General features: G+C 46.8%; 5 protein-coding genes and 2 long non-coding RNA genes across 15 annotated transcripts; 2 read left to right on the top strand and 5 right to left on the bottom strand.

Moving 5' to 3' along the window:
• Positions 1-52,925: 52,925 nt before the first annotated feature.
• LOC135385307 (glycerophosphocholine cholinephosphodiesterase ENPP6-like) lies at positions 52,926-85,243 on the bottom strand. Its single transcript, XM_064614538.1, has 8 exons — positions 84,819-85,243; positions 74,524-74,711; positions 70,859-71,027; positions 70,600-70,709; positions 67,400-67,561; positions 60,141-60,284; positions 59,968-60,082; positions 52,926-53,529 (listed from the first exon to the last, which is right to left on the bottom strand). The coding sequence occupies exons 1-8, from the start codon at positions 85,096-85,098 to the stop codon at positions 53,324-53,326; spliced, it is 1,374 nt and encodes a 457-aa protein (XP_064470608.1). The 5' UTR covers positions 85,099-85,243; the 3' UTR covers positions 52,926-53,323.
• Positions 85,244-92,007: 6,764 nt separating this feature from the next.
• LOC135383380 (uncharacterized) lies at positions 92,008-94,252 on the bottom strand. Its single transcript, XR_010419840.1, has 4 exons — positions 93,713-94,252; positions 93,480-93,574; positions 93,239-93,410; positions 92,008-92,245 (listed from the first exon to the last, which is right to left on the bottom strand). It is a non-coding gene; the product is annotated as an uncharacterized LOC135383380 (long non-coding RNA).
• A 42,621-nt stretch (positions 94,253-136,873) lies between these two features.
• LOC135385308 (dermonecrotic toxin SPH-like) lies at positions 136,874-174,973 on the top strand. 6 transcript variants are annotated; one of them, XM_064614544.1, is made up of 8 exons: positions 136,874-137,047; positions 137,559-137,878; positions 169,113-169,213; positions 170,158-170,398; positions 170,682-170,813; positions 172,343-172,465; positions 172,589-172,826; positions 173,912-174,973. In XM_064614544.1, the coding sequence occupies exons 3-8, from the start codon at positions 169,160-169,162 to the stop codon at positions 174,252-174,254; spliced, it is 1,131 nt and encodes a 376-aa protein (XP_064470614.1). In that variant the 5' UTR covers positions 136,874-137,047; positions 137,559-137,878; positions 169,113-169,159; the 3' UTR covers positions 174,255-174,973. The 6 variants fall into 6 exon arrangements, with proteins under 6 accessions (XP_064470614.1, XP_064470613.1, XP_064470612.1 ...); XM_064614543.1 differs by having other exon boundaries at positions 136,875-137,047; positions 137,694-137,878; positions 169,108-169,213; XM_064614542.1 differs by having other exon boundaries at positions 136,875-137,047; positions 137,689-137,878; positions 169,108-169,213.
• LOC135385309 (uncharacterized) lies at positions 158,162-165,386 on the bottom strand. 2 transcript variants are annotated; one of them, XR_010420386.1, is made up of 3 exons: positions 165,094-165,386; positions 162,376-162,558; positions 158,162-158,329 (listed from the first exon to the last, which is right to left on the bottom strand). It is a non-coding gene; the product is annotated as an uncharacterized LOC135385309 (long non-coding RNA). The 2 variants fall into 2 exon arrangements; XR_010420387.1 differs by lacking the exon at positions 158,162-158,329 and adding an exon at positions 161,335-161,501.
• A 21,521-nt stretch (positions 174,974-196,494) lies between the features above and the next one.
• On the bottom strand, positions 196,495-262,547 carry LOC135385306 (sodium-coupled monocarboxylate transporter 1-like). Its single transcript, XM_064614537.1, has 17 exons — positions 261,886-262,547; positions 227,762-227,830; positions 220,964-221,015; positions 218,192-218,259; positions 218,051-218,131; positions 216,365-216,438; positions 216,120-216,260; positions 213,491-213,620; positions 213,300-213,388; positions 212,934-213,043; positions 212,760-212,827; positions 207,429-207,515; positions 204,706-204,872; positions 203,920-204,017; positions 201,733-201,818; positions 201,625-201,666; positions 196,495-199,074 (listed from the first exon to the last, which is right to left on the bottom strand). Exons 1-17 carry the CDS (start codon positions 262,225-262,227, stop codon positions 198,964-198,966), a joined length of 1,815 nt encoding a protein of 604 aa, XP_064470607.1. The 5' UTR covers positions 262,228-262,547; the 3' UTR covers positions 196,495-198,963.
• Positions 262,548-263,763: 1,216 nt separating this feature from the next.
• Positions 263,764-272,070, bottom strand: LOC135385303 (carnosine N-methyltransferase-like). Of its 2 annotated transcripts, none has more exons than XM_064614533.1 (7): positions 271,949-272,070; positions 271,430-271,643; positions 271,198-271,346; positions 270,265-270,405; positions 270,005-270,183; positions 265,903-266,123; positions 263,764-265,757 (listed from the first exon to the last, which is right to left on the bottom strand). In XM_064614533.1, the coding sequence occupies exons 1-7, from the start codon at positions 272,065-272,067 to the stop codon at positions 265,590-265,592; spliced, it is 1,191 nt and encodes a 396-aa protein (XP_064470603.1). In that variant the 5' UTR covers positions 272,068-272,070; the 3' UTR covers positions 263,764-265,589. The 2 variants fall into 2 exon arrangements, with proteins under 2 accessions (XP_064470603.1, XP_064470604.1); XM_064614534.1 differs by lacking the exon at positions 271,949-272,070 and adding an exon at positions 271,860-271,938.
• A 344-nt stretch (positions 272,071-272,414) lies between these two features.
• Positions 272,415-280,568, top strand: LOC135385304 (ubiquitin-conjugating enzyme E2 Z-like). Of its 2 annotated transcripts, none has more exons than XM_064614536.1 (7): positions 272,415-272,897; positions 273,232-273,304; positions 273,467-273,585; positions 276,387-276,498; positions 276,572-276,693; positions 279,060-279,150; positions 279,661-280,568. In XM_064614536.1, exons 1-7 carry the CDS (start codon positions 272,743-272,745, stop codon positions 279,769-279,771), a joined length of 783 nt encoding a protein of 260 aa, XP_064470606.1. In that variant the 5' UTR covers positions 272,415-272,742; the 3' UTR covers positions 279,772-280,568. The 2 variants fall into 2 exon arrangements, with proteins under 2 accessions (XP_064470606.1, XP_064470605.1); XM_064614535.1 differs by having other exon boundaries at positions 272,416-272,897; positions 273,398-273,585.
• Positions 280,569-283,204: the final 2,636 nt, after the last annotated feature.

Here is a 283,204-nt window from a genome sequence, read left to right as displayed (position 1 = left end):
TCCGTAACAACGATTGGTCGAGATTTGAGCCATTTCACCACCGCGCCGAAAGAAGTAGAAAAGTACGCTGGGGCTCGGCTGGCGTAGTATGGAATGTCCACTAAATTTGGCTGCGTTTCAGAAATCACTTGGGAAATATCGTTCGTGTGTGTGTTTTGTTTATTTATTATTGACTTGGGACCAAACCTGTGTGGTGTGTCTCGGGTATCGTCCTCCTTGCAGCACCCTTCTACTCCTTTCAAGTAGTTTGGATGATTTCTGTGTGGACGGTTTTGACTTTGGAGTAGTTTCGGTTAGAATTGTTTGGAGGGTGAAACTTGCCGCAGACTCTGAAAAGCCAGCCATCTTATCGGATTTTCAGTATACACCGTCCCCCATGAGGCAACTTGAGGCTTGTGTTATGTTCGTATATTGAAGACTCAGAACAATTACATTCCGCCTTAGAAAATGTGCCCGATATGATGATTTGTGCTTGTGATGAAGGTGTGGTACATGGCACGCAGCACTTGCAGTTCCTGTAGTTGCGAGCTGACGTGCGTAGACATAGAGAACACAGGCAAGCGGTGCAAGTTCAGAATCAGTGGCCCATCATAAACACATAAACATATGAACTTGCACTCAGGCGAGCTAGTGAATGGTGAAAGAACGTCGTAATGAACTGTGCGTCGTGCTATCGGCGCTTCTGGCGTTCGTCCCGTTTACTTGTGGGTTGCATTTCATCTGCACGTTGCAAAATATGAACTTCGACCAGAAGAATCCCTAGACTACTACTTCTTTTATGGTAAACTTCTTTTGTTGCTTATTCAGTATTTTACCGCCCGGAATTTGAAAGATAGTGTTGCTCTTTGGCTGTTAGCTACATAATTGCTTCCGTGTTAGGAAAGAATTTGCATTACGCCAGCACGACGCGTGGAAAAAACGAGAAAATCTTCACATAATAGATGTACAGGGTGTGTGCAGATAAAGTAGCCCCACAACGCCATACGTGCATGAGTGTGGGGCTACTTTATCTGCACCCACCCTGTACATTGAATATATAAATAATCATTATGGAGTAAAACTAAGACTGGCTCACTGGTAACAACACATTGAATAGTTTGTTCAACAGATACCAGCATGGCAAGTGCCACTTTGAGGGGTCACAACACTCCCAGATAATGTAATACCAGGGCTGTCCCAAGGCAAGCGCCGGGCCTCGATATGAAAACGATGGAAGCACCAAAAAAAAAACAAAAGACGACAAAACTGTATCATGGCCAGAGATGCTTAGCCTTGGCCAATCTCCCTTGGTGAGGTGGAAGAACAGCAACACCATATCAAAATGCTTAGCGGTACCACAAAATATTTACTACATTGTTTTACTACACTTTTGTGCACTCTACTTAATGTCTGATTTTATACTTTTTCATATGAGTACAAAACTGTTGGCTAGCATTAGGTACGTATTTACAAACTGACAAAGCTATTTTCGTTTCCTTATTTTCTCAACTTCAAAATAACTCTAATAAGTCAACCGATTCTCGTCAACCACCACTTTTCCTCAATTGAGAGCACTGCAAGTCTGATCTGTGGTGTAGTGGATAGTGCGGTCTGCGGTGGTCTTTGGGAGCGGTAACTTTTCCGCTGTATTCAGCGTTGTTTGTCCGACACATAGGGCCCGGTGCAATCACACCAGCAGCACATGCCTCGAACCAGCCTTGTGTCAGAGAAATGCTCTGTGAACATTGTAACAGGAAGCCCTTGCAGTAAAACGTGTTGTCAGATTGCTTGTCAGAAATACAATTTTATCTCTTTGTTTGCAGAAACGTAACTTATATCACAAATTTCAGAAGTAGGGAAATAACATGCAGGAAAAACACTTAGAGCACTTTTACACTTTCACAAAAGGTAAATGTCACGATTTTCGTTAGAGGGTGGTACCATTTCCTTGAGGAAATGTCACTTCTAGGGTTGTCAATCGGGATATCCCGAAATCCCGGGATCCCGGCCAATTTTTGACGTCCCGGAGTCACGGGATTTCTTCCCGAAAATCCCGGGACTTAGTGAGAGCAAATATGACAGGAAAATCAAACACCTGTAGGCCATCAGGCACAGGCTCAGTCCTTCGTAAGGAAATGGCACTTTTTGCCATGCCATGCGTAAGAAAATCCCACATGAAGGTGGCAGACCCCAAGCAGCACAATGTACTGAAAGTCGAGTGCAATAGGGGTGGACGGGTAGGTGGAAGACCTTGAACGAACTGGTGAAACTAAAGAACATTGATAAGACACATACCGTCCACCCCTATTGCACTCGACTTTCGGTACATTGTGCTGCTTGGGACGAGCGCTGCCTACACGTGCGTACAGATGATGACTGTCGTTCCTTCTACCACAGAAGCTGAACGGAACCCCAGTTCGGCATCCAGTGTTTGCACAAAAGTTCGTTCCAAACTGGGGGACACCACCCTCGACGCTCTGTGCTTTCTCACGTCGTGTTTTAATTATTGTACAATATGATAAGCACGAAGCGACGGGGTTGTAAACAGTTTATTGTTTCGTTCCTTGTCCTTCGTTCGTTCCATTCGTTCTTTCATTCGTATTCCTTTGTTTTTCTTTTTTCTTCTTCTTTGTTCTTCATTCAAGTGCAACGTTACACCGTTTGAGGAAATTATGAAGTAAAATTTCCTGTTACTGCAAGTGTAGTGGGACTCGCCTTCTTTTCACGTGCAACAGTGAAATGCAGATGAATAATGGCATTATCGCAGCAAAGAAAGAAGAAATGTAACCATTTCGCCGTCACTATTTTACGAGTGTGATTATCCATCAGGAAAAGGTAGAATTGACAAAGCGCACATGAACTGCGCACAACACGCCGATATAGTCACTTGAGGTAAGTGGACTTGGAAGTATAGAGTCCTGCACGGCCCGCGGGACCCGCGAGCAGCCGCGGGTTGGGCACCCGGACGTTCGTGCGGGTACCTGGTCTAGGTTTTCGGTGTCGTGCGGGTAGCGGGTCGGGTGCGGGCGTCATTGTTGACCGCGGAGTGGGCAGCGGGTCGGGTGCAGCTGATGCATCTTACCAAAACACTATTAGAAAACACACCGAGTTGCTCAATTTCTTACGCGTCTGTAACGAAATATGTCGTAAAACGTCGCTGAAACGGGCCTAACAAACGCTCACACCGTTAGGGTGCAACAGCGCCTGTGTGTCCTTCTTTGTCCATGTCGCGTGTCGTACCATCATGCCACAAGTCACAAGCCAACACGCATTTGCACCTTTTTGCTTCCTGCGCTAATCTCGTGCAAGAAACCATGCACACAGACATATCGAATCATCAGGCATAGACCAGAGAATACTCTGTTTACTCCTCAACGTTCATCGCGTTGCGAGTAGCGGGTCGGGTGGCGGTGAGCTTGTGCAAAAAAAAAAAAAAAAAGAAAAGAAGAAAAGAAAAATGCGTGCTGCGGCAGATGTGGGTCCCAATTTGTAAGGGGACGGGGGTCGCGTGTCGGGTGCGCATTTGCACCTGCGGGTACGTGTCGGATGCGGATCAGATATTTCTGACCCGAGCAGGACCATAATTGGATGCACCATCTTCACTCGTCACAATCCCGAAATCCCGTCTCGGGATCCCGGGATTGACAACAAAATATCCCGAAATCTCGGGACGGCAAAAACGGCTCGGGATTGACAACTCTAGTCACCACTCTCTAGTGTACACCAGCTTGCTTTTGCCCTTTTATTTTGCTTTGCCTTTGTTCCACGGGCAACCATCTCCCATCTGAGCATCCACAGTTGCAATACTAGAGTGTCCATCTCAAGGAACGAACACTTGGACACTTGTCAGCATATATTTCAGTCAACTTTTTCACAGTACACAATATATCGGACAGTCGAGATAAAGTTTAATAACCTCCCAAAAATAAAGCATGAATTACAGAGCAGGGAACTATTTAAAGGAGCACGGAAGGCCGTCTAAAATATTTTCAGTTTGAGACACCTGCTGAAGATCGGTGCACTACCTTCCCGACTAGCACAGAGAGTATCGATGTATGCAAACTTGCCCAATCACCACCACACGCATTCTCCCTTGGCTCGGCGCGTGGAGTTCAACAAGGAATTCAGCAGATTGGGCTGCGACCCCTTCTGTAGCCAGTAAACCAGTTATCTCAGAATAATTCGGGATAGAAGGCAAAGCTGTATGTAACGCATTACTCGGTAACGCGTTAGTGTTTTTGGTAACTAAGTAACGACTTGGTTACTTTCTAAAAACGATAACTAGGAACATACTTATTGGTTACAAAAATCGGTAACGCGCTACTGCAAGTTACTCGTTCCTTTTTCTTTTTGCTCACTGTCACCGACCACGACCGCCACTTGTGGTTTTTCCGGCGCACGTGGCGGTATTCCACGAGGCTCAAGCATGCGGAAAAATCCCCAGCGAAAGAAAAGGATACCAAGGGCAATGCCTAGCATAGCAGCAACTAATGTAACTGTTCTCCCCTTCCCCTCCCTCCCTTTTCCCTCCCCCCGAGCAGCATGAAGCAGAGGTGGGGAAATTACTTTTATTTTGTAATGCATTACCATTACTCATTACTTGTATAACAAACTAATGCATTACATTACTCATTACTTTTTGGATATTAGTAATGCATTAGTAATGTCATTACTTTAACGAAGTAATGGCATTACTCTGGCATTACATTTACGTTTCAGGGCATAAACCTCAAAGGTGCTACGCATAAGTTTTTTTCCTTGCTTTTTTTTTTTTTTCTTGCTATAGGCAATAGCCTCCCGAGTATCCCCAAATCGGTGCCACTAAATCCCCGCAGAAGCGAGTCAGATAGGCAAAAGCTATAGATAAGATTTATTGCAGATGATGCCTTTCCTAGCATTATGGAGCCGGCGGATGAGGCCCAGTCTACAGTTCTGTTCTGGCGGAGAAACTTCCTCTGACAGCACAAGAGAAGCTAACACAGTACCATACCAAAACGGTGAATCCCTACAGCAATTGTTACGTATAGGCTATGTTTCTATTTCATTGATTTTCCTTTACTCCAAATGCGCACAAGAGAAAATCGGAGATATCATCATGTAGACACTTGTGACACACACCGCCGACTGTTGAAGTCTGCAGAATTCCCCAGGCTGCGCCTTTCTCTTTCCTTGTTGCCCTGTGCTCATTGTTAAAGATGAAAGATGAAAGTCACTGAAAAGGTTAGCCAGCTGTAGGAGTCGAACCCACATCTTCTGGATTGCCGGTCCAGGGCTCTACCAAATGAACTAAGCTAACACGCCTTCTTAGCGACTTCCAGTGTGCGTCATCTGAAGGGACAAACCAGCCACTCTCTCTCACTCATCCTCCTTTCACTCATACACACATTCATACGACGGGATCGACGCAGGCGGCAACTGTTGAACATGAAAGAACTGATGTTCTGAGGCTGGAATTCCAGCCTCAGAACATCAGTTCTTTCATGCTCATTGTTAAAGGCGGGTTGAAGAAAACCTGGATGGTTCCCAATCTTCACGTGGCGCAATGAACATTCGACAAAAGTAATGAGTAATGCCACCCTGCATTACTCAGTCGAAATGTAATGCATTACCATTACTCATTACTTGCTGGCAAAACGTAATTCATTACCATTACTCATTACTCAAAAGTAATGCATTACCGGTAATGCATTACTTTGTAATACATTACTCCCCACCTCTGGCATGAAGCCAGCTAGGCAGGCAGACCGCTCGTCTACCCAACGTTACCCCCCCCCCCCCCCCTATAGTGTCCACAGCGTTTCAATACACTCAATGTGTTCCTTCTTTCAAGTATTCACTGCGCTCAGGGTGTTCAGTGCTTTGTCTCTCTACTCGGGAGCTCATGCCAAATTGCCAATGATCATGTGAAGGCCTCCTTGTGAATGAACTCCACTTTTTCCTGAAAATCCCTCTTACGGATCACCGCCTTCAACCCTGTTCTCCGTATGGTGTACATCTAGCCTTGGGCTTATTCGATTCAAGCACGAGTCGACAGTGTACATGAGACGATACAACATACAAGACAACATATGTAGGCGATATAGATGGGACATGCTTTCGTATTTCTGCTGTCTGGTATGCAAATGTAATGTATAGAAGTAAGTCGTTACTTCCAAGTAACGAGAACGCGTTCCTTTTATTTGTGAGTAACGGGTAACGTATGTAGTTACTATTTTTTCGAAGGAACGAGTAACGTATTTGGTTCCTTTTTTTTTTGGTAACGTGTACAGCTCTGATAGAAGGGAACAGGGGCCCTATTCTCGTCAAAGTAATCGGCCCCAATTACTTTGTGTCTCGTGTGTCATTAGTCGTCACGGTGCCTTCGCGTAATGACCAATAACAGGCAAAGACACAAAGTAATCGAGGTCGACTACTTTGATGAGAATAAGGCCCCAGCTGAGTAGCAAATAAAAGCTGTGTAGCAGACTATGTTTCTCTAAACCAGTGGTCTCAAACACACGGCCAGTGGGCCCCATGTGGCCTACTATCACCTATTCTAGGCACTTGACCACAAAACAGAAGGAAGCTACCCTCTCAAAAAAAAAAAAAATTAATGAATTAATTAATTTCGAATAAACTGAGATTTTCAAGTAACCTTTTTGCCCTTGCCCGGCATATTGCTGCCGCTGTCCATGTGAGGCAGAATATATGCATGTGAGCACTTCCTGTGGTTTATGAACCTCAACACGGTACGGACACAGCAACCTGGTCTTTACATGTACTTTGGTAAACTAACAATGTAACTAATGTGAAGGGTAAGATGGCCTCATCTTAATTTTCTCACTAAGCAAAATAATGGCACACTAAGAAGATGGAGGTGGAACAGTAGTGTACTAGGCCACAGTATTTTATTTAGGAGTCATGATGGGGTGGCTGGCTCTGCACTCCACTGGGGTTGCTTCTTGCAGTGTACTTGAAATGTATATTTTGCAAGGCTACTTAACTGCTTGACACAAAGAAAACAGGGTGTTGAAAATGTCTTCTGTGCTACCTGAAGCAAGCATTAAACAGATTGCTAACAACTTCTAACTCACTAAAATACTTCAAATGTTCTTCCTGATAGGGTGCCACATATATGTTCATGTTTCTAGAATTGTGTTCTGTACACGTTGTTTCTCCCCTGTGTAATGGTTTTAGACATTTAACGGTAGAATAAATGAATTGAAATGTCATGTCACATGTCTGAACCAGCATGTCATATCCAACTATCCCAGATATTTTTTTCTAGTCAAACAGTGCTTGCCAATCATGTCTGACGTGAGACTTGCCAGTGCAAAATATGAGATGGTATTCGTGTAAATGCAACGGGTGCGCTTTTTATGAAAGTGTGAAGACACTATTTAAAGAAGGCATTGTGCAACGCTCTTGTAGACTATGTCACCTGGTAGCAAAAATATGTACGAAACACGTAACCTGCCCAAGAACCTTTATGCTTGAACCTGTCGTGAAAGTGCCAATTGTTTTATACTACATTCTTAAGTCCTGTCATGATGAAATAACAAAATGCAGCCTCCTACAGGTTAGGTTAAAATGTGCTAGAGCTTTTGCTGTCCATGATATTTCCCGGTCACATTTATAACGGGCCTGTGAGACATGCCCTGTTGAGCAGTCCAAGATGATATGTAATCAATGCAACAAACCTTGAAAGCTTGTGGGGAAGAGAAATAGCACTTACCATGTACATAAATGAAACAGATAGCAAATAAAAGGCGTATCACTCTACATAGCTGTAATAAAGCATTGTTTGATGGCCTTCATGACACATGATTAGTGTTGGAACGAATGTACACAGGAATGTCATCCCAAATTTGACTGGCAGACGAGGAAAGGGAAAATTGCACCAATGAACAATTTGTCATTCACCTCCATGCAAAGAATTTCTTCCTGCACTGAGCTGTAGATGCATTGCATCTTATCTGCTGTGCCACACTGTCCTTTCCGCTTCAACAAATTTATATCCCTCCCCTGTGCCACTCTGTGCAGGATTAGTGCCTTGAAATGGTACCGAGGATATTACTGTCCCAAATCCATGGCATTGGTACAGTACAGGGTACCATACCCACCATACAATGTCCCACTTGCGGCATACTTGTCTGATATTGACAAGTCCTAATTTATACCATCTCAAACCTCCAGAGCTGCTGCAGGATTTTGTATCCCGAAATAGTACAAGGTTGATACAATAGCGCAAGGTTGATTGAGACTACTGTGCATAAGAAAGCAAATAAGTGCTGCACAATTAAACCTTGGGCAAACATAATGCAGTCCTTCTTGAGTGTGCGATGTCTACATCGTGCACGTGCAGCATTTGCAGCTGTCATGGCGTCGAGTGGTATCTGTTGCTGTGGGACAATGTCACGGGAATGAGTATTCGTTTAAATCAAAGGAAGTTCCATAGCATGGCGACGCAAGGTGCCACCTCTGCCTCGTGCTCTCTCGTGATGAGGCTGGAGGTATTGTCCTCCGATGCAGGCAGTGTTATCCACACAGATTTTTGTAAGAGAGAATTCTGATTCATGTCCAGCATTACTGCACACTGATGAAGTTAAGTCTGTACGCACTTCCTGCAAAAAAAGTCAGAGGTGTTCCCTAGAAAAATTACTCTTCTCCATCACAGTGTCCATTCCCACACTGCCAATATGACAGTAGTAACTTTGACCAAAGTCTGCTGAAAGTTTAAAGCTTATACACCTTATTGTAAGGAGCGGCGAGAAAACAGGCGAGCTGGAGATAATTAATCGTCATAACAAACCGTAACACTGGGGAAAGCACCTTATTATTCAGCCTTAGTCACGGGTGACTATCGGTTGTTGAAAGAAGGAGGAGAGTCCAGGACCAGTGAAGCACTCTGTGAAGATGCCCTGCAGGGCGGTTCAGCCCTTTTCACACGAAATGCGTCAGGGAGCCTGCACACTGATAGAAATGGACGTACATTAGGTATACCTTCAAAAGCTGATGTAGTTTGGTGCTTTCCCCATCGATGTCTGGAAATAAAAGTCTCAGTCAATCTTCAACGACCCTTGTCTAACGGTATGGCACATGATCCACCCTCAAACATAATAATGGTACACCATCGTAGTAAACTAGTCCACGATGGATCCATACCAACTTGCCCGGTACACCACCGTAATGGTACACCGCACCCCGGATGACGACCAAAGCAGTATGGGCAGCTGAACTGCTGACTAATGATTTTAGACAAGCGTATTACAAGCAACACCTTGCTGTCAAGTTTGTTAGTTTGTTAGTGTGCTATACAACATTTGGTAATTGCAATGACTGAGAAAGGAGTTAATATAGGCATTCGTCGTGCAGCAGTGGCGTAGCCAGAAGTGTGTGGGTGCAGGAATTCAAAAAAAAAAAAAAAAAATCATACCCTTGGTAGTGCATCTGGGAGGAGAGCACAGGGTAAAACTCTCTCCATGTACAGTACCCGTACAACATCACCCGAAATATTTTTCTGGTTATGTTGCTGTCATGCATAGAATTTTGTTTTTGCAGTTTGTAAGCTAGTGAGCAGGAATGAACTGCAGAAATATATTTCAAAATATACCTGAACTAGTTGTCAGTAGTTTACTAGTGGTAGTTCAAGTTTATTCACTGTCATAGCTGTGATAACATGTCATTTTCACTGTCATGGCATCGAACTTCATTAGACTGCAGGCTTTATCACAATGGTACTGGTTGTGACAGTTTCCCCTTTTTTTATTCTGTGGTAAAGCAACTGTGGCTATTAGCGGCGTATACACAGATGGAGAAGGGGAGGGGGGGGTTAGTATACGCCCTGGGAAAACTTCTTGTGAAGCTGTGCCAACATATTCGTCTGGAAAGTCTACCGGAAAACCCAGAGAAACAGCACAGCCCGTGCCACCTCCCACAGTCCCGGTATGAAAGGCGATATATCAAGGACCATGCATTAAACAATTTTTTGTTTAGCCATCGTTTCAAGCTCATCTGAGACTGATATACACTTTCCATTCAACAATGAAATAATTAATTGCGATAACAGAGGAAAATCGACGTACTCATGAAGTGCACAGCTAATAGATAGGCACCGCTCTTGAAATTGTACCACTGTAGCGAAATGTAGCGAAAGATCTGATACACAAAACTCCCAAACGTTGTGTGAAACTCCCACGAATAACTACTGAGCTCTTCAACCTGTACGATACACCGACTGCATAACGTACACACGACTTTGACACACGTTGCCACGACATTTGTTTGTCATTGTCAGTCGTTCGTTACAGCAAAAACCAATGGGACATAAGCCTCCCAAACTACGATACCAGAGAAAGCGATCAACAACTTCATACTTTGGAAAACTTGGAACGCATTCGGAGCAGCCGAGTCATTTCAACCGGTCTATGGGATTGAGATGAAAACGGAAACACGATCCGAATGTCGCTGTCCGCCTCCATACGCAGTTGGGAAGTTCTAATTTTCACTGTCCATTATTGCCCACTCTATCTAATAAAAACGTAATTGCAACAAAGCCAGTAATGGTGGCATCAGTTGCTTCAACAATTCCACAAACATAAATTTCTTCGCGTATTCGATCATTGAGCATCAGTTTCGGTTTCGTGCGCGCCAAATACGAAGTTTCATATTTCAACTTCGGACCGACCAGAAGCGGCGTGTACATTGCTCACCCAAGCAAGTGAGGCAGAAAATAGCTTGATAAGTGCGCAAACCTAAGTGTGCATAATGCAACCGGTGCGAGAAACACTTTGTTGCCTGTATTATGACAAATCTTTCGCAAGCAAGTCGAACCTGGCAAGGCACAAAAAGACAGTTCACAAGCTTGCTTCTCAACTATGCCAAAGCACTAACGAACTGAAGTGTGCTGAAGGAGCCTGTTCTTTCACCACCAACAGGAAAGATTCTTTGAGAAGTCACCTATCTCAAGCATAGATTGAGAAGTTACCCGTCAAAAAGAACTCGTTACAAGTTAAGTTACCGTGTGCAAAATGTAACTAAGTTAATAACGAAGTTATTTAGCCTAGAATGTAACTCGCAGTTACTGAGTTACTTAAAAAAAAGAACGAGTTATTTCCAAGTTACTTCGGACACAAAATAGCATTACGCAGGTGCAGCGCGCGTGAGCAGTTGAGTTAGACCTTGCCTGCGGAGTAGTGCAACACGCTTAGATCGTTTTCGTTTATGTCCAACAACAGACCTCTCCCTGTTTGTAAACAAATTACGTCATAGAGTTCCATAGCGCAAAAATTTGGTAGACTTGAACTACGCTCGAAGCTAGAGGTGAACAAGGTCGCGCGCGAAAGCCACGGTCTTAAGGAGATTACGATATGGTCCCTGAAAGGGATGGTCTCGTACTCCTGCCCCTCTCATAAAGTGTACCATTCGATTGTCCTTTGTTGAAAATGAAATACTGCGAATTTAGGCGACAAAGCACGTCCCAGATATTAAATAACCGAATTTAATTGATAAAGATTGCAGAGCATGCCACGGTCTGTGTTGGCAACAATAAGAACGGCTACGTCGCTCAGCGGGAAAGTCCGTGATTGGATGCAGAAATCGTCTGTTTTTGCGCGGGCTAGTGCCACAGCGTGAGAAGACGACTTTCAGAAGTGACTGGAGACCGCGGCAACTCTCGTACATTTTCTTTCAGTTCTCATGCGAAAAACGCACATTCCAAGAAGTGGCCCACATGCTGGTTTAAAACAACTGTGTTAATCCTCAGAGACAGGTTAAAAATCGCAGGACAACTTCACTCACAATCACAAATCTGAAGTCGCCCGTCATCGGGCGCGCCCGGTCGCATTACAGCTCCGACCCGAAATATATTACGCGCGCTTCCATTACACTCCCCGTTGCACACTGATCATGTTTCGAAATGAAGTGTCGCTGACGACGTACATGGGGAAGGGGTGCGTGTTTCTTCCAAAAACCGCATTAAATACTCGCGGAAAGAAAACACGTGACTTAGCTTCCACGTATCCGATTATATGGGCCACATTCTCGGAGACCCCACAGTCAATGCACGGGCTACATTCTCCGCTCGCGGAGATATACGTCTGAGCGTCCCCATTTCGAGAGCAAAGGGGAGCTTATGGGGATGACTCAACCCAAGGTCCTTCTGCAGCTTGCAACTGCCATTACAACGGCGGCTTACCCGTAGGCCGACGTCATGCGTGACGTTGCATGAGAAAACGACTTGGTTATTCTGAATGAAACTTTGACGGTTATGTGTACAGAACTCGTGAAGATGATCTTGGCTAAGTTTCGGAATCGCAGGGGCTGCACGAGACGGTCCCTCTAAAGGGACGAGACCCTCCGTCCTACTTTTCTTTCAATGGGAGGCAGCGAATAAGTGCCCGTTCGTGGAACCCAGCCCTCTCCTTCTGATTTGTTTTGGTTTCAGTCTGTCTACCAATGTCATGATGACGTTTCTGTGGTAGAGGCCTATTCGAACGCTTTTCATCTTACTCCCTGTGGGCGCACAATGGTTCAGCTTCATTTCAATGGCGGCGGTTCCTACTTCCTGAATAAAATAGTGTCGTTGATATCACGTTTTATGGCAAAAAATGCCATGAAGGTTACGGAGAGAAAGCAAGAAAATATGTGGACATGAGTGAAAAGAGAGTTAAAAGTAACTTGGAACTTTACTTAAGTAACTTTGGCGAAGTTACCTGAAAAAGGAACGAGTTCCTCTGAAAGTTACCACGGCGCAAAAGTACAGAGGTTAAAAGTACAGAGAAGTACAGAGTTACAAGTTACTAAAAATAGGAACTTAGTTACAGTAACGAGTTACCTGGAACTCTGGTCTCAAGTATATGCAATCTCCATGGAGATTGTAGATGAACACTTTGACTCAATGGCCCGCAGTTCAAGGACTAGCTAGACAAGATATTAGTTTCCACAAAGTCCAAATTCTCGCGAGTCAAGTCTCGCACAGATAGAGCTTACAGGACCCTAAATTACCACTGCAACCGTTCCGGCTCCAGCAGTCTTAAACTTGACAGGAAGCGTCAAATTATATCACAAGGCACTTGTAAGATTGGCACAGCATGTACGGCATACATAAATGTTATAGGGAAGACTTGACCACAAAGAATGTGCAGCAACAGGCTGTCCCACCCACTACAATCATCAACTCGATGTTGAGCACTTGTCATTATCAGCAGTGGACAAGAAAATAATGAAAGATGAGATACAGATAGGAGTGCCCATTAATCAAATTGTTCAGAATATGAGATGCGAGTTCCCGACATGCGAAGAGGACTTCCAAAGAGTGCACCTAATAACATCACAGGATGTACGAAACCTTGCTGCATCTGAACACTTGGAACCATGGAAGCTGCACCCAGATGAATGCAAAATTCTCAAAATGTTTATTGAGAAATTCAAGAGTGCAGATTATAATTCCGTGCTAATTTCAAAGTTCCAAAAGGAAATGCTGAAAAAATGTGGTGACAATGTGGTATGCGTTGACAGCACCCATGGAACCAATAAGCACAAGTTTGGACTGTTAACAATCCTTGTGGTGGATGTTGCTGGTGAGGGAGTACCCGTGGCGTGGTGCATATCAAACCACGAAACAAAGGGCGTCCTGCTCAACTTTTATAAAGCTTAAGTTAAGAACAATGTGGGGAATCTATCCCCAAAGTTTTTCATGTCTGATGATGCAGGACACTTTTACAAGGCCTGGATCGAAACGTTTATTGACAGCCCCAAACCCCACAACCTGTTATGTGTGTGTGTGGGGGGGGGGGGAATATAGGTTTATTGCAAAAAAAAACAAAGAAAGAGGGGAAAGGTTAGCCTGGATCCAGAAGCCGACTTGCTATTCCCGCTTACAAAACAAGAAAAAGAAAAAGAAGAAAAAGAAAGAAAAAACGAAAAGAGCGAAAGAAAAGAGGCGCAGTCACAGGCTCAGCGCGAGCCCTGTGTCAGTAAGGAAGCGTACGGGTTCCCTTCCGACGCGCCACTGAATGGGGCGTTGCAGAGGGCCCAGCAGCGTTGCCAGCGAGACCTCCCTCAGCCCTAGGGCAGCTAGCCGCTCCATCAGAGTGGCACGGAGAGCGGCGAACAGGCGACAGTGGAGGAGTAGGGGGGAAGTGTTGCCTTCGGTAGAGCAGGCTGCACATGTAGGGGTGTCAAGCGTGCTGGGTTGGAAGAGCCGTGTTGGCGTTCGAGCCACGCTTAACCGCAGACGGTGGATAACAGACGCCTCCCTCCTCGTGATGTTTGGGGGAGGGATGTATTGCATTTTTGGGTCGATGGAGTGCAGAAATGTATTGGGCGAGATGGCACGTTCTATGAAATCTTGGACACAGCGAGAGCGTAAGCGACGTATTTGGAGCAGGCAAGCTGACATTGAAAGCGGGATGCTGAGACTCAAGGCAGCCGTGGTATCGGCACGTCTCGCAGCAATGTCGGCACGGGTATATCCGTGCAGCCCGACGTGACTGGGTACCCACTGGAGCCGTACGCTGTGGCCGGAAGCCAGGAGCTCGTTGTATCTGGCGATTACAAGCGTGCGGAGATTGCAAATAGCACTGCACCGGTACTACGCCAAGGTCTCAATGCTGACTCGCTGTCCGTGAAGATGGACCACGAGTCGGCCTGTGAACGGGATATGGCGTTGAGCGCTTCATAGATGGCTGTCAGTTCCGCTTCAGTGGATGAAGTTTCATGCGGCAGCTTGAAAGCCTGCGCAGTGTCGCTGTGAGGCATGTAGAAAGCTGCAGACGACGCGCCGTACACAACCGAGCCATCCGTGTAAATTGCTTTACGCTGACCGTGGACAGAGTTCAAATGGTCAAGAGCAAGCTGGCGCGCAGCGAGGACAGGAGTGTCGTTTTTGCGGGACATGTCGGGAATATGCAGGTCCGTCGGAGGCAGCACGAGGGTCCACAAAGGTGGGGCGTATAGCAGGTGCGACGGAGGGGGCGGAAGAGACTGTGCCAGTCTGCAAACAGCAGCCCCGAAAGCTGAGTTTTCATACAGTAGGTGAATGTCCCGTAGGTAGTGGGCAGCATGTCGTGTGCGGTACCGCGCACAAGAGCGCATAGGGCTCCATGTCGCGTAGGACGTGGGCTGGTGTGTCCTTCGCCTCAGCCAAGATCAGGAAGGTGTCGGTCGTTTTGGGGACACCAAGGCACACTCGAAGGCTTCGCGCCTGGATGTCCAAAAGTTCACGCTCTGTTGTTGAACTTAGACCGTGCAATAACGGTAAGCTGTAACGCAGGAGCCCTAGCACGAGTGAGGTATGCACCTGGCGAAGGTCAGGGTATGATGGGCCCCAGGACGAACCAGAGATGCGGCAGAGGACGTTTACGATGGTAGTCGCCGCGGTAGACAGGGCCTTGACGTGCTTGGACCAAGTCAGCTCCCTGTCAATGGTTATGCCCAGGTATTTGTGATGGCGTACGAAGGCGAGCTGTTGGCCGTCAACGCGGAGGGGGAATTTGCGGAAGGATCGGCGGGTGAATGCCATGACAACAGTCTCGCTGGGTGAGATAGAAAGACCACGGTCGGAAAGGTAAGTTACGATAGTGTCCAGAGCACCTTGCAAGCGACGCTAGATTACATCCCGACGGGTGGAGGAGGCCCAGATGCAGAGGTCGTCGGCGTATATTGTGATGTTGGCATGTTCACTTAATTGGGCAGGTAAAGCGGCCATGATGACGTTGAACAGCAGTGGGCTCAGCACACTCCCTTGCGGGACACCTCGCAGAACGCTGTAGTGTGCGGTGTCCCCTTCAGAGGTGCGCACAATCAATGTGCGTTCAACGAGGATGTCCCGAAGCCATGCGAGTGGGCGGCCCCCAACACCCGCCTCTTAGAGCGTCGCAATGACAGTGCTGTGCACCACGCTGTCATATGCTTTTTTTACGTCGAGGAAGACCGCTGCTGTGAGCTTCCCTTCCGATCGCGCTTGTTGTACACTAGAGACAATGTCGATGACGTTGTCTGTCGCCGACCTGCCTTGACGGAAGCCAGCCATGACTTCAGGGAAGAAGTTCGAGGCTTCGAAAAACCAGTTCAGGCGAGATTGGACCATCCACTCCATGACTTTCCCTGCGCAGCTTGTGAGTGCGATTGGCCGAAAAGAGCCGATATTGTGAGGGGACTTGCCAGGTTTAAGGATAGGCACGATCATCGCGGACTTCCACTGCGGCGGGATGGAGCTGGCCTGTCAAGTTTCGTTGAAGAGGCCCAGAAGGAGCTGGCGGCCACAGAGCGGGAGATACCGCACTGCTTTGTAGGTGACTCCGTCAGGACCCGGCGACGTGTGCACAGGCGAGAGCCCTATAGCAGATTCGAGCTCGGTAAGCGAAAATGGGACATCCAATGACGGATCTGCGGAGGACTCAAGGGCTACAGGGATGTCAAGGGAAGACGCGAGAGGAGCGGCAGGTGTCGATGTCAGGCGGGCACAGTACTGCTCTGCAACCTCGACTTCAGAGCACCCAGTGGCAAGCGATAGTGAGCGGAAAGGATGCCTTTGGCAAAGGGCGAGCCCTTTGAGCACCGACCAAATTCGAGACTGGGTGTTCTTGGAGATAGTGATGTCGCGAAGCTTCTCCAGCGGTCGCGTGTCAGCTTGCACAGATGCCTATGAATCACTCTTCTGTAGTCGCCTCGCTTCACTTTTGTCGACTGGGAGATGTGTGCGGCGGGCGCGTCGCTCGGCGCGGCGGCAGATAGCGCGCAGCCTCTCATACTCCGCGTCGACGGACGTGAACTTGGCGGGTATGCGGTGCACCTGGGTCGCAGCGCGTGCCGCATTAGCAACTACGTCGCAGAAGTCAGGGGCATTTTGGGGCATCCAGTCTAAAAGAGAAGATTCGAGCATGCATCTGTAGGACTGCCAATCCGTTCTTTTAGCGGTGTGGGAGTGGGCTTCTGCTCGCGCACCTTGCATGCTGATCAGTACAGGAAGATGATCACTTCCAAGGGTATCAGCGCCCACCTGCAATCTGAAGCGATGTGCAATAGGAGGTGACACAACAGAGAGGTCCAAGCAGGAGGAATGGTACGTTGTCTTCAGGAACGTAGGGGAGCCATCATTGAGGATTAAAAGGTTTCGCTCCTCGAACAGGGCTGCCAGTCGCTCCCCTCGCGCGTCCGAGCGCGCGCTGCCCCAGATGACATTGTGGGCGTTGAAGTCACCACAAAGAAGATATGGAGGCGGGACGTTGTCCAGTACTGCGGCCAGGTCACCAGTATCGTAAGCGACCGCCAGAGGAAGTAAAGTGATACCACAGTAAGGACAAGGTCGGCTATGCGCACGATGCAACATACGTATTCGCCCTGTCCGCCCGTAATAATATCCTTCTTGATGGCTGGAATGTCGGACCGAACAAACAACGCGGAGCGGCATCGCCCGCCACGGGGACTGGAGGTGAATGTCACGTAGTTCGATAAACGAAACTCTACCGGAATTCCGCATTCCGATATACACATAAGAGGAAACTTGTGTAGCCAGTTGAACTGACGGAAGTCGGACACTTTGGACAGGAGGCTTCTCGCATTCCATTGGAAGACCGTTGTCTCTTGGAAGTGCGTTGTCATTCCGATGTTATGTTCTGATCGGTGAGGCCGAGGCTGGATGAGCTCAGTTCCTGCTCTGATCCGCCAGGAGAATGGGGGCGATGAGGTTTTCAAGGCCTAGGATCGATTGAACATCTGGGAGAACGGTACAGTTAGGGCACGCAGTAACTATGGCCTTAAGTGCCGCGAACAGCAGTTTTAATATGACCGATGCGACGCCATCGCCGCGTGTTCGGTCTAGGGCGGCACGGGATGAGGGGGACGGGGATTGGGTGTTGCTTGGCATGGCAGGTGCAGGATGCTTAACCCAGGTCCCCCAAGGTCGCCATTTTCCCATGTATTTGTTCCTATCCCGATGCGTGCAATGCCGGAGGCCGCCCTTAGATACCCCATTGTTACCAGACGTTGGCTTGCGTTTGATTGTAGCGCGCTAAAGATCCAGTTGAAGCACAATCCAAGCCAGGCCAAGCCACCGAAGGAGAAATGGACGACTGCGCCTGCGCCGCCTGGTACGACAGGTACGCTATGTGATGCAGTCAGCCGTGCACTAGATCCTTCCGATCGCTCAACACGTTTAAAAACGGGACCAAAAAGTGAAACACGACACAGAAAGTTGTTATACGCGTTTTATTTGGACATATAAAGACTAGATTCATTCGCAGAAACAACAAAAACATTTTGCCGCTAAACTTAGCGCGCTGAAGTGATCCGGAACGGCAACGGTGGGGTATCTAGTGGCGGCCTTCTTCGTTGCACGCTTTTCCGAGGTGAGTTTGGGGGACCTGGCTTAACCGCTGTGCGCTTTGAAGCGGCCGCTCGAGGATCGCGCGGCGAGGGCGGAGGGTATAGTCGCTGTCCGCCCACGAGGGCTGCTTCTCGGGGGCAGGGCTGTTGGTAGGCGGCAGAGGTGGGCAAATGCCCTCACGATCTTTTCCCTCACCTCAATTTTCATTCCGGATGTTTTTCCTCACCTCACCTCATTTTTGGGGGGATTTCGTTCCTCACCTCACCTCAACTTCCTTTTAAAATTATTTTCCTCACCTCACCTCGCCTCAATTTGTTTCTGAAAAATTTTCCTCACCTCACCTCACCTCGACCTGCTTTCTGAAGTATTTTCCTCACCTCACCTCAACCTGCTTTCTGAAGTATCTTCCTCACCTCACCTCACCTCAACCTTCTTTCTAAAATATATTCACTTGTTATAATCTTTGCCGTTTTCACTTCACAATTGCTCTTTCAATTAGGAGTGGCGCCGCTCATAGCCACAGTCGCTTCGCGGCGCTAACACGGAATAAAAAAGTATTAGCAGCGGGTAGGTGCATAAGTTATAGTTGGCTTTTTACGTTGGTTGATTCGTTTATTTATTCCTGAGAACAAGTTACAAGTACCCACCACTAAGAGTCATTACCTTGTTTGGCTCGCTCTTCTTGCAACATGTATCCACTACATGTACGATCAGTAAAAATTGGACGTAGAGTACATGGGTAGAGAAGTTGCACAACCCGAGCAATTTTGAGTTGTTTGTTTTTCATACTGGCAAGGCAGGAATGGCCTTTATCGAGTATCTCTCGAGCGAGAATGATAATGGGGCTGCGGAAGTCGTTTTCGGGTTGATATGCAGCTATACTTCGAATTACTTGTACATTTTTGTCTATTATGACCTTGTATTATCGATCAATATTATTTAAATAGCAGACGTATTCATTTGTAGCGGAATTCGGGGACCTTTTCTTCAAGACCCTTGTTTTGAAGCAATCAGGTAGACGTGCTGTACGGATTACTAGTGACTTATATGTTGACTTACTAATTAAATTACTTTATGTAGACACAGCCCTCTTGTGCCTTTTCACCTAACTTCATTGCCGTACTAAAAGCTCAATGGTTCAACTTATTGCAATACGGAATATATGCCAGTATTTGCGCTTATTGCACTTAAAGCGCGTGTTGTTGCCTCCATTTCTTACATCAGTCTCTGATAAGGTGATTGGTTGTCATGTACTATCGTTCCAAATAATACGTGAAAGACATCTGCTCACAGACTGACAAGTTTGGCTTTGTTGAAATCTAAACACATAAAGCACACGGAACTATATTGACTTGTTCATGTGTCTCACATCATATATGTGACTCAACTAACTAGTTTGATTGTATTGAAAACTAAGCTAAATACATAAAGCACACATAAGCTATGTTCACTTGTACGTGCATCTGACCTGAAACGTCTATCATGTATTTTACTGAACTGAAAGTCCGAAACTAACGGGCTTACAGCGAACACATTTTAGTGTAGAGAGCCTATGCTCACAGTACAAAAACATTTCTTCTACATTGGTAATAGAAAAAGCTGGCTCTCGGTGCCCTTTTATGAGATCGCTTAATTGAAAATAGCCGCTCCACATCTCCTCAACCTCCCTCTCAAAATTTTTTCGTCACCTCACCTCACCTCAATCTTAATTTCGGAAAATTTTCCTCACTCACCTCACCTCAACGTTCTTGTCAAAAAATTCTCCTCACCTCACCTCAACCTCCTTCTCAAAAATTTTCCTCACCTCACCTCCCAATATTCCTCTTGAAACATTTTCCTCCTCTCACCTCAATCTCTCTTTTGAGAAGTTTTCCTCACCTCACCTCAATTTCCGTTTTAGAAGTCATTCCTCACCTCACCTCACCTCAATGTGCGTGAGGTGACGGTGATGTGAGGGTGAGGGCACCCTCACCCTCATTTGCCCTCGTGAGGATGCCCACCTCTGGTAGGCGGATGGCGTGAACCCGTTATACTTGGCGGGGTAGGGGCACGCTTCTTTTTTGGCTTCCTCTTGCGTTCAGCCTTCCTGACTACTACCAGGGCTTCTTTGTAGCTGCTCGTAGAGCGGGAGCGCACTCGGGCATCTACGCGTCTACTACGCGTCTTTGTTCCCTGAGTTTCGGACAGTCTGCCGACGTGGCAACATATGACTCCCCTTGCAGTTAGTGCAGAGCGGTTCTCCATTGGGGCACTCAGCGTTGTCGTGAGACGTCCCGCACGTTGCGCACGTCCTCTTTCGGGTGCAGCACACAGCCACATGGCCATATCTCAGGCAATTTTTGCACTGTACTGCATGGGGTAGGTAGCTTTGGACCTGCATCGTGAGGAGGTGAATGCTGATTTGGTTTGGCGGCTTCGAACCAGGGAAAGTGAGCCGCACAGCTCCCCCATGCTTTCTGATTCGTCGAGCTGCGAGGACCCGAGGTTCAGATTCGATGGCGCCCAGTATTTGCTCGTCCGTAAGCGAGGGGTCAATCCCTTGGAGCCCACCGTAGCACGCGTTCGATGGCCGTGGTTCATAAGCGCGCACAGGGACGGAGCAGATTCGCCCCAGTTGTAGGAGTGATGGCTTTGCGGACGGTGAAACAGCGTCCACTGCGATTATGTTCTTCGAGTAATTGGGGCGGATCTCTCTTATTCGCCCTGGTAACTCGGAGGTGAGGAACTCGGAGATCTTTAGGTGGTTAAGACGAACGAGGTTGGAGTTACGGTCAGTAGGAGCAAACAGTACTGTTGTGCCCTCTAGAGCGGAAGCTCGTGTGGTGTTGCGGGGACGCTTTGTGACCTCCTGGAAGGGCGGCTCATCGTCCGAAGATGGGAGACCGGGACCATCGCACGAAGGAGGAAGACTTCTCTTCCCAAGGAGCACGGTTCTGCAGCTTGCGGATGAGTCGCTATCAATGCTACTTCCCTCTTCTGTGGAGGATTTGTAGTTGGGGTGCTCAACCCCCTCCATGCTCGGAAGGGGGGAACCGCGTCGCGAATCCCAGTTCGCAGGATTCAGCAAGGCGCTGGTGGAGGTGATAACGGCTGGCTTGAGGCTTAAAATTTTCAGCGGGTACTAGCGAAACAGAAGCGGCGCAGAAGAGCCGTGCGTGCGCACAGTTCAGTGTCGTCGTCGTTTTACCAGCTGTTATGTGAATGGCACGTGAAAAGAGCCTGGAACACAAAGCTTAGCTGCGTGGAAAAGGAATATAAAGAGGATGTGGAAAAGCAACTGCTTGCTCTGCACAATGAGCCTGATCCACAAATGCACAACAAGCTTATGGCAAAGTTCCTCACTGACACTGAAGTCAAGGGAACTAAAAAGTTTGCTGACTACTTTGAAGCAACTTTCTCTAAGAGGTCAGAAGAATGGGCACATGCCTTCCGTACAGGGTCTGATGTGAACACAAATATGAAGGTGGAGTCATTTCACCGTGTGCTGAAGTACTTTTTCCTTGATGGCAGAGTAAACAGGAGGTTTGACAAGTTGGTACACACTCTTCTGGCAGTGTCATCCTCGAAGAATTTCGATCAGCTACGTAAAGCTACAAAATGAAAGATAACAAAAGAGCAGACACGTATTTTTCAAGCACATCAAAGGGGATGCAACATTGAAAGTGACCGCATCAAAGCAGTAGATTGCGGCTGGCCTGTCAGAAGCGTATATGCAACCTACGAAGTGTGCAAGGCTGATCCACCACACGACACATGCCAAAGAAAGTGCAATAGGTGTAACACTTGCATTCATCAATATACATGTTCATGCCCTTGCAAGGTAATGTGCAAGCACATTCATGCATGTTTGATTAAACTTGGCAACGGTGCTTTACAACATCATGCACAGGCCTCACCAGTATTAATACCGAATGAGAATTAATAATGTTTACGTCGCGAGACAACTGAGCCGAATGAGAAGTATGAACAGTCACGTGATTCTTCACAAGCAGTGCACATTGAACAAAAAGAAGTAAGTTCACTTGAAAGCCCTTCAACTATAGCAACTTTCATTTGAGGAGCTCGTAAAAAGAACGAGTCAACAAATAAACTGCAAAACTCTTGGCATTATCAGATACGCGTAACCCCCCCCCCCCCCCCACCCAAGGATTTGGAAGCACTGCAGACTGTAGTTGAAGATGCTCCTGAACTAAGCGTGAAAGTGCATGAGGAGCTCGCTGCCAATCTGCCCCCTAAAGCAATTTACTTGGGCGATCATGATTACATTCCAACCAACAAAAAGGTTGTCAAGCAGCGTCAGCTTTTGTGCACACGAAAAAGAAGTGCAAACGACAAATCTAATATGGTGCTACAAAACTTGAAATGACTACAGAGCAAACATATTTCGTTAATTGGTGCTTCTACCTTTATTATTACAACAAGAACGGTTTCAGTTAACTGTGAACATACCGTGCAATACAGTACAATTATTACTTACTGTGTTTGAAGCACGTTTATTGTAAACTTATCTTCAGCACTGTATATGCTCAAAGATTTTCTAACACAATACCAATCTCTTTGTTGCAGTTTGTGCATATCATCAAGAAGCACGTAGTCAGTTTTCATCTTTTACATCACGTGAGCCAACGGCACTGCTTATCAGTCTCAAATGATTACTATCAGCTACAGCATCAAGTACAAGCATCAAGTACAGGTCACATGCGGCCCGACAACACAAACGTGAGTTAGTAGTGTTGCTTATTTGGCACACCTAATGAGTTACACCCAGACATGTGCGTAACGCGTTACTAGTAATTCCGTTACTTGTAATCACTTACCTTTTTGAGAAATTTTTCGAGTAATCAGTTACTTTACTGTCAAAGTAATTTTTCCAGTAATCAATTACTTTTCTGAGTAATCGATTACTCAGTAATTGATTACTTTACCGGCAGAGATTAGCTTATCTTTCGGATGTTCTGCCCCAAGTCAAGCCCCTGGTGCCATCAGCCTTTGTTGGGCTGTTCTACGATAGCAAGCGGAGGTCATTGTAATAACGCTCTGGAATTTCAGAGTCTCTCTCCCTAATCTCTTCCTACACCAGTGTGATGGTACCTAAAGCTTTGGAGGTTTAGTGAGTCATGGGGAAGTTCCACGCAATGCTCTTCCACAATCGGGTCAACGTCTTCCCGGGCGTACAGTCAGATCTCCTTGTCCTACGTGTTTTTGTTTGTCTTGTTATTTCAGCTGTTCCGCTGATGAACCTTTCTTTTTTTTTTTTTTCTGAGGCACACAAAGACGGTTATAATTTGCGTGAATGCAGAGTAACGACCGAAGTAACGCGTTACTTTTCTACTCGTTACTCAATTACATTTGAAGTCGAGTAATTGGTAATGGTAATTAATTACTTTTTCCACAGAAGTAACGGTAATCAATTACTTTTTTCGAGTAACGGGCACAAGTCTGGTTACACCGTTACGTTAACCGCAGCGAAACTACCCAAGGAATTATCGGAATATAGAACGACGGAAAAGCATACGTGCAGACACACACACACAATAATAAATGCACAACCTGCATAATAACACCAACACAGACACGGAAGACAGCGGATTCTGCTGTGAAAGGTGCGTGGAGTGAGGCTGACACAGGCGCGTAGCGAAGCCGCGAAGTGGCGAAGCAGACAGACAAACCACTGACCTCTGTAGTATAGGCTGGATCGCGCATAGGGTGCTCCACAGAGTGGTCACCGGCCGCCATATTGGTGGGCCCAACGCATTCTGTCGTCTGCATTTAGTTCAAGCGGGGCTGCCCGTATTTTTTAAAATTTACTTTAAACTAAAGGGCATGTCATGCCAGTTTGTTGCAGCTTTGAGTACACTTCACACAGACAGAGAAAGAAGGATAATTTTTCACAGTTAAGCTCTTTATTTCGAGGGAAAATCTGTTTATTCGTATCAGATGCGTCTGACAACTCGGACTTGTCTGCATTGCTACTTCGCTGGTGCCAATACGTACTAAGAAAGTATGGGTGGCTGCTCCTACAAATCTCAAGACCATGTATTTTCTATAAACAATGCGCTTCTGCTTGCAGGTTCCCGTCACAGTCGCTCAGCTGTGCCGAAGAAGTGGTTGCACAACCTGCGCAAATATGCCAATTTGTTCCACTGTTCTTTTAAGTTGTGAGGTACGGTGGAAGTAAATAAACTGCTGTGTTAACCTCGTATGTGCAGTCGCTCCTACAGCGTGTGAAGTCATGCAAGTGCATGCTCTTCATGCACAGCGCTTCGAATTTCTGTAATGAAATACGCTGACAGCTGAACAACCGCAAAGCACTCGTGACAATAACGTTATTTTAAGATGAGGAATGGGGAGTTTCATCGCCAGGGTCTATGTTCCACCCCATTGCTGGTGGTGAGCCCCTTCAGAATAAGGATCGAGGTCTTATACAATACCAAACCACATAATAACGAACGAGAACCACGGTACACCCCACGAAAACCGAACAACAAACGAAAACAAACAAAAAAAGTATAAAAACGGAAGTACCTTATCAAACAGTGTGAAACCTTTCTGAGCAAAAATAACTAAGTAACATTCACCAAATGCGTGTGCGCCCTGTGCACGACAGTTCACAACCCCCTATTCGGAATACAGGCAGCGGAGAAGAAAAAGAACCCTAGTAAAAATTCCAGCTGGAAATGCGGTGGGAATTCCAGCTGGATTATTGGACTGGTTCCGGCCTGGAATTTGACTGGATCTAGCTTGTGACGGGCTTGTACCAGGCTAGAAACAGGCTGCATCCAGCCGGAGAAAGACTGGTCTAGAACTTGTTCCACAATGGACACAGGCTGGAACAAGGCTGGATATGCAGCATGTCTCCAGCCGGATAATCGGGTCCCGATGTAGGAGTGCTTCAAGTTCAGCCTACCTTCTGCTGGAACCTATGTTCCAAGGCAGGAGGTTCCGCTCAAGTAGAAGCAACTTATACAAGATAAATTGCTGCACAAAGCAGAAACGGCCCATGTCTAGTTTAGCGGCGCCACTCGATTTCAAACTTCTAATCTACATACCTGGATAGAATTTTGCATGGTGCATCGTAATCCAAAATAATCATGCGGCGGTCGGTTCCATCCTCCAGAGATCAGTTTCCGCGGGAAACTTTCGGCAGCGGCGACCATGTCATCTCCATGCGCCCATTGTTTACGTATGACAGCTTACGCACACCTCGCACTCTTCCCAGCGTGCATTTCGCCTGTTCCCTCTCGCTCGTTGCCAAGAATGCACGATGAAAGCACTAGATCTCGACGGGTATCATTTGTGGTACTCCTACGCATCAGCCATAGAGCTTGGTTTTCCTCACTAAACTCACTAAAAAGTGTAGTGAGGTTAGGTTAGGTTAGGTCAGTACATATTACACGCGGGGGGGGGGGGGGGGGTCCGGAAGTCCTTTGGTCGTTTCGATAAAGAACTGCGTGGCGTCATTCTTCTTCTGCTAATGATGATTATTGTTTGTTTCTTGCATACATACAGGGTGTTTGTTTTTATTCGCTACAATATTTTTATTAAAAACTAGTAGAGCAAAATAGATGCCATTTTTCAGTTGAGTTATATGGCCAGGCGAACATTCGCTCGACGAAAATCATGCAACTATATGATCACGAGTTACCTAAAGTTCATTAGCTTTTTAATTAGGGGACTTCTCGCAAAGGCGAAATAACAGAACAGCTCTATTCGGCGTCGAAAGTAATTTCATGTTGAAAAAAACACACAAACGCGCACGTGCGTTGAAATATCTGTCGCGGAATTTCGCTATGCAAATGAGCCGGACCATGAACTAAGCACGTTAGAGCGACATGCAACCCAAGTGGGAGGGCCACGTAATTTGGAGCGATGAAACTGATTGATGTAGGAGCTAATGGTCAGATAGACCGCTCTTCTACCCGGATAAGGCGAATGTCGCATCGTTTCTGCGTTTGCAAACTGCGTATTTCTTGTTGCGGCTCATTTGTATAGCGAAATTGAGCGATGAACATTTCAACACAGGTGCGCATTTAACACATATTTCCACATGGAATGTCTTTCAACGGGGAACATGTTTCTTTTTCCGTTTCCTCGCTTTTATGCGAAATCCCATAATTAAAGAGTTAATTAATCATTATTAGGTAATTATTGATCTTGTAGTTACATACTTCCTTCCGGAGAATGTTCCCCTGCCCATATTACTCAACTGCAAAAACGGCGTCTATTTTGCTTTGTCATAGTTTCTCACTACAATTTATGTGACGAATAAAAGTAAACGCCTGCAGAATGCTTCTTTGGCTTCACACAGCCACGTACCTGTGGCAGTCCGTACAACGCCCAAGAACACCGTGTGCAAATTCAAAATATGGCATGTTTATTAGTGCAGCTGGTCCTTTATATCCGCAGACATTAGATGTTGTCCTTTAATGACTGCTGAATCTCTCTCACTGCTGCTTCACCAGTCGATTCTCTTGGGGTGTTAATGGTGATAGGGTCCATGGCTGAGGCATAGTACTCTCCTTCGTGGTAGCACCAACTACCTCCACAGTACCTGTGAAACCGGACATTGTTTTGCATGGGGTCAGAGACACGGAGTCGACACAGCAGCATAGTCCAATAAATCTGCTTTGAACAATGCTTCCTGACTTCCATGACTTTCATGACTTCAATGTCACATCACTGAAAATATCCTTTGCATCGTCTACAGAAACGAGGAAGGTGTTCATGCCCAGCTTTCCTTTACCACAATCTGCCTCACAGTTTGCGGCAGCTCATTTATCATCACGTGAATTGACCAAGCTGATTTTTGCTGATTTAACTTGTGCTACTTGTGCCCCATCGGTATTAAATGTATAAGAGAAGTTGTCAATTGATGACAGGACCTAACCGGGCTGGGATAATGCTTCATACTTTGCTCCGTCCAAGATGCCTTCAAATTTGTTTCTCTTAATTCTTTACAGTGACTGCCGGCAACCTCTTCTCCAGTGTTCGGTTTACACTGCATTGTTGCGCTTTATGAGGTGCTCCCTGGAAAAGAAGCAGGAGTGAAGGAGGTTGCGCCTTCAGCTACTGCTAAATGTTAATTACATCTGTTAGATTTTCCATTTCCCACTATCTGATGCACGACAGTATTACTAGCCAAACATTACGCATCTGTGAAGGCACAGTGCGACTGAGAATGTTACACCCAAGCTGAAAGATGTGCTGTGATAGAATACATTATGTAGTGCATTGATCCAGTAAATTATCCAAATCACATTGAGTCTAATTCACTTTTGCGGGAATTCATTTATACTCATTGGAAAGCTCTACACATCTAATGTGACTATACCACAACAAACCTACTGGCGAATCGAAATGGAGAACCATTCCAATGAGAAATATCCTGCTGGGGCTCATTGGTTCAATGAGACATGACGGGGACTTTCAATGAGTTTGAAGCCACCACTTCTCATTACATCTTAATAACACTTTCTGTGACTTCTCATTATATCTCATTAACATTTGCTGTGATTTCTCATTACATCTCATTAACACATACTGTGATTTCTTATTAAGACTCATTGAATATGGCACCATTTTCAATGTAATATTTGTCCCAAATCATCTATTGGTAATGAGAATTTTCGCAGTCACTGAATGAGATTTCCGTACATGATATCCAATAGGTTCAATGAGATTTTCATAGGATTTTGAATGAGACGGTTTCCAGCAGGGTTTATCACATGCGATGGAACTTCATGGAATCGCAGAATGTCGAAGATCCTGGGAATTGGCATAACGTCAGGGAAGGTCACTTGCAAGCCTGAGCACCCGGTAGATTCGTCCCGTCATCTACACTGCCTGTCAGACTTTCCCCACCTGCTAAAGTGTCTTAGGAACACCCTGCTCAAGCATCCACTGAACACTCCGGAAGGCATGGTATGTGATATAAAGAATTTTTTTAGGCTTGTTGAGGACAACATTTTGTGGTGGCATTTCAGGTTTCCATGCAGGCGCTAAGGGAAGCATTCAAGATAGACAATGTCACCCTGAAGGCGATGCCTGGTCACATCTGTGCATCTGCAACCGAATAACTTTGAAAAGATGCGGGTGACCTACGCCTTTCAACTTGTTGGAGACCGAGTTCTCAACAGCCTGCAGTTTTACAAGCATCAGTTGGAGACGCCCTGGGGTAACATTGATGCAACGACATGCTTTTTCACGTATGTTGAAAACCGCAAGTGGCTTATTTTTCGTGCGTAGTCGCGGTGCAAACCACTTAACTATTGGTCCTATCTTAACTTTCCCTAAGAAAAGTAACATCTTCAGTACACTACATAATCATGTATCTTTCTTTTCAGGACCATCAACTCCCTGATTAAGATAATGACCTCACGCTTTACTGCGAAAGCCTTGCGGCCAGGTTCCAAGGATGTGCAGAACCTGAAGGACTTCCTTGAATTTTTGTCTCGTTGGCAGTCCTATGCGAAAGGAGTAGGGGGATTTTTGAGTAGTTCAACAGCAGATGGCCTTAGGGTTACTATATCTAGCACCTTGGCACTCTTGGACTACCTTTCAACACAAGGCTTTAAGTACCTTATGACATCTCGACTGAGCCAGGATCCCCTTGAAATTTTTTGTGGAATCGTCAGGGGGGGATATGTTTATTGAGAAAAAAAAAACGAGGAAAGGTTTTTTCAGGCAGAGACCCACTTGCTATTCTTTTCATAAAAAAGAACGAAGAAAGGAAAGAAAACGAAAAGAAAAAGAAAACGAAAAAAAATAGAGAAAAGAAACACGCACATACACACAGACAGATACACAAAAGTGCCTTAGAGGCTGGTTGAGAGACCGGTGGCACGGGGAAAGCTCAAGAGGGCAGCCGTAACTGCCCCTGATTGTGTAGGACTGGGCCAAGCAGGGTGGCCAAAGTGACGTTAGGGTAGCCAAGCTGTCGCAAGTGGCGTTGGAGGACGAGTCTTTCTGAGAGGTACCGGTTACAGGATAGGAGGTAGAGCTCGATGTCGGCTGCACACAACAAGTTGTGCAATTGGGAGTGTTCGTCTGGCGCATTTGATACAGGAGTGAGGGTGTCCGTGAAACCTTCATTCGAAGACGGTGGAGGAGTGATTCTTCAGCTCTATTGCAGTGGCAGGCAATAGTAAAGTCCTGCAGGGGGTCAATGAGATGTACGAAATGCTGATTTGAGGTAGAGTCCACTTGGAACTGCCGGGTACGGACACAACGCCACCGGCAAATGTGCAGGGAGCAGACAGAGATCGTTAGGGGCAGAGGGGTGGCAGGGAAAGCTCTGGTAGATGTTGCGTCTCTTGCTATTGTGTCTGCGCGGGTGTTACCAAGAAGGTCTACGTGTCCCAGGATCCATTGAAGCGTCACAGAATGACCAGTTGCCGCAAGTTGTGTCAGAGTGTGTAGTATGAGCGTGTGGAGAGTGCATTTGGTGCTGGGGCGAAACGAGAGCAACAGATCCAGTGAAGCCAAGTGAATCTCAGTCAGAACAACCCACTGTGCAGCTGGCAGACCGAGCAGGTGCTGTAGAGCCGACAGGATGCCGAGGAGCTCTGCTTCCATAGAGGACATTGGGTATGGGAGGACAAACGCTTGCTGAAAGTCACTATCAGGGATATAAAATGCAGCACCCGAGCTGTCTGCCGTGACTGAGCCGTCCGTGTATACCTGGCGATGGTTCTGATACGTGGAGTGCAAAAAATGAAGAGCGAGTTGGAGGGCTACAGGTGCGGGAATGCCACGCTTGCGCTGAAGACCGGCGATGGTGGAACAGATATCAGGACGCGCAAGGGTCCTCATTGCTGGCGCATAATTGGGAGTGGTTGAGAGTAGTATGGACTGGACACAGACTGCCACCAACTCACAACTTAGTCTAAACACAATTTAATTAGCAAATAGAGCTAATTGGGACCATACCTGGGTAAATTACTTCTAAAATGTAATTAAATTACATTACTCATTACTCCAGTTAGAATTTAATTAAATCACATTACTCATTACCGCAACTGAAATGTAATGAAATTACATAACAATTACTACGAAAAAGTAGCCATTAGTATGCCATTATTGTATTACATGTGCCCCAGTTTTGTGGAAGGCACAAGGGACAAAAACACAAAAGTTGACGAAATTTGCCTTCCCCGAAATTCGGGGAAGGCTGGCAATGTAACAACAGTTAGCTTGTACTCTTCTATTTGTCTCTCCTACATGTCAGGCTAGTGTGCCACGTATGACGTATTGTTCCACAATGTAGAGACGAAGGTGACACAAAGTATCACGACAACATGAAGATTGTCTGGAAGATGGGGCCCGCAAACAGTGATTCTCCAAGGCTACAAACCGTTGACCTGAAGAACGTTTGTTTGTGGGTGCCCTAACTACGGCAACTGGCTCGTCGAAGGGAACTGACGTTCCCCGTGCCGATTGAGTGCGTCACCGTTCATAGTGGGCGTTGGAATTCTTTTAACTCGCCGGTCCCCAACTCTCTGCCAAGTGCAAACACAGAACAGACACTCGATTCTTTTGTAAAAAGTAATGAGTAATCTCATTAAAATTACGGCCCAAAGGTAATTAAACTACATTACAAATTACATAATGTAAAAAGTAATGCATTACATTACAAATTACCAGGAAAAGTAATTCATTACAGTAATTTCATTACCGTAATCACATTACTACCCAGGTATGATTGGGACCCCCCACCTTAATCAGCACCCTCCAGGGTGTCACCACACTAATTGGGGAGCATCTAACTCGTGTCCAGACCAAGCCGTGAGCTGGCGGCAACCTGTGCCCATGAAAAAGAAAAAAAGATAGATAGAAATCGAGTGGAGAGAAACAATTTATATTAAAATCAAAGATGCCGTGGCGAAGAAACCGCTCCGGAACACCCGAGTGACCAGCGACCGCCATTTTGCTCGTTGGCGGCGGGTAGTTTCAGAGATCGATGACAGGTGGCCACCTAGTTGCAAGGCATCACACCAGATGGTGCCATCATCATAGCGCTACGCGAGAAAGACGGAGAACAACAAGATAGTAGCGGCAAGTAAAATTGCAACACTGCTCAACAAGTCTAGGCATGCCAGAGCGCGTGTAAAAGATCTAACTGCTGCTGCTAAACAGCATGAACAGTACACGTCGGGGAAAAGGCTTATGGGCGACCGCTTAGGCCTAACCACAGCGTCACCTTACAATGCTACGCAGCTAACACATGGCGGGAACCGCAAAATGCTAGGCACACAACGCTAAACATGTGACAACACGCACAAAATGTTGTTACAGGTCACTGCCAAACAAGTCTAAACATGTGCGTACGGGGCACGGCAAACATGCGAGAAAACGCTTAACACGAGCGCGGTTAAACAACGCACAAACATCGGCAAATCACTCACCTTTTCCCCCGCAGCGACGGTGCGACCGATCCCCACGACAGCCAGGCACAAACTGACCCGGCGCGGGGACTGTGGAGCGACCGAGCGCACATCTGCACTCCACGAGATCCAGCGAGCAAGTGACTGGGGCGTGCCGTAGTTGCTGCTATGCATGCGCGTGCGCGCTCCTAGCGCCCTCTGCGCCCGCCACCGGTATGTAGCGGTCATCTCCTTGTGTGTGGTTTTGCTCTCTGCTCCTCCCGCTGCGCGCGCTCCTAGCGGCAACGAGTGGCTTCTCCGTTTCAGTTTCGCTCTCGTTTCTTTCCGCGTCTTTATTTGTATAAAGGCAGCGCGCAGTGCGCTCGCGTCATCATTCTGACCAATACGTGGAAAACGCCATGTGTGGTTTATTCTCCTGCGTTTCTCGCCGACAAGGAAAGACAAAAAACGAAGAACTTCGCGAATTTATTCGTGTCATCGTGGAGGAAGCCTTTGAAGTCCACCGCCTGGAATGGTTGCAAGCACATTAAGAAATCTGTCAGTACAAGATGAAGACGCTCGACCGCATCTTAGCGGCGGACAGACTGACGAAAAACAAGTGCAACGTTAGCCTGGATAATCTGTATTGCGAATGCAGTTCCGATCTAGAGGACGCCGACGTGTAAATAAAAGCGATGCATTTCTCTACGAGTCTCAGTCTCTTCTTTTTCTTCGTGCAACGTGTACGCACGCAACATGTCTTCCCCGAACCTTTTCATTTCCGTCATCCTTTTTTCGCTGTATTTTAAGCGGCCCCTTCATGTGCGGCAAATCTACTTTCGTTGCGAACGTGCTGAGGAACCTGAACGACGTGGTGGACAAGCCTCCGTCACAAATATTCTATGTGCAAAAATATGCTTCGCCGAGCATGCAGGATGAATGTGGGGACTCCGTAAAATTTACCAAGGAGCTACCGCGAGAGTGGGACACGTCGCGCACTACGCTCATCGTCGTCGACGATCACATGACTGACGCTGCTTCCTTTTAAGGAGGTGACCGATCTTTTCGTTCGGGGTTCTCACCACGCCAACGCGTCGATCTTCTTACTCGTTCAAAACGTCTTTTTCAACAGTAGTCATTTTAGAACTTTATCCTACAACACCACTTACATCGTCCTGTGGTGCACCGTGTGCAGCGTGCACCAGATGGAACATTTCTGGCAACAGCTATTTGGCAGAAAAAGATTGGAGTATTTTCTGGACGCATATAAACAAGCGATGTCGTCGCCCCACGCTTATTTACTCGTGGATCTTCACAACTATACGCACGAGGATCACAGGTTGCGTAGCAATATCTTTCTGGGAGAACGTCAATATATCTATGCTCCGAAATGAATCTCCGCCCTCACCTCACTTTACTCAAAGTGCTCTCTACTCTACCCCCTCCATGCCGTCGGGACGTCTTGAGACGTTCTTTGTCCGACATGAAACCTCCTCTCCGATATTTGTCTCAATGTATTGAACGGGAATGTGGCTCTAGCTCCAGACACGTTCGCACGTTTGAAGAAGCACAAACACTTCTTACGACGGCTCACCTACAAAAAAATCCCCAAGAATCCACAACGTTTGAAGCGCTATCTGTCTCAGCAGTGAGGACAGGGCGTTCTTTCGTCGGTGATTCCTCTCCTGCTTTCCACCGTGTTGAACCTCTTTTCCAATGGCCAAGAAAATTGAAGTGACTGGCTTCATTGGGAAAATTCTCTCCTCGAAGGAGAGTGACGACATCAAAGTGATACTCATACTGCAAGCACTGTATCGCATACTCAAGCAGTACAGATTTGACCCGTACGACAATAAAAACAAGGTGTCCGACGCTACAAATGACTTTGACTATTCGCTCCTCTCTCCAGAGGTGGACGTAGATGTCTGACGTCATTTCCCAATCTTGACCACATCGCTGCTCGGGACCCAACTGTCGTGTCCTTTGTCGTAACTGAACCAGCGCACCAAGGATAAGTTCCTGACCATTCACTTTCTTCTTTCTCAGCACTTTCGTTAGTGGCCGAGGCTGATTGGTGTCTCGGGTTACGATGAGTACCTCCTCCGGGTAGAAAGATCTGTCCACTTCTTTACCCCGGTAATCTTCCAGATGCACGACAGGAGGGGAGGTGTCTTTCAGGCGGGAGACGGTGAAAAGCTGAGGCAACCAACTCCCTTCCGAGCTCTTTTGAAAACCTTTTCTGTGTAGTAGGACCCTCACTTTATCCCCCACTTTGAGCTTCTTTTTCATGGAGGGTACGATGGGTTTCCCATTTATCTTGTTGAACAGCTCCAATTCGTTTTCAGGCGTGACTTCGGACGGGCTGCTGCCCAACGTCCTGTGTTTGGTGTTGTTGTAGCCGCGCATGGTCTTGGGAAGCACGGAAACGAAGTGGTATTTTCCAGTTGCTCTAAAATAGCGAAATATTCTGTCGCGTAAAGTGCATATGACCCATTGTGCCTACAATGCCTTGATTACGGGATAGAAGGTGGAATACATGTGGACCTTCTTTCGTGTCAGGTACTCCTTGACAATCTTGTTGTAGAATTACCCTCCTCTGTCGCAAAAGATGCGTGTACGCGCGTTACCTCCTCGAAAAAGTCTTATAATGGCCCTTTTCATTTCGGCAGGGCGTTTCGTCTTTAGTGGGAGGGTGTGCAGAAAGCGGGAGAGGGAATCGATTGCCACGAGAATGTAGCGGTAGCCACCGTTGAACCTCTTGTATTTTGAAAAGTTGGCGAGATCCATTTGCCACATGTCATTGATCTTGAGCGCGATGATGAGTCTCCTATTAAACTTTCTTCTCACCGGGTGGTGTAGCGTGTTGGCATCCAGCTTTCTGAGAATGGCGAGAGCCTTCTTTTTGCTCATGTGACGCGCTTTTCTATAGCGGTCCACTCCTCCCAAACCACCCTCTGGTTTCTCATATCCCTCCATAAGCCGTCCACGCAATAGAGGCTTGCTGCTGCTGATGAGGCTTGCGAGATTTGGGCAGAGAAATCAGGCGCAATAGTTTCGAGACTTTGGGGAATCAGGAAGGTTTCTTTCCCGTCTTACGTTGCAACAAATAATTGACGAGTTCGTAAACGCAGGAATGCCTGATGGGCTTGCCCGACACAGAGACACAACCATCGCAATCCCAGGAAATAACTTTGTTTAATTCTGAGACGACCCTTTCCGCTTTCTCTTCGTCTCTCCACCTGGAGAGAGGAGCGAATAGTCAAAGTCATTTGTAGCGTCAGAGGGCTTGTTTTTATTGTTGTAGGGGTCGAATCCGTACTGCTTCAGTATGCGATACAGTGCTTGCAGTATGAGTTTCACCTTGACGTCGTCACTCTCCTGCGAGGAGAGAATGTTCCCGATGGAGCCAGTCACTTCAATTTTCTTGGCCATTAGCAAAGAGGTTCAACACGGGGGAAAACAGGAGAGGACCCACTGACGAAAGAACGTCGTGTCCTCGCTGCTGAGACAGATAGCGCTTCAAACGTTGTGGATTCTTGTGAATCTTTTTGTAGGCGAGCCGTCATAAGAAGCGTTTGTGCTTCTTCAAAACCGCGAACGTGTCTGGAGCTAGAGCCACCTTCCCGTTCAATACATTGAGACAAATTTCGGAGAGGAGGTTTCATGTCGGACAAAGAACGTCTCAAGACGTCCCGACGGCGCTGAGGGGGCAGAGTAGAGAGCACTTTGAGTAAAGTGAGGTGAGGGTGGAGATTCATTTCGGAGCATAGATATATTGACGTTCTCCCAGAAAAATATTGCTACGCAACCTGTGATCCTCGTGCATATAGTTTTGAAGATCCACGAGTAAATAAGCGTGAGGCGACAACATCGCTTGTTTATATGCGTCCAGAAAATACTCCAATCTTTTTCTGCCAAATAGCTGTTGCCCGAAATGTTCCATCTGGTGCACGCTGTGCACGGTGCGCCACAGGGCGATGTAACTGGCGTTGTAGGATATAGTTCTAAAATGGCTACTGTTGAAAAAGACGTTTTTGAACGAGTAAGAAGATCGACGCGTTGGCGTGGTGAGAACCCCGAATGAAAAGATCGGTCACCTCCTTCAAGGAAGCGGCGTCGGTCATGTGATCATCGACGACGATTAGCATAGAGCGCGACGTGTCGCACTCTCGCGGTAGGTCCTTGGTAAATTTTACGGTAAAACTTAAGCACGGTAGGTCGCGGTATGCTGTCCACCACAGTCCACTTCGGCTCTCGTCGGGCCAGACATTGCTTGAAATCATGCGGTCTCGAACACACTTTACATCGCTGGGGGCCTCGACAATTCCTGGCATAATGACCGTATTTCTGGCAGTTAAAGCACTGGACCGGGGGGTCAATATACACCGAGACTGGACAATAAGTGAAGCCAAGTTGTAGCTTGGCAGGGAGCACGCAGCCAGACTCAAAAGTGAGAAGAACACTTGACTTAACGGTAGCGTTGGCAGAGCCGTCGCTCTCGCGGGAATAGGCCACCTCTCTCTTCACCTCAATAACGCCGCTGGTGCGGAAGAAACCGAGGAGCTGCGCATCCATGTACTGGCGTGGAACACCAACTAGTCTGCCTGCGGTGAGAAGGTATGATTGAAGAATGTATGGGAGAACGTCGACTCCAGCAAGTGACCGGAGGGCCACGGGACGGCGCGCAGATTCTTCAGATGGCACATGCACAGTGAGGGTACCCTGTTTATTGATGCGGTGACGGAGCACCGTCTCTTGTGTTGCCGACAGGATGTCGCGCGCGACGGGGTTGGGGTCCACATCTCAGAAAGAGGCCAGAGGGTTCACACAGCGAAAAACGACCGGGATGCCGTCGGCACGGCTCTTCTTATACCATACTATTTGAAAACCATCCTGAGGCACTTTACAGTCATCCACTGGTCTTCGGTCAGAGGACTCAACCTCCATACGCTGTTGGCTAGTTCCATCTCAAATCGAACAATCCGGTACACTTGATGTCTCGAATGAACGGGAAAAAAATATATGTTGAAGCCATCGGTGAGTTAGGAGAAATAAACGGTTTCCGAATTCTCTGCGCTGCGGTTCGGGAAGTAGGAGAGGAGGAAAAAACTGCCTCTCATAAGACGATGTCGTCGCGCGCGGGTTTGAGCGTTCGCTACAAGGCTATTTCTTGTCGCATTATAGAAATTTCTTGATCTGGCTTTAGACCACTTAGGGCACAATGGGATCCTGCGTTGGCAGTGCTGTCTCCGTTTTTGTTTGTCTACAAAAAAATATCAAAGTTGACTCAAAGTGCCGAAAAGCACTATATTCACTGCAACTTTGCGGACGATGTACAAAACGGATAAGATTGAGCTTTATGCCGTTTAATCTGTCATTCATGTGGCTATCGAATGATGTGTAATTTGTTGCTCTACTCTGTCAGGAACGTAAGCGATACCTCTTTCAGTAACACCATACCACCGAAAAATGACGAATTTCGGAAGCCTTTATCTAAAAAACCCCACCAAAAACTTTCCTCGAAAATTTTATATGTTGTAGGTAGTTCCTTAGACTATGCACAGAAGAAAAATCAAAAGTCGGACTTTATCGGTAGGCGCACTGTGAATTTTTTGCCAGCCCTATACGCAGAGCGCATTCAAGCCTTGGCACCGTGTCCCGCGTGTTGCAAAATCGAATTTTCCAAAGAGACTTTCAACTTCTGTCTTCACATAAAAAGTAATTGCTATCATTTGAAACCGTTCTGAGCGCCTGCGTTCATAATAGTGTTGCCTTTCTTTCCACTAGCCACTTTCCTTTATGTTACTTTTGATGGCAGGTTCTTGTTAGATTTTCTTTCAAATGTGGGCAACATTGCTGCGTGTTGTGATTCAGCCACCTTTGCTGTGAAGTAATTGAAGCAGCTTCTGCATAGCTGACCCACTTCTGTTACGCCTTCGGCTTGATCTGCTGGAACCACAGTCTTTATGGCAGCTACGCCGATCTCCGAAGCAAAGCGAAAATCCTTTGTCTATAGCACTTTTTTCTTGTGTATGAGGCGGTAGTCAGCGAAATCCAGATGATCAGCACTGTACAACGAAGACGTCATTGAGGTAGGTGTGATACCAGGACGACACACTACAGTAATGCAGATGTCGTCGCACACTCTGTATAAGGGCACTCCATGCACTTCTGTAGTCGAGAAGTGAGTGAAGCGTCTTCTGTGTGTAGGCGAAACTTTGCGCAAGGTGCCTTCAGGGAGTAAATGCGATCAGGACCTTCCCATGGTCGCAGCATGTCGAACCGAATGACATATTGGAGGGCGGCGCCGGTCAGGCTGTTTCGGCAACGTTCACAAAAGGCACCATGAATTAGCCTTGAGTGTGTGCGTATGACACTACAACATTTTCCTCAGTGCAATTTCCCCCCTCCGAGGTCATGAGGCCGTAGGAAAGGAAATATTTCAAAGAATACTGGAAGTCACTGCGTCCCTCCTGCCATAATGCGTACAGTAAATATGCTTGTCTAGAATAACCCTGAACAGATATGCCTCTTACAAAGATGTAAAATCATTATGTTCTTCCCTTGCTCCCAGCACTTGCAATACATGTGTGACATCCCGCAAAAAATGCGAGCACATCTGGTTGCTCCACAATCTAGATTCAGCGATTACACCATTGTTATGAACGCAAACGCTCAGAACCTTGAAACCTCAGAATGGTTTCAAATGACAGCAATTACTTTTTATATGAAGACAGAAGTTGAAAGTCCCTTTGGAAAATCCGATTTTGCAACACGCGGGACACGGTGCCTCCGCTTGAATGCGCTCCGCGTATAGGGCTGGCAAAAAATTCACAGTGCGCCTACCGATCAAGTCCGAATTTTGATTTTGCTTCTGTGCATAGTCTAAGGAACTACCTACAACATATACAATTTTCGAGGAAAGTTTTTGGTGGGGTTTTTTAGATAAAGGCTTCCAAAATTCGTCATTTTTCGGTGGTATGGTGCTACTAAAAGAGGTATCGCTTACGTTCCTTACAGAGTAGTGCAACAAATTATACATCATTCGATAGCCCTATGAATGACAAATTAAACGGCATAAAGCTCAGTGTTATCCGTCTTGCACATCGTCCGCAAAGCTGCAGTGAATATGGTGTTTTTCGGCACTTTGAGTCAACTTTGATATTTTTTTGCAGACAAACAAAAACTGGTACAACACTGCCAACGAAGGATCCTATTGTGCCCTAAGTGGTCTAAAGCCAGATCAAGAAATTACTATAATGCGAGAAGAAATGGCCTTGTAACGAACGCTCAAACCCGCTCGCGACGACGTCGCCTTATGAGAGGCAGTTTTTTCCTCCTCTCCTATTTCCCGAACCGCGCAGCGCAGAGAATTCGGAAAGCGTTTATTTCTCCTAACTCACCGATGGCTTCAACATATATTTTTTTCCCGTTCATTCGAGACATCAAGTGTACCGGATTGTTCGATTTGAGATGGAACTAGCCTGAATGTCGTCCTGCTCGTGAAATACTGCGCTCATAGTGCCGAGGTCAGTAAGAAGCTCGGTGCGTGAAGTACGCCGTGAGACAGACACAGCATCTTCGCTTGTCTTCCTTCCCACTGGTGACCGACTTCTCGCCGGCCTGGATCGTTGCGGACCCTCGTCTCCCTCAGGATGACCAGTGGTCCGGCGGTTTCCTACGCCCCCCTTCATTTCATTAGTACGGGGGAGAGGGGGAAATGCTCCGCCAATAGCCGAGAACTGAGAAGCCGAAAGAAAGGCAAAAAAAAAAAAAGAATTTCGTGAGGAGCAGCAGAGAACACTTCAGATCAGTTCAACTTCGTCGTCAGGCAATCGTGTGGCTCAAATGACCACCCAACACCAACACAGTTCTTGATTGTTGTGAACTGCTTGTCATTTCATAACCTAGCAAAGACAGTGACCTCTGGCAATGCAGAACTGAGTGAAGACATTAATTGCTTGCTTGATGCACGTGACAGCCCCAGTCCACAAGCTAACCTTGACAGGTTCATCGATGCGGGGAACCTTGAATCTGCAGAAACCGTGCTTGATAGCATTCCTACAGAACACAGAGGCTACGTGGAACAGAAGAGTGATGGTCGACTAATCCATTACATGGCAGGTTACGTGGCCCGCAAATTTCTTTCTCGCAACAAATGCTCAGAGTGCCGCGCCTCAGAAGAGCAAGGACGCACAGTTCACAGTACTTTGTGACAAATGCGGACCGTTGTATCCGTCCGAAACTGTCTTCCTAGCGGTAAAAAAACTGGAGGATATATTTACGTCATTCTTCAGTAAAGACAAGCTGCGCAGGAACAGTGTAATTGATATGACGATGCTGGTGAAATCACGCTTTGCTTATGCTTTAGGCTGTGGTGAACATACAGATGTACTAACGACAGAACTAGTCAAGTTTTATGTTATAACAAGACTGCATTTCTATGTAAAAGGCCTCAACCAATTACGAGAAGCGCGACGGAAAAAGAAACTACACATGAAGCTGAGCCATTGTTCGTGATGAACCTTTGAGTAGTGGAGGCATTGCATTGGTTTTGTTATAGTATTCAGTTAATGGCATAGTTTTCTTTCTGTGATACAACATAATATTAATTGTTAGTTGCTTTTCGTGCTTCAGTTGGTGAATAAAAGCAGCTGAGTTGACTCATGTATTGTGCAGCTTATTTTCCATCAGCTCACGCCCGTTGATTACCGTGTGTTAATGGAGAATGTAATCTACACGCCATTCAATGAGTAACATAAAAGGGATATCATTCGTTGCACTATTTCGCTAGCGATATAGCTCGCTGGATGCTAGCATTTTCCTGCTGTTGGTCAGACTCGGGGGGGGGGGGGGGGATATGTTTAATGCGAAGTAACAGAAAAAAGAGAAGGGAAAGGTTAGCCACTGTGTAGGCTTGCTATTCCCAAAAAGCTATCAAGTGGATTTACAGACACGGGTTTTACAGTTGTTCCCTGCATATTGCAGGATACAGTTGTCTTACATGTATCCCAGTTATGGAATTATTTACCAAAGAATAGCCAATTGTCCTTTGTGGCTGACTTATCCTGCAAAAATAAATAGAACCCCCCCCCCCCTCCTCGCATCTGTTTTGTGTCAATGTTCATGGGTAATAAAAGCTGTAGGGTAAGGTGGGGCAAGATCAGACACGGAGCAAGACGCGACATTTTTTGTTCGACGCCGCCAGTCTCTCAGACGCGTTGCTGCATGTGCTTGAAACTTGACTCATACGTGTCTCTACATGCCCGCTTTAACACACGTGAGAAGTGTCCGGATTGGTTTATGCGTTGAAGAGAGAGAGAGAAAAAAAAATCGGTTTCTTCTGCCTAGAAACCAGCTCCGGTGGCGCAGCGGTAACGCGTGCGCTTGGAGACTGGGAGGTCCGCGGTTCGAATCCGCGGGTCGGCTGTGCCGTCTGGGGTTTTTCCTGGGTTTCCCTCAGATGTGTAATAGGCGTATGCCGGCACAGTTCCCCTGAAGTCGGCCCATGGACGCAGCCTCCCATGAAGCACGCCTCCCCCCGAGCGGATTCCGCTCGGTCTTCCACTTCACCCTTTCCTCTCCTCCTCTCCACCACCTTTGCCTTCCCGAGAAACATGCCGCCTAATCAGGCAGGCAGACCTCTCGGGTTCCTCCCAACGACACTCCTCCTCTGCCTAGAATGCGGGTACGTTCCAAAATGTACTCCCGAGTAGTGTAGGTCACGTGACCAGGTTATACCACGTGACCCTAAAATACCTACTCGGTCGCGTGGTTTTGGGAACGCATGGGCGACTGTGGCCGAGTAAGCATGGAGGCGGGCGGTTTGCTCATACGCGCGTCGGAGTTATTGTATAGCGAAGACGCCGATTGGAAAGATGTGATGGACGTTCTACTAGACAGCTGCGTCGCGAAAGACAGGTACAACCCTTCTGAATCGAAATACGGACAACTACACTCTATTCAATTGACTCTGCGGCGCAGTTTTATTTTTCGTCCGGAGCACACTGTAGAATAAACTTTTTTCTGGTTTGTTCAAGGTATCTTCACCTAAAATTTAAACGTACACGGAGGCTATAGAACCCGTTCAGATACCCGAAGTCTTCAAAAGCCATTTTCGGTTGCAGAATGATCCGTTTGAGCGGGTATTGTTGTTGATCGCGCCAGACCTGGCCACTAATGGAGTTGTTGGCAGGCCGTCCATAGCATCAGAGAAGCAGCTGATGGTTCGAACTGACATGCAATGCCAGGCACTGAACGCGTCTGCTTGAACTGACGCACACGGAACCCATGTTAGCAGGTCAACGCACACCGCACGTTGCATACCTTCCCTGACTTGAATCTGTTACACTGATTTTTTGCAAATTGCCGTTCAAGTCCTCACATGTTATAATACCAGTCTCGCGAGCGTTGAACTGCGCAAAAAGGAAGAGAGAAAATGGCGATGGCTGCATTCGTGAAGATTAGGTCCCCGTGAAAATTACACCTGATACAGTATTTGCGATTTTATTTTTCCGGCAGCGACTGCAAAACTTTACACAAATGAACACCAGCATCCAACCAACCATCAACCCATTAACAAATAGACTCGCGAACTACTGCTGGGACGCCACAATCGCACGTGGAGTAGCATGGTAGTTAACGAGTGTAAAAAAAGCAAACAAAAGATGACAGGAAAATAAAAATTAACAACGCACCTTAGTGCCCGGAGAAGTGAATCTCGCGGACGTGAGTATGTGTACTTGTCTCGTTGTTGAAAACCGTGTCGCAAAACCCGCACTGAAATAACTGTACCATCTTGCTTCCTTCCTTCCCAACGCTGGCATGAGCATCATCCTGAAGCTCGGCGCTATTGAAATGATTTATCTCTTGACTTATCCCCGCTAGTTGATTTATCTCTTTCCATCGTACGAGAGCACAGTTTCGTTTTGAAGCCCCCGCAAATGTGCGAACACTGGAGACCGCGCCGGCGTGACATCATTACTCGGGCAGTCGGGCTTACCCGCCCCTCTCGACCTTGGGAGGATGAGTAGAACGAGTTAACCAGACAGCGGACTCGACCTCGTTTTGGAACCGGAGTAGTGACGCCATCGAGTAACTCGACCCTATTTTGGAACGCCGCTTCGAACTCGAGTAGGTTTAGGAACGCATCTTAAAGACCCGCGAAAAAAGTGCCATTGCCTATAGTCCTTTTTCTTCTCAGCTGTGCAGAAGCGTGTCGCAGGCTTATTCTGTCAATGTAAGTCCACATTCTTTTTCTTGATTTATTAATCTAGACATGCGCAAAATATGGGCACTCTTGGTTATCCGGTTATGAACAGAAAAATTAATGCATCTGATGACATGCACGGAGCAAGACGGGACAATTTAATGTAATTTTAATTTAATGTAATTTTAATTTAATGCAATTGAAATTTAATGTAATTTTAATTTAATGCAATTGAAATTTAATGTAATTTAGAAACTGATAAGTCAACTATTAGGTGAATCTATGCTCGTTCCTCAGATTTGTTTTTTGCATAATACCTACACTCTTAAAAATGAACTTCACCGCACAGCACGCTCCTAGCCAACCATCATCTTGAATGATATCGTTATCTGCACTGATTTGTTGACAACGGGAGGCGTATGCCTTTTCTGTGACAATTATGAATAGCGTAAGTGTCACAAAAAAGGCGTACGCCTCCCATTTTCAACAAATCAGGGCAGATTACGATATCATTCGAGATGATGACTGGCTAGGAGCGTGCTATGCGGTGAAGTTGGTTTTTAAAAGTGTAGGATTTTCCGGCAAATTTTTCTGTTTCCTACACTCTTAAAAATAAACTTCACCGCATAGCACGCTCCTAGCCCACCGTAATCTCGAATGATCTCGTTATCTGCTCTGATTTGTTGAAAACGTGATGCGTACGCCTTTTTTGTGGCACTTATGCTGTTCATAATTGTCGTAACGCCTCCTGTGTAATCTTGTCGCTTTGTCTGTACTCCACAAAATAAAAGCGAGCGAGAGAGAGAGGAACACAACAACACACGCAATCCGCACAATACAAGCGGTGCAGCGAATGTAGCCATTATGTTCTCTTTATGTTCCTATATGAATGGCGTGCAGCTTTTAGTGTTCATTAAATTAATGTCAATCAAAAAAGCATGTCTGAAAAACTCCAACTGGACTCTACACTGACGTTAGATAAGGTACTGACGACTGCGCGCCAGCACGAAGATGTGAAGCAGCAACAAGCCTAACTTCGTACCTTGTGAGACAACTGCGACGTTGCACGGGGTACGGCTCGGCGGGCAGACGCTATTCAACTCCCTACAGGCACCAGGTCTGAACCCAGAAAGAGTAAGAAGCGGCCCTCACCTACCCGTGGCCGGAAAGTGTGCCCTTGGTGCGGTTTACAGCCTCATCCCCGTTCCCAATGCCGTGCAAAAGGGGCTACTTGTCATAAGTGCAACAAAAAAGGACATTTTGCCAATGTTTGTCGTTCGACCTCCAGCAACAAAAGTGTGCAAGGTTTTCTTGGGACGTCATCAGCAACGACTACGACGTCTGCACGTTCTAACTGGAACATTACCATTGCGTTAAATGGTCAAGAAATTCTATTTCGTATTGATTCCGGAGCAGATGAGATGGTTGTGTCAGAAGATACGTTCCGGAAGCGGTTTCTCCAGCTGGTTCCTCAACCTCCTAATCGGCAGCTGTCGGGTCCTGACGGTCGGTCTCTGAAGGTCATCGGGAAGCTACCTATGCAGCTTTCGTCAAACAATGTACAGTCTCAGCAAGAAGTCTTCGTAATTCGACATTTGAGACACAACTTACTGGGAAAACCAGCAATTGAAGGACTCTGTCTCCTCGCTGGAATATACGACGTTGGACCGAAGTTACTGCAACCTAGGCGTACCCTCAACTATTTCGAGGCCTTGGAACTATTCGTGGCGACTACTGTCTCCGGCTGAGATCAGACGGGACTCCATTTGCAATCACCTCTCCACGCAGAGTGCCACTACCGTTGTATGCACAGACACGAACGGAATTGCGTGAGATGGAACGATTGGGTGTCATCACAGAGGTCCAAGAGCCAACGGACTGGTGCGGTCATATGATAGTGGTACCGAAAGAGACCGCCGGTTTGCGCATCTGTGTTGACCTCACGGAGCTCAATCGTTTTGTCCTTCGCGAATAGTACCCCATTCCGTCTGTGGAACACACCCTTGGTAGACTGTCCGGTGCTCGCATTTTCTAGAAGCTCGACGCAAATGCTGGCTTTTGGCAGATTCCTCTGAGTAAAGAGAGCCGCCTCCTCACCACCTTCATTACTCCGTTTGGACGGTTTCGTTTCAATCGTCTACCCTTTGGCATCTCCTCTGCACCCGAACATTTCCAATGACGTATGAGGGAGATCCTAGCAGGACTAGACGGTGTTATGTGCCATATGGACGACGTACTTGTGTTCGGTCCTAAGCCAGAAGTTCGCGACTCGAGACTTCGTGCTGTACTGGAACGACTCTTCGCTTCCGGTGTAACTCTCAACGCACAGAAATGCGTCTTTGCAGTGTCAACTATTAGCTTCCTGGGCCATCGGAGATCTGGAGACGGCATACGGCCGGACGACCACGTGCTGGATGCCATACAGCAACTTCCCGTCCCGTCATCTAAGAAGGATTTGCGACGATTGCTTGGCATGGCAGCATATTTGGGCCGTTTTGTGCCTCACCTGGCCGACCTTTTGCGTCCCCTGACAGAGATGTTGAGCGACAAGCGTGAGTTTACGTGGGGACCACCGCAACAAGACGCTTTTCTGCGATGGAAGCAGTTACTGTCAACACCTCCAGTCTTAGGGGTGTACGATGTCAACAAAGAGACTACTGTTTCTGCAGATGCCTCTGCTTACGGCCTTGGTGCCATACTTCTTCAGAAATAGACTGACGGTTCTCGCAAAATAATTGCGTACGCCTCAAGAACTCTTTCTGACCCGCAACGTCGGTATGCGCAAATTGAAAAGGAAGGTCTCGCGCTGGTATGGGCATGTGAAAAATTCCAGGATTACTTGATCGGCAAGCATTTCTGTTTAGAAACCGATCACAAGCCCTTGGTGACTTTGTTCTCCACAAAATTCCTAGACCAGCTAACACCGCGGCTACAGGGCATGCGGTTGTGATTGCTGAGGTACAGTTACAACATTGTCCATGTGCCCGGCAAAGAACTTGTCCTCGCAGACGCTCTATCGCGCAGTCCTTTAGCGTCCGCTGCGTCAACGACACTAGAAAGGGAAGTGCAAGAGTTCGTGACACTCATCGCATGCAATCGCGGCTCACAATAACCTTCTTATGTACAAGAACAGGATCGTCGTACCAGTCTCCTATCAAGATTACATCCTCCAGCAGCTACATATGGGACATCAGGGTGTAACGAAGTGCATCTCACGTGCAGATGACAGCGTCTGGTGACCCGATGTCCGCACAGACGTTGCAGCTTACGTCAAAGCTTGCACACAGTGCATTCAGCATCGTAGGAACAGGCGAATGCCACTCCTACTTACGGAACATCCTCGTAGACCCTGGCAAAGGATTGCTATGGATCTCTTCTCGTTGGGAGGAAAGTGGTGGCTGGTGATCACGGACTATTATTCTCGCTTTCCTGAGATTGCGCCGCTCGAAGACCTGTCTTCTAAAACAATAATCCGGCCAGCATTGCAAGTCTGCTTTTGCAAGGCATGATAATGATAATGGACCCCAGTTTTCAGGCGCCGAGTTTAAGCAGTTCGCGCAAGCATACAAGTTCACCCACATCACTTCTAGCCCCCGCTACCGGCAAAGTATTGGGCTCGCGCAGGCCGCGGTGAAAATTATCAAGAACTCGTTAAAGAAGACTGGAGACCCATACGAAACCCTCCTTGTCTACCGATCCTCTCCCTTGCGTAACGGCTTCAGCCCGTCACAGCTTTTGATGGGCCGGAGGCCTAGGACAACAGTTCCAACTGCAGGTGAAAATCTCCTGCCGGAGACTGTCGACTACAGAAAACTAAAGAAGGGCGGAACAGATGCAGCACAAGAAGCAAGAATGGTACAATTCACGTCATGGAGTCCGACGTCTCCCACCTATTGAGACCGCCGAGAAGGTCTGGATAGTGGACCGAAACCGAACTGGAATCGTCAGCTGCAAGGCTGATAATCCTCGCTCTTATTGGGTGAAGACGAACAGAGGGAACGTACGTCGCACACGAACGCATCTCATACCGCATGACGGAAAAGCCCGCATCAGCGACGACGATTCCTTCTCCTTGCCTGATGGAGCGGAGGTCAGCCAACAAGATGCGGAACTGTCCGACCGTGTACCTGACCTCACGTCACTTCGTCATGCTGCCGAGCACCAGGAGGAACGGCCGGCAAGTGACATCATGACACCTTCGGACGATGCTCGGACCTGCTCGGACAATACCCACCTACACATGCGGTCTGGTCGCTGTGTGAAGCCTCATGAAAGACTACAGGTGTAATATTTGCTGTTTCTTTGTTTGTTTGTTGAACTTAGCTAGCGTTCTCAGTTCCGCAACGTCAGTTTTGTAAACAAGCTTCGTAAAGAAAACGGGACGTGTGATACGCGTTCACTGTTGTACACGCGCTGCGGGGGCGTATCCCGGCAGCTTTAAAAGCCCAGGTTTCGAAAATAAAGGGTTCTCCCAAGCGGCACAATGAAAGTCGAGTGCAATAGGGGTGGACGGTATGCGTCTTATCAATGTTCTTTAGTTTCACGAATGTGTTCAAGGCCTTCCACCTACCCGTCCACCCCTATTGCACTCGACTTTCAGTACATTGTGCTGCTTGGGTTGTTTGTCTAGTGCACGTCGCACTGTACGGATGCCTCTTTACTGGCATGCCACGACAAAACAGTCACCTGCCGATGCTTCGACTCTAGTCGGCGAATACTGAAGAACGCCCTCGCGAAACTTGACAACCGACCATGTAGTGTTGAGAATGTACTGGGGAGCTGGCCAAGGCAGCACCAGCAACCTGCGCTGAGTGCACTCACGACCTACCTCAAGGACATACGTGCTGATATAATCTTTTAATTCATTCAGTACTTCCATACGGCTGGTCGCACCAGTGCGACCTACGTTTCCATTTTTTTTCTATTTCTATTCTATTCTATTCTATTCTGAGGAATTGCAAGAGCTTTACGTGGTTGACCTTAGCTAGGTTATATCCCCGCTCTAGTGGCTCAAATATGACTGTTGTTCCCTCGAGCAACGTGATGCGTTCGATGTTGCGCTTACTCGCCTTCCGAGCTCGTTTGACGACATCATTGAAAGGTTGATCGTTATCGGACGTCTCGGGAGTGGAGTGGTCGCTTGAAGAGGCACCTCTCTTGACATTAGACCACTGTGTGGCTGCTCTCAGGAGAGCCAGGGTCGGAGCTGTTGGCCTCTTCAGTAGATGAATCCATGACTTCAAGACAAGGGGCCCGCCGGGGAGAGGACAGCTCGCCTGAACCAGTCTGACATGCCGCGTACAACAGGCTCCGCGCCACTGGTCATGTTTTGTCCTTCCCATGGGTGCCCGGTCAGGTGGGCCTGACCTGTGGCACACGCGCAGACGGGGCTGCAAGACGAGTTGCCACAGACTTTCGGCTTGCCATCTATCTATTCTCTGCCGGTGTGCTGCTCGTGCCCAAGAATTTAGATATTAGGCCGCCGCCTACAGCAGTTGCATGCTGTCAATCTGCTGTCATGCTGCGAGATATCTGTGTGACTTCCCCGTCGTCCGCATTCTGTTTTGCTCTGCTTCGTCTTAACAGCTACATCCCTCACAGTGCCACCTCTGCTGCGTAGCGCCACCGACGTGGACGCTGAATCAGCCCACCATACATGCGTCTGTGTCTGGCATTGATAACAAAAACAGCATACCACCTGTCGCTGCCTGTCAACTTACCCTGGACCACATTCATGCCTTCCATAGCCATAGAACGGAGGTGTACACTGGCGGGTTACTGCGGCAAGGTTCGTCGACGGCGGCGTACTATGACCCTAGCGACGACTTCGAGCATGCGTCTCTGCTTCCCTATGAAATGTCATCTGTTGAAGCTGAGCTGTATGCTATTCTTGCTGCCTTGAAGTATATGTCTGCTTCTCCGCCTAGTGCCTGGACGGTATTGACTGACAGCAAAGCGGCCCTAGCTATCCTTGTAGTTTCTCTGTTAAGATAGTCTGCGACCAGGGCCGGTGCTAGGGGTGTGCGGGGCCTGAGGCAAAGGCACATCGTGGGGCCTGTTTCACACCAGCAGTAATGAAAAGATAAGAAATGATAACATTTCGCAATGGGATATTTTAGCAGTACGGGAAATGGCAGCAGGAGAGAAGGATGCGAAATCCTCGGTATAGCTTGCAGGCCTGCAAGCTATAAAGTGGGACTTTTTCTCATCATATGACGGAATGGCACATAACACATTCTTCTCTCATTTGCGTGCGATTAAGTGCATACTTGATATTTTTAAAAAGTAATCCCTGGTTCAGGGCTTCGTGCGCGGGGCATAAGGCGGTCGCTTTACTGGCTTACCCCTATCGCCGGCCTTGTCTGCGACTTGTATACCCTGATCCTCGTATTCTATAATGATCTCCTGTCCTCAGGCCACACTGTGTGGTTTCAATTGGTTTCGAGCCATGCCGGCATCCCCGGCAATACTCGCGCTGACGCCGCGGCGAAACGTGCCCATGCGTTAGAGCCGGCTCTTGGAATACACATCTCGACATCCGCTTGCCAACCGCAGCGACGCCGCTTCCTTAATATCAATACCAAGCTGCTTGCCAAGGACACTGCCAGGACCAACCCATTCTTGAGGTCCATTACCCAACGATGGGCTACACACTGTAAATTTCAGAACACCTTTTTTGGTGTGTTTGAGGTGTAATAAGGGTGTAACATTGCATATACTCCCCTATTACACCTTCTATGGATAAAACAGTCACCAGAAGTGGTGTTATTTCGAAACACCCTCTTTCCAACGTGTTTTCACATTTTGGTGTAAATATGGTGTAAATGAACAACATATATACTAATGAGATACTTATTTGGGGGACATCCACAGTGGGTGAAACATGTGTTCCAGTTTGACATTTTCTTAAGAAAAGGCAATGAATGGATATGTGGCGAATATATATAATAACGAATTACCTTCTTGTGCTGTCAGTACCTAATATTTACGATCATACCTAATATTTACGACATGACTTCATCATTAACTAATACCATAAAGTAAAAAATACTTGTCCTGCCCAATGTTTTTGTGGCCATTATGTCAGATGTCAGCCCAATACAGTGTGGTAAGCAAGTGCAGTGCATATTCAGCAAAAAAGAATTACGATAAAGGATTGGCAGAGCAAAAAGTTGTGTATTCACAGAACAGAGGAAGAGAGCATTTGCATAACGAATACAAGGGTACGTATTGCACTAACAAACAGGAAACCATGAAGAACTGTATGTTCAAGTGAACAAAATTTGCACTAATATCGGTATTTATTTAGTTTATTTTTATTATATTTTACGATATTTTATTTTATTTATTTATATGTATTCATCTGTATCATCCGTATCATTTATGTATCTGTATCAGTTTGGCTTACAGTGGTTGCTGGAATTAGATTGCTGGGATTCCAAAGCCCAGCCATGGCATCTTCAGACATTCCTCAGACACGTTCGCGGACTTCATTTCGCCGTGTCTCATATACGACACATGGTGCACTCCATTTACACCCTTTCCAGAAGGGTGTACAGATTCCACTGGGCGTAGGATTACACCAAAAAGGGAGTCAGTTATGATACCGTTGAAATACACCAATTTGGGTGTAAGGAATACACCTTTTCTGAGGGGTGTAACTTTTCCAAAGGGTGTTGATATACACCAAAAAGGGAGTCAGTTATGATACCGCTGAATTACACCAAAAAGGGTGTTTTGAAATTTAGTGTGCACTATCTGCGGTCGTGTCTCAAGGAGGGAAGAAGCTGTCATTCATCATCTCCGCCTCAACTTCGCCCGCACTCCGTCACTGCTATTCCAGGTGGACCAGCAAGCCACACTCTTATGTTCTACCTGCAACGTTGAGACAGATATGGTCACCTTCTGCTCGACTGCCGCCGTTCCAAGTCCTTCTGCGACAGCCTCAAGTCTCGCCTGACCAGCCTCGGGTACTCTATCTCTCTCGCAACACTACTTGGTATACGGATCGGTGGCGTAACCGCGGCGCTTCTCCACTACCTGCGTGACACCGGCCTCCTCAGCATCCTGTGACATCGTGTGTGGGACGGCGGAAGACCTCTGACCCCCCATCGGCTTACTATTAACTACAGCAGGACTACGCACTAACGAATCATTTATAAGGAGTAGCAAGCCGTCCTTTCTGGCTGACTTTCGTGAAAATAAATTGATCCCCCCCCCGTCAATCAACCCCTCGGTTGCCTTCTTCATTGCGTGCCGCTGCAGTCGTCAGGAGGAATCACTGCTGGACCGCCTCCGTCTCAACGTTGCCCGCACCCCATTGCGTCTTTACAAAATAGGCCAATCCAGCTGTGGCGAGGTAGTAGACATTCTTCATTATTTTCTGCACTGCTAGCAGCACCTTCCCCAATGACAATCCCTTCGTCGCAGTCTAATGCAGCTTTGGTGCAACATGGTCACCCTCCTTGATCCCGTCTCTCGGCCTGCCCAGTGTGCAGTCACCACAGCCTAGCTCCGCTTCCTGAAAGACTCGGGCCTTCCGTCTGCCCTCTGACTGGGCTTTCTTGTGCCATGTCTTGCCTCTGCAGCACTAACAGTTGTCTTTCTTTTTCCTTCCTTTTTCGTTTATTTTGAGTTTCTTTCTTTTTTGGATTATCACGCCGGCATTAGCCTGGCTGACATTTTCATTTTCCTTTCCTTTAATTCTATAAAACATACCTCCCCCCCCCCTCATTACCGTCACTTCATTTACACCGATATTTTGTGCAAACCTCTCGCGCCCTGCGCCATCGCCTTCGGCAAAGACATCGACAATACCGCGGGAACGCTTTCTGTCCGTCGTTGAGAGCACACTAGAGGATGGCAGGCGAACGGAACTCATGACAGTTCTCTGATCCTAGGGCTCCATCTCTGCCTTCAACAAAGGATGCTCACGCTATGTTTAAGCATATGATCAGTGCAAAGGGTGAAGGTCCTATCCCGCAGAAAGCCCTGTGCCTCTTTTCTTTCGCTCTTTTCGTTTGCTTTTTTTTTTACGCGGGAATAGCAAGTCGGCTTCTGGAGCCATGCTAACCTTTCCCCTCTTTGTTTTTTTTCTTTGCAATAAACCTATATCCTCCCCTCCCCCCCCCCCCCCCCCGCAGAAAGCGTTTCGCACCTCCCAGCGCACGGTCATTCAGTAAGAGGTCCGAAAAACGAAGAGTGTTGAAAAAGTTAGTAGTCCTCAGACATCTCTAGTTGTTCCTGTCGATCTGTAAGAGAGGTAACTCGTGGCGTTTCTGCGTCGACCACCGGAAACAACGCAAGATTATGAAGCGAGACATCTACCTATGCCACGTGCTGATGAGGCGCTAGCTTTACAGTACAAGGTATGTCCCTCCCTGCGACGTGCGGTATGGTCGTTGACAGATACAAGTGGACCTCAAAGACTGTGAAGGAACAGCGTTTGTCACATATGATGGCCTCAACGAATTTAAAGTCTAGCCGATCTTATTATGCAATGCTCCAACTAGATTCCGAAATGATGTGTGACAACGTTCTCGGCAATCTCAAACGGACAGCTTGTCTATATGCTACCCGGATGACATCGTCGTATTTACATCGGCCTTTGAAGAGCACAACGCTAGTCTGCGCCGAGTTCTTTGCTGTACGAGTATGTGCAGGTATCACTGTGAACTGAGAAAAAGTGTCCCTTAGGATGCCAAGTGCTCGCAATCCTGAAATGTCTTGCGATGGCATTCTGCCCAATCCAAAGCAGGCAGCAGGGGTCGTGAATTTCCGCCGGTCGAATGCTGTGAAATCTGTAGGAAGCTTTCCCCCACATTAGAATCTATTTCCTAATGCCTATCAAGGACTTCGCAAAGAAAGCACAGCAGCTCTACATATACCATTCGACGGAGGAGCACGAAAGCGCCTTCCAGCTCCTCAGGTCCAAAACGATCTTCTGCTCGGAGTGTTCCAAGTTATGAACATTCATGACTAAAATACGGCACATAACCCGTTATATTCTGAGACTTTTGTTCTGCAATCGTTTCTGCTTTGATAATAACGTCAATGCATTCTACAAGGCTGCGTAGGTATCTTACTTGGTGCTGATCCTGTTGATACTTTTATTTTCTACTAACTGCAACTACAATGTTGGGAGATGTTACGACACAAACGTCTTGAGCATGACACCTCGCTTGACAGTGATGTTTTCGCACGTCTGCAGGATGACATGCGCTAGAGATGGATATAGTACAGAGAGCAGAAGCATTGGCTGTGGACTGGACACTGCTCTCGCAATCTGGCGCTTGCGAGTGCATCAATGGGATCAGCTTTACATCAGCCACAGCAAAAGCCACGCGCTGTTTCACCTCTTATCTATCCGGGTTAGCTATTCTGCATTTCTATACACCTCAGAATGATTAATTTCACATTGTGTTCAAAATCAATGAGCGTACCCGAAAAACCAAAGTCAGGCCACTACTAACTTTTGAAAACGAACATGAACACGAATGGCAGGAAAATAGATACGATGAGGCTGGCACGCAGTGCTCTACTGCCGGACAGAAGGTTCAACGCTGCTTCCATGTTGCCGTCGTTCTTGTTTGGTGGAATTCCCAAGAGGCTGCAAAGCATATTGTAGTGGTCAACCTGATTCAGAGGCGGGCTTACAAATCCCTTCTTGAGACCTGCAAGGGAAATACAAGCGCTGAAGACAACAACAACATAGATGAATGGATGATGATGATGATGTGGGATGTTTCCCTGCGTTGAGTGCAGGACCCTACCCCATTCCAAAAAGGTTCACATGAAAGGATGACGAGGGAAGGAAATCCCTACAGTTCGTGAAGGAGGCCGGTGGCCCTCAGAAAGGAAAGAAGAGCGCCAAGTGCACGGCACTGATGTCCAGGGCTACTCCATGGGCCGAGAACTTTGCAGATGTTGAATGGCCTCTGATCCAGCATTTCAAGTTGACATTTAAAGGCCCGTCGCTCGCGTACGTACTGGCTGCAGTCTTCTATAATGTGTCGAATTGTTGCCGGGAAACCACAAGTTGTACACAGCGCCGTGTTGCTGTGGCCCAGCCTGTACCGGAGTGCAGAGGTGAATGCGACGCTAAGTCGTAAACGACGCACGAGAGACGTAAAGAGGCGAGGGGAAGCGCCTGGCATTTCAAATAATAGAGTTGGGGCAACAGCATACAGAAGCGACAACCGGGTGATGTCATCACACCATTCCTGATGGGCCAAAGGCGACGTCAACGCGGACAAGAGGGAGCGTCTATCCCCATTCGAAAGTATGATGCGGACTGCTGAGCGGCGATCGTGAGCCGCAGCAGCTGCCCCATCCGTTACTTCATTGCCTCTTATTCCAATGTGGCTATAGGGACCCATTGGAGGGTTAGCCGGTGGCCCCCGTCTTCTAAAACCTCGAGCGTCGTGAAGATGTTCACTACCACCGGAGCCACGGATGCCCATGTTGTCTACGCACTGCAGCGCTGCCCGCGAATCTGTGTAAACCACCCAGAGGCAGGGGTGGTGATCCAAAATAGACTTTAGGAATAACAGGATGGCATACAACTCCGCAGAGGTGGCCGAGGTGCGGTGCGATAGGCGGAACCCACGTGAAATTGACTCCTCTGGAATTACAAATGCCGCAGATGAACCGCCAGTTGTGGAGGAACCGCCGTATATACGGCGGTTTGGTTTCCGTATGCAGCGGCCATCAACTCCAGAGTAGCCTGCTTGAGGACTGGAGCAGGGGTTTGGCTCTTCGGCCCCTTGATCGCCGGGATGTGAGACGAGATGGATGGTTTCGGCAGTGTCCATGGTGCTACTGAAGAAGCGGTTGGGACAACAGTGAAGGCAGGTATATGGTCCGTTAGTTCTTGCGCACTCTGCGCGATTTTGCTGTGGTTCTGCTTACGAAGCTTCTGTACCAGTGGGTGACGGCGATGGTGAGCGCGCAATCGCAAATAGTGGCGAAAAGTTTCTCTCCTGCGGAGGACGCCAATGGGGAGTTCCCTTGCTTTGGCTACCCCGTCTACCCTGGCTACCCCGTCTCAGCGCAACGCGGAACGCCAATACAGGTCCGCAAGCTGCGCGCCAAGACGCAATGGAGCTTGTGTTCGGACGTCCGTGATAGTCCGTGCAACGCAGGAAGGCTGTAGACTACTGAGCCACGAACAAGCGCTTTGTGGTGTGCAAGAAGGTCCCGCTCAGTACATCCCCAGCGCAAGCCGGCAAAGTGACGTATCACATTTCCCCAACGTTGCGCCTTTGAAGTGAGATAGTCAATGTGTCTTGCCCACGACAGGTTGCGGTCCAACACAACACCGAGGAACCTGTGGTGCCTGACCTGCCTTAAGGGGGATCCTCCGATGTGTAATTGGAACCTGCGCATCTCTTTCCTGGTAAACGGAAGGGTAGCGCTTTTCTCAGTGGAGATGTCCATCCCTGCTTTCAGCAAGTAGGCATGTATGGCATCAAGTGAGCTCTGGAGCCGACGCTGAATTGCAGGGCGGGACTTGCCAACCATCCAGACGCAAATATCATCAGCATAGATGGACAGATGCACCCTCCGAGGAAGGCACCCCTCGAGGCCCATCAAGACAATGTTAAATAACAGGGGGCTAAGGACACTTCCCTTAGGAACTCTCTGTGGCACAGTGATCTTTTCCGTGTCCCCTTCGTCTGTAGTGACGACAATCTTCCGTTGACGGAGGAAGTCGGAGAGCCACGTCAGCGCCCTATGAGGCACCTGGGCCTGCAACAACCCATGAATAACACAAGGATGGCTTACGGAATCGTACGCCCGTTTGATGTCCAGGAAGACATGCAGCCATCGCTATTTGTCTTCGCGCCTTCGCTTCTTCGACCGAAGAGACTAAATCGAGCACCGAATCCATGGAGTTACGGTGCCTGCGGAAACCCGCCATTTCCTGAGGAAAAACAGATCTTCGCTCCAGACACCACTCGAGCCTGTGCAGTAGCATACGTTCAAGGACATTGCCTAAGCAGCTGGTGAGGCTCACGGGTCGGAAAGACACCAGATCAGAGGGTTGTTTCCCCGGTTTCAGGATGGGGACTACACGTGCCTCCTTCCACACAGCAGGGATCTGCCCATCCCTCAATGACGTGTTATAAACCTCTAAGAGCGACAAAAGGGATGCGTTGTCCAAATTGCGGAGCGCCACGTAGGTGACCTTGTCTGGACCGGGCGACGACTTCTTCTGGGAGAGTGCTAGCGCAGCCTTGAGCTCGGCAAACGTGAGGTCTGCGTCCATGTCAGGGTCAGACACTGACAGGGCTTGGCTAATAGCATGCTGCAGCTCCAATGCATGGCTCCGAAAGCCTGCACATTTCGCTGCCTCGGACCTTGCTGCCAGAATTTTGCAGAAGTCGTAGGCAACTTCCTTCTCAGGCCTAGATACTGAGAGTGCCAGAGATCTGTGGGGGTTCCTCGGGGAAGCGCTGAAGAGATAGATGCCATTGACGTAGAAAACGCTCACTTATGCTTTGTCTCTGGCTCATTAACAACTTTCCTTTATTGTGTGCCATTGAACTGCCTCCTTTCGTCCCATGTATCTTGTGACCGGGACAGACACGGAGTTATAAACTTTTCACACGGCAAATTAAATGGCATTCCAAGCGAGTGAGTTCGAGGAACTCATTCGCTTTTCCCACTCACCGACTGCGTACCCTCATCAGTCGAAAGGTAGCAAAAACATCAACGATAAACCCTTTGGGGAAATTAAGCGCGGTTGAGAACTTGGACTCCATTTTCTGTCACGAATTTAATAACTTTTGACATGAAAGAAGGAAGGCTTAACATTTTTTTAGAGGACTACTCCCGTTCCTAGACGACCGTGTGACTGACAGTCTTGGCTTGTGATACTTAGTCGACTGAGCGTCGTCCAAACCGCACAAATTTTGTGAAACAACCTAATGTTTCGATAGCTTCGAGAAAAAGAAATAAAATATAACGAATCTATATTTGGGCTTAGCTCCACATGTAGTGTCTTAATCTTCGACAGGGGCATCGTTTGCGAATGACGTTCTGTTTCTTCGTGTAGCTCGAAGCAATACAAACGAATGATGTTCGGTGCAAATGTCATTCGCTGGGAATGCCATTCAATTTGGCGTATGACAGCAGTATTAGAAACAAAAACAGGCGAACAGGTCGAGCTCTAGTGACGACTGGGAAAGGTACGGTAAGCCTCCACAAAAATTCATGGCTCTGAGCACCATGGAGACGGGAAAGAGCCTAATGAAAAGGACGATGGGGGCAGTCCCAGTCCGGTCACCGAAAACACGCGAGCGCCCTGTAATTGTTAAGTGCGGAAATACGGGCGTGTTGGTGGAAGGGCCTCGGTTGCTCAGTCGGTAGCGTGTTCGCCTTCTGATCCCGAGATCGCGGGTTCGAACCCGGCCGAGGACGCCAGCAACTTGGTGGCAGGGTACAACTTGCTTACACACGCCGTCTTCCGCGAGGGACGTTAAATACGGTGAGCAGTATGATGAGCTTTCATCGCACGTTAAAGAACCCTCAGGTGGGCAAAAGCAATCCACAGACCAACCGCTGTGGCGTCGCTCATGATCTCAGTTGTCTCGCGACATAAACCCCCAATTATATATATATATACAATACAGGGTGTCCACGCTAAGTGTGAACAGATTTTTTAAACATATATCAGTCACTTTTTCCGAGATGAAATCAATTGCAATATAGCATATGCTGAAGGGCACTCCCTAGGGGGTCATTAACAGACTGCTAAGGCAATGTCTTAATTAACTTTCAATAATTAACTTTTTAATTATAAAAGCTACGAAGTTGCTCCAATGAGAACATCTGATCTCTTCGGTCACCAGATACCAAAGCCGTTTTCAGAACAAAAATCCGTTCGATAGATCGTCCGCAAAAAATTCGTGAAGGAACGCCATTTTTTTCTTTATTTTATTCATTGCGCATCTCGAGAGACGCGTATTTCTTTCGCCCCCAATACGAGAGGATGAAAGAGCACACTATCGCCTCTTGCGTCCTGGAAAAAGATTAAAAGAAAACAGAAAATGCAGCCCAAGATAAGGGCAGTCGCGATAGAGTCACCCGATAGATTTGTGTTTTTGTTTTGTTTCCGCAAGTTAACGCTAATCTTCGACGCATGAGGCGGCACTGTGCTCTTTCACTCTCTCACACTGGGGGTAAAGGAAAGCCGCTTCTTTGAAGATGCCCAATAAACCAAATAAAGAAAAAAATGGCGTTCCTTCACGAATTTTTTGCGGACGATCTACCGAACGGATTTTTGTTCTGAAAACGGTTTTGGTACCTGGTGACCGTAGAGATCAGATGTTCTCATTGGAGCAACTTCGTAGCTTTTATAATTAAAAAGTTAATTATTGAAAGTTAATTGAGACATTGCCTTAGGAGTCTGTTAATGCTCCCCTAGGGAGTGCCCTTCGGCATATACTATATTGCAATTGATTTCATCTGGGAAAAAGTGATTGATATATTTTTAAAAAATCTGTTCACACTTAGCGTGGACACCCTGTATATATATATAGAGAGAGAGAGAAAGTCTATATGATTGATAAAAAAGCGCGCTAAACAAAAACGTGCGTCGTGTCGTTCGTGCTTTCGTCCCTAATATGGTTCCCATTGGCATCCGAATTGTACTTCCGAGGAGTGATTACTAGCCTACAGTACAAATGGCCAACGGTGTGTCCAGTCAACCAGAGTTTGTGTGCACCTGTACTACCGTAAGGCGTCAGCGTTTCTACACATGTATTAAGACAGTTCTTTTTCTTTTTCTCTGTACAGATATCAGCGACATTACCGAAGACACATCGCGGTGTACGTCGTCCATTTCGCCCAGCACAGCACGTAACACAATAATACTGCATGAATGTGATGTGATGTGATAGAAAAAAATAACAAATAAATAAATAAAAGATACTACATGAATGTTTTTGTCCATGATCGATAGCGAACTGGAAGACGACAAGCGCGACAAACTTCAGCCAACCTTATATTCGACTTCGGCAAACACTCCCCAATCAGGCATCCGGCAGTTCGCGATTAGGTGATCTAACCACGCAGACATTATAGGAAAAAGCATTGTGCCCTTCTCACTGAATGCCCAGACTGACTGAGGACCAAGGTCTCCTGCACGATCTGAGACGTTGCACACGACGAATAACATACAAGGTGTCCCAGAAAACGTGTCATTGAATTATAATAAAAAAACTACGCTACCTAGAATCATGCGGTCAACGGCAATTGTTCTTATTAGGTTTTTGCCACCTTCTAATGGGAATGTCATGTACTCCAAGTTTAATTATGTAAATATTTGCGAACTGAACTCAGAAATTTGCCAAGTAAAGGTCACTTTTTTACCCCTCCAATATGAAGAGCGTGCCGAATTCACTCAAATTCATGATAATTCACAGTGATATTCACGAGCTATCCCATCGGAAAAAATAGCCGAATATCATGCTTTTCGGAGCACCGGACCATAGCGCGCGAAGACTTTTTGAGCGCAATCGCTCTCAGTGCGACAGGTTCCGAAGCCAGCCCACAGAGTGATAGTAGAAAAAGTAACAGTTCCTAAAATTGGGAGAGGGAAAGCATTATCCCAGCGAAAGTCGGACGTGATAAGCCGTGTCTGTTTTATCTCTTTCTGCGATGTCGGGGAGGGCTGGGTTTCCAACCTCCTTTCGTCGGACTGACAAAGATTGCGCTGAAAAATTCATCGTGCGCTATTCTGTGCGACCTCCGTAGAGCATGATGTTCGGCTATTTTTTCCGATGGGATGGCTTCTGAATATCCCTGTCAATTATCATTAATTTGACTAAATTAGACACGCTCTTCATATTGGTGGGGTAAAAAAGTGACATTTACTAGGCAAATTTCCGACTTAAGCTCGCAAAAATTTACATAATTAAACTTACGTTACACGACATTCACACGAGGAGGTGGCAAAAACCCAGTAAGAAGAAATGCCGTTGACCACAAACATGCATATACCCTCGGAGAAGTATATGACGAAAGAACTGTAGCGCTAGCCGGTTATCTCAGCATTGAGGGATATTCCGACACACCCTAAATAGTTGAAATACTAAGAGTCCTACCAGGTCCCCTTGCCAAGAAAATGGTTCTCATCTCCTCCACTTGCACAGGGTCGTAGCCGTGTCCACCGCGGTAGGACTTGCTCTCGGCGCCCTTGCTGAAGTCAGGCTTGGGTAGCTATAAAGCAATCTCTTTGGTATGACACTTCCCCAGGCAGATGTACAGCTAGCCGTACTTTCTTAATGCTGTAACCCTTGTCAGCTGCAATTACTATAGGTTGCGTTAAGTAAGAGTCCTTCAAGTGCCACTCTTCGGGCAGGTCCCTCCTTTTGTAGACGCGAAGACCGGGAATTCGGGCGTCTACCAAGCTCTTGTACACCTGAGAAGTGGAAGATAATTTTGCGACCTGTATTACATCTGTAAACATGAAAAAAAAAAAAAAAGAAAAAGAAGTCGTAATCCACCAGCAGTTGTTGCATTCGTTGGACGTAGTATTGTTCTGTAATATACCTCCAGGCGACGAAGTTCTAGTTAAGCACAACGATCGTAATCACAACAAGGCCAAACACGGTTATCGTCGTGCACGTCTTAACACTTCTACCCCCACAAAAGACGCCAGCTATTTGGTGGCAGTGCACGAATTGGGGGGGGGGGAGTATGTTTATTAAAGAAGAAGAAAAAAGGAAAGGAGGAAAGGTCAGACAGGCCAAGGCCGACTTGCTATTCCCAAAAGAGAAAAAAGAAGCAAAAAAGGAAAAGAAAAAGTGGCGGGGGACGGTGGGGTGGCTCAAAGGCTGCTGGGCAGCCCAGTGTCCTTCAGGTAGCGCAGGAGGGCTCGGGTGGCTGCCCACTGTCTGGGGTGCCGGACAGGTCCCAGCAGCGTCGCCAGGGAACGTTCCCTGTGGCCTAGGGAAGTGAGACTTGAGGCGAGAATGGCTCGGGGGCCGGCGTACCCCTTGCAGTGCAACACAAGGTGGCATATGTTGGCGACTGCAGCACTGCAGGGACACATCTTAGAGGAGCAGGGGGGTCAGGGCAACATCGAGGCGTAGGCGATAGAGGATCGACTCCTCCTGTCGCGACAGCCGCTGGGAGAGGATGAGTTCCATCCTCGTCTCGATGGAGTGGAGGAACGTGTTTGCCGCTACACCGTTTGAGCTAAACGCGAGGAGACGTCTGGCGGCGGATCTGCATCAGGCAGGCCGTTGGAGTGAGAGGAATGGTGGTGGTCATAGTGGTGTCAGTTGTCCCGTGCGCGCCTCTCGCCGCAGCGTCAGCGCAGGTATTTCCCGGCAGGCCGATGTGGCTGGGGAGCTATTGAAGCCACACGCTGTGACCGGAGGCGGTGAGACGGCTGTATGTCGTGAGGGCTTAGGAGCAGATGTCTGTCACAATCTTGGAGCAGCGCATCAATATTTGGAGCGCTCCCTTGCTGTCCGTAAGCACAGTCCTGTTGTTTGGGGGCCTCGTTGATATAAGTTTCAGGGCTTTATTGATGGTGGCGAGCTCTGCTTCGGTGGAGGATGTCTCGTGAGGAAGCTTGAGCGCTAGTTCGTAATTTTCAGAAGGCACAACAACGACTAAAGTTGAGGCACCCGCGGAGACCGACGCGTCCGTGTAGACCGCTACTCTTCGGGAGTGCACGTTACTAAGGTGTTCCAGCACGAGTTGAAGCAAAGCGACTGGAGGGTGGTCGCCTTTTTTGAAGGCCCCAGGGATGCTGGAGTACACGGGAGGAGTAGCGAGGGTCCACATGGGAGGGGGGTGCACGAATTGCTTCCATAAGAAATCCTCCACGAGGAAGTTAATATGGTTGTGACACTTTGCCAGAGGTTGTGCCGGATAAATGTTAAAGATAACTATTTTGCGTCGATGTGAACTGCATTCTGTTTTTTAGAGCAAAGAGGGCAATACGAAGCCGTGCTGATAATTTATCGGGCCAACAAGAAAGAACGCGGCGTAGAGTTGTAACGCTTAGCGGATAAATTTATTGACCTCCGGGATACATTATTACAGGATAAACGGCTATAAACTGTTTAAAGACAGAAAAGCCGCGAACACCATCACACACGCGTTACATGTCATTCCGCCATCTTACATTGTCTTTCACTCTTCCCGCAGTCTCTTCCTCAGGTCTTTCTCTCCGCCGCCTCGTTGGCGCCCCACAGTTCTGTGCAGGAAAATCGCCGTTACCGGCGCCCACCCCTAAGCGGTGACCGTTCAGATAAACTGCTACTTTCGCTACAGAGTCATAAGCATTTGTTGCAATTTGACATATTCATCTCGAAGATCAAAGATCCTCCCCGAAATATGCCTCGGCTCCTCCTATCTCGTCCGGGTCCTCCAATAATTTATTTCCTTTCAAACTTTTTCTCAGGTTTGGAAGACACACCAACAGCAACAACGTAGATGCATGGATGATGATGATGATGTGTGATGTTTCCCTGCGTTGAGTGCAGGACCCTACCCCATTCCAAAAAGGTTCACATGAAAGGATGACGAGGGAAGGAAATCCCTACAGTTAGCGACGGTGGCCTTCAGAAAGGAAAGAAAAGCGTCAAGTGCACGGCACTGATGTCCAGGGTTACTCCATGGGCCGAGAACTTTGCAGATGTTGAATGGCCTCTGATCCAGCATTTCAAGTTGACATTTAAAGGCCCGTCGCTCGCATACGTACAGGCTACAATCTTCTACAATGTGCCGGATTGTTGCCGAGAAACCACAAGTTGTACACAGCGCCGTGTTGCTGTGGCCCAGCCTCTACCGGAGTGCAGGGGTGAATGCAACGGTAAGTCATAAACGTAAAGATGCAAGAGAAACCGCCTGGCATTTCAAATAATAGAGTTTGGTCAACAGCATACAGAAGCTACCACCGGGTGATGTCATGACACCATTCCTGATGGGCCCAAGGCGACGTCAACGCGGACAAGAGGGAGCGTCTATCCCCGTTCGAAAGCATGATGGAGACTGCTGAGCCTCGGCTATGGTGAGCTACAGCAGCTGCCCGATCTTCTACCTCATTGCCTCTTATTCCAATGTGGCTAGGGACCCATTGGAGGGTCAGCCGGTGGCCCCTGTCTTCTAAAACCTTGAGCGTCGTCAAGATGTGCATTTGGAAGACAAAAGTAAGCCCGATGCGGCAAAATCCGGCCCGCACAGCAGATGTTCAATGCATTCAAATCGCAAGTCCTTCAGAACCTGCATTGTCTTGCCTGCTTTGTGAGCTGGTACATTGTCCTGCAAAAGGAGAACGCCTTTCTGTAGCTTCCCACCCCGTTTTTCTCTCGAAGTCTCCTTTAACCGGCAGAGCAAGCTACAGTAGAATACTATGTGGCGGCCCGTGTGTGATGACGAAGACGTGCCTCTGCTGCCACGCGCTACGGCGCTGGCACGGCAGTTCTACCGGCACCGTCCTAGCGTGAGGGCACGACCATCCGCCCGCCGGGACATTCCATCATCGCCGGTCAGGACTCATGTAGAGGAACACCACCTCCTCTACATTTGGTGACCCGAACAAAGAACACCATGTTCGGCATAATTCGGCCCAGTACCATCCCAAATTTCTGCACGCCCACCTCTGAAGCCATCTCCGAAGGTACGGTGCATTGTTCTACCGAGGAACCGCTAGGCGACGACGTCAATTCACCGCGGCTCCACTCATCGCAACGCCCGGCCGCGCAACACCATGGTTCTACCCAGCTCGCTCATCTACTCAGCTCACATCGCCATGGTCTCTCACTCTGCGTCACGTCGCCACATGCTTCGCGATGGCGCTCCTCGGGCTTTCACCAGCGGCACCTTCACGAGCATCACGGACCGGTCCCGGTACGCCGCTGGCGGCTGCATGGCCCCATCCTCATCGTCATGCCATTCCCAAGAACCCTGCCCGCCTTGCCTTCCCACCAGGCTTCGATACAGACTGCTGGCAGCCCATCCAGTGGCGCTCAAGAGGCACCGGGACCAACGTTCCACCGGGGACCCGCACGGAGGCCACCGAGTTCTACTCCGGGTCTCCCCGTGCTTCGCGATGGTCCTCCCCGGCACTCTTCTTGGCGACAGTACGAGCTCACCGCTCACGAACCGGTCGCGGTTCTGTCGCTCCATCCTGCATTACGTCCTGCCTACTCTGCTCTCCACTTCGGCCCGCCCCTGGAACCCTCCCGGCCATCTCTTGTCCGCACCGTTCATCCCGCTCTTCTGCCCACTCAACACAAGACGCAAGATCAGCAGTCCCTGTACTACGTGTCGCCTGTATTCCTCCTCTTCATGCATCGACGCGGCCCTCAACCGCCAGCTCTACACCGCTCCGCGTCTGAGGGGGGAGTGATGTGGCGGCCCGTGTGTGATGACGAAGACGTGCCTCTGCTGCCACGCGCTACGGCGCTGGCACGGCAGTTCTACCGGCACCGTCCTAGCGTGAGGGCACGACCATCCGCCCGCCGGGACATTCCATCATCGCCGGTCAGGACTCATGTAGAGGAACACCACCTCCTCTACAACTACATTATCTGTTTCACCCTTCTGGAGACAGTCAGTCACCAAGACACATTCCTCATCCCAAAAGGCTGTAGACACGACATTTCACGGTGATCGTAATTTGTTCAGCTTCGGAGAACCCGAGTGCCGCCATTCCATATGGACGGTTGCTTTGTCTCAGGATCATGGTGATGCAACCATGTTTCATCAACTGTAACAAGTCGCTCAAGAAAAGTGTCACTAAGGAAGCTCAAAATGCTATCAAATGAGCTTGAAGGCATCCATACGACGTTGTTTCTCGTCGGCATTCAAACATTTCGGCACGCAGTTAGCGGACAGGTTCCGCATACCGAGATCCCAATGCGTTCTCTAGACATGCCGCAATTGTTTTAGTCGCGACTCGCCCATTTGCGAAAATGAGGTCATGGACACAATCCACAGTTTCGGATGCTGGTATTTTTGGAGGTCTCCCTGATCTTCCGGCGTCTTCGGCGACACAATCCCCACGCTGAAAGTTGGCACACTACTTCTTCGCAGTTGATTATGATGGGCCCTCGCCACTTAACGTTTGCATCGCCATAGGTTTCCGTTGTAGTGGGTGAGGCAATTCAACATAGAGGGACAAACACAACACAAGCCTCACAACGCCCAGTTGCACACTTCGATTGAATGATCGCAGTCCACTGCTGGTGCCTTTTCTTCGACTGCCATCATTCAATTAATAGATTCCCCTTGTAGTTTAATTTCTTCTGCTTAAAGAACTTCGTAACAGCTGCATGCTCAATCTCAGGAAATTTCACGCTTGTAGTCGCCAAGTTGATAGCCCGAGCAAAAATGAACGCATTGCGTTACAAACCTACGATTTCGACTGCACACCGTACTGCTGTTCAAAATAGACCAGCAAGCCACACCCCTATGTTCTACCTGCAACGTTGAGGCAGACATACGACACCTTCTTCTCGACTGTCGCCGTCCCAAGCAGGGGAAAAGCCCTTCCGCGACTTCTGCACCGTGACGCCCTCTGTCGTCGTCTATCCCATCTTGGCTACGGCACTATGACACTGACTACCTTACTGGGTCCCGTTCGTCAGTGGGCAGCCACCACTGCGCTCCTCCGCTTTCTCCACGCTTCGCACCTTGTCAACGCCTCGTGATTGTGTGACCGTGTGTGTGACTCTTCAGTTTTAGTTGTGTGTTCTTCCTTACCTTTTCTTTTCTTCTTTGTATTTTCCTTTTCTTTTCTTCTTGGTCTTCTCCTTTTCTTTTCTTTTTGTCTTCCCCTTTCCTTTTCTTCTTTTCCGTTTCTTTTCTTCATTGTCTTCCCCTCTTCTTTTCCTTTTCTTTTCCTCCCCATTTTCCTTTTTTTGGAATAGCAAGCCGTCCACCGTCTGGCTTACCTTTCCTTTCTTTTTCCTTAATAAACATATCCCCCCCCCCCCACCTTCCGCGACAAGAACAAGTCTCGCCTGACCAGCCTCGGATACTCCTTCTCTCTCGCAACACTACTGGGCACACGCAGTAGTGGTGTAACTGCGGCGCTTGTCCACTACCTGCGTGATACCGGTTTCCTCAGTAGCCTGTGACATCGTGGGTGGGACGGCGGAAAGCCTCTCACCCCGCATCCCCTTACTCTAACTACCCCAGGAGCACGACTACCCACTGAGGAATTATTTATCAAGGAATAGCAAGCCGTCCTTTCTGGCTGACTTTTCCTGTCAAAATAAATAGATCCCCCCCCCCCCTTGAATTTCTCTTCTTCGTCTTGCTCTCTACGATGCTCTACGATGCGTCTACGATGACGAGCTCGCCTTCGTACATGTGAGCACGACCTTCTAGATTATAACGACCATGTCATTTGCAACAGAGCCGTTTACGGTGAGAATGTGGCCATCCTTTGATCTTTTACCGCCCCGAGATGGGGGCCCGCTGTGACGTCAGACCCGTCATTGTCCCGCCCACTTGAAAGGTGAGCCGCGGCGGCATGCGAAGATCTCAAGCCTGTGCCTCCGCTCCAAAATGGCGGAGTGAAAGGAACAGGGAGATTACAAAGCTGTAGCTCCGCTCCAAAATGGCGGTACCGACCTTCGCGCCGCCCATCGTGTGACGTCAAATGACACGCTTTAAAACAGGCCCATCCCAATCGCTAGACTCGCCTGATAGACGGCTCTGATTTGCGCACCCCTTCCCAGCGCCGCATTTGGAAGCTAGCGGTGGCCCTGCTCATCGGCCCATTTATTGCTTCCTCAATTGCTGCAACACGCTGTACTTCAGCGTAGCATTGGATTTTTGTACAATCTCAGTTTTGTACAATTATCATAATCATTCCGCGAGTTTTCATGGGATCTGCTGACGTCGTCTGCTTCGGCAGTCGTACGCGCGATTCTACGGCTTCTGCACGTTCAAAATTCGAATTTCCACAGTTATGATGGAGATCCCGCGTGAAGTTGTGTAGCGCCCCAAGCAGCCATGCAGACGGTCTCCTGCATAGGAGCTACCGATTATGACATGGTCAGTCTAATTTAGTAGGTCGTGATCTGGAAGTGGGTCGGGCCCGAGAACTTTTCAGCAAGCCCTCCTAGGTGCGTAGAAAATCGGCGATGCGAATCTCCAAGCTCACCCGGCGCTGACGTCACTACAGGCGTTTCCGCCAGTGAAGCAGCACGGGAACGGTCACGCATACTTACGAGGACCAATGGGAATCGTCGTAGTTTTCACTCCTCTGACGTCATAGCTTGGCGCGGCCGTGTGTTCAAGGGACTGTATCTCGCCAACTACGACACATAGATAAATAATTCTTTTTTTTTTTTTTTACTCTTGGGTAGAGTGCTATGCGTGCATCGCCGCATACCAAAGTGTCGCAGCTCCTTTATAGTCTGCGAGCTCTATGCCTACATTGCAGTGCATAGGAAAAGGTGGATAAAGCCAATCCACGAAAGGACTGTAGGAACAGTGCTCGTTATGCAATGACCGCACGGAGTAAACCGACCTCAGGTATCCACACGCGGAATATTTTCTTACCTTTTCTATCTTGTCGATGTACGGCCTTATCATCGAAAACGCTCCAGAGTCCAGGATTGAATGGACGTCGTTGAGGTCTATGTATGGAGCAATGTCGATCGTCATAGCGTGGTCGGAGTCTATGTTTGTCATTCCGTGATCAGATACCACCACCAAGTTTACCTAAAGGAGGACAAGATTGATTGGAACAGCTTGAAATGTGATATTTAAGCAACACTTGAAGCGTTATCTTGTAAATGATAACGAGGTGAGATGAAGAGAAGAAAATTATGGTATTAGGTGTTCTGTCTTCATTTTGAGAACACCGACTTTGGTACTGGTAGCACCATAATATATTGTGAACGTAGATATAGTGCAGAAAGTGTAAGTGTGTAAGTGCGTCAACGCACTTTCGTACAACACATCGAAAGTGTCGAATACATCGACATCGTCGCTGCTTCGCGTCCGTGTGAATGGCTGGACCCCTTGCAATTGGGAGAACCAAGATGAGGTTAAACGTTGTATATATCACCCCGTCCTTTGTGTTTGTGTGTTATATATTACGAATAATAAGATCCTGAAATAAGCCCCAGTTGTCGCAAGGTGAGCAAAAAGTGCTCGAACGAGCGAATGGGTAACCTATTTTGTTTAATATATTTAGTGTCTTTATATTTATTATATTCATTTATACGCGTAATTCTTAGCAAAGTAAGTTATTCATTTATTCATTTTACCCTCAGAGCCTACACAACATTTTAAAGAACTGAGGGGCAGTATAATGACAGGTGCTAGAAAGCAGTAGGACTTATTTATTCGATAGCCTGAGCTCTATGTTCTCTTACGTCGCAATTTTCGCCCCAAGTGCGTTTTTAGTTTTTGTAGGAAATTGAAATTGAAAATTACGGACAACACTGTGTCGATGTCGCCACCAACTGCGCATTGCCCGCCAAGCACGGCGGCAAAACTACATGGTGTGCTCGGAACACTGTGTCTAAAACAAAAGAAGTTTGCTATGTAGCAGGGCCAGTTCTCACCTAGCGAAAGTAGAGGTGCATTTCCGCCCCGTCAGAGCTCACGATTTTCATGTTCCCACCACAGTGGCATTCCGTCGTACAAAGCAGACGAAAACTCAGGAGGCGTGGCCTTTCTGTGTCACCTTATTGGTCGCCAGCTATCGTCCTCGGCAGCTCTCGCCGACGTCGTGAAAGATATCGGCATGGCAATTTTTTTGGCTCGACGTCTCTTCTCTCCCAACGGCGAAATGCCCATCTATTTCCGCCGCCAGCTCACGACGTCGCGTCTGGCGTCGCCAAATGAGAACTGACCCGTAGAGCTGTGCGACGCCGCGCTGAAGCGCCGCCGTCGGAGGTCTGGACCTCGCTGCCGTCGCCAGGGCAAAACTGTCGGCACGCCGCCGCCGATGTCGAAAAATCGGCGCGGGTGTATAATGAGCCCATTTTGATCCATTTTCCATAAAAAAGATCTCCTTCACCTAATCTTTTTGTTTTTGTTTGTTTTTGTTGCGTCTTAGGATGCATGTCCCAGGCTGTTTTTAGCAGTAAGGATCTCATCACTGATATCACGGTCCTTGCTGATATGCTGTTTATGCTCCACAGTTTCGTTTCACAGTCGACTCTCGATGAACAACTCTCGGGACACTTTCCATTCAATTTCTGCAGGTTGTTTGGCGGTCATCCACCAACAACCATAGCGCTGGCCATTATCATTGTACAGGGTACATATTTATTTCGTTACAGATTTTTTATTTAAAAAAACTGGCGCAGAACAAACAGATGTCGTTTTGGCAGTTGAGTCGTATGGCCAGGCGAATATTCTCTCGAAGAAAGTATGTAACTACAAGACCACCGACTACCTAAAATTCATTACTGAATTCTTTAATTAGGGGAAAAAAGCTAGGTTGCAGAAGCAGAACGGAAGATATTCCTCGTTCAAAATCATTCCATGTTTAAGAAACACTAAAACGCACACGTGTGTTGAAATATCCATCGCTGAATTCGCTATGCAAATGAGCCGAAACAAGAAGCACGCACTTTTCGAGCGCAAAAATGACGCGCACCCTCGCTTTATCTGGGTTGGAAAGAGGCGGCGGCGGCGGCGGTGGTGGTGGTGGTGGTGGTGGTGAAGGACTCGCCTTTGTCGACTTCACTGTGCTAATGGCATTGACTTGCGAAATATTGTTCTGTTGCTCAAAAAATAATAGCGCTGTTCTCAGTGCCGCCCGAGCATTTTCTACCGTCACAGCTGGTGCATCCACGCTCTCATCATCAGATTCTTTTTGAACACTATCGGAAGCGACGACACTGACGATGTCGTCATCTGTGATTGCAGCGACGGGTCCTCGTTGCGGTTGCGGACCTTCTCAGTCTGAAATGACCAGACTGCTGAGGTGGATTACGTTTGTGTAACGTGCAAAGTCGGAAAGGGAGAAAATTCTTCCCAGCAACACCGTTTTTGTGTCAGTAAAAAGGAGGCCACGACCAGGGTTTTCGACCTCGCTTGACTAGGTGTTGGCCAAGTGTCATTCCTGGACAATGACCGACAATGGACAATGACAAGCCGATTGTTGGGTATTAGTCACTTCTGTTCCTGGGAATTTTCGTCCGAGTCCGGAAGCTGAAGTCCGGGTAAACGAGGGCGAAATACATGGAGAGAAATCCGTCCCCATGCTTTTTTGTCCGGATGGCGCAGGATCCGGATAAATGAAGTCCGCATAAACGCGGGTCGACTGTGTTATTATACCGCAAGTTTACGAGCAAAATAAGAATATTTAGCGTGCCCTGTCATATGTTATAACTTTTTGAACTGGGTTTACAAGCAACAGGCTCTTAAACTGCACCACCAACAGGACCGGTGTGAAAGAACTATCGCATCTGGGAACGTGAGTATGAGACTGATAAAGGAATTAACACTTGGCAGCGCACCATATTTGTTCTTCAGAAAACAGCTTACATACTATGTAAACGAGGTTTAAAGATTCGCATTGCCTCTGCAGTTAAGGAAGCCCCAGTGACTGTAACCCCATCATCATGACGTCAGCAAGGCACAGGAATGGGCGTCGTCTGTAGGTTTGCACGTTCAGGATGTGAGGAGCAGTGTTCGATATTGGTAGACGTTCTTAAAACAGCTACAGTATAAGACAAGTAATAGTCATGCCCTTGATGATGTTGAGTGTCGAAAATACACGTTTAAATGAGTCTCACCTTATCGTATAGCTTCCTCTTCTGCATCTTCTCTTGCAACCCCAACAGTAAAGTATCGATGCTTTTTAGTGCTTCTTTGCGTCTAATTGAGTCCGGCCCGGAGGCATGACCTATGTTGAGGAACGAGAGGAAACCACGGAAATCGCACGCATATTTAAAAAAAATTCATTGCAGTTACAATGTTCGCAGCCTGCGGTACTACATTGACACCAAGTACGCAGTCCAGTAAGCAAGATTAGAACAGTGCCGTGGAAGGTACCTTGCGCGTCCACTCCTTCATAATAGACCATCACCATATCGACCTCATTATTCTCGAGCTTGTCCAGGATGTGGGTAAAGGCATAACCGTAGTCCGTGTTCGCGGTGGTCCATTGCCAGTAGCTGATGTACTGGGCGCAGTGTGTTGGTTTGCGACCCCGGATGACAACCTGTAACGAACACATTATTCGTAGTGCGGAACTTTGACAGGCAGAGCCATTCCAGCCGAAACCAGCCAGAGGTGTAGCTCGACCCTCTTAGATTACGCTGAAAAAAAGTGTGTGAATTCCCTTAGGGGTGTGTATGTAGGATGTACACCTTTTCTTCTCAATATTATGTTTTCTTGAGCATTGGGGGCAAATGCTTGGCAAGTTAGCATTCTCTCAGGAGCCTGAGATTATTTATGCTTATAAACTACTGTATGGAGCTTCTTTTCACGTAAATATTAGAAGCTGACCTGTGTTCATTGCTTAACTAAGGAACCGAGAATGAGAACCGACCATTCGTAAACAATTACACGTTTCAGATAATATTTTCACATACCTGAAGTCGCCTACGAAGTGAAAGAAGTCGTGGCATTTGCAGGACAGATCGCTCCTTTAATAGATTGAACATCTGCAGTTTTTGTTTTTGTTTTTTTCTTAAACCAGAGGGGACAAAATTCGTCACCATACTCCGCTGTTGGTCATTCGTTAGTTGAGGCCGCCTTGGATAAAGCCATGCACCATCCGCGGATGGAAGTGGGTGATCCGCAGGAAGCTTACGGGTTCGGATGAAGTATGAACGCTCGTTGTGGGTATGAAGTATGAACGCTCGATCGGATGTGGTTGTTAATGGAGCGGATCGACGACGGGCCGGATGCGGATAAACCGCGTGATTGTGGCACCAATTTTCTTCGCAGTAGGCACCCAACACCGACTACAAGGTGATCGCAAGCACCTCGCGCGACTGGGAGGGGAGACATCTTGCGTTCCACTCGTAATAAACCCTACCTACTCCGTTTGCTGCAAAATCCGTGCTTGGTGCAGGACAGGAAATAACTTGTATTTTCTGGAAAATTGACTAAATATATCGAGCTCAGAAACTGAATCATCTCTGCGTCCCGTGGGAGACTCGGATTTTGCAAGTCGGACGCGGATGGCATGCTCAACTTTGCGGGTCGGATGCGGATGCAGAAGTTGGTCTCCATTGCGGATGCGGTCGGATGGGGATGTGTTGTGAGCGGATGCGGGTCGGATGCGGATATCTAAAAGCCCATTCGTGCGTGTACGAATAAGACTACGAAATAGGATTAAATAGGATAAAATTGGTCTAGAAAATAAAATCAATGTGACTTTGTGGAACACCCTCTCTCATAACATTTTTAAAGTCTACCTGCGTATTTTTTCCCAAGCGAGAAAAAAAAATCCATCAGCGCATTGATATCCCCTTTGTAAGGCACACTTTGAAGGAAGTTCGCCTTCTACTGCTAGTTCTACCACGAGTACTCATAGTCGCCTCTTCGTAGCAGCGTCATCATCATTTCTGGTTGCCTGACTCATGAGACATTACAATTAATGTCATAGTACACACCATTCGCCACTTGGTTATTGCACAAAGTAATGTATGTAAGTAAAGAGAAATGTACTACTTCTCTGATGGCGCTGCGTCACGACAGAAAAATAGAAAATACAATTGCTAGCCTTTGCCTCTACAAGCATGACTTTGGCATGCTACATAGCACTTTTTTGCCTCATCCCTTGGTAAAGGGCAATGTGTGTAAAGGGCAATGACGGCGCTGACAGTACAGTTTAAAAGGTCGGCAGCTATAGGGCTAGCTTGCAGCGCCCCTATTGAGTGCAGATATTCTGACACCTGCAGAGCTGTTCCTCTGGTGAAAGGGTGAAAAGCTTGAAGAGGGTGCATGCGTTGTGACTCATCACCGAAGACATACGATTGCTGATGAAATTACTGAACCTGAAGCACAATGTGGCATGCTCCATCCAGGGCACCAAGAGGTACTATTACTTTGAGCCTATATATCTTCTGTTCAGGATATGCAGCAGAACGTCTATTTCCAGTGAAAGAAAGACAGTGCGCGTACAGCTATGCGTTCTTTCTTTATTTTTTTCCTTTCTGTTGTGGGAGAAGTGCGCTCCAGATCATACCAAATGGTTTCCAAAGATTGTTGTTGTTGTTGTTGGTGGTGGTGGTGGTGGTGGTGGTGACGAGACTGTTACGTCACGTTCTGGCATGCTCTGAGCCAATAGCTATGGTCAGCTGGCGCAGTAAGATCCACAGCGGAAGAAAAATAATAATGGTCCCTCACAGAGCGAATGCAAATGCGCTGACGAAGTTTTTTTTTTTCCCATTCATGAATAAATATCCTAGCAGATTTTTAATATGCTATAGGAGACGGTCTGTTCTTGAAATTTGTGATTTTTTCACTTCACAGACGACTTCAGGTACGTGAAAACAATCATAAATGACGACGAAACTGCTACGAAGCAGCCACTGTGAGTGCTAAGTTGGAAAAACTTGGCAGAACACCAGAAGGCGAAATTCGTTCAAAGGGTGATAATGGTATCTTACAGACGGGATGAAAGTGCCCTGACGAACCTTTTGAACGCGTAAAACAAATAGATATGTGTATTTTCAAAATGGTAACACATTAGTAAGGCCAAAATCTAAATTTTATTTTGTCCTTAAAACCAACCGGCCAAAATGGTAAAGGAGAGGTTCTCTTTTCACCGGAGAGGGTCACAAAGGCATCATTTTTTACTTGCTAGACGACCTCAATAAACGAATGGCCTACAGCGAAGTATGGTGACGAAAAAAAAATGTCTTTCTCGTTTAAGAAAAAAAAAAACGCCTGTAGATTTTCAATATGTTATAGGAGAGGATCTGACTACAAATGACACGACTTCTTTTACTTCCTAGACGACCCCAGGTATGTGGAAATGTTATCTGAAAAGTGTGATTTTGATGAATGGTCGATGTTTTCGATTGTTTAGCTAAGCAATGAACACAGGTCAGCTTCCAATTTTTACGTAAAACGAATCTCCGTACAGTAGTTTATGAGCATAAATAATCTCGGGCTCCTGAGAGAATGCTAACTTGCAAGACATTTATCGTAAACTTGGCAAAAAACGCGTTTCGTTCTTGAGCTTACAACATCACCAGACTTGTTCTTGTTCCATATGCTTTTCAGGAAGCTAGATGGACCCTTCCCCTCTAACACCAGATAAAGAAAGTCCAGAAATGCCGTCTGAGTGTGTCAGGAGGACGCGCGGAACGGACATCACCTTTTCATGTTTGGGCCATGTTCGAGGCGCCCCCAAATTTATATCCTACATATACACAACCCTATAGGGGAAAGCGCACACTTTTTTCCAGCGAAATCTAAGAGGGTCGAACTACACTTCTGGGTGGTTTCTACTGGAATAGCCCAGCAAGCAAAACGCGCAAGCGGGACAAGTGGTACTGTGAAGTTTAGAGGGGCAAAAATATGTCCTCGCTGAATGGAGGATACCGTTACCACCAGTTTGCTCCTTCCCTCTTTTCTCCTTCTCAAGGAGCGCGACAATGCGCATCCAAGTGTATCACACATAGTTCTGATCGTACTGTCTGTAATGCAACTCTCAGCCTATGGAAGCGCCACCAGCATAGTGCCCCACTTGTCCCTACCTGACATCCGTCCCACCAGTACATAGACGTGCGTCGGCCATGCTTCTCAGCCGTGATCCAGATGGGTTCAGCGTGGTTCCACCAGTGCGGTAAGGACGCGTTCGCGTCAGGTGCCATAAGAAAGAAGTCGTGGTGGATCTCGTCGTACATGATGTTGCTCACGAAACCGTGATTTTCGGGGTACAGTCCTGTGCAAGAGACATTGTTAGCCGTGTCGACGGCGTACTGACAAACATTGAGATACATTTTGAATGACACACACGGGGTTTATGTTTAATGCTGAAAGAACAAAAAAGAAGAGAAAGGTTAGCCGCGACGTAGGCTTGCTATTCCCAAAACCAAAGAAAAAGAAACAAAAGGAAGATGAAGAAGCAGAGACACAGGAAATTATGAAAAAATACGGGAAAACACAGCTCCTTCACTAATCACTCAGCTTGTTTACGCTTATTTTGAATTATGGTTTAGCTCGTCTACATCGCGTTTCGGCTGTTCAGCAACTAAGAGAATACATCTTTTAGCTGTTGCCTGCTAATACCAATGAATAGACACTGTAGCCAAGGTGTGTTCTGCTGATGTCACATCAGCGTGCCCTGAGGACACCCATGAAGGGCAAGACGGCACATCATGCCTTTCGGTGCTACATCAGACTGTCTTGATGCCATTCTTTGCTCGGGAGAACTGTGCCCAGACCCGTTATCAAAACAGGGGTCCACTCCATCTCACTGCAGTGACAAAACTGCGATGTACTGATCAACTGCAAGTACTGCAGCGTGTCCGGCGAGAACTTTTCAGGCCTCTCTCGTAAGAACCTGATCGACAGACAGTACGACTCTTCCTTTCACGGAATTCTCGTCGAATGGTTGGCAGTCCCTGGAACACCTTCATCGTGCAGGCACAGGTTTAGCATTGGGTATTCCAAAGCACTCAGAAATAGAATATGCTCTCCTCGAAATGCCCCTGAATCTGCACGCAGAAAGGAGGACACTCATCACTAGGGATGGGCCAATTAACCGAATCCTAGAATCCTAGGCAGGGACTCGAGATTCGGTAATCCGAATTCCAGTGCCCAAAACGGCGAGACGAATTTTTCGAATCCATCAACCATATTTGCTTCTTTCTTTCTAAAATTGGCGCTTCCGTAGTACGCCGAAATCCTGATTGTCCGGCGGGCCGCGGGACGTACGCGCCAAAATCACGTCATATAAAGCTCCGTCCGCGCGCGCCGGAGGCAGCTTGGACTGAACGAGTTCAGGCGGACCTCTTACATTACAAGTTTAAAAGTAACATAGTTTCCCTTTTTATTGTTTCTTAGTTTTATGGAAAGGATTCAGGCTCGAGAGTTTATAAATTTCCTGTAGACGACGAGCGACATATGTTAAAAAATACGTTTAAGAAGTATGTGGGTATGTTTTCTTCTGAAAGTGAAGTATTATTTAATTTTGTATTTTGTGTTTTGTAAGTATTATTGAACCAAGATATCAAATTCTGATTCGAAAAATTTTTCAGTAGAAGTGTTCTCCCCCTCGCTTTTCAAACTTTTTTTTTAAAGAAATTATTCAAAAGATTCGAGATTCGTAAGATTCGTGGATTCGCAGAACTTTTCCTTGGATTCGGATTCGGAAAATTTTCGATTCGTCCCATCTCTATTCATCATTATCGAAAGAACCTGGAGCGATGGACAGGACTTATGAGAATGCACTACCACTACAACCGTCTCAAGTTACAAAGTCTGTGTACAAAGTACAAAGTCTCAGTCATTCCGGTTCCATCACTGATGCAAACATCACCGCCCTGGAGGAAGTATACATCAAGTTAACCTGTGAGATGTAGAAAACTTCAACCCCAAGTAACAAAAAGCTTGCCGCAAATCCAAGTCAAATCAGGGATCAAAACAGCTCATTCATTATAATCCTCTGTGCGCGCAAAGCCCTTTCGGATCTGTGACAAGACGGTAAACAAAATTATTGTCCAGTACGTTCTTTTCCCCTTTGGAAATTCCCGGCAATAAGAAAGAACTTCCTCTCCTCGTCACTTGATGCAACTTGTCAAACGCCGTTTGCAAATATCTCTGTACGTGCGCAAATTACGTTGATGTCGTCACAAAGGTCACTGTAATGGCCACCATGTGGACGACTCTGTTTAATGGGAACTGCGCTTCATTTTATGCACGATAACACGAGGCACAATAAGGCCCGAATTTTGAAATGCTACTTTCCTTTCCGATCCCTTTTTCGCTCTCAAAGGGAACCTTCCGCCCAGTTTCAAACAATCCTTTCCTTTCAATCTTCCTTTCGCACATACCAAAGGGCAACCTTTGGAAATGTTTTATTATGGGCTGCCTCTCGTTCTAAATCTCGCCTTTCGTCAATACGCTATTGGTTTTCTTGTTTTCTTGCAGGGCTTTGTAGCTCCTTATTGGCTGAAGCAGGACCGCTGTCTTATCTGCTGTGATGCATGGTGCTCATGTTGCCACATTTGGCAGCATACACCGCGTGGGTATCGTTACTATGGCCCAAATTTTTGGATGACACTTTCCTGGCACTGCTTTCGTTCCTTTCCTTAAGAAGCACGAAAATATACTTTCGTCGTGAGTATTTTAGTGGGGCATGTTACGAATCGTCAGCCGTGGAATTTAGATAGAATAAGTTTTATAACTTTATTTCCCAGTCCAAATGAATAGCTCATTGAGCCGAGGTTATTCACCGCACCGGGGGAGGGGGGATTTATTGGCAAAAGAAGAAAAAAAAAGGAACAGGAAGTATAAAGGGGGAAAGCTCAGCCATTCCGCACGCCGGCACCGGATCCATAGCTTCGTGCCTGTGTCCATAAGAGGTGGTACCCTCTAAAAAACCGAATCCGAGCACACGCTAGATTAAACTCAGCGACTTCCTAATTCTGCTTGAATGTAGTGATGCGTCCTCGGCGAGTCTATATGTGACCTCGTGTTTTCAAAAGACGGGTGAGTCAAGGATAACGATGCCAATTGCCACAAATAGATACGACGAACAGCCAGTAACTCCAGCGGCGAACTTCATACGGTCAAGATGAGCGGCAACGAGAGAGACGTGTGTGTGTGCTTAACACAGATGTACACCGGTTAGTAGAAAGGCTATGGGCATGTATTTGCAGTGGAACGAATTTTCTCATAGTTTAATGTGTACGAGAGCCTGTGCGTTCAGCGGAAGTCGCTTTCTAAACGGGGGGGGGGGGGGGGGGGGGTCGAGGTAGCTTGCCGTTGTTGGCCGCACTCAAGTGGGCATCGTCACGACTAAACGGACGTTTTCGTGAATCATCGAATCAACGAATGACATAAAAGCTTGAAAGAAAAAGTATGGAGACACTAAACCCGAGGCGGTCAGGAACAGCTACTCCCATTATGCGAGAGAGGATATGAAGGTGTATTAAAGAAAGAAAAAAGAAAAGGAAGGTCAGCCAGATAGAGGTCGGCTTACTATTCCAAGCAGCGGAGAAGAAGAGACACGGAGGGGGGGGGGGGGGTAGAGTTAAATTACGCAGATAGGTTAGTCGCAGCTATGACGACCTACTACTCCGCACTCAGAGATATAAGGACAAGGCATAAATCAGGACCTCCAAAAGAACATAGATAGACGAGGGTTCATCATTTAATTCTATAGCTGATTTTGTTTTTTGTTGTTTCTTTTGCTGTGGTGGTGGTGCTGGCGTTCTATTGCCTGTCTGCCTGCCTGGCGGAATTTAATGCCCTGTTGTTTTTTGTGGTGCATGGTGGTTGACTTGGGCTATTATACGCGGTGACATGGGAACGGATTGGGACACGTGGCTACCCGTGTACGTGTGCACGTGTATAACCGGAGGCCGGTATCTGTCTTGCTGTGCGGAAGCATCGCAGCTAACGTCTACCGGCAGCATGCGTCGCGTATGACGAACGAGGTGAGAGCTCAACAGCCTGTGTGCATCGAGGTCCGTTTTCTTATAGGGAAAACTGTTGTTGAAACGCACGAGATGCTGTATAGAAAGAGCTTTCTGAGAGTCTTTTCCATGCCGATTGAAGAGGCTCGAGGGGTGTTCACATTAGACGCGGGCTGCCATTTTTCGATCCCGCCCTTTCCGCTCCCTTAAATACGAACGCAAGCCTGGTCCGGATCTGCCACAGAAGCCTGGCCGGATCTGGCACGCGCGTTACACGAATCAAAATTTCTGACGTCCACTAACTGCGTAACTAACTAACTAACTAACGTAACTGCCAGTAAGCTATAAAAAAATCGCACCTCCCAGGTATAACTAACCCCGACGAATTGATTCGATTACGCATTTCTGACGTAGATATATCGATACATTGCACTCTTCATTCGCTGCTAAGGATTACTGTGAAAGAAGAGGATGTTGTCAATGGACGGTGGAAAAAGCCTGGTACCGCGATACTCGAAGTATAGAGCCAGTGGCGCCGAAGCTCCTTTCGCTGTTTCTGCTCTTCGCAAGGCATTCTGCAAACACTCCGCGAACCGGGTTGCAAACCGGTTTGCAAAATATCATTATCAGTCGTACTGGATTATGAGGGCTCCGTTCCTTTAAAAAGCAGCATTTTTAAACGGCGAGGAGCGTAGTCCGTCCCTCTTCTTGCTGAGTATTCTGAGCTTGCGGAGCGGTGTCCTAGCCTAGGTGACCTGGAGGTCGGTGGATGATGATGATGATGATAGGAGAAAAAAATGGAGATGTGAGCCCGCTCACTGTGGGACAAGCTACTCCAGGTCTAGCAGGAAAAAACACACCCCTAAAAAGACGACAGCCCGGTGGAGATCGTTCTGCCTAAATCCACTTTGTGTTCTTGGGTGTAGCAATGGAAATCGTAATAAAGAGCCGTGGCTTCCCCCTTTCCTTTGCCCCGCTTTCCTTTATGCTTTATCCTGCTACACCCACTCTACCTCTTTTCCTGTTTACTGTTTTTGTTCGTTCGTTTGTTTGTTCTTCTCTTTTTTCTGGCTCTATTTTTTCACCCACAAACGCGTTTTGGAGTAGCCAGTTCTGACTGGGTCGGGATTAACTTCTCCATAATTTTCTTTCTTTTTCCAATCCACTCCAAATCCAGCCGTGGCCCGAGGTGGTGAGCTTTGGGCGTCCGAGCCCGGGCCGACGGACCATGACCTAATTTGGCCCACGTCAATTTCTAGTTCCCATTTCAAGAGTGAGCGCCTCCCGCCCAGGCAGATCGTCCACGGATCCACCGCCCGCACGGAGGAGACCGTGGTAGGTGGGAAAGAACTAGCGCTGACCGACGTCTGGCCATCAGAGAGGTTCGAGAGGATATTGGATAGCTTTCACTTAATTAATGCGAGAAAATTTAGCGAACGGGACACGAAATTTCGTCAGCGAAATTTAGAAAGAGGGCTGTCCGTGGCAATCCCGCCCGACTTCCGGGAACCAGCCCAGAATGCTCTCAACTTCATGTCATCGGCCAGACTTGTACGTATCTTGAGTACGTACTCAAAGTACAGTATTTTAAATACTTTTACCGGTATTTTGGTACTCTATTCAACACTTCTTGCGACAAGTATTTTTAAAGTATTTAAAATACATGTTTCAGTATTTGCTACTCAGTACTCAAAATACTTTCCTTCCACGTCAAGCCGCATCCAGCGCACTTCCCCACCGTGTCCAGATTTTCAGCTCACTGGATGCTAACCCCCTTTGGTTTTGATTCCCGGTTTTAAGGGAGAAAATAAAATGGAGATTTTGGCTTCACTAATGTGAGGCCCGCAACTCCACATCACTTGCACCAGTTACTTTGGTGGAAAACTCCTTGAATGATGATGCCAATGAAGGTGACCCTCTGTAACCCCTGTTTTGTTTAGTTTTGGGGAGTTCGCGCATCTGGTCATCTGGTACAATAGGCTGGTTCTACGCTTGGCCATGCTTGTCAATAGCCCGACCCCTTCGTCAGAGAACGGTTCCTATTAATATTGTCAGGTGAATTCCTAGGAGATTAGGTACAAGAGAATTTCGGCATTTATCTCATTGGTCACCAAAGCATTAAACACGTGCAAGAAGTTGAAAGACCCGAGCTGACATACAGGAGGGATTACGAAGTTTTGGGTCCGAACATATCGCCAAACTTTACTTGAGTTCACCAAAGTCCACCAAACATTACTTGACACCAAGTATTTGCAAATAAAAGATATGCTTAACTATGGCGGATGAAGTTTACTCCCTTCATTTGTACGGCTACTTTCAGAATACGCGTTTCACTTACTACTAATACGAAAGTACTTTAAAGATTAAATATTTCTTAGAGTATTTAGTACTCTACTCAAATTACTTTCAGTTTTCAGTATCTTGTACCCTATTTTAAATATAATTTACGTGGAGTATTTAGTAGCTTATTTTAAATATTTTTGCGCAGTATCTTGTACATGTCTGTCATCGATTATGAAAAATATATAAATAAATGAATAAAAATAAAATTTCCAAAGATATCGGCAATTCGATGAAGCTGAGGAAATCCCCGTCAAAGGGACGAGAAAAATGAGGGCCTTATAAAAATTCGCTAGAAGAAGCACTTTCGTAAGTAGTTAAAACACTGGAATAAGTACATGTGACACACAAGGACACTATTTAGAAATGCACAACACAGTTACGCAATTAAACTACCATTTCTCCCATATGAATAAAAAGCAGGGCAATCTTCCTCACCGCATGGTGTAACGCATAGCCGTGTGTGCTAACGGAATCGTTTGCCTTCAGAAATTAAAAGCGCTACACATTGACCATTGTTTAGGAAACAGAACATTTTCTCTGGTGTATGCCGTATTTTTTTTCTTGCATGTATGATCTGTAATAAATAATAATAGCTATTATTTTTATACGGCATATTATGATCTGTATAATGTGGTGTATTGCTCATTTGGAATGTTCACTAGTGCTCTTTGTAATCATTAGAGGAGGACCTTAGGGAACTGCGTTCTTCATCTGATATAAACGTTACAGGCAACAGACAAAATCAGGCATTTCGTTAAATGATTGAACGATTCCAAGCGTTCTATGAAATGTAGAGTTCGGCCAGGCATTCAACGAAATGCCTAAAAAAAAACAGGCATTTCGTTAAATGCCTAGAGAAGTCGCCCAGGCATTTCGTCAGATACCTGTTCGCGTCGGGCATTTAGGAAAATGTCGGAGTGTGCTATTCGTCAGGCCGAAGCAAGTAGTCTTTTTTTTTTCCCTGTACGAAACGGAAAGATGGACGCTGCGTGTGCAGTATGGTTGCTCTTTATAGCAAGAACAGCACTCAGTCTTTTGGCGGTCGTGGGCCCCTGTGAGGAAGCTGCACCATCACCGGTGTCTTAAGTGTACATGCTACAGGCAAAACGTCCAATAAAGCCAGACAGCCGCACTAGCCTAACCTAACCTAACCTATAACTAAACTAACCAAAGACATCATAAACTGTGTTAGTTTAGAGTATAGGTCATATATATGGGTTATGTTTGGTTGGTGCAGCTGTGGCGGCTTGCATCGCACCCGACTTCCTTGTGAAACGGATTTGAGGAGGCGAGGCAAGCTGTCACAGCCGTACTAACATAATCTAACCTATTACTAAACTAACCTATGACATCATAAACTAGGTTATTAACCCCCCTGTCCCCCACTCCTTCCTGGTGTCCTCTCTCCATCTGTCCACATCTGTACGCCGCTGATGGCCACAGTTGCTTCGCGGCGCTAACACGGAATAAAAATAAATAAAGTAAACTAGGTTAGTTAGGTAAGTAGGTAGTAGTTAGGTAAGTTAGGTAGGTTAGGTACTAGTAAATTAGGTTAAGTTAGGTTGGTGCGGCTGTGACAGCTTAAATCGTTCCCCAACTTCTTTTGAAACGGATTTTGGCGAGGCGGGGCAAGCTGCCACAGTCGCACTAACCTAACGTAAACTTCGCTAAACCAACCTAAGTCGTACATCATAAACTTGGTTAGTTAAGTGATAAGTTGGGTTAGTTTACTGCGGCTGTAGCAGCTTGCGTGGTCTCCGCAAATCCGTTTCGATATAAAGAAGCCGAGTTGTGGAATGGTGACGCCTACCAAAACAATGTCCAAGCAATGGATCGGTGGCCATCCCGAAGCGTCATTTCGGGTCCGCATCTCGTCGTTAAACTTGCGATTAAATGTGTGACGACGTTAAAATTTTCTTGAGTTTGAGGGAAGATACAGGACGAGAAGAAGACACGACAGGCTGTCATGTTACCCAAGCAGCACAATGTACTGAAAGTCGAGTGCAATAGGGATGGGCGTGTAGGTGGGAGGCCTTGAACAGATTCGTAAAACTAAAGAACATTGATAGGACACATACCGCCCACCCCTATTCGACTCCCACTCGACTTTCAGTACATTGTGCTGGTTGGGTATGTTCATCGAGTAAAAGCGCACACACATACACGGGGTGGTGATGAGATGTTTTCTTTTTCCTTTTTTTCGCTTTGCGCACATCACTCGTTGGAAAACAAGTCGATATGATCCGTTCCTTTGCGTTCCAGCTTGCACGTTGGTGGTGCCAATTTCTCCATGTTTTTCTTCTTTTTACTCATTCACTCTTTGCACCTCGTTCGTTGTACATAGCACTTCAGAAGCATTTTGCAAGACGCCCGCCGCGAACGGGCATTTAACGAAATGCGTGGCTTTTTTTAGCCATTTCGTTGAATGCCTGGCCAAACCCGGCATTTCATAAAATGCCTGGAATCGTTCAGTCATTCAACGAAATACGTTGTTCTGCCCGTTACCTGTAACGTAAATAGGTTATATCAATAAATAAAATCCTAATCAATTGATATAAAGATTGGGCCTGCTTGCCCCGGTGCCAAACTGAGGCGTTACTCGTGACCTCATGGACACAAGAAAAAACGTGGAGAGTTTCAATGCTTTGGCGTAAGTTACTCCAAGTACAGGATGAGATACTACTTGATACAAGCTTATGCTCCAACTGTGGCAGCGTGGCGAATATTGAACATAGAATGTGAGCTCCACGAAACGAAGAGGAGGCTACACAGCGTTCAGTCGAGTAGTACTGTCTGCGGGAAGCCATTCAACCTGGTTGCAATTATAGGGCCCTGTCAGAACCGTTCGCAACACCGTCGACATCTCCGAATGTTTATGGAATTTCTGGTAGGTACCGGTTTGCTCCAGGCGCTCCTGTGTATTCGTTATTTTTGCAATGACACTGGGTGTTCCTTTACACTGTTGTTTTTCTTTTATTATATCACTTAATCCTTCTTCTGTTATGTACAGAACAGCGAACCCAGGGCACCTCAATTGTGGACGACTTGTACATTGCTCATTTCACTTGGTCTTCATATCTCATATCATCTAATGTTACACATGTAACGGGCTTGGGTACTGCTCCCCAGGGATGGGCATAAATACATTTTTTGAGTATTTCAATATACATACAAAATACGTCGTTGAAAGAGGTATTTAAATGCTCTTCATAAATACTGTTCAATATGAGTATTTAAATACAAGATATAAATAGAGTATTTAAATACCGTAACTAATACCATTAAAAACTGTGAGGAAGATGTCACCTGGAACTGCAGAAATAGCGATGATCATAAAAACAAATCAGCAACAAATAATAGCATTAATTTGTTAGATCATCGCGTCAACTTTAATATTAGAAGTTTCTCGAAGACTGGACGTTTTAGGCACTTTCTGTTCGGCCGTACAATCAGATTCTCAATGGAGAACAGACTCTCCACAGGTGCCGATTAACAAAGGCTTGTAATAAATTTGACGAAGATGCTTCGTACAACACGGCGATCGGGTAGACGCGACCATTGTCTGCAACAACAATGAGAAACTCGGCATCTAAATGACTTGCCGCGTGCGCATGGTAGCGTAAGCACTGCAATCTGCGGCCCAAACCGTACTTTTTCCCGAAAGGTCAAATGCAGGGCAACTTTGAGATATGAGTCAGTATACTCTGTACTTTTGGTTATTTCTAAAGTATTTACTACCCCAAAAATGTATTTAAATGTAATTAAAAATACATTTTTCAAGTCTGTATTTAAATACAAAATATGATGCATGTACTTATATTTTACATAGTATTTTAACTAAAATGCATTTAAATACTGCCCGTCCCTGCTGCTCCCCAGCGATGAATCAACCCCTTGCCGTAGTCACCATTTACCTGTGGTTGTTGTTGGCTTAAATTACTGAATCTTCCGAATCAATACACTTAAGACACAATGAGGTGAATGAATGACTACCGCTCCTGATTTCAACTATGATTTTAAAAGCCCTTAACTACAATTACGAAAGTCAACCTCAGAAAACCAACCTGTGACGATGGAGTACCAATTGGGGTAGGAACTGCTCGGCATGACAGGCAGTACGTATTCGGCTTTCACACCATTCTCAGCCAGAGTGCGGAATCCAAGCAATCCAGGTTCCTCCAAGTAGTCCCAGCGACAACCATCTACAAGCACTAAAATGACCTTCTGTCTCTCATCTGTGACATCGTTCGCGGCACAGCACACGACACAGCAAATCCACAACACCACCACGGTACGTGCCATCGCTCTTGTGCGAGCTTCCGCTCCAGTCATGTTGCGTGCCATGTAGTGATACAGCTGCGCGTACAGTCACAACAACAAGAGCATGAGTACCAGATGGACGAACACTTGATTCCGTCGGCACCGAGGTACGGGGAGAGGGTGAAACCAAGGCGGAGCCGTGGCTTCTAACAAGCACTCAACGAGGGAGAATATTCGGGCTGTGGCGAACGAGATGGAAGTGAGTTTAAAACGGAGTTGAGGCCAAGGTTGATTGCATTAGGAAGTTGGCTCGAAGTAAAGAGGAAGTCTCGACTCGATATGCAATATTTGTTCTTTCCTTTTGATGCATCTCAGTGGCTGTGTTCATGCATTAAAGCAATATGCAGTAGTGCGAGTTTTCCCGCTTTAAACATGGTCACAAACTTGAGCCCTAGCATGATGGATGTCAGCTATTCACATTTTCAATTCGGGTGGTGCTTTGCCGTGTTTCATTGTTTGTGTAAGCAGCACTCACTTTCGAACTGCGATCGAGTACGATCATGCCAATTTGTCGCCTTACATGAATCGAGATGCGTGAAACCAACTGACATTGTGGCGGGTCGCAAATACAGTAACTATTCGAAATTTAAGGGTTGCAAAACGATTATTCCACTTTTGGGGGAGTCATGATGAGGTGGAAATTTTTTTCCTGAATACACCACGCAAAGTCCCATGACGACGCGATCCCACGTTCGCAAGCTATTGGAGACCGAAAATGTGGCACAGCGAGAGGGACGCCTTCGCACCCTCTCTTCATGTCGCAACTGTCTGCTCATCTGAAGGATCATTCTCTGTCTGTTGTCGCGTTCTGCCTGGCGAGCTTTTTAAAGCGCATTTAAAAAAAAAGCATTATTACAGAAGCAGCGTGCTCTGGAGTCAAATATTGTTATGTGTATTGAATATACAGGGTGCCCAAGGAAACGTACTATTAAGTTATAATTTGCAAAAAAAGAAAGAAAGACTACGCCACTTAGAGGCACGTGGTTTTTGCCACCTCCTGATGTGGATGTCATCTAACTTAAGTTTTATTTGTCAGTTTTCACGAGCTGGACTGGGAAATTTGCAGAGTAAATGTCGCTTTTTACCCCACCAATGTGAAGTGCGTGATGAATTTAATCAACTTCATGATAGTTGACACGAATATTGAGGGGCTATCCTATCTGAAAAATAGCCGAACATCGTGCATTTCGGAGCGCTTACAGCAAAGCGCTTACCCACTTTTTGCGCGCCCTCGCTCTCAGACCGACGAAAGGACGTTGCTAAAACCCTGTCCACCCAGGGATAGTAGAAAAAGTGAAAGTTCTTGAAATGGGGAGAGGGAAGGCATCATCCCAGCAGAAGCCGGATGCGGCAATTATGCCTATCTTATCTGGTATACTACGGCTTCACACAGGTGCGCGGTACATATCGGGTGACGGATTTCGGGTGTATGGCCATCCTAGACCCTCAAGTCTACTGCTGGCTTCTGCTCACCGTCTAGTGCATAGTGTCTTATTGCCCAACGGGCGTGGTGGACGATCGGAAAGGTGTAAGTCGCTGAGTCCCCTGGTCAGCCTCAATGGAGAGATGCGGCGCCTTTTCTCTCGTATGCAGACGTCCGCGCGAAGGCGGATATTTCTGCCCACCGTATTTCAGCGGAGAACGATAGAACTAGAGTGCGTTATGTCATGTTTGTATGCCTACGTACAGCTCCTTCCGCAAACCCGTTAGACTAATGCAAGACTATGGCAAGGACTAAGGCCCGTTAGACCATGGGTGGCAAAAAGTAATACGAAGGTGTTGAATGCTGTTGCGAAACGTGAAGTCATGGGAACCTTCGCTGGACGAATGCGGACCGTCGTCTGCCAGCAATGTCCTTGGAAGGTCAAATGATCCAAACATAGTGCACAGAGCTTAATGTATCGAAGCAGCAGTTCGAAGAAGTCTTCATCTGAATTGACATCCATCTCCTTACCACAAACATTTTGATAATTTTTTTCTACAATTTTTTATTGATTGTAGAACAAAGAAACAAAATGCAAGCAAGCGTGCGTAGGAGTGTAAGGTCCTGTAACCACCACGGACAGGACAGATATGGTGGAGTTCTTTTGTGTTTGTCCTTTGTGTATATCTCCACAAACCCTGGGGAATGTTACATAAAAGACGACCCCTAATCAGTCTATCGAAGTCCACAGTGAAGACCAGACCAGACCGGACAGCTCGCTCGAAGTTTCGTCGGAGGCATGGGATAACTTTTGCAAAAGTCTGACGTGCCTTTGCGATTTGTCGCTCTGATCTTCAAGCCTTGGATACCAAAACGAGGGAACAGCTTGATCTTTCATAGCAGACACCTCTATGATGCGTCTTATGTGTTGTTTAGCGCAAGATGCCTCGCGTCGCTTCGGGAATGATTGGCCTAAATTGAGAATAGATTATCTAATGACTGTAGTATGTTCTTTCTTTCTTCCGTATGAAGGCCACAAATGGCGGTGCGTAAGAGCTAGTGTAGGAGCTGTTTCGCTGAGAGTACCCCGCCTTTCAGATGTCCAGTCAATAAACTGCATTCCTGGGCATCCTCACAGTTGCCTTCGGTTTGTCTTTCTGGAGACAGGCATGCTAGGCATAGGACTTAAAGGTCAGCTATGCCGATATCCCAAATAGTCGAAACGGTTGTGATATTCTGAAAGCCCACATCCAGCTGTCCCCAAAATACACCTTCATTCTCTCAGTTCGGTACAGTACCATGTCAAAAAAATAGGTAATTCATTCCGAAACACACATGGGCGCAGCCATTTTTATGACGTAAATGCGCCCGAACGGGCATTGTGACGTGTACGCGCCTTCGTACTTGTCAGTGGATTTCAGCTACGGCTTCTCGCGGCTTCACGTATCTGTGCTTGAAGATGGCGGACAGCCGGGTTCCACCGTTCCGCGATAAGTAAACAGTGCAGCAGCTGCGAACTCATTCGCGAACCAACCTCTGTGCGATGTTGTGACTGGAATTCGTCGTTTGTGTTTTGTGAGCACGTACAATTTGTATCAAGTCGCGTCTGCGTTAGCCCCTTTACAGCACTTGCCCATTGTAGAGGCTGACGTTTCGACAGCCGTGTCAGCAAGAAAATGCCGACAGCGTTTTATTACTGCAGGAAAATTGTGCTATGTATTTGAGAAACCGCATACTGCTATGGGACAAGTTTTACGTACGATTTATCAATGTGCAACAGCGTCGACGACGGTATGTAACGACGAAAGACGTAAAATGAAATACAAATCACATTTTAAACTTTTTGTGAGTTTCTGTGCATTTTCCAGAAGCTTTCTTTGAATCACGCACTCCCATGTCACGCTGCGTTGTGTGGTACGCTACAAACTACTGCATTTTATGTCTAACATCTGGATATTGTTTGTAATGAACACCGTCGCACAAAAACATGCACACGAAAGCTCCAGTAGCCATGTGGTTGCACACTATGCAGACGCAAAAGAAGTACCAGAGCACATATTGCCACTTAGAAATGTGGTGCCTGAAGAGTTAGGGCATAGCATAGATCCTAGAAATCAGGTGCACCTTATCCTTCTGTAGAGTGCGCTTTCAATTCACAACTCAGCCCATGGGGTGTAAAAGTACTAAAGGCAATTATGTGACTTGTCGTCGTGGGTGACATCACTGGCCAGCCTCGGGATTAATTCCGTGCTCAGGAATTATTGTACAAATCACTTTGTATGTAGGACGTGATAAGCAATATGTAAGTTGCAACCTTGTCTGCAGCATTCTCAATGGCCTCTTACCTTTACAGTGAGAGACACGTTACCAAACCATTTAAAAAGGGCAGTGTAACTTGAGTTTTTAATTTATAAAAATATAAGTATACAATATGTAATATGAAATAAAAAATAACATTTATAAAAATAATTTATAAAAAATAAATAAAAAGGCTTCATGGAAGCAATCCGTTAGCATACCCATTGCACATGAAGCACAATTATATATGCTTGGACATCATCTAATTAATCTTCTGAACCATATGTGTGGCTGCATACGAAATTTTTTATGCGCATCCTCTACCTTCCTATTCCTACATGTGCACACGAATAACAGTGCATATATATGAAGTGGCAAAAAGCAACGCTAGACTCTACCATCATTGTGCCCCTTTAACTTTTCCACATTTATGTCTGGTGAACAGGGAATATCTCACTAGAAAAGAAGACATTTGCGCATTGTTTGGCAAGCAAATAAATATATTTATTTACATTTTCCATAAATCAACAATGTTGTGACCTGGTGCAAATATTAATGTCAACAAGTAAAGTACTTGCAAATTATTCCTATGTGCTCAAATGCAGATATGACAATTCTGTTTTTGTACCTCAGCACAGTACAGTTTCAAAATTAACAAACTGCACAGCATCAGCAATCTTAAAGTATCTCAAGAGGGGAATCACATAAAGCTCCAATAATAGACTGTGCAAACAAAGCTAAAAAAAAAAAAAAAGTACTTCAAGAAAAATCTTAATAATCGGTTGCCGTTGTGATATGTACTACTATGCACAGTTCATTAATGGAACATGTTACCTCATTGCATTGCCTCCATGTCAGCTCTAGAACAGGCAGCTTTTTAGGTCGCTCTTTTCGTGTTTTTCTATTGTCTTTTTTTCTTTTCTGTTTTTGCATTAGCAAGCATGGCCATAGTGAATCACAAGCAACCAAGGGCAGTATGAGACATCTACAATGCGACTGCTAGCTCTAAACTGATATATTTATTAGCAGACTCTGGAATATACACATATGCTGCTAAGAAAATGACAATTTAACCAATAGAATAACAGACAAGAAAAAGGGTTATATATCTTCCCCTCTCCTCATTCTATTTCACACGCAGCCCTAGTATCATTCTGAGTGTGTCCGTGCATTCCCTTTGAGATAACGTATCTCTGACAGAAGCAAATCCAACAGCGGACTGCTTACGGATGCAACTATCTTGGATTTCTCTAAGCACTTGTTATTTAACCGCTGCCTTGAGCTGTGTGTTCTGGAAATTTAGGCAGCATCCAGAGCCCCTGCTGTGTTGCCATGTTTCTCGAGAGCCTGTGTTTCACTATGGCTCTCAGATACAAACTACCCAATTTCAACACAGTAGAAAACACAGATTTGTAAATAGCATCTGTTGATTGCACCGTACATACCCCCCACATAAAGGATCATAGTGGATACTACATCTTGTGCGATAATGTCAGGAACACAAAAAATATAGATTTTAAACCACTCTTACGTCGTAGTAGTAGTATTTGTGTGAAGCTGCGCAATTCCTGTCCTGCAAATAATTTCAACCATATGTTTCATCTGCCAGCGTGATGATCCCCTGAAAAGCAATTCACACTTGGCGGGAACTACCGGTTCTGAAACCTATCCCTGACATGTGTAGCCATCAGGGAGGAAACCCAAGGGCTGCGGTGGAAAAGACAAACACACACGGGCTATGTTCTCTCTGTGTATCAGCTGCTCTGGCTAGGTTTCTATTCACGCTTAATGGCCGTAGCAGTATTGCATGAAGACCACTGCTAAGTTGTGTTGAGAAACACCACTTTATGTTTGCCATGTCTAAATGAAACGTACCTGACCTGATCCAAATTAACCGTTCTGAGTCTGGAACACACAAAGAGAAAAACGCAACACACGCCACAACATTAACAGATAGCAAATGAGCTGTAGTGAGCTCCACCTTGGGACAAAGTCAACAAGTAATTCACCAAAAGTCAATGAGCGCCTGAAATGTAACATCTCCAGTGGCATAGCCCGACCTCAAAGGTAGGGGGGGGCTCGATACGAAAACTCCCCCCCCCCCTCGCTGATCCTGTGTCGACAACACACACATACTTGTGCACACTTCAAACTGAGGATTAAAAAAGGGAACGAAATAGTTGATTTAGACGTTCACAGTACGATTACATGTATAGGCTGTCATGACCAATGAAGTGGTGTCACGAGATTGGAAGTATTTTGAAAAGCTCATACTTTGAAAACCATTCAAGAATGCTTCTTAGATAGACGCCAAAAACTGCAAGAACTTTCGCGATAGGGACACTGGTCCCCCCCCCCCCATATATTACCGTATTTTCACGCGTATTAGCCGCGGCTTATGCGAGATTTATTTTTTTCGCGGACGCTCTGCGGCTTATCCGTGGGTGCTGGTTATCTGGTGACTATTTTTCCCTGGTACTTTCCCCATACCGCGGGTTAAACGAAAGGGCCGACAGTGCCTCGTGTTTTTCGGAACAGGACCGCCCTGCCAGTGCACGAACAATACCGAACAGGGGCGGGTCCACTCCACATTCGAGTGGACTAACCCGTCAATCCACGAAAAACACGCAACAAGGGCACAATCCGATCTTAGTAGAACACTAGAACTGACCTCCTTATATACATCATGCCGACACCGGAATGTGGACAGGGTTTATGGCCTTCCCCATGGTCTCCTTTGTCGGCAGACCCATAGGAAGGGTTCAATACACCTGTCATCGGGATAAAACGTGGTCAGCTTAGCGCCAGTTCTCATTTGACGAGAGCAGCAGCATTCGTGGACACGGGCACGGCAGTTAGAGGTGAGGCATGGCTCCAACGCTGAGGCATAGCCACGACAGCGGCTTCAAACTAACAGTCGTCGACTTCGCGGACAAGTGCGGGAACAGGGCAGCTGGCAGGGAGTACGGCGCTGACGAGCGTTGAGCGTCTCTGTTGATTTTGTATGTGCATCACTGGTTTAGCGCACAAAGCAGTCGCGTCGTATTACCCGCGGCTTATCTGCGAGTGCGGCTTATCTGCAGAAACATTTTCAAAATGTATCTAAAAACGAGTCCTGCGGCTTATCTGCGGTGCGGCTAATACGCGTGAAAATACGGTATGTTCTCGGATTTGCACGATTTGTGTGGGTCGGTCCGTGGCAGGTAGGGGGGGGCTCGAGCCCCCCCTAGCCCCGCCGTGGCTACACCACTGAACATCTCTGACTGGTAGCAGGATGGCCCACGTTCAATTCCTGGTGCTAGCACTGACTGGCTTTTTCATGAATTATTTGTTTGAAGTTTCGATGTGCTTGAGAACCATTCGTCAACCATTGTATCCTCATGAGGTGATGAGGGTTTGTCATCCCAAAGAGACTCCCTTTCTGGCATGTGTCCTTATGGATGCTCATCACTGCAGAAAAAAAGAAAGAAAGGAAAAGCATTTAATGACAAGAAATGGATAGTCGCATTTACTGCATAATGATTGTGCACAACAGAAAGAATACTTTTGCACAGAAGGCTGTACTTCTTGATGTCTAACATCAAGTTACAAAATTCCAGAATATATGACATGTTGTAAGGCAGAGAATAAGTAGAGTTATTGAGTTGTCGAGTTGAGTTGAGGGGGCAGTTGTACCCCCTTTTTATTTTATTATATATGATTATATAATTATCTTTATGTCTGTACCACCCCTCGCTCTCTACATTACAACATGTTTTATATATTCTGGGATTTTGTAACTTCATGTTAGACATTAACAAGAGCAGCCTTGTGCACGAAAGTCTCGTCTCATTAAAATTTAGATGCTCTCAACAGTCTTCTTTCTGTTGTGAATCTCTATCGCAGCATACCTGCACATTGCTGTTCTACGTACTGTGACTTTGCAGTAAGAGTATGGACTTTGGGTAAAAAGACTACACAGCACTGCTCAGGTATTTTTGCCTATCGAACAGTATGTATGTATGCAGTATGCACACAGTATTTGTGCACCGGAACCACTAAAAATGTAGTGAATGTGGCATTGCCCACGGTAATGCACCAAGTTGAACACAATTATTGTAGAATCCAGGTATTTTAGCTTACATGACAAGCCAGTACCACACCAGTATCCAGTGTGAAGTTGTGACAAATAAATAGTTTCCATTTTTCTTAGCTCTCAGAAAACAGACAGTGAATTAATAAGAGTAGACGATGCTAACATGAATTCTGGGCTATTCTTCAGATGAAGATTCACAGATAGTAAAGGCACCTTCCTCAATGGACGTTGATGACACTGAAAATTCTAAAATGTTATCAGAGGCGACATCAGCTTCGGTGTGCCAAAGGATTGTATGTCCAACAGTAATCCAGCTAACAGTAACAAAAATGTGCAAAAGACAAATTAACTGAACTAATGTAACGTACCTTCTATATCAGACAGTAAAGCTTGTAACACCCCATCCACAGGAACCAGTGTCCAGACACAAAAGTGCTTGAACTGGGAGATAGCAGCTAATCGGAATGGCGATCTTTGTTTTCCACCCTCGAAGCACAGGTTGTAACTTTGAGGGCAGATTTAAAAGTGGTGTCAAAATGTCTGCATGCGAATGCACATGAAAAGTTGAACATAGATGAATACTCAAATTATAACATCACATTGTCATACCTGTTGGTGGAGGTGGATTGCAACTAACGTGTCAGCAATTTCTTCATGACCAGATGCAAGCCAGATCATGCTTCATTTCCGCCTTCAGCGTGCACCTGTGATAATTCAGAAGTTAGATTATCAATAGTACTATTGTGTTGTTAATCGTGGTTATATCAGAGTAAGCGCAGTGGGACAGCTGCACAATCGATTCATTAAGCTTGCTATTTTTTTATATCTGAACCTCGACTTACCATTTTTTGCTCTCGTTTTTTGCCTTGATCCTCCGTGGCACGTTCAAAATGTTATGCGTCGGGCACCTCGGATTTTCATCAGACGATTTCGTGCCAAGATTCCAAATTGCCTCTGGAGTCGCGCGTAACCTATGATAACATTCGTGGACGAAATCCTTGCAGTGGAAATTAGCAGGCACCACTGTCAGCCAAGAGCTTCGCACTGCTTGGTCTTTTGGCAGCTTATAATAGGTAACACTTGAATGCACCGATGAATTGTTCTAACAGCGTAGCACTCTCGCATCTTCGACAACTTCGCCGTGGCATATTTACGAATCATATCGCTCCAGCCCATAAAAGGCAAGGTCAGAACAAGGAAGTGCACTTTCCAAACGACGCTGTGCCAAAAAAAAAAAAACATTCACATGCTTTGTTTCCGGCTTAGCAACAACATAACAGCTGTTCGCTTATGTACGATGCACAGAGGAGGAAACGAAAGAAGCCAAGCAGCCAAGCCAAGAGTCCATGCCAAGCCAAAGACAGATAAACCGAGAGCAGTGACGTCGGTGCGCCCGTGCGCAGGGTTTGCCGACGGTCTGACGGCCGGGCGTGGGAACTAAAAAAACTGTTTTCTAAACAACTGCTAACAGTTGGAGCAAGATATTTCGCACACATATTCAGTGTTCGGTAATGAACACGCAGCGCGAGTATCGCTCAGTTCTGCGGCACTTCAAAATCGGCATATCTGACCTTTAAAGCATCTGCTTCCACGTTGCTATTCCCCGCCCTGAATTCTAGGGTATAGGAAGGGTGTTCAATAAGTTTGTGGCGGCCCGTGGACGACAACGACGACGTGCCTCTGCTGCCGCGCGCCACTGCGCCTGGCAGTCAGTTGTACCTGCACCGTCCTAGCGTGAGGCCACGACCATCTGCCCGCTGGGACATTCCATCATCGCCGGTCAGGACTTAGAGGAACACCACCTCCTCTGCATTTGGTGACCCGAACGTGAACACCGTGTTCGGTGTAATTCGGTCATTCACCATCCTAAATTTTTCGGCAAACCACCAGCGAACCACTCTATAGCAGGCAAGGCGCGCCGGGACCACTGTTCCACCGGGGACCCGCAGGGAGACCACAGTAAGCTGCCGGCACTCAGCAAACACTCAACACAATCAGCTACCACTCAAGCAGTCAAGCACTCAGCATTCATATCTCATCACTGGGACCCGCCCGTCTGAGGGAGGAGTGATGTGGCGGCCCGTGGACGACGACGACGACGTGCCTCTGCTGCCGCGCACCACTGCGTCTGGCAGCCAGTTCTTCCGACACCGTCCTAGCGTGAGGCCACGACAATCTGCCCACTGGGACATTCCATCATCGCCGGTCAGGACTTATGTAGAGGAACACCACCTCCTATACAAGTTCTAAGCGTAGGTCCTGAACATCAATTCACTTCGCGCATCGCTTTTCAATTTATCCTAAAGGAAGGGAACTTTTCTCGCGCCCCTGTAAATAATGCTAAACTGTCTCTCTGAATCATAATCATCAATAAATCGCTGTCCTTGACGGTGCTTCTTCAATGTCAAAACAGAAAGAAGTCACTGGGGGCAAAATCCGGAGAATAGGCTGGGTAGTTGCCGCCTTCGAATCTGCAGTCCCGTGGCCAAAACGACCGACAGCATCTAAGATTGTTATATCTTGCGTTATGGAAGCCAATATCTCCACCCGGGTTCAGTCGTGTCCGAGCCGTGGTGTTTTACACGCACATGTCACGATCTGAGATTCCTTTTGCGGGACTTTATTGAAAGAAACGGGTACGCGTGGCCAAACTCGTTCACCTCGAACGATACTGCGAAGGCGGCGCATGTCGCTTCCCATCGCCGCTGCGCCTTGGGTTCTCTGGCGGGCTCTGGCTCTTCCACGGTGCTGAGCCCCCCCCCCCCCCCCCCAATCTGGATCAATCGCACTCCATCGTCTTTGTCGGTCACTTTCACACTCTCACAAGTCGGAAGTTACCCCGCTGGTAGAGGGTTAGGGCTCGCGGTGCGCACCCTAATCGAATCTGCCTCCGCTGCTAATCTCCTTCGGCGCTCCTGTAGTTCTCTGGAGCGCTCGATGCTGGACATCGGGGCTCCTTCCGAGGGCCCTTCTTATGGCCGTTTCCTTCGTTTCGATGGACATCGGGGCTCCTTCCGAGAGCCATTCTTATGGCCGTTTCCTTCGTTTCGATCGACTCATTCGTGAGACAGACTGCCCGCAAGGCATGCGTACCCCTCTCCCATACTCACCGTAGTTTTGGCGCTCTATGGCCTTTGTTGCCTTTGTGCCATTAAACCCATAATCTCTCTCTCTCTCCCTCTCCCGCACGCACCCGCCACACCCAGAGATTGCGTCCGTCTCGTCGTCTTACACGCGTAAGCTACGTGGATCTTGGGCGGTTGGTTGCTATCGGTTTATTGCTCACCGAGTTATTGCGTTAGGAATTCGGCATAATTTCTTTGCATCGTAAATCATAACCTGGCCACAAAGCCGAACTTACAGACGATTGTGATTGGAAAAATACAATGCTTATTATAATTCACTGTTTCACACAGTGGGAAAACTGAAAGTAAATTATAGGGATGTGCCAACCGAATCCGCGAATCCTAGGCAGGGATTTGAGATTCGGGAATCCGAATCCCAGTACCCAAAACGGCGAATCGAATCTTTCGAATCCAACAACCACGTCTGTTTGTTTCTTTTCCAAATTGGCGCCTCCAGAGTCCGCCGAAAGTCCAATTGACCGACGGGTGTTTTCTTGTTTCTTTGTTTACATTGCTCTGGACTGAAAGAGTTCAGGCAGGAACTGTTACAGTACAAGTTTAAAAGTAATATGCTTTAGCTTTTGATTGTTGCTTTAGCTTTATGGAAATAATTCAGATTCCGGAATTTATGTATTTCTTGTCGTCGATGAACAAGGGGGATGTTAAATAAATTACGTCTAAAAGGAGACAAAAGTATCATATTCTGCTTTAAAACACTTTTCAGCAGAAGTTTTTTTTTCCTTGGCTTTTTAAACTCTTCTTAAAGAAAGGGTTCGTAAGATTCGTGGATTCGCAGAACCTTCCTTGTGTTAGTATTCGCAACATATATGATTCGTCCCATCTGTAATAAATTATGAAACTGTCAGGATGGGCTCATGGCAAAATGGGTCGGCGTGAACAAATGTCCGGTCTCAGCTTTGAATTGGTGAGCAAGTGCCCGGTGAGCCCGCTCCCCGGTGACTCAACGGTGGTGGACGTGGGACACGCACATACATTGGATGATGATGAGGTGGGCGATTCACCGCCGCTGAGGCAGTACACTGCCCTATTGCATGTTGGGAAAGGATGAGGGGATGATGATGGGGGCTTTCAGAGAGCCGTCACTAGACCGGTGGAGCACAAGTACTCCGCAAGAAGACGAAGGCCTTGCATCTGGTGGGAAGCGTTCGACCACGGTCCGAGGATCTTCGCGAGGTTGAACGGACGCTTGTCAATACGTTGCATAGAGGCTTCCATTAGTGCACGCTCGTGATGATATTGCCCACAAGCCAGGATGACGTGGCAGAGGTCGCCGTGTACCCCACATGTGGGGCAGAGGGAAGACGAGGTGGAGCTGAGACGGTGTTGAAAGTAAAGTGTAAAGGCAACGTTGAGCCTCATGCGGTGGAAGAGAGCAGTAAAGGGGCGCGGTAGTCGCGCAGGAAGTACGAGAGAAAGCGTGGGGTCTACATCCGAGAGAAGGGAGTGAGCTATGTCGTGTTGTCACTGAGCCTGCATCTTGGGGCCGGTGAGTGTAGAAAGGAGGTATCTTCGGTCGTCCGACGACGTCATCGGGAAAAAAGCTGCGTGCTGATGGGCCTTCAAAGCGGCTCTGTCTGCTTCTTCATTGCAGCTGATGCCGACATGTCCGGGGATCCACTGCAATGCGACAGTGTGCCTTGCAATGACCGCAGGATGTCAAAGACAACAGGACCGAGGAACCCACGTATCCCCCAAGTTGGCCACACACTGGAGCGCTGGTCTTGAGTCTGTAAAGACGACGACTGAGCTGAACTGGCTGATATTTTTGCATAGTAAAGAGAATGGCCTAGAGTTCGGCACACGTAGACGATGTTCTGTGAGAAAGACGGTGACCACAGGAGGCTGACTGAGATGGAATGACAAATGCCGAGGACGAGCCAACCCGAGTAGATGACCCGTCAGGGAAAACCGACGTTGACGCCGTGTACTTGGCATTCATCATGCCCAGGGTAAGCTGCTTGGCGACACACGGGGCTGTATCCCTTTTCCTTCCATGTAGGCCAGGAACAGTTAGGCGGGTGACGGTGCTTGACAGAGACCATGGAGGGGGCACTGGGAGCCACTGTCTTCACCACGAAACGCGGAACACTAGGCTTCAGCTGAGCCATCACCGGGCGGACCTTGCAATGCTTGAGCCTCAAGATCTTCGATACGAGCGGGTGCCGCCGATGATAGGATAAAAGGCGGAGGAAAAGACGGCAGGTCTCACCATAGCGTCCAGCGGGGTGTCCTTCGCTTCAGCAATAACTGCTCGGGTCTCTCCTGCTCGGAGGACGCCAAGGCACACACGAAGGCTTCGCGCCAGGAGGCACTGCAACCTATGATCTGAAGACGTCGGCAGGCCATTAAGCACAGGCAAACTATACGCGAGGGACCCTCGAACCCAAGCCCTGTGAACGGCCAACAGAGAGCTCGTGTCAGTGCCCCATCTCATGCCTGTCAAGCGACGGATCACCGCAGTCCAACGGTGGATCTTGAATCGCTTAGGCATTATGCCCGTTTGGTGTCTCGACATGTCAAGCACCCGTTGGCCCGCTGGATTCGTACGCGAACAAGGTCGAGCATTATCCAAACTCTGGTGCCCTACTTCCAAGAAATACCTCTGTTCAAGCCTCTGCCTGCAGCTCTCCTCCTGGACGCTGAAACTCCCTCCAGTGTCACCAGAGGTGCCAGGCCTCAAGTCAAAGAAGGATACTTCAGGGCCTGTTCTAATACAGCTCGCACGGGATGTGGTTGCTCAGTACCCCGAACTCCAGCAGATATTTACAGATGCGTCCACATCGCAAGAGTCGTCGACATGCGCGTTCGTCATTGCGTCATCGGGAGAGCACCGTGCGATACGTGTCTCACAGGACGTCATCAACTGCGGCAGAGCTCTACGCCATCGAGGCAGCTCTCCTACACATAGCGTCAAAAGAAACCCCGACTTCATGTGTTATTTTCTCTTATTCAAAATTTGGCCTCAAAGTAATGCAAGGTTCGACGACATCCTCGCTTGCACCGGTCGTATACAGTGTTATCGCAGCATACAACTCTGCCGAAACAAAGGGTCACAACATCATCATCCAGTGGATCCTAGGGCACTGCGGTATCAGTGGAAATGAGAAGGCGGACCAGGCTGCTCGAATTGCTCACCATAAAAGAACTACTCACAAAATCTATTTCGCGCAATCCGATGCGAAGTACTTGCGGGCCTCCTTACGTGATCGCCTCTCTAAAACCACGTGGACAGGCGACGTCATGAGGCCGTTAGAGTCTGTCATCCATCGCCTGCGACTCAACGTCCCGTTCGCAGGAGCATTCCTTCATAAGATAGGTGTCGTATGGATCGCCGAACTGTTCAACTTGCGGAACTGTGGAGAACACGGGGCACGTGCTGGTCACTTGCCGACGCTTCAACTCTAGTCGGCGAGCACTGAAGAACGCCCTCGCGAAACTTGACAGCCGACCCTTTAGCGTTGAGTAGGTACTGGAGAGCTGGCCAAGGCAGCACCAGCAACCTGCGCTGTGTGCACGGACGACCTACCTCAAGGACATACGTGCTGATATAATCTTTTAATTCATTCAGTACTTCCATAGGTCGAGCATCCTGGAACAGCTGGTCGCACCAGTGTGACCTACGTTTCCATTTTTTTTTCTATTTCTATTCTATTCTACTCTATGGATCTTGATCTCCAAGCTTGCAATATGCTTCCGCCAAGAGAGCCCAGTATCAACAGTGAAACCGAGGAACCTATGGTGAGACACGTGCTTCAATGGTATGCCAGCAATCGAAAGCTGGAAGGGCCGCATGTTCCGCCTTGTAAAAGGGAGTATTACTGTCTTTTCCGTCGAGATGTCTAAGCCCGCCAGTGACAGGTACTACTGGATAGCATCGAGAGCGAGTTGGAAGCGTCGCTGGAGGGCGGGACGGGATTTGCCGCTGGTCCAGAGACAAATGTCATCAGCATAGATGGATATAGCCACCTTCCTGCCGACGCAACCTCGAAGGCCAGCCATAACAATGTTAAATAAGATCGGGCTCAGAACACTCCCCTGGGGCACCCCATGGGCCAACGTGACAGTGTGTATCCCCTGGCTTGTGCGGACGAACAGTTCCCATCTATGAAGAAAATCTGTAAGCCATGAGAGTGCTCTGGAAGGCAGGGCCGCATCAACAAGACCATGGAGGACAGAAGCGTGGCTGACACTGTCGTACGGCCGCTTAACATCGAGGAAGGCTGCCAGCACCCTCTTCTTGTGCACCTTTGCCTCTCCCACTAAAGTGATTATTGAGAACCGAATCCATTGCTGCTCTGTGCCGTGGAAAGCCTGACATTTCTTGTGGGAAAACGCGGCGATGTTGGAGCCACCAGTCCCAGTACCATGCACTCCATCAACTTTCCAAGGTAGCTAGTCATTCTCACCGGTCTAAAGGACGAGAGCTGCGATGGCGATTTACCTGGCTTCAACAGCGGAATAATACGTGCGCGCTTCCAACCTCCCACGAACCAGCATCTCTTAGGTGCGCTTGCGTTATCTTCGAAGATAACGCAAGCGCACCTAAGAGATGCTGGTTCGTGGGAGGTTCGCTTAAACTTCTTGCCACACGCAAGATCTTCGCAGGGCTGTCAAAAGGTGACACCGACCTGCAGAACAGCCTCCAGCGCTTACGATCAATCGCAGCCAGGTCCTTGGTGACTGCCTTGCACGCGCGGCGGGCTTCTTGGATGTCTTTGAGCAACCCAGTTCGACGAGCTGTGTGTTCAGCGCGTCGACAGTATCGCCCGCAGCTGCTCAACCCTAGGGTTTGAGCAGAGATGTCCAGGGACGACCTTAGCATCCTTGCTTGATGAACAAAGGGCCTCCTCGATGTCTCCTGCCATCTCGTCTGCCGAGAGGTCAAGTCTGATGTAGAGGAGCACAAGGCGCGAAAGGCTGACCAATCCGTTATCGTTACAACTTTATGCCGTTGTTTCTGAGCGCATTTTTGAAAACCAATAAAGATTGGAAGATGATCACTTCCCCGACCGTCCAGGCCAACCGCCCACGACAGGTATCTGGATACATCCTTTGGGCACAGAGAAATGTCTAGAGAGTCTGCCCGAAAACACCGGCCGAGGAACGTAGAAGACCCATTATTGAGAAGATGAAGTCTCAGGTCCACTACAACGTCTGCCCAGATTCTGCCGCGAGTGTCAACCTTTCTGCTACCCCACAAGGGATGGTGTGCGTTGACATCACCAACAACAACAAAAGGGGCAGGGAGACAGGCAAATGTGTCCCTAATATTGCGAGCTGTAACAGTAGCTGACGGTGGAATGTACAGGCTCACAACAATCAGTACGGTACGGCCCATGCGTACTTTACACTCTATGTAGTCAAATGGGTCACTTCGAGAGTGAATCAGTGCCAAGGTCAGGTCATTTCTTACGCATATGATGGTTCGAGACGGAGACGTGATGTCCAATGTGTAAGTGATATATCCACTAAGTCGAAAGTCTTGGGGAACATGTCTGGGGGAAAAGACCCCTCAGGTCTAATGTGCTATGGGACTGAGAGGTACTCTCAGCCTGAGAGGGCCTCTCAGGCTGGTGGACCTCTCAGGCTGAGAGGACCTCTCAGAAGCTAATGCCCAGATCTGACATCGGAACATCAATGTTCAATTTCGCCGTCTACGCTGCACCTGTCGTCGGAGCACCTGTCGTCGGAGTTCCTTCGATTGTACAAATATACTCAAGGCATGCACACTGCTATCAGATTATCTAACAGTTCTTTCAAATGTCTTGCAGAATTGTGAATATCTAATATTTGTTGAAGGATCGCTCGCAAGAAACCACACGAAACGGTAAATAGCAGCAACAGAAACTAGATTTAGCACTTACATGTCTAAGAAAGCATACAAGTCATCATCAACAAATACTGTCGTATTCCAAAGCGTGAACTCATGGGACACATATTCGCAATGTCCGTACAACGGCGATGAAAAATGTTCTTGAGGAACTCTGCTTCTCGGTGATCAAGTTCGTCTGTTTTACGTATACTTAGGGACTCGCGATGCACCGTCTAGTTTCCCTTGGTTGCGTAAGATGCCAACTATAACTGGCGAGATTGGGTTCTCACCACCTTGGGTTTTCACCACCTGTCACTTCGTACGATATTCATCTGTAAGAAATACAATTTCAAAATGTCATTGTAAGTCAGTGTGTAGGCATCGAAATATATAACATATATACCGTTTGGCAGAAAGCGCCGTTGGTAACGTAACGTGGTTGGTAATCTTCCTATCGGCGCTCATAATGCGTGTCTGCGAACAGTGGTAAAAGCGTAAGGTGAACAGGAATGCCTGTCACTCACAAAAGCATATTTGAGACATCGTCTACATACCTCAAAAACGGTTAGAATCCCGAAGACAAAAAGCAAATTACTTGAGATCCGCGGCCGACGTCCTCACACTTCAACGTTTCAAAACAGATTGATTGCACTGCTGGCGACTGGCCGAAACGCTCCCACTTAAGGTGCAGTGCAATAAAGCACGGATTGCAAGAACAATAGCTTCAAGGGGGAACGGCAATACAAGGTTATCGCGGCACGTGCTCCTTGGAGGAATAATGCACAAACATGTGAAATCTTGCGAACTATTTTCCAAAGCGGACGAGGTAGCATGTCCCGCGGCGCGGAAAACATGTAGCAACTTGCTCTGGGAGGTGTTGCATGACGCACTGTCGCAAAGCTGTCTGAGGGGTCCCCCCAAACCCCTCAGGAGTACATGAATGATTCTACAACGTCTTCCAGATTCTATCTAAAAGGTCCTCTCAGACCCCTCTGTGCTGCCTGAAAGGTCCTGCCAGACCTTTCAAGATTTCTTGAAAGGTCCTCTCAGACCTCTCAGGAAATTTTGAGAGGTCTCTTAGACACATTTTCGATAGCGTATACGCTTCGCAAATAGCAAGTACAGGTGTCTGATACCGAAGAACGAATGCTTTCAAGTCAGATAGCTTATTCTCCGGATTACCCAGTGTGTGGGATGGAAGAAAATGCTGAACATATTTTTATGGAGTGCAGAAGACATCAGTCCCAACGCAAGACATTGCGGGCCGCATTAACTCGTCTGGACAACAGAGCTTTCTCCATAGAGAAGGTCTTGGGACGCGGGAGAGAGAAGGGACGTGGGACGCCAACCAGAGAGACGCCGCATTCAAGGCTCTCGTAGGCTTCATCTCAAGTTGTTCTCTTGATGCTCAGTACTAATTCATCTGTACGTGACGCCCTGGTTCCTGTGTGGCGCGATCCTCTGACGGTCATGCGCCCGTGAACAGTGCGCCGTACAGCCTAGCCTAGTCATCTTTCTTTCCTTGTTGGTTTTCGCAGCTTTTTCTTTGAGTAGCAGAACTTGTTAGGTGACAATTCAGCCTATTATTCAACCTCCGTATTATTTTTAGTCCGTCCAACTCCAGCCTATTCCGAAGTGCCACGCGCGTTCCACTGCCAGATGGCAGCAGATTTATACGCTTGCTGCATTGTGTGGCAAAAAGAGATTGTCCGCTGCCAGAAGAACCCTGACTTTAGGCAACTGTGAAGCACCCGGGAAAGCGGCGACGACAGCCTTCAACGCAACAAAAGTGGGAAGCGGGAGGAATATATGTTTATTCGAAGAAACAGGCGAAAGGTCAGTCAAACGCCAAGGTCGTCTTGCTATTCCTGTGAAAGAAAAGAACAGGACGAAAGAAGAAAAAGCATAGCATTGAGAAAGTGTGGCAAACCCGCAGACTAAGCAGAAAGAGATCCGAACTAGAGCACTGCACGGGCCGGGCCTTGCGTTTTTTATGCGGGCCTGAGCCGAGTACGGGCTTGACAACGCGGGCCATGGTCGAGCCTGTACGCGAACATATTTCACGAGACTGGACAGCTGAATTTTCATGTCAATTTTTTTCCCATTGGGTATGGGATATCGTGGTATTCTCAACTGAGAACAGATATCACAACTGGGTAATAATCCGTTGCATTTGTCTTCCTTTTGAGCCCTTCTGACTGAGAGGGTTGAGATTAGGGGTCCTCACTCGGCTGGTATCTGGGACATTGCGGAATTGCCCTGTCTCCTATCATTCCTGTCACCGCATCCAGCAGGTACGCTTGGCATGCAATGTAGCGTAAGAAACCGCGTACATATGTTGCCAGCGTCCTGGATAAAATTTCCTATATATTTCGTTGGCGCATTTTTCTGTCATTGATTTGAATATTTCGCGGAACTTTAAATTCGCGAAGAAAAGAACGCTCGCGAATTTCGTGAAAATTAGTTCCTCCCGAAAATTGCTACTTACACAGTATTTCGTCCCCGTGAGAATCCGGCACGAGGGTGAGTTAGATAAGGTGTTCTGACATATTTCGTTCGTGTGAGAGTTCGAGAAATGGGAACTAACACCGGTGCATGCGCAGTATAGCGGAGATTAGTCTCTCTTGAACCGCAAGGTACATAGCGTACATGTCGCCCACGCGCCGCTGCGCGCTCCCTTCCCAAGCAAGCAAGCACCAAGCACAGAGCGGCTTGTCGGCAGAGAAACACAGCCGATCTGTTCGAGTGTACCGCCTCACTCTCTACCATTTAGCTGCGTCCTTTTCCTCGCTGCGCTGTGCTCTCTAGTAAATCTAAATACGCCATTGTTTCAAACATTGCTTCCATCAGCACCGTGTGTCGGATGTTTCCGGAGCACGTCAAAAGAACCCCAGGTGGTCCAAACTATGCGCAGTTCTACCGTGCAGCACGTGCAACATGTCGCCACACTGCGCAGACAAACCTTACGTGTAACATCACAGTACCATTGTTATTATTATTATTATTAATACACCTCCGGGTCTCGAGAACACATAGTGCAGAGGCGGGCTGGGGCCTGGCCTGAGCATGGAAACAGTCGGGTACGAGCAGGGCCCTGGATTGAAATCTGTAGAAGACGTCGGACCCGGGCCGTAGCAGCCGGGCCTGGGCCGGCCACGGGCCTGAAAATTAAGCCCGTGCAGTGCTCTAATCCGAACTCCACGAAAGTCAGAACAGAACAACTTTATTGTGAGGCGCGCACAAAGCGCCACCGCGCTCGCCGGGTGGCAGCAGCACCTCGTTGTCGTTGGCTCAAACGAAAAAAAAAAGGCTGTTTGTTTGTGACTGGTTCCGACTGATTCAAGGGGAGATGAATTCACACAAGCGCCAACGCAAGAGCACCGAAAGTACGAAGCAGAATCGTTTGCTTAGTCCCGATCATATTCCTGAGAACAGTGCTTCCCTTCTCCTCTTTATTACATCATCTCATTATCCTCCTTGCCTTATGACATTTTCAGGTTTATACTTTCTCACGAAGCACGTCTTTTGGGCGCAATGGTGCATTGGTTTCACGACCTACTTAATAAGAGAGCAACCAGACCACTTTCCAAATTCCTGTGGAGCGGCTGTCCGCGGGACCTCCTCGCCCTTTCCTCCTCCCACCGGTGAAACGCCCGCTTGGCGCGCTGCCCACATTCCCTAAAACAGGGAGACGCCGCATTGGGACATGTGATGAGATGGTGTTCGTATTGATTCGTGTACATCTTTTCGACGTCCATATTGATTTGTAGTACACAATATCGACTCCTGTACTCGTCTTGTCGGGGTATACTTTACATGGATGCTGTTTATTTTGTTTTCTCGTGCGATGGTGCAGCCATAAGCATATGCAGTGCGTGACGCGACCGCATCTCGTATTGGTACATAGACAAGGTACTTGATTTGATACCACGCCGTCCTTGACAAGCAGCGTTCTGACACTGAACCGTAATGGAACCGATATTCGCTTCGGTTCCAGTCCTTCAGTGATAGACTAAAGCCCGGTTTCACCATCACCAATTAGCATTTGAACCGAGAACAACGGTCCCTTAACTTGAATTTAATGTTTAACTATGCTGCACTTATTGTCACTGGAATATTCATCAGATCACGCAACCCTGGATCACAGTCCAAAGTTGACCACCGTTGGTAAAAAAGGGCCATAGGTTAAGAGCAGTTCCTGCTGCTCTTCCTGTGGCGATATGCTCCTCTGTGCCGTTATTTAAATTTAAGATTAATTTAAAGTTTGTGCCATCACTGAACAGGTGGGTCTGTGTATACACTCTCGGCGTCTCCAAAGTGAATTGTTTTAGGAAATCTCTTCTACTTGCTCTAAAAGAAAAGGAAAAAATGTTAGCGATATGTTAAGGGGTAAAGTAAAAGTGACCGCAGTTGGATTGTAAGGTTTTGGAGAAATATCTGAGATGAACGACAGCACACTTTTTCGCTTTTCACGCGAGGAGGTATCTTGCCTTGCAAAAAGGCACTACAGAATAAACCATGCTCATGTGAACTGAGGTCTTCGTGACGGTTTGTTGCGTAAATATTACGATATGTTTGGCAAAAAAGGGGCACAAATATCTGATGCTGATGCGAAGAAGTCCGTAGGAAAGCTACCGCATAAGCACTACAACCCCATCGAAATAGGGAATGTCGGCAGCGCCACCAATGCTCCTGCGGCAAACATGTGAAACAAAAAAGCCGACGCTGGAAGGGGGGTCAAGTGAACTGGTCGCTCTCTTATTAAGTAGGGCGTGATTGGTTTGCACGAAAGTGTGTTCTTCTAGGCTAGATGTCGCTACTGGCTTTTCCACGCAGTGTCTATCTCCACCACGGTGATCTCCACGCAGTCAGGGAAGGACGGGAAATGCTGCCGTTTTCCTCTCTCTTCGTGTTTCTGAAGACCGAAAATGTGCATTGTAAACAACATTGTTGTAAACAATAGACGCCCCCGTGTTATGTAAACATTGCAGCGACTGAAGCGTCACAGGGACGGGCGCTGGCCACCCTTGGAACTCTTCGCGTGAATGACTGTGCGAAGTGCGACAAACTGGTGGCGCCGCGATGCGGCCACAGGAGAAAGTAAATTGCGTAATAGCCGCCATGTAGTCAGCTTTGTTTACGTGTAAAGTGCAATCGTCTTTTTCTGCCACACTGGAACTGGTTGTACCGCTAACTGTGCAAGCACCTAAAAGAACTCTTCACTAAGGACCAGATGTTTCATTGCTCGTGATTTCTATGCTTCCAAAACCTCCGAGGGCACTATAAACTCGCAGCAAATGGCGTTCGTGTCGCGCATCCGGCCCTTGCATAAGGTGTGCACATGGAGGAAGGAAAGAGAGGAGGAGCCCTACTGCTCCGAGAAGTGAAGCCAAGATTGGGGGCCACTCCAGTGACATCACTGCTGGCCTTCCACCTGTTTCGGTTACGTACATCTCTATGGGAGCCCCCAACGCATAGTTTCGGAATACTTGGAGAGGTGTGGAGGTAGCGCGCCGAAGTGGCCCCCAAAGTGGCGCGTGCAAAGCGACCTTATTGGGCTATTCACGTAACGTGACCCTCATGTGGCCCCAAAGAAGCTACAGCTCATCTCCTATCCCCACGTCACTTGCCCCATGCTTCTCTCTTCTGTTGAAGAGCCGTTGGGGCGCCTCATTTTCTTCCTTCCTCCATGGGTGTGCACAACATGAGCGAATATATTCTATTTCTTTTGTTCAAGGTTCGATGAAACTGAATCAGGGCCTGCAAGATTATCAATGATTTACAGTTGCCACTTTCGTGACTGTGAAACGCCGCTGGATACTACATCACCGTCAAATGCACCGACCAAACGGCAACTTATTTTGATGGTGTTTCATCGCTAGAGGCCCAGAGCCGATATTGCTCCCGGAACGGAAGTTCTACGTTGTCCAAAAAGTTTAGTATTTACTCACCGACCATTTCACAACCGTCGTGCCGCAACCCCACGAAGGTAAAAACTCATATATGTAATTTCTTCTTTGAGGCTCTCTTTAGCGTTATTGTATCTGAAGATACTGGAACAACTACAGTACAAGTTCCGACAATATGTTGCCATGTTGTTCCGCCATATTGTAGTAGCCGAAGCCGACCGGAAGTGAATGAGCGCCAGATAACCAAGCCAATCCACAAAAAACAAAAACAAAAATGGCAGCTGGTGCAGGTACGTATTCGTTTTTCTGCCTCCCGAATGTGCCTCTCCAAATATTGTACGCTGCAACATCATGTTAGCCTTTTATGTCATGTCTCGTATACCTGTTTCAACCGCAGGTTGTGCTAGCATGACATATAATGTCTGTAAACGCGTACGCTGCGTAATTTCTTACGGGGATCGAACGTCAATACTCAAATTTTCAGTGCGTGTTACCGATATAACTTGGTTTGTGCGATTGTGCAAGAAGTTTAGATATTGTAAGCTACTCTGTCATATTGAAAAATGCATGAACGGTGATCTGGGTTGATATTTGACCTCCAATGAGCTCGGCGTTCTTCACTAAGCAGACACACAGACACAGGAAGGGAGGCCTTAAAGGTGATAGGTGCTGTCATAGTTGTAGCATAAATTTTGAGTAAACGTAGGACGCTTGGCGCCTAAATATTAAAGGAGAATTTGCACATGTAACAAACATGACTGGTTGAGCTCGTTTATTGGTCTTGTCGTGACCTCCGCCTCATTGGTTTATGAAGAGCACTTGTTTTTTTCAGCTTGCTCATGATGTAGGCCTTCTGGGATTTCTCTGTTATCTTGCGGGTCAGTTCGTGCAGCCTCAACAGCAGGAAGCGCTTCATCATCACTTCCACCAGTGAGATGATATGTTCGGGCTCAGAGCTGTAGTGGTCCAATAGATGTTCTTGATCTATGTAGTGGACTTTATGGTAGAGTTATGTTACATTGTTCATGACAATGTGATTAACCAAAACAGACTTCTGCTCAATTCATTTTGACTTGAAGGAATTTCACGGCACGCATATGCATGTAGAGACTGTGTTTTCAAATCTGTTGCTTGCGCGCTCTCATTTTCACAATTTTTTAGATCCTAATTTCACAGGCTGTGGACACTGCAGTCATCTGCTCTGGAATGACATGAATGTGGCACCGTGCCTCGCAAACAGGTGCAAGCGCTTCATCACCTTCAGAAGAGGTATCACCAGAGTGTGGAGCCAAGCATTAATAGTAAAGCTTTGTACCACAGCACAACTAAACAGTTTTCAGTATTTGCTTATTCATTGTAATACCTATTTCTTAGGTGCACTTTACTGTGTGCTACAGTAAACATTTAGTAACTCGAACAGCCACTATCCAGCACTTCTTGTTTGAGCAAAGCAGTAATTCGACTAGTGGACTGCACTCTACAGAGTGAATATAATAACAGAGTGAATATCCCTGTGTACCATGGTGTGTTTGAGTTGACCATAAGTTTCAGCTAATGTGACGTTTGACTGAAAGAGCATTCACTGTATAATGCTCGAAATTAAGGTATTGATTTTGAACTTGCACGTTAGTTACACCTCAGTCATAGCTATTGCACATCTCTGACATTAGTACTTTTCTGGAACTGTTACTTACTTGCACTATAATAAAAATCTTGCTTATTACTGCCTACTCCTGCCGGAGGTGACAAGATGTAGTTATGTAAGTAAGTAAGAAAACAAGTGTAAGTAATTCTTGACAGGCGTCGTGTGTGTACACGACCTCATTCTTGCTCCAAGATTGCTTTCATCTGTCCTGTTATCAAAGGCCATACCACATTTTGCATATGAAATAAATTTTAATGTACCACATATTGCTCGAGTGTCATTCCTGCACATTTTAATGAACAAGTGTAGAATGAACATCATGGACCCACGGCCAGTTGCAAACGCTGCCAATACCCCGAAAGTGTGTATTGAACTCTCTGCATCACAAAATGAAATTAATATACTACCGTGCTGCTGTCCTGTTTCCAGGAGAAAATAGTGGGGATAGCACCTGGCTTCAGCCATTTCTTGTTGTGGCTAAAGTAAAAGCATGAGGGCTCGAAGTGTTTAGAACATATCCTTTGAGTCTGAGAAGGGTGAAAAGACTGCTCAGATACACTTTGAAACCACTAATATTGACAGAAGTACGACCTGTGGCACCTGAACAATTCCCATCGCCTATCAATAGAAATGATGATTTGATTATTTCTATGTCTCCAATACAGGTGTTAGGGAATGTTAATGAATAATGACACTCACTTGTGGAAAGATACTCTAGATATGGCAGAATGTCTTGTGTGACACCTTGGAAGCGCGCATGACATGGGCATGACTTGTGCCCGAAGCACAAACACAATTCGGAAGGCAAAACTCCGGATACAGTGCAGCAAGATTCGCAAGTCCACCAGCCATCACCAGACACCTTATTACAAATGAAGAAATGCTGACATGACAACAACAGTGGGAACAGTGGGTAATGCCGGTGTATATTGAAGAGCAATATTCACCACGATCCTGCGGCCTGGGAAGCTTCCTTGCACTGGCTTCAAAACTGTAATCCACATCTCCAGGAAGAAGTCCATTACATTAAAAAGAAAGGAAGTCAGAGGCCCAAAGAATTCTCGGCGAGCTTGTGCTGTGAGGGATCACCTCTTCCCCGGGGGCGCCGAGCCCGTAAATCATTCCAATTCACATTATGTAATCTTTCTGCTGTCTTCGCTATTCCAGTGACACTCCCCTTTTCATATGTTGTCTTTTCAATGTGTATTAATTGTGTAAAAAGAAAACAAGTCGTCGCACCCGAAAGTTTAACGTAAGAGTGACGGGCATAGAAATCATAAGGAATCATCCTTATGATTTCTATGGGTGTCAGGGCCCTATGCCTTTAGCGACGACAGAATGCACCTGAGGCGGTATGTTTGTTTGTGCGCTTACGAGGCTCTTCCGGGAGAGACAAATATTTTTCGGTTGTGGCGGCAGTCCCACAAAGGAGGGACCGCCAGAATCACCATCCCCAGGGTGAAACCAGTCTTTCAATCGTTTCATTACTCCGTCGGAGTTTCCCCTAATTCCACATGTTCTAACGTCCTAGTCAAGGATGTCTGGTCAGTTGCCTCAGCCGCATTGTTTCTTGTGATGCAGCGAGCGTCAAAGTCGCACTCCGCGTAATTAGCTTTAGCTGATAACCGCGGCCGGCTGTCGGCAATTCCGGAACCGGAACACTGCTAGCGTCCCCTTGCTTCCGCCTTTTCTTTCTAGAACAGGTGATTACAGCACGGGAAGGCCGCAGTATTACTTACTTCATGTTTATTTTATGCTTACTGCACATTTGTTTCCTCGTAAATTGATTACAGTAACAATATTCACCATTGAAACCGAGCTGCAAGGACACCGCGCAGACAACACTGGTACATGGCAACACTGGCCGCCACAATATGGCGCATCCCTCGTTTTGACGCAGAGCCGGCGCCACCTTTGCTTCTAGCCTCTCATTATGATTTCTATGTTGCCAACGAAAGGAACACTTCACCCGCGCACGATAGATGGCATCACGCGCTAAAGTGATCTGAAGTGAGCGTGGGTAGCGTGGCCCAGAAACGAGATGGCGCATGCTCGCTCTTGGAACTCAGTGTCGATACTCTGAAGCGTAGCTTATTTAGTGACTCTAGTACAAACATAACAGCGCCAACGATGGGAGCACGGATTGTCTTTAGTCGGATTTCAGCATGCGGCTACATATATGACTGCTTTCCCACTACAAAATGTGAAAATCTCCCGTGTTTGTTTGTTTGTAACGAAAAAAAAACAATCTCCTGAGTTGTTTTTGTTGCCCTGCGCCGAATTGCGTGGTACTATGATCCCGGTAAGATAAGGAAGCGTAGCTAGCGAACGCTGGCTGTCGGCGCGGAACGCGGGCGGTGATGGGCGAAGACTACGTCGCGCTCTAAACCAACCTTCACTAACGTTGTGGGCGTTGATAGTCGGATTTGTTCTGAACAGATAAAATGGTTAAAAAGCAAGCGAGCTGGTGGCTAAGATCCATGACGAAAACCCGAGACTGGGAAAAAGACGAAAAACAGACGACACAACACAAAGTCTCAAGTTTTGAGACTTTGTGTTGTGTCGTCTGTTTTTCGTCTTTTTCCCAGTCTCGGGTTTTCGTCATTGTTCTGAACGTAACTAGTTGTATGTGTGCTGCATATTGCACTGTTGACTACAACGTTTGTGTATTCAACTGGTGCACTGGAACAACTTTATTTTGTGATTATTATTGGGGAGTTTCAGCTATGTTTGGGATTAGGGAAGACCGGGGAGAGTTGTCGGTATTGAGTGCATCCGCACATCCGCGGTCTCAGCATCAGCATGAATATGAATGATGAAAATGCCACGTTACGGCTTTTACTTTTCAGCGTACTTTCGCAGGAACTGACGTTCATTCACAGTTGCCACAGTTGTCCAGTAGCGGATGCAATGCAAGGCTACACAGTTAAGTCACTGCTGAGGTAAAGTCATTGCGGGTGTCATAGGGGTCACGTGCTTCAACTGGTAGAGCAACTGACAGCGCGAACTATATCCGCAAGAAAGCGCTTCAGTAGCTCCTGTAATAATTTGGTGCGGCTTTTTGGATTTACAATGCGGGTCTACCAGCTAGTAATGGCTAGCTTGCATGAATCCTGTATAGCTATAGGACAGACGTGGAAATATAAGGAAATATAAAATATGTTCTTCTCTGCTCGGTTAGTTTGTTTTCCATGTGCACTTCCCAACGGTATTTCATTCGCTACACCTCCACAATAGAGATTACGAGAAAATGCAGCTGAGAAAACCTGCCGCAGCCCACGTGACTACCTGCCCAGCTACTGGGGCTTATTCTCACACTGGACGACCTCCGCGCAAATCTGTTTTATAAATTATTTTTCGAATCCCGCTTTAGTTTAATATGTGCATTGTGTAGCCAAAAGATCACACTAAAATTCAGCGTTGGTTTCGTCAGCCTGACGAACGTATTTTCGTCACGGCAAAGTCAGACGTAAAAACAGTGACAACTCTTCCCGTTCTTCCCTACAAAGTCAAAAGGTAATTCAGAGAAAGACCAGCGAAACCAGACAAAATTCGCAGCGCAGATGTCTGATGGAATCGGGTTTTACCATAAAAGTTAGACATTGCATGAAACTAGGTCAGTGGCTTGCACATAGCGTTTGTTCTGGAGATGGACGACAGATAATAAACGACCACCGAAAATGAACTGGAAATTGTTTTATGGCCGGTGCGGTCGGTCAGCGCAAAAGGGTCATCGAAGAGTAGCGCTTTTTGGGACCTCTGGTTGTGGTCTCTCCGTGTGGAACATTCACGACGCTATGTTTCTATGTAGACACAGAACAAGAACACATAAATGTGGCTTGCCTCGGCTAATTACCATTGTTTACGTTGAATTTAACAACATGGGACCGACAATTCGGAAGCGCCTTCAGGCATAGGCATTCACGGGTTTGCTTAGGATTTGAACAAGCTGTCGTGTCCAAGCCCATTCAAACGAGAGTCTATAAAAAATTCTTACAAAAATGTAGGCGAAACTGGCGACCGTGCATCTTCAGACAACGCTAGGGGCGGATCGAGGGGGGAGGGTCGATCGCCCCCAAAATGTGAGTTTATATATCGGAATTCCCTTTCTCTCCCCTCCGCTTCCCGCCATACCGAGGGTGTGGATCTGCCCCTGGACAACGCTGCGGAGTTCCTGTGTACCGTATGCTGACCACGGAAAGCTAGATCTCTGAAGGCTGCACAACTCACGTTTAATATTTATTGATAATTAATTATTAATTACTAAAGTATGTACGGAAACGAAAGGAATCTACTTCCCTCAACCTCCCATGCTTTTGCACAAGCTTGTAGCTACGACCAATAAACGGGCGCTTTTACCCAATCGGCAATGCCGCTGGCAGATGTTACGCATACATAAAAGAGGCGACTGTTGTGAAGAACATCAACCCGGGCATGATGAACAACGACAAATACAACTACATGACTGATTATGGGATGAGGTGACCAGGCGAGATGATGCGTTAGTGCCAGCTTCGCTTTCGTGTACGTCGACCTTTGACACGAGAGACGGAACCAACTATTTCCTGCTCTGTGTCAGTGGGTCAACTGCTGCTGTATGCCTCATCATGGACATAGAAGCACGCGGGGTTTCAAACACTGTGGCTAATATCTCTTTCAGTGCACCGTTGTATAACGGTCACAACGTCAGCCAGTTTTATGTTGTAATGACAATGGCGACCGTATCTCACGAAGGAAGCAAACTCATCATTTTGCGCACAAAGAAGTCAATGACCAAGGTCGTGTTTGAAGGACGGCCGCTAAAGTTTCTCGCGGGGTTCGAAAAAGATCGGTCTGCAACGAGGTTGATGGACGTGGCCAGCATGCGGCAGCTGGCGAGCGGGGAAACAAATGGTGCTTTTCAAAGTATGCGGTAGTACAGCCCTAACATTTATGTACCCTTTGTTCCTATTCGCAGTGACCAGCAGTTTCAAAGCTGCGTTACGTAACCTGGAATGCGCCCTTGATGATCGTAGGTGGAGGGCGTCGGAGGGATTGTGTGGACCTGCCATCTTTATTCATCATGCACTGTAAAGAGCTTCATAAAACGGCTTTATGCCTTGTAGGGTATCACTCGTAACAGTCACCCACTGACTAGCATGTCACGTGATGTAAGTGCGTGTGTGGACGCCTAGCGGTTGTGCCCAAAGCAGCACAATGTACTGAAAGAAGGGTGTCGAACCGAAACGTTTTTCGTTCCGGTTTTCGTTCCGGTTACATCATAAACGATCCGGTACCGGTTCTGCTCCGGAGCAAAAAAATAACGGCTCATACCGGTTTTTAACCGGTTCCGCTTCTGCTGGGAATACTCATCCCACTCATCCCCACAAAAAAAAATCAATGTTGCAAAATGTAAACCCGTTTATTCAGCATACATGGTATTTAATATTAATAGACAGCTGTGAAATTGGTAGCTCCTGGTTCCTGTAGGTTACTGTCTGTTCAAATGGGCTTTCTCATTTCTTGAAGCGCATGCTACAAACTGACTTGTTTGTCGTGATGTCATACATAAAGTACTTTCTTGCTGGGTTGGAGCGATTGCGTCCCATGCGAATGCCTGTTGCTACTGTCTAGCCAGCAAGCACCACCGCACGAGTACGACGCAAATCGAGGAACACCTTCACTCACAAACGCGCTCGACGGCTCCGTTGGTGTCCTGTCCACAAAAGAGTTGCCACTTTGCACGTGCTTGCCTTCGCGTATACGTAAATGTATTCAACTTAGCTGCTCTCAAACAAGGGACGCGTTGCGCGACATTACCGATAAAGAAGCTGTTATGCAGCCCCCTTGTTTTTTAGTTGAGGGGAGTTCGGGGGGATCAAATTAAAACGAACACTACGGCACATTGCTAGAGAGTCACATGTACCTCGAAGTCTGTGTGCGTGCGCGAACGATAAACCATTACAAAGAGAGCCTAAGGGTATACCGACATACATTCCATCGTAACCGTAACCCTCGTATAGTATCCATGACATGACTTCAGAGCACACGACGTCTCATTCGCCTGTCCGTATTCCAAACCGGCGAAGTTTTTTCTTGGACCGAAAACCGTTAAATTATTTTTCGGTTTCCCTCCTGAGCGAAAAAAATGTATACGGTTTCGATTCCGTTCCGGTTCGCACCAAAATAGCGTTTTTTTTTCGGTTTTCGGTTCCGGTTTTCGGTTCGCTCCGACACCCTGACTGAAAGTCGAGTGCAATAGGGGTGGACGGGTAGGTGGAAGGCCTTGAACAGACTCGTGAAACTAAAAAACATTGATAAGACACATGTCGTCCCAGGCAGCCCAATGCACTGAAAGTCGAGCGCAATAGGGGTGGACGGTATGTGTCTTAGCAATGTTCTTTAGTTTCACAAGTCTGTTCAAGGCCTTCCACCTACCCATCCACCCCTATTGCACTCGAGTTTCAGTAGATTGTGTTGCTTGGGGTCCACCCCTATTGCACCCGACTTTCAGTACATTGTGCTACTTGGGACGCGTTTGCCGTGCGAATTGTTCGGTGCCGCGTATCTGAGACAATCAACCCAGAAATGAGCTTCTATCGGATGTACAGACCATGTTTGAACAACCAGGAGATATCGTAGATGTGGTGTGGTAAAGTGCTTTAAGGGGGTTCACTCTTTGATATGTGCGGTTCCTACTGCATGTATTGTGCCGCACGCTAGCGTATACGAGGAAACAAAAAAAAAAAAATGTTCTGCGTACCGTACGTGGCAAGATACAATTGAGAGGTTTAGTACATCGTACGCTATCGTATTTGCGTACGTAAGAGACAGCGTTGGTGGTTCCGCGCACTGCGCGAAGCTCCCTTTCTGTTATAGGCGTGCGCAGAGCAATCAACGCTATTCCTTACGTACGCAAAGGCGACAGCGTACGATGTACTAAAACTGTCTAATAAACCCTCCAACACACGTAATCGTCACGCTCTGACGTCAGAAGAAGGAGAACTACGGCCCTTCGCATTGGCGTAGTCGTAAGCACGTGACTTCCCCTCGAGCTGCCCCACTGGCGGAGAGGCATACAGTGATGTCAGAGCCGGATGAGTTCTGATACTGGCAGTTCTGATTTTTTGCGCCTCTATTACCCACTTAGCAACGGCTGTGCCACTGTAGCAGAGCTGCGGACCCAATGCAACTATGCCTCATACGCTCATTATTTATGCATTAGCATTAGAAAGCTCATGTCAAAGCAAAAACGGCGGTACGTGTCCCATCTGCGGACACGAGAACGAAACGAGAAGGAAGGAAGGAGCAGCTTGAATGGAAACAACGAAGACAGCGGGAAACGACACGCGAGTTTTAATGCGTTAGCATTAGAAGCGTCATGAAGAAGAAGTAGTATACAATGCAGGCGAACGAAATTCGAGTGCCGGGTCAAGTATAGGCGACCAGAATTCGATCGACGGCGACTCGCTGCCGAGGCTTAACAGTAACGTAAGCAACGCTTGTCTGCGGACGCCACGGCTCAACGCCGCAGGCGTGCACACGAGATCGAGGAAGAACGAAAGCAGCGGCTTGCGCGGCAAGCTGAAATGCGCCACAAGAAGCATCAAACAGACGCCGAACTTCGCGCGATGAAAGCAGGGGGAAAACGAGTACGACGGGATGCAAACGCAGCACTTCGAGAGGCGGAGGCCGCTGCCAAGGGGCTAAGCGACAGAAGCGAATCATATCACGACAAGACTCGTTCGCGATAGCCGCAGTGAAGGTACTCTCCCTTCACTGAGCTGACATAGCTGACGACCCTGCCTTCGACACGCCTCCCTCCTCTGCTTCTCAGAAACTGCGATGGATCCTGATGTGCCCATGCAAATCAAGAGCTTCTCCTACATCACTGGATCTAACCGCCCTGGAAACCGAAAAGCCGGAGTTGCCATCTATGCTACGGATGGCATCAACGTTGCACCTCGAGAGGTTCGCATGCAACGTGCACGAGTACGTTGAGTCCTGTGCCGTACGTCTTCCCACAGATCTCAACGTCGTTGCTGTGTACCTGCAGCCAGGGATTACACACAAACAAGCGGCAACCGCTGTAAACGACATGATGGACTGCGTTAGGCTTTCTCAGGAATGGGTTGTCACGGTGGAAGACTTCAACCAAGACGATGTGAAAGACTTCCAGTTCAGCTTAGATATGCGTTCTCTGTGTTTTGTCCGTTCTGTCGTCCCCAATGGTTCCGTCTCCACTGAGCGGGGAACGTGTGTGGACCACGTTTGCCAAACGATGTCTCTGGAGGACGTGGTGCTGTACACGGCGTGCCACTTCGCCGACCACAAGTCCCTTCTGGTGTCTCCCCATAAGCACCCTCCCCCAAAAGAAGTCGTAGACGGCATTTGGACAGAAATGCAAGAAATGATCCATTGAACCGAAAGGAGGAAGCAAAAGGAGGAATGAAAGGGCTAACGCATTTCCAAAGGCTCCAGCAATGGATATCCCTTTTTTTTTTTCCCCGTTTTCGTTTTTCGTTTATGTATGCTCCTTTGACGTAGTTGCTGATAAAGTTCGCTTGTTTAGCGGACAGTCGGCATGCGTAGCATGTGTTCGTGACAGGCTTGATGGTGCAGTATTATTCATTTTGCATTGGTGTCGTTCAGAAACAGCAGATAAACTAAAATAGGATGAAGTAAGTAAAAGGTTAAGAAAGACAAAGCAAATATGCGAAGAGGAAGTCTTCTATTTCTGAGCCAAGGTGGCAAATATACGCCTCGCTTTGATAAAGCCACGTCCGTCTGTTAACTATATACTTGTCCTCATTGGTTGCGGTTGCTGTGGTATGTATGTATGTATGTTGGTGTGCTTTTATGGCCTCGGTAGTTCAGTCAAGGTACATATAAATGGTAGCGAAGCTTGCATTGGCCACCACGTCTTCAAGGGCGGCCATGATAAAGACCGTCAGCGCCATCCATCCGTTGCAGGGCAAACTACAAATTCCGTCATAATGACGTCACCTTGTACGTCGCCATTACGTATAGCGCGGGCCGCGCGTTCCTTCCATCGCGATGTCGAGCCGCGGAATATCACAATCGCTGTTGAAAGCAAATCTATGAGCAAAAACTCCTAAACAATTTGTAAACAGAGAAGAATCAACACTAGCGACATCCGTGCAACAAAGGACACAGGAGACCAGATGGGGGCTTGTTTTCTTTTATCACAGGTAAATTCGCCATGCCGTTGTGAACAGTATAAATACCCACATGAGACAATTGATGTTCTGAGGCTGGAACACAGTGACTTTTCAGTGACTTCCATCTTTCATCGTACATACCCACAACAAAATAATGTGCAAAATAACCAGTTAGACAGTCTATGTACTGAATAAGCACGAAAGGATAATGTACAAATTCCAGCAAACACAGGTGGGGCCCAGGACCTTAATGTCCAATGCATGCTGCTATAGCTGTCCTCATGCACATCTGGATCTTTCCACAGATATCTCGTACAAAGAAGGTGGAAGTGAACATATTTGCACTTGAAGATCACATTATATGATATTTGCATACTGTGTGCTGCTATGTCTGCCCACAGTTTTTGGCATTGTAACGAATGCTATGGGGGAATTAGAAGGCACAAGTCCAGTTTAGAAGTCTCTGATACTTTATCTTGCAAAACAGCCACAATAAGATCAGCTTCCAGCAATGACAACCTTGTTCAGTGTGTACACACCCTGCTGATGACTACTTCTACTTTGATTACAACAGCATTTTTGTATTAAAGGCATGTCAAACCATCGACAATGTTCTGTGCTTCTGCTATTTTGTGCACATTTTGCCATGTGGTGTAGATCTTCAAGATGCACAAGGTGCTTAGTCCTGCACATAGCTGCGCCTACATACTGGCAGTTGTGCACACAACTGCTGAACTCAGCACAGGATTCAAAATATAAAATTACGTGCTAGGGATCTATGTACACAGGTATACACTTAATACGCATCAAAGGATAGGGAAACCGCTGAAGATTCAAAATAGAAAATATATGCTAAGTATCTGTGTACACAGGTGTACATACACTAAACATATAAATAATAGGCACCGACTACTGAACTCTGCATGGCTGTCAAAATACAAATAACACAGTAAGGAGCTATGTGCAAAAGTGCACTTTGACAAATCTTATGCTACACAGGAATGAAAGAATTACAAGAGACCATGTGTAATCTAGGTTACAACTGAAAGCACTGGATAGACAACAGAACCATGCATATCCTTTTGCATGGAAAGAAAACTTCTGGTTACATTACAACATGCAGAGACTAACTTAGTTCTGACGTAACGTACTATTTCGCACTTCCTTTGTCGTGCAAACCAGAACAGTCGTACCCTCAGAGAAAAGTGAAATAGATCATCATACACCGATGAAGAACACAAACTCAATGTATTTGGAACAAGTGTGTCCAACACTTCACACAGCTTGGACCTGACCCCTTGGGAGGTGAGGAATGTCTTGACGTTGGCTTTGAAGGCTTCCTCGCACGCACCCAGAAACATCGCAAAGGCAGGAAGAGGAACCGACAGCTCCAAAGTCAGTACTGTCCACATTCTTGACACTCAAATAAAGCAATAGCTGGCTACTGTCCTGAAATGTGCCATTCCTCCGAGGAATGTCTAATGTTGGACTTGGTGGTTTGAAATTGAAAAGACGACGATGAAGAAGAAAACGGCTATGAACAGTCACAAAGTGCGCAGCCAACGTACGGCGAACTCGTAGCTAACAACATGGAGGGGGACAGGAACCGGAAGCATACTCGGCTCTGTCTATAATCTTACGTATTACTGGCAGACCACGCGAGTTGCTATATTAAAACATGCATATTGCATTAGTACACTCATTATTCGCGCCTCCAATTAAATTATTTTTGTTTTCCTTCGTAGTTTGCCCCTCAACAACTACGCTCGCATGTGTATCATGAAGGGCGCAGGGTTGCTAACACAGATTTCGTATTTTTCCCCGCCTTCGCTACCATTTATATTTACCTTGGTTCAGTCGGTAACGTATTGGCCTACTGAGCTCAAAACCGCGGGTTCGATCCCAACCGAGAACAGTAGTAAAGTGGGGGAGTCCGGCACACATTGCTTCCAGCACTGTGTGCCGGAGATTTCCGGCCCACGTCAAAAGAACCTCGGCGGGGTACTCTGAATTATCCGCTGTCCTACCCTGCACACAAATAGGCTGACACACCTTACGTGTAAATCTACTCGAATTACCCTTCTTTTTTTTTTTTTTTTTTGTATATGTGTGGTTCTGTTTCGTGAAACGTATGTCACGACGTGAAATGATGACAATAGGCTGGCAGCAATGGAAGCAGCGGCTTTACTTCGTGAGAACGAGACGAGACCCGATAATGGCGTTGTGTTGCGCAGGCGGAGCATCAACTACTGCCTAATGCTTGATGCTCAACTCAAGCATCAACTCTGCGTACGCTCCGTGCTTTCCACAAATCAGGATTGATAAAAGTATCATTTCGTGCAATGGTTGGCCGTGGTGAAGATCCGTTTTAAGAGTGCGGGCCACGTGAGACGATGGCGGACGTCAGGCAGATGAGGAAGCCGCTTCGGGCGCTTTGTTCACGGGAACACTTCACGTTTTGCTTTATAGAAGCATGCAAATGAAGTACGTCATCTCCGACAGAGCTATGCTTTCGCAACACGATCAGTGCACGGCAACGAGGCTGATGCATTCTTGCACACTGCGTTGTTACTCGGAGGCATTTCGCACGCCTAAACCCGCAATCACAGAAGACTTTAGATTAGACAGAGTTGACATGTAAGAGTCGACTTGTTCCGAAGTTATCGCTGGCTGCAAAGCTGTGCCTTCGTTTAGCCTGTCTTCTTTACCATTTTGAAAGTGCCACTATACGGACTAAAATTACTAAAGTACGCAAATTATAAATGCCGTCAGTGAACACTACGCAAATCCATGAATTTTTGAAAAAAAAGTTGCAAAGCGTCATCGGTTCTCCAAGAGTGGGTGACGTCTCAAGAGCTGGCGGCCGTCTCCTAGCAATAGCGTGAGCATTTTACCACCGTTTGACGACTTCCCTCAGCTGTGTTTAAGCCTGGAGACCGCGTTCACACGGGCCAACTTTTTGTGCGAACCATGACCAACTACGAAGTTCGTCCTATAGTCGGCCGACAACACCCACGACGATCAACTTGAGTTGCTGCCATTCTGTCTCAAAGAGACAAATTCGAAAATCGGTCGGCTACTGGCCAATCACAGACAGGCTCATTCATTGACACGTGATTTATATCGTCACTCACCCAATTCCCTCCTCCTTCCAACCTCGCGCTCGTTTATGGGTGCGAAGCCCGCAAAATTGGTCATGGGCGGGGTCACCGAGTTGGTGCGTGTGAACACGAAGTCGGCAGCGTCTTGAAATCGGTCCCGAGACGTTCCTTGGAGTTGGTCGAGAAAGCTGGCAGGTGTGAACGCCGCCTGATGAGTCGGAATTCGACAAGGCAGTACACCAAACTGGACGAGAAACTTGGCCCTTAATTCACCGCACCGTTTCTGACCGCGACGCGGCGCACGGGAGGCTGGATTCCGAAACCAGCAGCCTTGGTAGTGTAATATAAACAACCTTACGGCTGGTTACGGTTGGTTGGTTGGTGTAAAAAAGAAAAATATGGAGATGTGCTAAACGGTACCCGAGCGCACGAGGAAGAATTCACAGGAGTCTTCTTATCGTCACTGCTACCGTTGTGCCCCCCTCCCCTTCGAGTTTCACTGTATTGCACAGTAGTCTCAAGTTCTCAAGATCTGAAAATACAAAGTTAGCGTAATTTAGGTGGTTATACCACCCCCTGACAATTTCATAACTGGAAATGTGCTGCCAAACAGTAGACAGCTATTCTGGTAGATAATTTAGTTTTTCAGGAATTGCTAACGTAGACCTTCCTTCAACGCTTGACAAAGGTCGCGCACACCATACAGCACATTTTTATTTATTTATTTATTTATTAATACTGTAAGCCAATATGTGGCCCAAACAGGAGTGGCATACATGTTTGACACATATTCAACAATGGACAACAAAACAGATCTCAGTAAATTGACCCATCAAAACACGATCATACACTATATCTATTAAATCAACACCACAAGGCATTCTATTGAGAACAAAAATAAAATTGCTCCACGTTACTTATAAAATTACCTGACTCGAAAACACTTCCGGGCAATGAATTCCAATCTTCTATCGTTCGAGGAAAGAAACTATATTTAAATGCATTAGTTCTTGCAAAAATTGGTGCTAGCATTTGTTCCCGCTGACTGTGTCGTTTGAGTGTCATAAAACCAGCAGGCTACGGCATCACATGTCTATAGTATCGTTGTTAAACCTAACTATAGCTAAGAGCATGAATAATTTTAATTCACCAGATATACAACAACCGAAGCGCACGGTAGTTGGAGAGCTATTTTGAACGATCCATTGGGAATTCCGAAAACGTGATTACTGAGGACTGATATACGTATGAATTTATAAACATGATTGTGACATCTAGACAGCATTGTAAATAGAATTTCCTTACAAAAAAAATCATTTCTTCTACTTCGGTCTTGCCCGTCTCTCCCACTTCGTCCCCTCATTGTCATTTTACATCTCATGCAGTCCCGTCGGCATTGGGGTAGTGAGCCACAACCCAGGTGGCGAATTCCCCCATTCATCATCATCATCATCAGTGTATTTGTTGTTGTTGTTCTACGTCGGGTGCTAGTCAACATATTCCGTCAACTTCAAATGCAAATGATCGCTCAATTCTTGCTTCAGACACAGTTTAGTTACACGTAAACAAACAATGACTAGTTTGCGGCAATAAATAAACCGAAATACCACGAAACTGTCAGCGTCTTGCCACATTCAAACTTCAAATTACCAGCACAACATACACATGTTTAATATCAGCAAACATAGTGTTAGTGAAAAGTGAAGAGGACAGTTACTTACTTTGGTAATTCCCCTCCCTTCCCTTCCACAAGCGCAATGGGGCAGTGTACCGCCATAACGGATGACCCACCACATCATCATCCCATTTATGTATGTATGTATGTATATATGTATGTATGTATAGATACTCATTGAACGATGCGACAGCACCAGAGGACACGTGTTTCGCCGTGTTTGCGACTCGTCGGCCCTGGGTAGCTGCGCATCGTTCGGGTTGGCAAACCAGGGGTCACTCAGCGAGCGATATACACCTGGGAGGGTGACTGAGCACTACTCAATGCCACAGTGCAAGCCAGTGAAATATAAAGTATGTATGTGTGTCTGTATGTGTGTCTGTATGTGTGTCTGTATGTGTGTCTGTATGTGCGTGCGTGCGTGCGTGCGTGTGTGTGTTGGGTAATTAGATAATCATGTTAATAAAACATTCCGCGCAACATGGGTGCCCTTGACGGCGCTAAAATGGGTCGTCCGCCCGCTGAAGAAATACCTAGAGGACATGTGGAGAAATTAAATGAGGTAATCTTGAGGGTATACTATGTGGACGTGCAATGTGAAAGCATTCTTGTGCGTATTGTGCCTATGGGGTATTAATATAGTGTTTGTAGGACAGAATCACACCGCCAAATGATAGAGGATCTGTCCTCAGCGACACGATGTCAGCCACTTTAATTTAAAGGAGGTCGCGCGGCTGGCTTATCGTATTTTCGGAAACGCTATCGTCAACTCGTCTTACGATATACTAAACCTCCATAGCTATGTCCCTAGCGTGCACACGATAGCGAATCCGGAAACACGATAAGTCAATCACGCTATGTCTTTCGAGTGACTGCATGGCATGACGTTGCTTACCGCGAATTTGACATCACCCAGTTTTACTAGATCGGAAGGTGGTCGTGATAACGGTTCACAAGACATGATAAACCGATGACCTGATACTGTTGAAGCGCCTGGCATCACGTCGTTCGTCTCTCGATTCCACGGCATTGTTTATGGTGTCGCTTTTCGAACAATGTTTCCTATATATGGTTCCCACAGAGCGACTCCTTTCATGAGTGGCTCACTCTGTATGGTTTGACCAATCCCGCAGCTGACCCCCATCGCATCATCGTGAGGAGGCCCTACTACGGGTACGGCTCTTCCCGAAAAGCCAATGGACGTGTGAATGTAGAAGAATCTTACACGGAAGGGCCCGTTCCTGCCGCTGTAAGGTCAAGGCCCTATAGAACCCCGGGATATATATGGAATGCACAAAGGCGCTACTTCGCTGACCGATGACATCTCGTTTCTTAATAAATGTACATACTGTAATAAATTGGTCTCTCACGACTTCTTTATTTCGTCGAAGGCTTAGCCTGCGCGGTTCGTTTACGCGCCTGCATCCACGACACGCGCCACTACAATCACAGGTAGCGGTTGCGAAGTAACATGTGTGAAGGGCTAAACATGTGCATGAACATGCATGAATGTTTGCAAACATGAATTTGGTACAAATGAGCATATTGGCTGATTCTGTATGATTGTGTTTTACCGATGCTATTTACATAGCACCCTCCCAATTGCGCATTCTTGCACGTGAATACACAACCGAACCAGGGAACTCTGGAAGCGCGCGACATGATTCATTGATTGAATGAATGAGATTGATTGGTTCTCTTATTACCAGTCCATTTGGTTTGCTGGGAATAATTCCAAGGATACGCTACCAGTAGAAATGACTTTTGTTTGTTTGTTTGTAAGGACAAAAAAGAGGAGAAATTGAACTTGTCTCCCGACTTGTTCTGCTACTCCTAACATAAATCCCCCCCCCCCCCCCAACTCCCCAAAAATACTTCGCACGTTCGCTACTCACTATGCATATGTTCGCTATTCAGAAGTCCACTATTCACATGTTCGCTAGAAATGACTTTTGTTTTCGGTACTTCCATTTAATTGCTTTGGTGGACACATTGCCATGTTGGAAGATCGCCAATTTGATTACAGTGCCTGCCGGTTGGTTTCTGGAATTGTGGGCGTTTCAGGTAGCAAGGAACGGTCAGTTTCACAAGGATTACGAAGAAAGATGACACATATCCGCCCCACCTGTAAAACCGCTATATACCACACCGAACGCCTGTGATTCTCCTGGAAGCATCACATTTCAGGGGCGTCGGCCATTGCATGGAGGTAGGATATTTAATATGTAAAGGTGAGGACGAAGGTGACACAATTATACACTCGCGCATTTCAGTTGTATTCCGAACGTCGCGTCTGGAGAATCCGGTTTGCTTCTCTCCCTCCGTGAAGGGACGAGAAAATAGCACGGCCCCTTAGGTGGAGGATACTCCCTTACCGGAAGGATGCCGTCAAAAACCCCGTGGGCGTTGATGTGCTTTCGGGCTTCATTTAGCACCGAATTGCACGTGTGCCATCCAAATGCAGGCCCTAAATACAACCTCAGTCACACGGGCACATACACAGACACAAACGCATCCGGAATTCAAATGTGCGTTTCTAAGCCCAATAGTGCTATCAAGACGCTGCTCACGGGAAGTAGCAGTACTTTGCGACGGCGAACGTATCAGTATAGGGGTGACACTTGCCTTCATCCTTTATTAACGAACTTACAAAATGAAAAATGCGGAAAGTACTGCTGAAGAATTGAAAGACGAAACTGCGCAGACAAGGACACTCAGTTTCCAAAATAATTTACTTATTTCATGTCACACGGAAGCTTTTTTTTTAATTCCGTGTTAGCTCCTCGAAGCAACTGTGGCCTATGAGCGGCGTACACACGTGGACAGATGGAGAGAGGACAGCAGGAAGGAGTGGGGGACAGAAGTGTCAGTGTGCGTCCTGGGCCGACTTCAGGGGGAACTGTGCCGACATTGGCCTCGAAAGTCTGCCTCAGACAGCACAGCCGGTGGTAGGATTCCGATCACACCACCTAGAAGTCTTCAGCACGACCTTAGGCACGAATGTTGCCAATGCCTGCTTATGTGTCCTTCCACTCCCCCCATGACCCTGGAAGCTATGTCCTCATAACCTTCCAAAGACTCAAAGAGCACTTTGTCCAGGCTACGGACGCTTTAATTCTTTCTCGTATTTTCACCTTTCCTTCATCATCTTCATATCATGTTCCACGTGCAATGGGGCAGGGTATCGCACTGCCACGGTGAAACTCCCCATCTCATCGTCATCATCTATTGTTGTTGTTGTGGGAAACTTCAATTGAGTCAGATGTTTATATGAGAGTCCAATTCAGCTGGAAATAAAATACAGTATGAATGTTAATGTTATTTATGTTCGCCTTCCTTGATATTGCTTGCGGCACGTTTCTACCCCAAATGCTTTTCTTTTCTTATTTTTCTTTCCTTCCCCTTCCCTTTTGTTTGGAATAGCAAGCCGACCCTCGTCTGGCTGACCTTTCCTTTCTTTTTCTTAATAAACATATCCCCCCCCCCCCAAATGCTGCGGCAGGTTTAGAACTATGTGCTGTTACCTGTGGCAATTCCTGCTGTGAAACATCTCACCCCATCATCATGCATATGGCTGTTCTTGTTGTTGTTACCTTAATTTTCAGAACTGGCGTGTTCGCTTGTGTTGGAAAGACACCCCTCGTTACTTGCACGAAGTTTGTCTTGGACCGATATCTTTAAGACGGAATGCACATTATTTATGTCAAGGAAAGAATTGACAATCCAAGACAGCCGAGTACTCGTCTGTACGACACTTCATATAACTTTGTCTTCTTACGGCTTTCGATCCAGTTGCATGAATGTGTGTATAAGTGAGCAAAAATGTAAGAGTGAAAGGAGGATGAGTGAGAGAGAGTGGCTGGTTTGTCCCTTCAGATGACGCACCCTTGGAAGTCGCTGAGGAGTGTGTGTTAGCTTAGCTCAATAGACGAGTTCAGAAAATCCCAGTGCTCTTTTCGCACGCATTGCATCCTGGGTGCTTGCTGAGCGGGGCAACGATGAATAATTCTTCACATTTGGCTTTCGCTGACCTTGACACGTCATGGACAATGGACGGGTAGGAAGAAATCGGAACAGTTTGGAGGCCGTCCGTTTCTTTCGTATTAGTAAACTCCCACAGTTCAAAGCGGCGCTACGCATTCTGGGATTTTCTGAACTCTTCTATTGGTAGAGCCCTGGACCGACAATCCAGAAGATGTGGGTTGAATTGTTTATTGTTTATTGAATTGAATTATGGAATTAAGATTACTAAATACAAAGCTTAGGGATGAAATTATGGGTGTCAGTCCTACAGCTGGCTAACCTTTTCAGGGACTTTGTTCTTTCATCGTTAATTTCTTAGGAAATTTGAGGCTTTGTATGTATTTGTGTTTTCTATGTTGTTCCCGCCTCAGAACATCAGTTCTCTCATCTTCGGGACGCCCTGGTGGCCAATACATGGATTATCGCACAACAATCATACACGCTTTTCGATCCCACAGCGAGCATTGTGCTAGTCGTCTTTGATCCTCAACTAGGGATGGTACGGGTGTGGTGCGGAAACAAGATGACACTCCTGCTCTCCCTTGGACCTCAGTGTCGGTACTCTGAAGCGAAGCTTATTTAGTGACTCTAGCTGATGGCACTCCTGAAGAGGAAAGATAAGTGCAGCTTTGAGCGCTTAATGGCGCATGAGAGGTAAAAGACGACAAGAAGAAGAACCGATGCTTATATACAACAACAGTCGATGACACTCAATCTATAAGGACTTCGTACTTTAATGGTTTTCAGGCGGTGGTGGTGTTGGTGGTGGTGTTGGTGGTGACGAAAACCAGGACAGAGCAGGACAGAAGACAGCAGCGGAAAGGTGGGGAAAAATACAAAGAAAAGTAGGACGGCGTATTAGTTCGGCTGCGGCGTTTGAAGATTTTGAGCTTCATTTTGGTTGTCGAAGAAAACCATTTTCTGCCTTATCAGCCCTGGAGTCACTATTGGCTGACTCTATAGTCAACCCTAACCCGAAATCCCGCAGAAGTCCTCTATAATCTTCTCACAGTAGTGACGTTTACATTACCTCATCATTTGGAGTGTAACGCAGTCATCGAGTCGTACAGCAACATTGGCGTCACGCAACAGCAGCGCGGCAGTGAATCTGGTATTAAACCTTGACCCAGATCGCGGTAAACTTGACCGGGTTTCGCTTCCTGTTCTCGGCAAAGGGTCAAGGTACGTCCGTTCGATAGCCACAGTGGGACGGACGGCTGCCACGCGCGCCTTCGTCCTTCACGTTGCCATTACGTAAGAGAGAATGTAATCGATTCACTGACCGGTCCCTCGTTCCCCGCCCAAGAATGAAACAGTGCGCTATCATTGCGCCCTACAAACGGTTATGTCGAACGCCGAAGCTGGGCGCATGAATCTCCATTCCAGACCTTGACGTATACTGGCAACGGGTGCGCAGAAAATAAGTGTGCCTAAAGGTCAAACAAATACACAACAATGGCGCACGTGCCCGATCAAGGACAGCGTTTTTTTTTTATGACAGTTGATGGTGACGATGATGTGATAAAGAAAAAATTGGGATGTTTGCTTAGACGGTTGAAATCGTGCCGTCTTGAATACTTTATGCGGTGTGCTAATTGGAAATACTTCGGGGACGCACTAATTTGGAGTAGACCTGTCATGACCCTTGCTGTATGTCTCATCTCGTCCATCGCCGTCCCACACATATATTAACTCACGCGTGCACTGACGAAACCGCAATCCCTGCGGTGAATCATCCCATCGTCATGCATGTAGCTCTTGCTATTGTTGTTGTTTGCCGGTGAACGATTTCAGTTTAACCACAGTTCAGTTAGCCCGATATTAGACTTAGCGTTGAATAGACTAAAATGGAGGTGAAGGGCCTCAGTGAAGAACAACTTTTGTTAGACGCTGAGACAGACGGCGACAGCCGATGGACACAGGGCAGACGACGTTTTTGTGACAGCGAAGAAGACCCCAAAAGATACTCTCCGAGTGACACACGTAGAGTACATTTCATTTCATTTCATTTATTAATCCCAAAGGCCCAGGGGGCATTACATGGGAAAGTGGCAAAGGTGGCAACGGAAAAAGCATATCAATACAATAGCAAATAGGCAATAAAAAGTACATAGTCTATCAGAACATATCTGAACAAGCGAACATACATATCAGAACAAACATCAGAACAGCATGTCAGAACAAACGAACGAAAAATGTGCGAATTAATGCAGTAACCGATATGTGACGTAAAGAATGAACAGTATTACAAAACACATGTGGATAGTGAACTGCGGAAGCGATCGGGGGGAAGGTGAGAGATGACATCGATGGGGAGGTTATTCCAATCAACGCATGCCCTGGGAAAGAATGAGTTAGAAAACTCCGTCGTTCTGCAGCGGAAACGTGATACCTTGAGATGGTGGTCAATGCGTGGAGAGATGGAGTGAGCTGGTGTGATGTAGAGAAACGAAGAAATGTCATAATGACAGAGCTTGTGGAAAAGGCGAAGCCTCGAAATGTAACGACGGGTTGATAAAGGTGGCAGGTCAAGGCGAAGCTTTAGCTGGGAAATGCTAGCGGTAGTGGAGTAATTGTTAGTGATAAACCGCGCGGCACGGTTTTGGACCTTTTCCAATCCGTTAGATAAGTACGTGACGGAGGGGTCCCAGATAACAGCAGCATATTCTAACTGTGGTCGAACAATTAAGGGTAAGATAGGAAAGGCGTTTTACTTGGGGGGAGGCAAGGCAAAGATTCCGTCGTAGACAGCCAAGCGTACGGTTCGCCTTTGCGGCAGTGGACGTGCGTGTTCCAAGAAAGATTAGATTGAAGTACGACACCAAAATATTTGTATGAAGAGCTTGACGGGATGCTAGTATTATTGATGCTGTACGAACATGAAAACTTAGGAATGCGACGACAAAACGTGATGTGACAACACTTGTCGATGTCATGAGCCATTCCTTGCACCACTGGTCCACCAGGTTGAGATCATCTTAGAGTGTTATTGTGTCTGCCGCGGTTGTAATTTTTCGGTACAAGACACAGTCGTAGGCGAACAACCTTATGTTGGAGGAAAGGCGGCGAGGGAAGTCGTTGATGTATATCATAAATAGGAGAGGTCCGAATACGGAACCTTGCAGGATGCCAGAGACTACGGGGGTGAGTGCGGGACAACAGTCACTGACCTGGACAAACTGAGAACGTGAAGTAAGGAATTAGCGGATCCACGATAGGGTGACGTCATCGATGTTAAAACGGCGGAGTTTTAGTAACAGACGGTTGTGGGGGGCACGGTCGAAGGCCTTTGAAAAATCTACGAAGATGGTATCAGTTTGATAGCGACTGTCGAAGTTATCGTGGAGGTCATGAACGAACTGGGCTAGTTGGGTTTCGCATGAGTAACCCTTTCGAAAGCCGTGTTGCCGATTGAAAAGAAGATTATGATTATCTAGGTGGCTGATAATATTAGAGTGAATGGTGTGCTCGAGAAGCCTTGAGGGAACACTAGTTAGTGAAATGGGGCGGTACATGATCGTTCGTCTCGACATGACCACGACAGGGACAACTGTTTGTCGACACAAGGTTCCACAAGAAAGGATGGCTACGCGTGGGCAGGATATCCCTGGCAAAACGCCACGTCACATCACGCGGAGGTCAAGGGAGTCACACTTCCTGTGCGTCTCATTTTGTTCATCGCCATCCCACTCATATATTAACTCACATGCACTGACGAATGGTACCGGAATCCCTGCGACGGATGCGGTGAAACTCCTCATCCCATCGTCAAGCATGCAGCTGTTGTTGTTGTTTGCCGATGAATGATTTTAGTTTAGGTAACCTGATATTAAACTTTGCGCTGAATAGACTGAAATGGAGGTGAAGATCTCAGTAAAGAACAACTATTTTGAAGGCTCCGTGAAGAACAGCTCACTGGGGTCCTGGTCTAACGTGTGATGCAATCAATGGAGTTTGAAACCGACGAGCTGTGTCGTAGCGTATCTATCATTCTTCGCTCATCCAAGATGGGTCTCAACTCCATCCATTGATGGAGGTGAGACCCAATATGACATTCCGCAGATCCGAGTCATGCCTTCCTGCTATTCACGTTGGCACTACTTGTCTTTCTTGCATATAGGATGCATTTGGTAGACACTAACATAGAGACAGTAGACACGTGGTATATTGTCCACCTACAAACAAAGATGGACGTGCTAGATTAGCCATTACCAGGTGAGCCATGTAGTCGGAAAATATGTTACACTACGTCTGTCTATGTCTGTCCCTTCGTGTTCCCTAGTCTCGGGGTTTTTTACATTATGCATCATCTTCACCAGCTCGCTTGCTTCCTAGCCATTTTTTCATAGCCATTTTTTCATGTTACACTCCCTTGTTTACAAGCAAAATAACTTGCAAGGCGTATATTCTGTTCATTGCCGTCATTACACAATGTGAATCTTATTTGTTCGAGCGAGTAATATAGCAACACGAACACTTCAGACACGAGCACTTCAATGTTTATTGACCATTGAGTCGGATGCTTCTCGACTCGATGGAGGTTTGAGAAACTCCATTGAGGCAGTCAAGGGTTCTCGAAAAGTGGCACTCGCAGCCTTGTGCTTAGTCAATAACAATGCGTACATCAAACAAACTCACAAAAGAAAACTGCAACGACTTTTATGAAAAGCCAGGCCGCGCTCGCTTTTTTTACTTCGACACTATACGCACCGGTTCCGCCAGTCCTCTTTTGCTGTGCGGACCGGTAAATTCAGAAAAAGCAAACAGCGTCGAGAATAACGTCCCTGACGCAAAACACTAACGATTCCAAGGCCATATGAGTTCACGGTTTGCACACAAAAAATACAATTTGTAATATCGCCTTTCGAAATGCCAAATCCGTGTTTTACCGTGACCAAATTAAAAAACCGCGTTTCCGCGACGAATGGAATCATAGGGTCCTTGATAATGACGTAACCAGGTAAGTGTGATCATAACGCGGTAAAAATGTTGGGTCCCCTTTTTGTACCTACTGTGCCAACTTCGGTAAGACTCGGCAATGATAGATATCTTCCCATTTATGTGATGATACCGACCATGTTGGAATAGAACGTTGTATGTGCAGTATATGACCCCGTTTTTGCGTCTTCCTTGTTCTGTATTGCCCGGATGTACCATCTTGTAATTCACTGTCTGTTACCCACAATCTCTTATTCCGCCCAGTTAGAGCTGGTCATATTTGCATCCTTGTGCCGTGACATCGTATTCTTCGTCCGACTGTTCGACAGAAGCGGATCATGCAGAAAGCGCTATACCGTTTTCTGAATTAAATGCTTCCTGACTAGCTGTATTTCATTTCTGTGGATCGACATTTCCAACGTAGGTCTGCATGTCATTCCGACCATTGTTTTAGTATTCCGGCGTACACATTACTATTATGATAATGTCCAACGCTATCAAAAAAAAAAGATTCTTGTGGCGTGGTCAAAAAAAGAAGAAGAAAAGACATTCGCGCGGATGAACACTGTACTCGGTGTCGTGACTAATGTTGAATTCCAATGGCAGAGTCGGAGCAAGTGGCAGACTCGGCAATGGAGCGGCTTGATCAGGCCTAGAGCAAGTGATCCGAATCTGCTACTGGAACACTTGCACCCAACTTGGAGTTTAGCCCTGGCCAATCTCCCTTAGTGGATGACGGCCAGAGACGGAGGAAGAAGGAGAAGAAGGTACTCATATTGCATTATAACGCCATGTTTTGCAAGGTCCTTCTAATCTCCTAACGTTGCCATTGTAATGTCTGACTTATCGTTTCCTTCATGAAACAAAATCGCCAACGTACGACGCGAAAGACTAGTCACGGCGAAGACGCGTTGCGAGGCGGCCATGTTGGCGAAGCAGAGACAGGAAATAGGAAACACAAGCGACAAGTGACACGTCACATAGAGTTCCGGTTGAATCTGCCCATTTTGGCGGAGCAGTCTGGGTTGCTCCCTGGAGCGACCTTGGCTCGAATGCCGCTCCGAACCTCTCATTGGAAAACTCCAGAACTGTTCCCAGTCTGCCAATGGAACAGACTTGCTCTCGGCGGAGCAACAAAACTTGCTCCGGAGGCGCTCCGAATCTGCCATTGGAATTCAACATAAACGAGACAGAAGAGACAGTATAGGGATGCAGGCTGTGATATGGTCATATCTTGAGATATTGTGAGCGCTCAGTCTCAAATATCGGCGTAGCAAGAAAAACGGGAGGGTTCTATGGTGTTCAAGGCGGGAGGAGGATTTCCCCCTCGTTTCCCTCTCCCATATGCACTACCAAAGGTATGAGCTCGGAGAGGAGGGGGGAGGGGGGTTCAAACCCCTGAACCACTGTGACCGCGTCGCCTTTCAGTAAGCGCACCAGCGGGGCGCAAATTATGGGTTGTCCTTTTGCTGGTTACTTGTAGACTCGGACAGTCCCTTAGCACATTCTCAACGCCGAGTGATCGACGGCATAGCTTCGGCATAGTGGTCTTCAGGTTCTCGCCTACAGACATAAAGTGTCTGCGGGATACCATTAGGCATTTTATGTCTCCCGGTAGTTCGCAAGTTTGAAAATCCGGCGCACTATATAGCGACGATTGCCATGTGCAGGTACGCTGCTGCTTGTTCACACGATACATATTGCCATATGAAAAGGTTCCGCACATCGTCACCACCATCACCTCTGAATCTATATGTGTCCGTATTTCGCAACATTTTAACATTGGACACTTCCTTTTTTTCTTTTCTTTTTTTTTTTAATAATGGAATTCCAATTGTGAAGGCGTATGTCGTCCATAGGCATTTACAAATAGGAGCCCGAAAAATACGTGAAAATTCGTTCACGGTGAAGAAGTTGTTTGTCAAGATGGGCGCAGCGCAAGCGGCCGTCACAAGCGTCGCGTATTTGTTTTTCTTTACTGCCGCCTCCGCAAGATTTATTTGCAGAGTCGTCATTATTCAGAACCACCTTGAGTGTACAACGCAGAAGTGAAACCTCTTCCGCGTTTACTTTTGCATGTGTGCCACTGCGAAGAGACACCTTTGAAGCGAGAATAAATACTTACAAAACTAATTCCGACTCTCGTCACGGCTCTGATTCTCGAATGACACGAACACATCCGTCGGGCAATCCGGCTGTTGAGGACACGTGCAGTGCCTTCGAAGCCGCGATCCTCCTATAGCGCCAGAAATATCGAACAGCGTGAGACGTCATCTATCTATAGCAAGTCAATCAACCTGGCAGGCGAACCTCCTGGGAAGACGAAGGGAAAAGAAGACATGCAAAAGCAACGTAGGGTGACTATACTATATGCTAACCGTTCACATTGGAATTGTCTGACCATTACTTATCAAATAAATGTAGACACCATCACCATAGGTGAACGCGGACAACAACGACGGTATTCCGAGCATGTATATGGTCAGCGCTTATTTGCGGATATTCGCGCGCACCGCAGAGGTGCCGTGTTTCAGCCACATTTAATCCGAGCAGGCTTCAAAACGTCATATTTATATCCGTCAATCAGGGTATCGCAAGGATCCGCGGATATAATCGCACTTGCGCACACCCCTAACCTCACTACCACTATCGCCCGCAGTATAGCGTTAGGTTAACGTCTATCCAAAATGAAAGACAGTATTTTGTTTAGAAAAAGATTTTTTTTCGACAGAACAACGAATCTTATATCAGAGCGACAGTGTTTTTCATTTCCCACCCCCATCAAAAACAAACTCATAATCTACACCCCAGCTCATGAAATGAGTTCCCCAACTGCGGCAACTGTAGTCTCTCCCTTTTAATGGTGTATTTCCAGTTTTTATTGTTACTAACGAGAACGAAAGTACTTGCGCATTTTTTGCGCCCGTTAGGGTCAAACTTGCATTAGTAGACCAGTTTCATTTTTCTGGTCGGGGCTGCACGTTGAGTAACTCTCGAATGCGACTTCAATCACTCCGCCGCCTATTCGATGTGTGCGTCATTGTTGAGTACGAAGCACTTCATTGGTCTAATTTGAGTAGCGCTTATAACAACTACTATACAACACGTGTATACAAACCAATAACGTCCACCGCCTATGTTCTCATACACAGTGGTGAACTGCTGCTTTGATTGAACTGATTGGGAAAATTTTCGTTTCAGTCATACGTCATGGGTGCTATGTTCACATATTGCAATACCGCAAGGCAACACCATGCTTCATGATGCGTTTCTGAGAGCACATTTGTCATATTCTTTAAATGTGTTCTCAAACGCAATATAATTATGCAATTAAAGGCAATTATAGTCATCACTGTAAAAAAAAAAAAAAAAAAAGGCGGCTGATTGCCATCGCATAGCAACCAAGCCTCATGGAAACCTAGCGAATCAGCCACTGTGCAAATACACGCGGTCTCATTGTGCTATAGGACAAACGGCAACGTATTCTTGCCATTCATGTTCAGTAGCGTCGGTGTCGGATTTGTTTACTCTGCTGTCGGCCACATATCACGATGCAGAGAAACGCCGTCACCAGACTACCTGCTTCGAGAAGTGCAGGTATGGCCGGTCTTGTTGTAGTGAGATGATTGCTTTTCCGTGAGCTTTCAATTGGGATGTACAAGATGGATTATGCGGAGAAGTTATTACGTACAGCTGTCTCACACTGATCCATTTCGACCTGGGGCTGTACAGGGACGAGTTCAAAGAACTATATCGGGCTGCATCGACAGGAAAAGGAAGCAAGTGATGGGATGCAGCTTAATGAAAGCCAGGTTACGTCAGTCATTGCGCGAAAACGCAAACGCCTGAGAGCACTCACGAGAGTGGGTGTGCTGACCGAGATGATGAGATCGAGAGAGTGATGTTTCCAGGCCAGCGTGCCGATATTCGAGGTTTGTCTAAACAGTAATGGGACTGAAAGTGGGGCTCGAAAACTGGCAACATTACAGCCGCGGCTTTGATATCAACAGAGACGTGAATTGGTTGTGAAGCTAAAAGGTGAATGTGGTAGGCGTGAGTTAAAAGTCGATGTCAAATTACAGTACCTTGAAGTCGTTACAAAACTACAATTCGATAATGAATTAGACATCACTAAAAATGTTGCGATGTCGGTGACATACATCACTATTTGCTTTGTATTCCCGTTCCTGTGACGTGTGGCTCGGGCTCAAAATGAATATCATTAGAGCAGTCTTGAGAAATTCTCAGCCATTTGATAACAACTCATATTTGCTACAACACCGAACATCTGAACTTCCTGCGCGCGAACACACACACAGGTGTAAAGAGAAGGGGTAGGGAAGAAGCATCATAGCAATCAGACTATAGGTAGAACCCCTCATGCATTTAAATATAATTGAATTACATGAACCCGTAAGTCCACAAAAAGAAAGAGAAAAGTGAAAGAAATTGTGCCCTCTGTTCTTTATTTTGGGTCTTCTACAGATGATATCACAAGACCAAATTTAAAGAGACAGGCGGAAAGCGATGTTTAAGGTACCCTGAGACTAAGGAAGAAGTAGAATATCCGTGAAACTCACGTGTTTGACGGAACCCGTGCCTGTTGATCACGTTCTATAAGCATAGGTATGTGCACAACAGCAAGTGTATTGTTGAGAACGGGCACCGGCTGTCCCCTGCGCCATGGGATATTGTACGGTTCTCTTCACGTCACGAGCGGACTTCATGAGTGAGAGTGATTGCCTTCTGTGAATTAAGGCACGCAAGGTATGTACCTCTTTAGCAACTGTGCTAAGCATTACCTCTTATTATTAAAGTTAGTGTCAACCTGAAGTGTTACCGGGTGGACTACAATAAACTGACATGCTGAAGCCATAAAGCACATGCCCATAATACAAACGTTGGACAGGAGCCGCAGTTATACATATACTGTCTTCCCCGTGAGATGAAGCAAAGTTCTTCTGCACCTTCCTATGGATGTATGGGGATAGTAGGGTATCAATGGGTTCCTCCGGTCCTATATTAGATTAGATCAAAGAAGCAACATTCAGGCTGTCCGGACGGGGTTAGAACTGGCGTACCAGTCTGGGCCTTCAGCCCTTTTGTTTTCACCCAAAGCCTCAGCAGGATTACATGTTTCCCATAAATTGCTGCAAAACCATGACACCTGGTTGTTGTCTTACCGTAAGTCATTTCGCAATAACGAAGGCAATGTGACAGAACGTCGAACGGTATTACCGTTGTCGAGCTCAGAATTGTACTTCCTTCCTTCCCAAAGGTCTCAGCACTTCAGAAGCAATCCATCCATGTAATCAAACATATAGCGTAACGCCTTCTTACTGCATAGGGTGCGGGAGGAGGGCAATAAACTCGATAACGGACATCACAAGCAGCAGGTTTTTGGTCAGAGCAGAAGAGACTGTGGGAAGGAGGAAGGAGGAGAGAGGCGGCTCCGGAACGACCTTGGCCGTGCGTCTTCCGCGCCGCCCAGAGGATGTTCAGCCAGTGTACTTCAGAGTTCCTCAACACTCGTGCCACAGCGCTCGTTGGAGTAAAAGCACCACGACCAAACACGCTGCTTCCACCTCTCGGCATCAGGTGAGTCGCGCCTTGTCATGTGGCGGGGGCGGGATCAGTGTGGGGATCACGGGGGCCTTGTCCATCCAGAATTGGGAATTGTCTTCTTGGACCAGCGGTCCCGAACATTCTTTTAGCTTTATTTCTTATTTCACCTTATTTCACGGGGCCGTCCCAGGAGCTTGGATGCCAGATCCATGACAAGGTTGCTCGGGTGTGCAAGCTCAAGTGACATAATGGCAGTGATGAGAACGCGGTCCCGAAGAAAAACAGTCTCCGTTCGCACTCTCTCGACCTGGGGCATTCCAATTCCCGTAATGTCGCAGGGTTCTCTGGATCTGTTAGCAACACCAATGCAATACTATACGTGGACGTAATTATAAAAATTATTCGCTAGCATGCATGTGCTGATGCGAAAGAGTATAATTATGTAGAAAGTGCGTCTACATGGTTGCGACAAAGATGCAGTTTCTGAGAAGGTACCAAGCCAGTAAGGTCTAACCCGAACTATTCGCATTTGGTAAAACAAAAAGTAAAGAATGGAGGGGGTGAGGGGTCTTTTTATTTTTTTTTAGCGTTCGCTCTTTCCTTTAAGTCCTGCCACATCACAACCGACAGCCTCCTCTCCCCTTTGTCCGGATGCTCATTCTGGAACGAGGAGGAGATAAGCGGGAAGCGTAAAGGTACGATTAGCGATTAATTGCCCGCTTCCGAAGGCTTCTCGTGCGAAGCGTCCCACAGCGAGCTAGCCGATCGGTTATTTCCCCAGTTCGCAGCTGTACAGATCGCTGAAGCCTGAGGCATCTTTTTGGCGTATTCACTTCACAATATACGCCTAGTCTTTCATTTGTCATTGTTTTTGGTGTCGTACACCGAGTATATTACAGTAAATAATGTCTACGTGACACATAAAAATATAAGTGAGAAAGTCCTCGGTGAATCACTCGTGAATCAACGTGTCTGTTCGCTGATCCCAAGACTGAGTGCCGGTACCTGTCCCAGGACGGCAGCAGTTACATACATAAATACGTCTTTATTTCCATCAGAAAGTTCTCTGGTACGGTTGCATGGAAACGTTATATTCGTGATGCCGTCTCAAGCAACACATCTTGGACCAATACTCGTCCTATATTGGCATATAAAGGCCCAATATTGGATCAATCCAGGACCAATATTTTGCCGGTATTGCCAATATTTGACCAATGTTGGCCCAATATGTTTTGCTGCTTGAGGTGCTACTGAGACTTTACTACACGTTTAACAGAGAGCCTCAGGGAGACAACGTTAGTCCAGGCATCGACAATTAACTATGTCGCTCGCGATCATTATAGTTCTCTCTCAGCGTGAAATCGGAATTGTTCACTAATTGGGAACGTAAAATTGATTGCATTGATTTATAGTATAGTACAAATCACCCAAGAATGAGTGAAATATTTGTAAAGAACCAGAAACATGCAAGGCGTTTGAGATAAATAGTGGTGCCGCGATGTGACACGTAAGGTTTGTCTGGTGCCCGCGTTTGAGGTAAGGGAGTTTTAGTACATTCGTACGCTATCACCTTTGCGAATACGTAAGGGACAGCGTTGATGGTTCTGCGCACGCCCATAACAGAAAGAGGGCTTCGCGCGGTGCGCAGCACAACCAGGGCTATCCCTTACGTGCTATCGCTATCCCGTGTCTGCCGCACCCAATCAACTGATCTGATTCTGAGTCATGCACGCTACCATTGGTTGCGGTACGGCAGCTTCACGGTGACGTTATCAACGGTCTACTAACACTCTATTATCAGAGAGTTTTAGTAGATCGTACGCAAAGGCGAGAGCGTACGTAACAGATAGCGTTGGTGGTTCTGCGCACTGCGCGAAGCTCTTTCTGTTATGGGCGTGCGCAGAACCATCAACGCTATCCCTTACGTACGCAAAGGCGATAGCGCACTGTGTACTAAAATTCTCTATTGGCATCCCTTAGGCCGCTTTCACACCACCGTGTTTTTCGTCCGTTTGCTTCAAAACAACCGAAAGGCAATCGAGCCCCGTAGGCTCCACTGGGCCCGCTTCGCCTCCGTGAAAAACACGGATAGTGTGAAACCGGCGTTAGTGTTAGTACAACGAGTTTTAGCAGATCAGATGGTGCCAACGATAACGGTTGCAAAAAATGATAAGCCGATAGCGGTATGTCTTTTCTTTTTTTTTTTTTAATGGGTGATACCATGTTTTTGACCTTGGATTTGAGATTATTCCTTTATCGAATAGTTTTCGTCTCGATTAGAGCTCCTTAAGGAGCTCTAATCGAGACGAAAACTATTCTTTACTAAACTCTGTACTAAAACTCTCTAGTAATTACTAGAGAGTTTTAGTACACCGTACGCTATCGGCTTTGTGTACGTAAGGTATAGCGTGGTGGTCCTGCGCACGCGCGAAACATAGAGAGCTTCGCGCAGTGCGCAGAACCACAACGCTATTCCTGACGTACGCAAAGGCGATACCGTTCGGTACGCTAAACCTCCCTATTAAAGGAGCATGGAAGGGCTAAAAAAAAGTCAGGAGGAGTAGAAACTATAGGATTATAAGACCTGGGATGCATACTCCCGCAAAAAGTACGGGTACAGCGGGCTTTCAATCTCGGGGGTCAGAAAAGCGCCTTCCCTTAGCTGCCAGTATGCGACGTTGCGTACGAGTCCCTTCTTTTCTTTTTTCATCCTTTTGCTCGCTCGCTGTAGCTGACGATCATCGGCAGCCAATAAAAGTGCTGGTGTGATATGACGTCAAAACAGCTCAAAAGTGGTGCTGAGAGAGATCGCCGCACTTGCGCGCTCTCTTCCTCGAGGTGTACAAGGTCCTTGCGCAATTCCGGAGCTCTGCCACTTTTCCTAATGCGGTTTTTGTATTTGACCCTGGTGCAGGGAGTCTTCAAGATAACCAAATATGTACATAATGAAGAAACCTAAGACTGGGGATGGCAAAGAAAAGCCCACACGAGCGAGGTCTCAAACACAGCTGAGAAGTTTATATTACAGGCAACAAATTTCAGCAGATCGGAATTCAACTGGGCCTAAAAGGGGAAATCATTAGCCGCCCCAAGCTGGTCCGAAGGTCGTCTGTAAAATGAACAACTCAGCTTTGTATCAGGCCTTGATTGAGCGTCCTTCTCCTTATCCATAGTCTCATTTCTTTTCTTTCTTTCTCTCTCTCTCTTTCTTTCTTTTTCTTCTTTTTTTTTTTTGTACTGGACGTATGCCAAAAGCTACGGTGCTACCAGCCATCAAGGAGGATTGTTCGAAAGAGTTTCTTCTCAGTTTGAATTTTGCACATGAAAATAGAAAATAACTGCTTCTGCATCAATATGTTCCATATCATTTCGTTTCTTCTTTCTTTTTTTCGCAGTACACAATGTGTACATGAATGTTTTCCTGCGAACGGCTCTGTCTAGCACAGGCAGTCCATTTGGCCGATTTTTCGTCGTGGAAATGCCGAGGTGTTCAAGTAGAGTGTAGCTTCCTCCTGGGATTATCGTGCTGCTGTTACACCTAAGTCTCCGATGTAGTTTTGATCGCACGTACGCCAAATACGACAACCGGTTGCCCCGGAATGTCATCCCGCTCCTGTGTGTTGTGTCGCCGCGTACAGAACAATTTTCCCGGATATAGCGGCTTGCTTTCAGCACGAGCGAAGGTACAATTGATTGGCTAATTTGGTGTTCAGGCAGTGTTTGAGGGAGTTCAGAGTGTTGAGTGACTGTTGTTGAGTGTTGAGTTGAGTGATAATGTTCAGATTGTTTGGTGACTCAGCTAATGCCACATTGCCGAGAGCATTTCCGCCCACAGAATTCTGCTAAGACAGCAATGTCACTTTTAAAGAGTAGAGCTCGGTGTAGTCTTACTCAAACGCATATGACATCTTCTCGAAGCCGTATGAGATTCACGTATATACTTGGTTGTCTTCCCCCATTGCCGTGGACACCAGCACAATATTGAATGTTATAACGCGTATTAATGGAAGTAGAAGCAACGGGGGATGAGTCACAATTCGGTCAACAATTCGGTCATTGAACGTACGGCTCGAATTAAGTTTTAATTTTTCTAAGAAGCAAATGCAATCCACCCTTTCCCCTTTCGCTCTAGTTTCCTTTCGGATCTCAATGGTGAGTGTGTTACGTAAAACAGGCATGAAACAATGGGCGCTTAAAAGTAGGCTCCGGTACGCCGCATCGTTCGAGGGATTGTCACACAAAAACCTGTGATCGTTTACCTGTAGGTCCCGAACCTAAATTTGTTTAAGCCAGTGTTTCGTTAACGTTAGCTTGCACTATGTCCGCCAACGAAAAAACAAAAGAACAAAAAAGAGAAACGTTTAGCAAATTGAGGCAGGAAAAAAACAGGCATCTAGTTCTCGGTGGTCCTGATATGTTTCCTCGAGCTTTGATTTTTCCACGCAACGACCGTGTTGTCTGCATGATGTATACGTCGCACCAGCTTTGCATGTCTGTCATAAAAGCGAAGTTTAGGGCTGTGCACAGTGACGAGAGACGCTATCCAGGGGCCTATCGCAAAAATGCTGTACTAAATGCATAAAACAATGATTCGATACAAGTAAACAACCTAGCGCTTTGTAGCGAAAAATTTGTCACGAAGCGCACCTGAGCAACAACAACAACAACTTTATTTTGAGGTGGAGAGTGGGGAGGTTCATCGCCAGAGACGATACTCTACCCCATTGCTGCTGGGGAGGTGGGAATAAAACAAGGAGCCCCTTCACAATAACGATCGAAGTCCGATAGTGTCCAGAAATGTCAAAAGAGCTTTGAGCGCAGATCGTTGCTGGGCTGGGTTGGGCCAGGGACCAAGCAATTTCGATAGGGAGAACGGGCGAGAGTCCAGCTGACTAAGGGACTCGGAGAGTGCGGTTCGGGAAGGTTAGTAGTGGGGGCAACGAAGAAGAATGTGCTCCAGATCCTCAAGAGCACCACAGTGGCAGCAGGTGGGGGAGTCAACATGTCTCAAGCGGTAACGCCACTGAGCGGTAAAGGCCACATCGAGTCGCATACGGTGGATTAATGCAGCATCTTGACGAGAGGCGTTTCGTGGAGGAGGAGGAGGAGGAGGAGTGTCGTTGGGAGGAACCCGAGAGGTCTGCCTGCCTGATTAGGCGGCATGTTTCTCGGGAAGGGAAAGGTGGTGGAGAGGAGGAGAGGAAAGGGTGAAGTGGAAGACCGAGCGGAACCGCTCGGGGGGAGGATAGCTGCGTCCATGGGCCGACTTCAGGGGAACTGTGCCGGCATACGCCTATTACACATCTGAGGGAAACCCAGGAAAAACCCCAGACGGCACAGCCGGCCCGCGGATTCGAACCGCGGACCTCCCAGTCTCCAAGCGCACGCGTTACCGCTGCGTCACCGGAGCTGGTAGGCGTTTCGTGGCATGCGGAAAGCGAGCGTTGGATCAACTCTGCTCAACATAGATAGGGGGAGAATGTCGGTTGTCCATTGGCGGGAAGCCAGGGGCGTCACCAGGCGTCGCAGAATGGAACGGCGGTCTCCTCTCAGCAGAACAATACTGGTCCGTTTCCGATACGACCTGTCGGCCTGCTCATTCCCCACGACACCACAATGGGCTGGAACCCAGTGGAGAACTAGCCTGTGGCCTGCTGCGTAGACAGTGTGGTAAGCCATTAACACGTCTGTGACGAGGGGTGCGGATGGGCCGCAACTGAGCATATATCACTACACCCGTCCGAAATACGTGTCAGAAGCCATACAAACTGACCACAACGCCCCCGTATTATGTGCAGTCTCTCATTTGCTTTGCGTTCTGTCATGTGCGTCTGTTTATGGTCTCATCTTTTTCATCGCCATCCCACTCATATATTAGCCCACGTGCACTGATGTATGGTATCGCAATTGCTGCCGTGAAGCACCTCATCCCACAGCCACCACCACAACGCCGACGAATTTTGTCGACGGGAACGCTGTCAAGCGGCAACGCCCTTCCGTAGATGCATTTCGCAACCAGCGCGGTACCCGGAACCGATAGTCATCCGTCATGAATACCGTCTTTCAGTACCAAAATGCCGAACTACACGCACAGTGAAGGGGCAGCTTGGAGCTGTCGTCCAACTTTGGTATTAGTGTACTGCTTCATACTTTGTTACGCGTAGGTAGCTATGAACATAATTTCATCCAACACAGCGTCACGGCTTTTGAGATGCTAAACAAGAAAAACGTACCGCATGTTCACGTCCAGTTTTGGTTTCACATCCGAGTGACGAAACCATTAGCTACCGCACCTTCGCGGGCGTCACGAGGGGGGGGGGGGGGGGCGTTTCTGGGATAAAAGGTGACCGAAGAGAATTTTGAGATACGATAAGCTGTGAAAACCAAGTTCAGGAATTTTCCCGGCATCCCTCACACGCTCCTAGCACCCCTAGACTCTTACTACAGGCCCCCACCCCCGCGCAAAAAAAAAAAAAAAAATGCCAGAGAGGCAAAAAAGAAAAGACCGAAAAGTCAGCACATGCATGTGTTGCTATACCATACGGGGTACCAACGCCCCCCCCCCCCCCCCTTTCCAAGGTGGCTTGGTTCCTTGGCAAAAGACACCATATTTTTATGTATGTACAAGAAAACAATAGCAAACAGGGCGTTTTTCTCCTTTACAAGCTTTTTTTTATAAGGAAAGGCTATGACAGCAGCATATATGGCGTTTCTGCAGTTGAGTCAACCGCGAGGCAGGCATCCTCTCGAAGAGCGTACGTAACTACAAGATGATCATAATCACCTAAAATTCACTCTCTCACCCTTAAAACTCTTAAAATTAACTCTTTAATTAGGATATTTCAGAGAAAAGTGAGGTAGCAGAATGGGAGACAATCCTCTTTGAAAGCCGTTCAGTTTAAAAAGAAACTAAAACGCACACGTGCGTTGAAATGTCCATAGTCGAAACCGCGCTGACGGGGAGTGCAAGTGGCGCAGCGCTCACCCCACGTCAGAGGGCTACGTGCTTTAGAGCGATGGAGATGATTGCAGTAGGTGCTGATCCGCTTACAAGAGAAACCGCTTTGCGGCACAGGTAAGTCTCCGTCGGCGCAGGTCATGCGCTTCGGTTTCGGCTCATTTGCATAGCGAAGTTCAGCGATAGATATTTCACAGCACGCGCTCGTTTCAGGATTTTTAAAGGATAGACTGGCTTTCAAAGAGGATTCTCTCCCATTGTGTTATTTCGCTTTTGCCAGGACCCGTAATTAAAAAGTTATCTAATGAATGTTAGTGTTGGGTATAACTCAACTGTATAAACGACATCTATGTGCCGTGATAGCTTTTTTTTTTTTTTACTAAATGATTAGAAAAAAATAGGTGGGCTCAGTCGTGTCCGAGCCGTTATAGTGTTTTGCATGAAAACTTCACGATCTCCGATTCCATTACTCCTTTGCGGGTTTTTAGTGAAAGAAACGGTACGCGTGACCAAACGACACGGTGAAGGCGGCGCACGCCGCCTCGCATCGCCGCTGCGCCTGGGGTGCTCTTGCTGGCTCTGGCTCCTCTACGGTGCTGAGCCCCCCCCCCTCCCCCCCCCGCCCTCTGGATGTACTCCATCGTCTTTGTAGATCACTTTCACACTCGCACAAGTCGAAGTTTCCCCGCTGGTAGAGGGTCAGGGCTCTTCGGCGCTCCCGTAGCTCTGCGAGCACTCGGTGCTGGACTTTGGGGTCTCTTTGGGTTTCTCTCGACCAGTCCTTTCTTCTGATTGCCGTTTCCTTCGATTGTGATTATATTTTAATTTCATATATGCCGTCATTCTGGCAAAGTTCAGATATTTCAACCTTGCACGTTTATAAATATTTGGTTTGTTGAAGCGTATAGAACTTTTCCTTAAGGTTTCAGGTAGAACCTCAAGCGCCTTTCCGAGGACACCTCTCTCGCGTCCTAGCTTCACGCGTTCGCAGACAGCCCGCAAGGTACGCGTACTCCTATATTTTCGTCTGTCTCGCACGCCCCTGCCTCACCCAGGGACTGCGTCAGCCGCCGCAATGACCTTGTTAGCTAGAATCCTACGCGTGTAAGCTATATGGATTTAGCTGGTTGGTTGCTATCGGTTTGTCACTCATCGTGTTATCGCGCCATGGGCATAATTTCGTTGCATCGTAAATTTTGTCGTACAGACGGTTTTATGTAAAAAAAGAAATACCCTGTAAATTACTGAGTGAGATCACGGCAACCAAGCTGATTGCTATAAAATCAATTAGAAACAACTCGCTCCGATTAAAAATGGACACACACAACAATCATTATGAACCACTAATAACCCCAAATCCTCACTCTTATGAACTCGCACCGAATTTAGTTGAAATATGTCGAATGATGGACCTGAGCATCATCAAGAAACATATGTGACAGTATTTCTTTCTTCTTCTTCTTCTTTTTTTTTTTAAACTTTGGTTCCGCTCTGGGCTCTCGCTTGAACGTTACCAGAAGGTTTTGCTTCTGGAACAACACTCTGGATCACAGATAATAGTCGGGGTCAATTACATGTTTCATTGCTGCTTGCTATCATCCTGACATCCGCAAAAAAGACAAGCTTCTATGTAATGTATGTTCCCACAGCAACCCATGGGACTACCGCAAAGCAATTTATCCCTCCTCCCTTTATGTGCCAGTCGCGAGACGTCGATGAAGTTGGCAATAACAACAACCAATTAAACGAAAGTCCCTCACTTTTGCTGGCGTGACCTTACTTATGATGAGTGGCCAGGTGCTTGTGAAGGTCTTCACTAATTACACATTCAGGAGAGATCCTCAATGGTGTGCCGATGGAAACACAGGCCAGTTCCCTTACTGGCAGAAAGTGGCTCCTTCATATCATGGGGAGAGTCACGTTATTCTCTATTGTAAAGACCGCATCGAGGAATCTTCAAAGCTCCAGCATACACAGTAAATTCTAAAACACCACTTTCTCATAAAAAAGGGTGTTTCGTGAAATATACACCTGTTTCTATGCTGTAGTCAAAAGTGTAATATCCGTGTTTCAGAAGGAGTATAAATACACCTTTCTTAACCCCCGAAGGTGAAATTAAAAAAGGTGTTAAAAAGCTTTCACACCATACTGCATCTTGTCTACACTATTTGAACTCCAATCGTGTGAAAAATGATGTTTTCAAGAGAAGCAAATAAAATCAGCTGGTACAGCGGGTGCAAACAGCCGCCATCTTGCTTCACGATGGCAATCGGTCGTAGCTGCGGAATGATTCACAAACGCGATCGTAAGTTACGCTAAGATGCGCTAAGACGTTTCGCTATGGTAACGATGACGAAAATTTGTAATCGTACCAATAAGAGTCGTCCCATTAGAAGAAGATTAAGTTGTTCGTTCCCAAATGTTTTGTTACTGCACGAGCTCTCGGTCTTTCGGTAGCCATAATGGATGCCATGCAATCACAGGCGAAACGCGTTCGATGACACAACAAATATATTCCCAGTATGTTCGTCTCGGGGAGGGGGTGGGTGAGGGTGTTTTGTAAGCGGTGTGTGGCACTCAGTTTTACCGCTTTTATGGGTTCTTTTGCCTTTCTTGCAGACAATTTGGAGGGGTGTTGGGGGTGTCTTAGCGGGGTGTAGGGGATGCTTGAAAAATCCCTGCGACCCGATTTTACGGAGCACAAAGTTGAAGCATTTGTTGAAGGTTACCAAGCAAAAAAGTGCCTCAATGTCACTTCGGGGATGGTCTCGAAGGTTCTGTGGGAAAGTGCAGTGCGTTGGCGCGTATTACGGAGTCTTTGCTTCCCGTCTCCAAATCCACCGCTGCCAAATAACGCCGCTATCTTTTTTCGTAAGACTGCTCGGGAGCTCTCGCAGGATTCCGCCGTAAGCTGCGAAGATTTTGCGACGCGCGCCCTTCGTGAATCAATACATCGTCGTAACTTTCCCGTACGACGGAGTTACGACAGATTCCGTCGCACGAGCTCTTTGTGAATCTGACCCCTGAGCATGTGGTCGTTTTAGCGAAATCGCGCGTACTCGTAATGCGCACTCGGATCAGGCGTTTCATTCGAGCGAAAATGTCGGTGATTATAGTATCCAATGACAATGGTAGCGACAGGTCAAATAAAAAAACGCAATGTCTGATAGAAAGGGATATCTTCCCAGTAACGCTAGATGCCCTGAAGTTACTGCAGATGCAGTGCGAGTTGCTGAGGCGAACGTCACCGTCACGAAAGTGCTTAGCTCCTTTGTGCTCTAGGCGCGGGTTGTAAGTTTTGCGTTATTTTAAGTTATTGATGCACAGACAAACCTTACGTGTAACATCACGGTACCATTATTCTTTTGCGTTATGTAGTATACTGCGATCCGAATGAAGGCTTCTGGGTAGTTCTGTGGGACTACCTAGATCCATGAGCAATGCATGTGTTTTTCGTTTTTAGGGCGGGGCAGCATTTTTTTTTTAACGCGATACAACGTGGATCAGTTTGAAGATCTGCACGATGAAAGGAAGATGAATCAAGCTATATCACGTTTAATGGTGGATATTATATGAGGTAATGCATTATTGTTTCATGGTTTATTGCATGCCCGAGCACAGCGTACGAGCTGTGCTGCAGTTCTGCCATGAACACAATTTCGTGAATTATATTCCTTGTAAAGCGCCAATCAGAAATGGTATTATAACGGGTGTCTTATCTTTAATACCACTTAAAATGGTGTTCCATATAAAAGCACCATTTAAAAAGTGTAGAGTAGCACTGTCACTTTTGAGGTGGGACAAGCCGTTTACACTGTTAAAGGTGTTTTTGAATTTACTGTGTAGGCATCTTGCGTCCCATGTCTACTATAAGGTGTTCTTCGTTATGACTTATGAGGTAACAACATTGTGAGAAAGAAACTTACATCAGAGCTCATGGCTCTGCCTGGCTTGCGCTTATTCGCTCAACGGCTCACGGGCACTGACTTGACTGAGCCCTGACCTGTCCACACTGAACTCAATTAACTGTTTGAATAATATAAGTTTTCTAGTGCAAGGATGGCGTTCGTTATATTTTCTTGTCGAACCTGTATCCGCCCGTATGAGGCTGTCATTCTTATGAGAGTTTGATACTAGGCTACTGTTCTGAAATTGAGCTTCTACTCTGCACCGACTTCTGAGTTGAGTTTGAATGTAAAAAAAAAAAAAAAAAAGAAGAAGAAGAAGGAATAAATTGAGTTCGTCACGTGACGAATTCTACTACCGACTGCAATTAAACGTGATCTCGAGGCTTTTTCGCAAGCTGGAGTGGTACTCTTTCACATCACCGAATTGCACCGAGTGTACCTTTGTCCGGAAAACAAGGCATCTTCAGATTAGATCGTGCGCCTTAAATATGAGACAAGCCGTCCGCATATCCAGAGTTAGCCCTATTTTACATTATTTTACAAAAAAGCCGTTGAACAATGCAAAATCCTTGGCAGCCTGCACAAACTGGCAGCTTCCAGTAAGTGCATTTACAGCCGTAATGCAGTTCTGCGTTAGAGGCACATACAAGTAATCACTTTTGCCTTCATCATCGAGTCCTAAAGGTCTGTTTCCCCGCAGAGCAACCTCATGCTTATGCTCACTGCAGAAGACAAACATAGCTTTCTAATAGACCTTGTCACGCAAGCGCCCGAACACTCACTGCGGTGACCTCCATCGACTTCAAGAGAACTACTTGACCGTCGCAGGATGAAGGAGATTCAATACGGCTACATAGGCGTCATCGTCTGGTAAATAATCTGAAAGCGCGGCTATTCCAACCATGACTCACTTTATAGGATTCTAAAATACCAGGGTGGTTAAATAAATGCCATTAAAACGTTCCCAATTCCATTAGAATTCCATTCCGAACTCTATCGATCTTGCTGCAGGTGGTAGCGCAGGCATTCTACTCTGTATATCGTGTTTTGCGACCTCCGCATGCGTGTGCAAGCGCGCGACAACTGATTAAAAATGACTGCCCCTCTTCAGGTTTGCACCACGAAAAAGCAACGGTCAGTCATCATAGTTTCCTGTGATGAGCGAAGGTGTGAAACCCATTTACATCCACCGTCGCATGAAGGCACAGTACGATAGTGCCTGCATGTATGCACATCACTGCAGCAACTGCATGAAGGCACGCGTAAGTTCGCAGGATGCAACACTGATGTAGACACGTTCTGGTAGCCCGCGCAGTGCTGTAGCGGTCCAAGCTATCGAAGCTCCTTTTTGGGGATCATCAGGTTACAATATTGTTGAACATTGAGCGCCTAGGGGACAAACAGTGAGCAACGAAACACACTGTGATCTCCTTGCGGCATATTTGAAGCCCGCCATCAGGGCAAAACGTCGTGGACTGCTCGCAAAGAGTGCAATAGCGCTCCACCCATGACGACGCCCAATCTCATACGTCACGGTATATGACTACTTCGACAATCCGTACTCTTGTATTTCAGTGTCCTCCACATCAGCCATAGTCACCTCAGCTCGCGTCGTCGGAATACCACACATTCGGCGGTCTCGAGGAGGATTTTGGCGGCCGGAAGTTTGTTTCCTACGACCACATATTGAAGGATCGTGCTACGACCAAGCAAGTGCAATGCAGGACGTAGCAGAAGGAAAACTGCGACATTACAATAGAGGAATAATCAGCGAACAAGCCGCGCCCTACGCCAATACGGAACGAAGCAAGCCAGGCGTTGCAAGCATACCTCGGATATACTCAACTCATGCTCAATGTGGCGGAGCGAGTGAGCATGAATGAGCAAACGCGGGGATGAGCATCAGAAAAATACACTCATAAGCATGAGTGAACAAACGAGATGAGCATGAACGAAATTCACTTATGGGTCTGCTCATTCATGCTCAGTGTGGCGAATGAGCTGAGCATGAGTTTGAATGATCCTCAAATTGAGATGATCCTTCTTGTACCTGTATTGAATGCAGCGCTGACTTCTGAAATCTCGACCCCTAAATGTAATTGTAAATTTATTTCAATTAGCTTTTCCTAGTCCAATTTCTCTTTATTTTTAAATGTAATAAAACGAGAAATTATTTTTAATCCTGATACGGCTTCCCAAGTCTCTTCCATTACCTATAGCCTACAGAGTGTTTCACGAAAGATGAGCCCATGTTTTAAAAAAAAGTGGTTCATCGCGCACCAAAAAAGACTGGGTGCATAGTGTTACCAGTGTTGTGAGGATACTCAGACTATTTTATTTTATAATTAGTTAAGTGAAATTAATTAGTCAGTTTTTTTAATTATAAGAACTAGATTCAAAATGTTAATGAGAAAGCTGTAGCGGGCGATACAACGACACGAAACCTGTTGATTGCAACTGTGTACCTCTACCGGATCCTTTTTTTCCCGGCTGCAAAGACTAACTTTCGGGTTTGCAAAAAACGACGTGAGGTCTGTCGCAGACGCGTGAGGAGTCAATAAACCTCTACCCGAGAAACGTCATCATGACGTTGGTAGACATACCGAAACCAAAACAGATCGGATGGGGAGAGCTGGGTTCCACGAATGGCTGATTGTTCGCTGCCTCGTATTGAAAGAAAAGTAGGACCGAAGGTCGCGTCCTTTTCAGAGACCGTCGTAATCCCCTCAAGACTGCGGCTTTCGGGCGCGACCTTGTTCGCCACTAGCTTTGAACGTAGTTGAATCCAGCTTTTTCAAGCTTTCAAGTTTTTGTTCGAAACTAGACGTGTGGGGTTTACGAGGCTTCCCCCAGACGTCATCCCTGGGGAACCGAGCGCCAGGTAGGGCGACAGTCTGTACCCATTTTACCGGTGGGTGTCCGGCGGTGGGTTTCGAACCAACCACCTCCCGCGCGCCGGGCGGACGCTCTACCACTGGGCCACGGCGGCGGTTCAACTCTACCAAACTCGTGGCGCTGTCTAACATTATGACGTCATTTGTTTACAAACAGGTAGAGGTCTATTGTCAAACCAAAATGTCAATGAGATCTATGACTAGTCTTCAGTCGTTAACAGGACGCTCGATAGCGCTGTGATCTTGCGCTCCTCGCGCGTCTGCGACAGGTACCGCGTCGGGTTTTTGCAAACCTGAAAGTTAGTTTTTGGAGCCGGAAAAAAAAAATAATCCGTTAGGGCTACAAAGTTGCAATCAACGCCCGCTACAACTTTCCCATTGACATTTTTGCTCTAATCCTTCTAATTACAAACTTACTAATTCATTTCACTTCATTAATTAATTAATTACAAAACAAAAATAGTTTGAGCATCCGCACACCACTGGTAACACTACGCGGTTCGTCTTTTTGGTGCGCGATTACCCTTTTTTTACAGCTTTGGCTAATTTTTCGTGAAACAAGCTGTATACCTTTTTCGCGTCCATCTGTACTAAATTCCCCGTACATATATGTATATACAATATATAATGATATTGTGAAAATATATATAATGATATGATAACGATCATTCGTGGTTTGACATCCCTGGACAACTACGGTATAATGATGACCCATGGTAGTTGGCTTGTGATTAATTTTGCCCTCCGGATGCATGCGACGTAATGAGCAACGTGTTGCCATTCCATTAAGTTACTGGCGTCTTCGGCCGGCTTCGCGAACCTACAATATCGGGATCAGTAAGTGGACACGTAAACGACTAACAGACTTCCAGCTTTGTAGACAACAGGTGCACTGTGCATCCAATCACCGCTTGCTTGGCGAACCCCGGGTCAGGAGCCCCTATCCCGTTGGCTCGCCAATGAATTCCCTCTCAAAGGAAATGCAGAGACCGCCTAAATGCATTATGGGATCCCGATGATCGTCTCCTATGAGTTCATGTCACGGTATCCACATCTGCCCTTGTGGGCACTGCGATCACCCGAAGTGTTCATTGGAATGCACCTTACGTGCCGTCGTGAAGGGATGTTCCGATGGCTTCACTCCTGCTGCTCACTTTGGACCTGCTGAAAGCAATAAAGAAACAACGAAGGGTTGGATCGAAAGGACACCAGCATGAGGGTCGCCCTGTGCCTGTGTCTTCGGATGTACCAGCGGGAGAAGTTTGCCAAACTTGCACAGTATACCATCCAGTTGGCAACCTATGAATTTCCGTGTCGTCCTAAGCGTATTGACGAAGTGCCGTTCCACTGGAACTCACGTCACCGTAACACACCTGGAAACGAGGCTGCAGACGCAGCCGCTCGCAGTGCTACCCATGTGGGGCAGCCAATGTCGGTAAAAGTAACGCTCGGCGAATGCTACTCTTCGACACGATCGTGTATGGTGGTCACCGCGAACTGTGGGAGTGCAAACAAAACAACGGTTCCTCCATACCCAATCGGTTTCAATTGGAACCACTCATGGCCATCGACATATCGTAACTCTGTTCGTATGGGCTTCGGCTATGGTTGGTGACGTCGAAAGGGAAGGGCAACTGGCGTTTCTATTTCCAATACCGAAATATTTCCGTTTCTGTTGTCCGCCCTGGTGGTGAAACTTCCCACTCATCATCATTCAAATAAAGTGCTTGTTGTTGTTGTTGTTCCTCTTGTCCGTTTCTGATATGAGCCTTTATATTTCCGTTACGTTTCCGGGAAGGAAACGGCCGTTTGTGGAGCTTCGAGTAGACAGCCCTTTAAGCTGGCGCGAACACGTCACACAAATATTTCGCTTCGGTGGCATTCGGACATCTACTGGGTTTTCAAAAATTCTGTAGGGTCAGGCAACCCTGGATGTGCGAAACCAGACCACCTTCCAAGGGCACGTCCACAGGAGGAAGCTATCTGAATAGCAAGTACAACCAGGGCACGGTTAAACGAACACATCGTAGGCTGGCGTCCTCGTGGGTGTAGCCTGTTGTGTTTCTCCTTGCATGTTTTTGTGCCAGGAGTCATGCGGACTTGGACGAGCCAGCGACGAACCCACCCTGAAGATCCCACTCGCGGTTTCTATGCTTCCACGTGGTATTCAAGGAGTGCATTACAGGTCATAGAGATGTCAGAAAAATATTTATTTTTGTTTATTGATTTATTTTACCCCAAGGGACCCTTACGGGCATTACATTGGGGTGAGAAAAAAAACAGTTGCAATTGCAGTAGAGTTACAGTGGACAAGTGAGCATACAGTGAACAAACTGTGAATACAGTATATAAAATACAAATAACATACAGTGAATATTTTGCAATGAGAAGAGAAAAAAGAAAAGAAAGAAAAGAGGACATAATACAAAAAGAGCACATCATTGAGAAACACGAGCACACTTAATACACTTTGCGAGTAATCTATAAAAAAACAGAAACAGAAAATCAGTTTTAGCGGGCGCATCCGTTCAGAAATGACTGGTGGTCGTGAGTAGTGGCTATGTGTTCTGGGAGATCATTCCAAATGACTATGGCCAAACAAAAGAATGACTTCGAGAATGCGTTTCTGTTACAGTGAAGACGCGTGATTTTATTAGTATGGTCCAGACGGGGGAATATGGCATCGGGACGAACGATTGGCAATTGATCTGTGGGAATTGTATGAAAAAATTCGGTGAAAGAGAGATAACTTTGAAATGGTACGACGATGTGCTAAGGTCGAGAGGTTAAGCTCAGCTTTCAGTGCAGTTACTGACGTCGCGGTGCAGTAATTGTTCAACATGAATCGTGTTGCCCTGTTTTGGATCCGTTCGAGACTAATATATAACTCCATAACTCAAGAATAACAGTCATATCAACGCATTGCTGTTATTGCTCAGCCGTTACTCAATTCAGTTGAATTGAGTAATGGTTATTCCATTGCTGTTATTGCTAGCCAATCATATTCGTTTCCGTCTCTCTTTCTGGTAATGGAAGAACAAAATATGCGCTTCCGTTTCCGCTCCCGTTCCCTGGCCTTTGGTTATAGCTCTTAGGGCCCATTGTTGTACAAACTCAGGAATGCGTGACGGCCAAGTGTTGTGACTGTGCACACGCGAAGGAAGTTGAACATTTGCCGAATAGGTTTTCACGGTAGGTAGCGAGACCCGATTTATCGTACCGTTTACCTGGCGTGAGCGATCAACCGTGCGACAAAGCGAAAGTGTCCGGTTGTTGGTTAGCGCTGCAGCAGATGTCTTTCGGAAGGACGTTCAGTCAAACAGATACGCCGTATAGACACACACAGTACGCAAAACCTTCCTATAGGATGGTTCCAAAATGAGCCGCACTCTCACGTGCATGAAATTAAAATCCCGCAGACTGTCACGCGAACGCAGCCGTCGGGGCTCCGCGCTTCTATCGGTATTACGTCGCAGGTATCCCACTTCCTCGCGATCTAGATTTCCGGATACGTATTTGAAGGTCAGCGCTGCGAGTTGGTTATACGCATTGTGCCGCAAAGGGCTGTGTTCCCAAAAGCAGACGAGGGCCTCCTCCCATTTCTATGTCAACTGCCGCCAAGGGCAAGGTGCAGCGACCGTCCTTGCATACGTAAATGCTGCTCGGCAGTCCGCTTGGCAATCTGTTCTGCATGAAGACGTAATAGCACGGCTGTCTGCTCTTCGTTCTTCGTAAAATGTCTAGTCACAACACGTTGCAGGATGAACTACTCTTTTCACCTTCCTATATCAGCTTCCATGTAAAATCTTTGTCTGGTTCATTTATCTCGCACACGTCGAAACGCTGGAAGTGCCTTCCCTCATCACTTGCCACAATTGAGTTTTTAATATTTCAGACTGCGCGCAATACCATGCAACAAGTTACCGTGATTAGTATTCTGAAACCTAAAGCATACAACAAAACAATCGTAAATAACTGTTTTGTTTTAAGCAAATTGTTGTATGGAGAACGGACAAGGCGTAGGTTAGCTGGTGAAGCATGATGATGGAAGAGTGCCCAAACAATATGTTATAACACCCGAGCGAAGCGAATACGTAGTTCTATAACCGGATCCGATACACATGCAGCACGGATATAAGCATTTGTACAGCATGTATACGAGATATAATTGAATATAGGCATTATGTATTCGCTTCGGTATTCGAATTATTCGAATATTCGCACATGCCTATGATTTTGTATGACCACTGGGCCAAGTTGTTTTCTAACTGGCTGTTACTGCTATAACTTTTTATAGTCGTATCCTACTCCCTTCTGTAGTGTATTGCCTTAAGGGCATTAATAAATAAAAATAACACAAAGAAAATGCCCGGTCGTGCTCTTAAAACCGAAGCCAGTTCAACTCGTTTGCTTGGGTTTCGCTTCAGCTGGCTTTACCAGCCAGCTGAAGCGGAACGCAAAGAGGAACACATCCGCCAAAGTTTGATTACTGCGACGGTAAATTCTATGGCGAAGATATATGGCGGTTTTCTGCCCGCGATCACTGCTGCACTGTAATAAATGAAGGAACGAGAAACGAGGCAGGTTAAAAGCCCGCAAACTGGCGATTTGGAATACGTACTACATTGGACATCGTTTGGCCGACAGATTTGATGAGAAAGTGCTTCCGAGTCTACAAGCGGCAACTCTTCTGTAAAAAATAATAATAATAATAATAATTTATCGCTCAGATCACTAGTGTAAACATAACGTTTCTGGTCTCAAGTGTAAAACTTCCGCTGAGTTCAAATGTGTTGAGTGAAGCAAAAATTACATGCAAGAGGCTCTGTCGACTCCAAAATTCGCAGCCTAGTCTGCTTCCTCTCGGAAACGGAACTCACCCAAGGCATATAACCCCGGAAAGTTTGTACTGGAACTCTTGCCAATCTTAGTAGTGACCGTTCGACCATCATTAATTAATCATTAATTAATTAATCATTAACTTAACGTTCGACCATCATCATTCCTACATCTGTTATCATATCATCCCATCTCATCCTGATTACAGTCATGACGCCACCCACATGAGTGAGGCAAACAAACGTCCCACAATCACAACCACCCCAATCTTCAGGAAACGGACCTTGCGTAAACATCCTTTTTTGATATTCCGTGTTAGCGCCGAGAATCTCACTGGGTCTTTGAGCAGCGTACAGACGTTTATAGATGGAGAGAGGACAGCAGAAAGGAGTGGGGGAGAGAGGGGTTAGTATAGTGTCCTGGGTCGACTTCAGGGGAACTGGAACGTCTTCGGAAAACCCAGGGAAAACCTCAGACGGCACAGCCGGAGGTGGGATTCGAACCCACCACCTACCGGTCTTCAGCGGTAAAAGCTGCCCCAACATACCCCCGGTCCGCTGTGCACCCCCCCCCCCCCCATCGGACTCATTCATCCTTTAGTTACCTCCAACTTTATCTCACCTTCGTTAGTAATTATGTTAACGTTGACGGTATGAAACATACTGTTTCTGCAGCTTAATACGTAAAATAAAAGGAAAATATTTCTCATAAAAAAAAAAAAGAAATCCTGAAAGACAATCTGAGACGGTCAAGGAAAGAGTAGGCTAAACGTAAGAGATTACTAAAGCCCACGAGAGAGCCGAAAGAAGGTACACTTTTCGCATCGTTAGAAATGTAACAGGGACCAATGCATGGTAAAGGGAATCTCCTAAGCATGGCTAATTTAATGAGTGTAAGTGAAAATTAAAACATAAGCTCTGAAGAAGACAGTAAAATTCGGTGTCCCCTGACGTTACTGTTTCGTTTTAAAGAGTGTGTGACTCCTATTGTCATTGTTCCACAGTGTGAAGTGCCTATTGTTCATATTCACTTCACAAAATACCGGGGTGTGCATATAAGGCTAATGACCTTAGTAGTGTCGCTGTTCTTATCGCGCGTGCATGGCGCGTTCACAGAACTGAACACCTCATGCGCAAGAAACACGACCGCGTGATCCACCCTTATCCAGTCTAGTGCTAGGTTTCTCCGATTTTATCTGGAGGTTCAAGGACTGTAACGCAACCAATGAAATGATGTAACGTACGTGAAAAGTGAGAACCGTGGGCTAGTTGCGCGATTAAGTACCAGAGCTCAAGTTTTATTTTTTATTTTTTTGCGTCGCGTTAGGTTATCAATGATATGACCAGATATATCTGGACCAGGCTCAGTTTCAACGGTCAAATGTGTGTGCAACTGCCTACAAAACAGAGTCTGAACGCGAATTCGTATTTTTCCATGCGCGTCTTTCGTTTTTGAGGCGGGAAATCACGACTGTAATTATGGTTGTGGCATCTTCTCAACTTGGACGTGTTGACAATGCATTGTGTGCTCGTTTATGGCTTGCAGAAATGTCTGAGTCGTTTTTTTTTTTAACGGTTGTCTTTATAACATACTGCAATATTTGGGGACGCGAAAGACGAGGACATAAGGTACACACAGAACCCCGAAATATTGTAGTATGCTGTGCCACCAACTAGCCCAACTTTCCGCACTTGCCTTCATAACCATAATTCCGAAACCATGACGACGTTTTATTGATCACTGATCACTGTGACCAGTGAAAGCTGACTATTGACGACGACACCGAAATTCTTTGGCGAATTACTGGCCTAGTTCTTCTGTAGTTTTATGAGATACACCGCAAGAGCATCCGTCGGACGTTGACAGTTGTGTCGGAAATCCCTCTCTGGAAATGTGAGAGAACATCACAATGAAACCGACCAATGAGGGAACGCCCTTGATGACCCCATGCAACGCCAACAGCACCTGGAGACAAAAGCTTGATCGCTTGAGCGACGTGACGTAACAATTAAGGGTTCGCCTATCACGACCGTGCTTGCCATAGTTATGGAGACAAGTCGCCATTAGCCGCATGGGCAGCCACTGGAAATCCTGTGTTACAAAATAGTCTTCGGCAATAGACCTTTACCCGAGAAACGTCATCATGACGTTGGTAGACAGACTGAAACTGAAACAAATCGGAAGGGGAGGGCTGGGTTTCAAGAATGGGCACTTGTTCGCTGCCTCCTAGTGAAAGAAATGTAGGACCGAAGGTCGCGTCCCTTTCGGGGACCATCGTAATCCCCTCAAGACCGTGGCTTTCGCGCGCGACTCTGTTCGCCTCTAGCTTCCAGCGAAATTCAACTCTACCAAATTGGTGGCGCTGTCGAACACTATGACGTCATTTGTTTACAGGGACAGGTCCATTGATAGAAGCAGGCTTTCGGTAGCTAGCTGCAGAGCTCTGTCTAGCTGGAGTTTGCAATGCCACCCCCTCGCTACGTGGACATGTCGAGAAACATAGCATGTCATACCATGTACGAGGGTGGTTCCATAAGTTTCCGGCCCGAGGTAGAAAATGCGCGCGAATTTGAAAATGCGATTAAGGACGCGTGGCGCCATCTGTTGGAGGGCCGGAGCACCACCCTCAACCCTCTCCATGCTTTTGTCGGTTGGAGAGCGGCATTTCAAACAGCCAGGGTGCACTCTTCAGTTAAAATAGAAAAAATCGAGTACCGCGCTGTGATAAAATTCTTGACAAAAGAGGGGCTTTTGCATGAAGAAATTAAAGCGCGACTGGACAACGTGTACAGGGAAGCCTCTCCGTCGTACACAACGGTAAGAGACTGGGCTAAGCAGTTTCGACTGGGGCGAGAGTCCATTAAAGATGATCCACGCGACGGTCGTCCAGTGGAAGTGGTGACACAAGATAATTTGTCTCTTGTCGAGGAGGAAGTGCTGAGCGACAGGTGTCTGAAGGTGAAGGAAATCTCGGAAAGGCTGGGCTCTCCAAAACAACCGTTTTTCGCATAATCGACGAGGGCCTTCACATGAAAAAGGTCAGTGCGAGACGGGTGCCACGACTTCTCTCGTCAGTTCAAAAGCAATAGCGCGTCGTCTGTGCCAAAGAGTTTTTGGAGCTCTGTCAAGAGAACGAAGAAGAAATATTGAAGTCAACTGTCACAGGGGATGAGACTATGGTGCTCTACTATGATCCCCTTTCGAAAAAGGAGTCGATGGAATGGCGCAAACCAGGAGAAGCACCCCCAAGAAAAGCCAAGGTCACACAATCCACAAAGAAGATCATGGCAACAATATTTTGGGATTGTCACGGGCTTCACTCCTTAGACTTCACCGACTTCAAAGAGAGGAACCCCATAGTGAATGCGACTTATTATGCTTCACTCCTGCACCGACTGCGAGACGCCATCAAGGAAAAGAGGCGCGGCAGGTTGAGTCAAGGTGTGCGGTTGCTCCAGGACAATGCCCCTGTCCACACGGCTTCTGTTGCCAAGGCTGCACTGAAGGAGTGCGGCTTCGAAGAAATCCATCACCCACCCTACAGTCCAGACTTGGCACCGAGTGACTACTTCCTGTTCTCAAACTTGAAGAGGGATTTCAGAGGACGGAGATTTCAAAACGATGTGAGGTGCAAGAGGAAGTTTTCCGGCATATTGCGGACAAAACTTCGGACTATTTTTTTAAGGGTATAAGAATGCTGGTTGAAAGGTGTCAAAAGTGCATCGAAGTTAAGGGTGACTATGTCGAAAAGTGATACACTTGTTTCGTCTCTATGACTATTAAAAGTTGGTCGGGCCGGAAACGTATGGAACCACCCTCGTATGTCCACCAGATGTCGCGACCCGTCGTTGGCAAAAGAAACCCGCGTGCGTTGGCAGCCGCCGATCACACACGTTGTTTTGACGGTTGTTTCTAATGATGGATGCCATTGTGGCGATGGAGATACGAAGGAAAACTTCAATGTTCGAGGCAGATAGTACCGTGACGGACGAAACGCGAAAACCACGACGTTACATGACGGCAGCACCAACGTGCGCTTGTTTTGCCAAGGATCTACTCTTTCCCAGTCACTTGATATCTTGGCTTGGCGTGGCGTGCCGCGGCGGATGGTCTATTGCAACGTCAGAAGGCCTGCTCAACCTCCTTCGCTACTTGGCCACATAAAGTGAGAATTCGTCTGCTACCACAATTCGCAGTTTTGCGAATTCAAGAACTCGCAAATGATTGCAGCTAACTTCGCAGATTTGAACCTGTAGACTAAAAATGCAACACGCTCTCCAGAAAATAAGTTTTTGAGAAAACCATGTGACGTTTTGCGTTTTATTTTGTTTTCCCATGACGGCACACCAACGCTACGGGACGTGCGCTACTCGCAGACTACAGTGGCTGCCCATACAGCTGACGGTGGTTCGTCCCCATGGCTACGACCGCTGAAAGCACATTCGTGATTTGCTACGGCCGTTGGAAACACGGTCCTGATTGGATGAGTCTTAGCTGTTACGTCACGTCGACGAGTAAGCAGCTCGGCGAGCTCTTTCAAAAGTACCAACAACAACGACGACGAGTATAGCAGGCTTTCTCTATACGTACGTGCTGTTGTCTACTGCCGTAGACGATTTCAAACACAGGATTCCCGTGGCTACAAGTGGCTGCTCATGCGGCTCGTCTCTATGGCCGCGGCCACCGAAGCACGGTCGTGATTGGTGACGTCGTTCAAGCGAACAGGATTTGTTTCCATAGGTGCACTGTTGCCCCAACCCACTTCAGCCAACACCGAGGCAGACGAACTCACAAACAGCGCCAATCGTCGGCGCGCTGCCGTTTGATTCGCCCTTCAAAAGTACGAGGAGTGTGTATGTATATCACGTACGTCTTTGCCGTTGGAGCTTTTTCATTTAATGTCTAAGCACTTTTCGAGGGAGACAATCGATGCTGAACACTGTGGTACTTGTTTCGAACACACATTTCTGGAGGCGACTCTCCCTTTAAGTTGTCTTGCTGGGGCACAAAAGACCGGGATGCCAAAAGTTGTTATCAGAGCGGGGTATCATTCCGTCCTGCCGGAGTGACAAGGAAATCATTGTGTTTGCAAAGTGCATACTAGAACTACGATGCCGTGACAGTATGTTGCGTCGCGTCACAAGGATGGCTATCACTCTTCTGTGCTCTATTTTCATTTGGAGCAAAGCCTCGAAGTACTCTTATGACGAGTGTTTGATACTCTTGGAGAGCAACTGACCCTTTTATCTTTCGTGGCTCTCGTGTGACAGGTGTCAGGAATGTCCTGTCATAAAAGAGATATTACGCCACTTCCTCTACAGAATATCCCTCCTGGCTAATGTAGATCTTCATTGACAGTGAGTAATTGTGTTCAGGGCTATATATTGTTTATCCATGACGTTAATTAACAAGGCAAGCGACGATGTCGCAAGCTATATATGTATATTGCCGAACAGCTGTTACTGTTACTCTTGCTGCCAACCGGTTAAATCTCACGAAGATGAGCTCCAAGAGGTAGAGAAATCCGACGTGCTAAGAGAGTTATTTGTAAATGGAGCCGCGATGGAGCGTCAAGTGGCATCACTAGATAACAAGCAGGCATCATCTCTCTTGCGACACCTATATTTTTTAACTGGGTATGTAGCAGCAGAAATAAAAGCGTTTCCGTTTTCCTGACATGAAACGCATACGTATATTGTTATCTGGCAGTTGTGTTCAACAGGCGCCTCGAGTGCTGCACGTACCGCACCTACCATTAATTTCTGAACACCGACCATGGTTCTGGTCATGTTGCGACAGCTTGTTTACCTCGAGTATAGTTCATGCGAAAACAATTTCGGCACATTAACGTTATAGATCGAGGGGTTATGTCTTATGCAAAGAAAGGAAGTGAGGTACGATGCTGTTCGGTAAGTTTCAGTGCAAGCTTACCCACTTTATGCAAGCAGTGGTCAGTGGCTCGTACTGTGCACAGCACTCTGTCGTCATTCAGATAGCTTCCTCCTCAGATCTGCTGACATCTGTGATGTAGAACTCATTGGCCCTTTTGAAGCACGACTGGTTCAACTGAACCGCTTTCGTCATAATCCTTGTCGCTTCAATCTAGTGGCTTCGCTAAAAAACAAGAAAAAAGCAATGCAAAACTTCTAATAACAAGTCAGCAAGTTCTAATAAGAGTCAGCTAAGTCAGGGGAGATAGTCACTTCTCTTCCTTTCTCCACCGATTTGAGTCTTTCGGTCTACGATGTGCATCGCGGTACAGTTCAAAGCGTTTTAATGCTATTTATCGAAACGTCTGTGGCACTTCACAGAACATTCCCTATTATTATTATTTTTAATATAGCAGAAAATTCCTGCAGCTTATCAATGGCACGTTGTTTTGTTCTTGAAAGGTAACAAGAACGTGTCTCTGGTTTGGTGACACAATTGAGGATTTCTGTCGGTAAACCAAGGATAACCTAATGTGTAGATTCGTCTGGCAGTGGTGGTGAAATGGCTCGCAGTTTACGGCCTCGTGGAGGTGGGCAACGTCACGACTAACGCCCTTGGGGAATGTGCGTCCTGGGACGACTTCTAAGGGAACTGTGCCGACATATGTCTGAAAGCGTCTGAGGAAAACACAGGAAAAAACCCAGACAGCACAGCCGGCAAGGCAGGCAAGACGTAGACAGCTCAAAGACCAATGAGAGCCACTGTGACATGTCCTTGAACCAAGCAACCGAGCGTGTCTCGGCGGTGGATGTGCTCCGGTGCCGGTTCCTCGTCCGTTCCGGTTGCACTGTTCAATGTCGCCAGTTGAACAACGCACTGGCCGGTTGTCAGCCGCACAAGGAAGCAAGTGATACGCCCTGATTTCTTCCGTACGTCCTCTACGTAGGTCCTCTAGGTACGCCCCCTGCCTTCCACAAGAGACTAGATAAACAAATAGGGTATCCATAGACATTTGACCGCGGGTCGCCATTGAATGTCATGGTCACCATGCAATGCATTGGTCACCGTGAATTTCAAAAGTTGTAACTTGACAGTGCCTTGAAATCAACGAGTTACTTTTAAGAGTATTTAGCATTCTACTCGAATACTTTTAAAGATTGGGTATTTAATACTCTCCGTTCAGATAGTTTTCTGCCTGCTTCATTTTGAATACCCTACGGGTATCTTGCACAAGCCTGCATACGTGACACTCAACTGTGACTGCCGTTTTTTTTTTTTTTTTGTTCCTTTATTCATTAATTATTTACTTCATCTCTCAAAATACAAACGATAAAAAAGCAATGTCAAAAATTCGACTTCCTGTGAGTACAACGAATAAAAGACGGTTAGGAGCAATTTATTAAATGTTAACAAGACTTTCATGCCGAGCCTGCACTTCATCAGGTGATGAAGTGCCTGATGTGCCTTCACCTGATGAAGAGCAGACTCTGCACGAAACTCTTATTAACATTTTGTTTTCAATAACCGTCTTCTATTCGCTATTTCATCTCTAACTGAACTGGAGTAGCCGACCTTCCTGACCACCACAATCTCCATTTTATTTTTCCATGCACCAAACGAACAAACGAAAAACCTATCGTCATAAAGCGGGCTTGATTTTCCTGGGACCGCCTCCTACAAGCATAAATACCAGTTCATCTTTTAATAAACAATTTATTTATTGTCTTCCCAGCTGCTGCTGTTCACGTCTCGTCACTTCAATTTGCATCACTTCGTGGGGAACCTGCCTTTCACTTTTTGACACACGCATGCGCTGTGCATGCATAAGTGGGATGTTTATTATACGTGTATGCATATTATATACGTGGCAAGAAGACACGAGCCTGTCACATTTCCGTGGTGTAGTGTGCGAAAGGTGTGTAGCGTGTCGCAAGGTCACGTGTCTTCCACCTTTCTTCGGTTGTACCAGACGAAAGTACTCCGTAACGTCTGAGTGAGTAGATGACCCCATACCAAGAGCGTCAAGGTGGAAGCTCGTATATTCAAGATAAAAAGGAAGAAACCGCCGTCAGACGTCACAGGTGGATGCCACGATTTCTTTTCTTTCGCTTAATAACGGGTTCGGAGCCGCACGAACATGTGCAGTTGTGAGGTTGTGCAGCGTATAGTGGACCTCATTTATGCCATTGTTCGCCGTTCACTAAAAATGAAATAAATAATCGAAGAAACAAGTTTAGCATGTGGGTGGGGTTTCGTAGCATTCAAAGATTCCATAGGTGACCTACTATTTACGGAAGCACTGCAACGTCCACGAGAAAGATGCAGCTTGTTCGCCTGGACGGGGGCAGCACCGCGCCTCGTCAGCGTACCAGGCGCTACGGCTATACTCAGGCCGATTCTTCGATTGATGTTGTATTGATACAACTTCATCTAAAAAAGTCCCGTTGCATCTTGTCTCTAATAATAGCAATAAAGGTAGATATCTAAGCATATTGACCTTGTCGTCGCGGCGTTGGACCGTTAGTGTAGCCCGTAAGAGTCACGCTATGACAAAGGAAGGCTCATAAGCAGCTGTTTTAATTCGCATCCTGTTTTACTTTACTTCGCAACTCCATCGAGATGAATTCAATAATTAAATGTTCGAAGTCTGCCTACGTTTTCAGATACTAATTAATTGTTAATTTGTTAAAGCTCATGGGTATGAATAGCCATATCTACCTTGAACTTGGTCGATGGTCCTACGCCAAGCGTTCGTTTCCTTGGGCACGTTGCTCACTTATTGCGTACACGAACGCACGAAAATTGCTCCAGGAAACAATCACGGGTGCAGTTTAGCTCTGGCAGAAGTATTTTTGCGCGCTTACGAGGTGCATATTTAGAGCGGCCACTGTTAAACTTACACAAAGTCGTAAACAGCGGCAATTTGAACGTCCGGATGAGACGAGCAAGCGTACACTGGGTAACTTTTTTTTCTCCCTTTCTCTCTCTCAGCCCTGTTATCAAGTAAAGCGCAAAACTGGATTATGGCACGCCGTTGTTTCAGGCACGAGACGGGAATTTATAACCTTCATCGACGTGGCGTGGCATTTGCTCGAATCTAAGGTGCCAGTAGTGAGGGGTTATCGCAGGATTTTCATTTCACCAGAGGTGTTGAAATGTATTTATTTATTTATTTGTGCTACAAAATATTCGGAGGATGTTATATTCGTGTTCAACTTAAGAAGGAAAATAAATCTAGCTCGTCAGCTCTCAAAATATTACTGCGCCGCGGCAAGGATGGCTGGACACAGAGAGGCCACCCTTCCTTCTTGCGCCAGAGAGTATAATCCATCATACTCACTCTGTTTCTGTATTGGCTGTTAGGACTGGCAGTATGACACAACGCTGCGGAAGAAAGTGCGCTCCCACACTGATGGCGCATAGTGGCGCTGCAGTGTTTCTACTGGCGCGCTATTGCTTCTCCTTATCTCCAGTGGCGTATGTCGTTGACGGACTAGATTTCTTTTTTCTTTCTTCTTAAGTTGAACATGACTATGGGGTGGGGTTGCCGGGAAGATCACCGCCGGTAGCAGTGAAGAGGCATGGGTACCTTAGATGTTGGATGGGATACGACCCGTTTTTTTAGGAACTTCTCGGAAGTCAGCGCAGACGACAACATGCAAAAAAAGCGAGTCGTTAACTTGTTTTTTATTTCGTGTTAGTGCCGCGCGAAACAACTCTCCGTGCAGACGTGGACAGCTGGAGAGAGGACAGCAGGAAGGAGTGGGGGACAGGGGGTTAGTATGCGTCCTGGGCCGACTTTTGGTGGGGAGGAAACTGTGCCGACATTCGTCTGGAAAGGCTTCGGAAAAACCGGGGAAAACCTCAGACAGCACAGCAGGTGCTAGGACTGGTCAAGAACAGCGTGGCAAGTACAAGAAAATCCGCTGCAGTGGAAGCAGCAGCGCAGAACCGCAATGCACGCGAAATTCATTAACATATTGAAGCAGCATGTGCAAAGGCAAGACAGTACGTAGGTTCACACGGGTTTCTTACAACAGGGATATCGAGCCACCAGCTGGGATATAAGCTGATATGGCTGGGGCGTTATCAGAAGTGTCTTACCGAAATACTGAATGTCACACAGAATATCATACCGAAAGTGTCTCGTGTTACAAAACCAACCAGTTCTGGGCACCTGGTTCGATCATCGCTGTACGCAGGGTTCAGTTCACGAAATTTTGTGTACTGGAAGTGCTGCAATATCAGCAACCGTGCGCAAGAGGCGTAGCCAGGGGGGGGTGGGGGTTAGGGGGATCAACCCCTCACCCCCGAAATCGTACCTTGGTAGTGCATTTGTGAGAGGAAAACCAGGGGAAATCCTCCCCTCCCCCATGTAAGGTCTCGATGGAACCCCCCCTCCCCGAAATATTTCGTGGCTACCACACTGGCGCACATGCACATATGCTCATCCCTCTCCCTCCTTCTGAGCTCAGTTCGATCCCTCTACGGATAGGAAGCAAAGCAGCGATACGGGAACCATACATGATTCATTCCTTCCTCTTGTTCGGTGCTAGAAGGGGACTTGAAATTAACATTATTTTCACGGCCATAGTGTTACCTAACAAACCGTTTCCATTCAGCGGAAGTTTCGAGATCTTCTTTTCCCCGTCATGAACGTTCATTGTTTTTTGTTCGTCAAATATCGTGACGTTCCTCTTTTGTCTGACTAGAGTTGCGCATAATTTCACGGATGGTAGGTGGTTAGCGGCCCGGAAGACCGACCTGTTATCTGTGTACCATCTATGCAGTATCCGGTCTACGATGCTCTACTTTGATGCAATCTTCCAAACGGGCGGAATATAAACTAATGCTACTCCCAGTATGGGTACTTGGTCGACACGTGTAGCTTGGTACAAAAAAGAAAAGAAAGAAAACACCCCTTGGAGTGACTTTCGCTCATCGCACTAGGCGTCCTCCAATTCCGTCATTTCTAAATCGAAGCAAAAACTTGAGGTCGTGAGCCGTCGGTATTTCGAACCGAGGCGATATTTCGAAATATCGGCTGCTCTTGACCTGCGGCTTCTGTTTCAGTCTTCCCTCGCCGGTTCGTTGGATCTTCCACTTTTCGACATCATTTGCAGAGTACGCTTTGTGTCGCCCGTGAGAGTGCTGTTCTGTAGCTGTATGCGTGAGACGAGGCGTTGTGTATATGCCATACATACTTCCGAAGTTTTCCGGGACATCGTCGATCACCAGAGTTGCGCTGTGCAAGCAGTCCAAACCGTGTTGCTGCGTCCGTCTTCCTGATAACGTGCTGTGTAATAAGTGCTTCTATAGAGAGTTTTAATGCGTCGTACGCAAAGGCGATAGCGTACGATGCACTAAAGGCTGATTCACACTGGTGCGTTTAGGGTTGCACGTGTGTGTTACGTCCGCTGACAGCGAATCGTTGCAACGGAACATCCTTCCGGATGTAACGAAGGGACACGTAAGACTCTGTACGCAGCCGTAAACGCGGTAATGTGAATCAGCCTTCTCACTAACGTGTATGGCCCGACGCTTACGCTATACAGCGTGTATCTTCATTCAAACCTCGTGACGTGCTTTCATATTTTTCTTGTTGATTTTGTTGTCTGGTACCAGAGCAGCGCCTCTGTGACACACTAATTGAACGAGGCTGCGCGTCAAACGCCTTCCTCAACTGCTGTAGAGATATGTTCATTTTACGTTACAATGGTACTCGTGAAGGGGGCACAAACAGCCTGACACACATATGCACATTGGAATTCAAGCATCCTACGAAGGAAATAATAATAATAAATACACGGACTATGAAGGTTGAGGCTAAGGACCACGAAGTGCGAATTATCCAACGTCGAGGGCTTTCGGGGGTACATAACAGGAAATAGCCTATAGAAGAGGATGGACAAGACAGGTGACAAGACATGTGCTCAGGACGGTAGAAATGTTGAGGAGGTAAACACTGCTTCCAGCACCGTGTGTCGGAGATTTCCGGTGCGCATTAAAGAACTCCAGGTAGTCGATATACCGACGGTTCTTCCCTGCGACACGGGCAGCATGCCGCCTCACAAATATAGGCTGGCACACCTTACGTGCAAATCTACTCCCAATTATAACTAATGTGCTTTCATAGAGGTGCGTGCCCTGTTCATTTAACGTTTTAACATAAGTCACAGTACGACATCACGCAACAAATACAAGTTTAACGGTTAAGCACCTTCGTAAGCAGAGCATTTCCTAACGTTGTTCAGCGGTGACGTACAGAATGGTGCACTTTCCCCATTATCTGGCACTGTCACCGTTATCGTGTGTAGCTTCAGCTGCTTACCCCAAATGAGCTCATGAGTGTCGGTAAAGTGGTCCAGCTGAATGTGGCGAAAGCTTGCACGTGGACGATAGATCGGACGATTCAAGATCCTGCGGGAACTGCTTTGCAGGGCACAATATCGCACCCCATCGGAAATCGCCAAGAAGGGCATACTATATGTATAGTACGAATACGGCGAACTGTATTAAAATCGAGCGGTTAGTTTGTTCCGTACTTTTTCCGTTCTACCTGTGCGTCACGCCCCCTTAAAAATGCACATGCCATATTCCTCTGACGTAACAGCCCCAACTATCAATCGGAGATAACCACTCAAGAGATTATATGAACCCGTGTGCTCATACCCATTTCGTTGAACCACGAAACCAGTATAATGATGCAATTATAATTATTATTTTCTGCAGCACAGTCGTCGTGGGAGCTCAAGCCCTGTATGAATAAAACGGGGGCACGGTCATGGCTGAACGCAACTTCTTTCTGGTTGCTGCCTCGCTTCTACTGTTCTCCTTGGTGAGCGCCATCAGGTTCTTTCGTATCTCTCGTGCACGTTGCACACGATGTTAAAGGAGCATGAAAGGCCTCGAAAACAATTATGTCAGGACAACCAGAAGTTAGGATTACAAACTGCGGGACGCGTACATATTCGCACAATCGGCGCGAATGCAGCGCGCACAATCCCCCGGTGCGCAAGAGAGATTTCAATCTCGCGGCTCAGAGAAGCGTGATGGTGGCGATGGAACTGGTTGCCGTACGGTTGCCCGTCCTCAGGCGTGCAACGTTACGACTATCGCAGGGGGGATCGTGCGTCCTGGGCCGACTTCACAGGGAACTGATGTGCCGACATTTATCTTAAAGTATCCGAGGAAAACCCAGAGAAAACACCCAGACACCACAGCCTGCGCCCGTATTCGAACCTGGGTCACCTCATAGTCTCGGCGTGTAAAGTGGCCACTAGGCCACGGGAGCTGGCAGGTCAGAGAAGCTCCTCCCCTCCGACTGCCAGTCTGCGAAGACTCCTCAGCCGCCCAGTAGTGAATGCACGCCTTTCTTTCTTTTCTTTTTTCCTTTTCGGTTGTGTTTGGCGCCGCCCAATCAGCGTCCGAAGCAAAGCAGTTGACCTGTCGCCTTCCCCTCGCACCGTAGCAGACGCTTCTCGGTAGCCAATAAAAGTGTTAGGGTGATCCGACGTCACGCCATGGTAGCAGGAGCTGGCGCGACGGCGATCTTTTCTCGGGATCTTTTCTCAGGAAATGTGCGTTTCCCCAAGGAAATATTTTTTTAAATTCCGTGTTAGCGCCGCGAAGCAACTGTGGCTGGAAATATTTTGCGTGACAGTTTCTGAAGGTATAGGATGCGCATACCACGCGGCGAAAAAATATACATGTCCGAGGTGCCTTCCGTTTTGCCTTTAGCTCACGCTTTTCCTAACCTCCAGCGCATTATTTCTGTCCTAGCGCGAGGTGGCAGCAGATCAGCGTCCCTTCTTCAATATTGCCCACATGGTGAACTCCATAAAGGAAGTGGACTACTACCTGAGGCTAGGCGCCAACGCTCTGGAGGCTGATGTGAACTTTCAACAAGACGGGACTGCCAAACAAACCTATCATGGTACTCCTTGCGACTGCTTTCGGGATTGTCACAGGCGAGAAGGGATTGTCGATTACCTGGAGTATGTTCGGAAAATTTCCAGCCTATGTAAGTTATGCACTTTTGTAACTAAAAGTGTGTACGCCAAATATAGTCTCGTAGGAGCTTCCTATAATGTAGTCAGATATTGGGGACATCGATATGCCATTTGTAGTAATTGAAGAATTTACATTTATTCGGTTTACACTGAAAGTAAACTGGTGGTCTTGCTGTTGGAATTTCGGATTGCGTAGTGGATACGCGTTTTAGAAAGACTTTCGACCTTTGCATTACAATAGTAAGAGGCATATGTAAGCCCACTTCGATGACCTGGTTGAATGTCTTGTTCCAGCGGATAGTAAGTTTAAGGACCACGTGGCCTTGCTGTTCCTGGACTTGAAAGTGAGTGAGCTACCCGCCAACTCAAAAGAAAAGGCTGGAAAAGACATTGCAAAGAAGCTTCTGGACCACCTATGGTACAATGGTAGGACTTCGTGATCTCGTGTCTCTCGTTTGCTACACTAACGCTCTCGTATGTCTTGTAGGGAACGTTAAAAGCTGAAGTCAAGTCTAGAGTTACTTTTCCCCTAAAGTGAAGCGCGATGCCTCGTTCTGCTCAAAGATCGGCGACAAGACGAAACGTTCGCAGATCACGTACCCGTAATCTTGCAAGTTATGGAGAACTAAGTTTTAATTTTGTCGTCGGCAGGGCACTTTTACCGATGTCACCTTAGACGAGCACGATTAAAGTAGCATAGAAGTCATTTTTAACACCCAGTTTTCTTCCTATAAAACTGTTAAGTTTGCCAGTAAGATGCACCATACGAAGTAATTTACACCACAGAGTCATAATTATCGCAGAAATTGAATTCAAAATACGCCACAAAAAGCGACCGTGCGCAACGGTGGTGAAGAGCAGTACCAGCCTGTGATGTGTCTGGAACCTCGCGCTGACGCTATAAGGAGAACGCTCTCTGATTGGCCTAGAGAAATGTTGTCTGCTACTCCGCTGTCGTCTGCTACTCGGCTGTTCGGGGTTCTGATAAAGCCTTTCTCCTTGCTCGGTAATGCTTCGGCCGCTCCTTCTATCCCCAATTCTCCGGGAGAACTGGCAAAACAGGTTTACGGCGGCAAAGGGACAATGCGCTGACCCCCACTGACCGGCAAACCAGAACGAGTCTCCTTATGCCGTCATCGGTGACGTGCCATCATACCTCCTCATCCTCGTTATAGCTGGAGTGACGAGTTAAGGGTGAAGGCGCGGAGCTATGTTTATGTGAGTTTTTTTCTGGGAAAGAAATTGCACACATCAAAATCTTTCGCACTATTCGGTATAATGACACACACACTTTCATCAGATGTCTTAATCTGAATTTTTTTTGGATGGCCCTCTGTACCCTTTAACGTCATCTAGGTACAGAAGGCCTGCTCAATGCCTCCTCGCACTCTTTCGCCTGCCGAAATGGCGTCTACGTTTAAGCCACAGATATGCCCACCGTACCACAGATGCTCCTATCAGGTTAAGATAGTCAATTTTCATCTTAATCGTGCAGCTATGTCAAGGAGACAAGAGCTCGGGTCACTCATCGTGCTCGGCGACCACAATCTCTTTTCTGAGAGGGATTGTGCTTTGTCGATGAAACTTTTCCATGATTAGATACTACGCGGCTTTCGGGAATTTTTTTTTTTTTCCGTTGCGTGAATTGGAGACGTAATCCGGTCAGGGGAGGTGGTCGTGAGTAGAGAGTGCAAGGGTATTCCGCTGCACCACTAAACGCAGTGTCAGGCACAAAGATAAAGACAAAAGATCGTTACTGCGATAGTATAGCACCGACTTCGCCAAAAAATCAAAACTTCCAGACTATGGTGAGGAGGTCGTAAGACAGTGGTAAGGACATTTTGTGAAACGTTGCAACGGGCAAATGTATCCTCTAGGACAACGTTCATTGAACAGTTTTGAGGATATCTTACGGAGGTCTTACAAAGTTGCACAATCACTTTACTCCTTTGAAGTGGATCCTAACAGGACGGTCAACGTGCTGCTGTCCATTGGCCATGTGTCTGACAAGGATGTCTTCAAGGGTGCCATCGAAACAATAATGAAGAACGGTGTTCTGGAGCTGGCTGAAAGAGTCGGTAAGCATAAGACGCACGAGATGCAGAAAGCGCGTTTTCAGTTGGACGAATAATATTGGACCCCATTTAAACTAGGAATGGTGCCTGTCGTTTCTCTTTTAATTGAAAATTCACTGACAATAGGTTTTGACGTTGGCCTCAATGACCCTTTGGAAGACATCGCCAAGATGTACAGTGAACTAGGCATTGACCACAACAGATGGCAGGGCGACGGTGTTTCCAACTGCCTCAGCCTCTTCCGACCTGCAGGTCGCCTACGAGAAGCTCTGCGTTATCGAGACGCACGCACCGACAAGAACTATGCTGATAAAGTGTACCACTGGACCATCGACCTCACTTCCGCCATACGTAGTTCTATAAGGTTGGTCTGCATATGCCAAAACGAACGGGGGCTCTTTAGCCTCCCCCATTCCTTCGACCACGAATTAGAATTTTTTCTTGAAGAAATCATCCATTCCATTCCGGAAAGGAATGGAGGTTTGTGATAATGCATTTGCTTTCAATTTCTCAGAATGAAAAGGTGCGGTTACTTCCCACTCCTGGACTGGCTTGGCAACCACATTTCATTCTTTTAATTCTGTCATAAAAGAAAAAGCACCGGTAACCGTACTGGCTAGCCCAGCATCCCTAGAAGAAATTGACATTACCCATCACGGAGGAAGCACAAACACAATGTTATTTCGCTCTTGACCGTGTGCAGGTGCGGTGCATGTGTACAAATTGCGCAAGGGCAGAAACCTGACGGTTGAAACGAAAACTACCACAGCCGCACCCAGACTATTCCATTCCAATTCCATTCCGGGATCTGATAAATCTGGAATGATTCCGGAACTATGCCAACTCCGGAGTGGCAACTTTGCAACCCTGGACATAAAGCACACACGTCTCAAGGGGGAGTAAAATTTTAGTATATTCATTTATAAAATGCTACTGGCATCACAAGATGCCATTTGCACGAGTGAAGACTAGCTAGCACAAATGAGGCGACACAATAAAAGTTGGAAACCAAGGGGCCTTATACGCACGCATTAGTGGACACGGATTACAGGAGCGCCCATAAAGCAAACGTCCATCGGAGATAATATATAAGTACACACAGAGGCGCTACTCTTATGGGTTACGGAGATAGACATTTAATTTGCACAGACACCAGTGTAACGCAGTGTAACCAACTGTAACTCTAACCAACGCAGTGTAAATGACAACATCAGAGGGCTCTCCCACTTCCTTATAACAGGGATATATCGTTCCTTCTACTTTAATTTCAGTACATGTTTTAAAGAGATTTTTAAAAGTATTTGCCGCGATGTCACACCTCATCCACATACTGAGCAATGGAAACCGAACCGTACTGCGGGCGTACGTACCTTGCCATAACGGAAAACGAAAATTTGCTATGAAAATCTTTACTGTGATTTTAACGTCTTTCACGTTTCATGTCTGCAGATTGGGTGTCGACGGCATCATCACCAATCACCCAGAGCGCGTTGCTACTGTACTCAATGAAGGCCCCTTCCGAAAGGTGGTCCGTCCCGCTTCGCCCAGTGACACCCCTTGGAAGAAGGTGCGAGCGGATATCCCTGCAAATACTGGCGGCAATGCGGTGCTCTCTGTGCTCGGTGACGTCTCAGAGGTGTTCCAGCAGCTCTGGTCTTACGTCGTGCGACGTTTCACTGGGAAAGGCAGCCGGAGCTCGCGAATCATCAACACTGTGGAAGGAGATCCCCCGATGAGCCCCCGAGAAAAGGCTGAGGAGGCCTTCTACCGTTGGGTAGCAAGAGGAATATAGCGACATTTTGTGCCTCCTGTTTGACTCTGCCTTTCGACCTGTGAACTGCTGCCGAGCAAAACACAGTGTGTGGGTGCTCATCGACCAGTATTGGATGCCTGTTGATTAGGCGAATGCGATCCTATCTGTTCTCCCTGCATAAGTTATCCTGTGCGGTCTGAAGCATTGTTGTGTTGTGTAGTGACGCGTGTGGTCTACCCAAGTACAGTTCTTCTGGCTGTGGCCTTGCTTGAACCAGTGAAATACTTCTGCTCACATGGAGCTTCCAATGCCCTTCGTGAGGCCCTATCTCAGACTGCCAAAGAAGTCGCAATCTTTTTTTGTTAGGTTGTTTAGTTTGCCATCGTGCTACAGACTTTTCCAACCACATAGAAGTAACAGGCATCTAATAACATTTGTGACCTGATGGTGGGAACTGAGATACCGTTTCTCGCATTGTTTGTCCGGGCTTGCACTCCCCAGTGTAACGGAAGGAAGACAATCACATGAACTTTACTCGTAGACAGTACCAGAAATAGGAATGCCCTAGAAGTCGACCACAACGTATTTATTTATTTATTTATAGAGGGTTAAGCCTTATGACGTACTGTGCCTTCGCTATGCATCACATACCATAATTATATGACTGTTGACTGTCGGTTGAATGCCAAAGTAACTATCTCCGAATCACATTTCAAACGTGCTGTATTTGAACTGATCATTAAATCTGTCACACCCTCTCTGAGTGGTATTTTTCAGAGCACGCTGAATTTGTTAGCGTGTGGCATTATCACGATGTGGCGTTACAATCGTGACCGCCGTGTACTTCGTTACAGGTAGCAGTGTGTTTGGCACGATAGGCTGTTGTGGAAAGGTGACTCCAAAGGAGCTGCCCAGTGGAACAATGAGCCCAAGCCACTCCTTTATACACGTCTGAATAGTACAAGCATCAGAAGAACACTGAACGTAGTAGAAAAATGATGCTCGTGAGCATCCCCTTCCCCGTTTCTTCCTCACATTTTCATTTTGAGGGGTAGCTTTGCGACATCCACTTAAACTACTGTACCGGGCGCAGTGTTACGCCCGTGTTGTTGTACGTGTGCCAGTGTGTGTTGTACGCCCGTATACCTTGTCATCCCGGCCTTTGTGGAGAGACATGATCCGAACACCAACCCAACACCGAAACCATAGGGAGCGGAGCGCATCTCTGTCGTCCTCGTCGATGCTGATCTGTAGAAATGCCTTTTAATGCGTTAGCATTAGGAGTGTCTAAATGGAAAAAGATGTATATGTGTGTGTGTGTGTGTGAGAGATGGTGAGGCCTCACCGAGCGAAGTCGACATGTAAAGGGGAGAAAAAAGGGAAATGTAAATGATGTGAAATTGAAGTAGCTGAAGGTAATTAAGAGTAAGAGGTAAGAGTAATTAAAGGTAATGAAAGCAAGAAAGTTGAGTTTAAAGGTAATGCATGTAAGATATATGTAATTAGGAGAATTAAAGGTTACCGAACCTAACTGCAGGTCACCCGAGGTAAATAAATGCAATTAAAGGTAATTAACGTCAATTAAGGGGAGATTATGAGTAATTAAAGCAAGTAAACGTAATTAAAGGGGATTAAATAAAATTCAAGATTACCTCACTTAAGGGGTTGTAGCAGCAGCGTCATAATCATCACCAGCACCGCCATCGGTTACGCGCAGCACTGCGCGTGACCCGAGCTTTCGTTTTCGGTTCATCGCCATTAACCGTCATTAAACCCATCAACCTCAGTAGAGCCTGGTCGCCTCATTTCTCGCTCTACAACTGGTGACCCGAACGTGATGTCTTAGCGTTCCACCATCATGAACGGTGACCAGCACTCCACCAGCCCTTCGCCTCCCAGCCGGCCACCGCCACTTCCACCGCTTGAGGCTTCTGTGGCACCGCTCCGCCTGCCGCCTTTCTCCATCTCCGACCCTCAGCTGTGGTTTGCGCAGGCGGAGGTTCTCTTCGACGGACGCCGCGTCACTTCTCAAGCCTCAAGGTTTGGCTACGCCATCGCAAACCTTCCTCCCGAAGCTGCGGCGGAAGTCCGTGACCTAATAATCCACCCTCACCCCGAGTTGCCCTACGACACCTTACGGGACGAGTTAATTCGCCGTACATCTGCTTCGGAGGAGCGGCGATTGCAGCAGCTTCTGAACAGGGAAGAGCTCGGCGATCGACGGCCCACCCAGCTCCTACGCCGCATGCGCGACCTCGCGGGCAACCCTACCACGGACGACTCACTACTACGCGAGCTCTTCCTACAACGTTTGCCCCACAACGTACGCATGATCCTGGCCGCCGGCGAAAATTCCCGCCTGGATGACTTGGCGAAGATGGCGGACCGTATTATGGATTTTGCTGGCCTTCCATCTCCAGGAGCCGTTGCCGCCCTGGCCCCCCGCACCTCCCCTCCACCGGTGGACGTTGCAATCACTGCCATCAGCACGTCGCTCCAGCAACTCCAGACTACGGTGGCGGCCCTGGTGAACCGGGTGGACGCCATTCCCCCGCAGCGACCACGTTCCCCTCGGCGCCCGTTTTGCCGTCGCTGCTCGCCATCCCGTCAACGGTCTCCTTCGCCCTCTCAGAACCACTTCTGCTGGTATCATCGAAAATTCGGCGATGCCGCAAGGAACTGCCAGGCCCCTTGCTCGTGGCCGGGAAACGCTCCCCCCAACCATTAACGGCTGGCATGGCTGGGGGCAACAACAGCCGGCTCTTCCGGATCACGGACCGCGTGTCCGGCTGTCGCTTCCTGGTGGATACCGGGGCTGACGTGAGCGTCGTTCCACCAACCCCCGCAGAAAAACGACACCGACAACCAGACTTGGCTTTGCAGGCCGTCAACAAGTCCACCATCTCAACTTACGGTCAACGCTCCGTCACCCTTGACCTCGGCCTGCGCAGAGTATTTCGTTGGGTTTTTACCATCGCCGACCTCCCCTTCGCAATCCTTGGCGCCGACTTCCTCCACCATTTCGACCTTCTTGTGGATATTAGACGCCAGCGCCTCGTCGACAACACTACTTCTTTGCACGTTTATGGAGCTCCAGCGCATATAGCCGCCATTAGTCCCACCATACGGCTCCCGTTGCCCACTGCTTTCGCCGACATTGTCACGGAGTTCCCCGCTGTCCTGCGCCAATCGCACGCCTCTTGCCCACCTCGCCACAGCGTCACTCACCACATCATGACACGGGGCCCCCCTGTCTTCGCTCGCCCCAGACGGCTGGCTCCGGAGCGCCTCGTCATTGCCAAGAGGGAATTTGAGCACATGCTCGAACTGGGGATCATTCGGCCTTCCTCCAGCCCGTGGTCTTCCGCTCTCCACATGGTGCCCAAAGCAACACCTGGTGATTGGCGCCCATGTGGGGACTACCGTGCACTCAACATCGTCACGGTACCGGACAGATACCCGCTTCCCCATATTCAGGACTTCACCGCAAATCTTGACGGAGCGACCATCTTCTCCAAGATAGACCTCATCAAAGCCTATCACCAAATTCCCGTCCATCCCCCTGACATCCCGAAGACTGCTATAACCACCCCTTTTGGCCTCTTTGAATACGTGCGGATGCCCTTTGGCCTGCGTAATGCTGCGCAGACATTCCAACGATTCATCAACGAAGTGCTCCGCGGCCTGGACTTCGCATTCGCATACATGGATGACATCCTCGTCGCAAGTCCATCTCCGGAGGCTCATCGCGCCCATCTGCGCGCCCTGTTCTCGCGCCTGGAGGACTACGGAGTCTCCATCAATGCCGCGAAGTGCGAGTTTGGCGTTACCACCCTTACCTTCCTGGGACACACCATCACCCCGCAAGGCATCCGGCCACTCGCATCCAAGGTCCAGGCCATCCGAGACTTTCCTGCCCCCACTTCTCGCAAAGGACTTCGTTCATTCCTCGGCCTCGTGACTTTCTACCGACGTTTTGTGCCTCGCTGTGCTGCCTTGCTCCAGCCCCTCTACGCAGCTCTCGGCGCTGACCATCCGAAAGAGGCCCGTGCTGCCCCTCTGGAGTGGACACCGGCAGCAGAACGCGCGTTCGAAGAGGTCAAGCAGGCCCTGGCAGATGCTGTGCTGCTCCACCATCCTCGTCCTGACGCCGAGACAGCGTTGTTCGTCGACGCCTCCACTGCTGCTGTCGGCGCAGTCTTGCAGCAGCGTCAGGATGGCCACTGGAAACCTCTCGGTTTCTTTTCCCAACGCCTCTCGCCAGCCGAAACACGCTACAGCACCTTCGGGCGTGAGCTCCTCGCCGCCTACCTGGCATGCAGACACTACCGCCATTTTCTCGAGGGCCGCCCGTTTGTGCTGTACACCGACCACAAGCCTCTCATGTTCGCCCTGCGATCGGCCTCCCTCAACCACTCGCCTCGTGAAACCCGCCACATGTGCTACCTCTTGGAGTTCACGACCGATGTGCGACACGTCGCAGGCGAAGACAATGCCGCTGCCGACGCACTCTCGCGGCCGGACGTCAATGCTCTCCATCCGCCCCCCGCGGTCGATTTGGACGGCATCGCCCAGGCGCAACAGGCAGATGAAGACCTCGCCAATCTTCGTTCCTCCCCCGCCTCATCCACCACTTTTCGGGAGATCTCGCTCCCCGGTTCGACGGCAAGTCTATGGTGCGACACCTCTACTGGTACCCCGCGCCCTTTCGTTCCCCTGGCCTTCCGCCGGCATGTTTTCAACGCCCTCCACTCGCTGTCCCACCCTGGCGTGCGCGGCACGCAAAAGATCGTCGCAGAGCGCTACATATGGCCTCGCATGAATGCCGATGTCCGTGACTGGGCGCGGGCCTGCCTGGCCTGCCAGCGGTCCAAAATCTACCGCCACACCATCTCGCCTCCATCGCGGTTCCTTCCGCCAGATGCCCGTTTCGACCAGGTCCACATCGACTTGGTCGGCCCGCTTCCTCCGGCCAAAGGCTACCGCTACCTGCTCTCGTGCATCGACCGCTTTACCCGCTGGCCGGAGGTAACGCCGATCCCTGACATCACGGCAGAGACGGTGGCCCACGCATTCCTCTTCTCCTGGGTTTCCCGATTCGGCGTCCCGTCCACTGTAACCACGGACAGAGGACGCCAGTTTGAATCGGCCCTCTTCGGTCACCTGTGCAGCGCCCTCGGAACCCATCACATCCGAACCACGGCCTACCATCCGGCTGCCAACGGCCTGGTCGAGCGCCTTCATCGGCAGCTCAAGGCTTCCCTCCGCGCCACTGACCACGGCGACACAACCTGGCCCGAGCGTCTACCCTTCGTCCTGCTTGGCCTTCGCGCCGCGATCCGCCAGGATGACTGCAGCGCGGCCCACATGGTCTACGGCTGCCCGCTCCGCCTTCCCGGAGCATTCTTCACCCCATCGGCCCCGCTCGTGCACGACCCTTCCTCCTACATCGACCGTCTCCGCCAGCTCTTCCGGGACCTCAAGCCCACGCCTACCCGCTCCGCTCCCGCAACACGCGTGTTCGTGAGCCCCGACCTTAATCAAGCCACCCACGTCTTCGTCCGCCGGGACTCTGTGCGCTCCAGCTTGCAGCCTCCCTATGACGGCCCCTACAGGGTCATCTCGCGAGCCGGGAAGTTTTTCCGCCTCGATCTTCCACGGGGACCTGACACTGTGGCCATCGACAGGCTTAAGCCCGCATTCCTGGAGTCTGCACCTCGGGTATCGCCCGACCCGCCCTCCCTACGTCCGTGCTCAGCTCCTGTCTCCAGCATTCCTCCCCCTCCACGTCGAGTGCATTGGGCGCCGCAGCTCGCACACTACGAGCCGCCCGCCGCCTCGGGTCCGGCTCCTGCACTCCTTGGCCTCGGCGCCCGACCTTTCCGCCAACCTCGGCCCTCCTCGCCAGCCTTGTCATCCGCCACGGGGGGGAGCCCTGTAGCAGCAGCGTCATAATCATCACCAGCACCGCCATCGGTTACGCGCAGCACTGCGCGTGACCCGAGCTTTCGTTTTCGGTTCATCGCCATTAACCGTCATTAAACCCATCAACCTCAGTAGAGCCTGGTCGCCTCATTTCTCGCTCTACAGGGTGATTGAAAGTAATTGGGGCTAATTAACGATAAATTAAATGGACTTACATACAGTAATTGAAAATGTCGAACTGGAAGTCAAGTACAGACCGGAGGTGGGCAACGGGAAGTCAGGTTAGACCGGAAGCGGAGAACCGGAAATCGAGTTTGGACCGGAAGTGGATACCCGGACGTTAAATATAGACCAGAAGAGGCGCTTGATGCTAACGCATTTACCTCTAAATCTCCACTGAATTTTTCAATATCTGCTGTGAGTCCAATCGGGTACGTTCGGAAATGAACCAGTATATCTAGTAGAATAGGCTGAACTTTTGGTTCCTTCTCAAGGTGATCGTTCAGCGATGTGCCGGTGCCTGAATGAGACGATGCATCGGAAACGATCCGCATCGTTGTTGACGTCAAATCACTTCACGGTGCGACATGTAGTATAGTCGTGGTCAGGGGCCTTCGGCTGCGCTGTAGGGGCCGGCTCAGCATGCCCGTTCAAAACATATTCTCAAATGTTCCGATCATATTCCTTAATGAGTGTCTCGTCAACGACGAGGAGGTGCATCAACCGGAATAGTTTCTTTTCTGCCACATTACGACTGTCGTTTAGGGGAGCGTTGACTTTCTTCGACGGATGCTGAACCTCATATCATCCGTGAGCTGCCTTTACGGTCTTACGAAATTCCGCCATCACGTTTTCTTTTGTGGTCGCGGGTGTTGCATCTTCGCTTATTCCGATACCATCAATCTCCCACATGCTGCTCGTCAACTCCTCTTCCTGCTGAGACATTACGCCATCAGTCTTGAGAACGCAGATCAAACTATTGGTCTGTCGTGCAATGAGTGACTTTACGCTGCTAGGCCCTTTGAATGTCCAGCCAAGTTCTTGCTGACTCCCATAGCGCCGAACTTTACCTGATATCAGCTTCCACGCCTGGTGAGAACCAACAAGCAGGCTGGTGCCGTTCACTTGTCGCAGTCCAGGAAACGCGACGATATCGGCAGTGTGCTCACCGCGGTATCCTGCAACGCAAGGATGTGCTCGTTGTCCACCGGCGTTGCTGGAATGCCCCGACAAATGACAGGCATAACGATAGCGGTTAGCTTGACGTCCTCCTGCCCGTACTGGCTTCGGACAATTACTTCGACGACGTTTCGTTTCGTGGGCCTGGAATCTGTCTCCGCTGAGAAGGTATTGACTCCGATTACGATCTGTACCGCCTCCTTCAAACCTAAATGTTGTGCTAGGTCTTCGCGTATGAATGGGCGACAGCTTCCGCTGTAAAGTATCCCTCGGACGTAGTGGCATGTTGTGTCTGACACCACCCACGCACGAAACGTTTGTAGAAGAACCGTACGAAGCGGAAGTCACAAGTACGTCACTTTTACGTTTTCTGCTCTCTTGACGATGCAGTTTGGGGTTTGGGTGGCACATCACGTCGGCATTTTGCGCATTTTCTTCTGTAACGACATTCTTTTGAAGTATGCGACGCTCGTGGGCACCGAAAATACCGACTGTGCTTGGCCAGGACTTTCCTTTTGTCTTCGAGGAAAATATCTACATCGCATGTCTCGGTGCTGCGAGATTTTCCCTTGCAGAAAAAAACAAATCGCACGAAACGACGTTCGACTATGCAGTGCAAAGGCAGACGGTAGTTGGGTGATTTCAGGCAGAATCAGGCAGGGTGGTCTGGTCGACCTATCAGATTTTTTCGTTCCAATATATATGTGTGGTAGAAAAATTTAATACGGCATGGAACGCTCAGGACATGGTCAGCGCCACGAGAACAATATTTACAATCTATGAGCTATGAGAAGCGATATATATTGAAGCCTAGTGCTTAGGAAGTACATTGGCGGAAGAAATAGCTGAAAATATCTTATAGTTGTTTTCTAAAAAAAAAATAATGTTCAAGACTGACCATTTCGTGCACTTCGCTTCCTCGCAATTTTTAGGCCTCGTATCTTCGTGACCATTAAAAATGTGGAAAAATTTGTGGCATATTAGTTTCTCTGCGGGAAGAACAGTTTCCATCGAAAAAAGGTATGGGGGTTCGGGAAATTTCATAGTCCCTTTAAGGCCATGTAGTTATTTTTTCTACGCTTGCCCATGCCCATGCTATTGCCCATGTGCTGGTGTACTTTTTGCTCTATCTTTGAGGTTCTAGGTTTTGCAGGTGTCCAGATAAAAAATCGCAAAGTCACCTCATTTGCAAAAAGTCGGACTTTTTCGGCGAGTAACTGCTTTCCTGCAAATATCAAAAGGCTAATATGTGTCACACCGTTCTGTTCGTCTTTAAACGCTCTTTCCACTCACATAAAAGAGATTGTGGAAAAGATCGGGCATACTTCCTAACGCGCGTTTAGTGAGGGGTGGTAAAGCAAAAACGCGCAACTTCGGTTGCGTATTTTTCATATTGTGTTTCATAATGTGTTAGTGATTTACAACCTCGTCTACGAAGCAGGGCACAAGCTGGTCCTCCTGTGGGTTCCAGCCCATTGCGGTATCGAAGGGAATGAACAGGCCGACAGCGCCGCAGAAGCAGCTCTCTCGTCTCGGAGACGGACGCGTATTTCGTTGCTGAAAGGAGATCGTCGTTCCGTACTTCGACGTCTCGTCACTCCCCTGGCTTCCCGCCAGTGGACCGCTGGCGTTCCCCCCCCCCCCAGCTTTGCGGAGCAGAGTTGATCCAGTGCTCGCTTTCTGCATGCCTCGGCATACCTCTCGTCAAGATGCCGCATTAGTTCATCGACTGCGCCGCGATGTGGCTTTTACAGCACAATGACGTTACCGCTTAAGACAAGTTGCCCTCCCCAATGCTGTCACTGCGGTGCAGTAGAAGATCAAGATCATATTGTTGTCCATTGCCCACACTACCAACCTTCCCGAACCGCACTCTCAGGATCCCTTAACCAGCTGGACTCTCGCCCCCTCTCTCTCACGAAATTGCTTGGTCCCTGGCCACATCCAGCCCACCAACGATCTGCCCTCAAAGCTCTCGTGACCTTTCTGGATACCATAGGACTTCGATTCTTATTGTGAAGGGGCTCGTTATTTTATTCCCCGCGTCACGTCAAGCAATGGGCTAAGTATCGCCCCTTGTGATAACCCCCCCCCTCAATGGCAATGAAACTCCCCATTTATTATCTCACAATAAAGTTGTTTGTTTGTTTTTCTATAGCTCAACGAGGATAGTCCATACAGTGGCACAGAGCCGCACGTGACAGCGGCAAGCCTTTTCGTCCTCACCCACAGGATGCGCTGAATCCATAACATCCTTACGTGTAACATCACAGTACCATTATTTGGAAGAGGTGTACCGTAGCGTAGGAGACTATGGCAGGGTACTGGACATATTTGCACACAAGAACGGCATACAACCGCGTGATCATGACCGAAAAAAGAAGGAAAGAAAAAAAACGCAAAAGATTAAAAAAAGTGTGCTGCTCCAAAAACGCGAAAGCTCGATCAAGGCGTCCCATCGGGCTTCGCACATAATGAAAAGAGCCCACTACCCTGGGAATGACGCTAAACGGCGTTTGTTCGATAGACATGTCTATTGGTTGAGGTGCTCCATGTGTAAGCCACTTGAATGTTTCTGTGCACCACGCGGTTCTCGGATGGACAACAGTTCCGTGGATACCAGGACTGGGCATGTATTACTGTAATACGTTTTGTATTTGTATTGCGTATTATAATACAGGTTTCAGAAAAGTATCTGTACTACGTATTACAATACGCAAAAACGCGTATTACAGGTATTATAATACTCCAGTAATACTTCTCGGATTTTGACGTGTTTATTCACCCCCTATGGGTTATAAGCACGGTGATAATCCGGTCAGGCGGGTCAGCATGCACGCCACACGTTTTATGTAATCCACTCTTTGAACACCTACGCCTAGAGCCCTGCACGGGCCGACTCTTCCGGGCCCGACCCGGCCCGAGCGCATCGAAAAATGGCCCGACCCGGGCCCAGACCTTCATATTTTTATTCGGCCCGACCCGGCCCGGCCCGGTGACCCAGTGACTAGAGCCCGGCCCGGCCCGGTGACCCGGCGAGTAGATCCCGGCATAGTATTTCCAGCCTCGACGTACGCCTTTCTGGCGATTATCAAACAAATTTATCAGTAAATTTATAAGGAGAGAAGACAAACATACAAGTGATGGCGGTTTAACACCATAACCGCACCAGACCAAATTAAATCCAGAACGTACGCGGGCATGGGCGTTATCGTTACACTGTCAAGATTTTGCGGAGGTTGAGGATGCTGTCGACAAACTCCTTCTCCCAGTCCATACCCCTCTCACCAAGCTGTGCCAAGTGCTTGTGAAATACGTGAGGAGTCAGGAGCAGTGTAAAGTGGCTTTCATAATGTTCTAGAGGGTCAAATCATATGCCTAATGTAGTATCCCTTGCTTGTCTTTGCAAAATATGCACAGGAATGACGCAAGCGCATGCTGATATGAACTAATGCATCTCCATTGTGTGGAATTAGCTGCGTGGCCCGGCCGGGCATGACTCTCGGAAACATATTTGTCGGCCCGGGCCCGGCCCGGCCCGCGGTGGTGGCGTATTTTAACGGCCCGGGCCCGGCCCGGCCCGCGGTGCTAGCGTATTTTGTCAGCCCGGCCCGGAGCACACAACCAATAACAAGCCCGGCTCGGCCCGCGGGCCGGGTCGGGGGCCCGCGCCCGTGCAGGGCCCTACAGGCTACTCCTATGGGGATTAGTCAGTGTATCCTCTCGGGTCAGAACATTCCCGGGAAAGAAAGGAACAACCAGGTCTAGAATCACTCCTGGTTGTTCCTTTCTTTCCCGGGACATCGGAACATTCGCGGGACATCGGAACATTCGCGGGCGACTTCGGAACATTCCCGGGAAAGAAAGGAACAACCAGGAGTGATTCTCGCTCTGTGTCCAAGGTTAATGTACGCAATTTTTGCCCCTTTCCCACGCTGGGAGGAGGGGTCAGCTCAAGAAGGACAGTTGCCCTAAGCCCTGGCTAGTCTTAAAAGGGACAGGTCTTAGATGTCTTGTGGCATACTCAATATGCAATTATCCAGAAGGGGGGGGGGGCGGTTTCTTTGTCGGGTCGCGTAGTAGGGGAGGGGAGAAAGGGAGTCCAATGTTTTTTTTTTTTTATTCCGTGTTAGCGCTGCGAAGCAACTGTGGCTATGAGCGGCGTACAGACGTCGACAGAGGACAGCGGGAAGGAGTGGGGGACAGGGGGTTAGTATGCGTCCTGGACCGACGAGGTCTAATAACTGACTTTTTGGGGGGCGGCATCGCCCCCTCCTCTTGGGTCCACCACTGACTCAATGATTGAATTTTTGAGAAAATGTCATTAAAGCCAAGTAATTAGTAATGCATCTATTGTTTCATACAACAGACACTGTAAATTGTGAAATAAATATTGTGTATGCCCTGGGCTTTTCAAAAAGTTATGTATTCCCTTATCACTGTAATGTATTATAATACAGTATTAGTAATATGTATTATAATACACATTTTGAAAAAGTATTTTTATTAGTATTATAATACGCGTTTTTGTGGAGTATTATGTACTAGTATTATATTACGAAAAAATAGTATTACTGCCCACCCCTTGTGGGTACATTGTCTGGGACAGCATGTGGTCCCAGACCACAGACAAGGTTGACAACCGTAGACAAGGTTGTAATAAACCACAAACACATGCATCACCAGCGGTGCGGATGTGCCTCAGATGCCGGGATTTTCAATTGCTTGCAGCGGAGATTTAGAGTCAGTGAACACGACCCATTCCCGCTGGGCAAAATCAACGATGTGCTGCAGAAAGGTATAGCGTAGACTTCCGCAGCTGTGGATAAGGTTTGATGCAAGAGGCGACGTCCTTCCATTGCGCCTTCGGATGTGATGACGAATGCCGAGGCGGACTTGTGATTTCGAGATGCGCCATCAGTGTATGCTGCGGCAGAGGTAGAATACTTCGTGTCTACCAGAGCATAAAAATGGGCTAGAAGGACTTGAGGGGAAACATGATCTCTTCGTTCCAGGAGGTCCAGAAGATGTACGAAGGTGGGTGGCACAGGCAGGGACCAGGAGACGTCCGGCGGTGTGACGTCCTTAGGTGTGAAGCCAGTGAGAGCCAGTGGGCGTGTCCTATGCGCTACTCGATGGAAATCACTTTCAGGACGGCATCGAATTCTCCTGAGGAGTGGGTGACGGGGAATGCGCGCACGCAAACGTAGGAAGTGCCGAGCCGTTTCACGCTCACGGAGAACCTCCATCAGGGTTCACCAGCTTCAGCCAGGACTTGCCGTGTTTCAGCTGTAGCAGGCGACGCGCCGCTCCGTGACGCAGACGAAGCCAACACCTGCGTCACGCCCATCTCGCGCCCGGGTGCCTGCGAGCCCCATTCATTATTTCCTGGTAGTTGGCGGCAAACGGCCACAAGCAGCCTTGTCCTTCCCGCCTGGTCTGTCCATCAACTACACAGCCATTCTGGGAAAACCAAGGCAGCGAGGAAGGCTTCGGGCAAACAGGGTGCGAAGAGTATTTAATGACGTTGTGGAAATCCTGTGCAAGATTGAAAGGCTGTAAAGCACAGTCGCCCTCACCAAAGGCGCGTGAGCGGCTCGAAAGGAGCGCTGATCACAGCCCCATCCTAAGCCAGACAAATGTTGAAATGCAGGAAGCCATCGCTGCACTTTGGTTTCACGGCGCTTAATGTGGCGAGCCCAGCGCAGGTCCGAGTCCATGATCACACCAAGGAAGCAATGGGAACGTATAGGCCCAAGCATCTTTGCACCAACCCAAAGAGTGAAATTTGTCATAGCCTTGCGGGTGAAAGGGAGCTCGACGCACTTTTCGGGCGAAAGGTCCATCCCAAGTCGCGTGAGGTACAGATGGACATTATGTAAGGCTTGCCGGAAACGATGCTGAATAGCTGGTCGTGACTTCCCTACTGCCCAAAAGGGCAACGTCATCGGCATACAGAGATAATGCTACTTGGCGAGGAATTATCGATTTTAGGCCCGCCATTACCACATTAAAGAGTGTGGGACTCAGAATGCTTCCTCGGGGTACGCCTTGACGAATAGGATGCTCAGGGCTTGGGCCGTGGGATGTGCAGACAGCGACAGTTCTGTCCGTAAGGAAATCTTGGAGCCAGCTGAAAAGTCGACAAGATAGGCTAGGACAAGTCAGGCTCACAGGGCGAAAAGAGGACAGGGCATATGGGGCAGAGCCGTCGCGAGGCGAGTTTGCGCCCGGGGTAGGGTAAACGTGAGGCGCCCCCCACCCCCCTGTCTCTCACTGCCGCCAGATATGCTTCTGTCAGAGATGCTTCTGCAAACAAAGAGAAAAAAACGCTCACCCGCACTTCCGAGATCGTAAATTCAAATTCTCTCCATTCCCGCTTTATACGGTACAAACAACCTACAGGGGCATGCCGTTCGGCGCCTTCTCTGGCGAGGGCGCCTGCTCCTCCAGCCCCGCCATCGCTACGGCTCTGATTTCGGGGTTTGCCCGGTTTCAGAATGGGAACAAGATAGTAGGGATCCCTGTTGCCATGACGTATTGTAAACATGAGGAAGAGCTTGGAGTGACCGCCCATCAAGGTTTCGCAAGGTTTCGGGGGGGGGGGGGGCGTATAGGTGACTCTACAGCCCACATTCACAAGTTTCAACGTTGTCTTTAGCTCGATTAGAGTGAAGTCGCGGTCCATAACCTCGGGTGGACGTGGCCAGTCTTGGTGAATTTCGGCCGGCAAGTTCTGGACAAAACTGCTGTATACCGCAGTCGTTGAGGCCGCCGCCGGTGTCGCGAGTACGACGGAGAAATCTGTCGCTAGCGTGGTGGTGGTGGTGGTGATGGTGAAAGGGCTCGCCGTTGTCGGCCTCACAGAGGTGGGCAACGTCACGACTGACGCCCTGGGGGAATGTGCGTCCTGGGCCGACTTCTAAGGGAACTGTGCCGACATATGTCTGAAATGTCACTAGCGTGTTTTCGTCTACACCCTTAACGATAGCCAATGCCGCGAGAGGATTCTTTTGTGGGGGCGCATCCTTTATAGCTTGAATTGTTCTCCAGATCTATGTGGTCGGGTCAAACGGTGAAAGGGGTTGACAAAACTTACGCCAACGCTTCCGGCCTGCTTTGTTAAGTTCTCGGAATACTTTAGCTTTCATCCGGCGGTATGCTACAATGTCAGGAAGTTGCCCTGTGCGACGGGCAGTTCTTTCTGCTCGGCGACGTAATGCCCTAAGGTGGTTAATTGTTGGAGAATGACCGACGTGGCCTGTTACCCTTTTAGATAGGACCACCGCGTCCTGAATGGCGCAACGAATGGCTTGCGAGAGTGCCTCTGGGGACATGCCGCCGTGCACAGATCTTCGGAGGCCGGCACGAAAGAGTCTCCAGTTCGTGAAAGAAATCAGTCCAGTAGTAGCTGAGAGAGGCAGTCCATCGTGCGAAATATATACAGGAAAGTGGTCACTACCTCGGGTGTCCACATCGGTAGCGCACGACAGGTGGCGAATTATGTCCGCTGAGCACCACGAATGATCCAATACACTGAGTGACGTTGGTGATCGCATATATACGTTGGCTGTCAGTTGTTAAGTAGGGGCATATGAGCATTCTCCATTGCTTCCAACAACCTCCTTCCCTGGCCGGCCGTCCTACACCTTCCCCAGGCCGTATGATGAGTATTGAAGTCACCCAGCAGGAGCGCTGGGAGAACTTTGGGTATGTTGTTGCAGCTCGGGATGCTTTTTCGAAACGCGTAAGGTATAACGTTGGTTCGATGCTGCAGATAACGCTACTCCCCTTTTTTTTAACGATCACAACGTGTTGGCAATGAAGTTGCCCACCAAAGTGCTTCATTGCCAACATTGGGAGGTCGTTTACGGCACTCTAGTGTTGTCGGTGCTCAGTAGCCTTCATGGCGAGTCGGCAACGACGTCGATTCTTGGAGTAGGTTGTTGCAGCTCCACATGCTTTTTCGTAACGCATAAATAAGGTATAACGCTAGTTGGATGCTGCAGATAACGCTACTCCAATTTTTTTTAACGATCACGATGTATTGCTGCGGATAACGAGAACCGAAATCATGTGACGCTGCACTGCTTTGTTTGAGCGAATCCTTCCTTTTTTTGAGCACTGTCATTTATGTTGAATGACATCTACGAGTGACTTTTATCAATACGAGGAGTACCTTAGAAAGAAATAGCACATACCTGTGACGAATACCTACAAAAATATCGAAATTCCTCCAAAGTTTCGGCGGCACGGTAGGGTTCACATTTGTTACTCACAACGAGGACGACGGGGTCTCCGACCCCGACCGAACACGACCGGCTCATCGAGTAAGATCATTGGCCAGATTCGAAACTGTGGGGTCACGGCGTGATGTGATTGCTATACAGTTGGTGTCTTGCAGTCGGGAAAGAGACCAATTCGATGCCGCGCCTTGGTCATGTAACTGATTATCGGCAAGTGATCAGAGCTACATCGGATAGCGATCCTATATTCTTGGTCACATGACCGTCAGTCGGCAAATGATCAGGGCACCGTCGGCGAACATACGAGGGTGGTTCCATAAGTTTCCGGCCCGACCAACTTTTAATAGTCATAGAGACGAAACAAGTGTATCACTTTTCGACATAGTCACCCTTAACTTCGACGCACTTTTGACACCTTTCAACGAGCATTCTTATACCTTTGAAAAAATAGTCCGAAGTTTTGTCCGCAAAATGCTGGAAAACTGCCTCTTGCACCTCACTATCGTTTTGAAATCTCAAAAAGTTTGAGAACAGGAAGTAGTTACTCGGTGCCGAGTCTGGACTGTAGGGTGGGTGGTGGATTTCTTCGAAGCCGCACTCCTTCAGTGCAGCCTTGGCAACAGAAGCCGTGTGGACAGGGACATTGTCCTGGAGCAACCGGGCACCTCGACTCACCCTGCCGCGCCTCTTTTCCTTAATGGCGTCTCGCAGTCGGTGCAGGAGTGAAGCATAATAACTCTCATTCACTGTGGTATTCCTCTCTTTAAAGTCGGTGAGGAGGATCCCAAATCGTGACAATCCCAAAATATTGTTGCCATGATCTTCTTTGTGGATTGTGTGACCTTGGCTTTTCTTGAAGTGTTTCTCCTGGTTTGCGCCATTCCATCGGCTCCTTTTTCGAAAGGGGATCATATTAGAGCACCATAGTCTCATCCCCTGTGACAATTGACTTCAATATTTCTTCTTCGTTCTCTTGACAGAGCTCCAAAAACTCTTTGGCAGAGACGACGCGCTGTTGCTTTTGAATTGACGAGAGAAGTCGTGGCACCATCTCGCACTGACCTTTTTTCATGTGAAGGCCCTCGCCGACGATGCGAAAAACGGTTGTTTTGGAAAGCCCCAGCCTTTCTGAGATTTCCTTCACCTTCAGACGCCTGTCGCTCAGCACTTACTCCTCTACAAGAGACAAATTTTCTTGTGTCACCACTTCCACTGGACGACCATCGCGTGGATCATCTTCAATGAACTCTCGCCCCAGTCGAAACTGCTTAGCCCAGTCTTTTACCGTTGTGTACGACGGAGAGGCTTCCCTGTACACGTTGTCCAGTCGCGCTTTAATTTCTTTAGGCGAAAGTCCCTCTGTTGTCAAGAATTTTATCACAGTGCGGTACTCGATTTTTTTTTCATTTTAACTGAAGAGTGCACCCTGGCTGTTTGAAATGCCGCTCTCCAACCGACAAAAGCATGGAGAGGGTTGAGGGGGGTGCTCCGGCCCTCCAACAGATGGCGCCACGCGTCCTTAATCGCATTTTCAAATTCGCGCGCATTTTCTACCTCGGGTCGGAAACTTATGGAACCATATCGTATGTATCACTGGTTAAATTCGCGAACTCAATAATTCGCGAATTTGCGAGGAGCCAGGATCAGGCAATTATTCGCGGAACCTTAAATTCGCGGCACCGCAGTGCGTCGCTCCCGCACGAGGCGTCTTTGCGACTTTCCATCTTGAACTAACAAAAGCAACACTGGACAATAACCCATTTCATCCCTTTTAAGCCCTCCTGACTCAGAATGCTGCAATGAGGAGTCATTGCCGAATTTCCGTGTCTCCCGCCATTTTTGTGTCCACATCGACGCAGTGAGCATCGTGACAGCTTCGTATTTTTCAACTCATTACCGCCATGTTCTTGCTCCGGTACTTGAAGCCAACGTCGCCGCGTCCTCCCCCTTCAACCAGCCACCACGTGCATGGACTGCCACAGTGCCGTCCTCCATACGGAAGGCGACAAACTTTTTCTGCTGCCAATGAACATGTCTCTCGCGAAGTCGCTGATCGGCACAACCAGAAGCGTAAACATGGCAACTACAACAACTAAAGTCCTGAAGTCACGGGCAGAACTGAAAGTGCAGTATAAGGGCGTAATAAACCACGTACATAAGATGTATCAGCGTCCAGGGCCTTATTTCCTTCTCGTATTTTTCTGTCATTGCTTCGAATATTTCGCGGGACTTTAAATTCGCGAAAAAAAGGGCGTTCGCGAATTTCGCGAAACATAGGTCCTCGCGAAAATTACTACTTATACAGTATGTTATGTTCTCCTGCGCTCTACCTCCTCCTCTCCCACACGACTAGGAAATAGCCAGGCGATTCCGGCCGGTGGGAAGCCGTTAGCCCCATTGCGATCGCGTACTGTACCCGACATGCTCTGCTGCCTGGGCATTTAGTGCTACATATTTTTATCCAACTGACATTTGACAATATCTAATTGAATTTTTTTTGACAATGCACTCAGATGTGATCTTGTGGGTGACAGGGTGGTTAAGACCTTTAGGTACGTTGGTGTTTTTTTATCCTGTTGAACATAACCACCGAAGAGGACATAGACTTTGCATCTTGACATTTTGGACACGTTTAGAACTGTTAGCAAAGCTTTCAGTTTTACTAGGGAACTGGGGTCCCAGAATATTTTATATGTATTGGCATCGGAGCGGAATACCAGTCACACATACTTGAAACGGACTTTTTCCGACCCAAGTGCGAGAAGACGGAGAGCGTGTTGGTTAACAGTTAGCATGACGCAGCTGGCACGGTTATACAATTATACTGCACGAGAAACCAGGCGCCCTGAAGCACACAAATTGACTCCCAGCAAGCCGCTAGCTTTTAGCGATATTTACAAGGCATGCACAGAAATGACCGTAAACATTTGACCAGCTTCGAGAATCCATATCTACCGTCTTCATACCGCACATAGAGAATGATAATTTTGCAGAAAATGAAGCGTAAGTACACCTATCCGGACCATACGAGTAAATGAGCGAGCGAGAAGGAGCAGGCATTCCTCATTGGTCAGCGCCCTCACAGAGAATGTGGCAGGAATAAGGACTTTTCCGATCACCGGGGACAGGGGGCATTCGGCAGGCCGCCCACAGAGCCAAAGCGAAGCGGAGAGAGCGATCGAGGGGCCGTGCCTGAGCTATAAGAAAGTGGTCGCTTCCAAGCAAAACCCTACGAACCATTCCACCATTCAGATATTTCGTACAGAGAAAAATCCTGGAACTAGGGATCACGTGCGGTGCTGTTCCCGGGAAGATCTTTTCTTAAAATCGAAGTCGTATGCCAATGCTGATAAAGAACGCAATGATAGTTTCGCCGCTGAATTGGATATAGAATTATGTCAGCCAATTTCTTTTTGGAAAGTGCTATCAGGCCACACTTTTGTGAGCGGAAATTCTATTTTATGCACTAAACCCGACTTCAATCACTTTGCAATCTCATTTAATTAAAATGTGGCGTGTCACAAAAAAGACGAAAACGAAAGTTGCAGTCTACACTGAATCAACAGTCGACAGGCCGATTGAAACAAACTTGAACAGGTTCGAATGTTATTTTCTTTCTTCTTTGAGCCTGAACCGAACCTCCAAAAATAACGGCTCCAATATATGCTCAAAACACGCGGTGCCGCGAAAAACGTCGTCTACTCCACGAGGGCTTTTCCTCCCGAACGAACGACGCCATCGCCCCCGCGCGGAGCTATGGGCTATGGTTCCTAAGTGCCTTGCCTATTATATTGGAGCTATTATATTGGAGCGGCTATTACACATTGTGACGCTATTATTAGACCTTCTGAGAGTCCCGTGTATGGCGTCGACAGAGAGCAGGGAGGCTATGTTCCATGATTGACGAGATAGCTCGATGCATCGAAGGACCTTTTTCACAACGGCTTGCGCGCACGCGCATGACCCTGGGGCGCCGGAGAGGGTTATCTCCGTCTTCATTAGATGGCGCAGTATGGGGACGACAGAAGCGGGTACTTGTGGGGAGACCGCACGAACGGCGCGAGCTCGTCGGTCCCACTCCGGACCAGTTTTGGTCCTCCTTTGTGCTACCCACGTCGATTTGTTTTGACGCGCTCCGAGCGTAGTTCGCTGGAGAGCTGCTAGGACACGACACGTATGTGAAAAAAGGTCCTGGGCGCCGACTGTGCTGTCTGTGTATTTCCCCTGGCTTTTCCTTAGACTCTTCAAGACAGATGTCGACACAGCTCCCTGTGAAGTCGGTCCAGGACGCACGACCCCCCCCCCCCTCAAGCCTGAGCGTGGCCGACTACGGCAAGCAGTCCAGTCACCACCACCAATAGACGCGTTTCGCTGACCTTTCTCCACGCCTCAAGTTATCTCGACAATCAGCAAGTATAGTCTCCCGACACCCCATGCGAAAACTCAAAAGAGGTCACCCATGCCAGTCTTCCTAGTATATCTACTATCAATGTAGCGACACATTGTTAAACTCCACAGCCATTGTGTGCCTCGACAAACAGGTCAACTAACTGATGTGTGAAATGAAATGTGAAATGCTGCTGCGACAACACCTGTGGATGAAGCCTTATAGACCTCTCCCTGTTTGTAAACAAATGACGTCAATGCGTTCGACAGCGCCACCAATTTGGTAGTGTTGAACTACGCTCGAAGCTAAGGGGCGAACAAGGTAGCGCACGAAAGCCACAGTCTTGAGAGGATTACGATGGTCCCTGAAAGGGACGCGACCTGCGGTCCTAATCTTCTTTGAATAGGAGGCAGCGAACAAGTGCCCATTCGTGGAACCCAGCCATTCCTATTTGTTTCCGTTTCGGTCTGCTTACCAACGTCATCATGACGTTTCTCGGGTAAAGGTCTACTGGGCCTCGTCCACTGGCGTCGTCGCAGCAGCATTTTTGCGTTGCACAAGTATGTTATTTGTAGTTCAACTTGCACTGCGGTGTTCGTGAAATGTACACGGGTATTCCTCATCGTCGCTCACGCAGTGCAGTGCTATAAGGATCACCCAGACTGTACAGTTCGTACCAAACTCTCCTGATACCAAGCACTGCTGATACTATAAATGTCCAGCATGCAAACATTCCGCTGAAGTCTATGATGTCAAAAATACTACACTGACGAAAGAGAAGAGTGGTTCAACCCAGTAGTATAACCACCGGGTCTTGCACTCCAATACAGAAAAGCAGGGTCAAAGATCAATTTACTGGTTCTGTACTGAAAACGCAAAGCGTCGCACCCACATCGTCCCCAGTCGTATTGGCGACATGAGGTTTATTGACACCACTGTAATACCATGACATTCACAGACAACAATGTAATATCCTATCCGTAAGGACGTGTTACTGAATGAATCGCGCGCCCTGAACGACGCACAACCGTTCATTGGTCCCTCAAAGATATTCACGTGTCAAGTACATGTAGTAGACTCGCACAACAATGTCCAATGTCCGAGGCACGCATGAACTATAGTGTTACTCACTGTTTACATAACAAGAGAGCTAAATCGCCCGATCCCTTGATTCTCTCGCACAAACTATTTCTGCAAGTAAACCAAACACTGACGGTGCACAACAGACATTGCTTGCGTCTCAGAAAACGACAAGAATTACAAGCCCTGGGACGCATATTTGCATAAAAGAGTGCAGTGCGCAATCCTAGTGCGCAAGACAGCTTTCATTCGTCAGACAAGCAACTTCCCTCGGCTGTCAGGCTGTCACGTCACCCCGCCCGCCCAATGGTGAGACGCCCACTATTTCGTTTTGCTTTTTCTTTTCTATTTTGTACAGCGTGTCCCGCGTCCAACGCGGAGCGGGCGCCCAGCAGAGTTGTTCCCGCTGTAGCAGACGATTCTCAGAAGCCAATAAAAGTGCGCGGATGGTCTGACGTCACGCACGAAAGGAGCTGGGAGAGTTCGTAGTCTCGGCGCGCGCTCTTGTAAGCCAACTCTCTCAGGAAATTCGCGCTTATCAAAGGAAATATTTGCGCGATAGTTCCTTGAAGGTAGTGTGTTCACATCACGCGGTAGAAAGCATGCGTATTCGAGGTGCCTTTGCAATCGACCAGTATAATGATACACTGTAGATTTTGCTTGGTAGCAAACGCTGTAGACTTGCGTTTATTCTACTCTGATGGGACCACGACATTATATCGAATTATCCAGAAGCCTAAGAAACACAATGACATGAAGAGCGCAACTCAAGGCCACTCGGCACTTAGCTTTCCGCATAATTTGGCTTTGCAGGGCGGACACAACGGGGACACGTTATTTTCCTGCTGTTCAGATAAAATTTCAGCTTATTTGTCCGCAGGGGCAAACTTTTTTCGATGCAGAGCGTTGTTAGAGGAGCTTGTGTGCGTGTGTTTGATTTAGCGGATCTAATCCTAAATGCAGGAGCGTCCGCCAGGATCTGGGAATACTATCGAATTAACCGGAAAGTCTAATTAAAGAATGAACAATTCGCGTAACTTCGCTGGTAAAGGTTTATATATGTATGCATCAAGGTGATGAATTGGGCTAGTGGTGACATATTATAGTATAGATGCCTCTTTTGTTCGTTGCTCGTATTACGCTTTTTGCTTCGTATGCTACAACTACTTCCCGATTTCTTGTGCTGACAGGCAAATGCAATAAATTTAAGCAATTTCAAAGAACAGTGATATCTTCTTTTGCACAGGAGCCTCGTTCGTATTACTGAACCAGACTGACACGGACGGATCTTGGCGAAAGGTTGACAAACAAGACATTATCATTATTTTCTTTTCTGCACTGCACTGAAACTACAAGGTTTCCTTTCTACACCGAAGAAATTTCACTACAATTCATTACGAAGTGACATGCATATGCGACACCTCTCATACTGAATTTTGCACGACATAAACAACTGCGAGAATTCCATGAGGTACTTTTTATAGCAAGCCAGTGAAAGGGCGAGCTGGAGGATAAAAACACAGCATCGTGCATTTGAGTACATTTCGCATCGCAGGTATGCAAACAATGTCACTGCCATACTATACTTTCGATGTCTACACCCCACATATTTTGCAGTGTACAAAAAGACATGAACAACTTCACGTGGGACGTCGCACAGAATTCGTGTATGCTATATGAACAAGGAGGATTGTGGGGGAAAAGTTTAGTTCCTACATTGCGAAGCCGTTTTACTACCAGTCAAAGGTCAAATTTAATCTGCTACCCACACCTAACAGACTACTTCTACCATGCATATTCAGACACAGCAGGACCACTTCAAGCACCAAGGCGGATAAACCACCCAGTAAGCTACCATGCTAACTGGGACATATTGCAAAAACCATCAACAAAACAACGTTGGTTCTGTCTCTGGAGGCAAAAAACGAACTCCCAGGCCATGCAGAGGACCGGTATGCCCGGTATCAAGTGTAAGGCAATCTCAACAAGCGCACACGTGCTGATCGCAATACCTTCCTATGTGATAGGTGTTGGAGTCTCACATTTGTGGAATACATATTCAACTGAATCTTCCACATTATATGGAGGATGGGCATTTAAACTATCTTCAACTATCCGATTAAAACTCAACGCCGCATTTTCCACCCAACAAGGAACATGTCCACAACAGCCTAAATGCAGGTCACCAGTATAGACTATATTTAGTGCTCCTGGTCAGTCAAAATGGCAGTAAATGCATGTTCTCACTTTGAGCATGCTGTTATCTAGCATTTGTTAAAAGTTGTGAAGACATTAAAGATCTATTTTAAGCTCCATTACAATGAAAATAGTAGCTAAAACTAAGTACCTTCCCTGCAATCTATGAGGAGTATCACAACTTGCCCTCGATGAAGTGTTAATGGGTTGTGCATGAAAACATTCGAAATCATTGTGTGCCAAGAACCATTGGACTACTTTTAATTTGACTTTCCATTCCATGTACCACCACTGCATTGTGCTGGTATGTCTAACAGCTAGGTGCACAGCAATGAACCTTGAATTCAGTTCGAAATCCGAGTCATAGTTTACCAATAAGCTTTCTCCTCAGGTTCCTGTCTATGTCTCAACTTTGATCTATGTGGCATAATATTGATAATGGCTGAACAGAGCAACACGATGGGAATTGAATTCAACGTTATTTTCTTTCGTCTTTACTTTTCTTTCATCAGAGCAACACCCTTTGCAGCATGCAGAACAAAGTTGAAGGGTGAAGTGTCCTGCAAGAAAACAGACAAGAGCTTCGACGAGAAAGGATACTCTTCTAATGGACACAAAGCCGGAGAAATTTTCAGAATTTGAGGAATTATTGCATCACAACCGGGATGGTTCAAAATTACTATTTGCGCAGACCTAACTATTATACTCTGGCATGCTTAGATGCAGAAATAAGAGTGGTTTAGGTTAGGATTTCATAATTTGCATGCAACTGTTAATTCTGAAAATATATGCACGTCAACAACATGCTTTTTCTTCTTTCAGCATGAACACATTATTCTTCATTTGCATGACAATGTGAAGAGAGTAGGGTCATGTCATAGAGTTATGCTGAGCACAGGGGAGACACACATCATGCACCTACTGGTGTGTAGCTTGTGTAATTGGCTATATGTGACCTGGAAACCCATCATCCTTGATTCCAAGCAACACTGTATCTAGGGTGGTATGAAAAAGGAAGAAACTGAAAATATTGACTTGAACGACACTGTAGGCCAATTTGTGGCAGCGCAGGCTAGGAAGGTTAAACTATAAATTTTGTGTACCGTTATGCTTTAAGCCAATGCATAAAGCCATCCAAATTCCCCCCAAACTTTTTGCAGTAACACTTCTCTGTCAAAGGATGATTCTGTTGGGCTTTACAAATTAACATACCTTCATTAAGTACCACTTATTTTTACAAGGAAGAATGGTTTACCCATTGAAAAACCACAGGCAAAGGCTACTGTGTAGGTAACACCTACTGTCTGCTAATCAAGGGAGGATATATTGCAGTGCTCACTAATAACTAAACGCATAGCTGTACAATAATATCAACAACTAAATGATAAATATGACTGAGCTATAGGCACTGATGAATACAATGCATGCATCCAGCTGCTTACTGCTTAGTCCATAAAATATGGCAGTTCTTGTTTGTTTTCATTTAAGCACGTATGTACAAAGGAAAATGTACACTAGAGTCCCTTTTTCAGTGGATGCCAGAAAGGTAAGAAAATATAATGTTTCTTCACAATAAGAAAATTATGCTGACATATGAAGGTGGCTTTTTTAACAATGTGGAAAGGGGCTGCACATATAATGGAAATCTGAGTAAATAAATGTCCAGACAGGCCGGACAAAAAATGTACATTTGATAAGTGCAGAGCACAAATGCATGTAGTAGTTAAGGCTCTCGTTATAATGATGTAGGTCCTATATCATCTGGAGGCTGGGCAGCATTGTTCATGTCCTTTTGCTCCTCTGGGTGGACATCGTGTTCAGAAAACACAGGATTGGTATGAAGGTTCTGAAATTTCAAAGAGAAATTTTGTGCATGAGTCATGTAGAACTGGCAACACAAAAAATCATTTCATATGTGCTGATACAATGGTAGCAGCAAAGTGGGGCAGCCTGCACAGTTGCAGAGGCACAACAAGCTTTCAAAAAAGCAGTGTTACCAATACACAAATGGAACTATCTAAATATGTTCCAGCACACACATCTGCCTCTGGTTACACCTTGTGTCCTACGTAGCAAGGAGCTGGTAATAGCCTCAAGCTAAGACTCATGAGGACTCTCAAGAAATGTGCTGCCCCACACGTAGCTTTTCTGGGCAGTGATAGACAGTGAAATGCTGGTACAGTGAACTCTCGTTAATATGACCCCCGTTAATCTGACATATTCGCTTTATGACCCTTTTTCTCTGGAACCGTTCCACCCGGCATGTAAATCCCTCTCATTAATATGACAATCCCTTTATCGGACAATGACCAAGATTCTTCTCACAAGTATAGGGTCAAACACAGGCATTATATTCCCGCTATTATGACCGCGTCGCATGACCCTCAGAGTAGTCCCCGGGAGAGGCTATCTCGTACCTCGCTCAGAGGGTGACACGTGTTAAAGTAGGGCGTCACAGGTTACCTTGTTATAATTTGAGCAGATAAAGGTCGTTAACGTGTCCGCAATTGATGGTGCTATTGTCCATTTAGGCATTATTGACTCAAAATTGTTTGACGTAGTCATTGTTAACAGATTTTCCAGAAAATAAATCATAATTACGTCAGCTTTCGTTGTGCGTAGCTGTGTGTCCGGTCCGCGGAGGGTCAGCTTCTCGTTAATACGTGTATGACAATTCGCTTTATGACCAAAATCCGCGGGAACGGCAGTGGTCATATTAACGAGGGTTCACTGTAATTGCCCAGGCTCATAATGGTAGTTGTAGGACAACCGCATCTAGGTATTGTTTACAAAGTTGCACCAGCTCTGGGAAACTCTGCCTTGTATGACACATAATCTGACTCGAAGTGATGTTGCACATGCGAGAGAAGGGCACACAAATGAAACAGCGCGGTGCTGCTGCCAGTAGCTCGCTGACAACAGGAGCGGAAGGTGTAGCACTGCACACAGCAGTGGGGTACCTGCTCTACTGTTCCATGTTGCAATGGGTGGTGAACTGCTCTCTATCTTGGGTGATGCAAAGTTTTGAAAGAGAAGCTTTCTTTTATTTACTTTGTGCTGATTTTGAAGTAAAACATAAGTTCAAAAAGCAAAAAAAAATGAGCATAACAAACTTTCGATCAGGGTGTCGAACCGAACCCGAACCCGAACCGAAAACCGTACCCGAACCGTTATTTTTGCCGGAACCGAACCCGAACCGAAATTTTCGGAACACTGCTGAACCCGAACCGGAGCAGAACCATAAAAAATAATAGCGGTAACCGGTTCGCAACAAAACGGTTCGGACATAGAAGTCAGCACAAGAGTTCCTCTTTATCCCCGAACGAAGACACATCGGTATCATCATCACGCGCCTATATCATAGATTTCAGAAATTTTCACCTACCAGTCAGACGACGACGTATAGTAAGTATACTTTCAGCATCTTTTTAACATGTTGAAGCGCAGTTGTCCTTGTGAGCGCCGCGGCTGGCGCCCCACGCACGCGGTGATGCGGCGTCTACTCTTCAGATACGAGGTGCCACGCGCACGAATGGAACAGGAATGGAATAGGCCAGTTATGTAGCTCTACACGACGAATATGTGATCAAATGAGCGCCGAAGATTTCTTTTTACACGTGAGCAGTAAAAATTAAACAAGTCAGAAACATGAGAAGTGGAGAAGGGGCGTACGCAGAACGGTGCCTGTTTGATTGGTCGTGGTTTGAAAAGTAAATGTGGTTCTGCTTATTGGTAGTGCAGTTGTGTCGTGATACATTGCCTTTGTGAGGTGGATTAACTAGTACACTGCTGTGAGCTCGGACAGAGTAAGGCTGGCAGGCTTATTTTCGACATGCTCCAGTACGGTTTCAGATCGATTCACGCTGCGAAGGCAGTGTGCCGGCAAGTACTGTCGTCTATCTTACGCTGTCCATCCTTTAAGTTTATCTTGCTGGCACTGTGCGTGTGAAAAAGAGATTTTGGGAACAAAGTAGCGGGACAACACCGCTTCATTAGCGTGGACTCTATTTGCAATAAGTGTTCATCCATTTCTTATTTCTCTCGCTAAAGAGCTACCTCACCGCTAAAGACGTTAATGCAAATAACAGCAGTAAGCGATTAGCCACGCACTTCCTGATAAAAGCAGTTTTATGGAACACATAAAACGGAAGCGTTGAACCGGTTCGCGAACCGGTTCGGGGCTGCGAACCGGTTTGCGAACCGGTTCGTTTTTTGGCGTGGCCGAACCGGAACTGAACCGGAACGAAATCAAAACAACGCGAACCCGAACCCGAACCGAACCCGTATTTTTTGCGGTTCGACACCCTGCTTTGGATACGAAGTTATTTTTTGTTGTGGAAAAGGTGTTTCCCAAAAAGGGGCTAAAATGATGCTACAAATCTGGAACAAAGCTTACTACTTTCTGAAGCTGACCAGATTCATCACTTATAGCATCTCGCTGCAACAAGAGTGGATGGTGTGAATGCGTATGATCGAAGCATAGCAAACAGATTGAAAAGCTCACTTTTTCTGTTGTCGGCTCTTGATTTAGGAAGCGCCTTACACAGCTGGAGTACAAACTCGGATCTTGTATCTGACCAGTACTTTTGCCTGAAATTATAAACAGGTTTGACAAATATTATCAGGATATGATTAGACCAGCCCATGACCCATGATGACCACAAGTGATGGTGCACAAGTAGACCATTGTCGCTTTTGAGGTTCTACATTTTTTTGTCGTTTTTTTTGCAAGTGGGAGGTAAGAATATAGGGAGGTAAACTAAGGTAAAATCGTGTGACATCGTGGGAACGAGCATAATTTTAAGTGGAAAAGCAAAAAGAAAAGAAAAAAAAGTCGGAACAACAACGCATAAAGTAGCACAAGGTAGAGATCAGTGTAAGGTATCATATTTTCTCAAATGTAAGGAGCTCCCATCCCAAAAAAAATTTGGCCCCTCTGAAGGTTTTTTAATGTTCATCAAAGTCTCTGGCTACTGCATGTTATTTATGTCATTCATGAACGGTGATGTATGCATAAGCAACCAAAATCCTGGGAAAGAACATGGACAAACAAGGTCTCTCAAGCAGTGGGGGCACAATACAAAAACCCATCCCGCTAAATATAATTTTTCCCTATATATGTCCATATCATTTTCTCTCCTTGGATTTGCACAACTTAGTCGGCCCGTGCCAGGTAGGGGGGCTTGAGCCCTCCCAAGCAAGACTATGCACTGGTTCCCATTATCAATTAAAGTGACCAGTGTGCATGCTTTCCTGACATTCTTTCACAGAACATTTTCCACCCATTTGCGTGACCCCTGTGCAGCAAATTGTACGTAGCCGAAACAAGGACAAAGCATTTTGCCTAGTGTGACCCTTGTGTAAGCAACTCGCCTTCGAATGCTCTCTGCTTTTAATATGATTACATGTGTCATAGTTGAGGTTCTAGCTCTATCATGTACAGCTCGCGTCAGAGTTAACTTTAACGCTGTTCCACCTTGCGGACCCTGGTCGTGTTTAGTAGAAATGGCGGAGGGTCTTTTGGTCATCAATGGTCATTGGTCACGAGTGGTCATTGAAGATACAAAAAGCCAAACATCACGTGCTTATGATACATCACACCAAGTGCTTCCAACAGGTACCATTTCTGTGCATACAGGTAACAATAGTTATATTTTACATTCACATACATACTTGTACATGTTATACAGTAGAATCTCGATGATACGAATCTCACGGGGTAGCGAAAAAAAATCGTATCAAACGAATTAAACCAAAATAAAAATTAAGGCAAGAAAGTAGATAGCGAATGTTCATTTTCCATTACTGTCAGTGAAAAAAGGTCGGTCGTAACGTTTTTGTGTCTCCATTTTTGGCCAATTCTGCCCAAATTTGCGAGATGATTCAAAAGTCCCAGCACGTGCTTTCCACTCGCGAGTCGCGCGCCAGTGTTCTTAAGCGAGCTTCTCCTAAAGCACGCAGACATTAGGTGAAGCCGACTTGCGAAAAGGTGACGCGTAATGATGACAGAAGTTGTCCTGATATGTTCCCTCCACGTGATCTGGTCGCAGTTTCCCACTAGTGCGATGTCACACAGCTTCGCAATTTATTGTTGCGAGGAAGGTAAAAGGGTCGCAACAGAGATAAGGTGATAAGGTTCAGGGCCGTGTAATCCTTTTGATCTTATCTCATCCACCACTACCAACAAAGGGAGAGTCATTGCTTGCATTGCGCAACACGATGTAACAGAGTCCGTGGTGAGGATCTCCATCCCTTTCCGAAAGAAGGAGAAGCATGACTCGCGCGCTCTCGGGTCACAGGGGAAGGACCGGTCGCATCCTCTGCTACGCAAGATAACGCGTTCGTGTCATCCAAACTCTAATACATGGGGAGAAATGGCATTGCGGCTGGGACTGGAAAAGAATTCGTATCATCGCGAAATTCGTATCATCCGTGATCGTGTCATCGAGATTCTACTGTATGTTCTGACACTGACGTAACTGTAACAGTTCTGGCGAGGTTAAAACACTGCCAGGAACAGAACACCAGATACCACTGCACACCATTAGGTTTCCATTAATTCCCACCATTCTAGAGAAGGGGATATTCAAATACATGTTGCACACGCTGAATGCTTGACAGATCAAACCCTGCTTCCAGCAGATAACACAGACACAACATGTACCTATTCAGTATGATAAGGAGCGCTTACCTGTTAGAAGACTGACAAATAATGCAGTAAAAAATGCAATCGTGAATCCAAGCACAGGAACAAGGAGATGCGATATTCGATAAAACTGCAGAAGGCCCCTAGAAAGCATACACAAGGCTTTTAGGATTGGAATGAAAATGTGAAGAAAAATATGGAGATTCAGGGGTTATATTCTCATCACATAATCATCATCACATCACATTCATCACATAATGGTGGTAATGGTGGTTCATAATTAGGGCGTGACTTTTTTGGGTTATATTATCCAGCAAAATCAGGGGGTAAATATCGGGTTATATTTTGCTTCAGTAATTCGGGTGTACTTGGGTTGAACTGCACCTGATTCAACCTAATTCTGGTTGAATCAGGTTCAGTTCAGGCATAAATCTTTGGTTTGCTCGGCATAATACACATGACACCAGTAGACACACAGCATCAATATTCAGTCTATGCATCTAAGAGGCAGCGAGGTTTCTCTTTTGACAGTTTGTATGAGCATATTTGTGCATTTACAACACAGTTTCCAAAGTTGTGTGTTAGTTGTGATAACTTCAGATTCCCCTGGTCCAGCAGTTTTCGGGGAAATACTGGGTTAAACCCTGTTTTTCCGGATTTGAATCTGGAGGTAAATATCGGGCATAATCGGGTATAACCCTAAAAAGTCAGGATCTATTCATAACGAACATGTTGGATACAAACATGTGATTATGGTGATGAGTTGGAGGTTTGTTTGTCATGCAAATGACACACATGAATGTGTTAGCTTCTGACAATTGTCGTTCATACCTTTCAGCATGGGGTTCACTCTCTGCAGGTATTACAGGGATAGTTGAGTTTGCCTCACAGCCATCGATAGATGTAGGAAGATTTTCGGGAGGCAACTCATTCAGCAGTGATCCAATGACAACCCAAAGGCAAGCAACCTGTCCTAGCAGCAAACCAATAAGGGCACCCTGGTAAATAGAAAGGAAAGGTCAATATAAAGTACAAAACCTGGGTGTGTCACCAAAATTTATTGTCACATCTACCATTCCCTTATGCGTGCCAGTTACGACATACGACGGTGGTTCCATAAGTTTCCGGCCCGAGGTAGAAAATGCGCGCGAATTTGAAAATGCGATTAAGGACGCGTGGCGCCATCTGCTGGAGGGCCGGAGCACCACCCTCAACCCTCTCCATGCTTTTGTCGGTTGGAGAGCGGCATTTCAAACAGCCAGGGTGCACTCGTCAGTTAAAATGGAAAAAATCGAGTACAGCGCTGTGATGAAATTCTTGACAAAAGAAGGACTTTCGCCTAAAGAAATTAAAGCGAGACTGGACAACGTGTACAGGGAAGCCTCTCCGTCGTACACAACGGCAAAAGACTGGGCTAAGCAGTTTCGACTGGGGCGAGAGTCCATTGAAGATGATCCACGCGATGGTCGTCGAGTGGAAGTGGTGACACAAGAAAATTTGTCTCTTGTCGAGGAGGAAGTGCTGAGCGACAGGTGTCTGAAGGTGAAGGAAATCTCAGAAAGGCTGGGGCTTTCCAAAACAACCGTTTTTCGCATCATCGACGAGGGCCTTCACATGAAAAAGGTCAGTGCGAGATGGGTGCCACGACTTCTCTCGTCAGTTCAAAAGCAACAGCGCGTCGTCTGTGCCAAAGAGTTTTTCGAGCTCTGTCAAGAGAACGAAGAAGAAATACTGAAGTCAATTGTAACAGGGGATGAGACTATGGTGCTCTACTATGATCCCCTTTCGAAAAAGGAGTCGATGGAATGGCGCAAACCAGGAGAAGCACCCCCAAGAAAAGCCAATGTCACACAATCCACAAAGAAGATCATGGCAACAATTTTTTTTGGATTGTCACCGGATCCTCCTCATCGACTTCAAAGAGAGGAACACCACAATGAATGCGACTTATTATGCTTCACTCCTGCACCGACTGCGAGACGCCATCAAGGAAAAGAGGCGCGGCAGGTTGAGTCGAGGTGCCCGGTTGCTCCAGGACAATGCCCCTGTCCACACGGCTTCTGTTGCCAAGGCTGCACTGAAGGAGTGCGGCCTCGAAGAAATCCACCACCCACCCTACAGTCCAGACTTGGCACCGAGTGACTACTTCCTGTTCTCAAACTTGAAGAGGGATCTCAGAGGACGGAGATTTCAAAACGATAGTGAGGTGCAAGAGGCAGTTTTCCAGCATTTTGTGGACAAAACTTCGGACTGTGGACTATTTTTTCAAGGGTATAAGAATGCTGGTTGAAAGATGTCAAAAGTGCATCGAAGTTAAGGGTGACTATGTCGAAAAGTGATACATTTGTTTCGTCTCTATGACTATTAAAAGTTGGTCGGGCCGGAAACTTATGGAACCACCCTCGTACATTTGTATGACAGGCACCATAGTCCTTTATAGGCACGACACATCATGGGCGTAGCCATGGGGGTTAGGAGTTCAATCCTGCCAAATCATACTTTTGGTAGTGCATTTGGAAGAGGGAGACATCACCTCCCCCATGTAAAGTCGCCATAGAACCCCCCCCCCCCAAATGTTTTTCTGACTGCCATGCTGCGACACATGGTAAGACAGGAACTAGTGTATGTTGAGACCATTTGTCCCAGAAGCACTATCATTTGAAGCACTACCATGAGCATGCCAAATGATGGCCAGGGGCAACTGCCACACTCAACTGAATGGCATGGGATTGAGTGCAACTATACAAACAGAGGGCATAACAAAGCTAGCGCATGCGGCTGATGATGCCTCCTGTTATGTGCATTTCTTGAGACCGAGCCTGCTATGCTAAACTAAAATAAACCTCTAGTTCCCCGTTGCTTCGTAGCTCTGCCTCTCTTCAAACACCTAACCCTCTATGCAAAAACGCAACAGCTCAAAACGAAAAGGAAAAGTATGATAAATGGCCAATACAGCAAACAATTAATTTGTCATCGCAGCTCTTCAGCAAGAAGTCGACTCTCGACAAATATGTTTGTCAAATGCAACAATTAATTGTTATAGTAATAGTAAGCTGTATGTCAATTTTTAGCCCAACTCCTCCCATTTCCTACTGTGAATAATGTTCAAACATGGACTCGTAGGTGAAATGTACTGAAACAAGAATTCAGAATTCCAAATGGACCTCACTGACTAGCACTGCAGGAAGCAAGTTATTATGAGACAGCAAAGGATACCCATTCCTCAACCATGCAAGGGCCTTCAAAACACAACGAAAGTAGCCAGGCAGGGTAGTTGGTGCTCAACATTGCTCTACAGAAAGGAACAAGGACTGAATGCACAACACAATGACGAATTCGCAAGTAGTCCGACCACCTACGCATTTGAAATTTTTGGCACGTGTTCTTAGGCTGCCCTCGACTGATGTATCGTGTCACTCTCATCCTCATGTCTGTGTAGTAAAGAGCTGCGAGTTCAGCAATGCGTTGTGTACTTAGTCCTCGTTCTTTTTGGCTGAATGCTATGCTATGCTTCAAAACACGAGGATTAACAATGCTCAAACGAGCTCACTCACCTTCCCATTGCACATGGGAACTAGAACGCCTAGTGTAAATACCGCTAAAAGTGGTCCTGAAAGGGCACCTGACATGGCAAATGCGGCCTGAAAAGACACCAAAATAATAATGTTTGTTTCAGGCACAAATTATTCATTGAAACTTTGGGTAGGCAGCAGTGATGGCTGCATCTCGTATGACAAAAAGGCCCTTCAATGCGTGTGGCCGTCCAATGGTGTGGAACGATCTTTAATCCCCCAAAGGAAACAATTGTTGTTTTTCACTTGCTGTGTAAGTCGAGTGCACAACAAGTGGTGGCTTTCAGGGGTGAGCAGTAATAGCAGTACTTTGTATTATAATACTATTCCTGTAATACTTTTGAGTATTTGTATTGTGTAGTATAATTAGGGGTGTGCCAATCCGAATATTCCAAAGTCAAATTGAATATCGAAACTAATGGAGGAAAAAATGACGAATACCGAATTGAATATCGCATAGTCGTGCAACGTTTACAGTATGTGGCTTTCACACTAAAAGTTTGCAATTTGTAGCCCATGGCTTTAGTGTAATCTTTCTGGCATTAACTGTCAGAAGAGAACACATGTAATTTTTCTGTGGGAAGCCCCTGTTCTTTAATGTTACATGATAGTGTTTCCTGCTTTTCAGGTGAGTACTTACTGGGTAATTATCATGTAATTATCATTATATGTCATGCTACACAGATGAGGCTGCAATTGTTTCTGAACATTCATAGGTCCCTCGTGAAATAAACAAACTGGCATCCTGCCTCAGCTTTGCCGTGAACGCCCTTTAGCTTGTTTGCTGAGGAAGTTGTGTGGCCGAAATTTTGAATGTAATAGACACTTTTAAGACACCCTTTTTGTTCATCGGCTGTAGCCATTTTTTGAGTCTTAGCTTTTTAAAGGCAACTTCCCAGACATCAAATCAAAATCCCCCACCAGCACCCCTAAAGTGCATGTGGGAGGGATGCCGCCCCTTCCTCAGGCGAAGTGTACACAATGAACTTGGACTAAGCATAGCACCTACGACAAGGAGACCAAGGCTAAGGTTATCTTAAGCTAAACAACAATCTGCCTGTGTTGGTCAAACAGCACTGGCAATTTTGTAAAGCAGGCTTCGGCTCATGCAGGGAAGCATTAGGTGAAGCCCACTTTCTGGGAGGCATCGTTCTTACTGGCGAAAAGCTGCATATTCGGAAAACCGAATATTCGTATTCGATTCGCGAATCGAATACTTTTAGTGATTGATATTCGATTCGAATTCGAGAACTCGTATATTCGCACACCCCTAATTCTAATACTAATTCTCCGAAAGTATTTGTATCTGTATTATAACTAGGGCCGATAAACACCCGACAAATATTTTCTTCGAAATTCGGCACATTGCGAAAAATTCCGAAATGCTTTTGCATATGGCGATACATGCTGAAAATGCCTGGTGCACCTTATCAGTAATTTTCCTGTGTCCCACAGCCCCCTATTACTCTCTTACCCCATATTCACCAAAAGAGCGTGACCTCATGACCAAACGTTGCTGGACGCTCTCCTCCATTCCCTCAAGCTCAATGTCGCTATGGACCACATTTAAAAAGCGTTTTTTGCCTGAAACAGAGCTTCCTTCCAGTAAAGTCACTCTTGTAGACAGCTGCACGACAGTCAGTCACACAATAACTAATGGCCCATTTCTTATTGAACGAAATTAAGACTCACACAGTGAGAGTAGGAAGTCAACTGTGTTCGAAATTGGTCAACATTACCTCATCAGATCAAGGTACTTTCATTTGTCTGCCTTCTTCCAAGACTGGATAGACATGCACTACAATACTGTCCCTTTGAGAGCATGTTAATGTTACCGCATAAAATAAAATAACACTGGAGTATGACGGTCTCAATGAGTACTGCACAAATTGTGTATAGTATTTCTGCTTTTTCCTACGTGGGGACCCGCGAGTTTTACTAGTATTACTCGTAATTATCGTATTACACGTGTAGTACACATTACTATTAGTATTATGTATTAGTATTATATTATAATTAGGGTTCGTGGTTTTCGGCATTTTCCGAAAAATGCCGGAAAACACCCCCCGAATGATTTTTTTCAGATTCGGAATATTCCGAAAAAATCCGAATTTCTCGTATCCTGACAGCTGCCATTCCTGGAACGGCAAAGAGAAATCCCCTTGGAATCTCCCTTTGTCGACTATTTCTCAAGCGTGGCATTATCTTCGGGCTGTGCTCTTGTTTCGGTTTGCGTTTGTGTGTGTCGGTCGGTGTGTGTTTGTGCGGTCGGTGACCGCCTTTTGGCAGCACACGTACTTAGTGGCACACCTACCTTTAGTGAATTTACTATTCAGAACCTTTATGGTATGTTGTTGTCGGGTTAAAAAGAGATCACGAGTGTACGGAGCTCCCAAACAGTTTCAAACGCCGATCGCTCATCCCCTGCCCTAGCCTTCTAGTTAATCTTTGTGTTTTTTCTATTCCTCTATCTACTCCCCTCCAGTTACTACTTGGAGTAACCCCTGTTTCCGTTCCTGAGGCACTTCAAGGCACTTCACTGTATGAGGACTTATTCTTATTTGTTCTACGAGATGAATCTCGTATGGATGATATAAAGCGCGAGTTTTTCGAATATGCTGTATGCCCTGCCCCTCAGGTGGATATATCTCCTATTCAGTTTTGGACGGCCCGTTCCAGCACATGGCCTTTGTTACCCCATTCTCCAAGGTCGAAAATAAAGTTGTTGTTTGGCCTTTGTTATCGCAGTGCGCCTCAAGCATACTGGGTATTCCTGTTCCTAGCGCTAATGTTGAGCGCGCGTTCTCTAAACTGCGTGTTATTAATCGCAAGGAGCGAGCCGCTATGACAGATGCGAGCATGATGATGTGCGCTTGCATCTATCACAACAAGAGGTAGTCTCCTTGTTTGCTGGTTTGGCACAGGCAATAAAAATCATTGGTAATGAAGCCATGAATCGATTCACTTCTTTTCGGTTCGTTGTCAGTTCACGCGCAAAATAGGCTTTCCTTCATGCGAAATAAATAGATGCCCGTATTCGGGCATTTATTTTTTGGGCGGAATATAGATGCCGAAAAAATCCGATTTATAGTCCCCCATATAAATGCCGATAAACACCCCCCGAATTGGGTTGAAAATAAATGCCGAAAACCACTAACCCTAATTATAATACTGATTCCTGGAAAGTATTTGTATTATAATACAAAATATCAATATTACTGCACACCCGGCCTGGTGCACCCCATCCCTAATGCAAACTTCTGGAGATCAACAGTAGAATCTCGATGATACAATCACGGATTATACGATGGAATTTCGGGATGATACGAATTTTTTCAAAAGTACTGGCCAGAACGCCTTATGTGTAATAGGTTAATTTTTGGATAGTACGAAAACGTTTCTGGGCCAACGTGCATGATACGAACAGCCAAGACTCCGCGCATCTCCTGCGTTTGTTCCCGAAACAATATGGCACTCCTGACGGCACGCGTCGCGAGCAACGCTACGCAAGACTAATCAGTTTGGATTTTCGCAAACGACTATCTTTCGCCTTGCCGATGTGGGATGGTTATTGGGTATTGTGGGTAGTATTGGGTATTGGGAAAGAAATTAAGTTCGGGCCATGATACAAACGGGCGAGACGCCGTCGGGCCATCTCCTGTACTTGTGCTGGAAACAATGAGGCGCTCCGCGACACGGCTGTGGCGCGGCCGAAACGCACGTTTCTCCAGCGTAAAAACGCCGCGCACATGCGGCGCTGTTGCTCGCGCGCTGAGGAATCGCGCGCGGAGCGTTTTCCCGACGTTTTCAGGACGCGCGCGCGCGCTCGGCGTGGGTGTGACCTCGTAAAAACCAGTTTTTCAACGCGCGCGGAGGGGTTACGCCGGAATCTGTCGACTACAAATATTCGCGCGCGTCTGGGCGCGTTTTCCGAGAAGTAGACAGAACCATGGCCGTCGTGCGGCAGACAAGGTGGCGTATGAGCAGCTCGCATAAATTTTTGGGGCATTATCCATCACACTAAATTTACGTGAACATTTGAATGATATCTGGAATGAAGGAACGCAGGAACCACAGGAGAGAATAGCATCTGCACGTTCTAACAGATATTTGTGGTCGACGAATATAGCAACAGTGGCGCGCGTCACTCGCTCCGTACGCGTCCCATGCGTTTCGGGTGGTCGCCTTGCTGGCGTTTCTTGGCCGCGTGTGCAAGGCCATGGCGTACGCGCGACGTTTTGACGCTGAGAAAACGTCCAATGCGTTTCGCCCTTTCATGTATGGGACGTCTCTAGAGCAAGCGATCTGGCGAGCGACGTGTACCTGCTTTTTATATTCTTTACAACACATGTCCCACAACGGAGGACGCCCGGACACATCAAACCTTAATAATTCGTTGCCTTGAGAGTCAGATGCCGTAATGATGGAAATCACTGGTCGGAATGGGGAACAGCATGGCAGAGAGAGCACGACTGGTGTGCTTGCAATTGTGTGAATGTGTCTATTCATCGAGCCCACAGGCACATTAGGTGAGCTAGCTTCCCTACTTTCGCTTGACCTAGTTCCTTTCTGTCGCAGGTTGGTTGGCCTTTTCAATCCCTTTTCCTCTTTTTTTTTTTTTACGAGTCACGTTTGTATGTATGTGAGTTGCCTTGTGAAAATTAAACTTTTGCTGGTTTCAGTGCTGTGTTCGTCTTCTCCCTCTAGTTGTGCCCAGATTCAGGCGTTTCACATTATGCAGAGAGAACACTTTCATCTCGTTGCTAGTCCTGACCTGTTGTCGCAGGACGCCACTTACCACAATGCGCCCGGCACGCGCGCGAATATCTGTAGTCGACAGACTCCGGCGCGCACTCACCGCGCGCGTGGGAAAACTTTTTTTTTTTTCGAGGTCACATGCACGCCGATCGAGCGTGCGCGCCCTGAAATCGTCGGGAAAACGTTCCATGCGTTTCGGCCTTACCAAAACGCTCCGAAAACTACGGACCGATGTTGCGGGAAAGACAACGTTAGAAACTGCTATATAACTTCTTTGATCGCGAGCAGAGAGAAAGATACACAGCAAGTATAGATATCCTGCATTGCTTATTCGTCTACTTTATTTCTGATCATTAGAATTTCGGATGACACGAATATCTCCGCGACCCCTTCCCCCCTTCCCCAGAAAAAAATAGGGAGAAGATTCGTACCATCGAGATTCTAATTCAAGTTTTGTGCGTAGCAGCTATAGTTCTGAGTCGCAGTTGTTATGTGAACCTTTATGTTGTGACTAGCAGTGATAGCAGTGAGTACAGAAAAGAAAATAAGACCAACCTTGAGAATGGAACCAACTCGCCCCGCAAGAAATGCTAGACCAATAGATAGAAGCCCGTAAAATGCGGCTGAAACAGAAAACAAAAAAGAATGCATGCATGTCAGAATTGGAATACCAGGCTCATATTTAGCTAAGAGAATGTCAAGCGTCTGAAAAACGTGTGCAAAACTAACCCACAGAGCGGGTCACAAAGGCCGCCTGTCGGTCTGAAAAATTGGACCAGCGTACAAGAAAGTCCTCCCAAGTGACGGCGGCCAATGAATTGTATCCAGAGGAGAGGGTACTGAGAAGGTAGAGCAAAATTCATTAGATCCATGAGACGTGGGTGCCGAACATTTCCACACTTGTCCACGGTACGACTGCAAAGTCTGTAGCAGGTTGATAAGCCACATGATTAGTAGTATTACTTTCCCAAACACCATCGTTAGTGTTAATAAACTGGTTCGTGATGAACTTTGCTACTGCGTTGCTAATGCACCAAATATTTGGCTAAAACTAAACGAGAGTACAGGCTCACCCGCCTTACATGCAGTGCTTACCTGAGTGCACCGCTGAAGACACATGCTACAAACAAACCAGGAAGCCCAGGAACAACACTAAGTGTTTCCATGACAAAATATGGTATCAGCTACAAAAATACAATTTAAAGTTAGCTACTGCACAGAAAATGGAAGGTAAACCGAACCTACGGTCGCTACAAAAGACAATGACAAGTCTTTTAGCACTGTACCTGATCAGGCTTTTTTATTTTGCCCGCCTTGAGTGGATCACAGTCATAGTAATTCGCATAGATGACCAGTCCTGCTAAGCAACCAAGGCTAATGTTAAGCATAACACCAGGAATGTTCAGGTACAGAGCACTGAAATAAAGACAAGTTTTAATCAGACTAATCATCTAGATAAGCAAAACATATTTTTCTACAGGCACAATGGGTGGCATCGTATTACTTCGCCTAATTAATGCGCCCCCAACTTCGGCGCACAAATGTCAGCACAATGTCGTCCCGTACCTCATGGTGCCAACCACCTAATATTGAGTGAACAAGCAGAGCCACGTGCATCTTGTAGAGGAAGAGACCAACCGATTAAGTGAAACCATTAAATATTTTGTCAATGCAGCAGTATCTTTGGTTAACTGTATTTGACACATACGTGTGGATCTTCTTGTTCAAGACACTTTCAGTTTTCCGGTAGTTGTCGAAAAAAATTGTGGACATTTCATCAGCGCGACAGCAACGTGCGAAGTGCACTACCCGCAAACCGTTGAGACTGTGGGAGGCCATGGACGACAATGACGTACCACTATACTAATGCGCGCTATGACACAAGCCATCTAGTTCTATCGCATACGTCCTGGGGTGAAGCCGGCCCTCCGTGACATTCGATTATAGCCGATCAGCACTGATGTAGAGAAACGCCATATCCTCCACAATACTGGCATGCCTGATGTTGCTGTACGAGACGCGAACGCGGAGTGTTGCTTCGCTCGAAAGAGAACGTCCGATGATTGTGTACCATATGAATGCCGACCACTGAACGCGACTTCACAAAAACTGGCTACTATTAGCCACGACTACAGGCCGTTAACGAGCAAGGGCGTTTTGGGTTCGGGCGTGATATCTTGGGTATCATTGCGAAATTGTTTATACTCGTGTTGAACTTAAGAAGGAAAAGAAATCTAGTCCGTCAGCTCTCAAAATATTACTGCGCCGTGGATAGGACGGCTGGACACAGTGAGGTCACGCTGCCTCCTTGCGCCAGATAATGTAATCCATCATACTCACTCTGCTTCCGTATTGGCTGTCAAGACTGGCCGTATGACACTACGCTGCGTCATAAGGTGCGCTCCCCCCCTCCCCCCGATGGCGCACGGTGGCGCTACAGAATTTTTCCTAGCGCGCTGTTGCGTCTCCTTATCTCCAACGGCGTATGTAGTCGACCGACTATATTTCTTTTCCTTCTTAAGGTGAACACGACTATAGTATGTTCTCATCGCTCCCATGTACTCAAAGGGTAACTGTGCACACTATAGGCTTGTTATACGCTTGTCAGACGGGCGCAGAAAGCCGTAAAGGCCGAAAAAAAAAAAGCTGAGATAAATACCTCTGTCAGACGGGCACACATACGGCCTCTAAGATTACGGCATTAAGAAAAGGCCGTAGCTGAAATACGTCCTTAAACCCTGGGAGGCTGCCAGACGGTATCCGTGAGGGCGTTTTGCCGATGATGTCTACACCGTTAAACACATCTGCGAACGTTGAGGGGAGTGTAGCGAAATCACATTTGTTCTCGCTATGAGTACTCGGAAACAACGTTTGGTTTGCAGCAAACGATATTTGTTTTGAAGCGATCTCGATGTTTTTTATTGTGCGCGCGCAATTTTGGAAGCAGACGACACGGAGAGCAGTAGTTCGAGGGTATCACTTCGAACCGACGAGACATAAAAGCATCGTGCAAAAACTCGTCAGAAAAACTCATGGCGTTGAGCGCAGAAAAAGTTGGCAGAACATTACGTCTCATAAAACATTTTAGTTCGAACTGAAGGAAATCTGCGCGAAGAGTTCATGGCGTTTGGTAACTTTGGCAGTTCCGGGGGAACGCCGTAACTGTCTTACATCTCGGTTTTGTCGCAAAGGCCGTATGGCTGACCGTCTGGCTGACCGTCTGGCCGTCTGCAAGAATCTGACCGTCTGCAAGAATTTAATGATCGCCGTATGCACTTATGGTCGTAACCGTTAAGGTCGTAAGTGCGCCCGTCTGACAGGGGTGAAAAGTCGTGCTAGATGGCGGCGATAAGGTCTCCGGGGGAATACAGAGATAAGAAAGGAACTGAGTTCGTGGAAATCCATGCTTCCAAACTGCCTACTCTCGAAAGCAGACGAAACGGGATGCTCTCGACAGCAGGCATTGCGCTAGCATGAAAACCGGGTGACAACATTATGGCGATGCGCCTGCCACACGCATTTATGTGACGACCACTGGAAGACTCTGTGGTTGCCGTGTGGCAGCGTCCTTGGAATTACGGACGTTAACTAACTACGGCATTTTCTCACGGCCGTTCAGTTTACAGCCTTAAAGGGGTTGAGAAACCATATGCAACCCACTAAATGTATGACATCGTTTCACACGTTGTGGTCCCTCGAGCCAACACGCAAAGTCCAACATTATTTCAAGCCACCATCGACTGTGGCTCCGAACAGTGCCGAGAGACACTGACAGACGAAGAGGAAGTGACGTTTCAGGTGTGCGCGCTTGCCCGAAGTTCCCGAAGGTCACCGTACCGAAGCCGGTCCGCTGTCCGTCTCCCTCTTTACAACTGCTTAATCGTCATGGAAACGGAAAAGAATGCTCGAACTTACGTGCGAGCTTCCTTCAGTGAAGAGACACTGCAGAACCGTTGTACTTGTGTCTGGCTCGTGCCATAAGAGGCCAGCCATACAAACGTCGTTCCTAGCAGGACATTCCATAAGACCACGGACGACTGCAAGTCGATCTGCGTACTGCAAAAGTGTTCTGATTAACAGGAGCTGTACATCAGTTCAAGAACAATAAGCAAAACATAAGTAGTATCATTCTTGGAAGTACTACCTGAGAGTGCACCTACTTCAAGAACTGGATGCGTCCGCCGTCCTCAGCCTTGGTCCACACGTCACTGAGTGAACCTGCTTTTGCTATACCCTGGAAGCGAGTGCAGTATTAAATTAGGGTAATATGCTATGACAATGTAACGACGGCAATACAACTGTTGAAATGTTGGAGCCACAAAAAAAAAAAAAAAAACTTTTGATACGGCTGAAGGGCGTTATGGTAGCTCAGCCTAAAATACGCAGGGTGTTACTTCTTATCAGGGAAAGGCTTAAGAAAAAGCTATGAGAGCAACATAGACGTCGTTTTGGTAGTTGAGTTATACGGCAAGGCGGAGGAAGACGGTATGTCACTGTTATATGACTCGTCGGCTTTCGGGCAAAAGTGAGACAGCAGAATGGGAGATAACCCTCGTTTAAAACTATTCCTTTAAAAAAAAATCTGAAACGAGCACGTAGAAGTCCCGACAAAAGTTTACGGAAAACGCAAGCAGTGTACTTTTTCTTCAGCATGACACGTACCTAGCGGCAAGCGGAAGCATGACCTAGGTACGTTGGCATCTCCATCATGGAATTTTGCTACGCAAATCATCCGAAACTGCGCGCCTCAGGATGCTTTGCAGCCAACATCAGCCTCCGACGGCCAAGATATCATGCGCTCCAAAGCCGTCTATGTTCCAAGAGTTCAGTCTGCTGAGGGGAGGAGTTTCGGCTCAATTGCATAGTACAATTCGGCGGTGGATATTTCAACGTACATGCTCGTTGCCGAGTTAGAAAAAAAAAATAAAGAAAAAGAATGGCTTTCAACGAGGATTGTCTCCCATAGTGCTGTCGCACATTTGCCCGAAAGCCCCTAATTCAATAATTAATCCATTAATTTATGTGATTAGTCATCTTGCTGAGGCATACTCGCTTCGTCCGCGTTGCCGTATAAGTGAACTGCAGAACGGCACCTACTCCAATCATCACCATCGCTCCAAAAGCACGTGGTCCTCTGACGTGTCACTGTCTTCCCTGTACTCCTGATCCACGCGGTTTCGGTTTCGGAGCATTTGCAAAGCAAAGCCTTTGCGATTTATATCTCAAAGTACGTGCTCGTCGCAGGATTTTTAAAAAGCTAGAATAGCTTTCCACGAGAACTGTCTCCCACCCTGCTATATCTCACTTCTGCTCGAATGCCTCTAATTAAAGTGGTAATTCAGTTTATGCCATTAACCATCTAGCAGTTACATACTCTTTACGAGAGGATGTCCACCTTGCCGTGTTATTCGACTGCAGAAACGAAATATACGCTGCTCTCATAGCTCTTTTTTTTTTTTCAACCTGTTGCAGATAAAAGACAGCATCCTGTATACTGGGAACATGTACAGAAACTATTCTGCATCACTGTGAACCTGCAATCTGAATTTTACAGTACAGAAGCTAACACGCACTGGATCAGCAAGTACTGAAACCGATACTGCTATGACATCATAGCAAGCCAGAGCAATGTGGCAAGGCAAATGTGTGCACCTGGCAGAGCAGTGTGTTTAAGGACCTGTATTTTATTAGCTATAGTGTGCAGAACAATATTGTTTTTAGAAATTGCTGCAGCATGCAGTACAACACGTCCGTGTAATCATCCACATACAGTACAATGTCACAGCCTGTCTGAGTTTCGCTGATGAAAATTATGTTTCTGCAGAGCAAAACATCTTTGTCCTCACCAATATTACGACTGATGCCAATCCCATCACCATTATAGTCATCTGGAGGGCATCCGTCCAAACAACCGCCTTCATACCTCCCTGCAACAGAAACGCATTAGCAACAGTCACGATGAAGATTCTAAAGATCGCAAGACATACCAACACTGTATAGAAAGTACAAATAAGTCCAAGGAGTAAAATGGACATCGATCCTGGAAGTCCAGTAACTGAAAAGGAACGGCCGTATTAATACATGCTTCATGCAGCGAAGAAGGAACAGGACATACCGAGAGGTCTACACATGTGCATTGCAAACCGCCTTAATGTCCATAGATTGAGGATATTTATTCATGAGTACAATGAACACAGATTATCATCACATCAGTGTACGCTGAGGTTCGCAATAAGTTATACGCTGTGTTGCTGGCGGTAGCCCAATATGATGCTAGAATTGTATGAGGGATAGCTTTGTTTTCTGTTCATGTGGAAGCAACATCATTACACCTGCAGTGCTAAATGAAGCATTTTGTCTGTCTAACACAACATGCCAAGAACAGGGGTTAAAAAACAAAAAGAATACGAAACAAAAATGAGTTTCGGCTGCAAGTCTTTCTAGCGTTCATACATCTCCAAAGTCCAGAAAGCGGCAAAAGGAGTTTTTCTTTCTCCTTCGTACGTTTTGTTCCTGCACACACATTGGCAGAATGGAATTCCACAAATGTGAGCAATACAGACTGTAGTCTTCCCAATACCAACTCCCCCAGTAGAAATGGGATGATGATGACTTTATGATGTTCGCCAGCCGCAGTCCCCGACGATGATAAACGACGATGGTGGTGACGACCTATGACTTGAAAACCCGAGACGAGGTAGGGACAAAAACAGACAAAACACAAACACATTGAGCTGAGTTTGAGGCCGTGTTTGTGTTTGTCTGTTTTTGTCCCTACCTCGTCTCGGGTTTTCAAGTCATGGATTGTCCCCTGTCGCCCCCACTGCAGCTGCGTAGCCTCCGTGGTAGCTAGCGGGTGTCGTCCACCCTCAGATGTCTAACAACCTCTACACGCCCACTCCGAAGGATCCAGAAAGGATGTCCCCGGAAAAAATGTCCACGGGACACGTGCCGCGAGAGGCCAGAACGGCGCTACCAGTCGGGAACGCTTTTTCCAATGACATTTTTTAAGACGTTTCCGCCAGGGACCTCTTTTCATGGGCCTTTTCTTCAGGGGGCTTTTTTTTTTTTTTTTCAGTTACGTTTTTCTGTGACCATTCCTTCCAACACAGTTATATCGAATTATGAAGATCGTCGTGAAAGCGTTTGCTCGTTTATAGCGATCACAATTCTCCCGGCGGCCGGTAACGCGCGCGAAAAACAAGACGCAAGATTCCTTTATTTATTTATTTCATTATAAACAAAGAGAGGAGGCCCTTTCAAGAACCATCGTCTCCATAATCATTACAGTGCGAACACAGAGCATTTAACCATGCATAAATGACTCCGATTAGATGCGCAGGCGGCAGGGCGCACAAAGGCGCCCGCGAGAGGTACAGAAGGTTGCTTTCTCTCCACATCGTTCTCTCTCCCTGTTTGCCCCCTCTTTTTTTTTTTTTTTTTTTTTTCTAAGTTGATGCGTGAGCGCAGATGGCTTCTGCGGCTCCGGGAGGCGTTTTGATGAGGAAAGGCACATGGTTCAACTTGAACTTGCACATGCTTGCCGAATTTTGTACCGCTACAAAATCTCGTTGCAAAGTATCTGGTTGCGATGCCTCCCAGAAGCTAAGTTGGCAGACATTTGCGCGATGCCACTCAAACACGTGCCGACGTGTTATCCGTGGTGGAGGTGTGCTTTGATGGATAACACAGTTTCGATAGTGACAACGATGACGAGTCCGACCCGACACTGGATGACGATCAATGAACGGGGCCGTCGATCTCAAAGATGCGCTGAAGTGACCCCCCCCTCCCCCTATTCTTTTTCCTTGTTTTTGGCTGCTGGTTGTTCTGCTACGAATAAAATCAGATTGTCCTAGTGCTCCCATATCCCCTCAATAGGCGCCCCAAAGATCTTGCAAAACTCCTCCAACACAAAACTGCAAAAAAGCATCAGAAAAGCAGCAGACATTGGTGTCAAGATGGTATTAGAAGCTGGTACAAATGTATTAAAAGCTGTCACTGCAGAACACAGAAATCGGTGCGCAAATTTGTGCGCTTGGTAGATGCACAAGAGAATTCTTGTTTCATAATCACGTTTGCACAGGTCTGCCTCTTATTGTGCACAAAGTTTAAAATATCTAGAATGGCACTATAAGAGGTAGCTTAGAGGAACTATACACGCATTTTGGATGACATGATGGATATAGTGTTCTGCTCCAGCATTTCTCGTGAGAACGCCTTTGGGAACAGAGGCGCTGGACGGATGTTTGCGGATCGCATGCGATAGCACATGATGTTTGCGGATTAGATTATAAAAACGTTTACATTTGTTTCCATATAAGATTGTGAAACGCATTGGTACGTTTATAGATGCGCGTAGTGTCTGGAAGTGAATATCCTATTGCATTGGCTTGTTAAAGCAAAGATTCTGCTTGCAACTATACATATATATTCCATGAACCCCATCTCATTGTATTTCTATTGTTGTTGTCCATGAACTGGTAACAGTATGAGATTTATTCGGGGTCCGTTCTCGCTTGGTTATGCAATGTAATCGTTCCACATCCCTGCATATTGCAGGGAGACTCAGTGAGACGCTTCAGCAAACAAACTGGAAGGATGATAGTAGTACTTCTGATGATAGTAGACGGTGATGGTAGTTCTTCTCAGGTGAATGATAATGAAATGGGGAGATAGTGCAAGAACACTGGACATGAAGCTCAGATACTGAAAAGTGAGTTGTAAAACGAAAACCCATGAAAATAAAAGCCACGTACCTGATTCTAATGCTACAGATGGTCCATATAAAACAACGCCCATGTAGAGCAGCTGAAAAAGTAATCACAAAATTTTAATCAGACAATGCTAAACCGCTAACGCAAAGTCAGAAGAGGGGTTATGTGCAGGGGTCGGAAACTTTTTTTTTGGGGGGGGGTCGGTTTGGGTTCAGGTTCATGCATTTTGGTTCGGTTCGGGTTCAGCTTCGCAGCAGCGCAAAATATCGGTTCGAAACGTTTTAAACCGGTTCGAACCGGTTGAGGAAAGTGATTTTTTTAGCAGGTTGCATTGGGTTAAAAGCAGGGTGTCGAACCGAACCCGAACCCGAACCGAAAACCGTACCCGAACCGTTATTTTTGCCGGAACCGAACCCGAACCCGAACCGAAATTTTCATGACACTGTTGAACCCGAACCGGAGCAGAACCGTAAAAAATAATAGCGGTAACCGGTTCGCAACAAAACGGTTCGGACATAAAAGAAGTCAGCATAAGGTACCTCTCTATCCCCGAACGAAGACACATTGGTATCATCATCACGCGCCTATGGATTTCAGAAATGTTCACCTAGCAGTCAGACGACGACGTATAGTAAGTATACTTTCAGCGTCTTTTTAACATGTTGAAACGCAGTTGTCCTTGTGAGCGCCGCGGCTAGCGCCCCACGCACGCGGTGCGGCGTCTACTCTTCAGAGACGAGGTGCCACGCGGACGAATGAAACACGAATGGAGTAGGCCAGTTATATAGCTCTACAGGACGAATATGTGATCAAATAAGCGCCCAAGATTTCCCTTTACACGTGAGCAGTACAAATTAAACAAGTCAGAAACATGAGAAGTGGAGAAGGAGCGTACGCAGAACGGTGCCTGTATGATTGGTCGTGGTTTGAAAAGTAAATGTGGTTCTGCTTATTGGTAGCGCAGTTGTGTCGTGACACATTGCCGTTGTGTTGTGGATTAACTAGTACACTGCTGTGAGCTCGGACAGAGTAAGACTGGCAGGCTTATTTTCGACATGCTTCAGTACGGTTTCAGATCGATTCACGCTGCGAAGGCAGTGTGCCGGCAAGTACTTGCAAGTAAGTGCCTTTAAGTGTATCTTGCTGGCACTGTGCGTGTGAAAAAGATTTTGGGAACAGAAAGTAGCAGGACTACACCGCTTCAACAGCGTGAACTCTAGTTGCAATAAGTGTTCATCCATTTCTCATTTCTCTCGCTAGAGGGCTACCTCACCGCTAGAGACGTCAATGCAGACAACAGCAGTAAGCTATTAGCCACGCATTTCCTGATAAAAGCAGTTTTATGGAACATATAAAACGGAAGCGTTGAACCGGTTCGCGAACCGGTTCGGGGCTGCGAACCGGTTTGCGAACCGGTTCGATTTCTGGCGTGGCCGAACCGGAACTGAACCGGAACGAAATCAAAACAACGCGAACCCGAACCCGAACCGAACCCGTATTTTTTGCGGTTCGACACCCTGGTTAAAAGCAAGCGCATCCTTACGATTCTCAAACACAAATGTACTTTTGTTGTTGTTGTTGTTATTGCCGACACCGCGGTGGCTCACAGCAACGCTGCGTGTTATAGGTCTGCATTTCAGGTGCAACGTTAAGATAGAGAGTGCGGAATGTTCATTCATGTTCACTATGTTCACTCATCGTATACACCCTGCTACATCCTGCTCAGGGTCTGGCCGTTATTTTCACAGCCTAAAATAAAAACTTCGGTTGCTGGACAACAAAAATTGCGTACAAGGAACACTACAACTGCCAAAAAGGACGACCTCAAAACTAACACAACTTAATGAACGCAATAGCTGCGAGGAGGAAATACCTCGCGCACTTGAGTTGCAGTTTTGTTTGTTCACGTTCGGTTTCGAATTTGTTTGGCAACGCGGCTCAATCCGCTCAATCATAGTCCCGATCACTCACAACGTACATTGCGTCTGAACCGTTTCGCCAACCGGTAACCGTCTAAGTTTATTTCGGTTCAGTTCCGGTTCTGCGAAAAATACGGAGTTTTAGCGGTTTTCGGTTCGGGTTCAGCTTCGGTTCCAATCCCTGGTTATGTGTCCGCTCCCCTCAGTTCAAAGATGAAACTCAGTCATGTCACGTCTGCGGCACCTTTCTTTACCACTCAACATTTACACATCATCACCAAGACCAAACCATATGCCACTCACATCCTGAATTATGTGATGACGTCGGCTAGGAGAGGAGGTAGCAAACACGCTTTAGTCCAGAAAGAAAGTAGGTTTGTGTAAGCATTGTGTAAGAAGCATGGATGGCACATCGAACGTCTATTTTTTGCACCACATGATAAGAACACACCACTTTCAGCAACTGTCACGCTAAATATTTTCTTGTGATAAGACGGTGGTCACCAGCATTAATGCCAAAGCCGGATAAACAATGGTAAAGCAAGAGGCGGGAACACTTCCTCTCCCCGCGCCTTCCGTACGCTCTTGTTTGCGACAATCAGCAGGTGGGTGAAAAGCGATTTTTTTTACAAATTTTTATCGACTATGTTGCGATACTGTACATAGGTTTTGTTGGGACTGTGGTTATCCGTGGAGTACTTCATATTTTTGTAAAAAGAAAAGGTGAGGTTCGCTTGGCAATTTTCAAAGTTTAGTTGAAAAAGTACACTTCCATCAATTAAAAATTGTCCAAAGCCTTCCTAAAGGGCGGCAAAAGTTTCCAGAAGGTAACTGCCGAAAGTCCCACAATCTTCCGGCGAGTACGTTGCCAGTTAGAATTTATCACCTTAGGTCAAACACCCTGTATAAACGCGACGCGTACTGTTGGGGACACGGTTGTCTAAAATCTCCAGTCCGTAGCGGAGCGATCCCCTATCGGCGATGTCGTGCACGAAGGAACTATACCAATACCCTCCCCGAGGGGAGGCCGCGCTGAACTGCTCTCCCTAGCGGACGCTGAGAATGCGATGGTACTCTCTCCCGACAGGTGGCGCTGCGTCGCCTTACCTCGGAGACTGAAATGGTATAGTTCCTTCGTGCGCGACGTCGCCTATAGGGGACTGCTCGGCCACGGGCTGGAGACTTTAGACAACCGTGTCCCATAGGCGCCGACTGCGGGGGGGCGCGGGGGCCCTTGTCCCCCCGGAACATGAACTAGGGTGGGCGCCGCCTCCCCCGGGAAGTCCCGCTAAGAGACTGACACCAACCTTGGGGCTGAGGCACCAACCCCAAAAATGCATCTTGCGATTTGTAAAATATGTATCCTCCCACCATACTCATTATCACAGTCGAAGGTGAGGCGAAGAAACACAGGGGATGACACAACACATTGCCTGAATTTCGCCCAAAGCAATCAGATCAATGAAACGAAGCAGTCGAAAAGATACCAGCAGCTGGCCAGTGAGGTGTAACGGTAGGATCTTCGGAACGCATATCCGTTGTGAGCGGGTTCAACTCTCGCTGCTCCATTTCATTGACCATATTCATTATATTGCGCGCATTTCGGGTCAAACACCGAGGATTCAATGCATTTTGTTCCTTTTGCATTCAGTTTTCAAAGGCGTCATGCCTTCAGTTGTGCACATGTTCACTGTCTACGTTCTCTCTGTTTTTTCTTTTTTCTTTTCTGTTCTTCCTTCCTCTTATTTCTTTACCAGTTCTGCATACATCATAGGATCCCGCCAGAGTGTGTGATTCTTCAGCTTTAGTTTTGTGTTCTTCATTTTTCTTTTCCTTTCCTTTCCTTCTTTTTGTTTTCTTTCGATTTGTTTTTTCTTTGCCTTTTTTGTCTTCCCCCTTTCACTTTCTTTTTAATAACAAGCCGACATCCGTCTGGCTTACCTTTCCTTTCATTTTTTTTCTTAATAAACATATCCCCCCCCCCGCCAGAGTACTTACTTCGCGGTGCGCCCTTGCTCTCCCCCCCCCCCCCCCCGGGAAAATGAAAACTCTCCGCCTCTGCCGTGTCCCCAACAGTACGTCAAATGACAAAGCAATCAGGCGCATATTATTATCAGTCACGATATTTCCTAACATATAATGGACATATGTCCCATAAATGCAAAGAGATAGAGATCGTAGATTGAACTCTCTGGGAAGCGGGTGACCGCGTCTTTTACTCTTTCTTTTATTTTTTTATTTTATTTGTGTGTGTGTGTGTGTCTGAGCATTCTGCTTCCCTATCTTCGTCCATGGTGTTGTTTCGGAAACGCAACACAGCGGCAGCAACCGGCGTTGTATACCGTTCCATGCAGAGTGTCGTCAGGCGGTGGACTTGTGAGGGAGAAGTTTGTGAGACCTCCTCTCCACGTTCCTGTTTCGGTGTAATTTCTTTTTTAGTTTGAGGCATTCTTTCGTCACATGAGGAAGAACCAAAGTCTACGGCAGGTATACAATGGATGTTATGCACCAACTACGATGTACAGCAATTTTTTTCTCCGATCGTTGCGATGTCTCCCTTTAATTAAGTCATAAAAAAATAATGGAGAAAATGGAGGGCCAAAGAGGACGATCCTGTCTGAATTTGGATGAAATCGCCCAGATATGTTCGACGTTCGAAATGAAAATCAATATTTATGTGCTCTTAAATAAGGAAAGCATCACTGATGACGACTCAGCGCAAATATCGCACTCATAGGGATGTCTTCGCTACCATGTGGGCGAAAAGGAATAGAGAGCATGGTGACAAAAGTATTTCGAATTAGTATCGTTACCTTCGTAAATCTTGCGTTAATATTAATGTTGTACACAATCCAAATGCGTTATGCATCTGTCATATCCTGACAAATGACGCGACTTTTATTTCAATCTGAACCTGTATTAGATCTTCCATGCAACATAAATCCGTCGCGGAGCGAGTTGATCTGAAACGGAACGCGCGAATCCGATCCGAACCGACCAGTGAAACACAGTTTCCCCGCCGCCGCTCCAAAGAAAAAAGCTGCTGCAAACCGACCAATTCGCCATTAGTTTCGCAAGTTGGCGTTTGTTCCGCCCTCGTCAGCGCTACGCCGGAGACCGTCTAATAGCCGTGGCGCAAGTGAAAAAATAAAAATATCAGACCAGCAACAGAGACGGCTTTGTCGCCGTCGCCACCCGCACGTTTGAGAAAGTCCCACGGAGCAGCGCGCGCCCTGGCAGGGCGTGCCGCGAAATGCTGTGCAAAACGACAGCGATGTGCTATCGTCTCCGATAATCGTCGTCGTCCTACTGGTGTATCTACCGTCGCTGTCGTTTTGCACGGCATTTCCCGGAGCAGCGCGCATGCCGGGAAATGCGGTGCAAAACGACAGCGACGGTGCATACACCAGTAGGACGACGACGACAATCGGAGACGATAGCAAATCGCTGTCGTTTTGCACAGCATTTTCCGGCACGCCCTAGCAGGGCGCGCGCTGCTCCCTGGAACTTTCTCAAACGTGCGGGTGGCGACGGCGACAAAGCCGTCTCTGTTGCTGGTCTGATATTTTTATTGTTTATTTTTTCCACTTGCGCCACGGCTATTAGACGGTCTCCGGCGTAGCGCTGACGAGGGCGGAGCAAACGCCAACTTGCGAAACTAATGGCGAATAGACCTCTACCTGTTTGTAAACAAATGACGTCATAATGTTCGACAGCGCCACGAGTCTGGTAGAGTTGAACTACGTTCAAAGCTAGTGGCGAACAAGGTCGCACCCGAAAGCCATGGTCTTGAGGGGATTACGATGGCCTCTGATAAGGACGCGACCTTCGGTCCCACTTTTCTTTCAATAGACCTCTCCCTGTTTGTAAACAAATGACGTCATAGCGTTCGACAGCGCCACTAATTTGGTAGACTTGAACTACGCTCGAAGCTAGGGGGCGAACAAGGTCGCGCCCGAAAGCCACGGTCCTGAGGGGATTACCGCGATGGTCCCTGAAAGAGACGCGCCCTTCGGTCCTATTTTTCTTTCAATAGGAGGCAGCGATCAAGTTCTCTTTCGTCGAACCCAGCCCCGCCCCTTCCGGTTTGTTTCGGTTTCTGTCTGTCTACCAACGTCATATGATGACGTTTCTCGGGTAGAGGTATATAGGAGGCAGCGAACAATTGCCCATTCATGGAACCCAACTCTCCCCTTCCGATCTGTTTTGGTTCCGGTGTGTCTACCAACGCCATGATGACGTTTCTCGGGTAGAGGTTTATTGGTCGGTTTGGAGCAGCTTTTGCTTTGGAGCGGCGGCAGGGAAAGCGTATCTCACTGGTCGGTTCGGATCGGATTCGCGCGTTCTGTTTCAGATCAACTCGCTCCGCGACGGATTGCTCCCTCTTGCTTCGCCAAGAAAACTCGGATTCGGCCGGAACTCTAACGAAGCATTGTCGTAACTTCCGCATCTTCAAGGCTGGGCACATGTAAGTGTCGGGCAGGCTCGCCGAGTTTGTAGGATATTATGGACGACGACTTCCGCCATTATATTGTCTGGATTGTTTGGATTGGCGCGATTGTTTTTCGCTGGTGGATCGGATTTGGTGCCTCCGTGCCGGATTTCGTTGCCCTCACGCCGACTCGGGTGCTGGCTCCACATGGACCAGTGGAACTCGCCATAGGCAGTGTCGAGTAACGCGCCCCAGGACAGCGGCGGCTCTCGCTGGGAGCGTGCTGACAAAAACACTGAGACGATGAAAAGTCGTTATAGGGTTCATCTCGTTTTTCTTTCGATCGTCCGCGGCGCGGAAATTGCGGCTTCAAGAACTCAACGCAAGCTGACGAAAACGGAAGACACGGGAGAAGAGTCTGGATTTAGAAATGTGGCAGGAAATAGACCAGACTACACGGAAGAACATCGATATGATTACGTGACTTACGGTATTTGTGATGAATGATAAGGAACCAAGAATCCGAACAGGAACTGAGGAAAACCGCCTCTCCAGGTACTGCAACAGAGAACGAAATAATCGAGCAAATGAAGGATCTATCATTTTAATCTGCTTACATTCGACGTATACGTATCATGTTACACAAAACAAACAAGTTACCTTGGACCACGAATAGTCCTGAGAAGCAATAAGGTACGGCAGTGCATGCGACAGAAATAGTTTGAAGGACGCCGACTCTCATGAATCATACACGTGTCTTTTGTTTCTGGTAGTGTAAGGTCAAATGGGCAGATGGTAAACCTGTTTCGCCAGCCGTCCGTTACATGTCTCGGGCCGGCACACGCAAACATTACGAGACATTCTGACCAGCCGTAATGACTATACATGTCGATATCAGCGCAAGAAAAACAGTTATTGAGCAACCGATTCCTCGCTCATCCAACCCACACAGCATGTGACCTTGGACATCTAATGACAAGGCAGAAAAATGGGCCACAATCGTTCCGGTCTTTTGTTCCCGATGCCTAGCTAAGACTTCTGGTGCACGAATCCGAAGTGGAGAGTAAGGAGTGTATGGCTGACATGCAGACAGCTGGAGGCGTGCGCGGATACGGATACACCTATGTGAACTAGCACGGTTGCAGAACTGATATGCGCAGATACCTTCCGGTAGTGTCAGTCTTATCCGCGCTCGCTGCTAAAGATCGTGTGGTCTTCGAAAACCAAAGGCTTCCGTGTAACTTTCGCCTCTGTGGAGGCTGTCGAGAGTACCTCTACTGTATTTTTAGAGAAGGAAAAAGACACTCACCAGTATGCCATTGTGCCGATCATTTAATGTATGTTCCCCCGACTAGTTGAAGAGAAAAGCTAGATTTGTCTAGAGCCTTCTCGGGATAATTTTCACTATAGAACAAATTTTTACTTCACATGTAAGTAACATTTGCAAATACCCTCACGACGATTAATGCTATTTAATGTTCCGGAAAAAAAAACAGTCAAAGGACCCACTCGCGGTCTGTTTGGCAAATTTTTTATTTTCCCCATAACCAGCATTATCAATAGTTCATGCTGCCTTTCCACTAAAACGCTGTGCTAGATTATTGTAGATTGTATAGACAATATACTTGCTACTCGGTGAACGCGACAATTATGATAGTGCTGCAACTTACCAGTCAAAGTCATCCACCCATTAACACAATTAACATCACGAAAGATATACCAAAGTAAATTCTCCGCCCAAACGCTCGCAGACCTCTCCAACGGTGAGAGCTGCACGCATTTTTTCTCAAACAGCGAGCGCGCGAAAATGGGGACCGATCTGGGGAAGCCTTCCCTGTTTCGGAACGCCAACGAAGGGCCCTCAGGCCCCTGCTGCCAAAGGCAGGATCAGCTGTCACAAACAAGCTTTCAAGAAGCTAAACAAACGTAGAACTGAGAAGCAAGGCGCTAGCTATATAGCTTGTGTAGACCAGTTGAAGATATTACAAGGTATATCTAAACTGGTAGCGAAAACAAGCGAAAATACCAAATCAGATCCATCGGCAAAGCTACCAGCATGAGGCGCGGCGATCCTAGGTGTTGGTAGTAGAGGTACGATCGTAAACAAAAAAAAAATTTACAACATAGGCATGGCTTGTGTGTGTACTAATAGGTTATTCATAATTTCAATGTAGGAAAAATTTTCTGTTGCCCCACTCGTGCACATATACGAAATCATCTACTACCTGAGTACATTTCCGTGTCCTGCTCCCTTTGCGCATGTGTCACAGTGGGCGTGTTTATCCATGCATTTCTGTATCCGTGCCGTGTGTCCGTGCGTTGTAATACGGAGTTCGTACACTTTTTGGGTTAAACAGGAACCGACGTTCACATCTCGGAGCTGTAGACCAAGATTTACACGTGTGAACAGATGAATACGATGCATCCCCTGTTGCACGCCCCGCGAAAAAAAAAATCGTCATGGGACGAGCGGCCATGACAGCGTGGGGGGGGGTCGAGGTAGCTTGCCGTTGTTGGCCGCACTCAAGTGGGCATCGTCACGACTATAGCCAAAAAAAAAAGGAAACGAAAGTGGGAGAAAGGGGAGTTGAGGACTTCAAAGTGATGTAGAAGCAGGATGACCGGTACTGATGGGACGGAAGCACACTGTGAGTGTTAGCAGGAATCAGCTGTGCACCAACGGTGTCATGTTTTGTTGCAATGTACCTATAATGGCCACTCATTGAATAAATGCAAAAGTCTAATCACTCTCTAAGTACGTGTAGTAAGTACGTGTAAGTAAGTCTAAGTACGTGTGGGCATCACGATGCCCTTCTGTTTGGAGTTGTCAAAATATGTGATAACTGTACGTATTTCGAATTGATATATTTAATTAAACCTGATGTGATTTATTTTTCTGTGTTCGCGTCTGGTGTTGTTGTCTGGGTGAGGAAAAGGGAATACACCGCAAACAAAGTGCATGAATGTAAACGTGCCATGGCTAATTATGCACTACTTATTATTATTATTATTCATACTGATGACGTCATCTCTGACGTCTTTATTTACAATGGTAGTAGTCCACGCAACGGATGGATGGCGCTGACCGTCTCTATCATGGCGTCATTCCGAAGACACAGGGGCCCATGGGAGTTGCGCTACCTGTTTAAATATGTCTTGGACATTACCCTGAGTTTGGGGTAAACGACACAGGAGGAACACAAGTGGACGGGAAGAGCAACGCATTCTTCCCGACCACTTGTGTTCCTCACTCTTAAAACAGAACTTCGCCGCATAGCACGCTCCTGGCCAACCGTTATCCCCAATGATATCGTTCCCTCTCCCGATTTGTTGAAAACGGGAGGCGTACGCCTTTGTGCGACACTTATGCAGCTTCGTTAATTGTCACAAAAAGGCGTACGCCCCCGCGCGTTCCACAAATCAAGAGTGATAAAGGTGTTATTCTGCGCGGGATGGCCTTCGCCGTGCTATGTGGTGAAGTTGTGTTCTCAGAGTGCATCCGTGTCGTCGTCCCCCCCCCCCCCTATCTCAGGGTAATGTATGTCATACGGAGTAAGCATCCGGCCTCCGTGCACCTTTGCACTTTAGCTGTGCATGATTTTGTTGAGAAAGCAGTCCAGATGTCTTCGAAATGGCGCACTATACCCAGTTCGACCAATATTCTTTTTTTCTATCCCACCCCAAAAGTAAATGAAAGCCCGTCACCGACATTGGCATCCATTCAGGAGCTCTTTCATCAGCCGCCGTCCTCATTCTCCCGCGTACGTCATATGTGGGCTATGAAATTTCACACCCTTATTGCTCCACGCATTCCTTGAGCTCATCATTAGGACCCTTGCGCAATTACGACGTGAATGAATTCTCATTCCGGTGTCCTTTATCGTCCCCTTACGACCAATATTTCTTCGCTCAGCGCGTGGCATTTTCGCAGCATTTGCCCCCCCCCCCCCTTTTATCGATGGTGTGGGTACTACAGTGGCCTAGGGGGTGCTGTCCGCACCAGGGTGACGCGACGGAAGGGGGTGACGATGCGCCGCAATACCTCTCTTTTTCTCTGCGGCGACGTGACGAGCCCTCTGCGAATGTGTGATTTTTTAATTTATTTTTTTTTCTGTCTGTGCTATGATATTGTTAAAAATCGCGCATATGGGCAGGCTTCCTTGGGGGTGCGGGTGGGCTGGCGAAATCCCGTACTCTGGTGATGCCAACTGGTGGGTGTCAGCGGGGAGCATCTCAGATCTAAAATACGGTGAAGCGTCTAATATCTCGACAAATGCGATATCGCAAGGTGTTATTTTCAATTCCGAATCTATTTGGAGAGGCATTTCGAGCGTAGAAGACTCCATCAAAAAATCACACCATGGGAAGAATATGGAATGAGTAAGTGGTAACTGCGGGAAATTGCGCAGGATTTGCATTTCAGTGGGGTGCTGGAATTCTGCGGGGTGGCAGTGACAACCGCACCTGCTGGTTTTCAAAAAAATATATATATATATTTTTGGTAGTAAGGTCTTTGCAGGGCTGCTCGAAAGGCGTAGGAGGATTCTAAGAAATTCCCTCGGTAGTTCTACGCCGGCAGTATCGTGCACATGACTCCAACTTAGAAAGCACAAATGCTAATAAATTGAACTCGGAGATAAGAAAACTGAGCATCCTTGTTGTTTTCCTAGTAATTTTTCTCAAGGTCATCTTAACATGGATCGAAACCCTGTATCATTAGTCAAGCAATCCATCAGGAGTCACCACGCAAGATATTTTTGCTGTGCGGCCTGTTCGCACTGCGCAATCAAGTTTATAAAAACTGCCGGAGAAAGCAGCCGCGAACGAACGGCCCGATCTTCGCTTGACATTAGTCGCCGTGGCCCTCTTCTTTGATTCTTTCTTTTCACCTCAAGCTGAGCTGCGCCTGTTTACGTCACGAGTCACATGAATGGCCCTGCTAGGGGGACAGGTGACGTCACGACGTACACTTCTCTGGTTCTCCGATACGCTTTTTTAAGAGTGCATTATTATTGAGAGGTGTGGGGAACAGGGGCCGCGCACGCAAGCTGCAGGTGACCTCAGTGTGCTTGACGTACTTCCGCAGGAGCTCATTTCATTCGTTACAGAACACACTGCAGCAAAATATACAGGGTGTTTCACGAAAATCCCCCGGCTGAATAATTTGTGAATAGGTAGCGCCATCGAAGAAATTTCTTTTTGGTAACGATCCTTGGGACATCGGCTATGAACTAAGCAGTGAGCGACTCATTTGCATACGCTCAGTAACTAAATAAACATCCTAACTTTTAAATTTTACTTCGCACGCTTACGGAACCTCTGTTTTACGCATCGGGACCTTCGGCGAAAAATATTGCAAGAGAAAAACTGCGTTGACACTTAGTGATTTCACCGAGTAATTAATCGGTTTCGGTTTACATATTTCTTGCGCGGAGCAGTGCACCAATGCGCTCTTTGGATCAGCTATCCGGCTGGTAATTTTATGTTAATCCGCCTGGTTCACGCACGGGGGCGACAGAAGATTAAAGGAGCATGGAAATGATCGGAATACAATATGACGGGAGAAGTAGAAATTACGATTCTGAGCCCTGTGATACATATTCGCACAAGAAGTTTGAGCGTAGCACGCAATCCTGGCGCGCGAGGGAGCTTTGAATCCCGCGGCAGAAATGCCCCCTCACTCGGCTGCCAGCCGCTGACGTCATGTGGCAGCGCCGTCTTTTTCTTTCTTTTTTGCGATTTCCCCGGCGTCGCGGCGCCGGCAAGGCGACCGAGCAGGAAGCGTTGTTCATCGGACGTCGTGGAAAGGACAGGGGATGAACTGAACACTCTTTAGCGACACGTCTGCTCTTCTTGACGAAACGTTTGATGGAGTTGGAGCCTAAGCTCCGCCAGCTTCGATTTCGCCACACGAATGTACCGGAGGCTGGTAAGTGATGCTGCTAAGTGTGAACGAACATTCGGATTGAAATATCAGTGCTTCTTTTTGGTTACAAATGCATAGTCATGAAGACGCGGCGCAGTGACCAGTGTTTTCATTTGAAGAGGTCGTCGACCATCATGACTTCTACGTGTTGTGGTCAACGCTATGGGCTCTGAACCGCATGGACACTGGCGTCTCCGAGGCGAAAGAGCGGACCGATGAATGCATAGCTGTGTAACATTGCGCTTACCATATCTTACTGATACCAGGAGCGCAAGCGACTCCACAAGCGCAACAACATTGATACCAAAATAAAGTTAGTAGAGTCCATCTGCTAGCTATCTGTAGGAAACCCAAAACACACGTTTTCTAGGACGCCCTGTATGCTGTACACACAGGCACAATACTGTTCACTAATTAACGACACCTCAGCACAATCGGAACAGAAACCACAACCGCGTGCGATCCTCAACCCGGGCCGTCACGGCAACACAGAGGCCTAGCCACACCCTTTACACTGCACGCAGTCTTGTTTTATGCAAAACGTACGAGACAAATCATGTAAGAACGCAAGTGAATGTCAAACGCAAATAAATAGCAACAGCGTCTCAGTCGGTTCGCCACGATTCCGGAGCTAACAGACTATTCTGGCGGGGAGCGGACGCTTCCGGCAGCCAATGAGGTGCTCGGCCGCCTGACGTCACCAGGCTCCAACAGCTCCCCATAGAGCCCATAGTTTGAGATAATTCACACAACACTGGGCACACGACCAATGAAATTGCGACGTGGTGGATATTATGCACAACCAGTCGGCCAATCAGGAGCCTCCATGTCTGGCTGGCTTTTCGGTCGGTCCTGGCTACCATCGACTTCTACTGGATTTCAGGCGTGCCGCCGTTACTCGGTATTCAAATTAACTAAAGCGATTTTGGGGTAAAATAAAGATTTATTTGATACAAAGCACTAATTCAAAGATCTGATACATGGGCGCACTGTTCGTACAAAGCCCACTGCGTTGCTGACACACTGGGACAAAGTTCGAACATGAAGCAGAACGAACACACCGTTCAACTTCTAATACCGAGCCAGTCTCATGAGTGCGTACCATTTCATGATGAGCATCTTCTTTCGCTGCCTGCGGTGCATCCATTATAGCGAAGCGAAAAGCGCGTGTGGCACGTAATCCTGTCTTTGTTGACAGTCCTCGAAGTCCAACGGTGCTCGAACTTGTTCTTCACGCTCCGACTCATGAAGCATTCCGCTACCGCAGTTGACAAACTGTTCGTGGTATAACAGTTGTGTCCAGAAACAGCACAACACGCGTAGACTCACAACGACGAACTAATAAACCCGCGAACATATTTCTGCAAACTGTTCTGTCGATTGACACCACCGAACACAGGAGGACGACATGCCGGCCATGCTATTTCGAAACTATGCTGAAACGGCCGAGACGCTGTACGCACATGCGCGCTACAAAATGCGATTTCAAAACGTTCTCGACCAATCGGAGCGCGCGCACAGTCTAGGCCAATGGGCTTGCAACATGGTGTATGGGCGCAGTGGTACATACTCTACAGCCGCGTCCGCGGGTACCTGAGGAGGACTGACGTCACCACACGCCAGACTCGGCTTGGGGGAGACAGTCGCCAGCCGCCGGCTCTAAAGCGAAACGCACCGCCTCCAAAATTCAGTTAATTCAGTAAAATTCTGTATAAATATTTGGATGCTCATTGGTCTCCAAGAACTGTCGTCACTTTCCTTCGCGCTGATTGGGCGAGAGTCATTTGATTGAGGCGCGAGTATCCAAACGGTCGGTCGAACGGAGGAGAAAAAAAAAACGACGGATGAGATACCACGTCTGTCCGGCCATGCGTGTTCTCTCGGACTGCAACCGTTGTGCACGCAGACGCTAGCGGGTAGTTTGAAGGTTTTGAATGCTTTAGATTTAGGTTGTGGCGAACTGCTAATGTGAGAACGGAATGGCACATCCACCTGATCATCACAACAGCGGGAAGACGAACATGACAGGGAATCCCTGCACCTCCAAAGGACGCAGAAATTGTCAGAGAGGAAGTCTGCACTCTTTCCGACGTACTGCAGGTGAACGGTACGACAAGTTTGATTACTTTTTTTGTGACTGAAGGAAGTAATGCAAGTTTATCACGTTAAGTGTATTACGTACAACATTTACGAGTCACTCGATACGTTAGCGGCGTTTCATTGTGCAGTGCACTGCCGTAACTTGTACGTCTCTGATATGCCGCTAATGAAATTATGTGTGGTTATGCTAGTTGCCCCTCATGCACGTCGTAGCCGTTCATTTACTGTGATCTACGAACATTTGTGACAAGTGCGCTTTGGTGTTCAAATACGAAATCAAGATCGATTGCCTATCATAGCAGTGATTTTCGTGTGGAGTTACGGATCATCAATAGATTTTTTTGTTTTGTTTTAGTTCTCTCACAACCATGGGCAACAACGACGCACATAGCTCAGCATTGGCTTCTGAACTGCCCTTCGAATTCGAAGTACCTAAAGCTCCAGTGAAGCCTGTTACAAGACGTAAAAAGGTATGTACTGTAGCTTTTTCGAGGCAGTTCCAGAGGACAAATAAACTTGATTTGTCATACACCATCGCTTTTTGATTGTCTGCTTTGGGACAGCATGATCGTTGCTCTACAGCAATCGCCGAAGACAAACGGACGAGGCTGGGGGGTAGGGGGGACGAGAGGAGAGACGAAAAACCAGAGGAGAGAAGGGGGAGGAGGTTGAGAAAGGAGGTAGGTCTGCGCACGCGCACTGGGTCCTAGCTTTTTTCCCGTGCTGCAGCTCGGGGACGCTGTGAGTGGCTCACGTGGTTTGGGCGCCCGCCATTTTCCCTGGACCATTCCGTAAACGGGAGCTTCCGGCGGATGCTGTCGCCGCGGAGCGCATTCTTGCAAACTAATTTTCTCAGGGAATTCGCGCTTTTCGAAGGAAATATTTTGCGTGTGTATATGTGTATGTGTAAAATATATGTTCCAAATGATTTCCATGCTCCTTTAAGAACAGCCGCAAGAGACGCTTTAGCATTAGTGAGTTTCCAAGCAGCACAATGTACCGAAAGTCGAGTGCAATAGGGGTCGACGGTATGTGTCTTATCAATGTTTCTTAGTTTCACCAGTGTGTTCAAGGCCTTCCACCTACCCGTCCACCCATATTGCACTCGACTTTCAGTACATTGTGCTGCTTGGGTTTTAGTATACCGTTGATAAGGTTATCGTGCCTATCGGAACCAATCGCAGTGGTGCGTGACTCAGAATCTTTTCCATTGATTGGTTCCGGTCGATACGGTTCGACGCAAGCCACGTTATCAACGGTCTGCTAAAACCATCTATTCTTTCTTAAAGCGACTGGTAAACAGCGCTGGCGGTTCTGTTGTTCCGTAGGTGAGATAGTGTGCTCTTAAGCATGGTTCACACTAGTGCGTTCTGCTGCGTGCGGATGCGCGCGGGCGCTGGTTACCGTGGCAACAGATACGTGCGCGACCTCCCGCAGCAGAACGCAAGGAGTTCGCCCGAGCTCAACTTTTCCGACGCACGCAGCAGCCCGCAAGCGGAGAACAAATCGCTAGGCCGCCTTCCGAGCGTGCGCAGTAAGTTTCTCACTGCGAGACTGTTTTCAACATGGCGGCCACCGGAGTAAAAATCCCGCTCGACGCTCATTGGCTTACAGTTTGGTGACGCACGCATTCGGACGCAGGTATGTGAACAGCGGAACGGATTGCTTACAACACACGCATACGCACGCAGGCGCCCGCACGCAGCAGAACACACTAGTGTGAACCATGCTTTATCATGGATGATGACGAAGGCGCCGCCAGCGCTGTGAACTAGTGGGGTACACTCTTAAAAAATAACTACTCCACATTGCACGCTCCTAGCCAACCATCATCCCGAATGACAACGTTCTCGCCCACTTTGTTGAAAAAAAAGGAGGCGGAGCCTCTAGAGACGGAGAAGGAACACCAAAGCGTCTCTTGCTGTCTTGCGGCTGTTCCTTATCTTCCGTCACCCCCGTGTGTCAACCAGGCGGATGAACACGAAATTGACAGCCGGGTAGCTGATCCAAAGAGCGCATTGGTGTTCAGCTGCGCGCAAGAAATATGTAAACCGAAATCAATTAATTACTTGGAAAAATCACTAGGTGTCGACGCGTTGTTTTCCTTTGAATATTTTTCGCTGAAGATCCCGATGCGTAAAACACAGGTTCCGTAAGCGTGCGAAGTAAAATTTAAAACTTAGGATGTTTATTTCATTAGTGAGCTTATGCAAATGAGCCGCTCACTACTGGGTTCATGGCCGGTGTCCCAAGGATCTTTACCAAAAAGAAATTTCTTCGCTAGCGCCACCTGTTCACGAATTATTCAGCCGGGGGACCTTCGTGAAACACCCGGTATATAATTGGGGATCAGATCAGTGCTCTTCTAAGCTTTGGAGAGCACGGGTGTATGTATCGTAAATTTTCCGGATGTTTGCTGCACGTGATATGGAGATCATGCGATGACAGTATACCTCGAGGGGTCATATGAACGCAGCCAACGTCAGGGGGAACAGTCCAACCGCAAGGGATCGATGCACGAGGGTGCACGATGGATGCTCGACGACACTAAATCGGGATTCACAAGAAGGGTTAGTAACAATGTTCTTCTTATGTGACAGTTTCATGGTGATTTTGACAATACACCGAAAAACTTGAGCACCTCTCGCGGCGGTCTCGCCAGTTGAGGTCGCTGAACTGACATGCGTTGCTAGATCCATGTCAAACTGAAGGATCTCTCGTAAGACAACATATGGAGCCCAACTTACGCTTTTATCTGTTCTTAGGGTGCCACTACGGACTAAATCTCGTGTCTTCAGTATCTTACCAAGTTATGTTTCTGAAATCTTCTTGTCTCACTTTATATTCCTGCACAGTATTTTGGCTCTACGTAACGCAGAAGAAAATTAATTTTTATTTTTTAGAACTGTGATGTCATGTTAGGCTCCAACGGACCGTCCACCTCTCATCTGGCAACGTTGTTGCTCTTCACGTCCTCCAGGGGGCTCACTTTTTGCAGTTCGTTAGCGAATCCCCACGTGGCATATCATCCGACCGCTGCGGCCTTTGAGAAAACACAGAGGGAAAGACACCTCTCCCATTTACCCCTCTTTCGATCAGCCTCATATGACTTCTCCACCACGTGACCCTCCCCGGACGCCGGCGTCGTTGCTAGGAGACAAGTCCCCTGTCCAGAACATGACATCATTGCAAATTGTGGACTTATGATTACGTCACCCGCTCCTCGCGTCATCGAAACTTGTGAAGGCTCAGCAGACCTTCAAAAATTGACAGAAATGCACAGCGTTCGTAAACAGGATTGAAATTTCGAGTATAAAATGAACGCTGTTTTCAGAGTACGGAGTGGCACTTTAAGTAAGAAGCGCGTCTAACGGGCGCAATGCTTGATGATGCACGGCTGGACATTACTTTGATTGCAAAAGGACAGGATGTCAATGGCATGTTTGCAAGAAAGACGGCGCGCAGTATAAAGACCGGAGAGCTGCAATACGAAGCTCTTGATTCGTGAACAGGATAAGGGATTAGTATATTGCTGCATCACGTATTCGATCACGTGAGCAAGAACTGACCACAATCAATCAACAACGAACCACGAAAGATGCTCTTTTTGTGGCACTTCAAAAACACCTCAAATGTGAAAGTTGAGAAAGAAAACAAAAACGAAATCCGCGATAAGTCGCGCAAGTGTTCCTTTGGAGTGGAAGCTAGAATTTGTGCAAAGTGCAATGCCGGGCTCAGAGGCAGGGCAGACAAAAAGTAATGCCACGGTGAGTCAGAAATATTGGTGTCTTGAGAAGCGTTGATTTTAATCCATTATGACAGAAATGGCATTCGTTGAGCCAAACTTTGGATACCCGCGCGACTCCCTCGCTTTTGTTTGGTAGCACTACGAGTTTCCAGTGCAACATTACGAAATGCGAAGTTTAATTCTTCATGAATCTTCTTCATGAATGCACTGCTTGATATCAGAAAATGAAGTATCAGAGCATTCGAACCACGTGCTCATACTACGGGCCCCTGAGTTATGGCCTTATGGGCCCAGTACCCTTCCACAGCACCGCTCCAGCAGCATTCCCTCGCTTCCGCTAGGTCATCATCGAGCAACTTCTTTCACTATCCGAACAAATAAATCATCGGAACCTCATCAATATTAGATAAAGTACCCGGACAAGCAGGTCGGCATCAAAATGCTATAGACAGCGTCGAAATGTTCGGTCAGAAAGCGGTAAGGTCTACTTGTTCCGGCTCGGCATGTCACAGCCTAGCACGATTAGGCATGACCGCTGTCGAGTGTACCCTGACGGTGTCGCCGTGCGAGCGGCAAAGCACGAATAAGTCAAGCGAGCAAATGACCTCCGAGGAACAGGATGACAACCCCAGCAATCCTGAAAGATTTCGACAGGAAAGCAGGAAAAAAGCCCCGAGTGCACGAAAGACATTCACCCGTCCTATAGTTCATCGCCAACTATAGGGACCGTGCGACACCTAAAGGGGGCGCGCTGCTCCGTCGCGACAGCGCCGCCAGTGGCAGTCTTGGACGTATCCGACGTATACCACGCCGCCCGTTCTATGCATTCTCAAGTGGAACCGTAGCTTGCGTGGCGACCGCCGTAATTATAAGGGCTAATTTTCGAAGTGCAAATAATGTGGAACCTTTCTGGGGCGCGAACGAAGAGAATGGAGACAAACTGCCCAGAAGCAACCACCGTATTTATAATGCATCTAACAGTACGGAAGGAGAACAGCCACTCGCGTCTGTCCGGTCAAAATACCTGACGTCGAGAGGATGGTTATTTGACTCCTCACAAAATCCTGGCTTGCTAGCGAAGGCTATATACGTGTATTCCAGCCATTTGTAATATCATGTTTTTGACGGAGTCTTGTATTCCTTTCGTCGTCTTTGCACACAGATAGCTTCGTCACTGAAATTTACATCATGCGTCTGTTTTATCCATACAAATAAACACGTGGGGTCACAACTTATTGCCTGAACTTGTACTGCAGTTTTTTCAGTATCTTCAGATACAATAGCGCTAAAGAGATCCTCAAAGAAGAAAGTATATGAGTTTTTACCTCGGCTACCGCCGTAGGCTTGCGGGACGACAGCTGTGAAATGGTCGGTGGGTAAATACTAAACCTTTTGGACAACGTAGAACTTCTGTTCTCACTGTGAGACTAGTCATACCGGGAGCAATATCGGCTCTGGGCACTGGCGATGAAACACCTCAATCTTTATCTCGAAATAGATTGCCGTTTTGTCGGTGCATTTGACGGTGATACAGTATCCAGCGGCGTTTCACCGTCACGAAAGTGGCAACTGTAAATCATTGATCATTTTGCAGGTCCTCATTCAGTTTCATTGAAACTAGAACAAAAGAAATAGAATATATTCGCTCATGTTGTGCACACCTCATGCAATGGCCGAACACGCGACACAAACGCTATTCGCGTTTCGCTGGAATGAGGGCAAACTTCCTGCGATATGGAAAATCTCCAGAGTAGTGCCCGTGCTGAAACCGGGGAAATCTCCCAGGGATATGGCATCCTTCAGGCCAATCAGCTTGTCGAGCTGCGTGTGCAAGGTAATGGAAAAGATGGTGCTAAGTCGAGTGGAATGGGTCATCGAGACACAAAAGCTGCTTCCAGAATGCATGTCTGGCTTCCGTAAGGGCAGGTGCACTATGGGCAGCGTACTAGACCTGGTGACCTTCGTAGAACATGAACGCGCGCAAGGTCGCACGACAGCGGCAACATTTTTAGACGTCAAAAGGGCGTACGACACGGTCAGTTACATTCACGTCCTATATGATCTGTATAGCCTAGGAATACAAGGTCGGTCTCTACGGTGGATCGCAGACTACCTTGAAGGGAGGTCAGTGTATGTGCAAACCCAAGACGGGAATAGTGACAGTCATGGCCTCACAAGCGGGGTGCCACAGGGCGGCGTGTTGAGTCCCCTGCTGTTCAACGTGGTCATGGCGAACCTACCGCAACGGTTGCCGAAGAACGTGCACATTAGTATGTACGCCGACGACATCTGTATATGGTGCTCTGGTGTGCAGATGCCCGCATTGCGGCAGCGCCTTCAAAATGCCTTAGATTGTACGGTCTCCTCCTTAACGGAGAGGGGCATGGACATATCAGTCGAGAAAACCGTATTTCTTCCCTTCAGTCGAAAGAAAATGAAGACTTTTGAACTGAAGCTTGACGGCCAGCAAATAAGGAGAGTGTCTCATCACCGGTTCTTGGGAGTAATAATCGACTCGCAGCTCTCGTGGGCTGCGCACATTAAGCATCTCAAGGAAAGAACTGACGCACGTATCAACATCCTACGGCGCATCAGCGGCTCCCGCTGGGGAATGTCGACTGCGTCTCTTCTCGCCATACATAAAGCACACATTCGGCAGATGATGGCCTACCATTTGCCCGTACTGCATGGAATAAGCGACACGTCAGAGAGGACACTGAAAAGTGTATTATCGAAAAGCTTAAAAGTCTGCCTCGGCGTACCTTGCACAACTTCAAATGTCCTAACTACAGTAGAAGCCAGAGAACTTCCATTAGATGTACTGAGGACGCAGGAAACAGTGCGACACTACGTTCGTCTATGCACGCGGCATCACAAACACCCACTTGCAAGGAAGGTGGCACGTCGAAATTCGCAATTCATCAACGTGATCGCTCCATATCGCAGTGCTTCACCAAAAGCACAGTTGACATTAACGGCGGTCGATCCTCCGTGGACACTGCAACTTCCTCGTATCGCGCTGACTGTTCCTGGTGTATATCACCAAAAGGCTTCACTACCATCCCCAGTGTTGAAACAGTACTGTCTGACTCTGATGGAGAGCCATCGTGCTAGGACCGCAATTTTCACAGACGGGTCGACGTCAACGTCTGGGTCTTCATCAGCGTTTGTTGTACCACAGCATAGTAGAGAAGGAATGGCAAGGCTTTCCCACAGAACATCGGCGACAGCAGCGGAATTGGTAGCCATGCAGCTTGCAATGCAGTATGTGGCCGCACGCCAGGAGCCCGCGCAATGGGTCATATATTGCGATTCAAAGGCCGGCCTCCAAGCCATAACATCATTCTTGGGAAGTGGCTGTATGGCGCCAATAGTACGGGACATTCTCATCGCATACAAGAAAGCAGTAGATACTGGCCACGACATACTGCTTCAGTGGATTCCTGGACATGTTGGCATACGGGGTAATGAAGCTGCAGATGAGATGGCGGATATAGCGCACCTATCGTCAACGGAACACACGGTGACATATTCCACGTCAGATGTGAAGCACATGTTAAAATTGCTGACAGAAGACATTTGCAGAAGACAATGGTTACAAGTGGACAGGCGGCCATCCTTGCTTCATCAGATTGACCCGGAGCTGAAATTCCGTGTTCCGTCCAGCATACCGCGACCTATACAAACACTTTTGCATCGGTTTCGCCTTAACGTTCCGTATGGTCAACAGTTTCTCCATAAAGTCGGTAGGGCTAGTTCAGCAAACTGTCCAGTGTGTGCATCTGTGGAAAACACGGAACACATCGTTATGCACTGCACAAGATATGCATCCCAAAGGGCTACATTGAAGGTTGCTCTAGACCGCTTGGACAATAGAACATTCGATAGAGTCAAGGTGCTGGGTGTATGGGAACCCGAGAAGAGAGATGCGGCGTTGTCAGCGCTTGTCAACTTCATAGTGAGCAGTGAGATGGTATCTGTATTTTAGGACCGCATTCTAGGCATGTGTCGTCGAGTTCCCCGTTCCTGTTAGTTTCTTGCACTTCAGCTCACTTCTAGGGGATGTAGCTACGCATATCACATAGTTTAACACTTTTTTTGCATCCCTGTCAAACTTACACAATTCCACAGGTACAAGTTCACATTATCCTGGCATACACTCCGTTCCACGCCAAGACCACGGTTTCTTTCTGTTTCCAACAGATTCACAGGAGGTTATTTCAATTTTTAAAAACCTCAAGAATACTAGTAGTTGTGATAAAGACAGGTTTCAGATCCGCCCAATTAAATTTGTTCTCGATATAATTGCTCCTGTATTAGCTTTTATTTTTAACGAAATAATTTATTCCGGTGTGTTTCCGAAGGACATGCAAATTGCAAAAGTGGTCGTTTTACATAAAAGTGGGGACCCTAATGTTCTCAGTAACTATAGGCCCATATCAATCCTACCAGTGTTTTCAAAGGGTTTAGAGGAATTAATCCATAGCCGTCTTTTATCATTTTTAACAAAGAACTCCATACTTTCCGATTCTCAGTTTGGATTTAGAAAGCAACGCTCCGCAGAACTAGCTCTTCTATCCCAGAAAGAATATATCCTTTCCGGGTTCGAAGAAAAACTCATTACTCTAGGTCTATTCATCGATTTCACCAAGGCTTTCGACTTACTGAATCACGGTGTTCTCTTCTTAAAGCTTGAGCACTACGGTATCCGCGGTGTTCCATTAAATTTAATACGCACTTATCTTCAGCATCGCAAACAGTTTGTTGATATTCAGGGGCAGTGTTCGGGAATACACCACATCACAACCGGTGTACCACAAGGGAGCATTCTTGGGCTACTGCTTTTCATTATCTATGTGAATGACATGTTTGCCTTATCAAACCACATTAAGATAGTAGCTTATGCTGATGACACCGCCCTATTCCTGCAAGGAAAGTGTCTCACAGATTTAACAACAAAGATGAACAACTTCTTATCAACCTTCTACACCTGGTCTACTAAAAATTATTTGATAATTAACCCCCTTAAAACCAAGGCTGTTGTTTTCCACCCACCGCATAAGGCTACTTCCTGTTCCGAATCTATTGTTGTCGGTACAAGCACGATATCTTTTGTCAAGGAGGTGAAGTCACTGGGCGTCTGGTTCACTGATACGATGTCCTGGGATAAGCACGTCGGTTACATCACTAACAAAATATCGCGCGTGATCGGCATTCTAGGTCGACACAGAAACGTCCTTCCAACTAAGGCAAAAGTTATGACCTATAACGCACTGGTTTACCCTCACCTCATATACTGTCACCTAGTTTGGGGAACCACAACGCAAACAAATCTTGAAAGGTTAGTTTTGTGTCAGAAGAAGGTACTTTCTCACATAGCAAACGTTCCCTTTTTACATCCAACAGGATCCCTCTTCGCGAAATTTAGCATAATCAGAATTATGGATCTCTATAAGTACCGTATGTCCATTACATATGCAAGTTCAGTAAAGCAAAATAATCACATCTTTCTAGCCCTAGCCAATTTAACCATGAGATTAACCTCTTATTCACTACGCTACAATGAGCCCTACTTCACACCGTGTGCACGAACTAACTATGGCACACAGTTGGTTTCATATAATCTTCCACGACATATTAATTCCCATATCCAAAACAACATTAACATCAGCTGTCTTTCAATTCGCTCAATAAAGGCCATGTATGTTCACTAGGATAGTCATATTATTTCGTGTGTTCTCATAGCCTTTTTGTTTTATGCATCTTAATGCATTGTGTTCATTACCATTGTCTAACTCCGTGATTCATCGGGTTTGCTATTTGTCATTGCTGTTCGCTTTGCATTGTCTGGTTTGCTGTTTTGTCATTGCTTTATCTGTCGAGTGTACAAAGGGGGGTCAGGGGGGCCTCGTCAAGCTGCAGTTTTTGCAGCTTTTTGTCTGCATCCCCCCCCCCCAAAGTGTCATTGGTGAAATAAAATTATTATTATTATTATTATTACAGTCGATCCCCGTTTATCCGGACTTCATTTATCCGGATCCCGCGGTATCCGGACAAAAGGCACGGGAACGGATTTTTCTCCATGTATTTTGTTCTCGTTTATCCGGACTTCAGCTTCCGGACTCGGACAAGACTTCCAGGGAACGAAAGTCGAAAATTCTTGTAATCCAGCTTCAGTTATCCGGACTACCGTGAGTAAGAGGAGACGCTGACCCCGCTTCGTCACCCTTTTTGCTGTGTTGGGGTTATTCCCGTCACACGTCAGGGACCTACATTCCTCCGTAGGGGGGGAGACAACCGTGCACGATGACCCCCTTTTCTGTTTGTGTGCGTTGGATCACGTTGACCAGTCGAGTCATTTGGAAATATCTCGATCAACTGTCCGGTTCTAGAGGGGAAAAGTCCAGGCTTGCAGCTTACGGTACGTTGGCCGATGAAGACATTCCCCTAGCTGAGCTGCGATCCCTGATGCAGAGGCTCACTGCGACTGCCGTATGATGCTGCGGTCTCTGACTACGTTGACGTTGATAAGGACGATGACGCGTGTGCAGCTATGACTGATGACGGTGTGATTGCTGCTGTTTTCTCCGATGAGGTGCAGTAAGACGGTGCCGATGACGCCAGTGAGAAACCAGGCTCCGACATTGACATTCTTCGAGCAGCGCAACAGCGTGGCTCAACTCTATGCAATTAGCAAAATTTTGCAGGAAACGAGTGCCTACACTACTATGTAACAGCTGTCATTGACGAGATTTCTGTGTTTTAATTAAACCTTGCTCTGTAGGACGTTTCTATTCGGTCGTTTCATTTATCCGGATGCCCCGGTATCCGGACGATTTCGTCGGGAACGGCACCGTCCGGATAAACGGGGGTCGACTGTATATGCACGTACAGTTCGGTGACTGGGAGGGGTGATGTCTTTCTATTTGTACCTTTTCACCTTTTCAGTTTTCTTTCTCCTTTCATTCATTTCATTCCTTTTGAGGGAGTAGCAGAATTCGTCAGTGACGAATTCAATATCTTCCGTTTTTTTTCTATAATCAAACTCAACGCTATTCGCTGCGAGTCTAGTGATCTCGGTGGTATTGGAAGCGTAGAAATCACAAGAAATGAAGCATCTGGTCCCTAATGAAGAGCTCTTTTAGGTGCTGGCACAGTTAGCGATGCTGTGGCAAAAAAAGATGCCCGCACTTCACATGTAAACAAAGCTGGCTACCCGGCGGCTATCACGCAAGGTACTTTCTCCGGAGGCCGCATCGCGGCGCCACCAGTTTGTCGCACAGCCCCTATAGTACCGCAAACCCATCGGCACCTACGAATTCTTTGAATCCAACATAGCTCTGAAGAATATGCAGCGTTGTAAACAGCTCTGCTTTCTCAACGAGCACCACATCAAAGTTTAATTCAGGAGAAGCAGAAGGGTACGTCAAGAGCTTGCACAAGCCACGGCAGAGGTCGCCACACCCGGTGGGCCAACATGGATCAACTCTCGTTGCAATAGTCACGGGAACATCATGACTCATGAGCACCGTCATGAGCTTACAGAGAACATATTTTACGTTAATCGGAATTTCTCAGTAGAACCAAAGAAGATGGGCCCCCGTCCAGGAGAAAATAGCATTATTGATCTGAGATTGCAATGACGACATAGCAACAGTTGCCCACGCACTGACCGGCTGTGGAAAACACATGCATGACAAAGACATGGAAAGGAAAACACTGTTTGGAACACTGTTCGGAACACAGGAAGGAAAACAAAGACATGCCTCTCGTTCTGCTCCAGAAGCGCTGAGTCGGGCGCGTGGGTGGGTAGCCGAATGAATAAGTGAGTGGGCGAAAAGAAAAATAATATGAAGATATTGGTTCCATCTACGTGGATGACGGCAAAACTGCCTATCACTTATATCAATAATGTAAGAAAGGAAGAACGAGAAGAAAGCAGCAGGAACAGGAAAGTGCAGAAAGGTCGGATTGAAAACACAGCCACAGCCACGTATCATAGAGAAGACAGTTAACACAAAGACCTACTAAATAGCTCTATTTCTCTAAATAGAATCTCTATTTAGTAGGTCTTGGTTAACACAGATACTGATTGTCAAAACTTGTCAGAATCAGTCAGAGGTATTTCGTGCAAAGCACGGCAACTGATGTCGACACGGCATGCCGACAACCAGCAGGGTTGAAAAAATCCGGATATTTTTAAAACAATCCTCTCCAGTGGGCTTTTTTTGGATAAAACCCGGATATTTTTGGCGAATACAGACAAGCCTAGAAATGTGACACAGAGAAAAAGCAAGTGTGTTTTGCTGTTCTTGATTTCGGGTGACCTCTCATAGCTTCAGCGTGGTTTCAGTTTATGAAACTGCCTGTCCCAGTATCATTGAATGAGTTTCCATTTGTTGTCGTCCAGGAGGAGCAAAGCGTCCCATCGTTAAACTGGATAACTGGTTTATTCAGTGTCACTACATTCACACTTAGTGGAACCAATCCACAGTTACAGAAAAGTCGCCACACTTGCGTCTTAATGAGTCGGCGTCCAGAACTCGACTGACTCAGCAAGGGTTCCCAGGTTATGATATCACAAAAACACACGAACCGAAATGGGCAGGACTAAACAAATCGGCAGGCGCTTTCGGCAGCGGGCACCCTCGTGATCTATCAGGTGACGTGAAGCATGTAATGCGGTATCGGGTAACCTTGGCAGTTGTCTTGAAGCGTGCTATCCGGTGCACGAAAGTGTAAACTGAAAGTGGAGAAGCAGTCTTCCTGCAGCCCAGGTGCGCAATAGGTCAATATCCCCTTATACGCTGTGGCCTATTGCCTGCGGTTGTGACATTCGTTCCTATTTTTTAAGGGGCTCCCGACACATTGTTTTCCGAAAGGTAGAGTCCCGTGCATGCGTGGTTGAATGGTGTAGACGCTACACGCCTAGATTACCTATCGTACCTTAGTTAAAATGCCTCCAGGAGACAGAAGAAAGCCTCTCCCTGAATGGGCAGAAGTAGAAGAAAACGGGAAAAAAGTTAAATCTGAAAAGTTTAAAAGTCAAGTTAAAAAGTTAGAAGTTAATGTTGCGCGTACCTAGGCTTTTGTAAACAGCCAACACTACAATAAAATACAAAAAATACGTCTTTCACATCGCATCTGGACAACAACTCTAAAAAATCCGGATTAAATTGTGTGGATAAAATCCAAAAAATCCACCGGATAAAATCCATGTGGATTAAATCCGAACAACCCTGACAACCAGGTATATAGCAATTCTTTGGATGGTACAAAAGCCAGCTCGCACTCAGACATGTTATTAACGTAACAACCCGATAAAGATGTGGATATCGCCCTCACCGCATTATATTTGTTCCGAAAGATAAGCCTTAGCGACACAAGGGGCAAAAACAAGGAGGGCGCAGTGCATTATTATGGAGTGTTTTCAATGCTCAAGGGCTATCACGAGCCAAGATTGCGCACACATTGTGGTGTCACTTACTGATATGCTATACAAGTGTAAGGGATCATAAAGGGCCTCAGCCGAAGTTCCAGCCGAATAAGCACACTATAGGTTCGCACGGTGACACAGCGCGCTAACGCTTCCCAGACTATAATAAACTCGGTCAGAAAACTTTCGATGGGATCCGTTGACACTGACAGCAGAAACAAATTCGCTCCATGCACGATGCCGTGCAAGGGTCGCACGTAAGCGAGGTTATTTCACACGACCTCAACCTCAGAGATTTTCAGGGGAAGAATGTTGAGCGAATTTTTTCTTGTTCGGTACAGAGAAATGGGAACAGAAAAAAAAGTTTTAACTAACCAGTGACATGTGCCTTCGTGTGTATTGCATGGAGCTACACGAAGAATGTCATTGCAAATATGATGTCACTGTCCCTCTTGTCTCGCAGTGTAGTTTCATTATATCCATGCGAAGTCGGCTGGCATCGTCTTCGATTCGAAAAAAAAAAAAAAAAAGCAATTTCATTCTAACGAGGCTTTATCGTGCCTAGTTATCCCTGTGGCTCTACAATTCGCGTGAATTCAGAATTTGAACTGTATTTTCACTCGAAGTCCTAAAAAAACGACTGTCGATTTTTGAATGCTTCCGTTGCATAGAATATAGACATTTTTGGCACACCGTCGGTAAGGTTACCGTGCCTATCGGAGCCAATAATCGCAGTCGTATGTGACTCAGAATCTTATGCACTGGCTGGTTGATACGATTTGACGCAAGGCGCGTTATGAATGGTTTGCTAAAACTCTCTATTACTTTCACGGATTCCTTACACGGACACGTGGGGATCCTCCAACTTGTGCTTGTGAAGTTGGCCCTGATATTTACACATAATCGTAACTGGGCTTTCCTCTGTAGTTTGCACGTTTTTCCTTTCTCGATGAAGTGCGCTTTCGTCTATTGCTCGTCATTAGGCCAAACATCCGCGAACAACTGCAACAAAGCTTCGGTTTTTGAGACGGAGTGTCGCGAAGTAATTGCACAGTGTTTCACGAGAACTCCCCATTCTTATGAAAGCTTAGAACTGAGACGGGAAAGCCCAGCAGACCTTTTCCGCAGCCGACGGTCTTATACGACGTTATTACACTTCCGGGTTTTCTCGTGTGGATCCCGGGACGGGATCGGAATTTTTGTTTACACAAAACGGCGTATACTACTGTAACAAGCTGCGGACGCACGCTATGGAAAATACCAATACAGATGCATTTTGCTCTTCTTGCTTTTGCATTCCTGCTTTCGTCTGGAGTAGCAGAGTTCAGTTTTCGGAAAGGCTGTCTCCATTTTTGCTGTTCGCTTGTAAATCAACCTATTGATGGCGATCAAACGAGAGAAAAAAAAAACAGAGAGAGACGCCCTTCTACAATACTTCTCACAGATAGGAAGAATCCTTGTGATTTGGTAGGAACTATAGTGCTACTTCATGACAGTTCTCGGCTATGGGCAGGGTAAGGAGTTTGGCAGCGAACGTGTTCGCCATGTGTCGTAGACGACGCAGTTTGTTTGGTATAGAATATGTTTTTCACGGAAGGGACGCCCGAAAACAAAGATCAGTAAAGTGCCGTCCTTTCCTTTTCACGCCACCAACCAATTCATTGTCAGGAAAGTCGAAATTTACTATGTCGACTCCCCGGAATTACAGAGTGGCTGGCGAACGTGACTCAGGGGAATACGGTATGCAAGCAGGTCAGCTGATTACGCAGCTTCCCGGTTTCCCTCTTCCCCCGTTGCCCCGTGGAGCGATCTCATTGGTCCCTCTCGCAAATGTCGGGGCAACATTTCAAGGGGAGGCGCACGTGATTTCTTCTGTGTACTCGAGCCAATCTACGAATAACTCCTCATTGCTGTCGTGTGAGTGAACAGGCACTTAGTCACGTGCTTCCTCTCCCCTGCGCAGAGAGAGACTGCCATATGGCGTATACAAACCAATATATATTGCACATACAAAATAAAGAAACCATCCGGCCCATCTGGAAGTGGTGTGTCTCACTATCACCCGTCCGTAATGTAGTAAACTGTATAGCAACGACAATGACGTGCCGCACAACGGTGCGATTCGTTGTGCATCGCGATTAGTTGTATGCATGTGAGTGACCCTGGGTGATGTACGATAGCCGTAGCGTATCGAAGAGCTCGTAAATTTCGACTCGAAAACTCGTTCGCTCCGAAGGCCAGTGACCTTCCGCTTCACCATAATGTGTGTGTGTGTGTGTTTTGTCCTATCTGCAAACATTCCAACTAACTGAAGTAATTAAATTAATAGTCTTTACGATTAATAACTGCAGCTAAGGCTGGCAAATTTGCTCATGGGCGCAAAAAAATCCGTACTCGGCAGCGGCGATGAGTCTGAGGACTCAATGAAATTGTCGGCAATTTACCAATCGTATGTATTTCAGATATCTCACATAAAAGTGAGCGTTCACACGGGAATTTTGCAATAAAGTGGAAGAATGGGAAGGTTTCGTTGAAAAGCATTCCTTTAAATATTGTTGACCATACACGAAATTCGTGAAAACAAGTACTTATGGTGACATGGTCCCCACTGAATTTCGGAACAAAAATTCGAGGGTTTTTGAAGGACCTTTCGAGGTTCAAACGTCATTTCGTCTGGGATGTAAAACACATTCTATGACCACGGATTCAATATTTTGCAGAAATATTGACAAGCTACAGGTATCACATCAGAGCATACATGCGGACTGCACTATATGAGTTCACAGACGCGACTGACAACAATTGGATTTTGAAGATCATAGTACAGAAAAGAAAATTTAATAGAATAGAGGGTTCATATCGGCTTTCTGCAATAGACGCGGACAATGGTTTCGAGCATAAATGGGACGAACCACCTGCACCTTGTCCCATTTATATCCACTCCCTTGTCCGCGTCTATTGCTGCAGTAAGGCACTATGAACTTGTACTAACTACCCCGCCTTGTCCCTCTTGAGAAAAAAGGGTGCCATTCATTTTTTGCTGCTGATTCCTGTTGCAATAAAAATGCTAACTCCCGCGGTTTTGAAGCTACAGTTCTGACTCTGGAAAAGCGTAATTTGCACAGCAGCTCCATGAGAACAGTAAAAAGATGCAAAATCAAGGGTATTCAAGGAGTGTAAAAAAAAACTAGGCTTTCCAGACCTTGAAAATGGCTTTTTCAAATTCCAGGGTACTGTAAAAGTCGTTGATTTCGCGTTGAATACATTTTCGCGTTTTGGTGGAGGCCATATTGTTGACGCGGGAACTTAAATTCGCGAAAAACGCAAGCTCATGTTTCTCAGTGACGTAAGTGTGCCTGCTTCGTGGGTACTTAAATTCGCTAATTTTTGACGCTCGCGGAAAACGCGAAAAATCGTTCCGCGCAAAAAAATAAATATATAAAAATAACACTTTTACAATATTCATGGGTTTCAAGGACCAGTGGGGCACTTTTTAACTTGCATCTTAAACGACAAGCAGGCCTTTCGCAGCTAATGGCGTTTTTCTTCATTTTTTATATTCTGTGTTAGTGCCGCCAAGCAACTGTGGCTACTGTGGCCAAGCAACTGCGGCGTACAGACGTGGACAGATGGAGAGAGGACAGCAGGAACGAGTGTGTTTGTGTGTGGGGGGTAGTATTTGTCCTGGGCGGACTTCAGGGACAACTGTGCCAACATTCGCCTGGAAAGTCTACCAGAAAAGCCCAGACAGCACAGCCGGTGGAGGATTCGAACCGGCGTCACCTCCCAGTCTCTAATCGAAGAGTGTGCTTTTGCTTAGAAGATCCGGTGCGAGACTACATTTCTTTCTTTCAAGCAGTATAGTGTGCCAGGTGGAGAGATAGGGTTGCGTCCTAGAAGTTACACGGTGGACAGAACATGTTCGGTTTGCAAGGACGCTAGGTGACGCCTAAAGCAAGCACGGGGACAAGGAAAATATACAGGGAAAATACAATTAGAAAAGAAAAAAAAAGGAAAAGCTACGAGAGTGGTATCGATGCCGCTTTTGCTATCGATTTATACGACCAGGCGCACATCTCCTCGCGGAGAGAGTATGCAACTATACAATAGGAATAATTACATAACATTCATTAATTAACCCTTTAATTAGGGCGTTTCGGGCAAAAATGAGATAGCACCACTGACAGCTTTGTTTTCTTTTCATTTTTTTTTTTTTTTTTGTGTCTGGAACAAGCAGACATGTGTTGAAATATCCAAATAGCCATAGACGAATTTTGATATGCAAATATGTCGAAACCGAAACCGCGCGCAATAGGAGCGCAGGCAGGACAGCGCTCATTCCACGTCACCGAAACCGCTGACCTCAGCAGCACGAATCGGTTGGTCTGGCCAGTAGATCAGCCCCTACACCCATCGTCTGCTCCATGGCTCCAAGGCATGTGGTCTTCCTGACGAGGAATGAGCGCTGTCCACTCGACGCTCCTATTCCGCGTTGTTTCGCCACATTTGCATAGCGAAATTCGGCGATGGATATTTCAACGTATGTACTCGTTCCAGGATTTAAGAAAAAATATATATATATACTATACAGAATGACTTTCAACGAGGATTGTGTCCCATGCTGTTATCTAACTTTCGCTCGAATGCCCCAAATAAAAGATTAATTAATGCATTTTAGGTAATTAGTCATCGACTAGTTTCATACTGTCTTCGAGAGGAAGTCCGCCTGGACGTGTAACTCAACTAAAGAAAAAGACATATCTGCTGCTCTCATAGCTTTTTTTAAAAATCTGGTGCAACTAACGTACAAGTTGCTTATAGTCGTGTTCAACTTTAAGCCCGAATCCCATAACAAGCGACACGCGGCAGATACACGCGTGAAGCGACAAAATCGACGTCACCGCCGCCACACGAGCGTCAAAAAAGCTTTGTCGCGGCTCAATATTTCTGCATCTACTCCCAGTAGATATTTGTAGCATGTCGCCGAGTTCGTTGCCTGTTGTTTGACAAAACCAGCTAGATTTGGCGGCGTGAAACAAAAACTGAACCCGTGGGCAAGGGAAAGGTTGGAGAGGGCAACCAACAAAAGTAGCAGACGAAGAAGTGGTCGGGGCGTTGGGAACTTCAACCGCAGCGCCACTGCGTTACGGCGAATATTACATAGCACATTCATTACAAGTTCTCCTCGTTTTGACGAATGAAATACTATTTTTGGTATATTTATGGCAGTTTACAACTTAGCTCGAATAAAATAAGCATTGCTTCTCCAAAAACATCATTTCTCGGCGACGAAATGTCGCTGCTCAAATGGACCGGGAAGTCGCGCCATGACCATACGCGACAGCGACAAATTCTGCAGCGCGTCGCTTGTCGCTTGTTATGGGGTCCGCGCTTAAGAAAGAAAGTAAATGTAGTCCGTCAGCTACATACGCTGTTGGAGATAAGGAGACAATAGCGCGCCAGGAGAAACACTGCAGCTCCACCATGGGGGCAGGGCTAGCGTAGTGTCATGCAGGCTCTGGTGTCATGCGACTAGTCTTAAAGGAGCAATGACGTGACATTTAACGTCACTCGAGATCCTGCTGCTGTCCACCAGCAGTCACCATGCAAAATATTTTCGCTCTACGGTGCGTTATAGCTGTGCAAACGAATTTACAAAAACATTCGGAGAAAGCAGCCGCTGACGGCCGACACGATTCTCGCGTGACGTAAATGGAGGCTCCGTGCCTTGTTTCTTCGTTCTTTTTTTTTTTCTTCGCAGCTCACGCGCCGCTTATACATGCTTGAGCTGTGCTGCTGTGCGTCACTGGTCGCGTGAAGGGAGTAGCATACGTCACGATGTCCTTTCGTTCTGCGATGCGCTCTTTTCACGAGGAGAAGGATTTTTCGAAGGTGTGCGGAACAGAGCCTTCGCGCTCGCTCTGTAGGTCGTCTGCGTTCATCGTTCTTTCGCAGAACTCGTTTTATTCGTTGAAAAACATTCTGCACCGAAAAGAAAAATCGGGGGTCACCTCAGTGCTCCTTTAACAGCCAATACGGAAGCGGCGTGAGTGTGATGGATTACATTATCTGGCGGAGGAGGGCGAGTGACGTCTTCGTGGCCAGCCATCCTATATGCGGCTCAGTAATATTTTGAGAGTTGACGGACTAGATTTCTTATCCTTCTTTTGTTGAACATGACTACAGACACGCCAGCTTTTTGCGCACGTTAGAGAACCCTCAGGTGGGCAAAATTAATCCGCAAACCGACCACTGTGCGTCGCTCATGATCAGAACTGTCTCGCGGCGTAAAGCCACGAGTCACCAAAACACCCTGTACACACGAGACATTCCTAGCGGACCACCATCGAAGGAGTGTGCGAGCGGTGCGGGTACGGAAAACGCACTCTCTATTATGATAGTGATAGTAACTGTCGTTGCTGCCAATACAGGCGCAAAACGCGACGCACAACGCGCATCACAACGTGACGCACACTCCCTACATGGCCTCCTGTGGAAAGCCTCGGATTGTCACGTATACAATCCTTGCTCAATATAATTTGTACGGAGTTTCTACGTCCAGGTCAGCTGAGGGCGAAGTACACGTGTGACGATGCGATGTAATGAGGGAAAAGACGGGAAATCAATCAGACCCAGCTTCCTGGTACTTACACAGTACAAGAGAGCCTACGTGACACGACTCGTCCAGAGGACGTCGGGACGTCATTGAGAGCAAGAAAACAGGTGCCAAAGCGTAACAGTTTCCACGGCTGAATTTTATCATTTGTTTTATTGGAGGTTTGTGCTTGAGATAGATCTAACGTGGCTGCATTTGCCGTACATGAGGCTGACATTCCTGAGCGCTGACGATGAACAGAGAACTGGCCAGCCTCCGTTTTGTCACCCATCAGTTCTCATGCCTTCCTGGTGGTGTCTATGTGCTTACCTAAGTATGTAGTTTAGGTTGAGCATTAGTGTAGCTTTCTTGCTATCGGTTAGCCGTACACGAGAAAGATGGCGATTTGGAGTTTTGTAGAACATGTGAGATTCGAAGCCTGTGTGAGCTAAAAATTATAATTATATGATATAAGTGTGTAAAAGTGACTGTAAGGTCATACAGATTCAAGAAGCTTACTAGAAACGTACGTATAGAGTAAACTATTACTAAATTTACTGGTAGATACTACATACCCAGCTGTACAAACACAGGGCCGTTTCTTTGCGAACGTTCTCACAGAAGCGAATTTCCTGTACAGTCCTTACACGGAGGAAGGAAGACGAAAAGCACCCTTAGATGTATTTTTTAGAAAAGAGGAAAGGACGGGGCAGGGTGTGAACGAACGGGGGATGTGTTTTCGTATTCATGAAGCCCCGTAAGGGTCACGTTACATGAGAGAGCCAATGAGGAGGCTCTGCACACCTCGGCCCGCCACGATCGCACCTATCCAAACTTCCGAAACTATATGATATGCAGGCAGCAACTGCGACATCGAAACCGTGAGATAAAAAAAAAGCTATCGGTGACGTCATATGTCATGGCCTCCAACTTCAGTTTCATTTTTCGGTGGAATAGGGCACCACCTCTCCCTTGTTCCTTCTCGAGTCCTCATAATCGTGATATGACCGCCATTCGACCAACTTTTTAAAGTAGGCGAATGGCAGTGACACAGCATGCAGCAACAGCAGGCCAGCAGGTTCTGCAGCTTGTGGAACATGCGCAATTTCCCGATCTGCGCAGAGTGTGCAGCGTCGTGCAAGTTGGTCGGACTCCATAATCACAGCCAGCGTGCAAAAAAGAAAAGAAAAGCGAACAGATACACACGCACAGGCTCTAACGAACATCTGAGGTTTAATGAACGACCATGAGATAAAAAGAAGCTGGGAAGGGGATAGGATCTACTGTCTTTCGCCTTCCCCCCCTCCCCTCCTATAGCTGCTTCTTTTCGTCCCGTGTTCGTGCATTAAACCTCAGACGTCAGTTTAGGCTCGCGTGTGTTTGTCTGTATGCGTTATTTGCTTGTCACTTGTGATTATTATTCCCGTCCTATATAGCGCAACGAATTATGTACACGCAGAGCCAGTAAACGCAACTGTTTCGAACTATCCTCGGTTGGTTGTGAGGCAGACTTTGCCAGGAGGACGTCGGCACAAATCATTTCTAGCGGCCAGCCAAGGCGCGGCGCGTGACACGCGCGCGCAGCATAGTCATGTATAGCTGCACGAGGGGATTCTCGCTCTAGCCTCGAGAATGCCCTATAAGGGCGGAGCGGGAATATGCTACGACTAGCTACGACAATATGTCTCTGCGCAGGGGAGAGGGCAAAGTTTGAAGAAACCACGTTACGATGTGTCTGTCCGCTCACGAGGCAGCAGTAATGGGGTACTCATAGGCTGGCATGGGTCCACAGAAGAAACCACGTGCGCGTCACCTTGAAATGGTACCCCCTAATTTGGGAGAGGGACCAATGAAGTTCGCTCCACGAGCAATGGGAGAGAGAGGGAACTGGGGAGTTATGCAGACAGCTAGTCTACTTGCGGATAGTGTCAGCTTCTTTTGAGGTAGTTTGTTCGCGCCTAGTTTGTAGACGCGCTAGGATGACCTCGGTCAGCCTGGGTAAGAAAAACGATGTGCACTATCAGGGATTCTTCGAACTTGAAAACATGCATTCACCACTTTATCGTTCTACAGAAGAACACAATTTCCACTTTTTAACATAAGTAACATTTTTTTCGTAGAATTTTCGCCTTTTGATTGTTAATGTGGAGGGCACTTAAATTGCATGTAATGTTTCGACGTTACGGTTTAGTATGGGGGAAAATAAACTAATTTAACGTAATTAATTTACTTTTAAGATTAATTCTTAATTTGTCAGCTAATTGAAGTGATAGTCACCGAAGTAAATTCTACGCCAAAAATGTCGCACAGCTCTCCAACGGAGAGAGTTCGTTATTTTTCTTTTTTTCGTTGGCGGCGGGAGTATTCTTGAAATTTGTCCCGTCCTGTCACGTAACAACGCCCTCTGCCATCTCGCACCTCTCTCACGAAACGTTGCCTGGCGTATCCGCCGAGTATTGAGCAGTATATGCGCACATCCGCGATCACTGCATTTGCAGAAAGGCATCTTCATGATGACAACGGTTACAGATGTTTTCACTTTTAAGGCTACAAGCTTTCTCATTACATTTCTATCCGCAAACGAGGATGTCACACGGACATCCACGTTCTATGTCATGCGGTTATAACCGCACCATCCTCTAGTCATGCCCTTCACTGCCTCACCTCCTACTTGTACGCTTCACGTGCTGATGTCAACATTTGTTTGAGTCATGTCCCGGAGGCTAGCATTTTAAGCTAAGCGTTTTTGCGGATATCTTTCTCCTCATGAAGTTAATTACCCGTCACTCTATAATGATAAGCGAAAGTGCACAGGTACCGTGCAGTAATAGTTGTTGGGAATGCACGTGTGTGCGCGCCTTGTGCGTACCTCCTCCTGTAATCTCGATCGCGCACACTTTCTCACGCTCAAACAGAAAACCTTTGCTGCAGCAGGTACCCTCCCTCGAGTCTACGCAAATTCGATCTCCACAAACACAAGTAGGCCACCGTAACTGCACGTTGCCCCCGTGGCCGTCGCCGGGTAACGTTACTCTGGAAACGTAAGGAGATATCAGCGTATCGTAACATGGAGCCGTCACTTTCGCGTGTGATGTTTCACGTTCACTCATCCACGGAACAGCTGTCTCCAACAACGCGTTTCCCTTCAGCGATGACCCGCTTTCGTCATTGCGTCGACGATGTCACTTACGCAACGAACCCAGTGAAAACTAGGACTCATTAATGTCATTCTAGTTAATGTTCTCAACATCTTTTTTTTCGAATTCATGCTCAGCCCTCCGCAGACGGCGCCTATACGCTTTGAGAGACCGCAGTCGCTGTGACCTGGCCATGAGCCTGTTTAGCGGACCGTCCGTGAGTGTTGGGTTACTGACCTGTTGGATATGCAGACAAACACATACGTACTGCCATTGAGCTTCCGCCTTTCGTTTTCATTACATTTGCTCGCTGGCTCCGCGAAATGTCTTCGTTGGTGCTTGCCAACAGTGCGAATAACACGGGCAGTGACGCACTAGATGAACCACACGGGTGTTGCGCCAACACCAAAGCCTTCATAATGAAGGCATTTGAGGTATGTGCGGATGTTTTCTGCCGTGGACAGTTCTACCATAGGAAATATCGAGAAGAAGTCAATCAAGCAATCCCAGAGCATGCAGGGATCCCACTCGCTTTCCTCTTCTGTTTCACCATCGGCTTCCTTTGCCCAAACCACAGCTTTTGTTTCTTTTTTTCTTTCCACAGGTACACCAAGCGACTTGACACCAAAAAGCCGAAGACACCACCCTATAAGCACACACTTCTGAGCTTGACACCATCCGGTTTGGAGAGAATGGTAGTTCGTAGCACATGCGAAAACATAGAATACGTGCAGCCCATTCTGTCGTCTTTCTATTTGTCTTCTATTTTCTGTTGACTTGCAAGGTGCGCTTCAAGCATTCCCAGCTTTCAATTCGAGCCGGCTTTGAAAACACCCCGGCCACAACTTAAAAAGCCAAGACTCTCGGTCTCCGTCTCGGGTTTTTAAGTTATGGATCTATACCACCAGCTCGCTTGCTACCTCTCTATGCTCTCGTTATTGAAACGCCGTTTGCGACAGATCCCCCCCCCCCCCCCCCCCTGGGAACAGATTATCAGTTCAAGCTCTCAACCTGCTTCATTCAGACGAAAGGCAATCGATCGTCCAACACGTGGCAAGATAAGTGATTATAATGTCAACAAGGACGCAACGAGTTGTGATAACGCCGTTCACCAAATAAGGTTCTCTTTTCCTGTGCCGTCAAACACTGCCACTAGGTGGAAGCTTCTCCTTCACATTCCACCATGAAGGATGGGCCCCTGGCAAGACGATACTGTAGAAGTGATGCTTGAGAAAATTATTCTTGTTGGGTAAGAACTGCTGAATGACAGACAGTTTTTCTCGAATAAACATCACCAAGGCTGGGGCGTCCCTGTAACAATCATTCATCCCATTCATGAGCAGCTTCACATGATGAAGGTCAGCGCTGGATCGGTGCCTCGATCTCTCAGTTCAGGAGAAGAGTTATGTCTTATTTCCCCGAAGCTGCAGTGCTCTGCCAAAGGCAACTGGGAAGTGATATAATAGTTGCACATTGTAAACAGGCGCCGAAGCGGTTGCAGGGGCTGAAGGGGGAAGCTTCATTGTAATCTTTCAGTGAAGGGGATTCACGAAGTGGAGCAAACAAAGGAAAGAAAAGCCCAGAAAATTCAAGGACATCATGACGTTAGAAAGCAGAACAGTCTACCTATGGTAATCTACCCCCCGTCTTCCCCTGACACGCAACAGCTTCCACGATAACATCCCGGGTAAACGGCGCCAGAAACATCGCTGTAATTACGTAAGATAATGCACGCACCTGACTCGTTAGTGGAACACGCGTGAAGCAGTTCGACAAACTCTGCCGTTGTATCAGTTGTCATTAATCTTTCATTGTTTATTTTTCTTCCAGACAACTGCGGGTGTTTCACCCCAGGCAGCACAATGTACCGAAAGTCGAATGCAATGGGCGTGGGCGATATTCGACTTGTCCATGGTCTTTAGTTTCACGGGTCTGTTCAAGGCCTTACATCTATCCGTCCACTCCCCCCTTGCACTCGACTTTCAGTACATTGTGCTGCCTAGGATGAAAACCCTCAGCTGAACAATTCGTACACAACAGCGTCTTTTACGGCCGGTTCCTTATCTTCTGTCAACCCCGTGTGTGAACCAGGCGGATGAACACGCAATTGGGAGCCGGATAGTCAGAGCTACTTCGCTACTCCGCGCACGAAATATGTAAACCGAAACCAATTAATTACTAAAGAAAAAAAGAAGACGAAGATCACCAAGTGTCGCCGCATTGTTTTCAATAGTTTTCGGTTAGGGTCCTGATCGTTACGGTACAGCTGCTGAAAGGTTATAATAAGCGTATGCAAATGAACCACTTGGCCTCTGTCTCAGGGATATTTACCAAACAAAGTTTTTGCATAGCGTCGACCGCTTCTGAAAAGCTGGGGGGGTTTTCGTGAAACACCCGATACATCTTGCGCCTACGCGCTCATCGTATGTTCTGCACTTGATCTTGTTTACTCTAGCGAATCCAACACTTTATTCATTTCACTCATTTGCATACTGTAACCCATTCGATTGTTCGTGGGACGTTCTGTCCCTCCTACGTTCATCTCTCATGGGGTTTTCCATTGCCTTGATAAGCATTACACTTTCGCTGGAATTGGTTAATAAGCGATTACAGAGGGCTTCAAAATCATCCTCATAGCCAGCCACAACGTTACTACGATAGGACCTCTCACGATAGTGCCGCAGAGCCTACGGCTTCTAGTTTCAGGAGCCGAAATAAAATTAACGGACTGAAATGTCTCGAAGAGATATTTTTCTTACTCTAAATGAACAAATTACTAAACAGCAAACATATTATTAATGATGAAAGTCACTGAAAAGGTTAGCCAGCTGTAGGACTCGAACCCACATCTTTCATGTTCATATTATTAATGAAATGTCGAGAAAACATGCGAGCTGTTGTCAAGGGTTAAATACGAAAACCCCAAACAGGGTACATAGAAAGACCACACACAAGAGAAGTTTGATCCAGAGATGTCACCCTTTGTTACTCTGGCCATGGATAAATTTATTGTCTTCCTATTTACGATCTTCAGCTGTGGCATTACCTGCATGTGCTGCTACGTTCCCTATATAGTCGGGGGGTTTCGCCATAAATATTGCTAATGATATTGCGACTGGATGGGTGTCATCTTTCAACATCATTTCTAGTTCTCCAGCCACTGTTCACTAAGGAATTCAATGATTCTCGCACGTTTTCTATCTACAGGTCATTTTCCACCATACCCAACTCGCCGAAAAGCTCCCATATCATTACCCAACTTGCCGAAAGGGGTTGACCTTTCCCCTCAAAGATAATCCGCTTAACTGCATTCGGCGAACTGGGATTCGGCAGATTGAGCGAAAAGCGCTTGTGTCCAATGGTTTATTCAGAACCGCAAGCACCGGGGGTCATTATTACAGTTAGCGACGTTCGACGAACTGGGATTCGCCAGATTGCACTGTCGCCGCCTAGGTTTTCCCTATGGTGTAGCACAGCCTCATTTTTGCCCGATGGAAATTGATGAGCGTGTATGCATTAGTAGCTGAGCTGTACTGAACAATCTTCAAGTTGGGGGGGGGGTGCAAAATAAAACGAGGGGGCGTACACCCCCGACCATACCAGACAGGGAGGTCGGGTATGATGCATGCTAATCGTGTCCTCACCAAAACGTGCACGAAAGTTTCACTCACCAAATTGACACTTGTAAGGTGAAGCTTATAAAGCACTGGGAGGAAGATCTCGGCAGCCAGCACGTTCGATATTGCGAGTCCGAATATTGCCACCCAAAATTGTGTACCTTTGTAGAACATCTCAGCAGGATAACCAAGAACAGTTGTTGCAGACTGGAAACTCGCCATCAACGACATTGCGACGGGGAACACACCCAGTTCGCGGTTACCCATCAAAAATGCCTTATTTGATTGGTCCATTCTGTCCTTCCAAGCAAAATAGATTCCAATACATGACGATAAACACAACATCACAGTCATCACAGCATAGTCAGTCAGGGCGAATGTCGGAATGGTGCTCATCGTGATAAATGTCTAGAGTCAGGAATGAGTAAAAACACCGTATACCGGCTGCGCGGTACGCTGTCTCACGGCCTTGTAGACTGCTCACCGCGAGATAGCAGCGAACACTCCACACATATCAGACAAAGCTTGCGAGGTGAAGTCCGGATAGTCTAGTCAGTTCAAAACTTAGCCAGATGAGCAGCAGGCCACGGACTTCCCTCTTATTGCGAAGATCATGGAAAGTAATACCACTACCATCGTTCGCCTTTTCAACATGCGCTCGAGCCTGCGAATTCAGTCGGTACAGCCAGCCGCAGTCTCGTAGACGTATCATGACGCCACACTGTTGACATAGCAACTATTGTGTATTGTGTTTGTCGTTTTTGCTTCTCTCTCACTCCTGTTCTATTGGCCAATGAACAGTTAGATGGTGACGTAAAAGGTCACGTGAATTGCCGTGGGTGGCGGGGTGGTCGACGGCGCGTTTTTACGGCACGTGGCGTGGGCGCTTGCTTGGGGCACTGCTCCGCACGCTTGCTTCACTTCGCTCGGTCAGCGCGTCGGGTACTCACAAATGTCAGTTGATTAATTATGCCCATCCGAAGTTCTACCCAGTCTTAGGGAGTAACTGAGGCACAAGTAACTGGTTGCTGAGACAGTAATAGAAAAAAAGTAATCAGTCTCGTGTTTTTCGCTGTAACCTTGAAAACAGTTTTTGTTTCCTTTCACCGATGTTGCCGACTGGTACTCTGGTGCAACTTTTACATATTCACTTTGTATGCACTAGCGAAGAATATTGAATAAAAATTGCAGAACCTGAGTTCATGTTTTTTGTCAATTTAGAAAGTAACAGTAAATGAACTAACGTAAATTGAGATTCTTAGGTGTACTTTTTTTGTGTGGAAACTTCAGAGCTCTTTAGCGCAGGATGTTGTGTGCTTGTGAAGATAATAGAAAACGTGCAGTGTGCACGGTGGCACACTCCCCCAATTAACCAAGGTTGGTTATTTTTACGATGCTGTTAGATTTTACTGTTTTTTACACGCTCCTAGCCTTACCAATAAATACATGCATAGCAGAGACCAGCAGAAAAGGGACACTGCTGTTCTCACTTCATATCTGAGCCTACATTATCAGGCTGCTCAAAAGCGATAATATAACACTGTCAAATCTGCCATCACTAGATGTCCCATGAACAGATTTTTGTGCATATTGTACCCTGCACATTTGCCTATGTTGGTTAAGGCTATGAGCAAGCAGGACTGAGTTGATCTTTTTCTGTATTCATTGAAACTTACAGAACAGAACCAAAGCTCTAGGAACAGTCTGAAGAACCTCGTACTGAGCATGCCTATAGCGCAGGTTGCCTGTGTTCATCTGTTCTTTGTGCATTATAGCCATATCTCAACTAGGTAAATGAAATTGTTCGAAGCATTTCCAATCTGAGCTTCCCGAAATTGAAAATACCTTCAAGCATAATTTCATTGACCTCATCTGAAACCAAAGATGATTTCCAAACATTAAAGGGATGTCAAGAACAAGTACACCAGAAAGGTATGTGACAGTATGTGTAATGAACAATCATGAACCGAGAATATCTCTTTACATGATGGAACGCACAGGAGACACTGTGTTTCACGTAACATTTCACAAAAAACTATTAATAAGTGTAGTTGTCCGAAAACTGTGGGATCAACAGTATTTATCCTTGGCTAACGTTTACCACGACTTGCAAGCACTTTGATCAATTTTCAGTCGCAAGAAAAATTGGATGTTCTGAATTGAACTTCAAAATTTGCCAAGGCACCATAGTTTTTTTAAGTGTCAGAGTTACTCCATTCGATTACGAAATACATTCCTTACTACAATGGTAACAGCTGACACAAAAAGGAAGTACAGAAACTGCTGTTTCGGGTTGCACACATTGTCAACCATGCTCATTTCTCTATCGAGTTAATGCAAGAAGCGTTGGAATAAGACTGTGACGCGCCCCTTCCTCCTCACTGTTGTTTGAGACAACTGTGCCGTTTTAACTTTGCCGGCGCAAGCAGAAGCATCGAAAAGGAATCTGACGGGGTACAGGCCCAACTTCTTCCTCGCCCTCTTCCCGTTGCCTCCTCACGGAAAACTGAGGGCAGCTGACAAGTTGTGCATCTCGAAACGACAGTTTTCGCAACTTTTTTTCAGTGGCTACCTTTGTAGTAGGGAATGAATTTTGTTCTGGGATAGGGTAAGTCTGACATGCACTCCCTTGTTTCAGGCAAAAAAAAAAAAAAAAACATCTTAATTGCGTTGGCAAATTTTGGAGTTCAATCCAGAAAATCCAATTTCTCACGACTGAAATATGATCAAAGCACCCCTAAGTCGTGGCTGAAGTTCACCCATAATAAATGTTGTTGATCTCATTTTTTTTCAGACAAGTAGATTTTTAATTAGATTTTTGCGACACATTACGTCAAACACCCTGTATAGTGAGCTGAACATTTTTGCTTCAACAGAACGTTTCCTTCAGAACATAGCCGTTACTGTTTACCGAAATCAGAACTGCATTCATCTGACATATGTGTGCACTCTTGAATCAAATGATCTCAGCTTATAATTAGAGCCTGAGGTTTTGGGGTTTAACCCGATTCTTCCCCGAATTGAAGGTTGCCTCTTTAGAGCGATACCTGATTTTTACCCACAAAATGCCCTCGCTGAGACATCTCTAGGAATGCACACTAACTTCTTTGGCAGCAAATGCAGTTACATCACTGTTTGTACCAAATCAGTACAGTTATAGTTTGAGTAACTGAACACGATTTCTCCCCAAATTTAGCATACTGGAAGTTTTTCCACCCAAATTCGTACAAATTTAGAGCACATGTTTATTTACCAGATTTTCACCCTCCAAATTTAGAAAAAAATATTTCCCGAAAACTTCAGGCTCCGTTATAATGCAGCTACAAAAGGTTACCAGCCGTTTTTCTTTTTGGTATGAATTTTAAGTACATGGTTAATACACCTACTCCTGTTGATAATTTGCATTAATTAGTTTATTGATTACATCCTTGAGCCGTTGCTTCCTATCGAATATTTTATCGAATACTTGTTCTTGAGGCCCAACAGCAACGAAACAGTCAGTGCGCCACATATTTTTAGTCACAGTATCGTCCTGGAAAATGTTGATAAGGCATACACTGCTCCACAAGTCATCGAGGAATTCAGTCAAGATTTCTGCCAGTACATTCTACCTTCTCTTTCCACTGTCAATATGCACCAGAGTTCCAACATGGCAGTGTGCTGCACAGCACAAATAACATATGTACGTAGACACTATATGCACACTTTTCCAGTTTTCTGCTATAACGTACGAGTACACTTTAGATGACAGGTCATGGTCAGGAGAGGCTATCGTCGTCTTGCACGCCGTTGCTGTTAATGGTTACATCCACCGATGAAATCTCTTGAAAAGGCTTGCGGCAAACGAAGTACACGCTCTTGTACTCGTACCTCATCATGGAACGAGGGTTTTGAGTGTATGGAGTTGCTACCCCCGTCCTCTCCTCCTGAAAGGTTGAAGGGTTTAAGAAAAAGTTGATCAGGCAAGTCATACTGCCATACTGCATGAATGACATACGTGCCGGCATTCTAGACGAACGCCATCAAGATTCGGGGCACGCATTGAAACCGGGACTCTGCAGTGCTGCTTACCAACATGTCAAAGCCAAAGGCCTTGATTATATCTTTGACGTCTTCATAACTGGGCTCAATCGAATTCTCTGTAGGAAGGTCCGCATAATGATAGAGGAGCGGGCCAAGGTTGACCCATACACCTCCAGGTTTAAGGATCTTGTAGATTGTTTCAATGTAAAGGACTATATTTCCTGCCGTATCCAAAAAGAAGCAAGTTGCCACACTGTCCCACGAACAGCCTGAAAGATAAAATAAAATTTTTTGCAACCATCGTTGACGACACACAGCTCAAATCGTTCCTTGTCACCTTTAAAAGAGTGTGGAAGGCACCTTGAGAATATACCTTTTACCACGTGATCTGAACATACTTCTTCCAGGAACTGTCGCACAAAATTTTTTCCTCTGGGAAGCACGCATTTCCCGAAACCATTTGTTTACAAGAGTGAATACAATGGCAGCGATCCCTCCCAGCTCCTCCCTGCATGCTGTGACATCAGATAATCCTAACACAATTATTGGCTGCCAAGAATTGTCCGGTATAGTGCGGGAGCAAGGCGACCGGTCGACTGCCTTGCTTCAGACACTGGGCGGGTGGCACCAAATACACCCAAAGGCAGAAAGGGAGCAAAAAGAAGGTGTGCGCCTCACTATTGGACGGATGGCATGACATCATATACTGGCAGCCAAGGGCAGGAGCTTTTTTTGACCTGTGAGATTGAAAGCGCTCTTGCACACTGAACTCGTACTTTTTGTGAATAGGTGTCCCAGGGCTTCTACTCTTCCTGACATGTTTTTTCTTTTTTGACAACGTGTTATGATTCATGCCACTGATCCCGTCATGTACTGTGTAGCACATGTGGTGCAGTGATCGAACCGGCCTCCAGAGGGCCCCGAGGAGGTGTGTGGGAAGACGGGCTTGATTTGGACCATGAAGCAAAAAGAATAGAAAGCAAAACTTCCCAATGAAGCAATCGTGGGACCAGGAAATGTTAATTTGGGAGAGTGAGAGAAAGGTGGTTGCTGATACAGTGCAAGAGATGGCGCTGCATTGCTGTGCCCTTTTGTGTTGTGCTTATGCATGGAAGGCTATATGAAAAACGTGCTCTTGGCAAGCCGTACGACAGCTTCTGCCGCATTTAACGGATGTAAACTTACTGAGAAACCGTAAGGTTTTTTTGTTCATAGAGAAAAGAAATTGCTAGCTTTCCGGCTCCGTGCGACAGATGACAGTAGGAGCTAGTGCTCGTTTTATAGACACTCGCTGGTCACAGGACGGTGTGAAAAGTTTCACCTCCTGCTCTTTTTCCTCTTTGATTCAAATCAGAACAGTCGAGTTGAAAGCATGTCCAAAGTGCATGCTACAATAAAGAACAAAGGTGTACTTTCACATCAGTGCCTATTATACTGTTCTGGGCTATGCATTATACAGAAAATATTGGCGACAAGTGGATTGGTGATGCTGCTGGGAAGCGTGATGGAATTCGTACCTAGGGTCCGACTTTTTTGGGTTAAATGTTTTTCCCGGATTCGGGGAGGGAATCGGGTGTTATCAGGTTACTTTTCTCTCTCTGTCCAGCAACCGGCCTGTGGTAACAGGTGCACATATTGATGATGATAATGATGGTGATGATGAATTTTATTGGCACAAAAGCAACTCAGGCTATAAGCACATATTGATCAAACATGCATTCCTCGCGATTTATAGTCACAAACGTCACATGACGCAATATTAAAATTGCTTCGTATAGTTTATCGTTGCACTCAGATAATATTTCCATTAGACGTGCGCGGAGGTTGCTACTAAATCGTGTACGTGATACATGATACAGTGCAATACGTGACCGGAATTTGCGGAGGAATCGGGTTTAACCCGAACTGGTCCAAAACTGAATCGGGATGGAATACTCGGACGGAACCGGGTTTAACCCTATTCATACCCTGTGCCAACAGGGTGCTGTGGGTTTAGTGCCTTGATTTCAACTTTCAGGCCAATGATATCATACAATCGGCAAGCTACCATGCAAGGAAGTGGACATATTGCTGGAGTGCAAACTCAACACTGTCAGAGCTTGTAGGCTGCTAGAAATTCCTCGCAAGATTGGAAACTGACTAGTGAGACCGTTGACGAATGCCTTCAGGTAGCACCAGCGACATTATTGGTGTTGCAAGAAGTATTACGCTCTCTTTCTTTGCAACCTTTAGGGTACCCCAAGTTTTTGTGACAGATAATGGCACATCCTTGGCATCTGGAGAGACTGGTTTCTTTTGTACCACAAACAGCATTCGACACCTGACCAGTGCACCCTATCACGCCACTATTAATGGTCAAGCAGAGCGAATGTTGCTAGAAGCAAAGCTACCTTTGTAAAAGCTTAAGGACGGGACAGTAGAGTGCGGACTGGAAGGGTTCCTGCCTTGATCAGCATAACAATGTGCACGCTGTCACAAGTAAAACACCAGCAGGCTTATGCTGCGAAGTTGCCCGAGAACACCCTTCAATCGGATGAGACCAAGACTACAAGCGAGAGAAAAATGAAGAACATGAATGGTAAGACAGCTGGGATGCCTGCTAAGGTTTCCTTCCATGACAGAAGGTGTATGTAAAGAACATTTGGTGCAAACCACCTTGGATTAAAGTATAACTAGAAGCACCAAACAAGATGAGGACAAATACAAAAGTGACATGCTGCGCATGACAGCGCAGTTGTGTGTCTCTTGAGTTTATGACGTCATCTTGTTTGGCACTTTCTGTTATGAATCGGTACCAACAGGCCCAGGCAGAAGTTGAGGTGAGATGAGGTCATATATAGTAGAGACCAGCGACGGAAGGCAGCATTGTTGTCATGTGGATCATTCCAAGGAGTACCATGGGAAACAGGAAAACAGGGGTGACAAACAGCTACAAAACCAATAGCATAGTATAGCCAACTCTTTAGCCAACTAGTATAGCGGCAAGTGGAAAGAGCGACACAGTTTTATTTCGATCGAGGGCAGTGTGGCACAACCCGTCATTATCAGTGGCTGGCAACTGACGATAGACACGTTCATAAGGACAAAAAATGTGATTCGGCGCGGTTTGTTTTCTTCGTGCACAGAAGGGAGGGTATTTGGACAAAGCCAACAGTTCCGCAAATGTAAATATCATCAAGGGCTTTGCCCAGCAACTGATTTTCGGCTGTCAAATTTTTTATAGAAATCTTGCGGAAAACCCAGTAATTTTGATTGGATTAGTGGGTCATGGCCATAGGCTTCCAAATTCAGGGAGAAAAATGCTGCCTTTGTGTTGCAATTTGTTTAGTTTAATTATGCTAATTAGTTTAATTAATGCGTAACAAGAATGCGAATGCAAACGGCCTCACTCTGTGGTAAAAGTTTGTATGATTATATTCCAAGTAGTTTTATCATTGTTTAAAAAGTAAAACCTATGTTTAGGAATTGAGTGACATGCCCTCGTGGAACACTGTATATTTTACAAAAAGTATGACAGCAGTGCGCTACATACAAAACGTATGACACCAGTGTGCAGCCCCCCCCCCCACACACACACACACTGTGCAGCTAGCAGACAACAAAATTCTGTTTTTTTGTCCAGGTTATCACAAACATGTGAATGGCTACATTAAAATTTTGCCTGAATTGTGATCGCTAAGAACAGACAAACAGCTTGACACTATTTTCAAGCAGGCCATTCGCCACAGAAACATTTTAATTAGCATTTTTGTATTGTCCCCACAGAACTCTACGCATTCATATGAAGAGACACAAGAATTTGTATAAATTCAACGAAGTGCCGCAGAGAACTGAACAAGGCGTCACGCAATGCGGGATCTCTCATAGTAACATCTGTGCGACATTTGACACTGTACGTAGAGCTGTTTTAGAGATAACCTGGACACATCTCAGTGGGGCTGGACAGCTCCAGCCCCACCGAGATGATTCCACCTTAAAAACACGAAACCCAAAAAAAAGGAGCCGGAGAGGGCCCTGCTAGGGATTTTCCTCAACTTTTCTGTCCCACCATACAACACATGCACTTGTTACTGCCACACCTGTAATGCAGTGTTTTTAAAACTCTTTTTCAAGAACCATAAAAGCAGGCAAATGAACCTTTCCTAGTTACCTTGGTTTGCATATACCTCTATAAAATTGCCTGCAGTCATAGAAAACTCTGCATCTCGTGGAACGTCTGCCGGGTTTGCATCAGGAAATCGTGCAGGCTGGATCTGATCTATTGAGGCCATGTGGTTGTAATACTGGTGCACCCAGGGGTATACTGTATGCAGGTCCGTACCTTTGCAGCTGACGCATGAATAAACAAAAATTCCATTCAGATGCTGCGTAACACAGACGGGGACATAACTACGCCTCATGGGTACCCACCTGTTAAGAACAAAGTTCGAAGCAAACAGCATAAAGAAACTAAACTCATTTCCTTGGCAACAATAGCCTCTACGGGCAATCTCGTATGCCAGCCGTCCAAGACCGGCTCCGGGCACTAGCACCTTTACTGATGCAGGGTTCCTGGAAAAGGCGACACCAAATGTAATGAACCAATTAATAGAGCGCATGCATTAGGAAACACTGCATTGTCCTCACATTACTGGGTACAAAGGGGGAGGCATCCGTATTCCGAGAAACTCTACCTTTTGCGGCATGCTTCCCATGTTGCAAAACGGCCACGTTTTAAGATGCCAGAAAGTGGACTCCCCTGAATACTACGTACCGAGAAATGTGAAGCAATATTGTATAATCATAGTGCATGCTGGTTTATGTACAAAACTACTGGCCAGCAACAACGGCAATTTCAGCAAGTTGGTGACACATAACTGAACCACCAAAGAGTGTCTCGTTCCAGTCTGTCTCCTATATGCATTCTTCGGTTGTTCAATTATGCATACTTAGGGTTTCTCTGGTTAAACCTGACTCCTCCCAATTATTTCCCACTGAATCTAGGAAAGCCACTTAACCCGAAAAAGTCGGACTCTAGATATTTTCCGCTCCGGTTTATGAAGGCTTACTTTAATTTTCAGGGAGCAGTGAAAGCCTCCTCAAACGCTTGTTTGCTCTAGGATGATGGAGGCTGTATGACAAATATAATGCATGCTTGCACAAGTACAATATATTCGTAGGTGATCCCTAGTGTCACACAACTTTCTTCACCCACAAACTGTGGGATAAATATCCATGCTTCATCCTATCAGCTTATCGCTTCGCTATTATTACATGTGCAACAACTTTCTTTATAGATTTTCTAAGTGAAAATCAGTATACTTTCAAATGTGCATAGCTACAAAGCATTGGAGTGGTGCATACACATTGTCACTGGGAAAGTGCGACTCAATAGCATCCAATATGGGCTGAAAGCAAGCCTGCCGTTCTTCACTTCCTTCAGAGCTCCACTCACGCACGAACTGCTTCAGCACACCCTGGACTTTGTCCATATCCATTGCAGTGGCCTGCACCTTAATAAGGTATTAGCATAATCAGTCAAGGTAAACTGTGTCCGTCCAGTGATACATATGCAACGCAGAACCAAGTAACGTACCTGATTCGATGGCTTGACGTCATCTGTGTGATCAGCATTTTCAAACATGTGGGCAATGTTTGCAATAACCAGTCTAAGTAGATCATTGTTGTGTTCAATGGCAAGCCTCACCCTGTCAAGGTGCTGCCTGTACTTCTTCAAAAGTTGCTGATGTGAAGAAGGCAAGCTTGAAACATATTTCACGGTACGGTTTAACCTCCTTAAAGAGTAACCCCTAAAATAAAATGAATGAACGTTGTGAGCCATCGTTAATGACTTCTGGCAACACAAAACAGCAAACGATTATCTAAAGCTAATTTTCTATTTCAAGAGTTATGCATTACTTGAGGCGTACTCTCCCTCATGCTTACTATACATTTTACTCTACATTTACTGCACTATTTGTGCTCAAAACCGAGCTTGGTCTTTTGTGTCTTTTAAAGCAAGTTACCTGAAAAATCCGTATACGGGCTTAGTTCTATCCTCATGAGAGCAAACATTCATGACGCAAAAATAAGTCACACAGCAGAAGAACGTTACCTATAACATCTAAAAGCATTCACAATTCTTTGAAAATGTCTACGTTCTTCGAGTTCTTCTTCAGAAATCGTATCTTCTTGATCGCCGCAACCACTTTCAATCTTCACCCGTCCAGCCATATTGGCCAGTTGGCTACTATGCGGTCGTGGTCGGCCTGTGTCGGCCTATCAGCTGCTCGTTGGATTGCAACATGGATTATAGCCAGCATATAAACTGGCTTGGAGTGGATTAAAGCAAGTGTTGCCAGATTTCAAGTTACCGTATGGCTGTATGGTGCAAATGGCATGAACGCTACAAAAATGTTGTCACATGCTTTCCACTGGTCACATCGACGTCCTTTCAAAATGTGGCCTCATCAGTTCTTTAAATGATAGTCATAGTCAAGCACCGACACTTCGCTGTCTCGCAATGTAAATGTGAATGCGTAAGTTCACTTACGCCAATCCGCCAATCTCACGCAAAACGACTAGGGACTTTGGGGGGGACTAGGACAGGCATGGGAACAGGATAATTTTTCATCTGCGCTGCGCCTTGCCGTTTTCTTTAACGTTTGGAGAAAATCCTACTTTCTGTGCAACATGTATTGGATTGGCGTGGAAAGTTGAACATGCTCACAACATTTCCTCACTGACGAGCACAGATATTTCAGAATGTGTGCTACAAAGATCTTGCAGCAGAAATCGTGTTAGTTCCATCATTACAGTGAAAGTGGCACCGTACAGCAAAACGTGTCGCGTGGCAAACGCTGGTGGTCTCGAGGTGGGAAACCACGGAAAAGTCCGAACGCTGAAAGCATGGATGAAAACATCGACGATAACGACACCGCAAGTAGTTCGACGCCTATGACCAACGAGTCATCCGATTCTCTAGATGGCCTAAGTTACTCGTGGGATCCATACGCCCATGAGCATGAAATACCATCGCCCCAATGCTTGCTCAGGACAAAGCGGTACGAGCAATGCGATGTTTAGAAACTGAGCATCTTGTACCGCGAGGCAGTACTATACATGTAGCGCATATGTATGGGACGAAGGTGATGGAACATAGTACGATTGCATACACAGCGGACTTGTACACAACACACAGGAACGTACGGTACAGTTCGCGTAGATAATACCGTGTGTGTTCAAATAAGAAGTTTGTGCGTTTTCTTCCATAATTAGCAAGTTCCATCTGTGTTTAAGGGGGGAATTAGATTAAGAAGTGAACAGAATAAAAATAAAACTTATTTATTGCAGGCAGTATAATAAATCCAGCGTAACCTGCAGTTTTCCTTTTCCCAGGGATATTGTTGACATCCATGCAGAACCACCTCCTGGTGTAATCATTGTCCCAGATGAAAAAAACATTACCAGGGTATGTAGCAAGTCTGATACGTGCCCACAATGTTCACAAATGTACAGCATGCAAAAGTTAATGTAAAACCTTTCTTTTTTTTTCTCACTCCAGATTCATGCTCTAGTCACTGGCCCTTTTGAAACCCCGTATGAAGGTGGTTTCTTCTACTTCCTACTGCAGTGTCCTCCTGACTACCCGATTCAGCCACCACGAGTGCGGCTCATGACCACTGGCTATGGAAGCGTCCGCTTCAATCCCAATCTTTACCGTAATGGCAAGGTGTGCTTAAGCATCCTGGGGTGAGTTGTACCGTTCCCTTTGCCTTATCTTTGCTTCACCACCATCATCTACGTTTCGCTCTGTCATCACCACCATGTGGGCCTGCTTGTGCATTGATTTTCGTATGGAGAAATTCACACAATTACGACAAGCTTCCGAAGCATCACAAAACTCGAATCCAGGTCATACCTATTTAAAATTTGCACAGCAGCATATGTTGGGTCTGAATTTTGCAACACAGGCATGTGTACCTCACTGGTAATCCTTCAGGTGCAACTGGCTGTTTGAAGTGCCGAGTACAATCCCTCTCTTGCAAGTCTCCCATCTTGCTCGGCTGCGCAGTCTCCGTTCAAATGTGTATGCTGCACCGCGGTCATCCTGGTTAGCGGGTAACCGTGAAACTGATAGTCGGTATGTGAGCAACAGTGCCTTTTGTTGGCACTTTTCATAGACTTTTCTTCGTCCAAGTAAGTTTTTTTAACTTAAAGGTGGTGTCCGCGAGGATTCCGAAATACTTGGAGATACCTTCCAAGAAGAAAGCACTAAGAGAGTTCCGCAAAATTAGTTTGTGTTTTTTTTGTTTTTTTTCATAAAACGTCGAATTCGAAACCAACTGCCAGCTTACGGTTGAAACGGCCCTTCCCTGCTTCACCTCTTCCGGTGAATTAATTGGCATTGCCAGCGAAATTCCCAATCGCTCAGCTGACGGCATCACCAGGCTGGTTGCAATCCGATGCTACCGAAAGCATGAACGGAGATGCTTTGCACGACTGTTCGGCAGCAGATTGCAAGTCTGAAGACCACATTTTGTGATGGACAGCCAGCCTTCATAACAGACTCCAGTGACGTCGGTCCGCACGCTGTTGCCCGAGTTCAACCGGGAGCCCACATCCAGCTGCAAAATCCGATTAAATTAATTTTCTAATGTTTGCGACTGTTTCTAAACGATGTATTCCGGTTTCATGTATTTTAGGCACCCATTATTCCGACCGCACCTTCGGTTCAACTGCGTTTTTTGTCCGGACGCAGCCTTTAAAGGAGCAACGAGGTGGCATTTAATGTGCCTCGGAACCCTATTTAATTCGTCAGGCTGTCTATCAGAAGCGCCATGAAAAATATTTTCGATCTGTTGTGTATCGTCTGAATGCAATCAAATTTACGGAGACATTCGGAGAAAGCAGCCTCGGGCAGGTGGCCTGATCCCTCCAGCATCCTGCTGACATCTCTCCGTGCACTTCCTTCGTTTACTTTCTTCTAGGCTGACGCGCTGCTTATAATACACGCTTCGGTTGCGCTAGCCTACGTCATGAATCACGTGATCGGCCCTGCCAGGGTGATTGGTGACATTATAACGTATCCTCCTTCTTCGCTCGTTCCCTTACATGCGTTTTCAAAGACGTGACGAGGTTTGAAAGATTGGCAGAACAGATGCCCCATGCGTACACTGTAGGTCACTTGCGCCCGTCGTTCTTTTGCAGGAACTCATTTTATGAGTTGCTGATTACATCACAGCCAAAAACAAAAACTTATGGGGGCTACTTCGGTGATCCTTTAAGCTTTTCCTTCATCTCCAAAAAGGGTCGTACTTGGTACTCAGTGCGGTATTCGTCAAAATGAGTCGCACTGACATCACTGGAATGCTGATGTAAATGTAGCATCCATCGAGGCCAGAAAGGGCCTTCTGAAAACAGTACTAATCCTTCAAACCAGATGAATAACCTGTCGCTCTAAGCAATGATAGCAATGAAGCAATGTCTCAGTCACGATCGTAACTGCAGCCAAAATGTACAGACACATGCACATTTGGTGTGCTGACATGTACATTGAGGGTGTTTCACCTAACCTGAAAAACAAAACAAAAAAGTATTGAAAGATCTACTTGTCTGAGCACTATGGGGTCAATGCTTTTTATCTCAGGGAAGATTTTGCAAGGGCTTCTGAGCACTTTTATCAATTTGCGAGAAATTGAATTTTCCCAATTGATCTTCGAAATTTGGCAGATGTCAACTCACTTTTTTTTTTTTTCAGAAACAAAGCGCACGTCGGATATACCCTATTGCATTGTAAAATACATTCCCTACTGCTTCGGTAGTAGCTGAAAAAATTTGCGATAAACTTCGTTTAGAGGCACGCAATTACTCGGCTGAACTCAGTTCTCCGTCAAATTAATGAAAGATGCGGCAGAAGAAAAATCAGAAATCTTCTTTCAGATAACTTTCTGTTGCCACCATGCTGCTGTTACAAGCAGAAGGTTGGGAAAATGAAAGGGCGCATGCACGACCTCCTCGCATTGCTTCTCACTGAAATCTGAGTACCGTTGGCAATTTGCGCACCTCGGAATGACAGTTTTCGCTTTCTTTTTCGGTTTTTTTTTTTCTCGCCATCACCATTGTAGTAGTGAAGGTATTTCGCAATAGAATGGGTTAAATCCGCCATGCGTGTTCTGTTTCCGTTTTTAAAAAAACGTGAGGTTCACTTGGCAAATTTCGAAGTTAAATTGGGAAAATTCAGTTTCTCACGAATTAAATTTGATGAAAGTGCTCAGAAACCATGGCAAAATCTCTTTCGAGATAAATAATGTCGACCCTATAGTGTTAAGACAAATAGATTTCTTCATTTCCTTTTCTTTTTTTTACTGTAGATGAAACATCCTGTGTAGAGCATTTAAGCGAATAACAAACCAAAAATAATATTTAAATATGAACATAAATAAAATTTTTGACACTGTTTGAATGTGAGATATAAATACTTGTATTTTAAATAGCGGGGTATTTGAAAACACAATGTATATTTAAATACTGGTTCTTCATTGCGGTTTCAGTACGTGGGCAGGCCCTGCTTGGAGTCCGGCACAAAGCCTTGCCAGTGTACTCATCTCCATCCAGTCACTGATGAATGATCGCCCGTACCACAACGAGCCAGGATATGAGAAGGTTAGATATTGTTTGCGGCACTCTTAGATCACCATGCTTGCTTTCATTGAATTTCTTGATCACTTTCATTCAGGAAAAGAGTCCCGGCGATGCGGACCGCTACAACGAGATTATTCGCCATGAAACGATTCGTGTGGCCGTATGTGACATGGTAGAGTCGTGTCTTACCGACGTGTTTGGACCCCCTGCGCTCAGGTGAGTTCCACGTCGCCCAATATTACACGTATAGTAGTAACAAAGCCCATTTGCGATAAATTTTCGCTGTCGCAAACTACTTGCAACTGACCAAAGAATTTCCTTGACAGAATGGTGTAAATGCAGGCTAGCTGGTGGATAAATTCCATGATAGGCAAACCTGAGCGATGGGCAAGACACGTAAACAAACACAAACACGAAGAGAAAAGCGTTGCCCATAAAGAGTGTGGGCAATTGTATTAGTGTGCTGTCTGTATGTATCCACCTGGCCTTCAAGCGCCTCCTTTGACCTCCTTCAACTCATTCTGTCCTCAATTCCCTATTCCCCTCTCTCTGTCTTCCCTGTTCATGTTCATGAAGTTCGTTGTTATCAATTAAACGTCTTGCTGGTTTTGAGCCTTCGTGTTTGTGTTTGTTTACGTGTCTTGCCCATCGCTCACGTTTGCCTATCATGGAAAGAATTTCCTTGTTTGTTTGAAAACATGGTTTGTTGAAACTCGGATATCTGGAAAGGAGGAAAGCCTCAAATTCCTAACTTTTAAGCACCAGTGTACTTACACCAGTCATATGAGCACCAATGTAAACAATGCCCCTCATTCTTAGGCCTGGGCATGGTGCAAGCCCCGCATACTTTTGATTCACCTGCCTCGGCCGAGCTCGATGGCTCCATGCATGCCCTGGTGACAAAAAATAATTTAGAGGCTGCGCGGCCTGGCCCGTAATATGAGCTACAGAGCGACAGGTTACCCTGTTAGTAGACCTCATAAATCCTGTAAAGTAACCCGTAAAGTAGAACCCTGTTAAAGCGTATCTGGCTGTGACGCGAAAGAAGTACGTACAAAGCAGTGCTACGGCATAACTGAAAGTCGCACATACGCATCCACCTGCCGGCCAGTTGATGAGAAACACTATTTGAGATGCAATACACAAAACCTGCACAGTCCTAACCCTTTATTTGATGCTGACTGGCACTTGCCGACACGCTTGCGCCGCGCACTTTTTCGTGGCCTCCTCCTTTCCAGTCTATGAAGACCACACAATTCCAGCGTGACCTCGAAACCAGAAATGCTCGGCTGTATGAAAGGCCGAAGGGACAATGTGATACATAGGCATGTGCTTGGTATCATGACCCAATCTCTCCAACCTGTAATGCAACCAAAATGGTGGCCAGTACGACAGGACAACGTGAAAACAGTATGGCCTTACCGACAAGTGCATGAAACACTACTGCGGCTTTATGGGTTATTGAATGCATTATGTTTAATGGCGCCTGGGCAGTTGGGGACCCAGCTGGAGTACTTTTAATGTGGAACTACGGCTTATGCGGGTACGCTTTAACGAGGTTTTACTGCATAAAAGTTCACTCTGACCAACTCATAGTTAGGGCCTGACTTTTTCGGGTTTTATTTTTGGCCAAATTCGGGGGGTAAATATCGGGTGATATTTTTCATTTGAAAATTCGGGTGTATTCGGGTTAAATCCCGTTACGGCATATTCTGTCGTCAGGAATTCGGGTGATTTTTTTTTGTTTAATAAAAATTTGTCTTAACATGGAACTAATGTTTAGCAATGTTATCAAACTTTATTTTAATGCACGCTTACGAGTGTGCCAGGCGACCCTGATGTTTTCGGGTAGATTCGGGTTAAACCCGAATTTTACAGATTTCGTTCGGGGGGTAAATATCGGGCGGATACGGGTTTAACCCTAAAAAGTCAGGCCCTACTCATAGTGGCATAGCCACGTCAAGGCCCCGTCAACGGACTCGCCCTGCCTGTGCAGTGCTCTGTGCTCCATTCACTTCACGATTCACTACGATTCTTTTTGCAAACCTGGAGCAATCATGTTACCAGCATTTTATATTTTCTTTGCTGTGTTTTTTGGCTCCCGGTGATTGGTCCAGTTCCTTTTGCTTCCTGCTCTCATTTCTTATTCCTAGCAACAAGATAATGTAGATTCTGCTACGTATTTTATTTTCTGGTTTTAATATTGAATTTTCTGGCTTTTTATATGTGGTTAATAATGTAGGCCGCCACATTAGGTTTTAATGTAACTCTGCTGATAAAAAAAATTCGGAATTTACAAAACTTGCTACTTAGGGCAAAAGTACCAAGTTTATTCCCTCTGAATAGCAAAAAGCATGTAAGCAAGTGCTGCTAGAGCGGTGCCCGCACTTGCTCATCCGCGGAGCAGTCGTAAATGTATTGTGCTAGACTTGACTTTTTTCCATGGATTTGGCAGCGTGTAGTGGATGGATGGGTTAACAAACTGAAAAAAAAAAAAAAAAAAAAAAGAACTAAATGTTTGGAACTTGCATTACTGGTTGGCAATCCTACTTGTATTCATATTCGCCTTTCTCTTGACATAGGGAAACCATTGAAAAAGCATTTCCAGACTACTTTGAGTACTACGAGACAGTGGTGAAGAACAAGCTCCACTTATCAGGCTTGGCCATGTGTGTAAGTCGGAAAATGTTAACTGGCATATGCCTTATTCTGGTGTTTCATTAATTCTGTAGCGGTGCATTGTACTCTGTTTAGAGGACAGCCAAGGTTTTAAGGGTCAGGGAAGTCCCAACAAAATCTAATATTGGTCCCCCTCTCCAAACTTGCCATGTTGTACTCTGCAAGGGACATTCAACATCAAATGACACGTGCTCAAAATTTCAGCACATGTTAAGGCGTCCAGCCGCCGATCGTGGTGGCTTGATTCAAGACCACAGCTGTCCTGCAACACAACACACATTGTCTCTTGTGTTTTTGGGTTTAATGTTTTTTGAAAATTGAGGACGGGTGGAAGGGGAATCGGCTTCAGGAGCCATAAAATAGGGTGGAGAATAAATAAAAGAGTGCTCCTCGCCTTTCCGATTAATACGGTGCGCTGTGCAGTGCTTGAAGTATTGATGGACTATTTTCTTACGTGTCATGCTTAGAGACTGATATGGTCATTTTGTCATTTAACTTGCACAGGACCCCTTTGGGGAGCATCGAGGCGTGTTCCAGTACTCAACACTCCTCACGAGGCTTCGCACTCTGAGGGATCGTCTCAAAGAAAAGACACTGAAGTGCGCAAGCTCTTGAATTTGTACAGTTCGATGCCTCCGTTCTTTGCTTGGTGGTTCGCTTAAGAGGACTTGGGAAAAGGACAAGAGCTACGTGTGTGTACAAACATGGTGCTTGGTAGTCTCGACAAAGGAATTGGAGCTGCTGCTAAAAGTATTAGCAGAGAACATGCCAACGTTTCATTTTAATCCTAAGGCGCTACGGCAAGTCGCAGACTGTGGAATTGTACAGCGATATTTCTTTTCACCTTAAACGGCAGCTTGACATGTTTCTTCAAAATGTCAGTTTCTTGTACTGTGTGTTCTCATCCATTGATTCTGGACAGCATGACTCTTGCAAGGGCAGTTCAAGAGAAAATAGCTGCAATGAGCACAAGGTATAGCCTTAGCTCTTTACAGCTAGAGGTTCCAACAGGCCTGCATTGCTATTCTTGTCAGTTTGAGGACCATTTTACACCATCTGTTGTGCAGGAGTGCTGCTGTCCACCAGTAGAGCTAATTAAAGTAATGAAGTGTAGAAAATGAAGCAAGCAGTGAAGCAGTACAGCTATGGATCAGCATGTGAAAACTTTGTAAATTTAATGTAACAGCAAGTAAACCTTTCAGCAACACACTGCTACAATTTTTATTTTCTCCATCAATAGTGCTGGTGTCCCGTGCGCAAAATGATTGAAAGTACGCTGTAGCAACGATCAGCTTGTACTTAAACCAAGGAAAACCAGGAATGTTCATGGTGCAATATGTTTATACCACATATGTGTAGCAGCGAAACAGAGTTGCAAAAATCTGCTGCCACAATAAACATTTAAAAATGTATCGTGACATGTGTGCAAGTCCCACGATTATGAAATGTATGCACCAGAGTTTACTCAGTCATTCACTGCTGTAGGACGAGTATTTGTTGAGCATAGTAGCAGCATTGCAGGAGACTGGCAGTAGCTGGCCCACTTAGGTATCTTAACGGGCTCTGAAAGCACCTGTACTTTGGCCCGTACGGAGCAAGTTAAAGTTCTATCCATAATCCAAGCTGGTGCTTGTTAGAAAACGCTAATTGAATGTCGCTCCAGTGGAATTTTGACAGTGTTCAGTGCAATCTCACAGTGGAGAAAGTAGCAAGAGTCATCAGGCACGATGGTAACTTACGTTATCAGTTATGTTATCACATTCAACATAATTCATGACGTGCAAGCAAAGTGCGTGCTCCACAAACGAGTTGGTGGATAAGGACCCTTCGCGCAAATAAAATGCAAGCAAGATTCTATCTGCTCCCTGTGTTTTACTCAAAGGGCTAGTCCAAGAATTAAGTGTTATTGATTGAACTTTACCTAAATGCCTTTTAATGACAGTTCAAAACTTAATTGATTTTTCAGTGTGTCCTCAAGATGAGAGTTGCAAAATTACCTAGACTCTTTTACAATTTGCTCCAATACTAGTGCACTATTATAACTAGAGCATGGACAAATATGCACTAAGACCTCCTGAAATGTGTATGCAACTATGCATCAAAAACCTTTTAAATAAGCAGTAAGAACAGTGACTACCGTATTTACTCGCATAATTTGTGCACCCCCACTTTTTCACTAAAAAAGTTGTGAAAATAAAAAATTGTGTAAGTTGCGCACTCCTACTTTCGTGCGGGACATCGTCGCGTTATTCCGCGACTGGTATTTATTTAAGGCTGGTATTTCTAAGGACCTCGATGGTACAGAGGCACAGTACAGTGCCATGCAAGCAATGACTCTCCCTTTGGTGGTGGAGATAAGATCAAAGGGATTACACGGCACCGAACCTTATCTCTTTTGATACGAATTTCGGATCATATGAATGTTTTCTGCTATCCCGTGAGATTCATATAATCGGGATTCTACCGTATTATTCACGTGAATGCCCATCTTTTAACAGATTCTTCACACACTTTTCGAGTCGTCTTGTTAATGTCTCGCGTAAGTTGCGCAAATTATGCAAGTAGCTACGGTATGTGCAATGTTTTTCATCGTTCTTGGTACGAAGGCAATGCTTGTACCGCATCCCAAGCAGCACAACATCTTGGCCCAATATTGGTCCAATCTTGGACCAATGTTGGGCCGGTATTGCCAATATTGGGCCAAGATGTTGTGTTGCTTGGCATAATTGACAAAATTTGAGCACTGTATTAGGGATCACGCGGTAAAATAGAGCCACTTTCGTTCAGGAGCGTACAACGAAGGAGGCTTGCATCACTGATGGCACTGCTTTTGGCACTGTACGACAGTTCAGATTAAAATGTGAACGCCGCCCCTCTTCGTAACCTCAAAAGAAAGTGACAAAGGTGCAGTACCACCCATTGGTTATACATGCGCAGCGAATGTACTTCGAAGGTGCACGCTCGTTGAGGCACGCACGTGCCTTGAACGTCACTCTAAGACGAGATCTCGAACGTTTGTGTCTAGTATTTCATGTAGTGGATAAGCCAGATAGGGGCTGAACACCACATCCATGAGGTTCTGACCGAAATTCTTGCAAAAGAGGACCCAAAGCCAGAACTCGAAGCCAGCAAAACCTTCAATGAAAAAGGGAAAAGAAGAAAAAATGCTGGGCATCTCGAAATATGGCAAAATATGCACTGTGTGTGCATTTTCATGCAAATACTGTAAAAGTTGTTGATTTCTGTGGTCTACTTATAACAATTTGCCTGGTTCACTAGAGTAATTTGCTTGACGGTAAAGTCTCCTGTTTTTGTTGGACCCAAAACATCCGGGCCCGTCGGCAAGAATAAGTGTGCCCGGTCGTGATTCCCTACGTGCATGGGATGGTGGGGAGGTATGGGAACAAGATCGTCTTTCGGGGTGTCGGAAAGCTTGGGCAGTTGACAACGAAAAAAGAAAACCTAATTTTGGTGTCATGCGACGTCAACCACCAGGACAAATTCAGTGCATGTGCGAAGAATGTCGTCTGTGAAATCCGTATGTCATGTGGTGCTGTATAGGTAGGCCAAACAGGTTGATGCATGAATCAACGGCTTTGTGACCACGTTCGGCCACTTGAAAACGTTGAAAACGCCCCTCTTCTGTATATGCAGCGACATACAGCTGATTTTGAAACCTCTTCCACCATTGGTCGTCAGAAAGTGTGTCGTGAACGGGAAATCTTGGAAGCCTTCCATATCTGGGAAAAGGGTGATACCTTTGTCAGCCAACCCTCTGTCATTCCTTCAAAAGATTTGTCATTCCTGGATCTCCCACCGTTTGATGTGCCCAGTTTTATGTGGAATATGCCATAATGCGCAAAACATGCATTTATATGCACCAAGAATTCTAACCAGTCCCAAACCACAACCAAGTGTTTTTTCATCGTCCAGATGCAAAAAAGAAGATGGTAAAAAGCTAGGAAAGTTGACCAAACATGATAAAGGACATGACGATCCACCCTAATTCACCTTACTCAGTTACGTGTTAGTACTGCTTTTGAGTTAC

The sequence above is a fragment of the Ornithodoros turicata genome, chromosome 2 (genome assembly GCF_037126465.1).
Source record: "Ornithodoros turicata isolate Travis chromosome 2, ASM3712646v1, whole genome shotgun sequence".
Classification (NCBI taxonomy): Eukaryota; Metazoa; Arthropoda; class Arachnida; order Ixodida; family Argasidae; genus Ornithodoros; species Ornithodoros turicata.
Note: the sequence above shows the minus strand (reverse complement) of the source record. Positions and strands in the feature narration are given on the sequence as shown.

Coding starts and splice junctions, on each gene's coding strand:
- LOC135385307 (XM_064614538.1), bottom strand. CDS start 85,098: ATGGCACGCAACATGACTGGAGCGGAAGCTCGCACAAGAGCGATGGCA. Junction 71,028..74,523: donor ACTGGTGGGACGGATGTCAG/GTAGGGACAAGT, acceptor TGTTCGTTACAG/GTTGTCATCCGGGGTCGCAA. Junction 60,083..60,140: donor AGGGTTACAGCATTAAGAAA/GTACGGCTAGCT, acceptor ATTGCTTTATAG/CTACCCAAGCCTGACTTCAG.
- LOC135385308 (XM_064614544.1), top strand. CDS start 169,160: ATGGCTGAACGCAACTTCTTTCTGGTTGCTGCCTCGCTTCTACTGTTC. Junction 170,399..170,681: donor TCGGAAAATTTCCAGCCTAT/GTAAGTTATGCA, acceptor GTCTTGTTCCAG/CGGATAGTAAGTTTAAGGAC. Junction 172,466..172,588: donor GGAGCTGGCTGAAAGAGTCG/GTAAGCATAAGA, acceptor CACTGACAATAG/GTTTTGACGTTGGCCTCAAT.
- LOC135385306 (XM_064614537.1), bottom strand. CDS start 262,227: ATGAGCACCATTCCGACATTCGCCCTGACTGACTATGCTGTGATGACT. Junction 204,018..204,705: donor AGTGAACCCCATGCTGAAAG/GTATGAACGACA, acceptor TATGCTTTCTAG/GGGCCTTCTGCAGTTTTATC. Junction 201,667..201,732: donor AAGAGCCGACAACAGAAAAA/GTGAGCTTTTCA, acceptor CTCTTGTTGCAG/CGAGATGCTATAAGTGATGA.
- LOC135385303 (XM_064614533.1), bottom strand. CDS start 272,067: ATGGCTGGACGGGTGAAGATTGAAAGTGGTTGCGGCGATCAAGAAGAT. Junction 271,644..271,948: donor AATGCTTTTAGATGTTATAG/GTAACGTTCTTC, acceptor ATTTTATTTTAG/GGGTTACTCTTTAAGGAGGT. Junction 271,347..271,429: donor ACGTCAAGCCATCGAATCAG/GTACGTTACTTG, acceptor TACCTTATTAAG/GTGCAGGCCACTGCAATGGA.
- LOC135385304 (XM_064614535.1), top strand. CDS start 272,743: ATGGATGAAAACATCGACGATAACGACACCGCAAGTAGTTCGACGCCT. Junction 273,305..273,397: donor ATGAAAAAAACATTACCAGG/GTATGTAGCAAG, acceptor TTCTCACTCCAG/ATTCATGCTCTAGTCACTGG. Junction 276,694..279,059: donor TTTGGACCCCCTGCGCTCAG/GTGAGTTCCACG, acceptor CTCTTGACATAG/GGAAACCATTGAAAAAGCAT.